The sequence below is a fragment of the Desmodus rotundus genome, chromosome 8, assembly GCF_022682495.2.
Source record: "Desmodus rotundus isolate HL8 chromosome 8, HLdesRot8A.1, whole genome shotgun sequence".
NCBI classification, from domain to species: domain Eukaryota; kingdom Metazoa; phylum Chordata; class Mammalia; order Chiroptera; family Phyllostomidae; genus Desmodus; species Desmodus rotundus.
Window position 1 is genome coordinate 96512034 of NC_071394.1, and position 288358 is coordinate 96800391.

General features: G+C 39.5%; 2 protein-coding genes and 1 pseudogene across 2 annotated transcripts; 1 reads left to right on the plus strand and 2 right to left on the minus strand.

Moving 5' to 3' along the window:
• Positions 1-16176: 16176 nt before the first annotated feature.
• Positions 16177-218850, plus strand: SYN2 (synapsin II). The gene is made up of 13 exons (XM_053929697.1): positions 16177-16728; positions 172526-172583; positions 173984-174075; positions 176363-176519; positions 181307-181396; positions 191551-191613; positions 192014-192156; positions 195665-195739; positions 196221-196323; positions 197656-197805; positions 210844-210904; positions 214900-215146; positions 217948-218850. Exons 1-13 carry the CDS (start codon positions 16325-16327, stop codon positions 218081-218083), a joined length of 1779 nt encoding a protein of 592 aa, XP_053785672.1. The 5' UTR covers positions 16177-16324; the 3' UTR covers positions 218084-218850.
• LOC112301062 (golgin subfamily A member 7 pseudogene) lies at positions 109033-109506 on the minus strand (annotated as a pseudogene).
• TIMP4 (TIMP metallopeptidase inhibitor 4) lies at positions 181390-189593 on the minus strand. The gene is made up of 5 exons (XM_024556671.3): positions 188958-189593; positions 187782-187879; positions 187234-187348; positions 184502-184626; positions 181390-183856 (listed from the first exon to the last, which is right to left on the minus strand). Exons 1-5 carry the CDS (start codon positions 189094-189096, stop codon positions 183659-183661), a joined length of 675 nt encoding a protein of 224 aa, XP_024412439.1. The 5' UTR covers positions 189097-189593; the 3' UTR covers positions 181390-183658.
• Positions 218851-288358: the final 69508 nt, after the last annotated feature.

Sequence of the window (288358 nt, forward strand, 5' to 3'; positions counted from 1 at the left end):
AAAGCTGTCCTGAAAGACAGTGTTTATTGAGCAAGATGCTAGACAGAAAAAGGGCCAAGTCCGGAAGCACGCAGTCTAAGCCACCAGCAGCAGGGCTGGATGGAGAAGACACACATGTCCTCTGTGCTGGGGCCGAGGGGGCTCTTATACACTGAGTTTGGAGAAGAAAGATGTAGATTGCTTTGAGAGAATTTATGTTAGCTTTAGGTAAAGTGGAGAAAGTTCTGGAATAGGTGAATAGTCTGTAAGGACTATTGTAAGTATTTGATGCTTCTGGATTAGTTGTGGGCAACTAGCTTAGTGACCTTAAGCAAGACCCTACACTTCTCCGAGCTTCAGAATCCTTATGCGCATGGAGGGCTTGTGCACAGGAGGACTGGGCAAGAGGATGCAAGAGAAGTGCTCAGCACGGAGCCTGGCATACAATAGTCTTTATTACTTGGGTTGAGAGTGCTTTTAAGATTGTTTCCTGTCATCTACCCACAATGTCATTCCTGATTTTGTGTTGGTCTCTCCTATCCAATGTTGTCATGTCATTCTGGCGATACCTCAGACTGCTACATACCAGAGAAGCAGGGAAAAGGGACATTGATGCATTGTAGTTTGAGGGCATCACACAAATATTAGATGGTTCCGGTGGCTCCCCATGGTCTCGGAATCAAGTTAATACTCTTCAGCAAAGGGGACAGTGTTGTGGTGAAGCACCCTGTCTCTGGGACTAGCCAAGCCTGGGTTTGAATCTCATCTCTGTCCCTCCTTCCTGTTTGACCTTGGTGAAGCCATTCCACTTTCTGAGTGCCAGTAGTTTCAGCTTGTAAAAAAAGGGATTATAAGAGTGCTTACTTTATAAGGTTGTTGAAAAGATTATATGTGTGTGAAGTTTTCAGCAAAGGCCCAACATGCATCAAGCACATAATTAATGTTTGGTATTGTTACTATAGTATGATTATGATTAATTTATTTATTTTTCTTATTATTTATTACCACCTGGTTCCAACTTGTTTGTCCAGGCTTATCATCCTCTACCCATCTTCACACAACACTATGCTTCTGCCACTTTGAAATTCTACCCAAAAATGCATTGTTCAGCATTGTGATTATAGTTAATAATACTGTATTATGTGCTTGAAAGTCACTAAGAGAGTAGATCTTAATGTTCTCACCACAAAAAAGAAACAGTAATTATGTGCCGTGGATGCAGGTGTTAGCTAACTATGGTACAATTATTTTGCAATATGTAAGTGTATCAGTCAACACATTGTACGTATTAAGCTTACTCAACATTGAATGTCAATTATATCTAACGCTGAAAAAAACCTAAAAAGAATAAAATGCATTGGGCACCTACTATATTCCAGGCTACTGCTAAGTGTGGATACCTACTCAAGAATAAGATGCTGGAGCTCTTGGTCTAGTTAAACTAAATTTTCTGTTTCTAAAGCTTCCTCATAGTTTTATGTCATCATATTTTTGTAGATGCTCTTCCTGTTGCCTGGACAGACTTTTCTTTCCTTCTCTTGTTGGTGTAGTCTCATTTACCCCTTAAAGTCCAGGTCAGTTGTGAAATATCTCTTGATCTCTTGTGACAGACTGAATGCTTCTTGCTCTGTGATGTCATAGCACATTGCATATCATTTATAGCACTTATTGTATTGTGGTTTTTATATGTCCGTTTCTGCTACTGGGCTGGGAGTTTATTGAAGGCAGGAACTGTCTCATGTATCCAACAACTATTTACTAAGCCTAATATGCTAGACATCACTACACATGCTGGAGATATCAAAGATATAATACATGGTTCCTGCTCTGAAAGAATTTATAATTTCATAGAGTAGCCATGTATCCACCAAATTTCATTCAAATTGACAATTTTTACAGGGAATACCCATATCAGTCTCATTTGTCTGTTCCTTCCTTGTACCTAGGCCCTGTGAGTTGGCTTGATTTGAATTCCCTGACCCAAAATATTCTTACTGCCAACCAGCTTTCTCTTGTACGGTGGGGTTCGAGGCTATGGAAATGCATCATTCAGATCTCCTTCAGGTAGCCAATGAGAATGCACCCGAGACACCTGCAGCTACAAAGATCTTCATTGACCAAAGGTCCCAGATACTGAAATTCATCACCTATGTTTGCCCTGAGGCTATGATTTTTATGCTGCTCCCAGGTAGGGGCTGAGTGTGTCAGGAAAAATGAGAGGCCTTTTTGGAAGAACAGAGTGCACGGATGACTGATTTTGGCTTGGGGATGCCCCAACAGCTTATCAAACCTTCCCTGGACTGCATGGTGGTCAGGATGCTACCTTCCTCTCTCTTTCACCTGGAGTCAAGCTTGCGTTGCAGGCTGATCATTCTCCCAGCCTTCCCTGGCTCCCTTCCCATTTCCTCTCACTGGTAATTTGCCTAATAAAATCCTTGCTCATTTAGTTCTGTTTTAGTGTCTGCTTTTCAGAGTACTGGACATACAGACTCCTTCAAGAAAGCCTTCTGTGGAGAGCGGTGTTGACTGACAGGCCTAGCTACACCCCTCGGGACCCACAATAGCATTTTGCTGAGGCTACACTTTCTCCAGACTGTTTCCAGACAACACTGAGCTGGTGGGGGAGAGTCTGATGTTGGTCCATTCCTCTAACAGGCATCTTTGGCTTGGCAACACCGCATAGGCCTGGCTCAAACTTTCTTAGAATTATGCTAAAGTCAGAGACTGTTCCTAATCAAGCCTCTTTCCTTTCACAGGTGTCAGATCTTCATTGCAGTTTGAGGCTCCTGTGTCCTATTCCTGCTCCCTCTTCATATCGTTCACAGGCATTTCCCTAAAAACTCCTTTCCATGCCTAATCCCACTTGGTTTGTCCTTTTCAGAAGACTTGAACAGGTGGTAAAAGGGCTTTGAATAAGTCTTGCATTTTGCCTTAGAGTTTCTACTACCAGAAATATTAGTTATTATTCTTTAATCTAGCTTTAAAATAAAAGAACTCCCACAGAAAGATTCTGATTGGCTTGGTCTGAGTCAAGACAGTGAGCCATGTGGAGGGAGTGTGGGAGAAAGTGTCCAAGAAAAGGTTGGGGAAGAGGTTGCTAGGCAGATAATACAATACAAATTTTCCACAGGGACTTGGAGGTGTTGCGGGTCTTCAGAACTCCTTAGAAAATTCACGGCAAAGGAGGCAAGGGCAATCATTCTTAAACCATTTCAGCTGATGCCTTGAGGGTACTGGTGACAGAGTTAACACAGAATAAAGCATTGTCGGTGGTGCCCAGGGGAGAAGAACAGTATCAAATCTGGGCCAGGGGCCCTGAGGTGGGAGTGGAAATGTAGTAGAGACAAACTGTTATGTTCTTCCCAGTTCTGCTGGGGGTCAGCCTAATCTGAGTTCCCTTTAATGGGGGACAAAGGTACAGTCCTTAACTACTATAATGGTTATGCAAGTCAAAAATTATTCAGGAGCCATGAGGTCAAAGGCCAGAGGAGAGACAAGATACAGAAATCTAGAAGAGACCAGAAGTAAGGATCAGGGTCTGGGAATGGAGCCAGGAGTTCAGACCTGGGAGACAGATTGGCTGGAGTGTGTCGGCATCAGATAGCAGTGGGGATCTGCTGGCCTTGTGGGATTGCCTCAGGTAGCAGCTATCAATTGTAGCTTGCTTTTAAGGTCTGGCAAGAATGTGATGAGTGGGTGGGATGTTCTTATTGAAAGGTCCTGGGGTGGAAGGGCCATGGCACTGTGCAAAATGGACATATTGAACTCTTACTGTGAGCTGAATTGAGCCACAATTATAGATTAGTGTATTTGGAGCCTTATTAGAATTTTTGCAGGAGAATTCAGGGCCAAAGAGCCCTGAACAAGTAAACCGATATCTGTAATTCTTGGGTATCAGAGGCTTTGGGAAATAAAGAGAGTAACTACAAAAGAGGATTTGGGTTATTTGTTTCTTGTGGATCTTCTAAGATTAGAGGGGATGACTTTATGACTGGCAGCAGGGAGTGTAATCCCAGTCTAATGGATGTCGTGCTGGGGAAGTCAGAGGTCTAGGACTCTGTACCTGTCCTGCACAGCCTCTAAGCTGTCACGTCCCCTCTCTTCTGAACACAGGCAAGATGTCCTTCATGCATTTACTATGTGTCAGACATTGTCCTAAGCATTTTTTGTGCATCAACTCTTTGAACCTCAAAAACGCCCTGAAGTAATGACAACTGTTCCCATTTCACAGATGAGGAAATTGAGGATCATAAAGTGACATCAATTGCAAAAGTCACACAGCTAGCACAGAATAATTCTAGAACTTGAACACCAAAGCTTGTGTGACGGATCACCCCACTATCCTTCCCCACACTGCTTTTAACTCTCTCAGTTACCAACTTTATGACTTGTTTTTCCATGTATGCCTTTGATGCCCACGGTTGTCCTTTCAGCTTGTACACACAGTCTTATTCATTATTATTAAAAATAATTTTTTGGTTCTATTTTGAGCTTGGGTTTTTTTTAAACCGGGCATTACAGGCAGATGTTATGAAATTCAGAGATACGAAGGAGCATATGAGCATTCTCCCATCACTCAGTTCCCTTAACAATGCATGAGGTTTAAAAGTCATTTGTATTTTTGTTCTTTCACGTCTATTCTCTGTTTTGCTGTAGAATTGTTGTTTTTTCCCTTATTGATATATATAGAAGCTTTTAATATATTAAGGGAATTAGTCCTATGCCTGTGGTATAAATTGCCAGCAATTTTCCCAGTTTGTCTCTTGTGTTTTGAATATGCGTTTTTTTTCCCCATGGAGAAACATTATGTCAATCAAATTTATCTATTTTAAATTTTATGGCTGAGATATGTCATTCTTAGACAGCTCTTTCTCACTCCAAGATTATTAAACAAAAATCCTTACATTTTCTTTTATTACTGTTTTGGTTTTGATTCATCTGAAATTTTTTTGCTATAATGTGAGAAATATGGATCCCATTTAAGTTTTTCCCATGATAACTATTCAGTTATTTCAACAATAACCGAATAATTTATTGAATAATCTTGTTCCTCACTGATTTGAAGTGCCATACTCATTCTATACTAGATTGCTGAGTATATTTAGGTTTATTTCTGAGCTTTCTGTTTGTTGATCTGTCGCTTGATGCACGAGTACCACATTGTTTACATTCCCGGAGATTAATACCATGTTTTAATATTTGGTAGGGCCACTCTCTCCACTTCTACTCTTTCTTTACAGAATTCTCCCCGCTATTCCTGATTTTTTTATTTTTCCATGTGAACTTCATAGTCAGTTCGTCTAGTCCCTCCCTCCCCCAATCTGTTGGTATTTTTTCCCACTAGAATTGCATTAAATTTACAGATTAATTTAGGGATAAATGACATCTTTATGATATTGCCTTCCTATCCAAAAAATGATATCTTTCTTTTTGTAAAGTATTATTTGGTATACCTTAATAATGTTAATTTTTTTCACATAGAATTTGGATACATCTTGTTAAGTTTACTAGTCAATATTCTATCTTTTTATCGCTATTGTAAAGGTTTTCTCTTTTCCCTCGCATTTTAAATCTCCACTCTGGCAGAATTGCCTCAGGCTACCTTAGGAAACATCACATCTGATTTGACTTGGGTCCTAGTTCCTGCCACCAGCTTGCAGGCAAGACCCAGAGCCCTTGAGACAGAGACGGTGTATGAGGGTTCTGGCAGAGAGAATGCCCTGTCCATACAACTAAGCTCCTCTAGGATGAGTGCCAGGAATACTAAGATAGGTTGATGATGTTATGTATGGCATAAACAACTACAGCTCTGTATGAATACAATGATTTTTCATCCACTGTGAGGTGTCTGTCCACACCAGGGCAGAGGATGGCAAAGTAGAGCTTATGAAGCTTCAATCTGAGATCTTTGCATAGGCTGATTTTTGGTGTCCTGACAATTGATGACCTTGAGGAAACGGAGGCAGCATTTAGTATTATACTTTCTAAAGCCATGACACTATTTTCTCCTCAAATCACAAAATGCAATAGGGCATCAAAGATATTCCCAGACAACTGGGGTCTAGGGCTGGTACTGGGATTCATCAATGTTCACTACTGTTACTAATATTTAATGAGCAATGGCTATTTATGTGCCATCTTGTGCCATGATTTCTGTCCTGGAGAAGCCCATGGTCCAGTAGAGAAGATAGGTAGGAAGTCACTATAATAAATAAGGATAAATATTTAATAGGGTTGTGTTCAACATGCCCTAAGAATGAAGAGGAGGGAGCTGTGAAATTTACTTGGGATTAGAGGTATTGGCTTTTGTGCGTGGCCTTGAAAGATGAGTAGTAGTTAAGTTGGTTTGGCAAGGGTAGCAGATGGTATTGCTACCCTGTAACTCTGCTTGGGAGCTAGCTCTGGTAGGGCGATAGGCCTGGCCCTTGCACAAGCTGCTGGGGGAGCTAACGCTTCCAGGATCTGTACTCAACCAATCTGGAATGAGAGTTGGTGAAAAAAAATGCCCTAGCTTTCTCAATCATTGAGTGGGACAGCTCCAAGATGTATTCTACTATACAGCTGAGTGTTGCTCAGTGGGGTTCGGCCCCAGCTGCCTGAAGTGGTAACCTGCTCACAAATGCACCTTTTCTTGGCTTCCTTGCCTCCTCAGTCTCATTTGTCTACATCCCCATTGGTGCTTCCTGGGATCATGTCTTAAGCAAACCATTTGTACTCTGCTTCTGGGCAACTGACCCCAAAACAGCAAATCATGGACAGAGTGCTTTCTTATAAGAGAAGACAGCATCAGCAAAGGCACAGAGGTATGACAGAGCATGTTTTGTTTGGAGACCAGAAAGAAGCTGAGTATGGCTGCAGAGCAGGTCAAGGAAGACTAGGAGAGGAGCTAGACAGAAGGTATGGAGAATCATGAATGCCTGGCTATCCTTTGTGGAGGAAGGGTAGTGGGTTTAGAATGGAATTTTTAAAAAGTCCTTCAGATGATTCAGTGGTGGGCAGGGGCACAGTCTGGGGAGCAGGGAGAAAGAAAACCCTCCTGTCATCCTCCCTGGTACTTTTGACTAAGGCTCAGGGCTCCAAGCTCCAGCTCTGTAGAGCTCTGGGGCTCAGGCTTCCTCTACCTGGGTGAGCCTGCTGCCTTCCTGCTGAGTTGGTAGCTGCCTTCCATCACCTGCCATGCCTGTTGCCTGGGCTGCAGCAGCAGTTGCTGGGGGTAGGCGGAGCTCGGTCAGCAGCCGGCACACTCTGTTAGCAGGCCTGGGACAGCTGTCTTTGCCCAGAGGCTGCATAGATGGAATTTTCCTTTCTGCAGCTGTGCCTTACCACTCACCACTTGCCTGTCTGCACTCTCAATGCGGGACTCATCTGAGGCTTCCTTTTCAGGAGTTCATTGATATTCTCATCCTGTTTGTTGTTGGCTTCTGTAAATGGAGGAATTAGTAGGCATTTGAGGAGGGGCTAGGGAAGGACCAGGTGCTTTTCCTGTCTGCCTGGATACACAGACATGTTATTTTTTGGAGCAGGTTTTCATAAGCAGTCCTGTGCCTTGTTTTCGTTTCCTTCTGTCTCTCCTTTTATTCTTTCTTTTTTCTTTCTTCTTTTCTTCTTTCCTCCTGCCAGGCCCTGGACTAGGTAATCAGGATTCAGAAATGACTCAATCACAATCTCTGTTCTCAGAAAGATCCCCATCTAATGAGGAAAACAGAATAAGACCTAGTAATTATAATATTGTGTGCTGAGTGCTATGATTGAGCTATTTATGTACTTTAAATACTTGTTGAATAAAGAAAGAACAAAAATGAATGACTGTTAGAGCATGAGGAGGGAGGCACAGTCAGGGAGATCGTCATGGAGGAAGTGGTACCTGAGCTGCATTTGAAAAACTGGTTATAATCACTAGCACCTGCTAGGCCCTTTTTAGCTCAAATCCTCATGACAATGCTATGAAGTAGATAGCCTACTTTACAGATGAAGAAAACCATAGGGAGATTTGATAAATTGTCTGAGATCATAAAGCTGCAAGTAGTACAGTCAGGATTCCAAAACACTTCTGTCTACCACAAAGACTGTGCTTGTTCCACCGCACCGTGCTGCAAAGCATGAGGAAGGGTATCTCAAGCAGAGGAAACAGTCCGAACAAATGCTTGGAGGCACAGGAGAGATGATGATGCAGGGGTTGATTTTCTGGAACCCTTGGGTGTCATGCTTTCTGAGCCTGGGCACTTTCTAAAGCATTTATTATGACCTGTAGAAAAGCAAGTGGCTAGTGAGTGTTCAACTCTTCATCCTAAAATTAGGAAGTATTGTTTGAATCTCAGCTCTTCTGTGACAGACTGTGTGACCTTGGGGAAGTCTCTTCCCCTCTGTGAGCCTCTGTTTCCTCATTTGTTTAAATGAGAGTGTGGTTCCTATCTTGTGAAGTTGTTGTAAAAATTCAAGGCAATGTGTTAAGCAATCATTACTATTGATCTGTTCAAGGTGACTTTAGGATACCCAGGACTGGCTCATGATGGAGTGGTTGGATGAATCATCAGGCAAGGGGACTTTTAGTTAATTGGATAGGGGATGCCTTCTGTCTTCCAAGAAATGATGGTGCTGGCAGAAAGCTTACTGCTAGCCTGCTTCAGATGAACCAGATGCTATTTTGGAGATGAGAAAAGACATTTTCTTGACACTGAAAGTGTAGGGAGGGAGAAGATAAAAACCAAGAAACAGGAATATTGACTCACTCCTGACCAGGAACAGGGGACAGGCATGCCAGCCAGGTGTCTTTAGCCCTCCAGAGGGTCTCCAGCCCTGGCAGAGTTCTGCAGATGTGCAGGATGAAGGGGAGGGTATGGAGAGAGAATGGGCTTTTTGGACTGAATCACACTCATTAAAATGACAGTCAAGTGTTTGACCTTGGACTATGACTCTGTTTTTCTCGCAACTCTGGACCTGGCTATTTTCAAGAAAAGAAATGGGGCCATCTGCTCAGAGCTGGCCCAGGCACTAAGGAACCTTTCCCTGGGGACATTTACGCAGGAACTTATACAATGTGGTATTGGGGTGGGGGTGGGGGAAAGGTATTTCTCAATGTACAGATATTTCCATTAAGGTGTAATGCCATTAATGCCTTATGCTATTTCACTAATAAAAAGGATGTCTTTTTCTTTTATTCTTAGCCCAAATTCCAAGATTCCCACCAGAGGTATTATAACTACATTGTCAAAATAAAATCTTCACATAGAATCTTATAGGTCCTGTACCTACAAATCTCATCCTGACCTCTTCATTTTACATATGAAAAAATGAGACTCAAAATAAAACTGACTCCAGAATATTACATAACTTTTAACCTATTGTGTGGCAAACCAGGAATTCAAATATTTGTCTCCAAATCAGAACATATGTTTAATTACATTTATTTCTTTAAAATAATCACTATCATGAATACGTACCTACTATGTGCTAGACACTGTGTTGGGCACTATTTATACATGAGCTCATTAGTTTTCTTCAATGACTCTGCAAAGAAAGATTAACCCCACTTTACAGATACGTAAAACTGAGTCTCATTAAAGAAATTGCGTAAGATTGTCTTGCTAATAAGTGGCTGAGGCAGAGTATTAACCTATATGGGTCTGATGCTAAAGATCTAATTGATCCACTATCTGGTAGTGGCTGAGAAGAACTGGAGAATCGGGGCTGCTCATGGTTTATGTAAACACAACAGCTCATTCACTGGTATCTTGTAAACATCTTTTCCTACTACCTGGAAGGCCCCTCCTTGAAGAGGAACTGTACCAGAGGTAGAGGGAGGAGGTTTCTGACTTGGTACAGAAAGCTCAGCTCTGTCCCTGGATTGGGTCAAATGCTAAATGGAAGGGGTGCTCTTTCATTTATCAGTAAAGCAGTGTGTGGATGCTGCTGGAAAACAATCTCTGATGAATCCTCTGAGTTTCCCAGGCAGGGGAAACCCACTCTGCTGTTCATGTGTGCATGATAGAAATGTTCCTCTATCACCATGGCAACACCAATACATGAGCATCCAGAAAAGACCAGAGCTGCTCTGTGGGAAGCTGTGGTCCAAGCTGGGTGGGAGTAGGAGTTGGGTGTACAAAGGGAGGGGTGTGTAATCAGCTATTTCCTTCTTGCTTGAGGCTAGCTTGTTCCAGGGACAGGACTGTTTACACAGGATGCTACGCCTCCTGTGTCTGCAGGATTTTGGTCAAAGGGAGATGCTGAGGAGAGTCCAGGAGTATGTATTATTTCTTGTGTGTTTTCTGATAAATGTGTTTATTAGGCAAGCTGCTAATGCAGGTGGCAAATACAATGCCCGTGGCCCGAATCTGGCCCTCCACCTTGTTTTATCTGGCCCGGCACCTCGTTTCTACCCGTTGGCAGCGCCGAGCTCCTGGCCTCTAGTTAAGGAGTATTTGCATTTATGCAGTCCTAATATCACATTCGGCCCTTTGAAGGCAACCACGAGGCTGATGTGGCCCCTGGTGAAAATGAGTTGGACATCCATTAGCGGCTAATGGATGGCACCTTTCTAAGGGGCCTGCCCGTATACTCTGATAGAGAATCTCATGGGCTTTGAAAGCAACCAGAGACTTCCAGCTTGGCAATTTTTTAGTTCTAAGATCTCATATTAGGTGGTATAACCTTTCTGAAGTCTAATTGCTTCATTGGTAAAAAAGAAGATATTTCATGCAGTTGTGGCATGTGGTCAGCATCTAACCAGTTGCAGTTATTACTGTGTCCCCAGTACTGTCAGAGAAATGGAGACTTGGCAAGGGGGCTATCTTGAACTCCCTTAAGTCAGAGGCAGACTCGAAATTAGAATTCATGCCAGCTGTGTTTCTTCTGAGTGCCCCTGCCTTCTTCTCTCTTCCTGAAACCATCTGTCAATGCTCAGTGTTTGCTCTCCAGACTCAGCCCCTATGTTTCCTGGCTCAGCCTGGTGACATCATGTGCATATTTCTCCTATGGGGCTCTGCTCAGAGAATCTTACAACATGAGACCTTGGGGATCACCCAGCTCAGCTCCCTCTCCTTCATTTCCCAGGCTAGGAAATGGAAGCCCGGAGAGAGAAGTTAAGTGCCTTTTCAAGGTCACCCAGCAAAGTAGAAGCCATTAGTTGCAATGTTTTGCATTTATTTTAACAGGTATGACTAAGCCTGGGAGTAGCTGCAGAGGGTTGACCTCAAACCTTCCATGAATTCTCCTGGGTGTGTATGTAACACTGGGGTAAGGATGTGTGGGGGAAGTCTTTTTTTGTATTTTAGTTGTGGTACTGGTGACTTCTGTGATTCCCCTGGCATTAGAAAAATTAATAGCTAACATTTGCACAGTGTTTTATAGGTTATAAAATATGATCATTTACTTGATCTTATTTAGTCCTCAAACTAGTCCTCAAGGTCATTATAATAATTATCACCATTCTTTTCCAGCTGAGGAAACTGAGGCTGAAAGTGTTTTGGTCAAAGTTACCATGAGGCAGATTTAGAAGTTGAACTTATATTCATGTGATTTCTAATTAGAGAAAACTGGCCCAGCTGAAGTGGCCACCTTTGGAGAATTCAAAGTTGAGGCTACAGCTGACCTCTATACAGAGGTGGAGGAGGAAAGCATCCACAGGGCCAATCGTCAAGAAGGCCCACCTGAATAGAGATGACAAACTTTCAATTAAATTGGGTTCTCTGAATGACAGGTAACAACATGTATTAAAGGAAGTAATGATAAAGCTTGATTGTCACTTTCAAAGTGTTCCCATATTATCTCATGAGAGGACCAAGGCAGACCTACCCCTCCCTGTTTACATTAGAGGCCCAGAGAACTCAGCAACTTGTTGAAAATTGCAAAGCTAATTAGTGATAGAGGCAGGACTAGAACCCACAGTTTCTGAATCCTAAACTCTTTCTACTTCTCTTTAGGGATGGTGGGCCTGAATGGCATCTCTGATCCTGAGAAGTGTGCAAGGGCCAAGGGTGGCATGTTCCAGCAAACTTCCTTGTTTGGGAGGACAACCAGTCAACAGTGTTTTGCCAGGTAGTTCAGTGTGCCAGGTTTTCCTTTACTCTCTGTATTTGAGCTCTGCCGGCAGAAGGCACTTTAATCGCTCCTCAGTCTTGTACCTTGTGGGCTTTCTGTACTGCATCGTTGCTCAAGGGAAGAGAGAAATGAGAGAGGTGATAAAGCTAAATTGGATCTTGATTTTAACAGGATTCTTTCATCTACAGTTGTCAGATGTTTACTTGTATTTACAATTCAGTGGGAAGATAAAGATTACACAAGGAAGGACCTCAAAAAGTCATGGTCTTCTAGAATTGGAAGAGAGCTCTGAGATTCTGACAGTTGGCTTAGTCGATCCCCAAATGATTAAAAAATGTGGGGGAGACTCCTCTACTGATTACTCTGGGAGAAATGCCTTCCACCTAGATATGGAGAATGGCTGGTTGGTCTCAGAGGGAAATAGGCAGAAAAGGTCCTAATTGCACTAGGATTTTACATTTTGGAGCATTTCCAAGTCCTGCCCCCCTCCCCTCAATTCCAGGAAAAAGGCAGGGCATCAAATAGACTAATAGTGCTGTATTCTCCCTGCATCTGGAACCTAGATCCACAGGTAAGGGAAAGACTTTCACTATAGCTCGTTAAAAACTCAAGCCCATTTATAATAAAGTGTCTTGAATGCTACAAGGACATTTCTTGGCAATGACTCAGTGCAACATGGAGGATATTGGTTTAAGCAGGTATGATTTACAGTTGGGCCAACTAATGAAATTTTTCTGATTATATACAGCTGATTAATGACCATCATGCCCAATTATAAGAAAACAGTCTGGCCCTGACTGGTGTAGCTCAGTGGGTTGGGCATTGGCCTGAAAACCAATAGGTCACAGGTTCGATCCCTGGTCAGGGCGATGTGTGGGTTGCAGGCCAGGTCCCCAGTGGCGGGGGTGTGATAGGCAACTGATCAATGTTTCTCTCTCACATCGATGTTTTTCTAAAATATAATAAAAACTGTTCTTCCATGAGTAATATTCTTATTATAACCTAACTTAATGAATTAATGGACTATATGATAAGTACTTTTTAGTGGTCTTGTGAGCTTCCATGGTATCAATAAAGGAACCTATAGCTAAACAGTTTCCTGGGAATGTTCTGATCTAGCATCCAAGATGGGGACACTTACTATATATCGGATGTTATATTAGGCTTTGTAGATCATTCCAAGAGAAGCAGAAGAGAGAATTCCTCACCTGAGGTGCTTGCCTGCTACAAAGAAAGCTGGACAGACACACACAAGTACAGCCTCTTAGAGCCTATCTTAAAAATATTTGGGTGATTACTACACTTACGTGCTATTCTAAGGCTCAAGGAATACAGGGATAATACAGGGAAGGTCTCTGCCATCAAGAATAGATCTGTACATTCTTCTAACTTATCCAGTCCATCTTCCTTGACTTTGATCTCGCCATCTCCTCTGTCTTGGTTGCCTTCTCCACCTTGTTCTAGTTCCCTGAAGTCCACCCATATTACAAGGCCTGGGTCCTCCCTCCCCTGTGAAATCTTTTCCTACCCCAAAGATCTCCTCCTCCCCTGGCTCCTTTAACACTCACTGCCTGCTCCACTTTCTGATGACTCAGAGACTGCTCTGCTATTGCTAGTTATGTGCTCACATGTTTATGAGTTGTCTTCTTCAGAAAAGAACTTGGGTTTTTTTCATCCTTTAATCTCCTTCACCCTCCAGTAGCTAGCATAATGCCTTGCACATATTAGGTACTCAAAACATGTTTGCTAATTGTTTGATTTTTAAATTTTACAAATACTACAAGCTTAATGTTTAAGGGGAATTACTTAGTGAAATTAAAAAAAAGATAACCCAATCATCCAAAATAAAATTGAAGTGATAGTGTCTGAAATCTCATCATTAGAGATTCATGCCTTTGGAAAAGATTCCTCTGATTCTCTAAAAAAAATACTTCTAGGAAGGCAATATAGTAAAATAAGTTTATTTCCTTAAGTTATTAGTGACTTATCAGTTTTCTTCTCCAACAGACACAAGAACTGAGTTGGGTAAGAGCACAGTTTGATTCTCAAACAGCTGAGACCATATTATGTGTCAGGTACTTTGCTTAATGTTGGGGTCCAAAGATTAATGACCCAATCTTATCTTTGAAAAGCTTACATTCTAGTCACCAAAATATTATATTATAATTTCTTCAGAGGCTATGAAAAAGCCAAGCACAGGTGATAAAACACTTAGCTCACCCTGTAAGATTGAGGGAAGGCTTCCTGGAAGAATCATCAACTAGCATTCCTCCAGGCTTTCTCTACCTGAGTGTTTTCCCTACTTATCTGCTAGTAAATTCTTGCAGCTGCCTCAAGACCTATCTCATACGTCACCTCCTCTGAAAAGCTATCCCTAAGCCTAAACAGAATGAATTCTTCACTCGTTGGTACTCCAAAATTACCTTACCCAACTGTATTATAGCATTTGTCACATCTTACTGTGGTTAATTTTTCTTGTGTCTGTCCTCCCCACTCTCTCCTTTAGCCCACATAGATTGCAAAATTCCCACAGACAGGGGCCACCTCCCATTCATATCTGTCTATTTAGCTCTCACCACTGCCTGGCATATGGTAGATGGGAAGACCAGTGTATTATTATAGTTGGTTGAAGAACTCTTGGACGTCACTGGGTCTCTGGCTCAGAGCTGGACTGTGCATCTCTAGGCTCCAAGCTGAGTGCCAGCTAGGATGTAGGAAGCAAGAACTGCCTGCCAATGTTAGTGGCAAGCTGCTCATTGATTCCATTCAGCCCAATAAATACTCACTAAGAACTTGCTCAAATAAGAATCCAGCCACCATCACTAGAATACTTTCTGTTTGCCAGGTGTTTTACATACATGATCTCATTTACTCTGTGTAACAACTTTGAAAAGTCATTTCCTTTTATCAGTTGAGGAAAAGAGACTCAGAGGGCTAATGTGCCCAAGGTTACCTGTATTCAGACAGTAAAGTGTAACTGCTGTGTCTTTTTCCACTACAACACAGGGATTAAGTATATCTCATTAGAGGTGAAAACAAACATCCAGGGGTCACACAAGATTCAGGGAGCACACGTGGGAAAGTGGTAATCAGAGAAGTCTTCATAGAGGTCCAGGGAGGTCAGGCCAATGAGTGAACTGGGGGGGAAAAAAAAGCAAATAGAAAGATCTTAAGATCTTGAAGATGACCTTTTTGGTACTACTACATCAGACGCACCAATGCCTGTTAGGAAGGTGAACAAAGAAGGGGTAGTGGAGCCTTAGATATACTATTTGAGAATGCTTTGTGTGTGTGTGCATGTGTGTGCATGTGTGTGTGCATGTGCCTAGTGTGTGAGTTGCCAGCTTTACACATGGTTCTCTCTCTGGTGGGTGAGGAGGGGGAGAGAAGTACATGCTCTTAGGTGAACCCTTCTCAAGTTCAGCTGTGAAAAAAATGCGATCAACATATCCTATTAAGTAGAGGTGGAGAGGATTTGTTCATCCTCTCCTTCCCAAAGTAGACATGATGACCCTTTGCTTCCCTACTAGGACTTGTCTTCATCACCTTGAGGTGGGGGTTTGGGGGAATGTCTTTCTCCCCTACTATTAAGAAAGGGGGGTAGAGTTATTTTCCATCTCACCATAGGGTGTGTGTGTGTGTTGTGTGTGTGTGTTAGTGGGGACAGAGATTATTTCTTCCTTCCTCCCTCATCCGGGGTTTGGGGAGATGACACCTTTTTCATAGGTTTGGAAAGAAAGTTGTTCTGTACAGTGCGCGCGGGGAATGGCTCCCTTTTCACCTCAGGTCAGGGAGCCTAACACCTCCTTTCCCTCCAAAGAGAGTGGGGACAGTTTTCTTCGCCTCCATCTCAAGTGGGACATGGTTCTCTTCTCCTTAACCAAAAGGTTACAGTAGGGGCTTTCGGTTCCCTTTTCCCTATTCTTGGAGAGCAGAATTGCCTCCCACACCCTGTCCAAAGAGCCACGCTCAGGCTGCAGGTGACCTAGCTCTCCTCAGCCTTCAAGTCCGCAGACACTGGAGGCCTGCTGCAAGGTGCCGGGTGCGCAGGCGGCGAGTCGGGGGCGGCGCTTGCTCTGCGGCGCGGGGCGGGGCGATCTGTGGCCCCGCCCCCGTTTGCTCCACAGCGCGGAGCTTCGCGCCGCCTCGCCCGCCCGGCCCAGTCTGCCGCGGCTGTCTGCTGGGCTCACGCGCCCGCCTCTGGGAGTCAGCCCCCTCGGCCCTCTGTGCCCCACAACCGCCACCTCAGTTTCGCCCTCCCGCGCCGGCCGGGCCCGCCGCCCCGCGCGCCCCCATCCCCTCAAGCCAGATGATGAACTTCCTGCGGCGCCGGCTGTCAGACAGCAGCTTCATCGCCAACCTGCCCAATGGCTACATGACGGACCTGCAGCGGCCGGAGCCCCAGCAGCCGCCACCGCCGCCCCCCGGCCCGGGCGTGGCTTCGGCGTCGTCGGCGCCCCCCGCCTCGTCGGCGCCCCCGGCCGCCTCGCCGGGCCCGGAACGAAGGCCGCCGTCGGCCCCCGCGCCCGCGCCGCAGCCTGCGCCGCAGGCGGCCTCGGCGCCGTCGGTGGGCAGCAGCTTCTTCAGCTCGCTGTCCCAAGCCGTGAAGCAGACGGCCGCCTCGGCCGGCCTGGTGGACTCGCCTGCACCGGCGCCCGCCGCTGCCAGGAAAGCCAAGGTGTTGCTGGTCGTCGACGAGCCGCACACCGACTGGTAGGTGCCCGGTCGCCGCCGCCGCTAGGAACTCCCGGGGCCTGTCCGGGCCGCCGGGGGCCGCCGAGGAGATGGCACCAGGGCGCCAGGGAGACAGTTTAGCCCAATAAAAACGAGGGTCTGAGTGGTCCCGCCGCGAGGAGACGGCGGGGGTGTGGGCTGAGCGGGGAAGAAGGGATGTTTGTGGGGTGGGAGTCGGTCCTGGTCTCCTGGAAAGATAAACCCTGAGGTAAGAGGTTTCCTCAGTTGTCTCAAATCCTCCAAAAGACGGAGCTACTTTATGCAACAGGGAAGAGTCTCAAGAAACAGTTTGTTTTTGAGGGGCGGACGGAGGGGGTCAGCTTAGGCACAGAAAAAATGAGGTATAAATGGTCCCAGATCAATGAAGGGACATTTAAAACCAATAAAAAAGGTTGTACTCTATGAAGCTCGAGTGAATTTGGAAAGCAAATGGGTATTTTGCGGGGAGAAGGTCAAAGGGGTATTTTTCAGCTGCCCGATGGGGGCTGATATCAATATTGACATCAAGGTTGATCAAGTCACGGATGTGGAAGCCCAGGTTTACGTGGGCTTGTTCCCGTGCAGCACGGCCGAAGTCCGTTTAAGAATAATGAAATTCTTGTATTTTGTGCAGCAGGGAGGGGATTTACGGAGTTTTTTTTTTTATTTTTTATTTTGGTATGTGTGTGGGGAGTGGAAATGACGGTGTTTTTTTTCCCGCTGGAAAGATGACGACCGACGTAAAATATTTTGGATCATTAAAGGGCCACAAATAAAAAGAGATCTGCCTTAATACAGTAGACAGGGAACTTCAAGAATTATTATTATTATTTGTATTATTCAGGGATATTCCAACTTAGAATCGGAAGGCTGGGAGAAAATGGTACCGCTAGTTAGTAAAGGCAGGAATGAGATCCACTTAAGACAAATCAATTAAAAGAAGTTCTATTTTATGTAGCAGGAAGTTGACTTAGGGGATGATGGTTGGAGTGGGTGGAATTGACTGGTGAAGGAAGGACTTGAAGAAATCAAGAGGCCAGAAATCTGGGTTGCTTTTTTTCTGGAATATAGGAAGGGTCGTTTTTGTTTGTTTGTTTTTCTCACATGAATTGAGGTAGGAGACTGGACCTGAGTGTTTCCTCCCAAGAGGGAGGCACAGAGGGACGACAGAGCTGTTTATCTCCATCTCCTCTTTTGGCTGCTTCACTGTTTTTCTCACTGACGGATCCAGAGGGAGGGAGCGCTGGGGTGGGTGTGATGGAAGTGAGATGTAGATGCAGAGATGCCCTCCTGCTGGCCCCTAATGTGACCATTCTGTAGCCTTTTGGGTGACTTGTGTAGTTGGCTTTTTCTCAAGACAGTGGAGTAGAAAATATGAAGGAACCTTTGTTAGGAAATGACAAAAGCACAAGCAAGAGGGTAATGGGGAAAGTATAAGAGTTGAAATGATGGTGCCATTGACAGCCCCCTACAGGAATTACTCCAACTCCCTTTAAATCAACAAGTGCTTATTAGTGGGAAGGGAAGGTAACTTAACTTTATTAAGTATATGTTATATACCAAACCCTGTACTAGGTGTTCTGATATAGTACATCTCATTAAATTCTCACCACCAACTGAGGGGTAGCAAAACTAGGTAATGTGTTTGTGGTCATATAGCTAGCAAATGATATATAGTACCAGGATTTGCATTTAGGTTCATTTTACACCACTGTTGCCACTGCACTGGCTTGCTATTGCCTCATTATTATTATGTTATTAGTAATATTAATACCAGGCTCCCTCTAGGGGCTAGGTAGTATAGGGACCTTATAGAGCAGTCATAGTTAAATTTGGGAGACAAAGTGGAAACATTTAACAAAAACAGTTAACCAAAAGTGATATAGAATTATTAGTTATTTATTCAATAAATGGAGTGATAAGTGAGGGCTGGAGTTATTAGAGAAAGCAAGCATCACAAGAGGTGAGTTTTGAATAAAGGCCAGCTAAAGAAGGGGAGAAATGGGAATGACATTGGTGCTTCATTTTTTTATGCAAGATCTGATCCTCCTTCACACTGTCTCGATTTATCCAGTTGAAGGCATTTGTTTGGGGTCTAATTACCAGTTAGGTAGTGGGAGGTAGGAAGGTACTCATTTGTATTTGTTTGATGAGGCTGCTGTAGATTTGCACTTAGTTCTCTTTTAGAAAATTTTCTTTCCTTCTTGCTCAATCCCTCCACTCCCTAACCTATCCCCTCCCACTAGCTGTCATCTGCTCTCCATCTATGAGTCTACCTCTGTTTTGTTTATTCATTAAATTCCACATGGTATTTGTCTTTCTTTGTCTGGCTTATTTCACTTAGCATAATGTTTTCCAGGTCCATCCATACTGCCGCAAAGGTAAAATTTTCTTCTTTTACAAGGCTGAGTAGTATTCCATTGTGTAAATGTCCCATAGTTATCCATTCATCTACTAATGACCAGTTTGGCTGCTTACATATCTTGCTATTGTAACTAACACTGCAATGAACATAGGGATGGTTATGTTCTTTTGAGTTACTATTTTGGGTTCTTTTGGATATATTCCCAGAAGTGGGATTGCTGGGTCAAAAGGAAGATACGTTTTTAATTTTTTGAGGTATGTCCATACAGCTTTCCTTGATGGCTGCATGAATCTGCATTCCCACCAACAGTGCAAAAAGGTTCCCCTTTCTCCAGATCCTTGCCAGTGCTGTTTGTTGTTTTATTGATGATAGCCATTCTGACAGGTGTGAGATGGTATCTCTTATTGTGGTTTTCATTTGCATTTCTCTGATGATTAGTGACATTGAACATCTTTTCATATGTCTATTGGCCATCGGTATGTCCTTTTTGGAGAAGTGTCTATTCAGGCCCTTTACTCATTTTTTAATTGGGTTGTTTGCTTTTTTGGTGTTGAGTTTTGTAAATTCTTTATAAAATTTTGGATATTAACCCCTTATCAGATGTACTGGCAAATATATTCTCCTATTCTGTGGGTTGTCTTTTTATTTTGTTGATGATTTCCTTTGCTGTGCAAAAACTGTTTAGTTTGATGTAGTCTCATTTGTTTATTTTTTCTTTTGTTTCCTTTGCCTGGGGAGATATATCTGATAAAAAAGTGCTACGAGTGCTGTCCATGATTTCACTGCCTGTGTTTTGTTTTAAGATTTTTATGGTTTCAGGTCTAACATTTAAATCTTTGATCCATTTTGAATTTAGTCTTGTGTGTAGTATAGGAAAGTGGTCTAGTTTCATGTTTCTGCATATATCTTTCCAATTTCTCCAACACCATTTATTGAATAAGCTATCTTTAGCTCATTGTATGTGCTTAATTCCTCTGTCAAATATTAATTTACTATAAAGGTGTGGGTTTATTTCTGGGCTCTCTGTTCTGTTCCATTGAGCTATGTGTCTGTTTTTATGTACCATGCTGTTTTGATTACTGTGGTCTTAAAGTATAGTTTGATATTAGGTAGCATGATTTCTCTAACTTTGTCCTTTTTGTCAGGATCGCTTTAGCTATGCGGGGACTTTTGTGGTTCCATATAAATCCTTGAAATATTTGTTCTATTCTGTGAGATATGTTGTTGGAGTCTTGATAGGAATTGGGTTGAATCTGTAGATTGCTTTGGGTAGTATGGACATTTTAATGATGTTAATTTTCCCTATCCATGAACACTGTATGTGCTTCCACTTATTTGTATCTTCTTCAGTTTTTTTTCTTTGGTGTCTCATAATTTTCTTTGTATAGGTCTTCTATATTCTTGGTTAGGTTTATTCCAGGTATTTCATTCTTTTTGAAGCAATTGTGAATGGGATTGTTTTCTTAATTTCACTTTCTGTTAGTTATTGGCATATAAAAATGTAACTGATTTCTGGATATTAATCTTGTATCCTACTTTGCTAAATTCATTTATCAGTCCTAGTAGTTTCTTGTTGGAATCTTGGGGTTCTCTATGTACAATGTCGTGCCATCTGCAAATAGTGACAGTTTTACTACTTCCTTTCCAATTTGGATGCCTTTTGTTTCTTCTTCTTGTCTGATTGCTGTGGCTAGGACTTCCAGCAGTATGTGTAATAAGAGAGGTGAAAGCAGACATCCCTGTCTTGTTCCTGATCTTAAGGGGCATACTTGTAGTTTTTGCCCATTGAGTATGATGCTGGCAGTGGGTTTGTCATATATGACCTTTATTATGTTTAGGTATGTTCCCTCTATTCCTACTTTGCTAAAAGTTTTTTTTTCATAAATGGATGCTGTTTTTTTTCAAATGCTTTTTTCTGCATCTATTGATGTGATCAAGTGGTTTTTATCCTTCGTTTTGTTTATGTGGTGAATCACATTTATTGATTTGTGAATGTTGTACCAACCATGCATTCCTGGAATAAATCCTACTTGATCATAGTGTGTGATCTTTTTGAAACATTGCTATATTTGGTTTGCTAATATCTTGTTGAAGATTTTAGCATCTATGTTCATCAGGGATATTGGCCTATAATTTTGTTTCTTTGCAGTGTCTTTATCTGGTTTTGGAATTAAGATAATGCTGTCCTTGTAAAATGAGTTTGGGAGCCTTCCCTCCTCTTGAAATTTATGAAATAATTTGAGAAGGAGAGGTGTTAGTTCTTCTTGGAATGTTTGGTAAAATTCCCCTGTGAAGCCATCTGGTCCAGTGCTTTTGTTGAGAATTTTTTGATTACTGCTTCAATTTCACTAGGTGTAATCTGCCTATTCAGATTCTCTGATTCTACCTGATTTAGGTTGGGAAGACCATGTTTCTAGGAATTTATCCTTTTTGTCCAGGCTGTCTAGTTTGTTGGCATGTAGTTGTTCATAATATTTTCTTATAATCCTTTGTATTTCTTTGGTGTCAGTTGTTATTTCTCCTCTTTCACTTATGATTTTATTTATTTGGGTCCTTTCTCATTTTTTCTTGATGAATCTGGTTAAAGGTTTGTCAATCTTGTTTATCTTTTCAAAGAACCAGCTCTTGCATTCATTGATCTTTTGTATCATTTTTTTAGACCATATTTCATTTATTTCTGTTCTGATCTTTATTATTTCCTTTCTTCTACTCACTTTGGGCTTTGTTTGTTGTTCTTTTTCAGGTTGCTTTAAGTGTAAACTTAGATTGTTTATTTGAGCTTTTTCTTGTTTTTCTTTTTGTTGTTGTTTTTTTGAGAAAGGCCTGTAATGCTATGAAGTTCCTTCTCAGGATTGCTTTCCCAGTGTCCCACAGATTTTAGATTGTTGTGTCCTCACTTTCATTTTTTTCAAGGTATCTTAGATTTATTCCTTGATCTCATTGTTGACCCATTCATTGTTTAGTAACATGTTTTCATGTTACTAAAAGCTTCCATGTCCATGTCTTTGCATGCTTTTCAGTGTTCTTCATGTGATTGATTTATAGTTTCATAGCATTGTGGTCAGAGAAGATTCTTCATATAATTTCAATCTTCTTAAATTTATTGAGACTTGTTTTGTGCCCTAATATGTGTTCTATCCTAGAAAATGTTCCATGTGCATTTGAAAAGTGTGTGTATTTTGCTTTGGGATGAAATGCTCTGAAGATATCTATTAAATCCATCTGCTGTGTTTGTCATTTAAGGCTTCTCTTTCCTTGTTGATCTTCTGTCTGGAAGATCTGTCCATTGGAGTCAATGAGGTGTTAAAATCCTTGACTATGACTAAATTTCTGTCGATCTCTCCGTGTATGTCCATCAAGATTTGCTTCACATATTTAGGTGCTCTATGTCAGGTGTGCAAATGTTTACTAGGGTCATACCCTCTTGTTGGATTGTTCTCTTTATCATTATGTAGTGTCCTTCTTCATCTCTTAACTATAGCCTTGTTTTTTTAAAGTCTATTTTGTCAGATATTAGTACTGCTATCCCAGCTTTTTTTTCTTTTCCATTTACATGAAATATCTTTTTCCATCCCTTTACTTTTAGTCTGGTGTATATTTTGATCTGAGATGGATCTCTTGGAGGCAGCATATATATGGGTCTTGTTTTCTTATCCATTCAGCTACCCTGTCTTTTGGTTAGAGCATTTAAGCCATTTACATTTAAGGAGATTATTGGTAGATATGTATGTAGTGCCATTTTATTGTTAGACATTTTTCTTTTTCTTTTTTTTCTTCTTCTTAAATCAAGCCCTTTAACATTTGCTACAGTAGTGGTTTGGCGCTAATAAACTCCTTTAGCTTTTTCTTGTTTGGGAAGCTCTTTATTTCTCCTTCAAATTTAAATGCTAGCCTTGCTGGGTAAAGCAGTCTTGGTTGTAAGCCCTTGCTTTTTAATCACCTTGAATATTTCATTCCATTCTCTTCTGGCCTGAAATATTTCTGTTGAGTAATCAGATGCTAGTCTAATTGGTGCTCCCTTGTAGGTAACTACCTGTTTTTCTCTTGTGGCTTTTAGGATTCTCTCCTTATCTTTAAGCCTTGTCATTTTAATTATGATATGTCTTGGTGTAGGCCTCTTGGGTCCAACTTGTTTGGGACTATCAGCTTCCTGGACTTGGGTATCTTTTTCCTTCACCAGATTAAGGAAGTTTTGTGTTATTATTTCTTCAAATAGGTTCTTGATCCCTTGCTTGCTCTCTTCTCTTTCTGGTAATCCCATGATGCAGATGTTGTTATGCTTCATGTTGTCCAAAATGTGTCTTAAGCACTCCTCATTTTTTTAAAATTCTTTTTTCTTTCGGCTGCCATGCTTGGGTGTTTTTTTCTACCTTGTCTTCCAAATCCCTGATTCGATCCTCTGTTTCACCTAACCTACTGTTTATTCTTCCAGTGTATTATTTATTTCAGATATTGCATTCTTTATTTCTGACTGGTCCTTTTTTATGGTTTCTGTCTTTTTTCATGCTGTTGGTTATCCTTATAATCATTACTCTAAACTCTGTATCTGATAAATTGTTTGCCTCCATTGCATATAGTTCTTCTTCTGGAGAATTCTCTTGTTCTTTCATTTGAGGTCTGTTTCTTTACCTTCCCATTTTGGCTGCTTTTTGTACTTTCCACCATAGTTGTTAAACTAATGAAGCTGTAATCAGCTTTAGCACAACACGGTAGGGCAGAGTAATTCCTCTGGGTGGGGCTATTGCTTCCCCTCAGGCTGATGCTACTTGGAGGGGATTGCTCTGCCTGACAGTGATGGGGAATGCAGTATGGGGAATGACTCAGCACAGGGATCCTGGCGGCCATTCCTTCAGTTCTCTCCCCAGAGCCACCAACCTCAATCTCTCCTCATGTATCTCTAGTCCACTCTACCCTCCCTCTGCTGGAGCTCGGGGTAAGTGGCTGCAAATGAAATTTTGTGCATTGGCCCTTTAAGAGGCTGTCTACATCTCTAGCTGGCTCTCCCTGGCAGACTGAAACCCTGCTGCTTTTCACAGGTGGATATTATCTGGGTTCCTTTCCGGCTCTGGTGCTATAGCGTGGGGAGCCCAGCTTGGGTTCTAGACCCTACACTTCTCAGGGGGAATCACACCAGCTGTTGAAATATTCCTCAAGAATTTAAGCTGTTGCTGTGGGATCCCAGCCAGCCCTCTTGTGCCTCCTCTGCATGCCCTATCAGTCTTGTTGTGGTGAAGTGGTTTCTTCCGTCTGTCCTAGGTAATAAGGCTTCTCTCCAGCTAGTGTTCAGTTGGTTATTCAGGATGCTTTCTCTACAATTTAGCTGTACTTCCTGATTGGTCCTGGGAAGAGGTTAGTGTAGCTTCCACTTACTCTTCCACCACCTTGGGTGTTTCTGATTTGTATTTAGTTCTAACAGCTTCAAGTGACTTGAGATTAGACACTTTCCTTGGATACTATTATTCTCTAGACTGCCTGGCATGAACCAGAGAATTACCTTGGCTTGAAGACTAGAATTCTAAGGGAAGTAATGGAAATCACTTTCCTATAAGCTGATTCCCAACTGTATTTTGATTTTCTCTGAAGTAGTAACATTGATTTATTAAAACTCATAATTCCAGTTTGAGTCTCTTGCTTGACTGTGGTTCTCTGCTTCTGCGTTTCTGTGCCTATAGCAATTCTCAGAATTGCAGTTTGTTTTCTAACATGTCTGAATCTGTTAAAAGACATTTTGGTTAAATATTGATGAATGGTTTTATTGAAAGGTCTCTGAGTTAAGGAGCAGGTGCCTGCTTATGACAAGCGGAGTGACTTAAAGGTGCTTTTTGCTCTAAAGGTTGATTTTAGTAAATTAGTCTCACGGTTTAAACTACCTACTTAGTATTCAGTGAGCAGGCGTCATTATATGCCCAATATTATTTTCTTGATGCTTTAATAGGAAGTCAGTGTAGCCTCTCAGTAGAATTTAAGAATATTGGTCCCATCTGAATTAAAGAATGCTAAAATAAAGGTTTTAACAAGCATTTAAATAACTGGAGATTCAAAAGAAGGGACTGAAATAGGCAGCCTCTCAGAGAAGCCTTAATTCACAAGGGAATTCTTTGAATTTTTATCAGTGTAATTGTGGGACTTGGAATTTGGGGACCTTACCACTGTCCAAGATAATGGGAAAATTGGAGGGTGTTTCTCTGTATTTTGTTTGAAATTGTGTTTTTATTGGTTGCCTGAGATCTTTAGATTAATTGCACACTAAAGAATCATTGGAAAAATGTATCAGTTTTACTAAACGGTGAAATCAAGCTCATTACATACCTTACTAGTAATTATTATTAGTGGTTGGTGTGTATATATGTATATATACACACACATACATATATATATATGGAGAGAGAGAGAGAGAGAGAGAGAGAGAGCGCTCTATCAGCCACTAATAATATGTGTGTATGCCTCTGTGTGTATATGCATTTTCAAGGTGCGTGTGTGTATACTATAGATATGAGGATATATGCATATATATCCTTTCAAGGCTCATACTTAAATTTGAAGTACAGTTAAGACTGCACTTTAATAAATGATCTCTGTGCTTAAACAAGGAACAAGCATCCATTGGTATATACTGGGTATTATATTCTCACTGGTGAAGAGGTAAGTTTTTTTCTCAGATTCTCCCCTGACTTTTTCCAGTGATTCCAATCCCAGTGCCCAAGTGAGTTCTTTCTTCCTGGCATGTCTCAGTGTGTGATTTGAAAATCAGTACAGTGTAGGTATTCTAAAGCTTATCTAGATGATCTGGAGACTGAAGATATGACAAATCCACAGATGTTTATTGAGCACCTTCTTGTATAGGGTGTATATGCTAAGAAAAATGAGACATTTTATCTGTTTCTAACATATTTCTGTCCAACTGGGTAAATAAGACAAATATATGTTTTAAAAGCTTACTAAAAACTACCCCTTGTGTTCATAGTTTGGTTCCTGGATCAACAGAATTGGCATCAACCAAGAGGTTTTTGAATTATAGATTATCAGGTCTCACCTGTGCCTACTGAGTAATAATTTGTAGTTGAATAAGGTCTCCAGGTGATTCACGTGCACATCAAAGAGGCATTGAACAAAAGGGTGTGTGATTTAAGTGCTAAAGGTGTGGCAACAATAATAACTGCTATCATTTATCAAACAACTATTATATTCCAGATGTTTTACTATCTTGCATATACTATAAATATCATTTAATCTCTGTCACAGCAATGTAGTGCTATAGAAACTTCAAAAAGTGAGAGATGGTTGTGGGCTAGAGTGGGAAGGGAATGCTTAATGAAAGCAGTGAGATTTGAACTGAGCCTAAAGAATTTGAATCAAAAGAGGTAGGTCTGGCTCAGTCCAGATGGTGGGTAGTGTAAGGAAAGTACAGTGGCAGAAATGAAAGAGATGATGAGACTGGATTGATCTATTTTCAAGGCAGCACCTATGTCTATTATTTTCTGGCATTTCTTTTGGCATTTTGTTAAGAATAGGGGAATTCAAACCGCAGGGGTCTGGACCAGGGCTTGTGAGTGGCTCTAGAAAAATATTTGAATTGGAACATGGGGGTAAAGCTCAAGTGCGGTTTGAGGCTTCTCTCTGCTAAATATTTTATTTATATGTTCTATGGACCAGTTTCATAGAATTTCATTGTTCACAGCAGCAGTAGCCTATAGCTTAGAATTCTAGGTTATTAGAGTTGGAATATTATCTGGGTTACTTTATAAATTGGGGAAATCTTGACCTAAAGAGGGAGAGTGACTTGTTCAAGGTTACACAACTAGTTGATGACAGAACCAGAACTAGAATATAAAACTTCAATTCCTATGCTAAGCTTTCTTCCCCTCTATACCATGTAACAGTACTCCTCTGTTTTACCATGGTTCTACCTTCTGAACTTTTATCTTTCTCCATCCCTGATTATCTCAAGGACTGACAGGGACTTTTGATCTTACAGCATTTGAACTCAAAGGAACCTGAATCATCATCTAGCCCAGAGAAATGGAATGATATTGCCCAAGGTCAAATAAGAAGTTAGTGAGGGAATGGAGACTAGAACTCACATCTTTTGACTCCAACTCAAGTTTTTTTCTACTTTTAAGTCACTCTGAGTAGATCCCCTAAATTTAACCCCTTTTCTCCTTAAAAATACTGTTTGTGTCTGCTTCTTTTAAAGATTCATTGTGAAGTTGTAAGTGCTTAAAAAGAACCACATGAGCATATCACACTGTATCTACACTAGCAATTTCACAATCTTACTTGTGTTACCGATGTTTCGGCAAAGGTTGTTGTAAAATGGTTGAAGTAGACTCTTAAAGAGCTAGTCATCAAAATCCAACAATATTCTAAAGTTAATGGGGTTGTTCTACAATAGTGACCTTCCTTTCAGGGACCCACTTTTACCTCAGTATCCCTGTCTACCTAAGATTGCTTATTGTCTTTTTGTATCCAAGTTCAGGTCTATAGTAACATTAGTCTTATCACTATCTTGCTAAGCAAAATGCAATGGAGGCCTAAATAAAAAGTTTTCTAGATGTATACCTTCCCCTCAAATTTACGAAACAGTTTTAACTGGGATATGATTCAGTGCAATTGAGCATCAAATACAAGCCAGGTGGTGCTGGGAATATAAGAATAAGTTGGGCATAGACCTTGTCTACTGGGATCAAGTCCACTAAGGGAGAGGACAGACATTTAAATAGGATTTTAATGTAGTGTGATAATTAGTATACATAGGGTGCTATGGGAACACAGAGGTGGGCTGTCCTGAGGAATGAAGATGTTGTGATTAGAAATGTTAGTACCCTTAATAATGTGCCACTGTGTATTCTTAGGTAAACCACTTTGCCTCTTTTGTTTTTGATTCTCTGATATCTGTCAAATGAGAAGCCTGAAACAGATTCTCTAACTTCCTTTACAGCACTACGTTATTTCCATGTTACAGTTTTTATACCATTTTCTTTAAAAAATTTTAGCTCTGTATTTTATTCTTTGTGGCAATGCTTGTAAGTCTTTGCAAAAACAGGCATAGGCCAATGAATGATTACACATGCCCTTGGATGAATAGCTCATCTTCTAGTACTCTCCATTCAGTACCTCCTTCTTAGGTTATTGCTGCCATGTGGTATCCTGAAAAAAAAGGTGGTCAATCCTGTAGTGCTTTCTGTGTGTATTCCCACCTCGTGATGGAAATTGGGGACTTGTGGTTGAATTCCTCTCTCCCTGGCAGATCTCTCTCTCTCTCTCTCTCTCTCTCTCTCTCTCTCTCTATATATATATATATATATATATATCATCATCTATCTATATCTGTCTATCTCTTCTGTATATACCAGGTCTGTCCAGAAAGTATCCAGCCATATACTATGAAAAATAGAGACATTTATTGAAGAAGATAAAAGATACAAGAAACATTGTACATAGGACAGTGGCACCTCAGTCCCCTTCAAAATAGGCACCTTGGGAATGCACACAGTTCTCCCAGTCACCATCAGCTGCCCTGTTGTATTTTCCTGAATCTCATTGACAGTCTAAAATAGTTTCTGTGGGGGAGTGTTCAAGCTTAATGCAAAATTTAATTCAGATTCATTGCTCTATGAGGGGTGTCAAACCTGTGGCCCACAGGCTGCATGCAGTTCAGGATAGCTGTGAATGTGGCCCAACACAAAATCGTAAATTTACTCAAAACATTATGAGATTTCTTTGTGATTATGGGTCACAATGTATTTAATGTATGGCCCAAAACAATTCTTCTTCCAGTGTGGCCCAGATATGCTAAAAGTTTGGACACCCCTGCTACTTGCTCAGTCATTTTGAATGGGATAGCTGCTACACAGGACACATGGTCACATCATTGTCATGCAAACTTTTCTTGTTATATTAACAATGGTTGGACTTTTTCCAGATAGACCTCATATATGATAGCTAGCAGCATTTATTTCTTGATCCCTGTCATGTGCACTGTGCTTTATAGTTTACACAGCATATTCATACCCATTGTTTCATTTTATCTTCACAATGATCCTGAGCTATAGATAGAATATCCATTTTATAGATGAATAAACAGACTCATAAAAGTAGTCACTTACCCAAGATTATATAGCTATTACACTAAAGTGTGAAGATATGAACCCAGAGTGATAGATTCATACAAAAAAAAGGATAATTTTGCCAGCAGAAAATTAGAGGGTGATTTTTTTCTTTTTAAAATTTTATTTATTTTTAATTTTTATTGACTTTATTGGGGTGACATTGGTTAATAAAACTATATAGATTTCAAGTGTACAGTTCTATAATACATCATCTGTATATTGTATTGTGTGTTCACCACCCAAAGTTAAGTCTCCTGTCATCGTTTATCACCCCTTGACCCTCTTCTACTTCCTCCCACCCCCCTTTTCCTCAGGTAATCACCATGCTGTTATCTGTCTGTGAGGTTTTTTTTTTTTCTTAATTCCTTCACCTTTTTCACTTACCCCCCAACCTTCCTCCCCTCTGACAGTTGTCAGACTGTTGTCTGTATGAGTGTGTTTCTATTTGGTTTGTTAGTTTATTTTGTTGATTAGACTCCACATATGAGTGAAATCATAATGGTATTTGTTTTTCTGTGACTGGCTTATTTCACTCAGCATAATACTCTCCAGGTCCCTCCATGCTGTTGCAAAAGATTTGTTTCTTTGTGTCTTTTTTTTAGAAGAGAGAAGCATTACCAATTTGACTCAGCTATATCTAACAATTAGAGACATAACCACATATATCTTTATGATATTTAATAAATAAATGAATTCTAAAATAGCTCTGCTTCAGTTTCTACTTGTAACTAATTAAGGAGGGATGGTTACAGAGGGAAATGAAAGGAGAGAAATATATAGAATGGCTTTAAAAAGTAGTTCCTGTGTTCTTTTCCCCTATCCAATCCATCTTTCACATTGTTTTCAGAGTATTCCTAAACAAAACAAAAGCATTCGTAGATCTTATAAATTTACTTTGTAATAGTCTTCTCTATCACATTGTTGTTCATTAGGCTCATTCACAATCTGGCTCCAGCTTATCTTTCAGACTTTTTCTATACTTTCAAACTTTTTCTATCCATTGGATTACCCTTCCCCTGAATACATACTTTACTTTCTGTATTCTGTGCTATTATTACACAGTTGCCTTTGGAGTGCTCTTCTTCTGCTTCTCTCTTTTAACTCAACACTCATTTTCTTTGTACTATATTCAGAGGGTGAGGGTACTCAATATTGTTTAAGAACCACCGCCTCCTGCCTTCTCCATGACTTTGCTCAAAATTTTGTCCCTTTTTTCTTCTGTTTATAATCTCATTTTCTACTGGTTGCTTCTACTAGTTGCTCCATCGTTGTAAAGAAAAAAACAAGCAAAACCTCCTCCTTCCCCTTCTTAATCACTCTTTCAGATGTGAAAATAAATCTTAGTTTCATCTCTACTTTCTTATCCGATATTTGCTCTCCTGAGCTGACATTGGGCTTCTGCCTTCCCTACAATACTGAAATTCTTCTTGCTATCTTACCTAATTGCTAAATCCAAAGGAAAGTGTCAGTTTATACCTTCACTGATGGGTTTGACACTGTTTATCTTCCATCTGGAAATCCCGTGGCTTCTGCATTCTTCGTTCGCTTTATACCTGTTCTTTTAAAGTTCCTTCTCATTTTTTCTTGTTCTTTTTCTTTGCCTGCCTCATTAAATGTAGGTATTCCTCAGAGTTCCATTTTCTACCCACTTCTTTTTCCACTCTATACACTCTCCCTAGTCCGTCCACTCTCAAAATGTCCATTGCCTCCTAAATCTAATTTGTTCCCAAATCAGAACTTAGCTCAGAACTTTGTCCTGATATGCAGACATGTTCATTGCCTGATGGACATCTCCATCTGGGTGACTAAAGGTAATTTCAAGGTCAATTTTTCCATATTAAATTCCTTATCTTTCCTTCCTATTTCAGTTCTCATATTCTTTATCTTGACTGGGGATAGCAGTGGTCATCTATTTCAATTTCTTATTAGCTTTCATCTAGAACTTCTGCAGGTCTCATCATGATTTCCACTTAATAGCTTGAATGAAATATTTAAAATGCAAATTTGACCTTTTCATTCCTTTGCTTAAAGCTTTTTAGGGTCTTTCCCTGTCCTATAGGTAAAGTTCATGGCTCTCCTGTGATCTGACCCCTGCTTACCTCTCCAACCTCCTTCTAACATTTTCATCCCAAAACTTTAATTTTTAGCATAACTGAACTATTTGCAGTTTTGTACACATATTATGGCATTCCTCCTTTTTGCCTTTGGTTATACGTCTACTGCAATTGCCTCATCTCTTCCTTTTCTTGACTAAACTCCTATTCATCTTTTGAAACTGAGTTTAATATTTTCTTTTCTAGAAATTCTTCTCTTATCCTCTAGATTATATTAGGCATCTATGCCTCCTTATGCCCTTTTTCAGTCCAGTAGATATCTTTATCACTGGACTCAACACAGTGATATCTGTTTATGTGACAGTGAGGCCTTTGAGGACAAGCTTAGTGTTTTCTTCATTTTTTTGTATCCTTAGTAGCATCCAGCAGAACGTCTCACACATAATTTGAGGTCAGTAAAACTTTGCCAAATTGAGTTGAGGAGAAGGAGTCAAAGAATGTGAAAAGGCATAGAAGGAAACAATGTACAGGAAGAAGTATTCTAGGATTAGAGGTGTATTTTATTATGTTGGAAGTCTTGCTTATTCACTACAAATATAATAAGCTTTAGAATACTTTTGCTCTTATACTCTATGAAATACAAATTAACTTAGTCACAAATTTTCAACCAGTCCACTTCATAAATCTTTTGACTTAGCTCTGAATGAGAGCCATAGCAGCTCATAATACTGGAAAGTATTATCTGGTCCAAGGCAGCTTTGAACAGAGCAAAGGAAATGGAATAAAACTGATGACCAAGTTTCTCTTCCCTAACCTATATTGATGCTTGGCTCTAAAGGAGCCCATTTTTTTCTGAAGTTAATCCTGCTTTCTGTCTTATCTAGAGAACTTTTCTTTTAGTGTGAAACTTCAATCTTGGGCCACCCAAGCTTCTTGTTCCTTTTTCTTTAGTGAAAAAAAATTTCTTTAGGTTATCCAAAGCATAGTTTTGGATAATTAAAACAGCATTGTGACTGAAAAATGTTGAAAGTAATCTCTTCATGATCTGTCTGTGCTTACTTCTTCAGTCTTACCTTTCTTTTATTCTTGACCCACTTTGACATAGCCATGATAAACTATAGATACTAAGATTTAACTGAATGTGCCATTGTCTCTACATCTTTATACTATTCCTGCTAACTGTGAAGGCATTTTTTTCTCCTGTGTGTCTTTGCCTGGACAATTCTGGATGACTTTTAGGACTCAATTCAGTCATTGTCCCTTCTAAAGTCAGAACTAGACTTAATCCTTCTTAAATTCTTTTAATTTGTGTTAGAAGCTAAACTTCCTTACCTCTCATAACAATGAACTCATTATATTATAGTCAGCTTTTATTTATGTCTTCTCATTTTTCCACCTTTAACTGATAAGATCTCCTCAAAGACAATGACTGTAACTTTAATTTCAGTATCCCAAGCATTTGGTATGACAAAGAATATTTTCAGTAATTACAATATTTGTTGGACCAATCAATGACTTATGAAAAAAATTATGAAAATGCAAATAATAATAATGAGCAAAGCAACTTTTAAACTCCCTGAAAATATAAACAAACAATAGCTATATTAACCAAAGTGATTAGTCAATAAGAACTGGTATATATATATTAAAATACTTTCTATAAACTGTAAAGTGCTATAAAAGTATTAATTATTGTTACTAGGTTAGGACGTTCCACATCCTCCCTTACATGAAGCTGAAGATGCACCTGCTCTGCCTCATTCACTTTTCTGATGTGCAAAAATACTCCTTGCTTCTCTTTCTGGAGAACAGCTATTGCCCTTTCATCCCTGCTTCCCACCCTCCAGCCCTGTTCTCTTAGAGTAGGCGGCATGCAAACGTTTAAAATGCACATATTTGCTCTGGTTGGGTGGCTCAGTTGGTTGGAGTGTCGTCCCCTACACCAAAAAGTTTGTGGGTTTGATCTGGTCAGCATACATACCTAGGTTGCAATTTTGATCCCCCGATCTGGCCACCTATGAGAGGCAACCAATCAATGTTTCTCTCTCACATTGATGTTTCTTTCTCTCTCCCGGTTTCCCTCTCTCCCTCTCTCATTCTCCTTCTCTCTCTCTCTCATCCTCCCTCCCTTTCTCTCTAATATCAATAAACATATCCTGGGGAGAGAATTAAAAAAAAAAAGGAAGAGAAAGCAAAAGCATAACAACAGCAATGAGTAAGACATATACAGGAAATTTAGGCTAGTTAGCATAAAGAATTCAGGGCAGGGAAAAGAAGATTGAGGAGTTCTGGCCAAGATGGAGGCATAGGTAGATATGTTTCGCCTCCTCGCACAACCAAAAGAAGGATAACAACCAATTTAAAAACAAAAGCCAAGGAGAACTGCCAGAAAATTGAACTGTATGGAAGTCTGACAGCCAAGGAGTTAAAGAAGAAACATCTAGACTGGTAGGAGGGATAAAGATGGGGAGCTGGGGTGGAGAGGACCCATGGCAAGGCAGCAGCTGTGGTGGCTGGTGGAATAGGGGGTCCCACATTCGCGTGCGGATAAACCTGGAGGAACAACTGGGGAGTAAGACAGACCGTGCAACCCAGGGTTCCACTGTGGGCAACATAAGGCCTCAGAACCTCTGGCTATAGAGACCTGTGGGGGTTGTGGTGGTGGGAGAAACTGCCAGTCTTTGGAAAGTGGAGTGAGAGCCGAGCAAGTGGCATTGTTCCCTCTCTGACCCCTCCCCCACATACAGTGCCACAACACAGCAAACTGGGTTGCCCTGCGCTGGCAAATACCTAAGGCTTTGCCTCTTACAGTGTAATAGGTGTGCTGAGACAAAGAAATATGGCACAAATGAAAGAACAGATCAAAACTCCAGCAAAACAACTAAGCAACAAGGAGATAGCCAATCTATCAGATGCACAGTTCAAAACACTGGTAATCAGGAGGCTTACAGAAATGATTGAGTACAGACTCACAATAAAGGAAGAAGTGAAGTCTATACAGAGTGAAATAAAGCAAAATATACACGGAACCAACAGGGAAGGGAAGGAAACTGGGACTCAAATCAATGATTTGGAACAAAAGGAAGAAATAAATATTCAACCAGAACAGAACAAAGAAACAAGAATTCAAAAAAATGCGGAGAGGCTGAGGAACCTCCAGGACAACTTTAAATGTTCCAACACCCGAATCATAGGGATGCCAGAAGGAGAAGAGGAAGAGCAAGAAATTGAAAACTTATTTGAAAAAATAATGAAGGAAAACTTCTCCAAACTGGCGAAGGAAATAGACATTCAAGTCCGGGAAGCTCAGAGAGTCCCAAACAAGTTGGACCTAAGGAGGAACACACCAAGACATATCATACTTACATTAGCCAAGATTAAAGATAAGGAGAGAATCTTAAAAGTAGCAAGGGAAAAGGAGACAGTTACCTACACAGGAGTTCTCATAAGACTATCAGCTGATTTCTCAAAAGAAACCTTACGGGAAAGAAGGGGCTGGAAAGAAGTATTTAAAGTCATGAAAGGCAGGGAGCTGCATCCAAGATTACTGTACCCAGCAAAGCTTTCATTTAGAATGGAAGAGCAGATAAAGTGCTTCCCAGATAAGGACAAGTTCAAAGAGTTCATCATCACCAAGCCCTTATTGTATGAAATGTTAAAGGGACTTATCTAAGAAAAAGAAGATCAAAACTGTGAACAGTAAAATGACAACAAACTCAGAAATATTCATAAGTGAACCTCTAAAACACACACAAAAGCCAAACTAAGCAAACAACTAGAACAGGAACTGAATCACAGAAATAGAGATCACATGAAGGGTTATCAGTGGGGAGGGGGGGAGGGGGGAGAATGGGGGAAGAGGTACAGGGAATTAGAAGCATAATTGGTAGGTATAAAATACACAAGGGTAGGTTAAGAATTGTATAGGAAATGGAGAAGCCAAAAAACTTACATGCATGTACAACCCATGAAATTGGGGGAGGGAATGCTGGCAGGAATGGGGGTGCCGGGCAGAGGGGGATACAGGGGAGAACAAAAAAGAATGGAGCTACTGTAATTGTATAATCTAAAATACACTTTTTAAAAAAAGAAGTATGAATAAGCAAGTGGGAGAAATGATGATAATACCCAATGTGATAGTCAGGCACTATTCTAAGTAGATGTATTAACCCATATACTAAGTTATAAAATAAATTACTCTCATTAACTTAATTTTACAAATGAGGAAACTGAAGCTCATAGTGAATCCAGGATTTGAACCCAGATAGTCCAGGCCCAACTCTGTGTCAACCACCATGGCTCTGTAATCACGGGATAACAATGTTCCCAATTTCTCCTTGCCACTGAACACCTCGGTGTTTCCTTTCCTCAGTGACACAGATGCGTGTTTGACCTTGGGCAATTTCTTGTTATCTCTTAACCCCAGTTTCTTTATAAAAAGGATATAAAATATCTCAAAGGGTTCTTATGAGAATCAATTGAAATAAACTCTGCAAATGTCTAACAGGGTGAATGGCACATGAAAAATGTTCAATAAATGTTCCACTCTGATGAGCAGATTTTCATAGCAGCTTTAAGACAACAGTTTACTATATGACTATTTATAGGAGCCTACAAGTCAAGTAAAATAATATGTAGATAGGTTTCCATGACACTAAAAATAGGACAAACCTAGAAGAATATTCCTTTATTTTGGGTGGAGTAGTTTCTTGTGCATAGTTTAGAAACACTGATTGCTAATGTTTTGAAACAGTCTTGGGGAAGATGATTTTGCAATGGTTTATTTGTATAAACTTTATACTGTGAGCATCTATTGTCTTGTTTAATCCTCCATACAGTAGTATTTGTGGGGCAGTAATTGATGCCATTCTTATTTTACATATGAAGGAATTAAGATCCAGGAAGGGTAAGATCTTTACTCAAGCTCATATAGCCAGAGAGTGGCAAGAGTCAGAACTAGAACTCAAGTCTTTGACTTTGTAGTTTGTACTTTTCTGTGGGCTTCCTAGATGGAGTTGCAAGTGCCATAGAGCTTGGTAGTTAGCTAATCTAGTTGGAAACTTAAGTATTAAGTGGTCAAGAATATTAGTTCTTTCAGCCACTTAACAAACTTTGTTTTCTAAGGTATTTGGCTTAATGATCCCTCTAGTATTACCTTGTGTCAAAAACCGCTGACACAAAAAGCCAGGGAACAGTGCTATAAAAGGTGGTTTTCAGGAAGGTTGGTTGGGACTGGTATTTATCTTCTCTGGAGAGGATGGAGCTAAATGACCTCAAGAAGCATCATGCTGTTCTGGAAAACATAGGAGTTTTGGAGTCAGATGATCTGGGTTTAATTCAGGCCATAGCACATTGCTATTCTTCTCTGAATCTTGATTTCCTCATCCCTAAAATTGGAGTAATAATACCTGCCCTACTTTCTTCATAGGATTGTTGTGAGGTCAGATAGCAAACCAAAACACACACAACAGATTTAAATATGTATGTACTGAAGAGAGGAGATATAAGGAAGAATTCCCCACTTAATTTCCTCTTAAGTATTGCCTTGGCAGTTTTTACGGTTTTTAGAAGTAAGAATTTTAGGGAGAAAATAGTATTCTAGGAATTCTAGGAATACTAGTATTCTAGGGAATACAGTAGTATTTGTATATTCTCTAGTATCTTCCCTAGTATTCTAGGAATGCTAGCTTTTCCCTAGTATCAGGGCTGCTAATTCTAGTCAGAGCTGTGGAGGTGGTGAATTTTGTATTTTTACTTTTCTGTGCCTTCTCTTGCCACTGATACTTCTCTTATTCTGTGTCTATGGACATATGTCCTATGACTTAAGACTCATTCCAGAGGTGACCATATTTCCTGAAACAAACTTGGGACATGAAGTCATATATTTTAGTGCAAGAAACAGTCTGGGAGATTTTTACATGCTGAAATGTGGACATTTGGGGGAAATTTTGGTGGTTGAAGACAATGAATAAAAACTTGAAATCAGGAGTTTCTTGAGAATTGTAGGCCAAATTGTTGTTGGCCTATTTCTTAGATTTTAGTTTTCAGCAGGTTGAGTTAATCTTAGCTCAACTATGAATTTTTAATGGTTATGGGTAGTCCCCTTTCAGGTTTTTCTGTCTTCATAGGAAGTAGAAAATAGAAAAACTTTTCTAACCCTAAGTAATGAATAGTGGAATTTCAGCACTGAGAATGGGGAAAAAGTAGAATTATTCTGTATTGCCACTTGCCTGTGTGAAAAGTCTACTTCTTGAATGCATTAACTGTCAGTTGATTTAGCAAAGTGGGATGCGGCTGATTTTCCTTCACCCTCCAGATGACTTTGCACTTAGATTTGGTTGAAAAATGCACTCAATTATGACCCTGGAAGGAAATTGTAGCATTTGTGGTTCTATTATGAGGTCATATATTTAAGTAAAACTTTATAATTTATTATGTACTTTGACTCATTTAATTGTCACCGTAACCTTGTCAGTGAAGTTGGTATAATTTTCTGTTTTGATTAGGAAACAAGAAACCAAGAAGCCAGGGCTCAGCAAGATTGTGATTTGCTTAAAGTTACAACACAAAATAGGTAGAACTGCATCCAAAACCTAGATTCTTCTCTCTTTACCCTTTTATCCTTACTCAGGGACCTTTTTCTCCATGTTAACTAAACTTGTTTCCAAGCTCTGCATTAGTCAGTTATGATGCTTTTGCCGAAAAGCACCAAAGATGGATAAAAAATTGCTTAAGCTGACAAGAGTCTGTATGGTCTGTGACAGGTGCTGCGTAGGTTGGTTGAAAAATAACTTAAAGGTTGACTCTTTTCTCTATGTGTTTTTGTTAATGCTTATCATACTTTCATGAGTTCAGAGTCCTTCCAGTGCTCTGGTATATTTCAGACTGATTTTAAGTTGTCAGGAGAGGAGATTTTTACTCCAGAGCTCAGTTCCTTTAAAAGCTTCTCATCTTCCCTTGTACCTAGACATTTATTTCTTAGCCAGAGCTCTGGGTGGTGTCAGACTTAAGTTCCTACTAAAGAGATGTTCCCTGATGAATTGTGTTTTTCTGCCCTCTTTTTTTCATATAGCCAGACTTTCTCCCTACACCCTACACTTTTCCCTTGGTTGCAGCTATAAGTTATGTGGAAGGTTCTGGGAGTCAAAGGGTAGTGAGTTTGGGGGTAAGAAAAGGATGTGAAGCTCCTGTCCTTTCTGACTCTATGTGTTCCCGTAAATCCTGCTATTCCTATTTCCCAGGATCCTGTGCTTTTCTCCAGATTGCTGAGGAGCTAAGATCTAGGCAGTGGCCTTCTGGGAAGAAAGACTTTCCAGAGATATTTTAATGGGTTGATTTGTTTTTTCCCACAGTTAGAACTTAGAAACAGGCACATGGAGGTCAGCCTTTTGTTTTTAATGGTTTACTTCCCCTCCCCTTCTTGGTGGTATTTATTTATTATGAGGTTTCCCATGTATTTCATTCATTCATGAATTATTCAACAGGAATTGGTGCTAGAATCCTGAGAACAAGAGACATTGCCCTGTCTTCACAAAGCTTATAGTTTAGTTGGAAAGACAGGCAATTAAATAAGCAATGTTATGAAGTGCGATTTATTGCTATATCAACATGATTAAAGGAAGTTTTAAATAGAACATGTTTCTCTCATAATTTTACCATAGCAATAAAGCAGCTGCTTTCACATTTTCTGTATTCTTTTCCAGTATTTGTCCATATGCAAACATTTTACATAATTGTGATTGTTTTCTAGTTACAATTTCTTGTTTTTCCACTTCTAGATAATTTTTACACATTGTTACAGTCTTAATACTTATATTTTTCATAGGTGTTGTACTATGATTTCTTCAGTTATTTCTGTTAGAGAACTGTGTTGACTTACAACTTTTGACCATTATTGCATAGTAAAACCAGAGGCATTCTCAATTTTCAGGAAAGGAACTGATTGATCAAAGATATGATGATATATGTAGCTTTTGATAGATATTGCTATACTGCTTCCTACAAAAGATTTTCCCAGTTTGACGTTTATCAACCATTTTTACCTTACTTTCCAGCACACATTATTAGTGTCTTTTTAAGTGTTAGTATAATAGGTATAAAAGCTATATTTGACTATTTTAATATATATTTCTATGAGTACAATGAGGTTGAATGTTTTCCCTAATGTTTGTTTATAAATATATGTGAAAAAATTGTCTTTTGGCAATTTACTTGTAGATTTGCTTACTTGGTGGTTTGATTTTGAATGAGACATTCATTGTCAGTGAACAAGAATAGATGACAGTGAATAGAATGTCTTGGGAATTTGCTCTAACTTGGCAGAAAACTTCTGTGACTGTGGAGAGAAGAATCGGAATCTTGGAGCCAGAGTTAGTACTATGTGTTGGACTGACAACCGTGGGGTCTGTACTAGGCTGTGAGTGCCTTTAGGGAAAGGGCCATGTTTTATTCTTTGTCTCAGCATTTAGCAGCTTGGCTTACCTTTTAGTAAGCTTCAAAAAATTGTTGAAGGAATAAGGACACTAAATAATCTCCTCCAACTATCATTCTTATGTCTTTTATATTGCCTAAAATTTCACCATTTAATATTCATTCTTTGAATCTTAAAAGACTTATTAGTTTTGGGAGTCTCTAGGAATTTATTAATACCTATAGGAGGATGAACATGGTAGTCTCAGGCAACATATTGGAGATTATAACTGCTGTATGAGAGTAATACTTTGTAGGGATGGAACATAGAATAGACACCTGGTGGTGGAGGAGTGGAGATGGGATGAGAGAAATGCTCAGAAGATTAGTAGGAATTTATCAGAAATAAATCTCATGTATTGCAAAGAATCCCAGGAATATGAGACCTGGAAACTAATCTTTGTGATTCTCTGAGCCTTGGTATCCTTGTATATAAATGTGGATGAGAATACTTACTTACCAGGGTTATTGTGAGACTTTATTGAAATCAATAGGTTACGAAAGTGCTTTGTAAACTCTAAAGTGCTGTGTGAATTAAAAAAAGTCATTGTTCTCATCACCATCATGTAGGAAACCAAGGAATAGAGGGACAAAATTACTTTTATTTTTTGCTAGTAGGTAGATTTATTCTTTATATTTTGCAGCCAATCTTTATCATTTGAAGATGAAATTGAAATTTTTTTTTTATCCTTACCTGAACACATGTTCACTGATTCTAGAGAGAGGAAATGGGAGGGAAAGAGAGAGGGGGAGAAACATCGATTTAAGAGAGAAATGTGGATCAGTCACCTCTCATAAGCATTTGGACCAGGGACCAAACCCACAACCTAGGCATGTGCCCTGACTGGGAGTTGAACCCGTGACCTTTCTGTGTATGGGATGACACTCCAACCAACCGAGCCACATTGGCCAGGAAGAAATGTCTTATTTTAGTATTATTTTCCCCACAAAGAAATAGTGAGGAAGGGTAGAGGGTGGGGGTGGATAGCTTTGGGGAGTGAATAGATTCTTTTGGTCCAAGTGTTTTCCTGGAGCAGAATGAAGCACAACAAAAAGAGGTAGATAAAACAGTACAAGCATGGCAAAGCATGGGTCATGTGTACAGGCTGTAATTGATGATTGAAACTGAGTTAAGATAGGAAGAATCATGATCTGATCTTGGAGCAGGAAATTGGGATCTGATAAGGGGAATTTTTCTTTATCCTGTAGTCAGAGGCGAGTAGTGAAGGTTTGGAGCAGGGGTGACTCAGTCAGTGCCTTACTTAGGAAGGTTTATCTGGAGACAGTGTAGAAAATAGGGAGGAGGAAGAACTTGTGCAGGCCTGGAGCCCAGTTTAGGAGCATGTTTTAACTGTGTATCTCATTCATCTTTGAGATGCTGAAGGCTTGTAATAAATAGGACCATGGCAGTGGAGAAGAAAGAATGGGTACAAGGATGTCAGAGAGTATAGTCCAAGGCTAAAGGGGCTCTGGGACCTTATGCCATTCAGTCTAATCTTTCTCCCAGAGGTTTGTTTTTCCTATAAACTTAAAAAAAATTGAAATATAAAAGTGAACAAATATACAACATAGCCAGCACCCTCTAAGCTTTTATGATACCCCTTCAGTCATCACTTCACATCCCTCAGTAGGTAACCACTATTTTTCCTTTTTTCACCACATACTAATTGCCTGGGTTTTGAGCTTTATTGCAATAGAGTCATGTAGTATAAAGTCTTTCGAGTCTAGCTTCTTTTGTTTGACATTATGTTTATGAGAGTCATCAGTTTTCTTGTATGAAGCATTAGTTCATTCCATTTTATTGCTCATTTGTATTCCATTGTATGAATATATCACAGTTTTTCTATTTTGCTATTAATAGATACTTAATTATTCCCATTTTGGAACTACTAAGAATAATGCTGCTATGCACAATTCTTGTATGTCTTTTAATGAATATTAACTCTTGTTTCCTATCCAGGAGTGGAATTTGCTGGGTTATGGCCAATGTATGTTGAGATTTAGTAATTACTACCAAACAGTTTTATAGAGTTTTACAGAGTTTATCAGTTTACACACTCTCACCAACAGTGTGTAAGAGTTCCTTAGCAATATTTATGTCTTAGTCAGCTCAGGCTGCTATAACAAATACCATAGGCTGGGTGGCTTAAACAACAGAAAGGTATTTCTCATAGTTCTGGAACCTGGAAGTCCAAGATCAGGGTGCATGATCAATTTCTGGTGAAAGTCTTCTTCCTGGCTTGAAGAGGCTGCTTTCTGGCTGTATCCTCATATAGTGGAGAGAGACAGCCCTGGTCTCTTCAGCCCCTTATAAGGGCACCAAACTCATCATGGGGGCTCCACCCTTGTGACCTCATCTAAACCTAATTACCTCTCAAAGGTCCAACCTCTAAATATCATCATATTGGGGATTAGGGCTTCAACATATGGATTTTTGGGGGGACACATTTGGTCCATAATGATTTATATAATTACTCAGTATTGCAGTATTTTAAATATCAAAGGCTTTTATGTTATAAGAAACTTGGACAGGGGAGAAAGGAACTACTGGTTATCAAATGCCTGCTACATACCAAGTACTAAATGCTTTTACTTATATTGTCTCATTTAATCAAGATAATACTCATATAAAGTGTGAGATCATTGTTAGTGCATTGATTTTATAGGCCAGAAAACAGACTCACAGGTTAGTCAGGCAGCTTATAATTGCCATCCAGAGTCTAACCTAGATCTGCTTGAATCCAAACCAGACACATCACATGGAAACTGCAGTTTGTCAGTGAGATGCCCCCCTCCCTCCCTCCTTTGATAGATGGGGGCTCTTCTTGATGACTCCAAAAGCCCATCATATAGATGGCCCCCTTCTCAGACCCAGTACTTTGCTGGCTTTGCAAAGAGCAGCCTCCCAACCACGCACCTCCCCCAATCTTGTGCCCTACCTTGTCTCCCCACTGAATCTCTTAGCAGCTGGTCATTCATTAATTTTTCACAATTCTGCCTCAAGGTAGGTATTATATTGGCACATCCTCTGCTCCAGCTGGCAGGCTGACAGAAGAAGTTCCCATAGAATTTTTAAGGCTAGCCAAGCCTCTTAATTCTCTTTCTCATCAGTTTTCTTACAGCTTCTCCTTCCCCCACCCAAAGTTGGAAGGCAGGAGACCTAGGTCCTGGCTGTAATACTAAGTTGTTGTATGCTTTTGAAAACCATATGTCTCTTCTCTTGACTTAGGTTTTCTAATTTATAAAAAGGAGGAGTTAGATTGGGAATAGTGGTTCCAATGTGCCATCCTCAGGGCCAATTGTGAGCAGATCCAAGTTGGAGATATTTTGGATTCTCTGTATATTATGACAACCAGAACAACTCTGATTTGTTGTATACCTATGGAGCTTCTTTCTGAGAGTTAGTTAAAGCAAAGGATTATATTGAAATCCACTAGAGTAGACAGTCTTTACTAATTGAAGGTATCACTTTGTGAAAACTGAAATATTATGAGTGGCAAACCTAAATGAGTGAAATTTTCATCCTTAACAAATTTTAAAAATCCATACAAGACCTTTATGCTGTTCTTTGGCCACCATGAGGGAACACAGAGGGTATAACTAATTTTGTCTAGGTTAGGGGTTGGAGAAGGATTAAACAAAGAGGAGGCATCTGAGCTGGACTTGAAGAGTAGAAGTTCACTAGGTGAATTAGGAGATTAGGAGGAATAAGGCATTTCGGGTAAAGGAATGAGACAGGAAGGCATGAAAGACATAGCTGTTTTGGAAAAAATGTATTCTTGGTGTACATATTTTGTATGATGAAGAGCGGAAAATGTTGGAATGCTAGGAGGTGAGGGTGGGAGGGTCAGTCACTGGACTACTTTGTAAAGGGACTCGAATGTTATGAAGGAGGACTAATGACGAATTGGAAATATCATTTGGATTAGTACTGCTTAATAAGTTTTGTGTTCCTCTAGACTCAGGGCCCCTCATCCACCAGCTACGGCAATTGTGGTCCTCACACACTCAGAAATGTTTTGATTAGGGAGAGCCTTGGTGACCTGGGTCTACATTAATTTCTTCTTATTTTTTTAATTAAAAAATTTGTTTATTAATTTTTAGAGAGAGGAGAAGGGAGGGAGAAAGAGTGGGAGAGAAATATCAATATGTGGTTGCTTCTACTGCATCCCCTCCTGGGGACCTGGCCCACAACCCAGGCATGTGCCCTGACTGGGAATCAAACCAGTGACCCTTTGATTCGCAGGCTAGCACTCAAGCCACTGAGCCATACCAGCTGGGGCTAATTTCTTCTTAATTGGCTCAGGGTTTTGGATATATGTGTAAATGCTTGTGTAAAACAAAAAGGAAGGGGATTGGGGGCTGCTTTGCTGATGGGCAGCAATTTTCCATACCCTAATAAACTTCAGTGGTGTCCTTGCCATTTAAACTCATCATCAGTGGTGGAAATGGCGAGATTGTAATTTTATCTCCTGTGTAAAAACTTGAGAGTCAGCCTTGTGGCTCAGGCTTCCCAGCTTTTCGCCATGAAAGATCTCTTCATTCTTTCCCTGGAAACATATGTTTATTTGTAATGCATTTCATTTGCAGTAATTGGAGCAGCGTGCCATTTCATTCTCCTGTCAGATACCTTTCTCCATGCCTAGAGAAGCTCAGAGCCTGGCATAATGAGCCTGTGAATTGCAGTAGGCTGGGAATCAGGTTCCCAATTAACATGGATGTCTCACCCATTTGTGCCCTTGAGGTGTCTCTAGCTCTCCCAAGTCCTATCCTGGTGGAGGACAGGTTTCAGATTGGGGCATAGTACCTGCCTAGTTGGGGACAATATCAACTTCATCCATTTTACAAAACAGTGAGAAGGAGTGAACTGCCAATGACAGAAAAGTTACTGTGACCAGGCACTTTACATACATTATCTCATTGAATTCTTACACTCCCTAAGAAATGTTATTGCCATTTTACATATGAGCTGGTGGTTAAGTAACTTCCCCAAAGTTACATGCAGCTAGAAAGTGAAAATGAGGATTTGAAATTTTTTCTCTCTGAATTCAAAATCCATGTTTTTTCCCTTTCTTGACTCTGAAAGCAGAATAATTGTGCTATTAGAGTCATAGCAATTTTGTTGCTCAATGGAAAAATGTTTAGGGAGAGGACTTTAGGCAGCAAGGTTAGGAAACAGGTTTTGAGAATCTACCCTTGATCAGAAGAATAACCTTCATGAAGTATACAGAGTAAAGAATTATAAGAGATTGTAGTACTTATTTCACTTTGGGAATGAAACATGCTGTGGCCAATGGTGATTTTAGATAATTTCCAGGAGTGAGTCAGAGTAGGGAATGAGATTGACATGAAATGTAGCTGGGGCTTTTGTAAAAAAAAAAAATGTAGATATAATTTCTATACCATAAAATGAACCTTTTTAAAGTGTGCATTTCATTGGTGTTTGTATATTCATAAGGTTGCATAAGCATCACCACTAGCTATTTAATTTCAGAACATCTTCATCACTCCAGAAAGAAACCTCATACCCATTAGCAGTCGTTCTCCATGCCCCCTTTCCCTAGCGTCAGGCAACCACTTATCTACTCTTTGTCTCTGTGGATTTGCCTATTCTAGACATTTCATGTAAATGGAATTATACAATATGCAGCCTTTTCTTCTTCTATGTTCAGCTTCTTTCACTTAGCATAAAGTTTTCAAGTTTTATCCACATTGTAGAATATACTAAAACTTAGTTCTTTTCTTACGGAATTTTATTTCTTTATTCCATTTTATACAATATTCCATGGTATGCATGTACCACCTTTTATTTATCCATTCATCAGTTGGTGGACATTTGACTTGGGTTGTTTCCATTTCGGTGCTGTTACGAATAATGCTGTTACGAACATTTGTGTATTGTTATGTAAACATAATGTTTTAAGTTCTCTTAGGTATATACCCAGGAGTGGAATTGCTGCGTTCTATCGTAATTCTATGTTTAACTTTTTGAGGAACTGCCAAACTGTTTTCCAATGTGGCTGCACCATTTTATTGATAAATAGCAGCGTTCATAAGTATAACAATTGTTATGTCCAGTAGATGGCATGCTACATAGTCAAGATAACAGAATTGTTTATAAAATTAGATTTTAAAGAGGCAGAATTTCTGATAATTACCAGTATCTCAAGGGCTAAAATGACTCATTGATTAATATTTTGCTTTGAGAAAGCCAGAAATGATTCTATTTTAAGCAATCAGCAATAATGTTAAAAGATGTAATTAACATACTGTATCTCTTTTAAGCCAAAGCACACTTTTCACCTCAGGACAATTCTAATTTTTACATTCTTAGTTTCCTTGGTCCGGAACAGGACCCCATTTTAATTTATTTGAATAGACTTCATAATCTAAAGGCTTTTTTTTCTTCACAGGATGTTTACATTTCAGGACATAAGCTGCAAAATGGCAAATGACCAAGTCAATTATAAAGAATTTGTAGCATAATAAATGCCAATTTATAGTAACTGTCAATAATTGTCAGACTTACATAGTGAAGCCTAAAAGTTGCTACAATAGAGGTCAGAACTAACATGATTCTTCCATATGCTCAGACTTTATATACTAAATTCTGTCATAAATACAGAAAAGACACCTTAGAGAGTCCTTCCAAAGCTGCAAAATTTTCCAAATAACTTTCCTCTCGTTGCAGAACCTGTTCTTAGCTTCAGTTCTTTTTTAGTTGTTCAGCGTTTGCAATATTTTATTGATGTTTTTATTTCTTCTTTTGCTCCTTTCCCCTGCCCTCAATCATCTTGGCCAACTTCCAGAACAGTACAGCATTTGCTAGAAACAATGGAGTAAGGGCCAAAATAACTGTTGTAGGGAAGCCATATGGGTCCTTTGCAGCCCATTCCACAACATACTCAGCCCAAGCCTTTATATCAAATGTCTTTGTAGTGGTCTTCGGAAAGGGGGGCTTATGCTTGATTTGTGATCTCTAACCTTGTCCTGAGATTAGTTGTGAGCCAATTACAGTTTCAGATGGATGACTTTGGTTGATTGTTTTCTTCTTTAGCTCTCTCATATGTTTCTGAGAGACAGTTTGGATTCTGTATATGCCAGGTTGGAGTCTGGTCTTCTCACTTTTGATTGTATTTTTAATTATTTATTTATTTTTATTGATAGTATTTTTTAAAGTACAAAGTTTTAAAATTTTGACGAAGTACAGTTATCTATTTTTCTTTTATTGCTTGTGCTTTGGTATATATTTAGGAAACCATTGCCTATTTTAAGGTCACAGAGTTTTACACCTATGTTTTCTTCTAAGAGTTTTATAGTTTTATTGCTTACACTTAGGTCTTTCATCCATTTTTCATTAAATTTTTACATTTTGTATAAGGTAGGAGTACAACTTCATTATTAAACATGTGAATATCTATTTTTCCCAGCACTGGTTTCCACTGAACTGTCTTGATATCCTTTTTGAAAATCAGTTCACCATAGAGTTATGGGTTCTTTTTTGGATTTTCAGTTTTATTCCTTTGATTCAATGGATTTTAATGATCCTTTGTCCATCTTATACCAGTAAGTACCAGACTATATTTATTATTGTGGATTTGTAGTAAGTTTTGAAATTGGAAAGTGTGAGTCCTCCGTTCTTTTCTAAGATTTTCAGCTACTCTGGGTCCCTTGACTTTCCTTAGGTATTTTAGGATCAGTTTGTCAGTTTCTGCAAAAATGACAGCTAGAATTTTCATAGGGATTGCATTGAATCTATAGACTGATTAGAAGGTTATTGGCATTTATTAAGTCTTCCAGTCCATGAACATAATTGTCTTTTCATTTATTTTGATCTTCTTTAATGTCTTTCAATGTCTTGTAGTTTTCCTTGTATATGTCTCATAATTCCTTTTAAAAATTTATTTTCTTTTTGATGTTATTGTAAATGAAATTGTTTTCTTAATTTTAAATGATCTGTTACCAATTTATGGAAATACAACTGATTTTTGTATGTTGATTGTGTATCCTGCAACCTTGCTGAGTTCACTTATTAGCTCTAGTAGTATATTTTGTATTCCTTAGAATTTTTTATATACTAGATTATGTCATCTCTAAATATAGTTTTACTTCTTTTCCAATCTGGATGCCTTTTAAAAAATTTTTCTTGCCTAATTGCATTGGTTATAAACTAATACCATCTTGAGTAAAAGTGGAGAGAGCAGACATCTTTGCCTTATTCCTGATCTTTGGGAAAAGGTTAGTCTTTCACTATTAGTGTAATATTAACTGTGTTTTTATTCATATATGCCTTTTATCAGGTGAGGAAGTTCCCTTTGATTCCCAGGTTGCTGAATATTCTTATGATAAAGGGTGTTGGATTTTGTCTAATGCTTTTTCTATATCTATTGAGATGATCGTGTAGTTTTTGTCCTTTATTCTATTAATATGGTATATTACATCGACTGATTTTCATTATCTTGAATCGACTTTCTCATTCTTGGTGTATAATACATTTTATATATTGCTAGATTTGGTTTGATAGCATTTGGTTTATAGCTGAGGCAAAGTATGTTTAACAAATCTGCTGAGATTATGGTGAGAGAATTGGAAGATGACTCATTTCAGTAACTACTCTGTACTACCACCATTCTAAAAGCTTTTACACACATTATCTTATTTAAACTTCTACCTTTGTGCTAGGTGGAGGTCATTTAATCTTTTAGTGTATACTAGGTAGTGGTGTCCCAATATTGCAGAAGAGAAGATGGAGAGGCAAAGCTTTTATTTTTTTTGGTTGTTCAGCTGCCAGCCATATAAAAGTATAGCACATGTAGTCACATACAGTGCATAATACTTAATAATGATAATAAAACTTTATGCAGATTCAGCTTCCTAGAGGTGATTGGAATTTGATGAGAGAAGAGCTGACAACTGTGTAGTTGCAGACAGAAAAGGCAGTGAAAGCTGACTTTGGAGTGTAAAAGTAGGTAGAAGGTCTTTGAATTAGGTAGTAGTAAATTAATCTAGTTCCGCTGAAAAGGAGAGAGGAATGGTAACAAAATTCTGCATCATAATTACAGTTATGTACCACTTAAAAGCAGGGATACATTCTGAGAAATGCATTGTTAAGTGGTTTTGGTGTTGTGTGAACATTATAGAGTGTACTTACATAGAACTAGATGGTATAGCCTATTGCTCCTAGGCTACGAGCCCGTATAGCATGGAGTACCAAACAACGTGAGATTAAATCAAGCACAAGCGAAAATGGTACAATTAAGAGATACGGGAAGCACGAGATGCATGAGGCTGCTGGAACTTTTTTTATAAGTAGAAAGAGTACACTCTAAATTAATGATAAAAAGCATAATATAGTGAATACATAAACCAGTACCATAGTCATTTATTATCATTATCAAGTATTATGTATTGTAGTTAATATTATGTGCTATATACTTTTATGCAACTGGCAGCACAGTAGGTTTGTTTACACTGTCATCATTGTAAACATGTGAGTAATGCATTGTGCTATGATATTGTGATAGCTACTAGGTGACAGGCATTTATTAGCTCCGTTATAATCTTATAGGGCCATCGTTGTAGATGTGGACCATCATTGACATTATGTAGTACATGATTACTTCTGATGGAAGCCAAGGTGAGTCAGGAGGGTGTGGTAGAGAGCTTTAATGGTAAGTTCTTACCAATACTAGTTCTACTACTTAAAGTGAGTGGTAGGTCCATGAATGTTTTTTTCTTTAGTAAGCTTTATAACTTCTGTATGTATCACATTTTAAATATATTCAATATTTCATTCAAAAAAGAAGGAAATAAATTAAAAAATGGAGGAATGAAGGAAGAGAATGAAGTACCAGCAAGGAACTAATGTGATAACAATGGAAAAGCCAGGCAGCTTTTGCTCATTGAATGTTGTATTTTAGTCATCTTGCCCATTTGGAGTTATCTGGGGAATATGTGCTTCTCTATTCTTTTCTATAACCTGTAATTGACAGGTAGTTTCTTAGAGCTGGGCTTTTGGAAGAGGAAAAAAGATGAAGCTTAGAAACAGATTTTGTTTCTGTTTCTCAGAGGAGAAAGTGGTGGGTGTGGGAGTGGAAGCTCATGTGTCCAGGCATCAAACTTGGCAGACAACTCCCTCAGAGCAGATGGAGTGAGGATTTCATTTGCCTGACAGACTGACTCAGACCTGCCTCCCTGCAGCCAGACACTACTGGGTATGACATGAATCTGTCAAAAGCTGCAGGATCATGTTATTCCTCTTTCCACTCTAGCAGTGGCAAACTCTAACCTTCCTATATGAAGAGCTTCCCAGGACTCCAGCCAACCAAGTATTCCTGCAAGGAGCTGATGTATTTGACTTTGGTTGTTTTCAGGGGTGGTGGCTTTGGTGAAATGGGCATTTCTTAGGCTGAAGTGTTTAAGGAGAAGTGTGACTTCCAGTGGATGACTCCCCCAATCCATATTGAGGATTTTTACATTGGATTGGATTGCCTATGTGTCCTCTGTACTTCTTTTCTGCCCTGAGATTATAACAAATGTGAAATAGAAGCTTCTTTATAGTCCAGTGATTGATTTAGTGAGGTAAGCACAGGAAAAAACCCTGGGAAAGATTCAGAATTATTGCCTAAGAAGTAAGTGGCTTTCCAGAAATTATAATTCTTGCTGCCAGTCACGATTTTAGCAACCAGTGGGGAAAAACATGTTCTGGATTAGGGCCACAGCCTTTTAGTTGGTGTCCTTGCCTTTAGTCTCTCTCCTGCCAATTTAGATTGTAAATGCTGCCAGGATTTTTTTCCCTAAAACCCTGCTTTCATCATGGCAATCTCCATTCAGGTACCTCCAGTAGCTGATGCTCTGCGTCAAGTCTAGGCGTATTATCTAGCTTTGAAATTTGTTATATCTGGTCTTAAGGTCTTATCTTTCTCCCCAGCATTCATTCCTTTCTTCTCCAGCTAAAACCTTCCTGTAAGACTTAACTCAATTTCTTCTTCCTTTAAGGTAGCATTGATCACTGTCGTCTTTGTTCTATGAAACATATATAGTAATTTCCAAATAATTAACTGGTAAATTGTTTTATAATCTTTATTTGTATGTTAGTGTTGGACTATGAGGCCTTTGAAGTTATGGACCATGTTTTTTTTTTTTTTTATCTTCCCCATGGTATTTAAGATGGCATCTGGCACATTATCAGTAGGTTTTGTTAAATAATTAAACATTGGAAATTTTGTAAATAATACCTAGAATTTGTATTTTATTTTAGAGTTCATGAAATTCTTTCACATTTATCATCTTACTTAATTCTCCCCCACATTTTGTAATATTCCCATTAAATGATAAAGAAATTGAATCTTAAGGACCTGATATAATTTGCCCAAGGTCTCACAGTTGCTCACTGGTAGACATAGAACTGGAGCCCAAGTTTTTGGGTTTGTGGAAAATGTCAACTTGCCTGAGGTTTTCTTAAAAATCCCAATTTTGCGTAAGGGATTTGTAGATGTTGTTACTTAACAACATGGAAATATTCTGGGAGTACAATGAAGAGGCAATGTTTTCTTGTAAACCAGACAGTGATAAAAGATGTTGTGAATGTTTCAGACTCAAATGCATTTGAAGAAGGGAGGTGACGTGGGTTGAATAGTGTTCTGCCCAAATTTGTGTCTACCTAGCACCTCAGAATGTGTCCTTTTTAAGAAATAGGGTCTTTGTAGGTGTGATTAATTAAGGATCTTAAAATGAAATGATCCTGTATTTAGGGTAGACTCTAAATCCAGTGACTAGTGTCTTTTTAAGAACAAGAGAGGGAGGACACAGAGAAACAGAGAAGACAAGGCGGTGAGAAGATGGAGGTAGAAATGGGAACTATGTAGCTACGAGCTGGGGAACAGCAAGGATTGCTCATAGCCACAAGAAGCTGGAAGAAGGAAGGAACTGATGGTGCACTACAGCCTTCGAGGGAATACCTTGATTTCAGACTTTAGCCTCCCAAGCTCTGAGAACATAAATTTTACAAGTTTTAAGACACTAAATTGTGGTAATTTGTTAGGGTAGTCTTAGGAAGCTAACACAGAAGGGAAGAAAAATGAATACTTACTAAAAGGTCTCTTACATACCAGGTTTGTTCTAAGTACATTAGGAGTTATTTATCCATATTTTACCAGTCAGAAAAAGAGGGCTTAGAAAGATAAAATAGAAAGCTCATGTTTTAAGAATATTCTGTCATTCTGTTTTTATCTGCGTAATTCTGTTGATTGCCTGAGGAATTTATTTTGTGGCCCCCCGAGTGACTGGGCCCTGAATTGTGATGGTTCATCCCGACTAGAATGGTTAAAGATGTGAAAGGTGGATTAATTAAAAGAGGGCCAGAGATTTCATACGACTTTTCTTCTGGGATGGACTTTCAGCATCTGACTCTACCAACATCTTTACCTGTTCCTCACTCCCTACATATTCACACCTCTTTTATGACACTTTCCTAAATTCCTCTTTACTTAATATTCTCTCTATATCTCATCTAAAACTCAATAGCAGTTTATCTGGTTCAGTTTTATTGCACTTATCACAGTCCATCTTTTATATGTTATTTCTGCCCGTTTCTTGTTTGCCAGGTGTATCGTAAGCTTCTTGAGGGTGAAGCTCTTATCTTGTTTATTTTTGTATCCTCCATGTTGCCTACTAGGAATCCTTAATTATAACATCTGCTAATTAATCACTAGTTGAATTTGTTTTCCTCTCTTGCCTCTTCCCTAGTTTTATGTTCCAAGGCCAACCTTTGGAAGGCAAAGTTCATCTTTGGTTTCTTCCTGTCTTCCTTCTCAGTGACATCGTTATCCCTTGTGGGTGTACCCGGTCCGTACTCTCTCTGGGCCTTGTTGTCCATGACTCTCAATTCTATTCTGAAGTGATTGCTGTGCTCTGTTCCAAATCATTTTATAAGAGATCTGTCATAGCTCTTTCACATATTTTATAATTATGTTACATGTTTGCCTCCCAAACTGTAAACTCATCGAAATGAAGGGTTTTTCTTTCTCATTCTAATACCCAAAATGCTGAGCTGTTTGCTTCACATTTATTAAATGTTGGTTGAGTAAGTTAAAGATGTTTTTCTTACTAGAATGTTTGTATTTTTCTAGGAAAACTGGTAGCCCAATAGGCCTTCCAAATTCAACTGAATTTGGTGGTGGACTTTTAAAAAATATTGACAAGTACTAAGGTGGAGGTCTACGCTGGGAACCTTTGATTCCCTTTAGTATTCAACCTTGTAGGTTACCCTCTATTTTATATAGCTGGTCCTGCCAGATACAGATGGGAAGCAGATCATAAGGCCAAGATCATCTTGAAAAGTGATGCTGAAACTCTCCACATGGTGCAGAATTATTTCCTGGAAGATTTGTGAATCTCTCTTTTCATGAAAATAGCTTTTAGGAAACAAAGCAAAATTTTAAGCTTCAGTTAATTCAAGGCTTAGAGTTGATTGAGATACTGTTTTATAGTTTCTTCCTCCAGGTAGAATAGTATAGTATGATAGCATAGTATAAGGGAAAGAACACCGAATTGAAAGTTACAATGCAAGTTCTGGTCGCAGGTATGACTCTTATTTGGATATATGATTATAGTGGATTTTTGTTGGTTTTGCCCCTCCCCCTCCAAAGTTCATTTCCCCTTCTTTTAGTACCGGTGCCCAGATACTCCTCTGAAGAGCCATCTTCTCCCCGGAACTCAGCCTTGTGCTATGGACAGAGCCCACTTCAACCCTGTCTTCAGGGATGGGCATGTGATTCATGCCTTGCTAATTAGAGTATTACATTCTTCTGATTATGGAGATTGAGTTAGGAGGGGGCACTAAATTCAATTTGGATGTATGACTCTTGCTTTTGACCAGTTTTTTAGAGAAGATATATATTCTTTTTATACTGGGCATGAACCTGGGAGGATGTAAGATTGGGGTTCTCAGGAGAAATTATGCCTGAGAGTGAAGCCAAAACAGAGATGACGAGCAGCTATGTTCTTTGAACTCAAAACCAGGACTTTTCAAATATCTGAATTAGTAAATTGTATTTTTGCCTAGTTTACACTTGCAAATATTCCTTACTGAAAAAGTGACTCTAAATAAGCTTTTCTGAGCCTTTATTTTAATATATTTAAAGTGAGTACACTAGGCTCATTAAGAAGTAGATTTACTTCTATCTTTTTTAAACAAATATTTTATTTATTTTTAGAGAGAAGGGAAGGGAGGGAGAAAGAGAGGGAGACAAACATCATTGTGTGATTGCCTCTTGTGCACCCCCTCCTGGGGACCTGGCCTGCAACCCAGGCATGTGCCCTGAGTGGGAATCCAACTGGCGACCTTTTGGTTTGTAGGCTAGAGCTCAATCCACTGAGCCACACCAGCCAGGGCTACTTCTATCTTTATACCTATTTGAAATTAGCAGGATTTTGAACACTCAGAATAATTTAGATTGGTGGCCTAGATCTTCTTGGTGCTAAATTGTCATTATGTTTTCCTGTAGTTAAACTGGGCCACTGATGTTTCAATAGATTTATGAAATCATAGCACTGCCGCTTACCAGCTCTGAAAATTTGGCCAAATCTTTAAGGAAATAGGTATGAGGTGTTTGGAATCTGATGAAGACATTTGGTTAAACATTAGAACCCATCAAAATAGGAGTTCTCTTTTATCTTGGGTCATCATTACCTAGTTTTATAGAAGTGTGTGGAGCCACTGACATTTCTAGATGAGCAACTGGCATCCCTTTTAACTATAATTCTACCTTATGAATTACAGAATATTCCTGCTATTGGGAAATATGAACAATACCTTTAATGCAGATTTTCTATATTTTATTGTGTTCTGTGGCATTGGATTTATAGAAATGATAAGACTTTAGAGATGAAAGAGGTAATATCAAGCTGACATTCCTAGAGGGGAAGGGGGGAGGACTGGGTGAAAAAGGTGAAGGGATTGAGAAGTACAGATTGGTAGTTATAAAATGATCATGGGATGCAAAGTATAGCATAGGAAATACAGTCAATACTACAGTAATAACTATGTATGGTGCCAGTTGGATTCTGGAAATACCAGTGGTAACACTTTGTAAAGTATATGATTGTACAGCCAATATGCTATACACCAGTGCAAATGGATGCAAAATAATATTGAATGTAAACTCTAACTGAATAAATGAATGAATTGAATGAATGAATGAATTGAATGAATGAATGGTCATGTTCCCTTTCAATTGGCGTCATTCCACTATACCACCACCAGGTGGCTGTACCTACAGTGTAACAAAATCTGCACTAAAAAATGAATTTTAGTGGTGTTTACTGCTTTTAGTATTTTAATGTTTTTTTATAACTTCAGTGATGACTTAATGACTGAGATGTGATTATAATAAATTTAAAATGTCACACTTTTAACATTTTTTCTGATGCATTAAGATCATATAAAAAGTAAAACACAAATAGAATTTTGTTTGTAAAATGTAAAGTGAGTTACAGCGAGATCGAAGAGTGAATGAGGAGAAATATAGTTTAGGGTTTTTTTTTTTGGGGGGGAGGGAGTTAAATAAATAAATGGCTGTACTGATTTTCTATTTGAATAGATACTGTTTTTTTTGTCCCTGAAGGATTCCATTGCTTAGAGACCAGCACAATACTGCCATCACTAATAATAATCATTTGAGTGATGTTTTACATTTTACAGAGTACTTACACTTAGCTTATTGCTCCAGTCAAAAATCTTTCCATCTTTTGTGTTCCCATAGTCCTCTCCACATAGCCCTGTACTGTATTGTAACTATTCATTTACTCTTCATAGTCGCTGCCCCCTCCCAGAACAGTGTTCACAGTGATCTGATTGTGGGCCCTGTGGAGCACTGCCATGCTGAGTGGTGGTGAGCTTAGTACTGCCTCTGAGAGGCATGGGAGAGAATTGTGCAGAATTTGAATCTGTTGGAGTTAAGTAGAAAACAGTTAAAATTAGTTATGCTTAGAAATAAAATTGAAGCTTAAATTTATAGCAGAGTGTAGTAGGGAAAAAAGCACTGTGGAGTCAGAAGACCTGGATTTGAAATCCTTCCTTCCCCCATTTACCAGACATACATTTGTTGTGAAAGTACTCTGTACTTCTCTTTAATAGTATTTATTACAACTGTAATTAATCATTTGTTTAATGATCATATTTTCCACTAGGACATAAGTTTAGTCAGGAAAGAGACTGTTGGTCTTGTTCACAATTACAGTCTCTGTGTATAGCGCAGCAACTGGTATAGTTTAGGTGCTCAATAAATATTTGTTGAATGAATAAATAAATGAATATCTGGTAAATTGTGTGTGTGGGGGGGGGAGGAGGAATTAAAATTGGCTTGACCAAACCTGAGGGGTTGGAAAAGGTTTCACAGAGGAAATTGCATTTAAATTGAGACCTGAAGGATGAATAGGAGTTGGCAAGGCAAATTAGGAGAACAGCGTTCCAGGAGAAAGAACATCTGTTTAGCTCCTGAAAAGGAAAGAGCATCCTTTGAAGAAATACTGCCCTGTGTGACTGGAATGTAGAGGGGGGAGTGATGTGAAAGGAAACTAAATAGAGGTTAGGTCATGCACAGGCTTCTAGGATTTGCTAAGGATTTTGTATTTTATTCTACTAGAAATTGGAAGTTATGGCAGTTTTGATAGAAGGGAGCCATGATTATATGTTTATTTTGAAATGACTGCTGTGGCTGCAATCTAGTGGAGACTGGATTGGAGGAGGAGAAACGTGTTTGCTGGGAAACCATTAAAGAAGGCCAGTAAATGAGTGGATCAAATACTATGCAATAGAAAGAAGGGACGCCTATCATTTGTGACAGCATGGATGGAACTGGAGAATATAATGCTAAGTGAAATAAGCCAGTTGGTGAAAGGCAAATACTATATGATCTCACCTATGAGACAAATCTAATGAACAAAATAAACTAATGAGCAAAATAGAACCAGAGGCATGGAAATATGGAACAGACTGACAGTGACTAGAGATGAGAGGGTAGGGGGATAATGGTAGAAATAAGGGGAAGGGACTAATCAAAGAATGTGTATGAATGACCCATGGACACGGACAATGGTGTGGGGATTGACTGTGAGAGGGGGAAGTGGGCTGGGCAGAGGAGGGCAAAGGGGGAAAATTGAGGACAACTGTAATATAATAACAATAAAATGTTTTTTAAAAGGCTATTGTATATCTGTGAGTCTGTTTCTATTTTGTTTATTAGAATCTACATATAAGTGAAATCATACAGTATTTGTCTTTCTCTGATTGACTTATTTCACTTAGGATAATACTCTCCATGGAGGGAAGCTGGGGGTGGGGCTGTGTGCAACAAGTGCAGGGATTAAGCAAAAAAACAAAACAAAACAAAACAAAAAACAAACCCTCAAACACAGGCAATAGTATGGTGATTACAGGAGGGAAATTTGACTTTAGATAGAGAATACAATACAATATACAGATGACGTATTATAGAATTGTACACTTGAAACTGATATAATTTTGTTAACCAATGTCACCCGAATAAACTCAATAAAATTTTGTAAATGTCTTTTTAAATATTTTATTTATTTATTTTTAGAGAGGGGAAGGGAGGGAGAAAATGAGGGAGAGAAACATCAGTGTGTGGTTGCCTCTCATATGCCCCGCACTGGGGACCTGGCCCACAACCCAGGCATGTGCCCTGACTGGGAATGGAACCAGTGACCCTTTGGTTCACAGGCCCGCACTCAAACCACTGAGCCACACCAGCCAGGGCCAATAAAATTTTTTTTAAAAAAAGCTATCTTGGAAACCCAGCTCAGATATGATGGTGACTTGGACAAAGATAGTGGCAGTGGAGATGGAGACAGGTAGAATAATAAAATAAATATTTAACAGGTAAGATTGTCAGGACTTGATGATTGATTAGATGGGAAGTGAAGGAGAATGAGAGGGAAAAGTATGCCAGTTAGGTTTCTGATTGGGACCCTGGGTAGATGGGGGTCTGTTTACTGAGATGAAGAACACTGGAAGATCCTGAAGGAATGGATCTTTAGGAGAAATTGAGAGTTATTTTAGACATGTTGTGGTTGAAGTGCTTGTGAGACATCTCAGTAGAGGATGGCTATAGGCAATTGGGTATATGGGCTTGAACTTCAGGAAAGCATGTTGTATAACTGTTCCATAAGAGGATAGAAAGACTTTGCTCTTTTTTTTTTTTCATGATGGCATGGTATTTTATTATATATACAACATACCAGTAATATTCTATAATTAAGGAAAAGGTAAATAATATGAAGAGAGAATAATTGATAATGTGAGTTTTCTTTAAGAGGAAGAGGAAATCAGGTCCAGCTCACAGGTCTTAGATAAGAGGAGGTCCACCTGATTTACCATTTTAACAGAAGGGATGGACGAGAATATGGACGAAGATATAGAAAGTTGTGTATATATATTAGATGGTGGGAAGTTGAGGATGTATCCATCTGGTGGATTCTATTTTCTTTGTTAAGTAGGAGGCAAGGTCATCTACTGAGAATGAGAAAGGAAGGAGAAAGAGTGCTATTTGAAGGGAAAGAACAAGATTTGAAATCACCATTGTCTTTTAACCAAACACTCGATTTATTGACCGCTGAAGGCCTTGTTGAGGTGCCAATCTCCCTGTTTCTCTTTCTTTCTTTTTTTAATGGCATTCCTCTGCATCTTGGGGACACATTTGGAGAAGATGGATACTTGAGCTTACCAAAGGTTTTATGAGGTGGAGAGAATGAAAGGGAAAGGAAATTTAGGTAATTGAAATACTAGGTTATAGAATCCAAGTCGAATAAAGAGAAAAGAGAAGATAGGATGAGAGTGATGGACAGGGGCAGTGCTTCTCAAACTTCAGTGTCCATCAGAACTCTGGCGGATTTGTTAAGACAGATTGCTTTTATTTGTAAAACAGGCAGGAAAGTTCTTTCTGATGCTTTTCTCTTTTGGTTGTTGTAGGTATTAAGGAGGCAGTATGTGAATGTTCTCTGTAATTTGAAGAGAGCTATTACCATGCTTTTTACTCTGACTGTTCAGATTTAAAGGTGGTTCAATAAATTAGCAAGTTACACTGGTGTGAGAGTATTTTAGTTTCCTTCATACTTCTTGTGAGATCTTCTATCTTGTACATACTTGGAGTATTCTGTCCTTTTGCTGTTGTCCTAAAGGCAAAATGCCCATTATTTGTCTCTTGTTGACTGAGCATTTTCTGCGACTCCCCTTCACCCCCTGGAAAAGCCACTGGAAATGTCTTGGGTAGATCCATGAGTTGGGTGGAACAGGTTTTCAGAGAATCACCAGGGTGGGGTGAACAGTGTTAGCCAGGCTAATGGAGACTCAGATATGGTACCTGCCTGCTGGCTCAGTGTGGAGAAGGCCTAGAAAAGGAACAGTGGTCTTTGCCAGCACTTGAGTGTGGGAGAAAGCTACCCCTCAAACCTTGCTCTTATGCTAGACCATTAAGTTCCTCCCTGTATGTCTCTGGTGCCTTTCAAGCTGCTGCCTTAGTGCTGTAGCTCAGAGTGAGTGGTTCTGAGAAGTCTGTGCATGTACACTTTAAGAGGAATGACTGGGACTCCAGAAGCCCTCTGTCTCACTCAGCCACATTCTTTGCTGGTTTTCACAGCCAGAAGTTATGGTGACTTCTCTTCCTGACACTGGAACCATGGACTGGGGTTCCTAGCTCCTCAGGGGGGACCTTTGTATCTGAGATATCCCTCCCATTGCATGTGGGTATGGGACCAGCCCATGGGAATTTCCACCCTTTCTACTAGGCTTGACGTGTTGTCGTCTTTATATCCTTAGTTGAGGACTTCTGTTCAGCTAGGCTTAAGGCAGTTATGAATGATGGCGTTCTGTCGTTCCGTTGTAATTTTCATGTGGGTGTGTGTGGGAGGATAGGAGTACTGCATTTACCTACTCTGCCATCTTGACTGGAAGCCCTCATTTTTTTAACTACAATATTATTTTAATTCTTTTGAGACCATTTTTCACATATAAAGCCTTTAGTTATAGAATCCAGTGATTTATTATAAAGATGATAACATGGAGCACTAATTATATGCCAGACATTGTGCCAATTACATAGTAAATAAGGCAATATAAGGGGTGCCTACTTAGTAAGTTGTTTTAATATAGTATTTTATGTAATCCTCCTATCAGTCTTATGAGGGTACGTACTATATTTCTTCCATTTTATAAATAAGTCAAATTTGGCTTAGGAAAGGCAAGTAATATGCCCAAGTCATGCAGTAAGTAAGTGATAGTTGGGGATCAAATCCAAGTTTGTCCAATTTTATACCCCTGTTTATAATCACTATATTGAAATTGTAGCAGTAAACACAGTAGTGTCTACTTTTATTTATCATATCAGATTGTTTATTAATTTTCCAGTCACATGCAGACCTAAGCCCTAGAAGCTTGTGTGTCAGTCTTTTGAGTTCTGACTGTATATGATAGGATTATTAGGGTCTTAGGAATTTGCAGAAGAGACATGGTGAAACTTGGAAGCATGTGAAGTTTAGAAATGCTTATGGTCTTCTCTTTATCATTCATTATCAAACATTTACTGAACACTTAGGGCATGCCAGGCCATTATGCTAGGTGTAATGTAAGTAAGATAGTCTGAATCCTTTCGGTTTAGTATAACTTTGGAAATTTTACATTGAGGCTCAAAAGTGAAGCAGAGAGGAATTATGGAAAGAACATTAGATTGAAGGTTGAGGGACCTAGGTTCTAGTCGGGTATCAGAGTGCTATAGATGGCTTGGGGGTGTATAGGGACTGGTATATGACTTCCTGTGAAGTGGCTAATTCATGTTGAATGAAAAGCCACGGTTTGGATCATTTTGTCATGCAGTCCTGTGATGTTTCCTTTACGACATTCTTCTCTTTTGTTCACTTGTATATCCATTGGGCAGTGCATGTTTGTGCCACACCTCTGTCTGGGTGGTTGATAGATTTGGAAACAGCTTACTTTCAGAGTAGAAACCAGGCAGAGATGGGATCAGTACCCTGGAGAATTCTAAGCAGGCACTAGACCTGCACAACGTAAACCAGTTTTAGCAGTTCTTAGGCTGTTAATGATTATAATTCTTTGCGAGAATATTTGATCAGCAGACCCTAAATTACTCCCTTCATTAAGTGTGGATTCCTTGACAGTGATGGCTTCAGTTTGGAATAGTTCCATAGATTTGTAGACCTTGTGATCATCTCATCTAACTTCTTCATTTTAAATATAGAGAAAACAGATTCAGAAGGAAGGAGAATTGTGAAAGGGTGAGTGCCTTGTGAAAAGGAGTATAGCAAGTCATAGAAAAGTCTGGACAAGGATTCTGCTTTTGATTGTTTAACTGTCTTCTCAATAAAAGCAGCTCAGATTCTGAGGATAAAAGAAGTAATAAAGCCTATATGATATTTTTAGCAGAAAAATTATAGCTTTCTGGATTAACAGGACTTTTAAGATGACCTCACAGGAGTGGCAAGGGAATCTATAGTGTCAGTTTCTTTAGGTTCTCTTGGTGTCTTTCAGTGAAGAATATTCTTTATTGTAGGAACACAGATAGAGGGTATTGTGCTGAGAGAGGAGTTGCTACATTGTTCTGCACCTCTTGCAAGGTTACAGGGACTGATAATTTCTTTTCTAGAGCTACTGTTGGTCTTCTAGCTTTCGGTGGTGGTGGTCTGTTCTTCAAACTGCTGCTGCCCCAGTAAGTTGTCTTAGTACAAATGAATTCCCAAATGTCAAAACTGAAAGGTCTGGAGATCCTATGGTCAACATCCTTTGTTTTATGAGCACTTTTAGTTCTGAGCCACTCTCCTGCTTTAAGTAGATCTTGAGGTTCTGCACCACCCACTTGGAAATGGCTTACCAAAGATCTCTGGACCAGAGGGAATATTCCTTAAATGGGTCATTTGCAAAGAATGTCCTTTGAAGCACATTATACAACAGAATCTGGTTTATGGCTTGTGTGTGCCTGAGGAATTAGGCTCTCATGTCTTCAGGCAAAAACTCAGGTTCCCCAAGAAGGAAGGTTTTCAGAGACCAGATATCCTATTAAATCCACCATATGTTTCCCATGTGGGGTACTGCTTCTGAGTTGGCTCCCTGGGAGTTTCCTCTTTCATTCTGTTTGTTTATGTTGTGCATTTTTTTTAAAAAAAAGATTTTATTTATTTATTTTTAGAGGAGAAGGGTAGGAGAGAGGGAGAGAGACATCAATGTGAGGTTGCCTCTCACACGCTCCCTGCTGGGGGCCTGGCCTGCAACCCAGACATGTGCCCTGACTGGGAATTGAACTGCGACCCTTCTGTTCGCAGGGCTGTGCTCAATCCACTGAGCTACACCAGCCAGGGCTATGTTGTGCTTTTTAATGATGATAATTTTTTTGCCTTTGACAATGGTTTGGTTTTAAAATATGTTAGCATATCCTTATTTATCATGAGATGGATATTGTCCTCATTTTAGTATTTAGATTCAGCAAACATTTTTGGATGCTAGCTACATGCTTGTCCTTATGCTAGACTCTCTCACATATGTGCTTCTAAAAGCCTCTCAGTATCTTTGTAAGGTATCACCCACATTTTATGGAAGAAAAACTAGAAGCTTAAAGAGGTTAAGTAAGTAACTTCTGTTCTTGTGCTTAGCACTTAGAAGTAAAAGAGATGTTTGCTGTTCTTCAGAATTCATGCAGTGTCTGGGAGTTCAGATTTGTAAAGATAAGATAGAATTTAATCAAATGTTAAAAATAACTGTTGGTTATACTTCAAAAAAAATTAAGTTGACTGTTGGAAAAGGGCAAGATAAATCAAAATCTGAATAGACCAGAGAAAGTAATACAAACTTATAGAGAGAACATAGGACCTAAATTAAGAGATCTGGAGCCATTATTTGCAGAAACTCTATGTCCCTGATTTGTGGATAACAAAATTAAGAGTTAGGTTAGGAAAATTAAGCTACATAGAGAGAGTAGTGGAGAGTATAATAGAGACAGAAAAACAAATTAGGAGCTAGGCCTATGGGTGGGTAATCTTTATTAAAACAAGATTTTAATCAAGGTGGTGTTGTCCTCCTTCCTAAGGAAAAGAGATACGTTCTTTTTTCTTTTTTCTTTTTTTTTATGCCAGAGGATTATAACATTCTTGAAATTCTTACCTTGGTCCCTGCAGTTTATAAAGTCTTCAAAGATTCAAAGAAGGAGCAGGTTAGAGGATTTGGACTCATATCTTGCTTCTCTTCTTTTGACCCCAAAATGCTGCTTTGAACTTACTAATTGTTCTAATGCCTCTTCTGAAAGATGACCTTTCTGTTTTTCCACATACTTCCACACACACTGTTTTATTTCGCATTTATAATAACTGCTGCAAAAGGCATGGCAGGTATTTTTCCCATTCGACAGATGAAGAGACTGAGACGAAGGTAAATTAGACAACCTGTACAAGATCAGACACTGAATAATTACTTTAGAACTGGGAATAGAGTTTTGATTGAGTGATCCTTTTTTCTCATTACCTCAGTAGAGGTAAGCTGAGTTCTCACATTCTTCCTTTACTGTCCATCCATCAAATTTAATTATTTCACAATTAGTGCTTTTATCAGTAATCAGTGTTTACATTATTATTATGATGTAAATATTGTTTTCTGCACAGTTAGATGATACATGATTACAACACTAACCTTACACAACTTTTTCCCCCTGGAGTTAATAACACTCTGATGTTTTTCCTTGAATGATTTTCACAAATCTAAATTGAAAAATTTTATAATGTTTCATCAGAATCTGTCATATACCTGTGACTTGGTCCATGCTCTTTAGATAACAGAGATTGAGCAGTCATTAAATGCCAATTCTTTTTTGGGAGGTGTAATCCCAGGACAGCAAGAATGAGGGTAGAGGGAAGTGAGGCAGGAAGAATGGGAAGCAAATGTAAGGTGATGCATTACTGCACTGGCCATTGTTTCACAAGCCTTGAAGAGATAAGAGCTGGTCATTTGGCCAGTTCACCTACTTACCCACTTGGAACATTTTCATACAGGCTGTACTGAAAATTGTTAGAATAGTCCTTCAGAAAGAGAGAAGGAGATTTTATCTGTTGACTTCCAGGGTTTTCCCGTAGTTAAAATTTGCCCCATGAAGAGTAACACCCCCCTCCTCACCCTTCCTGGTTGCATCATCAGATGTGTCGGGCAATTTGGGGGGAAACACTTCATCTAAATCTGGAAGTTGTGGAAGGAGCCAGAGGCTCAGGGTGTGTAGCAGGAGGTGGAACTATTTGAGCCCACACAGAATCACTATGGTGGTAGCTGAAGATAGAGTAAATAAAGCTGAGAGAATCTGACAAGGAGTAAGAGTTGTATCTAACAGTCAGTGACTAACAATATCTGAAAACCTACCAATTATTTCCTTTCCCTTCGCCTGTTTAGAGATCTCCCTCCCAGAAACCTCTTTTTTATTTCAATCTGTACTGTTTGCTATCTAGGCCTGTTGAATATTCAAAGGTTTTTTTTTTTGTTTTTTTTTTTTTAATTGCTGCCCTGGGGAGTAGCTGCTGTTTTATGGATTCCACTTTCTCCTTTTTTGCTTTACTTTACTCTCTCATTATCCAGAAGAACATCTTCCAGGAGTTTTTCAAGAAAGGGTGCCTCATAGATAAATCTGAGAAATTTCAGGTCCAAAAGTGTTGTTATTCTTTTCATACATTTGTATAGAATTCTAGGTTGAAAGTGGTTTTTCTCCAAAATTTAGAAAACTATTGCTTCTGTGTTCTAGCATCTTGTATTACTACAGAGAAGTTTAATATTGATACGTCAGGAAGGCAGAATTAAAAATTTAAAAACTTGATGCTTGACCTTTTGGATATAGAGATTTTTATATCTAACAATTTAATAGTACACATTTTTCTTAAGTATACATGGAACATTAATAAAAATAGATAAGAACAAGTCAGAGAGAACACATCAAAAAATTTCAAAAATCAATATTATAAAGAATGATCTTTGACTACAACACAATGAAATGAGAAGTTAATAGAAAAAGATACATTTTAAAAATTCCCTGTGTATTTTGAAAATTTAAAAAACACACTTCTAAATAATTAATGCAAATTTAAATACCTAGACCTGAATGATATAGGAAAACATTACATAGCCATATAAAGCCAAGGTAGAGTTTCACAGAAAATTTATATTTTAAATACATATGTTAAGAAAACTTTTTAAAAAAGATTTTATTTATTTTATTTTATTTATTGACTTTAAGAGAGAGGGGAAGGGAGGGAGAGAGGGAGAGAAACATCAATGTGTGAGCGATAGCCTCTCATATGCCCCCAACTGGGGACCCGGCCTGCAACCCAGGCACATGCCCTGACAGGGAGTCGAGCCGGCATCCCTTCAGTTTGCAGGCTGGCGCTCAATCTACTGGGTCACACCAGCCAGGGCTAGTTAAGAAACTTTAAAAAGAATTAGCCAAATGTCCATTTTATGAAGTTAGAAAATGAAGAGGATAAACTAAAAGGTAAAAAAATACATAAAAAAGAATGGATTTTCATGCACGTCATAAGGACATGCTGGGGTCTTGTGATTGTGTTCACTCTGTGACTCATCTTTGGGAGAAATGACATCTTTGCAATTATGAGTCTTCAAGTTCATGAACATGATGCATTCCACCATTTATTTGATGTTTCTGTAACTTTTCTCAATTTAATTTTGTGGTTTTTCAATGTGAATGTTTTTCATGTATTTTATTGTCTTTATCTCTGGGTGTTTGGTGGTTCTTTTGATGCTGTTATAAATGGTATTACTCTTTGAATTTTATTATCTTTTTACTGGTTGTTGGCACATAGAAATAATTGCATTTTTATGTAAAAATGACAAAATCAAAGTATTACCATTTTGTAACATCTTTAACTGTTGCTCTATTACAGTTGTCCCACTTTTCCTGCATTGCTCTCCCCTGCCCTGCCCACTCCCTGCTCCCACAGTCAGTCCCCACCATGTTGTCCATGTCCATGGGTTATTTATACCTGTTCCTTGACTAGGCGCTTTCACCTCTCTTCCCCTTTATCCCCTCCTCCCACCCCTCTGGTCACTGTCAGTCTGTTCCTTGTTTCCATGCCTCTAGTTCTAATGTGCTCCCTTGTTTGTTTTGTTCATTAGGTTCCTCTTATAGGTGAGATCCTATGGTATTTGTCTCTTGCTGCGTGGCTTATTTCAGTTAGCATAATACTCTCCAGATCCATCCATGCTGTCACGAAGGGTTGGAGTTCTTTCTTTCTACTGCATAGTAGTAGTATTGTATAAATGTACCACACTTTTTTCATCCACTCAGTTACTAATGGGCACTTAGGCTGTTTCTAGCACTTGGCTATTGTACATAATGCTGCTATGAACATAGGATTGCATAGGTTCTTTTGAATTGGTGTTTTGGGATTCTTAGGGTATAATCCCAGCAGTGGAATCATTGGACCAAAATGCAGTTCCATTTTTAGTTTTTTGAGGAAATTCCATACTGTTTTCCATAGTGACATCACCAGTCTGCATTCCCACCAACAGTTCACTAGGGTTCCCTTTTCTCCACATCCTTGAGAGCACTTGTTTGTTGATTTGTTAATAATGGACATTCTGATAGGTGTCAAGTGGTATGTGGTATTTTGTTGTGGTTTTATTATTTTTTTATTTAAATTTTTGAAAAGATTTTATTTATTTATTTTTAGAAAGAGGGAAAGGAAAGACAAAAAGAGGGAGAGAAACATCAATGTGTGGTGGCCTCTCATGCATCCCCTACTGGGGACCTGGCTCACAACCTAGGCATGTGCCCTGAGTGGGAATGGAACCGGTAACCTTCTGGTTTGCACTCAATCTAGCACTCAATCCAGTGAGCCACACCATCCAGGGTTCATTGTAGTTTTAATCTGTATTTCTCTGATGGCTAGTGATGTTGAGCATCCTTTCTTATGTGCATCAGCAATCAGTGTGTCCTTCTTGGATAAGTGCCCATTTTTTAATTGGACTATTTGACTTCCTGGTGTTAAGTTGCATAAGCTTTTAATATATTTTGGAGGTCACACCTTACTGAGGAATCATCAGCAAATATGTTTTCCCATGCGGTTGGTTCCCTTTCCATTTTAATGATGTTTAATTAAGCTATGCAGAAGCTTTTAATTTGATGTAGTTCCATTTGTTTATTCTTTCCTTTATTTCCCTTGCCCTAGAGGATATAATGGTGAAAATACTGCTGAGTGGGATATTTGAAATTTTACTGCCTATGTTTTCCTCTAGGACTTTTATGGTGTAAGGACATGCTGGGGTTTTGTGATTGAGTTCATTCTGTGACTCAACTTTGAGAGAAATGACATCTTTGCAATTATGAGTCTTTGAGTTCATAAATATGATGCATTCCACCATTTATTTGATGTTTCTGTAACTTTTCTGTCATGGCATATATTTAAGTCTTTTATCCATTTCAAGTTTATTCTGGTGTATGGTGTAAGTTGGTGGTGTAGTTTCTTTTCTTTTCTTTTTTTTTTTTTTTTGCATGTACCAGTCCAGTTTTCCAAACACCATTTATTGAAGAGGCTATTTTTACTCCATTGTATGCTCTTGCCCCCTTTGTCAAATATTAATTGACCATAGAGACATGGGTTTATTTCTGGGCTCTCTATTCTCTTCCATTGATCTATGTGCCTGTTCTTATGCCAGTACCAGACTGTTTTGATTACAGTGACCTTGTAGTGTAGTTTGATAACAGGTATTGTGATCCCTCCTACTTTGTCCTCCTTTCTCAAGATTGCTGAGGCTATTTGTGGTCATTTTTAGTTCCATATAAATTTTTGAAATATTTGTTCTAAATCTGTGAAATATGTCATTGGTATTTTAATAGGGATTATGCTGAATCTATAATTTCCTTTGGGTAGTATGGACATTTTAATGATGTAATTCTTCTAATCTATGAATATGGTATATGCTTCCATTTATTTGTATCTTCCTTAATTTCTTTATTCCATGTTTTGTAGTTTTCCAAGTACAGGTCTTTTACCTCCTTGGTTAAGTTTATTCCTAGGTACTTTATTTTTTTTTGTTGCTGCCGTAAGTGGGATTTTTTTCCTACTTTCTGTTTCTGATATTTCATTGTTGGTGTACAAAAATGCCTTCAATTTCTGAATATTGACTTTGTATCCCTCTGTTTTGTGAAATTCACTTATTAGGTTGAGTAGTTTTTGGTGGAGTCTATAGGGTTTTTTTATGTACACTATCATGTCATCTGCACACACATACAGCTTTACTTCCTCCTTTCCAATTTGAATTCATTTTATTTCTTTGTCTTGTCTGATTGCTGTGGCTGGAACTTCCAATACTATGTTGAATAAAAATGGTAAAAGCAGATACCATTGTCTTGTTCCTAATCTTAGGGGTGAAGTTTTTAGTTTTTGCCCATTGAGTATGATGTTGGCTGTGGGTTTCTCATATATGGCCTTTATTATGTTGAGGTATGTTCTATCCCCACTTTGCTGAGCACTTTTGTCATAAATGGATGCTGTTCTTTATCAAATATTTTTTCAGCGTCTATTGATCATGTGAATTTTGTCTTTTGTTTATGTGGTGTATTACATTTATTGATTAGTGAATTTTATACCATCCTTGCATCCCTAGTATGAATCCCACTGGATCACTGCGTAAGATCATTTTACTCTATTGCTGGATCCAGCTTGCCAAAATTTTGTTGAGTATTTTAGCCTCTGTGTTCATCAGTGATATTGATCTGTAATGTTCTTTCTTCATTGTGTCTTTCCCTGGTTTTGGAATTAGGATAATACTGGCCTCATAAAAAGAGTTTGGGCGTCTTTGCTGTTCTTGGATTTTTTGGAATAGTTTGAGGATAGGAGTTAGCGTTTCCCTAAATGTTTGGCTAAATTCTCCTGTGAAGCTGTCCAGTCTAGGGCTTTTGTGTGCCAGGAGTATTTTGATTACTGCTTCAACCTCACTAGTTGTTATCAGTCTATTCAATGCTTTCTGCTGCTTCGTGATTCAGTTTTGCAAGATTATATGTTTTTAGAAATGTGTCCATTTAGCCCAGGTTGTCAAATTTCTTGGCATATAGTTTTTCGTAGTAATTTCTTACAATTCTTTGTATTTCTGTGGTATCAATTGTAATTTATCCTCTTTCATTTCTGATTTTATTTATTTGGGTCTTCTCTTTTTTTGATGAGTCTGATTAAAGGCTTGTTGATTTTGTTTATCTTTTCAAAGAACCAGCTCCTGGATTTATTGATCCTTTGAATTGTTCTTTTAGTATCTATGTTATTTAATTCTGCTCTGATCTTGAATATTTTCTTCCTCCTACTCTCTCTGCGCCTTGTTTCCTCTTGTTCCTATAGTTCATGTAGATGTAAGGTTAGGTTATTTATTTGAGATTTTTCTATCATTTTTAGAAAGACCTGCATGGCCATGAACTTCTCTCTCAGGACTGCCTTTGCTGTGTCCCAGGTTTTGGGCTTTTGTGTGTTCATTTTCATTTGTTCCAGAAACTTTTTGATTTATTTATCTCATTGTTAATCCATTCATTATTTAATAGCGTGTTATTTAGTCTCCATGGATTTGACTGTTTTTGAGTTTTTTCGTTGAGGTTGGTTTCTAGTTTCAAGCCATTGTGATCTGAGAGGATACATGATGTGATTTCAGTTTTCTTGTATTTGTTGAGATTTGTTTTGTGTCCTGCCTTGTGGTCTATCTTTGAAAATGTTCCATGTACATTTGCAGATAATATATTTTTCTTCTTTGGGGTGAAAGGTTCTGTATAAATGAATTAAGTCCATTTGATCTTGAGTGTTGTTCAATGCCACAATATCCTAGTTGATTCTTTGCTTGGAAGATCTATCCATTGTTGACAGTGGGATATTAAAATCCCCTACTATGAGTGTGTTGCTGTCAATATCTTTTTTGAAGTCCTCCAAGATTTTCCTTATATATTTGGGTGCCTGCTGTATTGGGAGCATATATGTATACAAGGGTTATACTTCTTGATGGATTATTCCTTTAAGTATATGTAGTATCTATATGTAGTGTCCTCTGTTTCTTCTTATGGCCTTTGTTTTGAAATCTATTTTATTTGATATAAATATTACTACCCCAGCTTTTTTTTCCCATGTCTGTTTGCTTGGAATGTTTTTTTCCATCCCTTCACTTTCAGTGTATATCTTTTGTTCTGAGGTGGGTCTCTTGTAGACTGCATATATGTGGGTCCTATTTTCTTATCCATTCAGCTACCCTACATCTTTTGAATGCAGCATTTAATCCATTTACACTTAAAGTTATTATTGATAGGTACTTATTAATTGCCATTTTCCCTTTATACCTGTGTTCCTATCTCTCCCTCTCTTTTTCTTCATTTTCTTTTTTTTAATATATTTATTGATTATGCTATTACAGTTGTCCCATTTCCCGCCCCCCCCGCCTCACTCCACTCCATCCTGCCCACCCCCTCCCTCCCACATTCCCCCCCTTCTTCTTCATTTTCTTAAAGCAATCTCTTTAGCATGTCTTGCTGGTTTGGTGGAGATGTATTCTTTTAGCCGGTAATTTTTAAATCTCGGAAATTCCTTATTTTGCCTTCCATTTTAAATGAGAGGCTTGCTGGGTAGAGTAATCTTGGTTGTAGATCTTTGCTTTTCATTACTTGGAATATTTTTTTCCATTCTCTTCTGGTTTGTAGTGTTTCTGTTGAGTAATCAGCTGGTAGCCCTATTGGAGCTTACTTGTATGTTACTAGCTATTTTCTCTTGTTGTCTTTAAGATACCTTGTCTTTAAAATTGCCATTTTAATTATGATGTGTCTTACAGTGGGCGTCTTTGGGTTTATCTTCTTTGGGATGCTCTGTGATTCCTGGACTTGTGTGACTTTTTCCCTCATCATGTTAGGGATTTTTTGTCATTACTTTTTCAAACAGGTTTTCTATCCCTTGATCCTCCTCTTCTCCTTCTGGTATCCCTATGACATGGATATTATTACATTTCATGTTGTCTTACAGCTCCCTTAAACACTCTTCATTCTTTTTGAGTCTTTTTTCATTTTGTTGCTCCATTTGGGAATTTTTTCTACCAGATATTCCAGCTTGCTGACTCAATTCTCTGCTTCATCTAACCTGCTTTTAATTCCTTCTACTGTGTTCTTCATCTCAAATATTGTGTTCTCTATTTCCTTCTGACTCTTATTGATAGCTTCTATGGCCTTTTTCATGCTGGTATGATTTATAGTAAGTTCCTTGTAGCTTCCCTGAAGTTCTTTGTAGTTTTCACTGGGCTCATTGAGCATCCTTATAACCATCATTTTGAACTCAGTGTCTGATAGTTTTCTTGCCTCTATTTTATTTAGCATTCTTTCTGGGGTTTCTTCCTATACTTTTGATTGGGGGTTGCTTCTTTGTTATCCCATTTTAGGTCACTCTTCTTCTTTTTTTCTGCTTCTGAGTTTGATCTGCTTTGACTCCCTGTCTTCATGGTGTGACCTTCTGTGGTAGGAGAATTGTGGTATAAAGTGGTGCAGTCTCCTTGATCTCCTGAACTTGATGCTCTTGGAATGCGTTTTATGCCATTTATTAGTTCTCTGGTTATAATTGGGTTTCAGTTGTTGTTGGGTAGTTCATTGGTGGGTCCATTCCTCCAGCTGTCTGACTGAGAATCACTCTGCCCACCACATCTTGTATGCTGTTGTACAGGTGCTGCAAGAACAAAATGAAACAGCCCAGGAAACTAATCCACACCCACAATCACACTATTGACAGCTAATGAGCCAATATTAATCTCTTTACACAAATAACTGTGTAAAGAGATTTTCCTTCCTATTATAAAGAAGGAAAAATGAATATGAGATGACTAACTGAAAGAAAATGATTTTGAGAGGGCTGAAGGAGGAGCAATAATAAGAGAAGGGAAAGAGAGAAAGAAAAATTTACATCATAAATAAAAAAATGAGGGAATAAGGCATGATAGAGTAGGAGAAGGGAAGCATATAGTATTATATTTAAACAGATATTTAGAGTTCTGGCCAAGATGGGGGCATAGGTAGAAATGCTTTGCTTCCTTGCACAACCAAAAGAAGGATAACAAGCAATTTAAAAACAAAAAAACAACCAGAAGTGCCAGAAAATCAAACTGCATAGAAGTCTGAAAACCAGGGAGTTAAAGAAACATTTGTCCACACTGCTGGGAGGGGCGGAGAGATGGGCAGCTAGGGCCGGAGAGGATGTGTGGCAAGGCAGCAGACTGGGCTACACAGGGGCTGGCTGACAGGGTGGTCCCACTTTTGCATGTGGATAAGCCAGGTGGAACAACTGGGGAGTGAGATAGACCGTACAACCCAGGGTTCCAGTGTAAGAAACTAAAGACTTAAAACCTCTGAATGTAAGAACCTGTGGGGGTTGCAGTAGCAGGAGAAACTCCTAGTCTTTCAGGAGAGTCCATTGGAGAGGCCCATGAGGTCCTAGAATGTACACAAACCCACCCCCCTGGGAATCAGCACCTGAGAGGGCATAATACACTTATGGGAAGCAAGAGAAGTGATGGAAAATGGGGCAAGAGCCACACAAACAGCATTGTTCCCTCCCTGACTCCTCCCCCACATACAGTGCCAATACGCAGCAAAGTAGGTTGCCCTGCAATGGCAAATGCCTAAGGCTTTGCCTCTTACAATGTAACAGGTGTGCTGAGACAAATAAATATGGCACAAATGAAAGAACAGATCAAAACTCCAGCGAAAGAACTAAGCAATGAGGAGATAGGCAACCTATTACATACAGAGTTCAAAACACTGGTAATCAGGATACTCACAGAAATGATTGAGTTCAGTAACAAAATGAGGGAAGAAATGAAGACTGTCCAAAGTGAAATAAAGGAAAATACACAGGGAACCAACAGTGAAGGGAAGGTAACGAGACTCAAATCAACGATCTGGAACAAAATGAAGAAATAAAAATCCAGCTGGAACAAAAGGAAGAAACAAAAATTCAAAAAAATGAGGAGAGGCTGAGGAACCTCTGGGACGACTATAAACTAAACGCTCCAACATCTGAATCATAGGGGTGCCAGAAGGAGAAGAGGAAGAACAAGAAATTGAAAACATATTTGAAAAAGTAATGAAGGAAACTTCCCCAATCTGGCAAAGGAAGTAGACTTCTAGGAAGTCCAGGAAGATCATAGAGTCCCAAAGAAATTGGATCAAAGAAGAAACACACTAAGACACATCATAATTACATTACCCAAGATTAAAGATAAGGAGAGAAACTTAAAAGCAGCAAGAGGAAAGGAGAAGGGTACATACAAAGGAGTTTCCATAGGACTATCAGCTGATTTCTCAAAAGAAACCTTGCAGCCAAGAAGGGACTGGAAAGAAGTGTTCAAAGTCATGAAAGGCAAGGACCTACATCCAAGATCACTCTATCCAGCAAAACTATCATTTAGAATGAAAGGGCAGATAAAGTGCTTCCCAGGTAAGGTAAAGTTAAAGGAGTTAGTTCATCATTACCAAACCCTTATTATATGAAATGTTAAAGGGACTTATCTAAGAAATAGAAGATGATGAAAACTATGAACAGTAAAATGACAACAAACAACTATCAACAACTGAACCTAAAAAGCAAAAACTAAGCAAACAACTAGAATAGGAGCAGAATCACAGAAATAGAGATCACATGGAAGGTTATCAGTGAGGAGGGGGAGGGGGAGGAAAAGGTATAGGGAATAAGAAGGGTAATTGGTAGGCACAAAATAGACAAGGGGAAGTTAAGAATAGTATAGGAAATGGAGAAGCCAAAGAACTCTTATGTACAACCCATGGACATGAACTGAAGGGGGGTGGATGCTGGAGGGAGAGGATTGCAGGGCAGAGAGGGATAAAGAGGAGGAAAAAAAACTGGGACAACTGTAATAGCATAATCAAAAAATATACCTAAAAATAAAAATAAATAGAGATAAAAAAAAAGAAGCAAATTGGAGAAACAGACCCACCACAGCGCTATCAACAAGAAATGAATAAAGATTAACATAGGTTGGTTGGGAATAAGAGGGGAAAAAAGTAATAAAGAAAAGCTTAAGAGATGTCTAGAGGAAAAAGAGGTGATTTTTGAGAGAAAAGAGGGAGAAGGAATACTAAGTATGGGATGGTAATCCGGCTAGGACAGGGAAATATTAAAATTTGAAATGAAAAAAAAAAGAAGGCAGAGGAAGGCAAGATGGAGTACGAGAGGAGAACAGTAAAATTTGAGATTTGAAATACAAAAATATTGAAGATCTAGAAATAAAATTGAAGAAATGCAACATCCACCACCATATTTACAACCAATGGGCAAAGTTTGATAAAGGTGAAGAAAGAATAAGGGTATTGTAAGAATGGGAAAAAGAATGTGAGATGACTAATTACAAGAAATACGATTTTGAGAAGTTGGAGGGTGGAGAAATAGTAAGAGTGTGGAATGGAAACAACTTGTAGTAAGAGAGAAAATAAAATATAAAATGAAAATAAGAAGAGGGAAGAAGAATGTAAAATAGAGTAGGAGAAGAGAGGAGCAAAATATGAGATTTCAAATAAACTATAATATAAATATTAGTGACCTAATAGGCACAAACTTGAAGGTCAAGAAATGAATGTTAAAAAGCTATTTGGGAAAGAAAATAATGCAAATCATGAAGAAGACGATGATGGAATTCAACTCAGTAGAATCTGATGTTTACCACTGTCTTCTTTTTCTGTATCCTCCCTGGTGATGTCAGATGTTGTCCCAGTCTGGCCCTAGGCAGCCTGTTTGAGACTACCAATGATTCACAGTCTGTGGCTGTTTCTTTCAGGTTGTTAATCCAGTCAATCTGTAATCAGCAGTCAGGCTTTAAGCACCACAGGGTGGGGTAGAGTAATTCCTGTAGGTGGGGCTATTGCTTCCCCTTAGGCTGATGCCACTTGGAGGGGACTGGTTTACTTGAGCAAGATGGATCCAGCAGTATGGGAAATGACTCAGCATGGGGATCCTGGTAGCTGCTCCCTCAGTTCTTCCTCAAAGCTACCATCCCCAGACTCTCTTCAGGTGTCTCTAGTTCACTCTGTCCCCCTTCATTGCCAGAACCCAGGGTAAGTGGCTGCAAATGAAATTGTGTGTGCTGGCCCTTTAAGAGGCTCTCTGTGTCTCCGGCCCTTTCTCCCTGGCAGACAGAAACCCTGCCACTTTTCACAGCTGGGTATTATTTGGGTTCTTTTTCCACTCCTGTGCTATGGGCTAGGGATCCAGCTTTGGGTCTAGACCCCACACTTCTCTGGGGAAATACCCCAGCTGCTGAAATTTCCCTCCCGCACTTCAGCTGCTGCCTTTGGCAGCCCAACCAGCCCTCTTGCATCTCCTCTGCCTTCCATACCAATCTCGTGGTGAAGTGTTTTCTTCTGTCCTTGGTTATAAGGCCTCTCTCTAGCTATTGTTCAGTTGGTTATTCTGGATGATTTCTCTACAATTTAGTTGTAAATCCAGATTTGTCCAGGGAGTAGGTTAGTGTAGCTTGTATTTACTCCTCTGCCATCTTGGATCCACTGCAACTTCTACTGAATTAAAATATCTAGGCATTGGACATCAACAGCTGTTAACATCACAAAAAGACAAATAAGTAACCATTATGAGTTCCTGATAAAGAACATAAAGGGATCTAACATGAGTCTAATCAATCCTCTGAATCCAGCTGTCAATTTATAGGAGATGCAAAGGGCCGAGGAACACGCTGATCTTATGGAATTCTGCTTATGAGTCAAATCCTCTAGATTCTGTAACAGATCAATCATAAGGCCAAGAAACAGATAAAGGTGGAAACCTTTAATCCACCTTAAAGGTGGATTAAAAGGAATTTAGAAGACACATACAGTGTTATTGTTTTTTTAATGGGTAGTTCTAAATTATAGTGTCTAAAAATGTACACTTTGGTGTAAATATAAGGAAGTGGTTACTATGAATGTCAGGATGGAGGCTACTTTTGAAGGAAGAGAGGAAGTTACATTTGGGATAGGGTACTTGGTGAGCTGCTAGAGTGGAAGGCAAGATTCTTTTTCTTAACCTAGGTGGTGGATGCATAGCCTTACACCAACTCATTGAACTCATTAAGCATTATATATTTTTTTGGTGTGGCTTTCTGTATTTTTGTATCTTTAATTACAACATAAAGGTTAAAGAAAAGAATATCTTCCATTCCTGTATACCAACAATGAAACTGCAGAAACAGAAATCAGGAAAAAAATCCCATTTGATAATAGCAACAAGAAAAGTAAAGTACCTAGGAATAAACCTCACCAAGGAGGTAAAAGACCTGTACTCAGAAAACTACACAACATTGAAGAAAGAAATTAAGGAAGTCACAAACAAATGGAAGCATGTACCATGTTCATGGATTGGAATAATTAACATCATCAAAATGGCCATACTACCCAAAGCGATTTATAAATTCAATGCAATCCCTACTAAAGTACCCATGACATATTTCACAGATATAGAACAAACATTTCAGAAATTCATATGGAACCACAAACGGCCCCGAATAGCTGCAGCAATTTTGAGAAAGAAGAACAAAGCAGGAAGGATCACAATACCTGATATCAAACTGTATTACAAGGCCACGGTAATCAAAACAGCCTGGTACTGGCATAAAAACAGGCACATAGACCAATGGAAACACAGAACAAGGGAGCCCAGAAATAAACTGAAGTCTCTACAGTCAATTAATATTTGACAAAGGAGGCAGGAGCATAAAATGGAACAAAAACAGCCTCTTCAACAAATGGTGTTGGGAGATCTGGACAGCTACGTACAAAACAATGAAACTCGATCACCAAGTTAGTCCATACACAAAAATAAATTCAAGATGGATAAAAGACTTAAATATAAGTTGTAACACCATAAAAGTCCTAGAGGAAAACATTGGCAGGAAAATCTCAGACATTCCACACAGCAACATCCTCACAGACACGTCCCCTAAAGCAAGGGACATAAAGGAAAGAATAAACAAATGGGACCTCATCAAAATAAAAAGCTTCTGCATGACTAAAGAAAACAACACTAAAATGAAAAGAGAACCAACAGTATGGGAAAACATATTTGCTAATGATACCTCAGACAAGGGCCTGATCTCCAAAATATATAAAGAACTCACACAACTCCACTCCAGGAAGACAAACAACCCAATTAAAAAATGGGCAAAGGACTTGAACAGACACTTCTCCAAGGAAGACATACAGAGGGCCCAGAGACATATGAAAAGATGCTCAGCATCACTAGCCATCAGAGAGATGCAAATTAAAACCACAATGAGGTACCATCTCACACCAGTCAGAGTGGCCAACATAAACAAATCCACAAACAAATGTTGGGGAGGATGCGGAGAAAAGGGAACCCTAGTGCACTGTTGGTGGGAATGTAGACTGGTTCAGCCACTGTGGAAAACAGTATGGAATTTCCTCACAAAACTAAAAATGGAACCGCCCTTTGACCCAGCAATTCTGCTGCTGGGATTATACCCTAAGAACCCTGAAACACCAATCCAAAAGAACCTATGCACCCCAATGTTCATAGCAGCACAATTTACAATAGCCAAGTACTGGAAGCAACCTAAGTGCCCATCAGCAAACGAGTGGATCAAAAAACTATGGTATATTTACACAATGGAATTCTATGCAGCAGAGAGAAAGAAGGAGCTCCTACCCTTTGCAACAGCATGGATGGAACTGGAGAGCATTATGCTAAGTGAAATAAGCCAGGTGGTGAGGGACAAATACCATATGATCTCACCTTTAACTGGAACAATCAACAGAAGAAAAAAGCAAACAAAATATAACCAGAGACATTGAAGTTAAGAATAATCTAACAATAGCCAGGGGGGAGTGGGGAGGGGACAGTGGGGAAAGGACACATGGAGAAAATCAAGGGGGAGGGTGGAGGTGGGGGAGGGAAGGGGTTCAGCTGGGGTGGGGTGGAGGAATGGAGAGAAAAGATATACAACTGTAATTGAATAACAATAAAAAGTAAAAAAAATATATTTTGTGTCATCCAAACTAATGAACAAGAGGCTTAGTGGGCAGAGAGGAGAAAGAAAGGAGTTTTATATATTTTTAAAGGTTTTTTTTCTTTTAACTACTCTATGCCAGGCTCTGTTTGGGGCATTTCACAGATGTTATCTTAATATTCAAAATTACTATCCCTGTTTAACTGAGTCTCATAGAGGTTAAATAACTCACTCTTGGTAGTGTGTAGCAGAGTAGATACTCAGGCCCAAACTGGATCTGGTTCCAAAGTACAGACTCCTGCTTTCCTCATTGGCTGCTGTTGGCAAGTGGAAGTGTATAGGTTGTACACTAATTTCTTTCTAAATTCAATGTCTGTAATATTTATCCTTCAGTTAGTAACTCTTCTGAAAAGTTATATGCTTTGTGTATATTAAATATTATTTGGGAATGTGTATATTAAGTTCTCTTCATCTACTGATCTACTTTAAAAAGACCAACTATATTACTGATAGTTCTGAGAAGACAACATCAGATATGAAAATAAGGTAATATCTAAATCTGTTTTTAGGGGAATTATTTTTCTCGTGAAACATAGGTAAAGATATTTGAAATGAGTTTCAAATATAGTCTAGCAGATGAGCAGTACCAGAACAATCTTAAACATATAGAAATACAAGATACAAGGAGGTATTTTATTTTCAGTATTTTATGTGGTATTGACTTTAGCCATGAACAGTATATTAACTTGGATTAGACATGTCTGTAGGTTTCATTGGTTGTAGTTTTGTTTTATTTTTAAAATTTCATTGGCAACATTGGTGAATTATATCGTTTTCAGATATACAAGATTATAATTTGACATCTGTGTACTTCACTGAGTGCACACCACCTTAAGTCTAGTTCCCTATTGTTACCTGCAGTTTGATTTTAGAAGGTTGGTTTTATATTTAGTTTTTAAAATTATTTTTTCTTTATTTTTCTGTTGTTTACCTGTTACATTTGTCCCTACTATTTCCCACTTATCCCCCTCCACGCAGTCCCCACTCCTCTCCTCCCTCAGGCCATCACCACACTGTAGTCTGTGTCCATGGATCATTTATATATGTTCTTTGGCTAATACCTTTACTTTCCTTCCAGTCCCTTTTTCCCCACTCCCTTCTGACAGCTGTCATTCTGTCCCATGTATGTATGCCTCTGTTTCTAGTCTATTCATTAGTTTACTTTGTTCATTAGATTCTACATATATAAGTGAGATCATACAGTATGGAGATTCCTCAAAAAAGTAAAAATGGACCTGCCTTTGACCTAGCAATCCCACTTCTTAGAATATATCCCAAGAATCCCAAAACACCAATTCAGAAGATTATATGCACCTCTGTGTTCATAAATGTTATTTACAATAGCCAAGATCTGGAAACAGCCCAAGTGTCCATCGGTAGATGAGTGGATAGAAGTGCTGTGGTACATTTACAGAATGGAATACTAAATGGCAGTATAAAAGGAGGAGGAACTCTTACCTTTTGCTACAACATGGATGGACCTGGAGAGTATTATGCTAAGTGAAATAAGCCAGTCAGAGAAAGACAAATATCATATATTTATAGCTTTAGTTTTGATTAGATTTTAATAGTTTATAGTTTTTAATTTTGATTTATTTTTCTTAGCATTTTATCTGTTGATCATTTATTTGTTTATTTAAAAATTTTTGCTAAGAGTTTATTTGAGCCAAACTGAGGGAGCAATATCTCAAATGCCCTGGAGAATAAGTTTTGCAGGTCTTTTTTCTTGATCGACTTTTAAGTTAATTAATTTTTAAAGTCATTTTTCAATTACAGTTGACAAACATTACTGTTAGTTTCAGATATACGTTACCCAGTGATTAGACATTACATAACTTACTAAGTGATCATCCTGATAAATCTTGCACTCATCTGATCCCATAAGTATTTATTAGAATATTATTCACTATATTCCCTATGCTGCACTTTACATCCCCATAACTATTCTGTAACAACCAATTTGCACTTATTAATCCCTTCACCTTTTTCACCCACCTCATCAATGCCTTTCCCGTTTGGCAACCATCAAAATGTTTTCTATCTATGGGTCTATTTCGGTTTTTGTTATTTGTTTATTTTGTTTTTTAGGTTCAGTTGTTGACAGTATGTGTTTATTGTCACTTTATCATTAATATTTTTTATGTTTTTTCCCTCTTCTTCTTAAAGAAGACCCTTTAACATTTCATATCATACTGGTTTTGTGGTGATGAACTCCTTTAGTTTTTTCCTGTCTGAGAAGCTCTTTATCTGTCCTTCGATTCTAAAGATGATAGCTTTGCTTGGTAGAATAATCTTCCTTGCTTTGAATATTCATCACTTTGAATATTTCTTGCCAATCCCTTCTGTCCTGCAAAGTTTCTTTTTAGATATCAGCTGACAGTCTTAAGGGAACTCCCTTGTAGGTAACTAACTGCTTTTCTCTTGCTGCTTTTAAGATTCTCTCCTGTCTTTAATCTTTGGTGCTTTAATTATGATGTATCTCGGTGTGGGCCTCTTTGAGTTCATCTTGTTTGGGACTCTCTGTGCCTCATGGACTTGTATGTGTACTTCTCTCACCAAGTTAGGGAAGTTTTCTGTCATTTTTTCAAATAGGTTTTCAATTTCTTGTGCTCTCTCTTGTCCTTCTGGCACCACCATGATGTGAATGTTGTTATGCTTGAAATTGTCCCAAGGGTCTTTACACTATCCTGATTTTTTGGATTCTTTTTTTTTTTTGTGCTGTTCTGATGGGGTGTTCTTTACTTCCTTATATTCCAAATTGCTGATTTCATTCTTGGCTTCATCTACTCTACTATTGATTCCCTGTAAATTATTCTTCACTTCAGTTAGTGTATCCTTTATTTCTGACTGGTCCTTTTTATGCTGTTGAAGTTCTCACAAAGTTCATTGACCATCCTTGTAGCCAGTGTTTTGAAATCTGCACATAGTAGATTGCTTATCTCCATTTTATTTAGTTCTTTTTCTGGAGGGTTTTTGTTTCTCACTTGAGACATGTTTCATCATCTCCTCATTTTGTCATCCTTTTAACCTTTCTGTGTTTATTTCTATGTACTAGGTACAGCTGCTACCATCTTCTTAGCTTGGTAGAATGACCTAATATAGTAGGTGTTCTATAGAGTCCAATGGCATGGCCTCCCAATCACTTAAGCTGGGCCCTCAAGTTACACTCACTACATGGGCTGTGTACGTATACTTTCCTGTTGAAGTTTAGCCTTGATTGTTCTAGGCACATAAATGGGAGGGATTTACCCTCAGGCCAGTTTGCTGCATGGACTGGCTTTGACCACCAACAACCATAGAGGATCATCTGGCCTACCCCACAGAGCAGGACTGACTTCAGTGGGGTTCTGGTGACCACCAACTCCACCCCTTGAGTTTGTTGCTTGTGGAGGTAGTTGGGTGATGGTGCTTCAGTGTGGTCTAAAGCTGTCCATTGGGTGTGCTGGCTCTGGGGCTTCTCTGGCAGTGAGGTCATGGTCAGCCACCACCTGTGTTCTTCCAGGGTCACCTGGCATGAACCACAAAGTGGTCTGCAGATAGCTCCTTTTTGTGCTGGGCTTGGTGGTACCCAGCTAAGGCTAGAGTGTGAACCAAGGGTGTTTGCTGCTAGTGCTGGGCCTAGGACCACTTAGAGAGAGGTACAGGGCATGCTGAGGCCAGATGCTACGTCTTTGAGAGATTTTAGGAAAATCTGAAGCATGAGCTAAGACAGGCCATTCTGTGGGAAAGCCACTCACTGGAAATAGGCCCAAAGGTTGGGTAGATGGGGCAAACAGTGTAAGCCAGGTTGATGAAGTCTCAGATATGGTGCTTGCCTGCCAGCTCTGTAGGGGAGGGCTTGTCAAAGTGGCCTCTGCCAGCACTTCTGTCTGGGAGAAAGCTGTCCCCCAGCTCTCCCTGTGATGTTGGACAATTCAGTTCTTCTCTGTACATCCCTGGTGCCTTTCAAGCTTCTGACCCAGTGCTGGAACTCAGAGAGAGTAAGTCTTAGTTAGGTTTGTGCATGGGTCTTTTAAGAGGAACAGCCTGGGACTCCAGAAGCCCTCTGTATCCTTTAGCTTCAATCCCTACTGGTTTTAACAGCCAGAAGTTATGGGTACTTCTTTTCTTGGCACTGGAACCCTGGGCTGGGTGGCCTGGTATAGGTCTGGGACCCCTCCTCCTTGTGGGGGACCTCCATATCTGAGATAATCCCTCCTGATTTTTATCTGCCACATGTGGGTGTGGGACAAGCTCATTCCTTGTCTCTGCCCTTCCTACCAGTCTCCATATGCCTTCTTCTTTAATTCCCTAGTTGCAGGACTTCCATTTCAGGTAGTTGTGAATGATGGTTGTTCTGTAGTTTAGTTGTAATTTTGGAGTGGTTGTAGGAGGCAGCAAGTCCCACTTTTATTTATGCTGCCATCCTTGATAACTTTATTTGTACTTTTAATTTACAGGGTGCTGACCTTTTCTGTTCTCTCTGTGTTTGACTTTTCCACTCCTTTTTATTTTTACTGTGAGGCAATCAGGGAAGATTTCATGAAAAAATTGAATGAAAATACTTAAACTAAACATATAAATTGAGTTTGTTCTGTAATTTTATTTTTCAATTGCAGTTTACTTTCAATATTATTTTTGTATTGTTTTAAGGTTGGTTCTGTAATTTTAAAAGTGTTATAATTTAAAAATAATTACATAAATATACTTGAAACATATTCCTTATTTTGAGCATTTTAGAGAATGGCTTCTCAAATATGGTATTTTGACTTAACATTAAAATCACCTAGATGTTTACTTTTAAGCATACATCCTTGGCCAAGAGCATACTTCCTAAGTCCCACCCAACCTTTCTGAATCAGAATCTCTGCACTTTTTAAGTGCATCTACCTAGAATTTGATTCATATCCATTTTTCACTTTATTTCTTCACTTGTTTGTATTTTTTATCTATAGTGTCTATTACGGGTATATAGAGATCAGTTGGCCATTGGAGGTTTATTTGGTAGACCATTTGCATGTTTTTGAAACAGAATTTTGATGTAAGTTGGAGGTCTTGACAGCATAAATACATTTTTTTCTAGTGAATGATTTCTGAATGATTCTAGCTGTATTATCAAAGATATTAAGATATGCTGTTATGCTGTGTGTATCTAGTATAGGACCAAAAAAAGGAATAAAGACTCAGTGTTTTTCCAGAATGAGCATCAGTTATCCAGTCATTAACCTTTCTATATTTGTGTGGCATAAGATAACAGTAATTTCCATCTTTTCCTGACAAGTGATTGTTCCCTCTTCTGTTTAATATGCCAGCAGCAGGAAACTCTCTCCTGAAGCAGACTGTTCCTTACAATTATGCACAATTTGCCTCTATTATTTCCATTTATTCTAGTTCAGCCCTACTGATAACAATTAAGCTTTAACATATCAGTGTGGACCCAGTCACTAAGTCAAAATAAAAGCATTAGGGAAGGGAATACGAAGGCAGTGCTGAAACAGGGAGAGAGGGACAGGCAGAGAAAAACCCAGAAGGGAGCATGGGTGCTGGAGATTTATTTGATAATTTTGCTCTTCATGTCAAAATATTCTGTGGAGTGTCATGTCAGTGCTGATGGAGCACTCACTTTTGTCATCCCTATCATCCCACCCTGCACCATGTCCTGAGAGTCCCTTCTCATTCTATTTTCATGCTGATTCCAACTACTTTCTCATCTTGGAAAACCATCGTCTGCTCTTAGCCCTTGAGCCCCAGATTGTCACCAATTTTTATGAGGGATTCTCAGCATTAGACCAAAAACTGGATTCTACCGCTGAGGCATATCTAAATCTACCTTCCTGGTTACATGCATCCCAAGTAAAACATTGCCCAAGTGATTCCTCAAGAGAACAATTGATTGAAGTATAAGGATGAAAATGCAAGCAGCATGTATCAGCTCTGACATATAAAGAGTTTCGAAGTCTTCACTTCTACCTTACACAATAAATAGCTGATCAAAAGGAAAAACAGTAACTTTCTTGGAAAGCAAAAAATCAGTAGTAAGTTTTTTTTTTTAAATCAGAGAATTGAGATTGCTACCCCAAAATACGGAGAGACAGGCAAATCCAGAAAGCCAAAGCTGGAATCTGTTTACCTGGAGCAGATTCAAGATGGAATCTTTGTTGGTATTTCACTGTGAAGATCCTAGAAAAACCCCATCTTGATTCTGGCAGGAAGAAGAGAAGAGTAACCATTATGAAATATGCCTAGAGCCCATCTTAACATCTCAGTGAGGGCAGAGGTTTTTATATGGAGGGAGAGGGAAAGCAGAACAAAGAAATCAAAGATAGGGGCTGTGGAGTGCAAGCAGTATCCTTGCTGGTCCTGGTGTAAATTTCATAATCAGTGTCCTTGAGTTGGCCATTAGATTAAATTCCTGTGTCTGTGAGCCTTGATGTCAGGCTGCTCCTTACGTTCACACAGGAACTGAAATTGGTGATTCTAGTACATGATATGGGAAAAAAAAAAAACTTAACATGCAAGTTTTAGTTTTCAGAGATCAAGTTAGGGTAACAAGCTGGGTTTAACATTTGCTAAGATTAATATAGGTAGCTTTATGAAAGTATAGCATATTTATTCCCCATTGCACATATATACAAAGGAATATTACTCTGCCATAAAAAAGAATGAAATTTTACCTTTTGTGACAGCATGGATGGACCTAGAGAGTATGGTGCTAAGTGAAATATGTTTGAGAGAGCAAGACAAATATTGTATGATTTCATTTATGTGTGGAATCTAAAAAGCAAAATAAATGAATGAATAAAGCAGAAACAGATACACAAAACAGACTGACAATTGCCAGAGGGTAAGGGAGTTGGGGGGCTGGGTAACATAGGTGAAGGAATTAACTACAAATTGGTAGTAACAAAATAGTCTCAGGTATGTAAAGTACAGGATAGGAAATAAAGTCAATGATATTGTAATAACTGTGCATGGTGCCAGGTGGATATTTGAAATATTGGGGGTATTTGAGATATTTGAAATAAACTTTGTAAAGTTTATGATTGTCTAACCACTATGCTTTACACCTGAAACTAATACAAAATAATAGTGAATGTAAACTGTAATTGAAAATTAAAATTTAAAAAAGAATCTTTTAGAATATGTGTGTGTGTGTGTGTGTGTGTTATTTGGGATATCTATATGTCGTATGGGAGAATATATAGGAGAAATCCACTCTAGTTCTTATGAGGTGTAATTCAGCTACTCCTAACTAAATGGTTTATTTTCATGTAGTGAACCTACAAGTATGATTGCTTTTTTATTCTCATTGCTTTTTGTATAGAAACTGTACAATAATTTTGAGTGCCAAGTTTATTGTTTATCACTAACAACTGTATATAGGACCTTATGGCATATGACTGTACTGTTCTTCCTTTGGCTTCATTATTTTCTGCTGCTGCTATTTTTCTTGCCTTAACACCATCAGTAATTTATATTTTTATTTTTCTCTATTGTAGTATGTTGGTAAGCACTCTTAAATCCCTTGGGAGAGGATTTAAACATTAAACTTACTCATGGGTATGTGGTTATACCCAGTGTGTTAAGAACAGTAATTAGGAAGTCATCTGATTTGGGTTCTCATGTAGGCCAGGACAGTAACTCGCTATTTGTTTTTTAAGACTCGATTTTTCCACTTGCAAAATGAAAGAACTCTATAATTTGTAAGGTCATTGCTTGACATAAAGCAAGTATTTATGTCAGTCTTTTACCACTCTGTGGAAGCTCTCTGCCAGCAGAAATTGTCCTTAATCCCTTACATTTTGCAGAGCATTTTACACAGGGCTGAATACCTGTTAGAATCTTAATACATTTTTTTAATTGAACATTTTTCCAGGTGCTTGTTTTTGTATTTGGAGTCATTGCTGTTTATATTTTCAAATTTGGATCAGACTGTCATTTTTTTACTAAAAGACAGGAAGGTGCATTTATTTTACATAACACTGAGGAGTGTTGAAAAGTACATAGACTTGTCTATGCTGCAGGCATTGTGAGCTGTTTGCATATACCAATATCTTAAGACTTTCTGTAGGGCCTGGGCAAATAAGTGGCTACCCTTGTGCCAAAATCTGTAGTGTTTTATTGGGCTCACTTATCAACTGAGTTACTATAACTTCTGTAGTAAACACTGATACAGTAATATAAGATTTCAGGCATTCCGGGAGGAGATAGCAAATGTACAAATGTGTTACCAATGAAAGGCTAGAGTAGAAGCAAATGTAAGAGGATTGAACTTGGAGTTCTTTCTGGTTCTGGCTCTGTCTTTGATTTTTATTTTTGAAACAGTAAAATTGTTGTTTTTAAAGATCTGATTACAACATTTTACACAGAATTTTTGATCTTTTAACCTTAGAAAAATCACTATACCTGACGGGTTTTTAGATTCTTCATCTTCACACTGAGGAGTTTCCACAAGATGATTGCTGCAGTTCTTTCCAGAACTAGCATTTGAGAGCTTGTATGCCTTAACTACTAGGTTGAAGATGACCGGCTTTGCTTTCAGGGTATGAAGAATCACAATCACATTCATAGCTTGAGCCTAGATCACTGAGAGAATATTTTCTCCCAGATAGTACTTCTGCAAACATTGCCTCTTCCTCTAGCTCTTTAAGTACTGTCAGTAGTGCTACCTCCTAGATAGATTCACTTTAGAGTCTCTAGAGCTGTACATGGCAAGGTTTATATGTAGTCACAGAGGTCCATCCTAAGGATCTAATTGCATTGGGTTCTGATGGTATTCAGAAAAATGTCAAAGGAAAAAGGTTATCTACTTAGCACTTTTTGAAGCTTTATGCTGCTGTAAATGAAACCTCAGAGCTAATTGACAGGGCATTCCAAATAACATCAGGTTCTCCCTCTCTACTGAATCATTCCCACCAGCATATTATAAACTCTAGCCTCATTTTAAATTTAATACAAAAAACCTTCCTTGACTCTCATACTCCATATAGCTACCACCCAGTTTCCTTGTTCCTTTTCTAGAAAAACTTCTCAATATGTCTTCATGTTTTCACCTCTTAAGCATTCTTTAAAAATTTTAAGTTAAAATGTGAATTAGGCTCTGGCCAGTGTGGCTCGATTGGTTGGAGCGTCATCCCATTAACCAAATGGGATGTAGATTTGTCCCCTGTCAGAGCACATATGAGAGGCAGCTGATAGATGTGTCTCTCTCACGTTGATGTTTCTCACCCTGTCTTCCTTTCTTCCCCTCTTTCTAAAATCAACAAGCATGTCCACAGGTGAAGATTGAAAAAAAAATGAATTAAAAATTTTACTTGAGAGACTGCTAGTCAAGAAGGCAACATAGGCAGACATGGCTTGCCTCTTTACACAATCACGTCAAAATTACAACTAAAATATAGAACAGCCATCACTCAGAACCTTCAGAAATTGAGTTGAATGGAAGTCTGTAAACTACGGAATTAAAGAAAACCCATCCAGATTGGTAGGGGTGCAGATGCAGAGTGGGCTGGTCTCTCACCCATGTGTGGTAGATAAAAATTCAGGAGGGATGTCGTGGGAGCAAGGAGTCCCAGCATCAAACCAGGCCCTTACACCCAGGATTCTAGTCAGAAAGATAAGACCCACAACTTCTGGCTACAAAAATCAGTGGGGATTGAGTCAGTGGAAAAAACTTCTGGAGTCCCAAGCAGTTCCTCTTAAAGAACTCACACATGGATTCACCTACTCAGACTTAATCCCTTTGTGCTCAGCGTGGAGGTAGTAGCCTGAAAGTCAACAGTAGCATACTGGGAGGAACTGGGTTGTCTGGAATCATGATGAATGGAGGCCATTTGTCTCTTTTCTGGGCCCTTCCCCAACAGAGCCACAGAGCTGGCAAGCTGGTGCCATATTTGAGACTCTACCAACCTGGCCTTGGAGATCCCCACAGATTGAGCCCTACCCAACTTATGGACCCACCCAAGCTACTTTTCCATATGAATGGCTGGTCTTGGCTCATGCTTCACAACATCCTAAATCCTCTCAAATAAGCAAGAGCTGGCCTCATGAGCCCCAGGAATGGCAGTAGCAGCCACCTTAGATTCACAGCTTGGCTTCGCCTGGGAAAGGCAAGCCCAGCAGAAGTAGCAGCCATCTGAGATTGCTTTATAGCTCAGGAAGGGTGGCCCTGGGCAAAACACAGGTAGGGGCTGACCTTGACTGAACCTCCTGGGAAAACCCAGGGTTAGGGTACCTATTGGACAGCTACAGACTATGTCAGAACATCACCACTTGCTCCTGCACAGCTGATCCTCCATGGTAGGTGGAGGTTGGTGGTCAGTGGTGACAGACAAACCTGGCAGTTGACTGGCCTGGGTTAATCCCTCTCATTGATCTGCCAGTAGCAACCAAAGCTCAACTGCAAGAGGATGGTGTACTCAGCCCACTCAAAGGGCGCACCTCAAGTACTCAGCTTGTGTGATAGGGGAGGCTGTGCCACTGGGCACTACAGGACACCTACTACATTAGGCCATGTAGTCAAAGCAGCTCTACCTAATACATAGAAACAAACATAGGGAGGCTGCCAAAACAAGGAGACAAAGAAACAAGGCCCAAATGAAAGAACAGATCAAAACTCCAGAAAATAATTAAACAACATGGAGATAAGCTATCTGTCAGATACAAAGTTCAAAACAGTGGTAATAAGGATGCTCAAAGAACTTAGTGAGGACCTCAGCAGCATAAAAAAAGATCCAGTCAGAAATGAAGGAAGAAATAAATTAATTGAAATAAAGAACAATTAGAAATAAAGAACAATTTACAGGGAAATAACTGTAGAGTGGATGAAGCTGAGAATCAAATCAATGATATGGAACATAAGGAAGCAAAAAACAACCATTCAGAACAGCAAGAAGAAAAAAGAATCACTCCCGCCCCCCGCCAAAAAAATGAGGATAGCATAAGCAGCCTGTGGGAGGTCCAACTTCAAGAGGTCCAACATTCACATCATAGGAGTACCAGAAGGAGAGGAGATTGAGCAAGAAATTGGAAATCTATTTGAAAAAATAATGTAAGAACACTTCCCTAATTTGGTGAAGGAAATAGACATGCCAGTCCAGGATGCACAGAGAGTCCCAAACAAGATGGATGTGAAGAGGCCCACTCTAAGACACATCATAATTAAAATGCCAAAGGTTAAAGATAAAGAGAGAATCTTAAAAGCAGCAAGAGAAAAACACTTAGTTACCTACAGGGGAGTTCCCATACGACTGTCAGCTATTTCTCAAAAGGAACTTTGCAGGCTAGAAGAAATTGGCAAGAAATATTCAAAGTCATGAAGAGCTGGGACCTACAGCCAAGATGGCTCTACCCAACAAAGATGTCATTTAGAATGGAAGGGCAGATGAACAGCTTCCCTGACAAGAAAAAACTAAAGGATTTCATCATCGCCAAACTGTTTTTATATGAAATGTTAAAAGGACTTATTTAAGAAAAAGAAGATCAAAACTGTGAACAATAAAATGGTAAAAATAGCTACCTATAGGAGAGTTCTCAAAAGACTGCCACCTGATTTTTCAAAAGATACTTTGCAGGCTAGCAGGCAAGAAATATTCAAAGTCATGAAAATACAAATAGGTAGTTACAGAATAGCCAGGGGGATGTAAAGTACAGTATAGGAAATGGAGTAGTCAAAGAGCTTATACACATGACCCATGGACCTGAACAATGGTAGGAGGATTGCCTGAGGGAGTGGAGGGCGCTGGGTCAGAGGGGCAAAAGGGGAAAAATCAGGACCACTGTAATAGCAGAATCAATAAAACATAATTTAAAAAAAACTTTACTTGGTATGTAACTCTCTTTCTTAGTGGAAACATTTAAAGTTCCACCTTTCATGTCCAAAAATATTTTTAACACTTAATTGTTGGTTTGCTGGCTTTAGAATTTTAGTTTGGAAGTCATTTCTTCTTCTTTTTTTTGCTTTTATTTTTATTTTTTTAATATATTTTATTGATTATGCTATTACAGTTGTCCCATTTTCCCCCCTTTACTCTGCTCCTCCCTGCACACCCCCTCCCACTCACATTCCCCCGCTTTAGTTCATGCCCATGGGTCATACATGTAAGTTCTTTGGCTTCTACATTTCCTATATTATTCTCACCCTCCCCCTGTCTATTTTCTACCTACCATTTGTGCTAATTATTCTCTGTACCTTTCCCCACTCTCTCCCTCTCCCACTCCCCTGTTGATAACCCTCCGTGTGATCTCCATTTCTGTGGTTCTGTTCCTGTTCTAGTTGTTTGTTTAGTTTGCTTTTGTTTATGTTTTAGGTGTGGTTGTTATTAACTGTGAGTTTGCTGTCATTTTACTGTTCATATTTTTTATCTTCTTTTTCTTAGATAAATCCCTTTAACATTTCATATAATAATGGCTTGGTGATGATGAACTCCTTTAACTTGGCCTTATCTGAGAAATACTTTATCTGCCCTTCCATTCTAAGTGATAGCTTTGCTGGATAGAGCAATCTTGGTTGTAGGTCCTTGCCTTTCATGACTTGGGATACTTCTTTCCAGCCCCTTCTTGCCTGTAAGGTCTCTTTTGAGAAATCAGCTGACATTCTTATGGGAACTCCTTTGTAGGTAACTGTGTCCTTTTCTCTTGCTGCTTTTAAGATTCTCTCCTTATCTTTAATCTTGGGTAATGTAAATATGATGTGTCTTTGTGTGTGCTTCCTTGGGTCCAACTTCTTTGGGACTCTCTGAGCTTCCTGGACTTCCTGGAAGTCTTTTTCCTTTGCCAGATGAGGGAAGTTCTCCTTCATTATTTGTTCAAATAAGTTTTCAATTTTTTGTTCTTCCTCTTCTCCTTCTGGTACCCCTATAATTTGGATGTTGGAATGTTTAAAGATGTCCTGGAGGATCCTAGTCCTCTCCTCATTTTTTTTGAATTCTTGTTTCTTCATTCTTTTCTGGTTGGATGTTTCTTTCTTCCTTCTGGTCCACACTGTTGATTTGAGTCCTGGTTTCCTTCCCATCACTGTTGGTTCCCTGTATATTTTCCTTTATTTCACTTAGCATAGCCTTCATTTTTTCATCTAATTTGTGACCAAATTCAGCCAATTCTGTGAGTATCCTGATTACCATTGTTTTGAACGGTGCATCTGATAGGTTGGCTATTTCTTCGTTGCTTAGTTGTATTTTTTCTGGAGCTTTGATCTGTTCTTTCCTTTGGGCCATTTTTTTTTCCTTAGCGCACCTGTTACATAAAGGGGCGGAGCCTTTGGTGTTCACCAGGACGGGGCAAATCACAGCACCGCTCTCTGACGTTGTATGTGGGGAAGGGGTCCGAGAGGGAGCAATGGTGCTTGCTCTGTTCTCTGCTGGTTTTCAGTCACTTCCCCTGCTACCCGCAAGCAAAGTGGGCCCTTCTGGTGCTGATTCCCACATGGGTGGGTTTGTGTATGTCTGGGATTCTGTGGGTCTCTCCAATGAACTCTCCTGTGAGGCTGGGAGTTTCTTCTGCTGCTGCCTTAGCCCCCAAGGGGTTTTCAATCAGTGGTTTGAGGCTTTATTTCCTTGCACTGGAGCCCTGGGGTTGCTCAGTCTGTTTTGCTCCCCCTGTGTTCCTCCCGGTTTATCTGTACCTGGATGTGGGACCGCAGGATCCATCAGCCACTGCTTTACAAGGGCCCACCAGCCACTTTTGCCGCGAGTCCTCTCTGCCCAGCTGCGTGTCTCCACCCCTCCTACCAGTCTGGGCGAATGTGTCGTCTTTAACTCCTTGGTTGTCGGTCTTCCATACAGTTCCATATTTTTTTTCTTAGAATATTGGAGACATTGCTCAGTTATCTTCTGGATTCCAGTATTGTTCCTTGGAAGTTCAAAGCCACTTTAATTTGTGATCTTTTGTATGTGATCTGTTCTCAACCTCTTCCCTGAAAGCTTTTAGAATTTTTCTTTTTGGGTTGCTGTTCTGAAATTTATAATGATGAACCTTGGTGAGAATCTATTTTCATTTATTGTGCTGCACTCCCTAGAGCCCTGACAGTCTGGAAAGAAGTGTTTAATTCTGAAACATTTTCTTGAATTCTTTCATAGTTGATTTTGTTTTTTTTTAATTTAATCTTTATTGTATGTTTTCCATTACCATTTAGTCCCCTTATATCTTCCTACCCCCCAGTAATCACAATACTGTTGAATATGTTCATGAGTCCTTTTTCCTTTTTGCTCAATCCCTCCACCCCCAACCTTCCCCTACCACTAGCTGTCATCCTGCTCTCCATCTATGAATCTGTCCCCATTTTTCTTGTTAGTTAAGTTTGTTCATTAGATTCCACATATGAGTGAAATCATATGGTATTTGTCTTTCTCTGACTGGCTTATTTCACTTAGCATAATGTTGTCCAGGTCCATCCATACTGTCACAAAGGGTAAAATTTTCTTCTTTTTTACATCCCAGCAATATTCCATTGTGTAAATGTCCAATAGTTTTTTTATCCACTCATCTATTGATGGCGCTTGGACTGCTTCCATATCTTGGCGATTGTAAATAATGTCGCAGTGAATATAAGGGTGCTTATGTTCTTTTGAATTAGTGTTTTGGATTCCTTCAGATACAGTCCCAGAAGTGGGATCGCAGGGTCCAAAGGCAGATCCATTTGTAATTTTTTGAGTTATTGCCATACTGCTTTGCACTGTGGCTGCACCAGTCTGCATTCCCACCAACAGTACAAAAGGGTTCCTTTTTGTTCTCACTAGCACTTGTTGTTTTGTTATCATTGTTGATTTTCAACACATTTTTTCCCTCCCTCCTTCTCTTCCTTCCTTTCTTCCTTTCCTCTTTTCTTTTGTTAAAGATTTTCTTTATTTATTTTCAGAGAGCTCAGGAGAGAAGTAGAAAGAGAGGGAGAGAAACATCGATGTGTGAGAGAAACATTGACTGACTGCCTCTTGCAGACCCTAAACTGCAACCCAGGCATGTGCCTTGACTAGGAATCTAACCGGTGCCCTTTCAGTTTGTGGATGACGCCCAGCTCACTGAGCCACACCACTCAGGGCTCAACACATTTTTCTGGTTTCTCTGTCTGGAAGTACTGTTATTAGGATTTGAACCTTCTAATTGTCCTGAATTTCTTTTCTGGGTTTTTTTTTTTTGAGTTTTTAGAAGATTTGTATCACCTCAAATAAGAATTCTGTACTCATTAACAGTCACCCTGTCTCCTCTCACTTTCTCAGTCATAGGCATCCATTAATCTGCCATCTGTCTCTATAGATTTGCCTGTTCTGGATATTTCATATAAATAGAATCATATTATATGTGGTTTATGGTGACTGGCTTTTTTCACTAACATATTTTCAAGGTCCATCATGTTCTAGCATGTATCAGAACTTCATTCTGTTTTATTGCTGAATAACATTCTGTTGTATGCATATACCACATTTTGTTTATCCATTTATCAGTTGATGGGGACTGGGTTGTTTCTATTCTTGGCTATTATGAATAATGCTGGTATGGACATTCTATAGGTTGTGTGAACACATGTTTTAAATTCTCTTGGGTATATATATCTTAGAATGGGATTTCTGGCTCATACAGTAAATATATGTTTAAAATTTTGAGGAACTGCCAAATTATTTTCCAAAGTTGATAGCCTTTAATGATTCCCTGTATAGTCTCTTTCTCTGGGTTGTTTTTTTGATCTGTTCATAGGTTTGATCTGTTTCATTTTGTAGTGTGTACTAACATGTATATTATTCTCAACTCTGCTCAAATCTAAAGATATGTCACTAAAGGCTGATAAAGGGTTTGGGTCAAGCTTACACACTATGGGCCTCTCTGTAGGGTGACCCAACTAGACCTGATCAATATGTCAATATCTTAATTTTTGTTTTCTTTGAACATAGAAAGCTCTCTCTTCGTGGGAGAGTATTATCATGGCTTCCAGAATTCTGAAATTTTTGTGTGGCATGGGCTGAGGTTTTTCAATAGTTAGAAAGTTTCCCTTAATCCATTCTATTTTTAGTTCACTGTCCATCCCTTCAGACTTGCATAGTGGTCCTAGGCCAAAAAATACATATTTTTAACCTTTCCAGAGAACAAACTCTAATTTTCTGCCTGGATTAAGGACAGTCAGGGGAATTTGTTACTGAACTAAATGTAGTGGTAGAGGATATAGAGGCCTGATTGCTTCTTTTTTATTTTATTTTATTGATTTAAGAGAGAGAGAGGAAGGGAGAGCTTGAGAGAGAAACCAATTTGTTGTTCCATTTATTTATGCATTCATTTGTTGATTCTTTTATATGTCCTGACTGGGGATCAAACCCACAACCTTACGGTATAGGGACAATGCTCTAACCAACTGAACTACCCACCCAGGGCCTAATTGCTTCTTAACCCTCTGTTTATATGCTTGACTTTACCTGTAATGCCACTTCCAAGGACTTGGGCTTTTGGGGGCTTCTCTGGTATAAACTAGACCACTTCTCTGCTTTTTTGTCTGCCGGTTTAGGATTCAGTTTTCTTGAGTCCACTGTTGGTTATCACTCCTGTTTTCCAGTGTTCACACTTTGTGGCTGTTGTTTCTTCTGTTCTCTTTGTCCTTGTGTGTTTACACCTGAAAAAGAAAACCAAAAATAAGCAACCCTTTACATTTATTATAGTTGGATATCTGGAGGTAACGGTTAAATATTTATGTTCATGCTGTTGTCTTTAACTAAAAGACAGAATATTATAAAATATTTTTGTTAATGGATTTCTAACTTAGTACATTGGAGCCAGAGATTGAATCTTTGATGTTTGTTGAGGCTTTAAAGCCTCAGATAAATCTAAGCCATTTTTATAAATTGCTCCATGTGTGCTTAAGAAGAATATATATATTTTTAATTGTTAGTAATTGAACCATTTCTTGGATCAAGCTTGCTAATTATCATACAAATATTTTTGGAATTAAGAATTTTCTTCTTGATTTATCAATTACTTTTGTTAAGAAATCTACCACTTCAATTGTAGATTTGTCAGTTTCTCCTTGCAGTTCTGTCAACTTACCTTATATATGTGGAAGCTGTGAATTAGGGCCAAACATATTTCCAAGTAGTTATATATTTTTGCTAGCTTACTACTATTATATATAAAATGAGCCTGTTTATTTCTTCATCAGTGCTTTTTGCCTTTATTTCTTTTTTTCTTGGATGTATAGTTTTGTGTGATATTTAGTTTAATATATCTTTTGTATCTCTTTATATTCAGCCTTGGCATGTTTATATATTATAGGTATGTCTCTTTTAAACAGCCACATACATGGATTAAAAAATTAATCTGACAATTTTTGTCTTAACTTGAAATTTTACATTTATTGTAATTATTGATATGTTGGATTAATTTCTACTATTTGTATTCTGCTCATTATCCTACTTCTACTATTCATCATTTTATTTTTTGTTTTTCCTGCCTCCTACCAGATTGCAAGTTTTTTTTCTCACTGTTTTCCCCTAATCATTAGTTTGAAGTTATATGTTCTGTTTGCATTCATTTAGTGAATACTTTTTCTTTTTTAAAGAAAAAAGATGTTATGTATTACTTTCAGAGAGAGGGGAAGGGAGGGAGAAAGAGAGGGAGAGAAATATCGATGTGAGAGAGAAACATCCATCTGTTGCCTCTCATAGACACCCTGACTGGGGACCCAAGCCTTAACCCAGCATGTGCCCTGATCTGAAATCTAACCAGTAACCTTCCACTTTGTGGAATGATGCCCAGCCAACTTAATGATACTGGTCAGGGCATTAATACTCTTAAAATTATAAACTTGCAGTTGACATAAAGTCTGAATTCAATTAATTTATTTATCCTCCTCTAGAACAGTTCCACAGTTTTAATCTAAATACTATCTTCCATTTTATGTTATTGTTGTCTGGTTATTATACTTCTCTTGCTTTAATATTCAGATTAGTTGTTATTATTATTATATTATTATTATTATTATTATTATTATTACTCTGTACACTGGCTATACACAGGAGCCTCAGTTCCAAAGTCTGCCTATGCAGGCCTAGGGTTTTATTTCTGCCTCATTGGCATCAAGGTTCAAGTTCATATTGTTTGTAATACTGACAGAATGGGAAAAAACACAGATGTCCATTATTATGATACACCTACTCAGTGTTATAATATACAACCATAAAAAGGCATGAAGACTTAATTCCCAGATATAACTGGAAAAAAGCAAGGTACAATGTAGTATGTATAGTATGCTTTTGTTTAAGAAATGAGAAAAGTATGAATGTGCATTTATTTATATTTTCAAAAAGAAACACTGTAAGGATAAATGAAAATTAATAAAAATGATTAACTGTGGGGGGTTATGATTGTTGGAGAATAGGAGGGACAAGACAGGACTAGAATAAGACTTCTCTGAATATTCTTTCTTATTTAGGACCAGGCCATTATATTCAGGAGCTAGATCAGGGAAGGGAGGAGCAAAAGGGACCAGTTAGGTAGGAAGACAGGTACTGTCTTGACTTTCTCCTGACTTTGTTAAACCATCACCTGGTGCTGGCTTTTTCATCCTCTCCGTAAGTAGTCTTATACCATCTGTACTTGTACCATCTTGTACTTATACCATCTGTGCTGTACATCTGCAGCTATTTCCTTCATATTGCTTATTAGTATCAGTAACTATTTGTTTACTTGTTTATTCTTCCTCTACTAGAATGTAAACTTCATTAAGGGCTTACGTAGTGCTTAGAATAATGTTTGGGACATAGGTGTTGAATGAATAAGTAGAGGGAAGCAGCATGTGCAAAGGTGTTAGGGGCAGGAAAACACAGGACATACTTGGGGAACATAAATTGCTCAGCAGTGTGGAATTTAATTATGTATGTTGGAAGGAGGGCAGGTAGTTGGGTAAGACAAGTCTGGGATTTGCTTAATTCTCTGAGTTTTAACAGTTTCCTGTGGACCTGGAAGCAGATTCTGTCAAAAACCGTCAGTTCTCACCCTTGCCCCTCTCGGACAGTTCGAGCTGCATATCCTTCTCCAGTTCCAGAGGTTGCATCCTGGCTTGATTGCGGGGTTTTTGTGGAAACCTCTCTTGAGACCCTGCCCCAGCTTTCTGTTCCCCTTGTGGGACCTGCTGTTTTTCAGACCTCCCCTGCTTAGGATGTGTTAACATTCCTGTCGCCCTGCTGCAATTTAAAAACTTTGAGATCCCCAAGCAAGATGGCAGAGGTAAGTGGAAGCTACATTAACCTCCTCCCAGTACCAATCTGGAATAATAACTAAATTATAGAAAAATCATCCTGAATAACCAACTGAACACTAGCTGGAGAGAAGCCTTATAACCATGGACAGATGGAAGAAACCACATCACCACATGACTGGTAGGGAGTGTGAAGGAGGCGTGAGAGGGCTGGCTGGGATCCCACAGGCAGCAGCTGAAGTCCTGTAGGATATTTCAGTGGCTAGGAGGTTGTCCCTGAGAAGTGTGGGGTTAAAACCCCAAGCTGAGCTCCCCAGCCTACAGCACCAGAACCAGGAAAAGTACCCAAATAACATATGGTGGTGAAAAGCAGCCAGGTTTCTGTCTGCCAGAGACAGATTGCTGGAGACTCAGAGCTTCTTAAAGGGCCAATGCATATAATTCCATTTGTAGCCACTTACTCTAAGCTCTGGTAGAGGGAGGGAAGAGTGGATTAGAGACACTTGAGGAGAGTCCGGGGCTGGTGGCTCTGGGGAAAGATCTGAAAGAACAACTGCCAGGATCTCTGTGCTGAGTCATTTCCCAGACTACAGGAGCAATCTTTCTCAGCCAGAGCACTCCCCTCCAAGTAGCATCAGCCTGAGGGGAAGCAATAGCCCTGCCCACAGGAATTACTCTGCTTCACCTTGTGGTGCTTAAGCCCTGAGTAGTACAGTTGGAAGACCTCACTGATTAACCCTATGGAAAGCCTGCAGGCAGAGGAAGATTGCTGGGAGCTCTGAGGTTTCAGCTGATGTGTCCCCAGGCCTGGTGCTAGTAAAAGCTGGCCTTGGTGCACAATCTTGTTCTTTCTGCACACACCTAGACCCGGAAGAGGGAGCCACATGCTGTGAGTCACTGATAGCTCCAAACAGGTTGCCCATGTCCAGTCACAGGCAGGGTTTGACTTAGGTGTGCACCAGAGTCTTGCAGATCTACCAAATACATAGAAACAACTACAAAGAAGCAGACCCTAAATGAAAGAACAAGAGTATTCTCCAGAAGAAGAACTAGATGAAATGGAGGGAAGCAATTTATCAGATAGAGTTAATAATTATAAGGATAAGGACACATAAACTATAAAAAAGGACCTGTCAGAAATAAAGAATAAAATATCTGAAATAAGTAATATAGTGGAATAAACAGTAGGTTAGATGATGCAGAGGATCGAAGCAGTCATTTGGAAGACAAGGTAGGAAAAAACACCCAGGCAGAGCAGAAAAAAGAAAAAAGAATTTTAATAAAATGCGAGCTTAAGAAACATCTTGGACAACATGAAATGTAACATCTGCATCATGGGAATACTAGAAGGAGAAGAAAGCAAGCAGAGCATCAATATATTTGAAGAAATAATGTCTAAAAACTTCCCTAACCTGGTGAAGGAAAAAGACACACAAATCCAGGAAGCTCAGAGAGTCCCAAACAAGTTGGACCCAAAGAGGCCTACAGAGACATATCATAATTAAAATGACAAGGCTTAAAGACAAGGAGAAGTTCCTAAACTCTGCAAGAGAGAAGCAGGTAGTTACTTATAAGGCAGCACCAATTAGACTGTCACGGGATTTCTCCACAGAAATATTTCAGGCCAGAAGGGAGTGGAGTGAATTATTCAAGGTGATGAAAAGCAAGGACCTACAACCAAGACTACTTCACCCAGTCAGGCTATCGTTTAAAACTGAAGGAGAATAAGGAGCTTCCCAGACAAGAAAATGCTAAAGGAGTTTATTCACACCAAACCACCACTGCAACAAGTGTTAAAGCGCTTGCTTTAAAAAGAAGAAGAAAAAGAAAGAAAAAAATAACCCAAAGGAAAATACTCTAACAATAAAATGACTCTAAATACATAGCTATCAATAACCACCTTAAATGTAAATGGTTTAATTGCTGTGACCAAAGACAGAAGATAGTTGAACGGATAAGAAAACAAGACCTATAGATGTGCTCCCCTCCAAGAGACCTATCTCAGATCACACAGACCAAAAGTAAAGGGATGGAAAAAGCTTTTTCATGCAAATGGGGGGGAAAAGCTGGGGTTGCAGTACTAATTATCTGACAAACTAGACTTTAAAACCAAGGCTATATATAGAAGGAGACAAAGAAGGACACTACATAATGGTAAAGGGAACAATGCAACAAGAGGATATAACCCTAGTAAACATTCACACACCCAGTTAGGAGCATCTAAATATGTGCAGCATATCTTGATGGAAATAAAGTGAGAGATCCACAGAAATACAGTCATAGTCGGGGATTTTAACACCCCCTTGATTTCAATGGATAGATCTTCCAGACAGAAAATCAACAAGGAAAAGGCAGCCTTAAATGACAAACTAGAGCAGACGGATTTAATAGATATCTTCAGAGCATTTCACCCCAAAGCAGCAGGATACACATTTTTTTCAGGTGCACATGAAATATTTTCTAGGATAGACCACATGTTAGGACTCAGAAAAGCTTGATAAGATTGAAATCATATCAAGCATCTTTTCTGACCATAATGGACTAAAACTAAAAATCAATCACAAGAAAAAAACTGAAAAACACACAAAGATACAAAGGCTAAATAAGATTCTGCAAAACAATGAATGGGTTAACAATGAGATCAAGGAAGAAATCAAAACATACTTTCAAACAAATAAAAATGACAACACAACAACCCCCAAATCTGTGGGAAGCAGTGAAAGCAGTCATAAGAGGGAAATTCATAGCATTACAGGCATATCTCAAGAAAAAGGGAAAATCTCAAATAAACAATCTAACTTTACACTTAAAGGAATTTGGAAAAGAAAAACAAACAGCTTAAAGTGAGTAGAAGGAAGGAAATAATAAAGATCAGAGCAGAAATAAACAAAATAGAGTCTAAAAAAGCAATACAAAAGATCAATAAAATCAAGGTCTGGTTGTTTGTGAAAATAAACAAGATTGACAAACCATTAACCAGACTCATCCAGAAAAAAAGAGAGAGGACCCAAATAAAGAAAATTATAAATGAAAGAGGAGAAGTAACAACTGACTCCCCAGAAATATTAGGAATTGTAAGAAAATATTACAAAAAACTATATCTCAAGAAACTGAATAATCTTGATGAAATGGATAAATTCCTAGAAAAATCCAGACTTCTAAAACTGAATCAGGTAGAATCAGAGAATCTGAATAGACAGATTACAAGTAGTGAAATTGAAGCAGTAATCAAAAAATTCCCAATAAACAAACATCCTGGACTAGATGGCTTCACAGGTGAATTTTACCAAACATTCAAAGAAGAACTAATGCCTATTCTTCTCACACTATTCCAAAAAATTCAAGAGGAAGGAAGATTCCTAAACTTATTTTAGGAGACCAGCATTATTTCAATTCCAAATCAGGTTAACACATTATGAAGAAAGAATATTAATGGTCCATATCCACAATGAACATAGATGCCTAGATCCTCAACAAAATATTAGCAAACTGGGTCCAGCAATACATTAAAAATATTATCCACCAACTCTGGCTGGTGTGGTTCAGTGGATTGAGTGCTGGCCTACGAACCAAAGGGTTGCTGGTTCGATTCCTTGTCAGGGCACGTACCAGGTCCCCAGTAGGGGGCATGTGAGAGGCAACCACATATTGATGTTTATCTCCTTCTCTTCCTCCTTCCCTTCTCCTCTCTCTAGCAATAAATAAAATCTAGAAACAAATAAATAAATATTAAAAGTACCATGCACTACCATCAAGTGGGATTTATTCTGGGGATGCAAGATTGGTACAATATTCACAAATCAATATATGTAATATACCACAATATAGCAATGTATCAATAGATGCAGAGAAAACATTTGATAAAATCCAACACCCATTTATGATAAAATCTCTGAGCAAAGTGGGAATTAAGGGAACATACCTCAACACAATAAAGGTCATATATGACAAAACCACAGCTAGCATCATATTCAATGGTCAAAAACTACAAACATTTCCCTCCAGATCAGGTACAAAACAGGATTAGCCACATTCATCACTCTTATTAAAAATGGTACTGGAAGTCCTAGCCACAGCAATTAGACAACAAGAAGACATAAAAGACATCTGAATTGGTAAGGAAAAAGTAGAACTGTCATTATTTGCAGATGATGTGAGACTGTGTGTAGAGAACCCTAAGGATTCCACCAAAAAATTACTAGAACTGACAAATGAATTCAGTAAAGTAGCAGGATACAAAATAAATATTTATAAATCAGTTGCATTTTTATAAACCAATAATGAACTGTCAGAAAGGAAAATTAAGAAAACAATCTCATTTATAATTCAAAAAGCATAAAATACTCAGGAATAAGTTTAACCAAGGATGTATAAGATTGGTACTTGTAAAATATGATACTGAAGAAAAATAGAAGAAGATACAAGTAAGTGGAAGCATATTCTGAGTTCATAGAGAGGAAGAATTATCATCATTAAAATGTCCATACTACCCAAAGCAATCAATCGATTCAACACAATTTCTATCAAGACATCTATGGCATATTTCACATAACTAGAACAAATATTTCAAAAATTTATATGAAACCACAAAAGACCCTAGATAGCAACAACAATCTTGAGAAAGAAGAACAAACTTAGTGGAATCATACTACCTGATATCAAATTATACTATAAAGCCATATTGATCAAAACAGCATGGTACTGGCATAACAGACATACAGATCAATAGAACAAATACAGAGCTCAGAAATAAACACATGTTTTTATGGTCAATATTTGAGAAAGGAGGCAAAAACATACAGTGGGGTAAAAATAGTATATTAAATAAATGGTGTTGGGAAAATTGGACAGATATGTGCAAAAAAGTGAAACTAGATCACCTTCTTACACTGTACACAATAATAAACTCAAAGTTTGGTAATGACTTAAGTGTTAGACTTGAAACCATAGAAATCCTCAAAGAAAACATAGGCAGCAAAATATCAAACATTTCTTGTAGCAGTATTTTTTCTGATATATCTTTTCACTCAAGGAAAACAAAAGAAAAGATAGACAAATGGGACTTCATCAAATCAAAAAGGTTTTACACAGAAAAGGAAACCCTCAACATGATGAAACCCTGGCCGGGTAGCTCAGTTGATTAGAGCATTGTCCCAATATGCCAAGGTTGTGGGTTTGATTCGTGGTCAGGACACATACAAGAATCAACCAATGAATGCATAAATAAGTGGAACAACAAAATTGGTGTTTTTCCCCCTCTCTCTCTCAAATCAATAGCTACAAAAAAATTTTAAATGAAAACACAACCCACTGAATGTGTAAACATATTTGTCAATACATCTGATGGGGGTTAGTATCTAGAATTTATAAAGAACTCATACAATTCAGTACCTCCCCCAAAAGACCAATACAATTATAAAATGGACAAAGGACCTGAATAGATTCTTCTTTCAAGAGGACATATAGATGGCCAAGAGGCATATGAAAAGATACTCAATATTACCAGTTATCAGAGAAATGCAAACTAAAACCACAATGAGATACCACCTCACACCAGTCAGAATGGCTATCATCAATAAATCAACAAACAGCAAGTGTTGGCAATGATGTGGAGAAAAGGGAACCCTTGTGTACAGTTGGTAGGAATGCAGATTGGTATAACCAGTGTGGAAAGCAATATGAAGGTACCTAAAAAAAAATTTTAAATGGAACTGCCTTATGACCCATGATTCCACATCTGGGAGATAATCTGAAGGAACCCAAAACAAATTCAAAGGAACATATGCACTCCTATGTTCATTGCAGTATTATTTACAATAGCCAGGATTTGGAATCAGCAGCCCAAGTGTCCATCAGTAGATGAGTGGATAAAAAGCTGTGGTACATTTGCACAATGGAATACTACTCAGCTGTAAAAAAGGACATCTTACCCTTTACAACAGCATGAATGGACTTGGAGGTTATTTTTTTTTAAGATTTTATTTATTTTTTAGAGAGAGGGGAAGAGAGGAAGAGAAACACCACTGTGTGAGAGAAACATCAACCTGTTGCCTCTCACATGCCCCCAACTGGGGACCTGGCCCACAACCCAGACATGTACCCTGATTGGGAATCAAACTTTTCAGTTCATAGGCTGGCACTCAAGCCACTGAGCCCTACCAGCCAGATCTGGAGATTATTATGCTAAGTGAAATAAGCCAGAGAGAGACAAGCACCATTTGATTTCTCTTGTGTGGAATCTAATGAAAAAAATGAACTAACAATCAAAATAGAGACAGACTCATAGAAAGCAGGCTGACAGTTTTCTACTTTCTGATGGGAGGGGATTGAGCAAAAAAGGAAAAAAAAACTCATGGATGTGGACAATTGTGTGGTGATTGCTGGAGTTGGGAGAGATGGGAGGAGGGGTGAGAGGAGATGGAGGGTATGGAGGGATAAATGGTGATGGACAGAGACCTGACTTGGGTGTGGTGAACATACAATACAGTGTATATAGATGATATGTTGCAGAACTCCACACCTGAAACTTGTATAATTTTGTTAACCTCTGTCACCCCAATAAATTCTATAAAAAGGAAAAATACATACTTTATTGCTAAAAAAATGCTAACCCTTATTTGAGCCTTCATTGAGTTGTGATCTTTTTGCTGGTGGAAGGTCTTGCTTTGATGTTGATGGCTGATGACTGTTCAGGGTCATGGTTGCTGAAGGTTGGGATGGCTGTGGCAGTCTCTTAAAATAAGACAAGTTTGCTGCATCGATTGACTCTTTTCATGAATGATTTTTCTGTAGCATGCAATGCAGTTTGGTAGCATTTCACCCCCAGTAGAACTACTTTCAAAATTGGAGTCAGTCCTCTCACACAATGCTACTGCTTTATCACGAAGTTTATTAACACTCTCAATTTTTTGTTTTCATTTCAGCATTCTTCACATCATCTTCACCAGGAGTAGATTCCATCTGAAACCATTTTTTCTTGTTTATTCATAAGAAGTAATTTTTCAACTAATAATGTTTTATAATGAGATTGCAGCATTCAGTCACATCTTCAGGGTCCACTTCTAATTCTGATTCTCTGCTATATCCACCACAGTCACAGTTAATTCTTCTAATGAAATCTTGAATTGCTCAAATTCTTCATGAGGGTTTGAATCAACTTCTAAACTCCTGCTAATGTTGCTATTTTGACTCCTTTCCCATAATAACTAGTGTTCTTAATGACATCTAGAATGGTGAATCCTTTCCAGAAGGTTTATAATTTAAAAAAAAAATTGATTTTGTAGAGGGAGAGAGGAAGGAGGGAAAGAGAGAAACCAATTTGTTGTTTCATTTATTTATGGGTTGATTCTTGTATGTGCCCTGACTGGGGATCAAACCTGCAGCCTTGGCATATCAGGACAACGCTTCAGCCAGGTAAACTACCTGGCCAGGGCTCAGAAGGCTTTTAATTTAATTTTCTCAGATCCATCAGAAGAATTATATCTATGGTAGATATAGCCTTATGAAATTTATCTCTTAAATAATAAGACTTGAAAGTAGAAATTACTCCTGATCCATGGGCTGCATGTGAATGATGCATTTAACAGGCACGAAAATATTAATCTCTTTGTACATCTCCATCAGAGATCTTGGGTGACCAAGTACATTGTCAATGAGCAGAAATATTTTGCCAAGAATCTTTTTTTCTGAGTAGTAGGTCTCAACAGTGGGCTTAAAATATTTTGAAACTATGTTGTAAACAGTTGTGCTGCCATCCAGGCTTTGTTGTTTCATTAATGGAGAATAGTCAGAGTACATGGAGCATAATTAAGGGTGCCGGGATTTTTGGAGTGGTAAATAAGCATTGGCTTCAACTTAAAGTAACCAGCTGCATTAGCTCTTTGAAGCTTTGAAGCCAGACATTGACTTCTCCTGTACTGCTATGAAAGTCAAAGATGGCATCTTCCAATATAAGGCTATTTTGTCTACATTCAAAATCTGTTGTTTAGTGTAGTCAACTTCATTAATTATCTTAGCTAGATCTTCTGGATAACATTGCAGCTTCTGTGTCAGCAGTGGCTGCTTTACCTTGTACTTTTATGTTATGGAGATGGCTTCTTTAATTAAATCTCATGAACCAACCTCTGCTAGCTTCAAACTTTTCTTCTATAGCTTCCTCACTTGTCTCAGCCTTCATAGAATAGGTGGGAGTGAGGGCCTTTTTCTGGATGAGACTTTAGCTTAAGGGAATGTTGTGGCTGGTTTGATCTTCTATCCAGACCACTAAAACTTTCTGTATATCAGCAATAAAGCTATTTCACTTTTTTTTTTTTATCATTCATGTGTTCACTGGAATAGAACTTTTCATTTGCTTTTAGAAGTTGACAAACTGTCTGGCACAAGAGAACTAGCTTTTGGCCTATCTTTGCTTCCTCATTAAGGTTAATAATTTCTAGCTTTTTATTTTAAGTGAGAAACACGTGACTCTTTCACTTGAGCACTTAGAGGCCATTGTATGGCTTTTAATTGGCTTCATTTCAATATTGTTCTGTCTCAGGGAATAGGGAGGCTAAAGGAAAGGAAGACAGATGGAGGAATGGCTAATCTGTAGCAGTCAGCACATACAATATTTGTTAAGTTTGCTATCCTGAATGGGCATGGTTCATGGCACCCCAACATAATTACAATAGTGGCATCAAATATCATTCATCATAGATCACCACAACAAATATAATAGTATTTAAAAAGTTTGATATATTACCATTGATATGGTAAGTGATATAACCATTTGGTAAGTGATGCTGTATGTGGGGGAAGTGTCCGAGAGGGAACAATGCCGTTTGCTCCCCTCTCTGCCGGTTTTCAGTCACTTTACCCGATACCCACAATCAAATGGGGCCCTTCTGGTGCTGATTCCCAGGTGGGTGGACTTGTGTACGTTCTAGGACCTTGTTAGTCTCTCCAATGAACTCTCCTGTGAGGCTGGGAGTTTCTCCTGCTGCTGCCTCAATCCCCAGTTTTCAATCAGTGGTTTGAGGCTTTATTTCCCTGAGCTGGAACTCTGGGTTGCATGATCTGTCTCACTACCCAGTTGTTCCTCCCAGTTTATCTGCATAGGAATGCGAGACCACCCAGTCTGCAATCCGCAGCCTCACAGGTCCACCAGCCACCACCTTGCCACAAGTCCTCTCTGCCTGGTTGCCGGTCTCTGCCCCTCCTATTGGTCTGGATGAATGTTTCTTCTTTAACTCCTTGGTTGTCAGACTTCCATACAGTTCGATTTTCTGTCAGTTCTGGTTGTTTTTTGTTTTTAAATTTGCTGTTGTTCTTCTTTTGTTTGTGCAAGGATTGTGTTTTGAGTGTGTCTACCTTCGCCTTCATCTTGGCTGGAGGTCTGTTCTCTTAAAAATATCTTGACAGTTTATAATGAGTGATAGCTTTTAATGTTAATGTTTCCCAAAATGTTTGCTATGAACTGTGTAGCCAAATTTGATTATTTCAACTATGGAGGTAGGGAGAGGAGGTACGAGTATTAGTCTTTTTGAGAGGCAACATGATGCAGCAGGAAAAGGACTGGGCTTTGGAGTAGATATCCACCGCTATGAAAAAAGCAAAATAACTTGAGTTCTGTTGATGAGTTAGGAAGCCTTGGCAAGATATCTAATATCTCTGAACATTCATGGCTTTATCAGAAATGATCCCTATCCCATTTCAGGGTTGTGTGAAAATTAAATATATGAGGTCTATCTGGAAAAGTCCAGCCATTGTTAATATAATGAGAATGGTTTGTGTGACATCAATGTGACGTGGCAGCCAAGGAGAATGGACTGGAATGTGGATGTGTGAATAATGATGACTTCACTGTGCTAGTCAGTGGGGCAGGAGATGCCATTGAGTGAGCATGTGTATTATATATGGCCGTCACATTCAAAATGACTGTGTGAGTAGAGCAATGAATCTGCATCAAATTTTGCATTAAGCTTGAACATTCCTCCATGGAAACTATTTGGATGATTCAGAAGGCCACAGCTCTGGGCAACTGGTGAATGGCAGGTTAATCATGACAACACACTTGTTCATGCATCACGTCTCATGCAGGGTTTTTTTGTGAAACATTTAAGTCACCCAGGTGACTCAGACTCCCCTACAGCCCAGATTTGGTGTCCTGTGACTTCTGGGTTTTCCCTAAACTAAAATCACCTTTGAAAGGGAAGAGATTTCAGACCATCAGTGGGATTCAGGAAGACACAATGGGGCAGCTGATGGTGATTGGGAGAACTGTATAAGGTCCCAAGGTGCCTACTTTGAAGGGGACTGAGGCATCATTGTCCTATGTACAATATTTCTTGAATCTTGTATCTTCAGTAAATGTCTCTGTTTTTCATATTACATGGCTGGATACCTTCTGGACAGATGATTATATATATATACACACACACACATACACACATGTATATATGCATATGTGTGTGTATGCAGCATAGCATTTGGCACATAAATCCCTTTTTTTCAAAGATTTTACTTATTTTTAGAGAGGGGAAGGGAGGGAGAAAAAGAGGGAGAGAAACATCGATGGGTTGCCTCTTGCACATCCCCACCTGGGGACCTGGCCTGCAAACCCAGTCATGTGTCCTGACCGGCGACCTTTTGGTTCACAGGCTGGCACTCAATCCGCTGAGCCACACCAGCCAGGGCAATGAATTCTTAATAAATGTCTTTTCCTTGTTCCTGCTTTGTTGTGGAAGGACTTTATTTCTTTCAGAGAGTTTCATATTTAAGGTCTGTTTTGATACTCATAGCTCAAGTGATATTATCCTTATTTTAAAATAAGGAAAAGTGACTAGACAGGGAGGGAAGGTGACTTACTTGAGATCACTTCCAGTGCAAGCAGAAGAGCTGGTACTTGAAGCCAGGTCTTTTGATTTGTCATAGGGCTCTTACTTTGTACTTAATTTGGGGAAAATTACTTGTTTTTGTATTTACATTGGGTTATGGATATTATTTATGCTAGGCATTCACTTCTGTAAAAGTAAGAAAACCTTAAGACTTACTAGAACCTTAACAGTGGTCTAGCCTCTATATCTTGCCCCTTTCTCAATATCTCTGTCTGCTGTCTATTGGGATAAAGGTTTTGACTGTCAAATAAATGTAAGGCAGCAGCCTATACAAGTATTTACTTTAAAGTCTTAATTGGAGGTTGTGAGTCAGGTGTGGTATAGCAAAAGGAACATTGAGCCTTCTGATAAAAAAAACTTCTGGATTTGAGCTTCAGAACTCCTTCGGCTAAGTCACAAAATAATTACACACAATGAGTATTAACTATCAACAGAGGGAGATGTCACCTTAACAGGTAATTAAGACAAATTACTATAGATCAGCATTTTCTTTTTGCCACAGGAAATCCCCTTTTAAAGGTGGGTTTTTCCCTTCAAATAGACCATCTTTATATGTCTAATATCATGTCAGAGGCTTCTTGTAATTTGAACTTCTCGGGTCACCTATGAGGAAATAATGAAAAAAATGAACTTCCTCGTTATTAAATGGAGCTTTCCTCACTGTTTTGAAGTACAATTTCTAAATAAATTAGGGTCTAGATCCAAATATAGAAAAAACTGTGTGCTCTTTCTTTAAGAAGCATCTAAGACACAATCACTGCTTTCTAAGAGCTCATTTTAGTAGGAACTACAGATATGAGAGCAATTAATCATAAGTGAGGGGTTTGCAGAGAGAGGTGTGGGGAACACAGAGGAACAAGTAAATAATTCCATCTGGAGGAATCATCTCTGAATGGCTTTAAAGGTTGAGTAAAACTTCTCCAGATAAACAAGGGACTCTAGTAGGGGTGGATAGAAGATTGATTATTCCAGGAAGAGAGAATAGCATATGTAAAAATGCACATGAAAGTGCAAATTTTAAGTGGGAGATGTTATGGTAACAGACTTGCTGCATAGAGTAAATGGCACTGTAGCTCTGACAGCAGGTACAAAGGAATGATGCTCTGGAGAAGAGGCAGGGGACATTCTGTAGTTGGCCAGTGGGTAGATAGATCTGGAGCTGGAATCTAATTCCATGGTTTATCTTCCATTCTTCATGCCTCTGTCTTTATAAATGTTAATTTTAATAACTCAAGTCCTCTTTCAATAGGATCTGTCAGGAGAAGGCCTTGGGGCATAAGTCTTCTTATTTTCTCTTGAATGTGTTTGGAGACTTTTCTTCAGAGCCTTCCCATAATGAGTTTCCAAGCATAAGAAGATGGTGTATGCTGTTAAGCTAAACAACCTTCAAGACATGATTGACCCCACGCTTCTGCGCTTCTGCATAAAGGTTACTTAGAGTTTGAACTGTTTCTTCAAACTTCTGCCTTTCAAGCCGATTCTCCAGCTCCACAGGAACTTGGTCTGGAACTGTCAGCATGTGCCACTGCTGTGGTCTTCCTGAATGAGTATCTTCCTGAACACAGGCACCTGCTGTGGCCCAATGGCGAGGACAAGACTGGCTACTCCACCTCCTCTGACCCCCAGTTGCTGTTGCACTGCACCCTCATGCATTCTTTCTTATGTCCTCAGCCAGTCTGTAGGCTTTTTGGGGGGAAGGGACTGTATGTCATTTATTATTGTGTTCTACATCCTACGATGTTTCAAAATGTTTTACACAGTTGGTGAGCAATAAATGTTTATTGATTGACCACGTGGAACATATAGGATATGGGAGAAGGGAATGTTGGACCAAACTTTGAGGTGAATTTGGAATAATCTTTTAGGTTTCTTGATCAGTATCAAAAGAGCCATTAGAGCTCTGAGAGTAGCTCTATAATATTTTTTTTCTTTTCCCTCTCTTTTCATTACTATTCTCACCAGAGGCCTATGTGATTCTCCTCCAGGGTCCGTTGGTCATCCTCATATCTCTTCCTATCCTGCACAATCCCTTTGACCTTGAACTTATCAATTCCCTCTTTTCAACTTCTGTGTCCTCATTACTGAAATAGATTAAAATAATCCTTAAGTTTCTTTCCATGTCTAGTATTCTGTGATGCCACTGTCCAGAAGCTCTGCTGAAAGATGGTGCATGCTATGTATCACATTTCTTTGTCCTAGAAGCCAAATTGGTTTACTGAACAGGTCCTGGAGAATAAAAACCTCATTCAAGCCCCAAACTTAGTGAGCTTATTATTAGTATTGATGATCTCCATGGGTTTTTATCAAAGGAAATTTTGCACATAGAAATGGTGACATTTGTCAGTCTTAGCAGCTTCAACCAAGAAATGCAAGCTAGGAAAAGGTAATTGATGTCATTAGACCAACTTGACAGTGTGATAGTTATTCTCAAAGCACACCCCAGCATCCGAGTTACTTTTATTTCCTGTGGGTCAGAGTCTGGGGCTTGTTTCTCTTCTTTGGGAAGGCGGGTAGACATTTTAATGGACGGCTTTGCCTGCCAGGACATTTGGTCTTAATAATGGGCTCAAATTTTCCTTTGTTCTATTGGAAACTTAAACTGTAACAAGGAAGCTTTGTAGTAAAAATATTTCAATGTGGGGAAAAAATAAGTACCTTTTACTGAAGTCAGGTTGTTCTAATCACTGGCCTTGAGCATGTTGTCCTCCTTTCCACATCAGTATCTTTTTCTGAGTGTTCTGCCCCTCTTCGTAGATACCCTTATTAAATGTTTTCAAAATCCCACTCTCATCCCCATTCACCAACTGCCCTTTCTTTTTTCTCTGAAATTCTATTAAAGAAACATTTACTATATAATTTATTACTTAGTTCTCTGCCATCTTATTATATTATTGTTTTGTGTTCATTTTGTTTCCTCAAATTATTTGCTTCTTAAAGGCATGGAGCAATCTTTGTTCATCTCTGTGATCCTGCTATCACTGGGCTGGCCCCAGAAATAGTGTAGAGGGAGGAGTAAAAGAGTGTAAGGGACTTAACATTTATTGAATTCATACCTTGTACTAGGGATATATTTATACCTTGTACTAGGAATATGTACCTTATAGTTTATTTTCAAATTTTCACAACAGCCTAAATAGGAAATGTTAGGTCCATTTGATTGTACTTCTGAGGAGACTTGGCCTCAGAGAGGTTTGGTCAGAGTCATTGTGGAGGGAGGCATATTTAGTGTTAAATCCCTCCCTCTCTGCCATTTACTTTTTGTGTTGCTTACCCTCTCTAAGCTTCAGTTTCCAGATGGGGATGATATCTACCCTATTGGGTACTTTTGAACCTTAATGAGAAAGATAATGCAGATAAGGGGCCTTTGGATGCTTGGCCCATAGACAGTCTACAAATGAGACATATTTGTAAGCAGAATGGACGTCACTTGCTATTGGATTGGTTGTGGTACAGAACAGGAGAAAAAAAAGTGAAGCATGACTTCCAGATATCTATCTTGAACAACTGAGAAGATGACATAATTTATAGAGAATCTGGAACACTGGGAGGAAAACAGTTGTGGAAAGAGAATGTTAAGTTTAATGATGTTTGATATGTTGAATTGGCAATGGAATATACAAGTCTAGAGCTCAGAGGAGAAATCTCAGCAATAGATACAGCTACATGTGGTGACTAAAGTCCATATGTAAAAGAGAGAAAGCACAGTGTTAAATGACCTAATTTCTGAAGAATTTCAACATTTAAAGGTGAGTAGAGGATAACCCAACAAAGATGACTGGAAAAAAAGGATCCAGACAGATTGGAGGACCAGGAGAGTGTCAATGAAGGTAAGGGACAAAAACATTTCAAGAAATTTTCTACACATGATGTCTTTTCTTTCTTACCTTCCATTTTTTCTTCAATTCAGTACAGTCTGGCTTCTGCATTATCTCCTCAGCTACACTGAAATGGCTCTTTTCTACAAATTCAGCAGGCATTACTCTATCCTCATTGAACCTGCTCCATCAGCAGCATTCAGAACAGCTAACTATTCCTTCTTTCTTTCCCTACTTCAGTGGCTGCTCTTTTTTGTTTTCTTTTACTTTTCCTTAAGGAAGTATCTATTGTGTATTATTACTAGCCATATTTTACAGCAAAATTAAATTAAATGTATACACATTTTACAAACATAAACTGGAAAAAAAAAAGGCATCCATCAAATTTATATGCTTAACCAAAGTCCTGGTTTTCAGAATTCAGCAATCATGATTCTGGTCCAGGGCCACCAGTCCATGATTTCCTATAGTTGAGGATCTTGTCAGTAATTGGAGAAAAATTTATATGCAACAGTAGTTTCCACATAAAACCTTCTCAGGCGCTCAGTTATTTCATTCATTGAGACATCCTTTTGCTCTAATTTACCACAGGGCTCAGGGATTTTCTTTGTTGAGACATCCTTTGTTATATTTCATCACCTAATGGCTTGCTCTTTTTCTCATGGAAGAAAATTAAGGAGCCCAACTGTGTCTAGGTGCCCAGTGCGTGGTACCAACACATGTTCTGGTCCAGACTCATGGCACCACTGGAGGAATGTGGCTGCTCTATTTTTTTTGTGTGTGTGGCTACTCCTTTTTAGTACCCTTTTGTAGTTATTTTCCTTGCACCTAATACCTAAATGTTGGGGTTCTTCATGTTTTAGAACTGAGCCCTTACCTCTTCTCTCTGTAAATTCTTTTCTTAGGTGATTTCATACCATCTTGATCTTATAACTTACAATTTTTTTTTATTTCCAGTAAAACCTCTCTTATGAATTTCAATTATCTGCATGATATCTCTATTTACATGTTTTATATACAGGGTGGGGCAACAGTAGGTTTACAGTTGTGAATACATGAAACACAGTTTATTCTTATATTATTATTTATTTATTATATTTTCTTTAAAACATTTAAAAATATGCTTATTGATTTTAGAGAGAGAGAATAAGGGGGGGAGAGAGAGAGGGAAAAATAACCATTAACGTGAGAGAGAAATATGATGAGGTTGCCTTCCATAAGTACCCTGACCTGGGATTGAACCCACGACCTTTTGGTGTATGGGACAGCACTCCAACCAACTGAGCCAATGGCCAGGGCTTATTGTATTATTTTCCATACAAACAACTGTAAACCTACCTTTGCCCCACCTTCTATATATCCACAGCTGAACTCTTGAATTTTTTTCCCCTTCAAACCAGCCTCCTCCTCAACACTTTTTTTCCATTTTAATAAACAGTACCAACATCCAACCTATCAAGCTAGAACTTTGGGGTCACTTTTCACTGCCTTTTTCTCATTCTTTACATTTAGTCTAACATCAAATTAAATCTGTTCTACATCCAGAATTTCTCAGATTATCCTATTTCTTTCTGGTGTACATTACCATCAATTTTCACCTAGATTCTTGAAGCAGTTTCCTAACTAGTCTTATTGCTTTCAGCCTTACCTTCCTGTAATTATATCTCCATATAGCAAGGACAGAGATCTCTTAAAAATTTAAACTTAATAGGCCATATATCAGTTAAAGATGAAATTAATCACTTTCATATTAAAGGATAGATTCTAATTGGGTCCTTCAGAATACTATGGCAGGTCAGGGGGTGACTTGGAAGAGAATCCAGGTGTGTGGAGAACCAGTTCAGAGTTTCAGAAGGATAGTTTTACTAATATGATTCCAAATGACATTTTCTCAAAGTTAAATAAAAAGAAAGCACATGGTTTTCTATTTATTCTGTTAATTATTATAAAACCTTCTGCTATGAAAGTTGTATTACAAAATTCTATTGTGATTATCAGCTTCTGCTTATGTCTAGGGACTCAGTGGTTTCATGAGATTGGTTCTTACTACCAGTTGTGTGATAACTTCTTTACCAAAAATCAATTCAAAAAACATCTCCTCCATGCCTTTTCTGTATTAGATTTTAGGTATACAAAGGTAAATAGAGTACCCATCCTCAAAGATTCACAGTCTAATAAAAAAGACTGGGCACATTAAATATCAGCTATAATAGGTGTACGTAAAGAGAGTTATAAGAGAAGATGTGGGAGGGATTGATTTGGCTCACAGATAGATATACTGAAGATGACCTAACATAGGAGTTGATATTTGAACTAGAACATGAAAGATGATTTGGAGTTTGAGGATATTTGGAAGTGAATATGACTGGTGTAAAACTACATCAGAGAAAGATATAGAAATGTCTCATAAAAGTTCATAAATGGCAGTTGGTTAGCATTATGGCTGCCTTTTTTAAAGGAAAAATTGGGGAATGAGATGTCCATAGACAACATCAGAAAAATTTAGCATGTTTCAGGGAATCTAGAAGGCCAGGCACATGTGCAAGGCTATGTGCATGTGCAGAAAAGACCTGAGAAGACCATAATCTCTCACTTCTGACTGGTATGAGACTCAGTACAAGCAGGATGGGTAGGCTAGAGCAGAGCTGTAAACTGTCTGACTGAGTATTGAAATCCTGTCCCAACATACACAAATCCCTCAGCAAAGACTAGTAGATTTATTGGTTCCAGGCATTTAGGGAAACCTTCATCCAATCATTAGGAGCCCAGTAAGCTAACTGAGCAGAGACTTTGCTGGACCCATACGATAAAGAATACAGACTTTGTTCATGAAAGTCACTAAACAAACAAACAGCAGTAGTATAAACAACAAAAAAACCACAACAAAGCTTGGGGACATGAAAGATTATAATTTTTAGATTGCCACATTATATTATTTAAAATGTCTGCTTTTCAAATAAAAATTGCAAGACGTGCAAATAAAAAGTATGGCCCATACACAGTGGCAAAAAACCTCAGTAGAAACTGTCCCTGAAAAACCCTGGTTGTGGGACATTTAATAGACATACAATTTAGTTACCTATTTTAAACATGTTCAAATAACTAAGGGAAACCATGTGTAAAGAATTAAAGGAAAATATGAGGATGATATATCAACAAATAGAGAATCCCAACAAAATGATAGAAAACATGTACACACATGTGCTCTCACACACACAGTCATGCGCAAAGGTTAACAGCTTATTTTTATCAGAAATGGAGGCCAGAATGCAATGGGATTATACATTCAAAATGCTGAAAGAAAATGACTGTCAACCAAGAATTCTATATCCAGCAACATTGTCCTTTAGAAATGAAGGGAAAACTAAGACATTCCCAAATAAACAAAAAATGAGAGAATTCATTGCTAGCAATAGTTATACATCTTTGTTGATGGACACATAATATATAAAAAGATTATTTGGTAATAACACAAAGGAATGGGAGAGAGAATGGAGCTACATAGGAGCAGTTTCTACATATTATTGTAATTAAGTTGATATTAATATAAACAAGATTGTTACAAGTTAAAAGGTTAATTGTAACCTGCTGGGCAACCACTAACACACACACACACATACCCACAGTCTGTCCGGAAAAAGTCCAACTATTGTTAATATAACAAGTTTGCATGACATCAATGTAAACTGGCAGCAAAGGAGAGTGGACTGGAATGCACATGTGTGAACAATGACAATTTCACTGTACTAGTCAGTGGGGGCAGTAGATGCCATTGAGAGAGAGTGTGTACTGTGCGGCCATTACATTCAAAATGATTGAGCAAGTAGAGCAATAAATCTATCAAATTTTGTGTTAAGCTTGAACATTACTTCATGAAAACTTTGGGTGATTCAGAAGGCCACAACTATGGGCAACTGGTGATTGGCAGCTTCATCAGGACAATGCACCCAGTCATGCACCATGTCTCATGCAGAGTTTTTTTGCAAAACATCAAATCACCTAGGTGACTCAGCCACCCTACAGCCCAGATTGGCACCCTGTGACTTCTGGCTTTTCCATAAACTAAAATCACCTTTGAAAGGGAAGAGATTTCAGATCGTTGATCAGATTTAGCAAAATATGATAGAGCAGCTGATGGTGATTGGGAGAATTGTGTGAGGTTGCAGCATGCCTACTTTGAAGGGGACTGAGGCATCATTGTCCTATGTACAATGTTTCTTGTATCTTGTATCGTCTTCAATAAATATCTCTTTCATAGTACGTGGCTGGATACTTTCTGGACAGACCATTTAAAAAATGTATTTATAAAGTAAAAGAAATAACAAAGGTATTAAAATGGTACAGTAGGAAGTACATATTTAGCATAGACAAAGAAAGTAATGGAGTAATAAAGGGACAAAAATACATAAGATATGAAAAAAACAGGTAACAAAATGACAAGTATATATCCTATCTTAACATTAATTGAATTATGTGTTAATAGATTAACATCAGAGAAATGCAAATTAAAACCACAATGAGATATTACCCCACACCTGTCAGAATGGCTATTATCAGTAAATCAAATAATAAATGTTGGCAGTGATGTGGAGAAAAGGGAACCCTGGTGCACTGTTGGTGGGAGTGGAGATTGGTACAGCTGCTATGGAGGCTGTACATTGTGGAGGTTCCTCAAAAAATTAAAAATGGTACTGTCTGATGACTCAGTGATTCTGTTTTTGAGTGTATTCCCTAAGAAACCCAAAACACTAATTCAAAAGGACATATTTACCTTTGTGTTCATTGTAGCATTATTTACAGTAGCCAAGAAATGGAAGCAATCCAAGTGCGCATCAATAGAGAAGTGGATGGGAAAAGGCAGAAAACTGTACTTGAACAACAATAAAATTTAAAAAAAATAGAGAAGTGGATGAAAAAGCTGTAAGCAACGTAATATTACCTGGCCACAAGAAAGAATGAAATCTTACCATTTGTGACTGTATGAATAGACCTAGAGGGTATTATACTAAGTGAAATAAGTTAGTCAGAGAAAGACAAATACTGTATGATTTCATTTATATGTGGAACCTAAAGAATAATATAAATGAACAAACAAAACAGGAACAGACTCAGATACAGAGAACAGACTGTTGGTTGCTGGGGGTTAGGGTGAGGGAGTTGGGAGACTGGATGAAAAAGGTGAAGGGATTGAGAAGTACAATTTGGTAGTTACAAAATAGTCCCAGGTGGTAAAGTACAGCATAGGGAATATAGTCAATAATATTGTAATAACTATGTATGGGCCCAAGTAGATAGTTGAAATGTCAGGGGGAATACTTTGTAAAGTATGTAATTGTCTAACCACTATGCTATAAACCTGAAACTAATACAAAATAATACTGAATGTAAACTGATTGAAAAAAAATTATAAATGTATTAATGAATTAAATATCCAATCAGAAAGAAGACTGGCAAAATGGATTTTAAAAATATGATCCAGCCTTTGCCAGGTAATTCAGTTAACTGGAATGTCATCCCATACACTGAAAGGTTGCAGGTTCAATCCCTGGTCAGCGCACATATGTAGGTTTCAGGTTTGATCCCAGTAGGGCATGTATGGGAGGCAACTGATTGATGTCTCTCTCTCACATCAAAGTTCCTCTCTCTCTCTCTCTCCCCTCCCTCTCTAAAATTAATAAATATATCCTTGAGTGAGGATTGAAAAATAAAAATATGATCCAACTATTTGCTATCTACAAGAGATAGTGTTTAGATTTAAAATCACAAATAGGTTAAAAGTAAAAGCATGAAAAATATATACCACGCAAGTAGTAACCAGAAGAAGGCTAGAGAGTTGTCATACTAATATGAGACAAAATAGACTGTAGACAGAAATTCTTACTATAGATAGAGACTATTATATATCGATAAAATGTCAATCTTTCAATAAGATGTAACAATTTTAATTACATATGCACCTAATATACAGCCTTAAAATACAATGGAAAAACAACTGACAAAGTTGGAGAAATTGATAATTCAGTAATAGTTGGAGATTACTGTTCTTCACTTTAAATAATGAATATATAATCTAAATAGAAGATCAATAAGGAAATAAAGTACTTAAACAACATCAACTAGACTGAACAGATACCTCTAGAACCCTTCACCCAATAATAGTAGAATGTTTATTCTTCCCAAATGTATATGGTACATTCTTCAAGATAGACCAGTGATTTTCAACCATTGTGCTATACAGCACAGTGGTATGCCACAAGAATTTTTAAAACATGCAATACCTGACCATTTAGGGACACTGACCTCTTTTTCTTTACATGTTGTGTAAAAAAATGATAGCCAACACAACAACAGCCATCTGGTGTAAATGAATCAAAATTATACCTATTTTTTGTCAGAGCAGCAAAAACTATATTTTTTGGTTTGCTGCAGAACTTTAGTGATTAGTTTGTGTCCCATAAGGTGAAAAAGGTTGAAGATTTCTGAGATAGACTATATATTAGTCTATAAAGTAAGTCTCAGTAAATTTTACAGGATTTAAATCATATAAAGTATGTTCCCCGAATGCAGTGAGATGATATTAGAATTCTATAGTAGAAGAAAATTTAAGACATTCACAGATATGTGGAAGTTAAACAACACTGCCGCCCAAACATGAGTTTCTTAGCCTTTGAGGCACTGCAAGGAAGGAGTAACCAAACAGAGTCCATTACAGAGATTTAAAATGCAACATGCCTGGCAACTGGGAATGCTGTGTGTGAGTCCCTGGGATCAGGGGACACACCCTGGGGAGCAACCCTGCAGTCCAAGGTGATAGCAGCACAGGAGCACAGGACAGAAGAGAGGTGGACAGGGTTCTTGGTCAACTGATGCCAGAGCAGCCTCTGGCTCTTCCAACTATATCTCTAGAATAATATAACCCTTAACAACCAATGAATTACAGAAGACATCACAAGGAAAATTAGAAAACACTTTGAGATTAATTAAAACAAGAACACAGATTTCTGGTCAACACAGGAGTAAGTAAACACAGCTTGCCTCCTTGCACAACCACAGCAAAAATTACAACTAGACTAGAAAGCAAGTATCACCCAGGATCATCATAAAATCAGGTTGTATGGAAGTCCAACAATCATAGAATTAAAGAAGTCATATTCATACAGACAGGAGAGGCAGAGACATGGAATGGGCCACAGCCACATGTGGTGGATACAAATCTGGAGGGATACCTCAGGAGTGAGGGATCTCAGCCCCACAACAGACCACTCAGCCTAGAATTCCAGTGCCAGGAAGATAAGTCCTTATAACTTCTGACTATAAAAACCAGTGAGGGTTCGGGTAGCAGAAGAAACTGTGGGATTCTCAGGAGGCTCCCTAAAGGGCCCTCAGCAGACTTAGAACTTACACAGATTCACTCCCTCTGGGCTTTAACACTGGGGCAGCAGCTGGAAGGGCACCAGTGGCATATAGGGAGAAATTGAAGTGACTGGCAACAGAGCGAGTGCTGGGAGACAGCTTCCTCCTGGACACAACTCCAGAGACCAGGGTGACATTGTCCCCTTTCTGAGCCCTCCCCCCGACAGCCACAGAGTGGTGACACAATATTGGAGACTCCATCACCTAGTTCACACAGGTGGCTCCACCCCCTCCAACTTACTGGTGCTCTTCTCTACAATACACCATGCTGCTAAGACAGGGAGTCAAAGCAGTTCTACCTAATACATAGAAACAAACACAGGAGGGCTGCCAAAATGAGGAGACAAAGAAATATGGCCCAAATGAAAAAACAGAACAAAACTCCAGAAAAAGAACTAAACAAAATGGAAATAAGCAATCTATCAGATGCAGAGTTCAAAACACTGATTATTATTAGGATGCTCAAGGAACTCATTGGGTACTTCAACGTCATAAAAAAGACCGAGGCAGAAATGAAGGTTACACTAAGTGAAATAAAGGAAAATTTACAGGGAACCAACAGTGGAGTGGATGAAGCTGAGAATTAAATCAATGATTTGGAATATAAGGAATTAAAAAACATTCAGTCCGAACAGCAAGAAGAAAAAAGAAACCCCAAAAAACAAGGATAGGGTAAGGAGCCCTTTGGACAACTTCAAAGCTACCAACATTCAAATCATAGGTGTGCTGGAATAAGAGAATGAGCAAGAAATCAAAAACTTATTTGAAAAAATAATGAAAGAAAACTTCCCTAATTTGGTGAAGGAAATAGACATACAAGTCTAGGAAGCACATAGAATCCAAACAAGATAGATGCAAAGAGGACCACACCAAGATGCATCATAATTAAAACACCAAAGGTTAAAGATAAAGAGAGAATCTTAAAAGTAGCAAGAGAAAAGCAGATTGTTATCTACAATGGAGTTCCCATAAGACTATCAGCTGATTTCTCAAAAGAAACTTTGCAGGCCAGAAGGGACTGGCAAGAAGTATTCAAAATAATGAAAAGCAAGGACCTACAACCTAGATTACTCTATCCAGCAAAGCTGTCTTTTAGAATGGAAGGGCAGATAAAGTGCTTCCCAGACAAGGTAAAGCTAAAGGAGTTCATCATCACCAAGTCATTATTATATGAAATGTTAAAGGGAATTACAATATCAAAACTATGAATATTAAAATAGCATTCACAACTAGCAGTAATTGAATATAAAAAACAAACTAAGCAAACAAGCAGAACAGAAACAGAATTATAGGTATGGAGATCATTTGGAGGGTTATCAGCTAGGAGGGTGAAGGGGGAGAATGGGGCAAAAGGCGCAGGGATTAAGAAGTACATATTGGTAGGTACAAAGTAGATGGGGATGTGAAGAACAGTATAGTAAGTGGAGCAGCCAAAGAACTTATATGCATGACTCATGGACATGATCTAAGGGGAGGGATTCCTGGAGGGAATATGGGTACAGGGTGGAGGGGGATAAAGGGGGAAAATGGGGACAACTGTAATAGCATAATCAATAAAATACATTTAAGAAGAAAATGAAACAAAAGTAACAATAACAAAATAGATGTGGTTAAAGCAATGCTTAGAGGGAAATTTATAGCTGTAGATGCCTATACTTAAAAAAAAGTTATTTTAAAAATCAATAACTTAACCCCTGACTTTAAAAGAGTAGGAAAAAAGAACATACTATATCTAAAGTAAGCAGAAGGAAGAAAATAAAGATTAGAGTGGAAAGAAATGAAATAGGGAATACAAAACAGTAGAGAGAAATCAATAAAGCCAAAGTTGATTCTTCAAAAAGTTTAACAAAATTGACAAATCTCAGCTAGACTGACTGGGGAAAAAAATAAGACTCTAATTACTAAAATCAAGAAATAAAAAGGACTCTAGGGAGACACTATGAACTCTTGTATGCCAATAAATTAGATAACCTAGTTAAAATGGACACATTCTTAGAAAGAATATTGAAATAACTTAGAAGAAATGGAAGATCTATAGAGACTCATAAAATTAAAGAAATTGAATTAGTAATAATTTTTTAAAAATTCCTCTAACAAAGCTCAGTACCAGATGGTGGCTTTACTGCTGACTTGTAGCAGACATTTAAAAAATTAACATTGATTCTTCACAACTCTTTCAAAACAATGGAAGAAAATGAAACATTTTAAGTCTCATTCTATGAGGCGAGTATAAAGCTGATACCAAAACCAGATAACACATTACAAAAAACTCCTGCACACCAATATTCCTTATGAACACCCTCAACAAAATAATAGCAAATTCAATTCAGCAGTATATAAAAAGTATTATACAACATGAGCCAAATGGCATATATTCCAGGAGACTCCATCAACCTAGTTCACACAGAATATAAGGTTGGTTCTACATAAAAAAATCACAGAAAAAGCATTTGACACAGAACAAGAATTTGACAAAAGTCAACACTTTTTCATGATAAAAACTCTTGACAACCTAGGATTCAAATGGAACTTCCTCAACTTGACAGAGGGCATCTATAAAAAACCTATATAGTTAACGTCACAGTAATGGTGAAAGACTGAAAGTTTTCCCTCCAAGATCAGGAACATGACAAAGATCACCACTCTCACCACCAACTTTTTACTGGAGATTCTGGCCAGGGTAATTAGGCAAGAAAAAGAAATAAAGGTATCCATGTTGGAAAGGAAACATTTATTTGTATTTCTATACATAAGCAAAGGATAATCTGAAAATGATATTTAGAGAACAATTCTATATGTAATAGCATCAAAAGGAATAAAATACTTAGGAATAAATTTAATGAGAGTGCAAGACTTGTGCATTGATAACTACAAAACATTGTTCAAAGAAATTAAAGAAGATCTAAATAAATGGAAATACATTCCATATTCATGAATTAGAAGCTATTAAGATGACATTACTCTCCAAATCAGTGTACAGATTCAGGGCAGTCCAATATCCCAATTCTACTAGGTCTTTCCCCTGCTTTCCAGGAATTAAGTGATTTTAAAATCATATGGAAATTCAACGAACCCACAATAGCCAAACTCACTTTAAAAAGGACAGTTAGAAGACTCATATTTCCAGATTTCAACCGATAACTACAAAGCTTGATTACAAAGCTACTGTAATCAAAACAATGTGTTACCGACATAATATAGACATATAGATCAATGAAATAGAATTCATTGTCCAGAAATAAACCCATACATCTTTGGTCAGTTGATTTTCAACAAGGATGCCAAAATAATTGAAAGGGGAAAGAAGTCTTTTCAATAAATGGTGCCAGAGCAAAAGAATATCCATATGCAAATGAATTAGATTGTACCTCTACCTCACATTGTATCAAAAACTAACTCAAAGTGGATAATACACTTAAGTATAAGAGCTAAAACTGTAAGATGCTTAGAAGAAAATATAGGCATTAGTCTTTGTTACCTTGGATTATACAATAGTTTTTTAAAAATGATACCCAAACACAAGCAATAAAAGAAAAAAGTTGATAAATTAAATTTCATCAATATTAAAAATGCACTTCACAGGAACTATTAATAAAGTAAAAGGACAACCTACAGAATAGGAGAAAATATTTGCAAGTCATTATCTGATAAGGGTCTACTAAACAGATTACGATGGGTGACCCCCCCTAAAAATACAGAATTATCTTCTGGAAGGCAGGTCTCTTGTAGTACAGGCTTCCTCTGCTAGGTGAGTGTTCTAGGAACCCAGTTGTATCACTGTACCAACTGAGCCCTGCGTTCGGCTTCCATAAATTTTTAAAGACTCTTTCAACGTGTTTGCCCATATTTTGATGGGTAATTTATGAGCTCACCTGCCCAACCACGGTCAGTGTTCAGCAGTTTTTGACCAAAAACAGTGTGACCTCTGTGCCCCATACTCCCTATTCACTCTATCTCGCCCGAGTGACTTTTTTTTGTTTACCTGATGAAAAAAGTCCTCAAAGGGAAATGTTTTGCCAATGTGGAAGAGGTGAAACAAAAAACGGCAGAAGCACTAAAACGCATCAAAATTTAAAAGTTCAAAAACTGTTTTCAGCAGTGTGGAAAAAATTCTTGATAAGTGTATTGCATCAAATGTAGAGTACTTTGAAGGTAACTGAAGTTTAAACATGTAAGAATAAATACACAATTTTTTTATAAATAAATTCTGTTTTGGGGGTGCCCCCAGTGTATAAAGAAGACTTATAATTCAAAACTGAAGAGACAGACCATGAAAAAATGACCCAAGGATTTAAAGACATTTCCCTAAGGAACATATACTAATGTCCAACAAGCAGGTGAAAAGATGCTCAGCATCATTTACCAGGGAAATGGAAATCAAAACCACGGTGGGATATCAATACACCCTCTAGTATTGTTATAATAAAAAAAGATGGAAAATAAGTGTTGGTGAGGAAGTGGAAAAATGGTAAACCTCATATACTGCTGTTGGGAATGTAAAATCTTGGAGCCACTTCGGAAAAGTCTGTCAGTTCTTCAGCAGATTAAATGAAATTACAATATGACCCAGAAACTCCATTCTTCAGTATAAACGAAAGGGAACTGAAGATACACTACAATTTATATATTAAAAATGCTCATAGCAACATCATTCATATTAGCTCAAAAGTGGAACAAATCCAAATGTCTACCAACCAATTCTAAGACCTTACTTCTCAGTAGTATGGCATCACTTGGGAGCTTAGAAATACAGAATTTCAGTCTCATCCCACATTTACTGAATTAGAATCTACATGTTAACACACTTCCTGGGTAATTAATGTGCACACTAAAGATTGAGAAGCACTCTTCCAAGGTGCTTACATTGTTTGGGATGAGGATTTATGCTATCAATTAACTTCAAATGTAGTTAAAGTCAACAATATAATTTCAAGATAACCAGGGACTTCCAGCCAAGATGGAGGCATAGGTGGATATAGTTTGCTTCCTCACACAACCAAAAGAGGGACAACAGCAAATTTAAACACAAAAAATAACCAGAACTGCTAGAAAATCAAACTGTGTGAAAGTCCAACAACCAAGGAGTTAAAGAAGAAATATTCATCCAGACCTATAGGAGGGGTGGACACAGGCAGCCGGGGTGGAGAGGACTCTCGGCGAGGTGGCAACTGGTGGACCAGGTGAGGTGGTGGCTGGTGGAGTGGGCAGTCCCTTTGCATAAACCAGGAGGAACAACTGGGGAGCAATACAGACCATGCAACCCAGGGTTCCAACACGGGGAAGTAAAGCCACAAAACCTCTGACTGAAAAAATCTGTGGGGCGGCAGCAGAAACTCCCAGCCTCACAGGACAGTTCCATTGGAAAAACCCACAGGGTCCTAGAACATACACAAAACCACCCACCCAGGAATCAGCACCAGAAGGGCCCAATTTGCCAGTGGGTAGCAGAGGAAGTGACTGAAAGCCCTAAAGCCCTGCCGAGAACTGAGCGCAAGCGGCATTGTTCCCTCTCCGACCACTCCCCCACATAACAGTGCCAGGAGGCAAACAATGTGGTTTGCCCCACCCTGGCCAATACCTAAGGCTCCACCCCTTACTACATAACAGGCATGCCAAAACAGAAAATATGGCCCAAATGAAAAAGTAGATCAAAGCTCCAGAAAAAAAATACAACTAGTTGTTGAAGAGATACCCACCCTATCAGATGCAGAGTTCAAAACACTGGTAATGAGGATGCTCAGAGAAATGGTTGAGTATGGTCACAAAATAGAGGAAAAAGTGAAGGCGATGTAAAGTAAAGAAAAGAAAAATATACAGGGAACCAATAGTGAAGGGAAGGAAACTGGGACTCAAATCAATGGTGTGAACCAGAAGGAAGAAAGAAACATTCAGCCAGAACAGAATGAAGAAACGAGAATTCAAAAAAAAACGAGGAGAGGTTTAGGAACCTCCAGGACATCTTTAAACATTCCAACATCTGAATCATAGGGGTGCCAGAAGGAGAAGAGGAAGAGCAAGGAATTGAAAACTTATTTGAACAAATAATGAAGGAGAACCTCCCCAGTCTGGCAAAGGAAATAGACATGCAAGTCCAGGAAACTCAGAGAGTCCCAAACAAGTTGGATCCAAGGAGAAACACACCAAGGCACATCATAATTAAATTACCCAAGATGAAAGAAGGAGAGAATCTTAAAAGCAGCAAGAGAAAAGGAGACAGTTACCTACAAAGGAGTTCCCATAAGACTATCAGCTGATTTCTCTTGAAAAAAACCTTGCAGGCAAGAAGGGGTTGGAAAGAAGTATTCCAAGTCATGAAAGGCAAGGACCTACATACAACCTAGATTACTCTATCCAGCAAAGTGATAACTTAGAATGGAAGGGCAGATAAAGTGCTTCCCAGATAAGGTCAAGTTAAAGGAGTTCATCCTCACCCAGCCCTTATTATATGAAATGTTAAAGGGGCTTAATCTAAGAAAAGGATCAAAACTATGAACAGTAAAATGACAACAAACACAACTATCAACAACCGAACCTAAAAAAACAAAAACCAAAAATTAAGCAAACAACCAGAAAAGGAACAGATGCAAAGAAATGGAGATCACATGGAAGGTTATCAGCTGGGAGGGGGAGGGGGAAGAAAGGGAAAAAAGTTACAGGGAATATGAAGCATAAATGGTAGGTACAAAATAGGAGGAGGTTAAGAATAGTATGGGATATGTAAAAGCCTAAGAACTTATATGTAAGACCCATGGATGTGAACTAAGGTGGGGGAATGATGTTGGGGGGGGTTTTGCAGGTCAAAGAGGAATAAAGGGGGGGAAATGGGACAATTGTCATAGCATAATCAATAAAATATATTTAAAAATAAATTTAAACAAATAAACACAAGAATAACCACCAAAAAAAGAAATAGTATTATTATAACTTTTAAATTAGCACAGAACTGAGAAAATTAACAAATTAAAAAAGAAAGGGGAAGACTGTAATCAAAACAGCCTGGTACTCGCATAAAAACAGACACATAGACCAATGGAGCAGAACAGAGAGCCCAGAAATAAACCCAAGTCTCTATGGCCAATTAATTTTCGACAAAGGGGGCAGCAGCATAAAATGGAGTAAAAATAGCTTCTTTAACAAATGGTGTTGGGAGAGCTGGGCAGCTACATGTAAAAAATGAAACTCGAGCACCAACTTACACCATGCACAAAAATAAATTCAAGGTGGATAAAAGATTTAAATATAAGTCATGACACTATTAAAGTCCTAGAGGAGAAATATAGGCAGGAAAATTTCACATATCCTAATTGATGAAAATTTCAGCAATATTTTCACCAATATGTCCCGAGGGGCAAGGGATATAAAGGAAAAAATAAACAAATGGGACTACATCAAATTAAAAAGCTTCTGTATCGCTTAAAGAAAACGTCAGCAAAACAAAAAGGGAACCAACAGTATGAGAAGACATATTTGCCAATGATACCTCAAACAAGGGCCTGATCTCCAAAATATATAAAGAACTCACATGACTCCACTCTAAGAAGACAAGCGCCCCAATTAAAAAATGGGCAAAGGACTTGAATAGACACTTCTCCAAGGAGGACATACAGAGGACCCAGAGACATATGAAAGGATGCTCAGTATCGCTAGCTATCAGAGATGCAAATTAAAACCACAATGAGATACCACCTCACACTGGTCAGAATGGCCATCATAAACAAAGCAACAAACAAGTGTTGGAGAGGTTGTGGAGAAAATGGAACCCTAGTGCACTGTTGGTGGGAATGCCAACTGGTGCAACCACTATGGAAAACAGTATGGAATTTCCTCAGAAAACTAAAAATGGAACTGCCTTTTGACCTGGCAATTCCACTGCTGGGATTATATCCTAAGAACCCTGAAACACCAATCCAAAAGAACCTATGCACCCCAATGTTCATAGCAGCACAATTTACAATAGCCCAGTACTGGAAGCAACCTAAGTGCCCACCAGTAAATGAATGGATCAAAAAATTATGGTACATTAACATAATGGAATTTTATGCAGCAGAGAGAAAGAAGGAGCTCCTACCTTTTGTAACAGCATGGATGGAACTGGAAAAGCATTATGCTAAGTGAAATAAGCCAGGCAGTGAAAGAGAAATACTATATGATCCCACTTTTAACAGGAACCTAATCAACAAAACAAACAAGCAAAAAAGAACCAAAGACACTGAAATTGAGAACGGGCTGACAGTGACCAGAGGGGAGAGGGGAGGGAATTTTTTTTTAAATTGTGATTCAATTACAGTTGTCTGCATTTTCTCCCCATCCCTCCACCCTACCCCATCTGAACCTACCTCCCTCCCCCGCCTCCACCCTCCCTCTTGATTTTCTCCATGTGTCCTTTATAGTAGTTCCTGTAAACCCCTCTCCCCCCTGTCCCCTCCCCACTCCTCTCTGGCTATTGTTAGATCGTTCTTAACTTCAGTGTCTCTGGTTATATTTTGTTTGCTTTTTTCTTTTGTTGATTATGTTCCAGTTAAAGGTGAGATCATATGGTATTTGTCCCTCACTGCCTGGCTTATTTCACTTAGCATAATGCTCTCCAGTTCCATCCATGCTGTTGCAAAGGGTATAAGTTCCTAGGGGAAAAGGGTGAAGGGTTTGCAGGAACAATTATAAAGGACACATGGACAATAACGGTGGGGGGGTGGTGGAAACAGGGGAGGGAGGTGGGGAGGGCTGGGGTGGGGGGAAAAGGCAGAAAACTGTACTTGAACAACAATAAAAAAAATTAAAGGGTGCAGGAAAAGAGTAAAAAAAGATGTTCAGGGCACATAAAAAGCTCAGTAATCCCAATAAATGTGGATGGCCAAAATCTACCAGTTAAGAGAGATTGTTAAGCAGGATTTTAAAATAATTTAAGTATATACTTTTTACAAGAAACACACCCAAAGCATAAGATCATGAAAGTGAAAATACCAATAAAGTTATATCAGACAAACACTAAACATCAGAGTGCTGGAGTAGCAATAATACCTCAACAAAGCTGTTTAGAAAGAAAAAAGAATGCTAGGACAGCCATAATATCGGATAAAATATATTTTAAGACAAAAAGATCAAGTCACTTAGAATATTCAATAGTTCTAAAATAGCCTCAAAATATATAATCAAAATCAAAGAACCACAGGAAGAAATTTATAAATGCAATATATTCATTAGGAGATTTCAACACATCTTTCTTAATTATTTGAAGGTCAAGAATCAAAAACGCAGTAAATTTATAGAACATTTGAACAATACAATTAATCTACATGATCTAAGAGGCACATATATAGATCCTGCACCCAACAACTAGAGAATATACATCCTTCTTAAGCACATGTGAAGCATTTTCTAAAACCAAACAAAACCTAGAACAACTAAGAAGGAAGAGATGGTGGTGATACAGATAAGATGGGCTTTACAAGATTCTTGTTTTAAATCTTTTCTTGATTTTGAGCATTATTAACACGAAGTGAGCACAATACATGTAATCACTGTTTCTGAAGCCTTGATTATCCCTATGAAAAGTCATCCATTTGCAAAATTTGCGGATCCTTCCATGAATTGAGAGGGAATTGCTTGTGTCTTTGATAACATAATTGAATTGTATGAGCGGTCTGATTTCATCTTCATAAAGTTTAAATTAGAATGACAGCTCATGCAGCAGCTGCAGTATTAAATAAAAGCTTTGTGTCCAGTCACTGGAATTCTGGGGCAGAACCCTTTCTTCAGCACTCTTGACACCTAAGCTTAGACCTCTTTGCATATCCAAAAGCCTGGAAAAGAAAATTTTGGCCTTTCCAAATATACCCCACCCCACATAGCCAGAAGTACAAATTCCATCTCCTCTGAATCACAGCAGTCTTTTATCTATACACAATATTTAGCACAAAGTGGACATCTAACAAATATTTGAATGACAGAATAGAAGGGAAAGAGGGAAGAAGAGAAGATCCATGCCTTCTAGGGGTTTTTGTCCTGGATAGCACCCCAGGAAAGAAAACTTGACTTAATCAGAAAACAGCCTTGCTCTAGGGCAACTCTGGTGCTTCATGTATAAGGAAAGCATCAGGAGCTGTAGTGAAACAGTCCATAATATTCTCAAAGATCTTTCACTGCAGAATTCACATAGCCTCACGTGGAACTTTTTTCTCAGGATTTCTGGAAAACACATGAACTCTAGTATAATACAGGAAAAACTTTTCTAGCCTGCTTTCAAGTGGGGCTCTGTGTTATCCCAGACCCTCCTTGCCACCTTAATAGAACTATGAACTCATGCAATTCCTACGGACATGGCTTGTGGTATTATTTTTATTTTTTAATAAAGGAAATTTTATTTTATTTTTTTAAATTTATTTTTCAATTACAGATACATTCAATATTATTTTGTATTAGTTTCAGGTGTACAGCATAGTGGTTAGATAATCATATGTTTTACAAAGCGTTCCCACTGAAATTTCAAGTAATCACCTGGCACTATACATAGTTATTGCAATATTATTGACTATATTCCTTATGCTGTAGTTTTTACATCCTCATGACTACTTTGTGACTACCAGTTTGTAGCTTTTAATGCCTTCACCTTTTTGACCCAGCCCCCAAACTCCTCCCCTCTGGAAACCATCAGTCTGTTGTTCTTTGTATCTATGAGTCTGTTTCTATTTTGTTTGTCCATTTATTTTGTGCTTCAGAGTCCACACATAAGTGAAATTATATGGTATTTGACTTTGACTTATTTCACTCAGCATAATATGTGGTATTAGTTTTCTATTGCTGCATAACAACACTCATTTATTAGCTCACAGTTCTGTAGGTCATTAGTCTGACATAATGAGGCTGGGTTCTCTTAGAGTATCATAAGGTCAAAACCAGGGTGTTGGCTGGAGATTCAGGGACAAGACCTTTCAATTTTATTCTTGTTGTCAGAATTCAATCTTGTATGGTTATAGGACTGAGGTCCCTGTTTCCTTGCTAGCTGTCAGCCAGGAGCCACTCTCAACTTCTAGAGGCTTCCTGTGTTCCTTAACATGTGGCCTTCTCAGTCTTCAACTCAGCAATGGCAGGTTGAATCTTTCTTGTGCTTCAAATCTCTCACTTTCTCGTTGCCATCAGCTGGAGAAACCTCTTTACTTTTATACGGTTTGTGTGGTTAGATTAGGCCCACACAGACTATCTTATATTAAAATTAACTGTGTATGTATTATAATAACCCAACTGTGGGTATAAAATTCTTCATACTCAACAATCTTGGGGTTAGGATGGGAAATCTTAGAATTCTGCCTACCACATTTGTATTTACTAGATTCTAAGGTCTTGAGGACAGGTTAATGCCTGGCACATCATTAGTGACTAAAAATTAATGTTGGAAGTTATGTATGAGATTTAAAATCTTACTGCTAGCTAGAGGGCTCTGTGTGTGTATGTTTTAGGGGTAAGGACAAGTTGGATTAGTTAACCTTTTACATTCCAATGTTCAACTATTCAAACATACTATTTCACATAACCATGTGCCTTATTTTGATTCCAGATACCCAGCAAAAGTATTCCAACTAAAGGAAAACATACTTGAAGTTAGGCATAAAAGGAACTAATCATTTCCTCCTGGTATCTAAATAGAGGCGAACAATAGATTCTAACACAATTTATCTTTGGAATTGAAAGTCTATTACCCTGGGACTATCTAATGTTAATGTTTTCCTTCCTGCCTGAGTAGCTTTCAACCTGTACTTTTGAGTGATGGGTGTCCTTGCATTTTAATGACATTTGTTCAGCTATTATGGACTGTCTGCTCAAAAAATAGATTAGCAGATACTTATCTCATCAGAGAGCCTGTCTGTGTAATGACATCACTGTAATCACGCAGGGTAATGTAATTCTCTGCTTAGCTCAGTTACTAAGGGTCATCCAGAGAGATCATTCCCATCTGAGATGGTTCACGTGGAGACTTCTGGAATATGGTACTGTATTTAAGAGAATACCACGTAAGGAGGAGTAATATGACTTATTTATCATTTCTGACCTTTCCATGCAGTATGGGTTTTAACCCAGCATTTCCAAAAATCATTTAACTATAGAAGCCCTGCTGTAGAATACCCTATAAATCTCAGAACACAGTTTTGGGAAAGCTGATGCTTTTCTTATCTAGGCAACTAAGACCAACTTTTAGGAACATTATAGAATATTTTTATTAGAAGTAGTGTTAGACATCATCTGGTTGAATTACCATATTACTGTCAGAGAGTCTGAGTCTCTATGGGATTGAAGAAACTTGCTTAAGATAGTGAGTCAGTGAAAGATAGAGAAACTTGCTCAAGATGGAGAACTTGGATGAAAATACCAGATGTCTTATTTCTCACTTCTGTGCTTTCCTCACTACAGTACAGTTCTTAACAAACTGATAAAAATCACCTAGCTACTGCGAGCCATAAGCCTGTTTTTTTTTTCTGAAGATAGCCATAGCTTTAACATTGACCAGTCTTCAGTTTGAGAATAGGAGTGGGAAGAGGGCTTTGACTTAAAGCATATATACTGGGTTTTTGTTTAAAGAATGTCACAAGATAGCTTTTTCCAACTTCAGTTTCATTTTTCTTTGTATATATAGTCTGTCTTCTTAAGTAAAGGCAGTTCTTATCTCCCCTTTTCCCTTCAGGAGTAAAATCTGTTGTTAGGTCCTCAGACTCCAGTGTGGACTAATTGTCATCTTTCTGGCATCTGTACTATTGAAATATGTGTTCCAAGGTGGGGGACCTGCATCTGTCATAAATTATTTAGTGGTTGTTTTTTTTTAAAGTTTGTTTGATTGGTTTTTTAAGATATAATCAGTTTAGGAGCTATTTTTCCAAACCATCTACTAAAAAGACATTGAAAAAAACTCCTAGAATCTATCTAAGAGGAGGAACAATGTTTAATGCTGAAAAACATGAGAGTGGTGTAGCTTAAGGAGGGGCTTTCTAGAGGTGCTTAGAGTCTATATGAGGAGAGAGGTCCAGCATTCTTGGGATCTGAAAGCATAGTACCTGCATACTAGGACAGTAAAATACACCATGCCGCAGGCTGACTATCTGCCACCCCCTCCCCATTGTTCTACTTCTTGGATCAATTTTTTTGTCTTTGAGGCATCCCTGGCAACCTCACAGTCAGTTCATTTTAATTATTCATTGAGCATTTTTAACTGTCTATGTCAACTGAATTGTGACATGGGCTTTTTAAGTTTGGTTTAAATTTATTTCTCTACTTGGAGGCGCCTACCCTGTGCTCAGACACAACTTGCAGCTGTGGAGGACACAGACATACAGGTTGTGCTTTCAAATATTTTATGGTGAAGTTACAGGACTGTTAACTCATTAAAATATAAGTACTAAGAATGTCTCACATTTGTACAGTATTTGGCAGTTTGCAAAATGTAAAAAATTCTCTTTTAGTTATCACAGTAACCCCTATAGTCTTTGTTAATTACTACATAGATTTTTGTACATGAGGACTCTAAAGCTGGAAGAGATGTGTTTAGCCAGGGTAATAGCACACCACTAATGAATAGCAGCATAAAACATGAACACACTTCTTTTGCCTTCAAGTGACAGCTATTTCATTATGCCTTAGGTTCCTCCATGAATATTTTGCAATTTACTTTTATTTTATTTTATTTTATTTTTTTTAGAATGACTTTTCTGTAGATGTTTTATGAGATTGATAAAGGTCCCTTTGATTTCTAGTTTCCTGAGAGCTTTCATTAGGGATGGATGTTGAATTTTGTTAAATGTCTTTTTCTGCAATGTACCTTTAAAAAATATTCTAAGAGTTAAGTCATATCAAATTAGTATATGGTATATGCCTATGGTGCAAACAATAAGTTCTGTGGTGGTCCAGAGAGGAATGATCATCATGGGCTGTAATGAACAGGGAAGGCTTTGTGGAGTAGATAAGATTTCAGTTTGGCCTTAAATGAGTAGAACTATCTAAGGGTAATCAGTACCAGTTCTGAGTGACAGGACTTTCTTGTGCAAAGGGCTTTGTGCAAGTTCTAAGCTGTGTGGTGGTGATCTTAGTCTGTCATCCTAAATAAGCATTTCACCCTTCCCTCTTCCTATATTTGAGAATGATTGTGGCCCAGACTGGCATTCTAGTTCTCCATATTGATATCCTCATGCAGTAATTTTTCCCACTAAAGTATTCCTATAAGATAGTACATATGTAACTAACTGGCTGCTGGCCTTAACTTGAAATATTTCGAAGTCTTCTGTTTTGATTTCTAAATATATGTGAACTTTTCATCCTACAAACATAATATTTGTAATTGTTTAAGGTAAAAGTCTTTGAAAGATGAAGGAAAAAAAAAATCCTTTAAGTAAAAGTCATGCTTCAGAAAGACAGGACACATGCACCCCTCCTCTTTTAAAAGAAAAATTTAGTGTAGCCCTGGCTGGTGTGGCTCAGTGGATTGAGCACAGACCGGCAAACCAAAGGGTCACTGGTTCAATTCTTAGTTGGGGCACATGCCTGGGTTGGGGGCCAGGCCCTCAGTAGGGGGCATGCTAGAGGCAACCACACATTGATGTTTCTCTCCCTCTCTTTCTACTTCCCTTCTACCTCTATAAAAATAAATAAATATAATTTAAAAATTTAGGGTAAAATATACTTAATATAAAGTTCACCATTTTAATCATTCTAAAGTGGCATTTAGTACATTCACAATGTGTACAACCATCACCACTATGTAATTCTATAACATTTTTATTACCCCAAAAGGAAATCCTGTACCCACTAAGCATTTGCTCCCCATTTCCTCATACCCCGGCCCTGGCAACTACAAATCTGCTTTCTCTTTTATTGATTTGCTTATTGTGGATATTTAATATAAGTGAAATCATGAAATGTGGTCTTTTGTGTCTTTTTTCACTTAGCATGTTTATAAGGTTCATCCATGTTGTAGCATGTATCAATACTTCATTCCTTTTTATGGCTGAATAATATTTCATAGTATGGATATACTACATTTTGCATATTCTAAAGGAGTGGATATACGTTCCTTTAGGATATGGATATACATCCTAAAGGATATACAAAATGTAGTATATCCATACTACACATATAGGCAGATAAGGCTATAGGATTTAGGCAGATAAGATTTAGGCAGGTAAAGGGCACTTTTGCCCTTCCATTCTAAATGATAGCTTTGTTGGCTAGAGTACTCTAGGCTGTAGGTCCTTGCTTTTCATCACTTTGAATACTTCTTGACAGTCTCTTCTAGCCTGCAAAGTTTCTTTTGAGAAATCAGCTGATAGTCTTATGGGAACTGCTTTGTAGGTAACTCTCTTCTCTTGCTGCTTTCAAGATTCTGTTTATCTTTAACCTTTGGCATTTTAATTATGATGTGTCTTGGTGTTGCCCTCTTTGGGTCCAACTTGTTTGGGATTCTCTGTGCTTCCTGGAACTGTATGTCTATTTCCTTCACCAAATTAGGGAAGTTTTCTTTCATTATTTTTTCAAATGTTTTCAATTTCTTTCTTTCCCTCTCCTCCTTCTGGCGCCCCTATGATTGGGATGTTGGTGTGTTTGGAGATGTCCCAGCGGCTCATTATACTATCCTTATTTTTTCAAATTCTTGTTTTTTCATTCTGTACTGGTTGATTATTTCTTCCTTATGTTCCAAATTGTTGATTTGAACCCCATTTTCCTTCCCTTCCCTGTTGGTTCCCTGTGGATTTTTCTTTATTTCACTTAGTGTAGCCTTCATTTCTTCCCTTATGGGTTTGCTGTACTCAATGAGATCTCTAAGCATTCTTATCACCCATGTTTTGACCTCTGCGTCTGTTAGGTTGGTTATCTCCATGTCACTTAGTCTTTTTCTGGAGTTTTGATCTGTTCTTTCATTTGGGCCATATTTCTTTGTCTTCTCAATTTGGCAGCCTCCCTGTGTTTGCTTCTGTGTGTTAGATAGAGCTGCTTTGCCTTGTCTTGGCACACCTGTTATGTTGTAAGGCACGGAGCCTTAGGTATTCTATTCACCAGAGTGGTGCAACCTGCTTTGCTGCTTTGTGGTGCTGTAATGTGGCGAAGGAATTGGAGAGGGAACAATGTCACTTGTTGGGCTCTCACCACTGGAAATTTCCAGTCACTTCCCCCACTTCCTATATGTGACTGGTGCCCTGCTAGCAGCTGCCCTAGTGCTGAGTCCCAGAGTGGGTGCATTTGTGTGTATTCTAGGGCAATGTTGGTCCTTTAAATGGACTCTCCTGAGAGACTGGCAGTTTCTCCTGAAATCACAACCCCCACTGGCTTTTATAGTCAGAAGTTATGAAGCTTTATTATTCCCAATTCTGGAATCCTGGGCTTCATGGTCTGGCCTGGTGCTGGGATGGCTCACTCCCCAGGTGTCCCTTCTGGTTTTTATCTGCCACACATGAATCTGGGACTGCCCATTCTGCTGGCTTCCCCTGCCTCACTGCCACTGCCTCGCCCTGTGTTTTCTCTGCCCCAACCTCCATCTCTGCCCCTACTAACTGTATGAATGAATATTTCTTCTTGAAAGAAGGAGCTCCTACACTTCATGACAGCATAGATGGATCTGGAGAGCATTATGCTATGTAAAATAAACCAGGCGGTAAAAGACAAATATACCGTATTATCTCATCTATAAGTGGAACCTAATCAACAAAACAAACAAGCAAGCAAAATATAACCAGAGACATTGAAATAAAGAACAAACTGACAATAACCAGAGGGGAGGGGGAAGAGGGGTAATGGGGGAAAATAGAGGACAGGTTGTCAAGGAATATATATATATATATTATATATATATATATTTATATATATTATATATTTATATATATTATATATACATATAAATATATATATATATTTTATATATATAAAGGACACATGGACATAGCCAAAGAGGGTAGGATCGAGGGTGGGAGGTGGGGAGGGATGGGGCCAAGGTTAGTGCTGGGGGGAAAATGGAGACAACTGTACTTAAACAAAAATAATAAATAAAAATAAAATAAAATAAAATAAAATAAAAATAAATCTTTGGTTTTGGACTTCCATACAGTTTGATTTTCTGGTAGTTCTGGATGTATTTTGTTTTGAGGTTAGTTGTGATCTTTCTTATGGTTGTGCGAAGAGGCAAAGCATGTCTACCTATGCCTCCACCTTTGGTGGAGGTCTTGTAAGAGGTTTTTTTTTGATATATTCTGGATACTAGACCCTTATTAGATATATATAACAAATATTTTCTCCCATTCTGTTGGTGGTGTTTTTATTTATTTGATGCATGAAAGTTCTTAATGAAGTTTAATTTGTTTTTTTCTTTAGTTACTTGTCCTTTTGGTCTGTATTTAAAAAACCACTGCCTAATCCAAGGTCATGAAGATGTATCCCTATTTTTTTTAGCAGTTTCATAATTTTATATTTTACATTTAATGCTATGATCCATTTAAAGTTAATTTTTGTATATAGTATGAGGCAAGAGTACAGCTTCACTCTTTTGCATGTGGACGGATATCTGGTTGTCCTAGCACCATTTTTTGAAAAGACTATTATATCCTCCACTGAATTGTTTTGGCACCATTGTCTAAAATCAATTAACTATAGATGTATGGATTTATTTTTGGACTTTCCATTCTATTCCATGGATCTATATGTTTTTTTATGCCAGTACTACACTTGTCTTAATTACTATGGCTTTGTAGTAAGTGGGATTGTGAGCCCACCCACTTTGTTCTTCTTTTTCAATATTATTTTAGCTATTCACAGTCCCTCGAAATTCCATATAAATATTTGGATCAGCCTTTTCATTTCTGAAGAAAGACATTAGATTTTTGGTAGGGATTGCATTGAATCTATAAAATGCTTTGGGGAGTGTGGCCACCTAAACAATACTATGTTTTTCCATTTATTTTGTTTGTCTTTAATTTCTTTCAGCAAAATTTTTTATAGTTTTCAGTATACAAGTCTTGCACCTTTTCAGTTAAATTTATTCCTAAGTATTTTGATTTTTTGGTGCTATTATAAATGGAAATGCTTTCTTAATTTTCTTTTCAGATTGTTTACTATTAGTGTATAGAGATATAATTGATTTTGTAGGTTGATCTTACATCCTTCAACTTTGCTGAGTTTATTTATTAGCTCTAACTTTTTGTGTGTGGATTTTTTAGTTAGCTATATTTAAGATCATATCTTTTTATGAAATACTCCCCCCCCCATGTTTTTTAAAAAACTACTACTTATGCCCTGGCTGGTGTGGCTCAGTTGGCTGGAGCATCGCCCATAAACTGAAAGGTCACAGGTTCATTCCTGGTCAGGGCACATGCCTCAATTGTGGGTTCAGTGTCATTTGGGGTATGTGCTAGAGGTAACCGGTTGATGTTTCTCTCTCACATCAATGTTCCTCTCTTTCTCTCTCTCTTCCCCCCTTCTCCTCTCTCTAAAAATCAGTAAGTATGTCCTTGGGGTGAGGATAGAAAAAAATATTACTCATTGCCTCCTACTACTTCACCTAACTAGCAGTACACATTAACTCCAGTGTGAGAAAGATATTCTGACATATATCTTTTGTTTTCAACTTACAATTTGTAAAGTGCTTTTACAGCTAACTTTATTCTTTTATTACCAAGTTGCCAGAAATATTTTATTTTACAGAGAAGGACACTGAGGCTCTCAGAGAGTTTAATGACTTACTGAGGGTTCACACAATTTCAGTTAGAGCTAAGCTCTTCTCACTAGAGATTTAGCACTGTTTTGATTAAATTCTAATTCTTTAATGTTTTTCCTGTAGTTAATAAAACTCAGATCAAATAGTTTTCATATGAACTTGAGAAGCTTATTCTGTGGTTAGGGTCAGTCAGTACACAGTAAAATAAAAATGAAACCAACATACGTTTGCAAAAAAGACTCATACAAGAAGGTTGATGGCAACTTTATTCATAATAGCTCCGAACTGGAAACATCCTAGTTGCCCATCAGTGGAGACTACATAAACAAACTCTTGTATTCATTTACTGGAATACTATTCAGCAATAAAAAGGAACAAATTACTGATGCTTAGAGCATCATGAATAATCTTTAAAAGATTACACTGAGAGGAAAAAAAGCCTTACTGTATGATTTCATTTATATGACATTCTAGAAGAGGCAAAACTAATTTATTATGGAAAAAAATTATATCAACAATGGCCTCTGGAAATGGAGATTGATGGGAAAGGGGTATGAGGAAGTTTTCTTGGGTGATAGTAATGTTCTATATGCATATAGGGGTTTGGGTTAGATAGGAGCTCATGTCAGAACTCAGCAAATACACTTAATTTGGAACGTTATTTGCATGTAAATATTATATTAAAAGAGAAAAAAAACAAGACACAGAAAGAAAACAATATGAAGATATATAGATAAGATGGCTATTTATGAGCCAAGGAGACAGGGCTCAGAAATAACCTGCTAACATGTGATCATGGACTTCAAGTCTCTAGCATTACTAATCCAGTAACTTCATTACTGGATTAGGGTGGGCTCTAATCCAATGGCTCTGTCCTTACAAGAAGAGAAGAGAAAGCCACACAGAGGAAAGACTGCCATGTATAGAGTTTGGAGTGATGCATCAATAAGCCAAGGAATGCCAAGAACCACCAGAAGCTGGGAGGAGACAAGGATCTTTCCCTAGAGCATGTGAAGGGAGCACGACCCTGTGACCTCTTTGATTTTGGATGCCTAGCCTCCAGAAGTATGAGAGAATAAACTTCTGCTATTAAAAGCAAAAAAAAAAAAAAAGTGAAAAAAAGAATCAAATATTAAACTTACTTAATGATATGCATGCTAAACCATTTAGAGGGAAGTGTACTGATGTTTATAATTTATTTTGAAATTGATTTTTAAAAAATGGATTAAGTTGAATAGTTATGTCACAAAGCAAGTATAGTATAACGTTGATAGAATCTAGGTGGTGGGTTTTCTGTAAAATTCTTTCAACTCTCAGTTTTGCTGCATGTTTGAAATTCTTCATAATAAAATGTTAAGGGAGGGAAAGAAGCCAAATTGGGAAAACTAATTGTTCCTCTTAAATCATCTTCAACCCACCATCTCCTCAGCCTCATTAACTGAGCAGTGTGAGATAAAGGCAAATGCTGGAAAAGATCAATGTAGTAGGACTTCACTCATCAAGTTCCAAGGTGCCATGACAACTTTCTATTAACCCTAAACCCTGTGACAGCCTGTTACTCTATGTTGTCATCCAGAGTCTCTCTTCTATATATGCCTCCCAAAATTTGTATATCAGTCCCCAATTTTATCACTAATTAGTGAACCTATTCCTGTTGGACAAAAGTCTTAGTGCCTTGGAAAATTTTCACCTTATCATTACAAAGAATCACGTAATTTTGATCCGAACAAAGGCATTTTTGCAGAAAGGACAGTTGATTGGAAGGTAAGAGACTTGTATTCTAGAGTAGACTCAGTCAGGTAAGTGACTTGTGCAATGTCAAACAATCGATAAATGGTAGAGCAAGAATTGGGACCCAGGAGCGCCTGATCTTTAGGACCTAAAGAAATTAGTGGTTGAGTGTCAGAAGGCACGGACTTATTTCACCCCTTGACTCCTGCTGTATGGACAACTGCCTACTTTAGAACCTTGCCCTGGAAGTAAAAACATCTCTGAGGGAAAGAGAGCCCACAGCCAGTTCTCATTAGTGGCATAAGAACAGTTTCAACCTTTATACCTCTGATTATTTTTCTACTTTTCCTATAAAAAGGACTCCAAGAAAACTGGCTGTGAAAAATAAATTTTTGTGCCATATGTCAAGTGAAATTTTCCAGGGTTCAGGAATCCCCAGTGTTAAAGACCTCCTTAATCCATTATTCATCTGCATTTTTAGTAACCTAAAAATGTTCTAAGGTCCTTCTAAAACAAAAATGTCAATGTTCTAAAACAAAAAGTGACTGGGAAAAGGTATGCAAGGAACCTAGAGTTCCAATTTACATAAAAACTTAAATCCTGAGGGTTTCTGGCTGAGGTATTTGTTGTTTGTCTCCCTAATTTTTCATTTAGGGTGAGAAATTGTATTTTGGAGGTATATTATTTTGCTCCCCAAAATACCACTCTTTTTTTCCCTAGCAGTTATATACAGTGAATCATGCATAGTGGGCATTCTGAGAACTTTTGAAAAGTTGGGTAATTGTTGGCTTCCTCAGAGCAGGGTCTAGACTTGCTGATCTCAATATGCTTATCTCCTAGTATAGTACCTCCTTAGCATAAAATAGGTATTCAGTAATTTTTAAAGATTAAATTGAAATAGTTACTTCACTTTGAGGGGAGTGCCTGTCTTTTTAACCACACATTTCTCAGCCAAAAGTGTCAAGACTCCAAATAAGTTATTGAGTTGGGATCAGGGGTTAATGATAATCCAGAAAAAATGACTAAGTTTCTTAGCTGATTTGTGGGGCTACATCAGCTTTTTTTTTTTTTTTTTTTTTGAGAGGTGGCTAGATAAATCAAAGAGTAGCAATAATGAATCGATAGCCCCAGACAGCAAAAACTGTAGATCTTTCTGAATTCTTGGGCTTTTCCTTAATCATATTTCTGGGCTTAAAACTAGGGATGTTTGTGAGGATGCTGTATTTCCAGTCGCCAGCAGGGAAATGGGGAGCATGGTCAGAGAAGATTGGGAAAGAGGGGAAGAGAATGGGGACGCCGTTAAGAGAGGGAAAAGGGAAAATGTAGCTAGGAATGCAAAGGGAGAGAGAATTTAATTGAAAGAATAGTGGCTGTGGCCTCTCTTGGCAAATACATTTTTGCTGGAAAGCTCTTTCCTCAGAGGGGCTAGAATATCCACTGCATTAGGTTTGACTTTGGTAGTCACCATCCTCTAACACTTTTTTAGTCTTGTGAGACCTTGGGATCCAAAGTGAGCTCCATGTTTTGTGGAGAAAGAGTGGAGGAGGCATTAAATAACAGCTATCCTTCTTCACGATGAATATTCTCAGAATAGGTCCTGATATTTTAGAGTTCCCCCTTGCTGATAACAAATGTTGCTGTAAACTCAAGAATTGAGGGCATTCTTTTTTTCTCCCTCTCTTAGATTTTATTTATTTATTTATTTATTTATTTATTTATTTATTGTTGTTCCTATAGTTGTCCCAGTTTTTCCCCCATTGCTCTCCCTTGCCCCCACAGTCAATCCCCACCTGTTGTTCATGTCCATGGCTCCTTTATACATGTTCTTTGACTTGTCTGAAGTATCATTGGCAAATATGTTTTCTCATACTGTTGGTTCCCTTTTTGTTTTGCTGATGTTTTCTTTAAGCCATACAGAAGCTTTTTAATTTGATGTAGTCCCATTTGTTTATTTTTTCCTTTATATCCCTTGCCCCAGGGGACATATTGGTGAAAATATTGCTGAGTAGGATATGTGAAATTTTCCTGCCTATGTTCTCCTCTAGGACTTTTATGGTGTCACAGCTTATGTTTAAATCTTACCCATCTTGAGGTTTTTTTGGTGTATGGTGTAAGTTGGTAGTCTAGTTTCATATTTTTGCATGTCCAGATCTCCCATCACCATTTGTTGAAGAGGCTATTTTTACTCCATTTTATGCTGCTGCCCCCTTTGTCGAAAATTAATTGGCCATAGAGACTTGGGTTTATTTCTGGGCTCTCTGTTCTGTTCCATTGATCTATGTCTGTTCTTATGCCAGTAGTAGACTTTTGTGATGACAGTGGCTTTGTAATATAGTTTGATATCAGGTATTATGATCCCTCCTACTTTATTCTTCTTTCCCAAAATTGCTGCAGCTATTTGGGGTCATTTATGGTTCGATATAAATTTTTGAAATGTTTGTTCAATATCTGTGAAATATATCATTGGCATTTAATATGGATGGCATCGAATCTATAAATTATTTTGGGTAGTATGGACATTTTAATGATGTTAATTCTTCCTATGCATGAACACGGTCTATGTTTCCATTTATTTGTGTCGTCCTTAATTTCTTTATTCTGTGTTCTGTAGCTTTTCCAAGTTTAGGTCTTTTACCTCCTTGGTTAAGTTTATTCCTAGGTACTGTATTTTTCTTGTTGGTATATTAAATGTGTTTTTTCCCCTAATTTCTATTTCTGATACTTCATTGTTGGTATACAAAAATGCCTTTGATTTCTGAATATTGACTTTGTACCTGCTGTTTTGTGAAATTCACTTATAGTTCAAGTAGTTTTTGGTGGAGTCTATAGGTTTTTTATGTACACTATCATGTCATTGCAAACAATGACAGTTTTGCTTCCTCCTTTCCAATTTGTATGCCTTTTGTTTCTTTTTCTTGCCTGATCACTGTGGTTAGAACTTCTAATACTCTGTTGAATAGAAGTGGTGAAAAGGGACATCTGTGTCTTGATCTTAGCGGGAAAATTTTTAGTTTTTGCCAGTTGAGTATGATGTTGGCTGTAGATTTCTCATATATGGCCTTTATTATGTTGATGTATACTCCCTGTGCTCCCAATTTGCTGAGTGTTTTTATCATAAATGGGTGCTGTACTTTATCACATGCTTTTTCAGCATCTATTAATATGATCATGTGATTTTTGTCTTTCATTTGCTCATGTGATGTGTTACATTTATTGATTTGTGAGTATTGTACCATCCTTGCATCCCTGGGATGAATCCCCCGAATCCCAATTGATCATGGTATGTGATCTTTTTAATGTATTGCTGAATCTAGTTTGCCAATATTTTGTTGAGGATTTTAGCATCTATGTCCAGCAGTGATATAGTCCTATAATTTTCTTTCTTCATTGTGTCTTTACCTGGTTTTGGAATTAGGATGATACTGGCCTCATAAAAAGAGTTTGGGAGTCTTCCCTCTTCTTGGATTTTTTGGAATAGTTTGAGAAAAATAGATATTGGCTCTTCCCTAAATATTTGGTAAAATATTCCTGTGAAGCTGTCCAGCCCAGGGCTCTCGAGTACCAGGATTTGTTTGATTATTGCTTCAACTTCACTAGTTGTTATCAGTCTATTCAGGCCTTCTGCTTCGTGTTGATTCAGTTTTGGAAGATTATATGCTTCTAGAAATGTGTCTATTTAGCCCAGGTTGTCAAATTTCTTGGCATACAGTAATTTCTTACAATCCTTTGTATTTCTGTGGTATCTGGTGCAATTTCTTCTCTTTCATTTCTGATTTTATTTATTTGGGTTCTCTCTCTTTTTTTCTTGATGAATCTGGTTAAAGTCTTGTCAATTTTGTTTATCTTTCCAAAAATCCAGCTCCTGGATTTATTATCGATCCTTTGAATTGTTCTTTTAGGCTCTATGTTATTTAATTCTGCTCTGATCTTGATTATTTCCTTCCTTCTACTCACTTTTGGCTTTGTTTTTTGTTGTTCCTCCAGTTCTTGTAGATGTAGGGTTAGGTTGTTTATTTGAGATTTTTCTATTATTTTAGGTGGGCCTGTATTACTATGAACTTCCCTCTCAGGTCTGCCTTAGCTCTATCCCATAGGTTTTGGGCTTTTGTGTGTTCATTTCCATTTGTTCTCAGAAACTTTTTGATTTCTTTCTTGATCTTGTTGTTTGCCAGTTCATTGTCTAATAACATGTTATTCAGTTTCCATGAATTTGACTATTTTTGAGTTTTTTCCTTGAAGTTGGTTTCTAGTTTCAACCACTGTGATCTGAGAAAAATAATTGATATAATTTTGATTTTCCTTAATTTGTTGAAGCTTGTTTAGTGTCCTATCATGTGGTCTATCTTTGAAAATGTTCCATATGCATTTGAAAGCAATGTATATTTTGCTTCTTTGGGGTGAAAGTCTCTGTATATATCAGTTAAGTCCATTTGATCTAGAGTGTTGTTCAGTGCCACAATGTCCTTATAGATTCTTTGTTTGGAAGATCTCTCCATTGTTGACAATGGGATGTTAAAATCCCCTACTGTGAGTGTATTGCTGTCGATAGCTCTCTTGAAGTTCTCTAAGAGTTTCCTTACATATTTGGGTGCTCCTATGTTGGGTGCATATATGTTTACAAAGTTCATATCTTTTTGATGGATTATACATTTGAGTATTATGAAGTGTCCTTCTCTGTCTCTTTTTATGGCCTTTGTTTTGAAATCTATTTTGTCTGAAATGAGTATTGCTATCCCAGCTTTGTTTTCCTGTCCATGTGCTTGAAATATTTTTTCCCAGCCATCCCCTTTCAGTCTATGTAGGTCTTTTGTTCTGAAGTGGGTCTCTTGTAGGTAGCATATATGCAGGTCATATTTTCTTATCCATTCAACTACCCCATATCTTTTGATTGGAGCATTTAATTCATTTAACATTTAAGGCTGTTATTGATAGGTACTTAGTCATTGCCATTTTTTCTCTTTGTATCTGTGTTCCTGTCTCACTCTTCATCTTCTTCAAGCAGTCTCTCTAGCATGTCTTGCAATGCTGGTTTGGTGGAGGTGTATTCTTTTAGCCTTCTTTTGTCTGGGAAACTCCTTACTTCACCTTCCATTTTAAATGAGAGCCTTGCTGAGTAGAGTAATCTTGGTTGTAGGTTTTTGCTTTTCAATGCTTGGAATATTTTTTGCCATTCCCTTCTGGCTTGTAGTGTTTCTGTTGAGAAGTCAGCTGCTATCCTTATTGGAGCTCCCTTGTATGTTACTTCCTGTTTTTCTCTTGCTGCCTTTAAGATTCTCTCTTTGTCTTTGAATTTTGCCATTTTAGTGATGATGTCTTTTAGAGTGGGCCTCTTTGGGTTCAACTTGATTGGGACCCTCTGTGCTTCCTAGACTTGTGTGACTTTTTCTCATCAAGTTAGGGGAGTTTTCTGACATTACTTTTTCAAACAGGTTTTCTCTCCTTTGCTCCTCTTCTTCTCCCTCTGGTATCCCTATGGTATGGATCATTACGTTTCATGTTGTCCTGTGGCTCCCTTAACCCTTCTTCATTCTTTTTGAGTCTTTTTTTTGTTTTGTTTCTTTGCCTGAGAATTTTTTTTACATTGTCATCCAGCTGATTCAATCCTCTGCTTCATCTAACCTGCTTTTAATTCTTTCCACTGTGTTCTTCAATTCAGATATTGGATTTTTCATTTCCTCTTGGCTGTTTTTGATAGTTTCTATGCCCTTTTACTTTCTTTTAAGTACTTATTTAATTGTTGTTCTTTCATAATTTCTCAGTTTTTCCCTCTTGATCTCTCCTGCCCCACCAACCGCCCTGCTCCCACAGTCAATTCCCACCCTGTTGTTCATGTCCATGGCTCATTTATACTTATTCTTTAATGAGGCCCTTCCCACATCTTTCCTCCCTTATCCCCCTTCCCCCTCCCTTCAGTTTTCAGTAAGTTCCTTGAAGCTTCCTTGGCTTTGAAATTCTCACTGAGCTCCTTGAGCGTCCTTATAACCATTATTTTGAACTCGATGTCTGATAGTTTGGTTGCTTCAGTTTCATTTAGCAGGCTTTCTGGGAATCCTCCTTTCCTTTGATTGGGGGTTGTTTCTTTGTCTTCCCATTTTAGGTGACTCTTCTTGTTTGTTTCTGCATGTTAGATTGATCTGCTTTGATTTCCTGTCTTCGTGGTGTGGTCTTCTGTAGTAGGAGACCTGTGTTACTCAGTGGCGCAGTCTCCTTGATCACCTGAGCTTGATGCTCTTGCACTGCCCTTTATGCCTTTTATGTGGGCTCTCTGTTTGTCATTGGGTTTTGGTTGTTGTTGGGTCATTCTTTGGTGGGTTCTTTCCTCTGGCTGACTGAGAATCATTCCACCCTCCACATCTTGTGTACTGTTGCACAGGTGCTGCCAGAACAAAAACCTAACAGCCCAGGAAACAGACCCATACCCGCAAAAATATCCCCCCCCATACACCTATATCATTACCCTACCAACAACACTCAAGCGGGCATTACTTCTGCTGGACCCTGTATATATAAAATAATATGGACCTAATTGCAGAAGAAGCTCCACCACAGAAATATCATCAATTGATGAGCTAAGATTTTTATAAGTGGGATGGGAATAAGAAGGCAAAAGGAAAGACAGAAGAGCTTAAGAGATGTCTAGAGGAAAGACAAGTTATTTTGAGAGAATTAAGGGAGAAGAAATACTAAGAGTATGGCATGAAAACCTGGCTAAGACAGGGAAAAATTAAGGCTTAAAACCAAAAAGAAAAGGAAAGGGCAGGAGGAAGGCGAAGTGGAGTAGGAGAGGGGAACAGTGAAATTTGGGATTTGAAATACAAATTAGTCACTATCTAGAAATAAGATTGAAGAACTGTAACAACAACCACCTTATCCACAACCTACGAGCAAAGATTGATGAAGGTGAAGAGAGAATAAGGGTATTTTAAGAACAGGAGAAGGAATGTGAGATGACTAATGACAATTGCAAATGGTTTTGAGAGGCTGGAGAGGGTAGCAGTAGTAAGAGTGCAGAATAGAAACAAGTCATAGCAAGAGAGAAAATAGAATTGAAGACAAAAATATGAAGAGGGAGGAAGGAGGTAGTATGGAGTAAGAGAAGGGAAGAGCAATATATGAGATTTGAAATAAGCTATGTAATAAAACCTGGTGCCATATTATGCCCAAACTTGAAGGATATGAAATGAATGTTAAACAGCTTTGCAGGGGAGAAGATAGCACCTTCTTGCACCTGTCTCTATTTTCTCTTCTCTGCTGGGTTTAGTAAATCAGGGCCAGAGGAGCTGTGTAGCATGTAGTGTTTGGCAAGTAGTGTCTGGTGAAGGGCCCTATCAGCACTTTTTCTTCTATCCCCTGAAGAAACGTATGCAGCTTGAAACTCCTGAGCCTGGCCTCACCAGTCCACAGAGCCTGTAATCCTGCAGGTGGGGGCTGGGCCTGCCTGTCTGTGAAAGGCTCTGGCTGACTGCAGCAAATCTCAGGCATTCAGCTCCTGCCTTCCAGACCCAAGCCTGTCACTCTCTTGCAGGAAGTTTGTCCCGAATTCTCCACTCTAAGCTGCCTTCTACTTGTGTGTCATGCTGGGTCGGATTGTCCTGTTCTTTCCATTTATTCCCTGAGTTTTTGGTTAGCAGAGCCACTGTGCCCTGCCCACACACACAAGTGTGCACGTAGGGCATTCTTGATTAGAGTTTAATCCCAGAGAGAAGCAGAGGTCTTTGCAATTTCAATGTCATCCAAGAATTTTTTATAGATTAAATATATTGACTAGAAGTTATATAAAGTCAGTGCAGTTAGTTACAACCACATGGCCCCTTCCCTCACCTTCTTGGATATGTAAAAAGACTCACTCAGTGTGATTTCTCCTTGCTCACAAAAGCTTCCAAGTACAAGATCATTGGATCCAGTTTGTTCCTAGAGAAAACTACAAAGCAGTTTCTTCCAGTTAATGACTACTGAGTCATTCAGCATATATGAGGGTGGACCCCTTGTAGAATAGGCTTCCTCCACTAGGTGAGTGTTCTAGGAACCCATCTGTATCAGTGTACTGGCTGGCTTGTTGTGAGAGGCTGCTTTTGGCTTCAGTGAATATTTTTTGAAGACTCTTTCAATGCATTTGCCCATTTCATGATGGGTGATTTACTAGGGCACCTGCTCACACTGTGCTGAGTATTCAGCAGTTTCTAACCAAAAACAACATGACCCCCATACCCCACCTTCCCTATTCACCCTATCTTGCCCCTAGTGACATTTTTTTGTTTCCCCAGATGAAAGAAGTCCTCAAAGGGAAAAGTTTTACTGATATGGACAAGGTGAAACAAAAAATGGCAGAAGCACTAAAAGACATAAAAATCGTCAGGTTCAGAAACTCTTTTGAGCAGTGGAAAAGAAAGTCTCAACAGGTGTATTGCATCAAATGGAGAGTTATTTGAAGGTGAATGAAATTTAAACATGTAAAAATAAAAACACTTTTTTTATAAATAAATTCCATTTTGGGGGGGTCTCCCCTCATATATATTGAGTGACATCTTTGCTAGGTGCTTTGATTCAATGTTGAGATAAACTGATTTAGTTTCTAAATTGCACCTTACTAAGGTATAATCTTAAGGAAAAGGAATATTTTATTTTGTTTAAATCTGGTCTTAAAAACTACAAGAAAATGCTGGAAGGAACCAAGATGGCGTAGGTAGACACACTGCGCCTCCTCGCACAACCAGAACTGACAGAAAATCGAACGGCAAGGAAGTCCGACACCAAGTAGATAAAAAAGAAACATACATCCAGACCGGTAGGAGGGGCAGAGACTGGCACCGGGGCAGAGAGGTCTCCCGTGGCCGTTGCGGGACCAAGACTGGTGGAGTGTGGGACGAAAGGGGCAGGCAGTCTGACCACTAGCAGACCCTGCGGCCCCGCATTCGCGCACAGATAAACCCAGAGGGCTGGACTCAGAGTGGCGGAGAGCAGGGCAGGCAGAGCAGCAGGTAGCACCCCGTGGCCCCACATTCGCGCACAGATAAACCGGGAAGAATGGCGGGGATCGAAGCAGACCGCACAACCCAGGGCTCCAGCGCGGGGAAATAAAGCCTCAAACCTCTGATTGAAAACGCCTGTGGGTGTTGGGGCGGCAGCAGGAGAGACTCCCAGCCTCACAGGAGAGGTCGTTGGAGACACCCACAGGGGCCTAGAATGTGCACAAGCCCACCCACTCGGGAATCAGCACCAGAGGGGCCCAGTTTGATTGTGGGTAGCCGAGGGAGTGGCTGAAATCCGGTGGAGAGTGGAGCGGGCACCATTGCTCCCTCTTGGCCCCTCCCCCACATACAGCGACCACCGTTACCCCGCCCTGGTGAACACCTAAGGCTCCGCCCCTTTAAGTAACAGACGGGCCAAGACAAAAAAAAAAAAATGGCCCAAATGACAGGACACTTCAAAGCTCCAGAAAAAATGCAACTAAGTGAGGAAGAGATAGCCAACCTATCGGATGCACAGTTCAAAACACTGGTTATCAAGACTCTCACAGAATTGGTTGAATTTGTTCGAAAACTAGATGAAAAAATGAAGGCTATGCCAAGAGAAACAAAGGAAAATGTACAGGGAACCAATAGTGATGCGAAGGAAACTGGGACTCAAATCAATGGTGTGGACCAGAAGGAAGAAAGAAACATCCAACCAGCAAAGAATGAAGAAACAAGAATTCGGAAAAATGAGGGGAGGCTTAGGAACCTCCAGGACATCTTGAAACGTTCCAACATCCAAATTATAGGGGTACCAGAAGGAGAAGAGGAAGAACAAAAAATGGAAAACTTATTTGAACAAATAATGAAGGAGAACTTCCCCAGTCTGGCAAAGGAAATAGACTTCCAGGAAGTCCAGGAAGCTCAGAGAGTCCCAAAGAAGCTGGACCCAAGGAGGAACACACCAAGGCACATCATAATTACATTACCCAAGATTAAGCAGAAGGAGATAATCTTAGAAGCAGCAAGAGAAAAGAACACAGTTACCTACAAAGGAATTCCCATAAGACTGTCAGCTGATTTCTCCAAAGAGACCTTACAGGCAAGAAGGGACTGGCAAGAAGTATTACAAGTCATGAAAGGCAAGGGCCTACATTCAAGATTACTGTATCCAGCAAAGCTATCATTTAGAATGGAAGGGAAGATAAAGTGTTTCTCAGATAAGGTCAAGTTAAAGGAGTTCATCATCACCAAGCCATTATTATATGAAATGTTAAAGGGACTTATCTAAGAAAAAGAAGATAAAAAATATGAACAGTAAAAATGACAGCAAACTCACAGTTATTAACAACCACACCTAAAACCAAAACAAAAGAAAACTAAGCAAACAACTAGAACAGAAACAGAACCACAGAAATGGAGATCACATGGAGGGTTATCAATAGGGGATTGGGAGGGGGAGAGAGGGGGGAAAGGTACAGAGAATAAATAGCATAAATGATAGGTGGAAAATAGACAGGGGGAGGGTAAGAATAGTGTAGGAAATGTAGAAGCCAAAGAACTTATAAGTATGACCCATGGACATGAACTATAGGGGGGGAATGTGGGAGGGAGGGGGAGGGCAGGATGGAATTGAGTGAAGGGGCGGAAATGGGACAACTGTAATAGCATAATCAATAAATATATCAAAAAATAAAAAAAATGCTGGAAATTACTTTAGATATACTGCTCTGGATTTTGTACCACTCAGTGCCGACTCATATAAAATCTCATCACTCATTGTTTATAAAAGGCCTAAGAGACCAAAAACTAACTACAACCCAGCCCACCCTCCCAAATAAATCAGGGAACTGGAACCAACAGCAGTCTGGATGATATGAGTGGGTAGTGCCAGAATCTGTTATATAAACTGCAGAAGCCTTGGGGTTTCACTTAGAGTTGTCAAGTTTTAAATCCTGTCCCCTGTGTCTGTATATTTTCTGTACCTTTTGCCCTTCTGAAGTCAGCCTTCTGCAGTAAGCTGGAAAATGGGGATTCCTAGGTCTTTCTGTCTTGTCCATTAGTGTCACATTTTACTTAGTCTTAATTCTGAGCTTCTACTTCACGGAGAGTGTTAGATGATATGGTGGTTACAGAGATAAATATGACATAGATATTGCATTCAAGAACTTAGTTTGGTTAGGGAGAGGGATGGATATATATATGAAGAGCTAAATGAAAAGTAAGAACAGGAAGTGGTAGCATGGAGTAATGGAAAGAGTAATGACTTTACAGTGAAAAGATCCAGCTTCAAAGGCTCAGTTTTATGTTCATGCGCTAATGAAATTTTTTTTTTTGGTCTTAGTTTACTCTTGAAATGGGAATAATCATCTTCAATCTTCTTTGTAGTAAGGGTCAAGTGAGATATGAGAAACTTTGGAAAACAAATTAAAATACAACCACAGGTAGAAAGAAATCTTTCCATTTTATATATGAGGAAATAGGCATAGAGAGATGAAAAAACCTTTTTCAAAGTCTCATGTGTCTGTGATGAAACAGACTTTTGTAGCTTAGGCATAAAATTGAATAACTTTTTCCATTCTCCTCCGTCTGTCATAGCCCTCAACTGATGAAAGACTGTTAAGTAGCTAGTATGTTATTGGCCCTATATAAAGTATATTTTGGGCCCTGGATGGTGTGGCTCAGTGGATTGAGTGCTGGCTTATGAACCAAAGAGTTGCCAGTTTGATTCCCAGTCAGGGCACATGCCTGAGTTGTGAGTCAGGTCCCCACTTGGGGGCACATGAGAGGCAACCACACATTAATGCTTTCCTCTCTCACTTTCTTTCTCCTGTACCCTCTCTCTAAAAATAAATAAATAAAATATTTTTTAATTGTATTTTGGTAGAGTGTGGTGAAGTTTAAGGGTCCATATTTTATCCTAAGGATTTTAGTTATGGAGATATATTGTCATTTTATTTATTGGGCGTGGCAAAGGTTTAACCCAGCACTCTCTGATAAAAATGCAACACAAATTGCAAACATGAGCCTTAGGTGAAATTTTAAATTATCTAGTAGCCACAGTATTAAAAAAAGGTACAAGGAAACAGGTAAAACTAATGATATATTTCATTTAACACAATATGTCCAAAATACTCTTATCATAGTCAATATGAAATAAGTTATTAAAGAGAGCTTTATATTTTTTTGAGGTTTACATTCTTTCACACTAAATCTTTGAAACTGGATGTGTATGTTGCCTCACAGTACATGTGCATTTGCACTAGCCACATTTCCCGTGCCCAGTAGCCACATGTGGCTGATGCTACTCTATTGAACAACGCAGGGCCTCACAATCTCCATTTGTCCCGCCCTTCAGCTCTGGCTTTCTAACCTCCATTTCTGTCCTCACTATTTCCTTTTGGATCTCTTTATTTTCCCCTTCTTTTGTCCCTAGAGAAATAAGCTTCTTTTCTGTGTAACTATCAGGTATCCTTTGGTCAGGTAAAAAAAAAAATCGTCTTCTCTAGCTATTTTTTGAAATCATCTAGAGTACCTTGAACTGTATGTTTCCTTTTCTGTGAACATTCAGCTCTTTTGAACATGAGCTTCCCATCTCATTTTACTGATGAGTCTATCTTCTACTAAATTTTGTGCTCCTCGAGAACAAAGATAGCGTTTTATTCATTTCTATAATCCCAGCAACCTGGCAGTATCTGGTCCCTAGCAGAAATTTGATAAATTTATAATAACTGAACAAATAAATAAGCTTTTCCTGTATACCTTGCCAGCTCTTTTTTCCTCCAAAATAGTGATTTTTTTTCTCCAACAACAGTTTTTGTTATAGAGCTATGCTGTGGCACATACAAGCAACCCTTGTTATTTGTGGTTTTAATTATTTGCAGAAAAACAAACACAATTTTAGGCATATTTTCACAGTTCTTTCAGAAACCTTTTCTTCACTCACTATTCGAAAGGTTGTCTGATTTTACACATGTCAGGAAAGACTTTGGAGTCTCTTAATCTTGGCTCTTTAACTGCCGACTTTTTTGATACCTGATGTTTTTCCCAGGTTCATTTCCTCTCCCCACCTTTATACCTGCCTGTGCTCTCTCTGGACTTTCATTAAAATGGGGTTAGGGGTTCCAAGAGATAATGTGAGGACTCCACAGAACACGATTTGGGAACCACACTAGTCTAGTTCAACTTCCTCACGATAAAAATGGGTTAACGAAGACCTAGAGAAGTGAAACAAATTGCCTAATCTATATAACAAGCTAGTGACAGGATCTGGACTAGAACCTAGGTTTCCTTTCCAGGCCAGTGTTCTGTTAACCACAATTTACTGTTTAGAGCCTCATTTCGCAAGAGGAGAAAACAGTAACAATGAGTCTTTTATTTTATTCTCCTTGGTGAGATCTGACAGGGTCCACCTCTTCTTCCCCTCTAGTAAATCAGTTTGGCCCCCTCTTGTTATTGTTTTTCTCTAGAACCCAGGCTGGGGCTTGTTTTTAGCCTTTGTTCTGTTCCCAGTGTTGGTAGTGCCAAGATGGATAGCGAGAGAGCGGATTCAGGCAGGTCATGGTGGCACAGATGTTTCCTGTCCCTTGGCTAGTCTGGCTGTGTCTTTCAGAGGCAGCTGAATGCCATGGCCAGGTGTGTCTTTCAGGGCCTTCCAAGCCCTTGGAGGTGGTAGGTATTTATAACTGCAATTTCCTCATTATCTTCTGTTTTTCAAAGGCCTCTAGCTGCTACCTGAGGTAATACATCTTCGTCTCTACTCTGAGAGTCATCAATCATTCAAAGCTCTCTGTGGTCTGGTCATAGTCTATCTCTATTCTTTCTGCCCAGTGTCCCGTTTGTGTATTCTATGTTTTCTCTGAGAATACTGTCCTTTGTCTCCTTCCTCCTCATCTTCACCTATTAAAATATTACCCATCTTTCCAGGTCAAGCTTTTAAATGCTGCTTTTTCAAGAAGGCTTTCTCAGTTTTCAACCTTACACAATCTCCCTCTCTTGTAGAACTTGAAATAAGTGTTTAGCCTCATTTCCCATCATTCCCTGCCTATTTTATGTGCATGCCATGTTGTTTCTCACTTCCATGCCTTTACTTATGCTGTCCATTTGCCCAGAATTCCCTGTCCTAATTTTTACTTCACTTTTGCCTAGCTAGTTCCTATTTAAATTTAGGATGGGCTTAGACATCACTTCTATCAAAATGGCCCTGATCCATCCACACTGAGTCAGGCTACCCCCATAATATATCTATCTCTGTCTTTGCACTTACATCCTATAGTTCACCTATTTGTACCTGACTAGACAGTGTTCTATACCTTTTATTTATTTATTTTTTTAATTTTCTATTTCTAGCATCTCAGTAATAGTAGAGCTTAATAAATATTTGTGGGATAGATAAACACAACTTTTTATATTATTATAATGCCTTGAGTCTACATTTTTCTGTAACTATGTCTACCACTAAACTACACATTAATTCTGTGAGGACAAGAAAGGGGATTGAACCCTACTCATCTTTTTGTCCCTCATAGGTTCTCATTCATAGTGAGTATTATCAGTTAGGGTTCTCCAGAGAAACAGAACCAATAGGAGATATATTTAAAGGAATTGGCTTACATGATTGCAGAAGCTGGCAAGTCTGAAATCTGTAGGGCAGGCCAGCAGGTTGGAAATCTACTCAAACGAGATACCTGTTAGTCCTAAGGCATAATTCTATTTTCTTTGGGAAAGGTCAGTTTTAAGGCTTACACTGATTGTCAAGAGTAATCTCCTTTACTTAAAGTCACCTAACTAATTGTTGATATTAGTCACATCTACAAAATACCTTCACAGCAACATGTAGACTAAGTGTTTGACCAAAGACAGGGCACCGTAGACTAGCCAAGTTTACACATAAAATGTAATCATCACAGTAAGTAACCAACGAATGTTTGCTAAATAGGCTTTTGAGCTTCTTATCTGAAGCTCAGAAAAAGACAACAGTCTCACTTCTGTTTCCAGCAGTAATTTGAACTCTAACTTGAAAATCCTTCACCATCTAAACTCCCAGTGGCTCTGAGTTAAAAATAAAAACATTCTTTAAGATACATAACTGAGCTTGCAACAAAGTAAGGAACTCTTCAGAGGCTGAAAATGAAGACAGACTGAGTAGTAAGTCTATGAGATGATGTCGTATCAAGCCTCTTGGGGTATCTGTTTTGGTAACTTTGGTGCTTGAACTTTAATACCCACACAGGAAAAGGAGATGAAGACTTGAGTCTTCACAAGACAGGCATTAAAGCTAAGACCTGTACGTGAAACTGGGACGTTCAGTGAAATGATGGATAGAAAGAAAAATCTCATAATACATGGACACCAGAAAGTTGTGTATCTCAGGCTATCTTGTAGATGGGGGTCGTGGAGGTGGGGGGAGTCTTTTTTTGAGAATCCAAAACCATAGGTCTATCTTCAGTTGGGTTTGGAGTTTGGATGTGTACTACCTGTGATTAATTAACATAAAAAGTATGCCTGGGGTGCCTAGCCAAAGAAAACACAAATCCTCTTAAGATGATAAAAGATCTAATGATTAAGGACAAAGAAAATTAAAAATCAGAGGATAGAACCAGATATCATAAATAATATAAGGCAGAGATGACAAATAGAATTTCTAGAAATAAAAACACAGAGCATTGGAATTAAAACCATAATAGACTGTTTAACTGGGAGATTAGACACTGCTAAAGAGAAAATTGGTGAATGGAGGGTAAGGCAGAAATTACCCATGATGCTTCACAAAGAAAGGGAAAATATGAGAGCAAGGTTAATAGACATGAGGATAGAATGTGAAGATCCAATATATGCTTAATAATCATTCTAGAAGGAGAGAATAGAGAGAATGGGGATGAGGCAATATTCAGGGTAATGGTTGAAAATTTTCAAAAATTGATGAGAGACCTCAATTAAGAAGCATACGGAGTTCTAAAAGATACATTAACATAAAGCCACTTCTAAGCATATCATAGTGAAACTGAATAACAGCAAAGACAAAACGTAGTTCTTATGAGCATCCAGTAATAAAAGAGGTACTCTATAAGAAATCACAATTAAACTAAAAACAGTGACAAAATAAACAAAGGAATAATGTCCTTAAAAGCCAGGAGGGGGAAACAAATCCACTCGATCTACAATTTTTCACCTAGTTAAATCTTCATTCAAGAGTGAGGGTAAACAAAACACTAATTCAAAGAACATATACACCTCTATGTTCATTACGGCATTATTTAGACTACCCAAGATATGGAAACAACTCAAGTGCCCATCAATAGACGAGTGAATAAAAAAGTTGTGGTACATACATGCAATGGAATATTACCTGGCCATAAAATAGAATGGAATCTTACCATTTGTGACAGTATGGATGAGTCTAGAGGGTACTGTGCTAAGTGAAATAAATCAGAGAAAGATAAGCCATCTAATTTCATTTACATACGGAATCTAAAGAACAAAACAGAAACAGACTCATAGATACAGAGAACAGACTGATGGTTGCCAGGAGGGGTGGAGGATTGGGAAACTAGGGGGAAAAGGTGAAGGGATTGAGAAGTGCAGATTGGTAGATACAAAATAATTATGGGGATGTAAAGTACAGCATAGGAAATGGAGTCAATAAAATTCTAATAACTATGTATGGTGCCAGGTGGGTACTGGAAATATCAGGGGAACACTATGAAGTATATGATATGGTCTAACCAATATGCTGTACACCTGAAAGTAGTACAAAATAATATTGGGTATAAGCTGTAACTGAAAAAAAGTCAAAAAAACAAAACCCCAAACAGCAAACTTCAATACAGCAAATTTCAATACAGTTTAAAAATCAGCTGTCTGAGACTGGAAACACAAACACACACACACACACACACCCCTGAAAAACAGTAATTTTTCTGATGATGCCTTGTTATGAATATTGTAGAATAGATTCTTGCTTGCATTGGGTTGGGAGATGGGATTTGATGACATGATTTTAACTTTCCTACACATGGCCCTGGCTGGGTAGCTGGTTGGTTAGAGCCTCATCCTGATACACCAAGGTTGCAGGTTTGATCCCCTGGTCAGGGCACGTACAAGAAGCAGCCAATGAATACATACATAAATGGAACAACATATTGATGTTTCTCTCTCTCTCTCTAAAATCAATTTTTTAAGAAAGTTTTCTTCATATGAATGATAGACAAGACTACTAAGTCTTTGAGCCATTCAAGAAACATAGTCATGTATCAGAATTTTTGACAGAAAGGGAAAAGCTACTGTTGGCTTCAGGATTTTAGCTTTATGAAAGTCATTAAAGTACAGAATCTAGAACCTGAGAAAAAACAACATTTAAGTAGAAATCTCTTTTCAAGAGTACTGTCAAGATTTCTGTTTGATTATTCCCCAAATTCCAAATTACTGGCTACACAGGTCTTCAGAGGTCCTCTCCTGGTTACTAGCAAACCAGGAAGCAAGAACTAGCTCCATCATACCTTTTTAGCCTTGTCCCCACTGCCCTGTCTGCCATACCTCCTCTCTGCCATATGCATGTCCTATATTATACCATAACTGCACCACCACTTAGCGTGGCTTTGTAGATTACACTTTCTTGCTGCAGTACTTTTGTTTAAGTCACTCTCTACTTGAAATACCCTTTCCAGACCATATCCACATATTGAAATGTTACTGTTTATTTCGGATGCTGCCAGAGCCCGAAAATGCCTTCAGAAACCATGTGATCAAACCTTCTTATTTACATATGAGGAAAATATAATCCACATGAATTCCAAAGCTACTCAAAATTTCTCCCATTCACCCTATAATCAGAATTTATCATTCCTTTCTCTATACTATAGCACAAACAGAAAAATCATATATGTAGAATGTTTGAGACCTGATCTGTTCTAAATCAATATCTTTGAAGTTTTAAGTATCCTAACTCTAAAGGAATACAATGAAGTTTTTATTTTTAATTGTGGTAAAATACACATAACAAAAATTTAACCATTTTAACCATTTAACCATCTTAACCATTTTTAAGTGTACAATTTAGTAGTGCTAAGATAGTCACAGTACTTTGCAACCAGTCTCCAGAACTCGTTTAATCTTGCCAAACTGAATCTCTATATGCATCAAACAACAAATCCCCATTGAATTTTACCCCACAAGGAATTTTAAAGAGGTGTTTTATCCTATATGGTGTGATAAAAGAAATAAAGGAATTTAAAGTATATATGTCTTAACTAAAAATAAACTTAAAACTTTAATTTCAAGAGTTTGAGAGTTGTTTAGAAGCCTGGTGAAGAAAAGATTTTTCTATAAAAGCAGCTGTGAGAAATAAGGAGAGGATTAATATTTATAATGGCTAACTATTAAGTTACCAAATTGTATCTACAGGTGTTGGTTTTCTGTGCTGTTTTGTATAATTATCCATTTTTAAAACTATATTTTTATTTACAAAAGCTATGGATGAAAAAGGGCTTATGTATAAGTTTGGTGACCAAAAGAAACCTTATGGGGTGATCTGATCATAAATTCCTCAATGGGCAGGTCATGGCTAGTGGTCATGCCCCAGGCCTATAACTGCTTTAGTAAAGACATTTATTGAATATTTATTTATTTATGATCATCTTATTTTTAATTGTATTTTTTCCATTACCATTTATCCCCCAGTAAAAGCTTTTTAAGCAAGCCCTGTTTATTGTTTTTGTGCCCTAGGATAACATCCCTTTGAAATGCCAGAAATAATACTCTTTTTCAGACCTCTCAAGGGAGGTGCCCACCCTTAAGGGAGCACATAATCTTGTTAAGTATCCTGAACCTTGATTTCCTCCTAGTTTTACATAATAATCTACCTTATGCTCCTTCTTTCATTCCAAATGCATAAGTGAAACTGCAAAGCTGTCATTGTCTAGAGCACTTGAGATCTTGCTCCCAGGCAGCATTGTCAGTGTGGCTCAGATAAACGCTTATGAAAATTCTCTATGGGTTTGGATGTTTCTTACTTTGACAAAGTCATACTTCCTAGGAAGCCATTTTAAAATAGTAAGAGAAATTGTTACTCTCAATTGTTTTTTTTACAAAGTTTTATTTAATTAAAATAAAACATGCATAAAAATGAATATTTTAGAAATTATGAGTGCCTTGTGAGATTTAAAAAAGTGAATCATCTTTTAAAATTCTTTTTTTTTAATAATTCTATATTTTTGAAGTATTATGAAGTGGTTAATAAGATCTGTTATGGAGTCAGTTTGTATGGTCTTGAATCCTGAATTCACCACTCAGTACTATATGACCTTGAACAAGTGAATCTCTCTGCGTCTTTGCTGTAAGATTATTTTATCTATACTATCAATCTTATCTCTAAGGAGCTAGTGTTACCTCCCTTATTTGATTGATGTGAGGATTAAATGAGTAAGATATGTAACATCATCACAGCAACCATTGCTTACTAAGTTCTTAACAAATATTAGTTATTAATTTAACTGTAGTTAATATAATTCTGGTGTCTGGACTCTGGAATTAATAATCTACTATACTTCTGTTAACACTTTTATTTTTATTCTTTGTGCCAGAGCTAGAGCAAAGTCTATAGTCTTTACTTTCCTACCCCAACCCCACCAACCAGTGCTTTGCATACTGCTGGACAAAAGTAGGTACCTAACCTAAAGAATCTTTTTAAAAATATAAATGATGAGAATACTTTTAAATTTTTATACAATACATTTTATTATAACAACACTGAATGATAGACTCCTTTTCAAAGGAATATATCCAAACACTAAGGATAAAATGAACTGAGTTTTCAGGCCAATCAGTTTGGGTTGGTTTTTAAAACTACTCTTTTGGGCTTGTTGAATGTGAAGAGCATTTCAGTGGATCATTAGAGGTAACTGAAAGGATGGGCAAATTCATTGAACGAAAGAGAGTTAGAACAGCGCCATATATTGTAGTGCTTCTATGCTAAGGCATGACCTTCTGTCCAGATCCCTTCTGGACTAAACTTGGTGTAACAGAAAGAGCGCTGGATTGAGAAGAGATCAGCATTTCCCACAGGGTTCCCACGGCAAGACCTTGGATAACTTTTCCTCTTTAAGCCTCAGTTTCTTCACCTATAAAAATGAGAGGACAGTATCTAATGTCCATTTTTCCATTTAGAACATGTGTGGTTCCATGTTGCTAAACTTGGGTGTAACTAGGAGGCTGTGGAAAGTGCCAGTTCTTCCTTCTTCCAGCCTGCCAAAATTCAGTCCTTAGTGCCTATTCTGATGAATAACATCTCCCCCTGAATTAGTGCCAGTTGGAAAATTGTAGAATGGAATGTGCCACCTGGGTTTAGATTTGGAAATCTAAAGTGCTGTTGCCTTGAGGTACAAGGATGTTTCTGAAGAACCACGGTGGTGAGTAGGCTGATAATACCAGCTATGGCAGTTTGCACTTGGACCAGGAAAAAAGAGTCAAGTCTCGTTTGCTAATGGGAGCAAAATGAGGTAAGAACTCTTTTTTTATTATCTTCCCGCAGTTTGCTATGTGAACCATGCCCTGGTGATGCAGTATCACAGAGAGAATCAATGAATCAATAAGGTGACAAAAATAAATAAAACTTTCTTATGCTTCCATAATGCTTAGCTGTTTATACAGGGTGGGACAAAGGTAGGTTTATAGTTGTTCATGTGGAAAATAATACAATAATTAATAAATAATAAAAGAATAAATTCTGTTGTGTGTGTACTCACAACTATAAACCTACTTTTACCCCACCCTGTACTCTTTTTTAAAATTAATTTTCATTTATTGGTTTTGGAGAGAGAGGAACATCGATTTATTGTTCTACTTATCATGGTTTCATTGGTTGGTTCTTGTATGTGCCCTGAGTGGAGATAGAACCCACGACTTGCCTTATTGGGATGACGCTCTAACCAAATGAGCTACCTGGGCAGGGCTCCCACCCTGTATTCTTTATCATACTTGATCTCACAAGGATTCTGAATGGAAATCACATGCTTCGTTTCCATATCCTATAATGCCATTTAGGGATTTCTGGTGAATTCCAATATTCTTTCATTTTGGGGGAAGTTGTCTTTCATAGCATGGTAGAATGGAAAGGGAATGTGGTCTGCCTCTAGGAGTTTGACCTTGAAGCAGTTAAGTATTTCCTCTCTCTGGGCCTCTGTTTCCTCATAAATAGGAGGCCTGCAAGCAAAAATGTCCCTCTTAGGTGGCTAAGGGAATATTCATTAATATCTCATATGAGAGTAAAATCTATAAACACCTGAATAGCTAGTATGATGATTTGTACCTAAAATAAATCATTAAGATCGAGGATAGTCTCATGGCACATTGGAATAAATTACCATATTTCTGTCTAACTTATAAGTGCCTGATCAGCATTCAAGCAATGAATCCATTTTGTTGAAATGCGCTCCATTTCAAAGGGCTCACATAGGCACATTGTTTAACACAGTGATTTTTACATAAAAAGGAGGAAGAAAAGGACCTAAAATATGTGGATGGGTGCTGTGCTAGTTACTTTACATACTCATCTATTTGTTTAACAAATATTATTGGGCACTTAACATGTACCAGGCCTTATAATGGAATTGGGCATAGGATTGATACAACAGTTAACATGACAGCAAGGTCACTGCTGTCACAGAACTTACATTTTGCTTGGGGAGATGGATAATAAACAAATAGTCAAAGAAACTTTAAAATAAAGATAATATCTTTGAAGATAACAGAGCAAATGATTGGGAGGGGAGGGGACTACCTTAGCTCTGATAGTCAGGAAAAAAAATGTCATTGAAGTAATGTGTGAGCTGAGACTTGAATAGTGCAAAGATCTAGGGGGAGAGATGTATTGGTAGCATGTGCAAAAGCCCAAAAGAGATGATAATTTTAGCATGTTTGAAAAATACATTAAAGGCGTGGTCATTGAAATCTAACAAACTTTAGAAATAGGTATTATCATTACCTTACAGATGAAAATACAGAGAAGTAAAGAGCCCAAGTTCAAGTAGTAAATTCAGGTTAGGCTGGCTTTAAAATCCACACTCTTTCCACTATGCCATACCACTCAGCAATTGATTAAAATGCAGTTTCTGAGTTGGCTTGAATAACTTGTTTCTCTGTAACATGGTAAAGAAGGTACTCTTTCTTCCTTTTGATTCAGGGTGTGTAAGGTATAAATTACAGTTTGTTCTTTGCATTTAATGACCATACAGTATTGTGTATTCTTGTGTGATACTGCTTTATGTATTGTGGCTCCTTGTTGCCTCAAGTCTCAGGTGGGTAGGTGTTCTCTGTCAGGGATCTTGTTTTGTCTTTTACTTTTTAACAAGCAACAGGTTTCAGTTAAGGGTGTTTTTATAAACAGAATGTTTGTGTCTCCAGTCCCCCAGTTCATATGTTAAAGCTCTTAACTCCAAATGTGGTGGTATTTAGAGGTGGGGCCCTTTGGGAGGTAATTAGGTTTAGATGAGGTCATGAAGGTGGAGACTCCACGATGGAATTGGTGTCATAAGAAGAAGGAGAGAGACCAGAGCTCTTCTTTCTCTCCACCATGTGAGAACACCTGTGAGAACGTGATCCCGATAGATGCATAAAAAGCCCATGCGATTACCCTTGTGTGTGTGTGTGTGCGGAGAACTCTTGGCAAATTTCAAGTATACAATACAGTATTATTATCTGTTGTCACCATGCTGTACATTCGATCTCCAAAACTCATTCATCTTGCATAACTGAAACCTTGGATTTTTTAACCAACACTTGTCATTTATCCCTCCCTCAGTCCTAGGCAACTGCTGTTCCACTCTATTTTAGATTTACATATAAGTGAGATCTTGCAATATTTATCTTCCTCTGTCTGGCTTATTTCACTTAGCATAATGTGCTCCAGATTCATCCATGTTGTTGCAGATGGCGGGATTCCCTTCTTTTTTTTAAGGCTGAATATTTTATTGTATGTATACATCACATTTTCTTTATTTGTCCACCAGCAGACATTTAGATTGTTTCCATATCTTTTTAAAATTTTTATTTTTTATTTTTTTATTGTTGTTCAAGTACAGTTGCCTTCCTTCCCCCCCCCCCCCACTCTCCCCCAACCCCAGCCATCCCCACCTCCCACCCTCAATCCTACCCCACTTTGGCTTTGTCCATGTGTCCTTTATACATGTTCCTTGACAACCCTTCCCCCTTCCCTCCCATGATCCCCTCCCATCTCCCTTCTGGTTACTGTCAGCTTGTTCTTCATTTTAATGTCTCTGGTTATATTTTGGTTGCTTATTTGTTTTATTGATTAGGTTCCATTTATAGGTGAGATCACATGGTATTTGTCTTTCATTGCCTGGCTTATTTCACTCAGCCTAATGCTCTCCAGATCCATCCATGCTGTCTGCAAAGGGTAGGAGCGCCTTCTTTCTTTCTGCTGCATAGTATTTCATCGTGTACATTGTTTCCATATCTTGGCTGCTGTGAGAAAGGGGTGGTTTCTAAGAGGACCAATGGACAGAGGCATTAGTTTGACAAGAGGGAATTGGAAAAGAGTGTCTGACCAGGAGATTGATGTAATATTACCATTCAGTGTCTGAATGGTAGTAGGAAGGGGTTTCTACACATGCTTTTTCAGCTTGTTCACAGCACAAGGGCATGGACTAAGGAGACCAGTGGGAGATGAAACACAGCCCCACATTCTGCTTGCCAAGCCAATTGCGCTGGGCCAGGATTATGTCCACCTAGAGGAAGGGGTGCCTTTTTTTGATTCACATAAAGACTTTGCAGCAGGCTTGTCAGAGAAATAGTGGAATATCAGTTTAAAATAAATGGTGGGGCCAGATTATAGAGGACAGTTCTTTGTACTAGACTGCTGGATAGAAGTGTGCAGCTTTGAGCATAGTGGTGATTATGGCTATGATTTGTGACCCTACACTGGAGTTAAACTTGGATATTTTTCAATACAAGGAACCCTATTTATCTGGCATAAAATTAATCCATATCTTTTGAAAATTATATTTGCTTGATGTTTCTCCAAAGTAAACTTTATAACTAACCCACTTTGCTCCAATATCAAATCAGCCTGATTTAATTTTATAAGCCAGTCATGGAAAGAGAATCTGTTCCATGACTCCAAAGCATTTTGTTCTGTAGCTCCACTATAATTACAGACAAATGCATCCAATCTTCCCATCACGTGTTCTTCTGAGATACAGGATTCTGGTTTTTTTTTTTTTCTGTATTTGATAATCTTGTGATAGTACATCATTTAATTATTCCCCAAAATAGAGACCTTCAGAAAATCTGCTCAGAAAAAGTGACCTGCTGTTCCCAGCTGAAGTCACAGCTGGGGTGTTTACTCAGACATTAGTCATTCTCAGGGCTTGGAGATTGCCGTTTCTCTTAAGGGCTCTCATCTGCCACCCAAGGCTGTTGAAGACCTCCTGCGGAACGCTTGAGGGGCTTTTGTAAACTCCGGAGGACTAAGTGGGTATCACCAGAGATCTGTAAGCCCAGGACTCTATCAGATTGTGCATGGTTGCCCTGTCTAGCATTAAACTCCAAATGCCTAGCTTTTTTCAATTCAATAACCCCACAAACATTTCCTGAACATCTACTATGTGCCAAACAGTAGGACAGGTATTAGGAATACAAAAATGAATAGAACACAGTCCCATCTAAAGAAGTATAGACAGTCTCTAAACTTGATCATCAGAAGCACTGAATTTTAATTTTACTAGCCAGTTCTGCTACCTACTAACTGCTACCGTTAAACAAGTCACTTAATTTATCTGGGCCTTATTTTCCTGTAAAACTAGTAACACTGAGATGACATTCATGTACAGTATGAAATATAGTAAGATTAATTTGGTTATCTGGGGAGAACGAAGCATATGTAGTCACTCAGGTTCTCTTTCCCTCCTTCACTCCCTTTTGTCCCCTTTGGATCTTTACCTTTACAGCCTGAAAAAGACTCATTATTTCAGCCTTTCCTAAAATCAAAGCCTTTTTATTTTGTTCTGTTTCTTTTTCTTTGGGCCAGTTCTTCTTTTATCATGTCATTTGTGTGTAGGTAAGTGGACCTGATACTCTGTATCACAAATACAGTATGAAAGTACTAAGGCTTGTACTTGGTCAGAGTGTAAGAAACCTTTTATGTTGGGTTTCCAATAAACTTTCTGATGATAACCAACATTTTTTACCTCTCATTTTCTTGATCTTTTCATGTTTTGTGAGATATCCTGCAGGACTGATATCTTAAGAAAACAACTTTCTGCCATTTTAGGTTCCTTTACTGGATTGTAGGTGAACACTCGTTATCCTCTGATAAGATAATTTCCCCCGAATGTGTTTTCTTACACTTAGTCACATTAAAACTCCTCTGCCACTTTTCTGCCCACGTCCACATCATCTTTCAGTTTATCCCTAATCAGCTTGGCATTTTAATCCCTGGAAGAGCTGAATGCCATCTGCAAACTTGGCAATTTCCCCATGCATTCTCTTTCAGATCTTCATATGAATGTTAACTAAGACACCAAGCAGCCTGTTTTCTAAGAAGTGCCTTAGTTGCAGAGCATTTGATTTAATGACTTAATCACTGAGTTAATAAAATGAAGGACCAGGTACAGAATGTTGCCTTTATCCAGAAAAGTGTTCAGTTTCTATTTTCTTTCTTTCTTATTCCTAAACCAACTATCCATAACAGACATTTCTTCTCCATGTACTGAAAGAAAGTTTTATGGTTTATGAATTATATAACAAGTCCAAATTTAAGATAGTAACCCTTTTACCAATGTAAGGTCCTATTTTAGGTCTCATGTCACTGTTCCAAAACATCTAAAGTAAGAATCCTATACCACTTTCTATCACTTCATTAAATCCTATTTTTAAATAACACTGTCATTTCCCAACTAGATTCTAAATTCTAGGCCTTACTGATCAAATGATCAATCGAATTACTAGGTGAGTGCCGTCCAGGATCTATTGGTTTGCCGTTTAACTGTAAAACAGTAAGTCCTAAAGTCTAGTTTCTGCACCAGCTTCTAAATGATCTTGAACCGTAGTTCGCTTTACACCAGTTTCTTCCATATTACAGGCAAAATGGTCTCTCAGATCTTAGGCACATCTGACCATGCCACCTCTCTGCTTAAAAATCTTTGATAGTATTTTTGGAAACAGTTGGGAAAACGTGAATACAGGCATATCACAAAAATATTGTGGGTTTGGTTCCAGGCCACCACAATAAAATGAATATCACAATAAAGCAAGTGACACAAATTTTTAAGTTTTCCTATGCATATGAATGTTATGTTTACTCTATACTATTAAGTGTGCAATAGCAATATGTCTACAAAAGCAACATATATACTTTAATTTTAAGATACTTAATTGATAAATAATGCCAACCACCACCTGAGCCTTCATGTTGTTGGTGGAAGGTCTTTCCTTGATGTTGATAAAAATACAGTTATCTGCAAAGTGCAATAAAATGAGGAATTCCTGTATAGACTCAAAGATGTTAAAATTATTAATTATTAAACAATAACTAATTATTAAAAAGTCATTAACTTATGGTTGGCAAATTCATAGAAAGAGAGTAGATTGGAGGTTACTAGGGACTGAACGGAGAGAAGAATGGGCAATTATTACTTAATGGCTGGAGTTTCTGTTTGGGATGATGAAAAAGTTTTGGGAATAGTGATAATGGTTGCACAACATTATGAATGTACTTAATGCCACTGAATTATACGCTTAAAAATGGAAAATTTTGTTGTATATGTTTTGCCAAAGTAAAAAAATTTGTCATTATCAGTTAGAGATAATGCTTAAAATTTTATAGGAGAAATGACATGTTATTTGGGATTTGCCTTGAAACACTCAAACAATAGTCTCAGCAACAATAATTGAGGATGATAGGTGAAAAAGATTGGCAAGATGTTAATAGCTACCAAGGGTAGACTTTTCATAAGAAGATGTTCCTAAAAATAATTTGGAGGCTAACCATGAAGTCCCAGCTTCTCAGCCTGACATTTGAAGCTCTTTGCCAGTCTGTCTCTTCTGTTTCTCAGGCGACTTAGCTCTCACCGCATAGTTCTCTCCCCTGCAGTCAGCTGGTCTGCTGCCTCGCTCTGTGCTCTTAACTGCCTCTGTGCCTTTGCACACACATTTTAATTCTGCTTCCTCCTTATTTGGTATATTTCTACTCCTTCTTTAAAACTCAGCCTTCCCAGACTTCTCCAGGCAGTGAGAACTCCCTCCTTGGGTTTCTCAGAGTCTCTTATTCGTACCCCTGCTACAGCTTATATACTCTATATTAAGATCATTATTTATGCTTCTGCTATCCACTAACATGTGAACTTCTTGAAGGTAGAGGAAACTTACTTTTCACTGTATGTCTTTCTGAGCTATATGAAACTTTTATTGTTGTTTTAGTTGTGTTGTAAATATTTTTAAAGGAAAGGTGAGAATGTGCATACTACTTATAAATCCTAAGAGTTAAAATGGACCTTAGCAATTACCCACATGGATACTGGTCTCCATTTCTAGGCTGTGCTTTCTCTACTTGGCAACTGCTAATACATTTTTATATTTCTAGCACCTACCACTCGGTGCTCAGTAAATTGTTGCTGAATTTACTGACAAACTACAGCCCTTTTTCTACAGATTGCAGGTCAACTATCTAAGCTTGGGGTGTGTGGACACATACTTTTTAGAAGAAACCATTGATTTTCAGGCATGTTCTTTTAAAGCAGCAAATAAGCACCTAGAGGAATGACCCTGGGCCAAGGGAGTCTGGCTATTAAGCTGGGACTGCAGCCGTGTCTCCAGTACATCCACATCTTGCCAGTGGGTGGCAGCAGACGCTCACAAATTTGCTTCAAGACCAGCAGCCCAGATTTTACCCTTTGGTTATAGGATGGAAAATGGGTATCCTCTACTATTTCCTGACTTCTTGATACCTGAAGATGCTTGGCTAAAAGACTGAGGCCTGAGTTAAGACAGTGAGAGCCAGAGTCTAAGCACCTTGTTAAAGATAAATGTCCAGACCAGTGCTAAGTATTATATTTACTATGCTGTAGGTTCCATAGTCCTGAGAAAGTCTTCTCCTCTCTAAGTGCCTTCTGGAGCCTGCAAATGCATTGTTGGTACTTTCATCTTCTAGCTTGAGGTTTTGATCCTTGTGCAAACTTCAGTCACCTAGGGAGTGTTTACACTGTAGCTCTTTTTAGGTCCTTTAGTTCCAGTTGGATGGATGGAGATTAAGAACAAATGTTCGTGTATGAAAGGATAGAGAAGAAAGAGCATGATACCCGGGGATGTGGACATGCAAGAACAGAGGAGAAGATCGCTGGGCCTACAGAGATGGGCTCAGTCCACTGAGTCCTGACAGTGGCCTCTTCTGGTTTTCTACATTTGTCCAGCCCAAACCGTCACTCCTAACACCTCCAGTCAATAAGCAGGCACTGATTGTGAACTTACTAAGTACACAGCGTGGCGGAGGAGTTGGAAATTTACAGATACAATGATTATATTTGTACAGGCCTCAGCTCAGGGCATATAATATGACAATAGCACATAACCAATATTTAAAATCCAAACGTTTTGGAAAATCCAGGGCTTGCTTATGGGTGGTCTTTGCTCTGAAGCATTATGTGATCACAGTCTGGTGGTCTGAGGCTGATGATAGGAGAGGGGTGTCACAGATTATTAGACAACCGAGTTTAGAAGGTGGTATCACATAATGATGCTATGAGCCAAATATGAGCAGACAATAAATATGATGAAAGTTCAGAAGAGGAAAAAGATGTATTGGCTGTGGTAATAGTAAAACAGCAATAATACCTGGTACATAAGTGTTTGTTGCATTTTCCTAATAGTAATTAATATTTGCATAGCATTTCAGAGTTTCCAACACTTTAATGTCAGTTATTCTCATCTGGCCTCGTTAAATCTTCACTACAACTTGTGAGTCAAGTATTATAAATTGAGGGTAAAATACTTAGAATAGTGGTTAGTACATAGAGAATATTTGCTATTACTATTAGCTCTATTTTATGTATCAGGAAACTGAGGCTCAGAGAGGCAGTGACTTGCCCAGAATCACAGAGCTGAGAAGTGGTGGAACTAAGCCTGAACTCAGCACCCTGGCTCTTATTTGTAGACTTTTCTCCATCATCCCATGCATAAAAGAGGGGTATTTAAGCTGGGCTTGTCTAATTTAGGCTAAACTTGGAGGTGGCCTTAGTGGAGAAGTCTCTGAAATCATGTTCCTTAGCCTCACAAGCCCTATTTGACAGGAAGATGGGAAGTGATGAGGGTGTTGAGTGCCTTGAATAAGAAGAGTTAAATCTAGAAGCCTCTACTCATTTTAGCAATAAGGGGAGATGGTCCATCAAGGAAGCTCCAAGCCATTAAACTCACATACATCCTCAGCTGCTAGGCTTGTTAAGAGAATGTTACAATAGGGGGAAATTGACAACACAGGCACCCTTAGGTATTTTTAGTCTGTGCTTCAAGGATGTACAGCTTGGGTTCTGTTTAGGACTGAGCACAAGGGGTGAGTTTGAATTGGTTTGACAAGAATGCCAGTCAGAAAATCCTTAATGAGCACCTTTTTCTGTTCCCAGTTTATGCAAGGGACTATATGGGGGGGGGGCGCTAAGGGAGGTGAAATAACTTTTCTCAAACACCAGGGAGGGTGCTATATTCTTTTTCTTGAGGGGGGTGGCAGTATGAAAGTATCAGTAAAAACTATATAACTGTCTATTCCATGCACTAGAAAGTCTGCAGCGAATTATTTGTCCTTCTAATGTACAACATAGTGAGCGTAGTTAATAGTACTGTATGTATACTTGAAATTTGCTGAGTAGAACTTAAGCATTTCTACCACACACACACACAAATAGTTATGTGAGGTGATGGATATATTAATTAACCTGATTGTGGTAATCCCATTCACAAAGTATATGTATATCAAATCATCATGGGGTACACTTTAACTGTATACAACTTTATTTGTCAGTTATATTTCAGTAAAACTGGAAAAAATACATTATTTATTTCATGGATATATTCTTAAATGTAAGCCATTGTAACACTATTTGTAATAGCAACCCCCCCCCAAAAAAAACTAGAGATCTAAATGCTCACCCAAAAATATTGATTAAATTATTGTATGACCTTCAAATAGAATTTTATACAACTGTTAAGAAAGAGGTCCATCAGTATGTGCTGAAAGCATATCACTAAGATGTATTTTTAAATTCAATAAAAATCAAAGTCCAAACAAGGAGTTTATGTAGCATGATGCCATATGCATATTTGAAGCATATATGTATACGGATTATGCACACATTTTTCCACAATGGAAAGATATGATTGTACTGATAATGGGGAGTATATGTGATGAGAGAGAAAGGAAAATTTTATTTTTCATTTTGTCCTTTGATGTGCTTTTTGATTGGTTTAACTACATGACATACTCTTTTTTAAAAAATTTAAGCCTTTTGCCTAAGGTCGCACAGCCAGGAAAGGGCACAGCTAGGATTCCCACCAAACTAATTCCAGAACCCTTGTGGATCTAGCACACTGCCTCCTAACAGTGCTCTTAGTATCAGGCAGTACTTCTGTCACTTGCTTGTAAGCTACAAAATTTTTCATGAAAATACCTGGAACCGAAACAGCCAAAGGCCAGGAGCTGGGAGAATGGGCTTATTTCCAGAGAGGGCTCTGTGCCCCATCCGCCTGCCATCTTGGCTCCTTTTTTATAAGATTGTGGCTCAGCCAAGAGAGGTCGGTGACCTGGAGCCAGGAAATACAGACTGATTTCTAACAGGACAAATTACCTTAAGGAAAAGGCATTAAGATAATTGGAGAGGTGGGGGTGGGGAGAAGGCATGAAAACAGTATCATTAGCCAGCTTGGTAAATGGGCAGGTGCAGGAAGTGGCAGCTAAACCAAGCCAGAATCTATAAATATACTTCAATATTAGTGCTTAAAACCAACAAAATAAATGAGTGAATTTAAAAACTTGGCAGCACCTAGATATAAACTCTTACTTCTAAGCTTAACTCTCAGGAACTTTTCTGTGATTTGGGCATATTATTTAACTGCTCTTGGGTTTCAGTTTCCCCATCAGTTAAATGGATGACACTATCTGACCTGGCTACTGCAGAGTTGTAAAGAACAAATAAGGCAAGGAACTTACTTGGAAAATGCAAGGCATCGTACAGTGTGAGAAGTTACTGTTAATGTCTCTGAAACTTACTGGACAGAAGGAGAGCTATTTTGAGATGGAAAATGGGAGGAAGCATCCGAAAAGCATTGCTGGTAACAAGGTAGCACACCTAACCAGCACAAGAAAGGAACCCCATGAGTCATTTACTCTAGTTCCTCCTTTTTGTAATCATGTACAAAGACCTACAGAGTCCAAGATCTGCCGAGTAATGATAGTGCCCTGCATAGACTATTATTTAAACCCATAAATAAGATGGAACAGTAGCCAAAGGGACAGGATATGCGACAGGCCCCTTGCCACTAAGCTATCAGTGTTGAACAGGGTCCTAGAAGCAAACCAATGAAGCTTAGTAAGGAATTAGGGCAGAGGTGGAGGGATGGACTTCAGTGATTCAACCCCAGGATGGCTGAGTGCCTCTGAGGAACAATTTGAGGGTGGCCAGGGACTTGGATAGGACAAATGACAACTTCCTAGAACGGACTGTTCCAGAATCCAGGGATGAAAGGAAATAGCGTGGCGGCATTCTGGATAGTTCACAGGAACCAGGATAGGAAGGAGTATTTGTAGTAGAACTAGTGCTTACAACATCAAGTCCCTTTTGAGCGGAAGAAGGAAAATGGGGGGGGGGGGGCATGCAATACAGCACACATAACAAGTCAGCTTCTGTAATGGGGGGAGTAAAGATGGAGAGAATGAATCGACAGAGGGAGATAGTACCATGCAGTGCCAAGGGCATTGGACTCAGACTTGGGTGTGAATACTTGCTCTGTCACTAATTGACCTTATGACCTTGTATATGCCATTTTTCTCCTCTGAATCTTGGTTTCCGCATCTCAAAAATGAATACCTTTTCCCCTGCCTCTTAAGTTGTTAAGAGGATTAAATGAGATGTTCCTGAAAACAAGTAATACACAATTCCTAGAACATGATGCCCAATATATTAATTCATTCCTTTAATTTGGAGAGGGACCTTTAGCAAATCATCAGTGAAACATGCTAATTTGACGTTTCAAACATTGGGAAAGCAAGCTCACCCTAGCTAACAGCTACAGTGTGGAAAGGCCCTTTTTACAAATGGAGAACCAGCCTAAGTGGGCAGGTAATAAAATCTTCTGGCAAGGAGGGTAGGTTAAGGACAAAGTAGAAACGGATATAAATATAAGCATAACACAGTCTGCTTACGTGAGACTATAAAGCCATTAATGTGAAGTTCCTCCAGACCCACGACAAAAATGGGAAGGTAGTAAGTACTGTATAACAGCTTGACTCATTTTCTTGACTTCTCAGAAATATAGGATAACTTTTGTGTTCAATTATAGTAGCTTTCCTCATCCTCCTCCTCTTTTTTTTTTTTTTTTCTGGGAGCCTCCCATTCTTTTTGGAAGTATGGGTATGAAAAGGCAAAATGATAACAGTTTCTTTAAAAGTAAAATTCCAAAGGTGGAAACTAACTAGAAAATCAGAGTGAAATGGCAGATAGGGGAAGGTAAGGAAACTACAGAAGACTGACCTTGTCTTTACCAGGAATAATATTAGGGAAATTCCTACTTTTAGACTTCTTTGGTAGCCAAAGGACCAGAGATGTTATAAAATTACAAAACCTGAGAGTAGAATAGTGCTCTGGTGTATTTTGTAGGTGAGTAAGTTGAGCATAAAAGGGGAGGAAGTGGTTTGCTTGAGTTTCTGTCGTGGCTGTCCAACTGCAAAGTGAGGCTCTACCCCTAACACACATCTCTTGACTGTCATTCTGGGGTTCTGTCTGCTCTAGGCTCAACTTTATAATAGTGAATTTCTGACCTCAAACACTTATACAAAACTGATATGTGGGTTTTTTTTTTTCTTTTTCCAGGACCAAGTGCTTTCGGGGCAAAAAAGTCCTTGGAGATTATGATATCAAAGTGGAACAGGTAATCAGCCTGAAGCCCTGAGCTGCATTGGCGTTATCAGTCCTCATTGGCCCCTCTCGGCATTTCAGAGTGAACCATCTAGTTCTGCTGAGTGGAGTACAGTGTGTCTCACCAGGTTCCAGTCTATCTCCTCCACCCCACCCTTTCCCCAGGGATTTTCTCTCTATGAGACATAGTCCTGAAGGCCGTATCTTTCAATTTCCCTGACTTTCTATCATGGTTCTGGTGTCCATAGAGGGGTAAGTAGTGTGGCTCTTAGGGCCCTGATTCAGTGCAGGGTTCTCAGGCTGAGGAAAACCTTAAAGGAGCCATAGCTCCACGTTATTGGCGGCATGGTATTCCTGGGTAGGCACATGTTTGCTATTAGGAATGCGGCCTCAAGTGGTGACTACTCTGGGCCTGAGGCTACACTTCAGAGGGAACTTAGAAAAGAACACCTCCTTGTTTTAATGCAGTGAATTCCTGAAAGGCTTATTTTTTATCTTCCTCTGTTCTTTGCTTCATGATAAATAGAAATGAGATCCATTTGGGTAGAGGGAAATGTGTGGTTTAAACAGTGCATGTATTTTCTAGATGGTAACAGACGTTACCATTCCTTACACAATATGCTGTGATCTACAGAGTACTTTCCTAACCATTATTGCACTCAGTTCTTTTCTTAAAATTTTTAAAAATTGGTTTGAGAGAGTGAGAGAAATACCAATTTGTTGTTCCACTTATTTACACATTCACTGGTTGACTCTTGCATGTGCCCTGACCAGGGATCAAACTCGCAACCTTGGCATATTGGGGCGAGGCTCTAACTAACTGAGCTACCAGTCAGGGCTGCATTCGCTTCTTAAAATAAGTGGTTAGGTAGACAGGGTTGATACATTTTTTTCCCATTTTATACATGGGAGAACCATTCCCTCCAGAGAATATAAGTAACTTGCGTAATGTCTTGTGCAGCTAGTTGGGGGGAAAGCAGAACAAAAACCCACTTGCCTAATCTACAACCTAGTGCTTTTACTTTGAAACTGATAAAGGGCTCGTTGTTCTCAGAGAGGCAGCACAAAGGGTGATGGTGGGCTGGGAGTCTGAAGACCGAATTTTGCTTCTGTCACTGCCAACAATAAGTTTTTGTTTTGTTTGTCTAGAAAAGTAACTTAACTGCTCCTTATCTCTGCTTCTTCTGCCTCATAGAGGTGCTATGAGTTAGATGAGATCAATTTGTAAAAGTGCTTTGAAAATTGTAAATAAAAAGTTTGGTAGTGGGGATGTTGTTGCTGCTGCTGCTATGTGGAGGACTTGGCAAAGTCAGGACTGTTGACTTATTCCCTTAGTATTATTTTTATTTACTTTTTTACCATAGTAAAATTACATAACATGAAATTACCTTCCTAATCCTTACTATTTTCCAGGCAGAATTTTCAGAGCTCAACCTGGTGGCCCATGCAGATGGGACCTACGCTGTGGATATGCAAGTGCTCCGGAATGGCACAAAGGTTGTACGGTAAGGTCCTTTCTGTCCTCAGGGTTACTGTTACTGTCTCCAAGTTACCATCTCTGGCTTGCAGAGGCAGTTTCAAAATCAAGTGTTGAAGTGGTATAATAGCGCTATGTATAGTGTGCAGAACTTAATGATGTGTATAAGAAGGCAGAGAAAACCAGCTACTCCCTCAGGGAGCCCTTGTTCCAATGGTAGAGAAAGCTTCATGGACTGAGAGCTTACTTAGAGGTAAGTGAATTTCTATCAGAGGGGTTCTGGAATTTTAGCCCCAGTTTAACCAGTGCAGCTCTGTGCTTTTATCTCTGCATATATTTTCCTGGAAATCAGGATTTCATTGCTTTAAAAAATGTTTGGACTGGGCTTGTGTGGCTCAGTGGGTTGGGTGTCATCCTGCAGACAGAGGGGTTGCCGGTTTGGTTTGTTCAGGGTACATGCCTGGGTTGCAGGCTGGGTCCCCAGTTGGAGGCATGTGAAGGGGAGCCAGTCAATGTTTCTCACCTCTTTTTCTTCCTCTCTTCCATTCTCCCTAAAAACAAATAAATAAAATCTTATTTAAAAAATAAAAGCAGTTGTACGACCTTTAAAAAAAAGTTTGAAAACCTCTTATCTAATTCAACCTCCTATTTTACATTGATTTGCTTAAATTCACAGAGTGAGTTGGTAGCAGAACCCTGTGTTCTATGTGAATTCTTTTAACTCCTCGTCCTTTGTTCCACCCTGGGAACTCATAACTCTGACAGGAAAACCTCGAGTCAAAAGTGACAACATGGGTAGAAGAAAATTTTCAATTACAGAGCACTTACATGCTAGGTAGTGTGCTGGGCACGTATATACATGATCAAACGTAATACAACAGTTCTGTGAGGGAGGTGATGAGAATTCTAGATTGGAGGAAATGATTTCCACAGTATTATTCTTACCAGGGGCTTGGTGTGACTTCAGGTTTTCAGATATCAGAGTCTTGCTCCAGGAAGAGTCTTCATTTTATTCGCTTCCCTATCTCAATCTGCAGTACCCTGACACAGAGGCCTCCAGTATCTTATAGGAACTGGGACAGTGACAGGAAAGGCAAAACTTAGGTATCTGGAACCTAACAACAGAAAATGTGAGCTTGTCTACCCTGTGTTCGTCTATCCTGGAGACTAAGGAGGAGGGCAGAAAAAGAGATGCTCATCCTGCGAGACAGACAGTGGGTTTCTCTCGCTGCAGGTAGAGTGAGTCATGGGGATGCATGCACAAACCAGGCAGTGACAGGGTGCTGGGAGGGATCTGGCAAGAATAAGGTAGGCCGTTCCAGGTACCAGGAACTCAAGAGCTGTCCACAAGTCTAGAGCTCAATTCCTATAACTGGGATATGAGGTTTGATCTTAGGCATACAGCTGGAGCCAGTTTCCCAGAATTGGGGCACTTGAAAGTCAGAGCATCTCCAGCACTTGATGCTAAGTCTCCCGGGAGACTGAGGAGGGCTCCTTCCAATCTCACTTTAAAAGTCTGATTTCTGAGCCTGGGTGGGGCTGGAGCTGGGGGGGCGGGGGGGCGGCTGTTGGACGGATGCCTGAACAGACAACCAGGTAGGTCATTGCATATAGTGTAAAACTGCTGAATCCTAGAGCCTTGAGGATGGATGCTGCCACAGAATTGAATCTCTAGGAAGATAAGTTTCCTTAGGAGTAAGGGCATGAAGACAGGGCCCCTGGTACTGTGGATCAGCTGTGGCTAAGAGTTTTGCTGGCTAGAGGTGAAATGCAGGGAGCCTTCCCATGCATGGGAACATTCTGTACTCTTAGTACTTCCTGTAGCTGTTGCTCAACCTCAGTCCTGCAAAAAATATTTGTACCTCTCCCTAGTGTCCGCTTTGGAAGAACAACATTGGGAAGTCTGGCATCTGGTCTCAGCCTGAACCCTTGCTCTCCTGGGGGCATGATGAGGGCATTGCCTATTTTAAGGAGCAGATTTAAGGAGCTTCAGCTTTCACACTGACCCATAGTGACAGGGAAAATCTTGTTCGCTTAAGGTGTGAGGATCTGTTTCTTCCTTCCTGAAGATATTTGCATCTTAGAAAAAGGCCATGTTTAACCCAGAGGAATAGGAATTTCAGAAATATGTTTCTCAAATCTCCTTTGAGATGTGCCATAATACCTCCATAAAGAAGAGGAATAATAAAATAAGCGGCTTGGATCAGGTATCCCTTAAGACCTCTTCTCTGTTTTGGGCTTTGGAAATGGGAGATAAGGTGACATATGACTTGAGGTGCTGTTTAATGGCAAACTTGCCTCTATGTTCTTACCAGGTCCTTCCGGCCAGACTTTGTGCTCATCCGGCAGCATGCCTTTGGCATGGCAGAGAACGAGGACTTCCGCCACCTGATCATTGGCATGCAGTATGCAGGCCTCCCCAGCATCAACTCACTTGAATCCATTTACAACTTCTGTGACAAGCCGTGGGTGGTAAGTGAGGTCTCCTTCCTCCCATGTGAAAGGGGAGGATCCAGGTTCTATATCTCCCAGTCCACCAGGAGGGACCACTGGTAAACGAGATGCAGTAGGCACTAGCTGAGAGGTTGTGGGAGGAGCATCGGCTGGGACACGGGAAGGGCACGCTCTCACAAGAAAAGGTGCTCTCACTGGAGCACCTTTGCTGCATAGTAGGCCTTTGGCTTCACAGCAAAGTCACACCAAAATTCTGTGTAGAAGCCCTTACAAGTCTGTAGGCTCTGCCCTTAGCCATAGGATGCAATGATAAAAATACCTGTTTCTTACCTTTGAATGGTCTATCTATTGGAAAGCGCTGAGGCCAGTGGGGACCAAGGAGATGGTCCATCTCAGAGGGGTGTTAGTGACAGTCTTACCAAGTGTTTTAACAACCTCAAACTCAGATTTATCCACAAAAGTATGAATCAGACACTTATATGAACTGGCAGTGCCCTTAGAGATCAAATCTCCACCCTTCATGGTAGATACATGAAAATTTAAAAGGAAAGTAAGGAGTATAAAACCATTTACTATATCACACCAACATCTGAGATTTTCCTATTTTAACTTTATTTAATCTTCACAGTAACCGTACCAGGATGATATTATTATCATTATTACCACTTTTTACAGAGACATGAGACCCAGAAAAGGTTAATTTACCAAAGTTACGCAGCCAGGATTTCTCTAGATTGCACTGTCACTCACATACATTAACTTACCATGTGAGGAAGAAGCTGGTGTTCTGTTCCTTGGCTTGTCTGGAAATCTAGGAGGCAGTGGAAACTTCTGAGCAGAGAAAAAGAGTGGGGCTAAGAGGGAGAGTGACCTTTGATGGCTACTGGGGTGCTCTGGCCTCCCCTCTGACAGCTGAAGCAACCCGGGTCCAATAGCTCTGCCGCTCCAGCCTGGCCCTCTCAGAAGGAAACACCTGCCGCTGATCACATCCTCCTCCTCTTGTTTTCCAAAACTCAAACATCAGCTGTCACACACTGGCTTGCCAAGAGTCATGGCACCAGTGGCTGATTTTGAAGTTTCTGGACCTCAAGCTTCTCCACCTCTCAGGGAGCTGAAGGTGGCGGGGTTTTTTTTTTTGTTTTTTTGTTTGTTTCAGTTTTTTAATAGAATAGACCCGTTGCCTCTGCTCTTGATCTTTTTTTCACACCTGAACTCAAAGTTTACCCATTTCCTTGAAAGCCAGGAATAATCAACAGTACGAGAGAAAGAGTCAAAAGACCTGGGAATTGCTGTGGTTGAGAAGGTTGGGTTCCCCTTGTTCAGCCTTTCCCTCTGTGTGGCCTAAGGCATCTGGAATCATAGTTTTACAGAAACAAGCTAAAAGGGTTGTGATTTGAGTGTGTTGTTACTGGCAGAAGAGCACTATGAGGCCTTCATCAAGCCTTGTTCTAGGGACCTCCCCTTTCTCCTTAGTCACTGGCCATCCCTACTACACATAATGCCCTTGTCCTTCCCCCAGTCCCTCCAATACCTGTTAGAATTGGGCTCCCTCATAGCCACACAGGGCAGTTCTGCTATTGTCAGCTTTTTCTGGGTGATTTCACTTATCAATCTTATGACTAAACAAACACCTCTCTGCCGTGGTTTCTTAGTCTGTAAACTAGGAATACCTCCACCAGTTTGCCATTCTGGTTGTTAGAGTCCCATAGAATTTGGGACCCTTATAGAAACTGGTCCCCTGCTTTATGTTTTAAAAAAACTGTGCCAGAGGCAGGGAGGAGAGGATCAGAGAGCCTGTGCCTAGGACTTTGCCCCTCCTGGGATCTGGGATCTGGTGAGGGTTCACGTTCTCACCTATTCACAATCCCAGCATGTTGCGTTTGGCATTGCATCAGAACAGCAGGGCTCCCTGGCTACACACCAAGTTCTCCCTTCCTTTTTACTAAGCAGCTGCCAAAATAATGGCATTTTATATACTTGTATTGCTCTCTGCCTGTTAATGGGAGTGGACAAATTTGGTGACTGTGAGGGGATGGGTCCCTCTGAGATGATGACTTTGCTTCTTATTTTCTAAATTTCTTAGCTTGGTGTGAGGAAGGGCCTCAGTTGATTGGAAAATGCTCTACCTTATGTCACTGTGTCTCTGAGCACATCTGCATCTCATAAGTTAGTCAGAGCGCACACTAGGATGTTGGAAGGAGACGTGGACCTATCAATGAAAGGAGCATTCCAGAGAAAGCAAGAACATCTCCACGCTATACCGCTGCAAATGTATCTGAAATCCCTGTCACTCTTTCTAGGTTTTTTTAGAGACAGATGCACTAGGGTTGCATTAAATGTTTTATTTCCAGGAGGGATAAGGATGAATTATTAAATTCAGGCTGATCTTGAAATCCCATTTCTTCCAAGAATTCTTTCCTGATTCATTGGATAAGTGGTTATAAGAAACACTATCTTGCTATTTGTTGCCAATACCACCACCCCCCAGCTCCCAAATCCATTCTTTTGTCTATACATAGAGGAAATAACCCTTATCAGATATTACATTTGTTTAATTGGTGACTGAGTGCTTGTGATTTAATCCAAGTTTCCAAGGAGGCAGGAGTTAGATGCCAAGCCCAGTACCTTGAACAGACAGGGACTGTTGGAGATAAGGTTGAGGAGGATAGGGTGAGCTCCCAGGGACCCAACTGGTGCTTGGGAACTGGCTACCGTTTTAGTCTTGGCTGTTCCAGGACTCTGGGAGTTTGCCGTGGGCTGTCCTGGCATTAGTGTGGTGCCTGTGTAAGTCTCCCACATGTTGGGAAGATAGAGACTCACATGCCTTGATGCCATGCCAGGGCGTGGGCTACAGCAGGACAGAGGTTGTTAAGCAGAGCTGGCTAGGGATGCTGAAGAGCCTTGGAAACTCAGGCAGAGCAGGAGTCCAGCCAGGCTGAGGTGAGCAGGTAGGACTTAAAGATCAAATGAGGTGGTAGAGAGAATCGGAGGAGGCAGGAAAGGTATGAGGGGTTGGTCTTGATAATGAAAACAAGTTGAAGAACCAAGAATGGTGAGGACAACAGGGTACAACAAAGAATGCACCAGGCAAGAAGAGACGTGGCAGCCTCAATTCCAGGCATGGTCTGGGAGCCTAGGCTTCCCTTCACTTCTCTAGCCTCAGTCTCCGCATTTGTAGAATGAGATGTGTGGTCCAGAGCTCTCTAAAGTCTCTTTCAATAATAAAACCTTAGGGGTTTGAGAGTCCACGAATCACACTTTCAGAGATCTAGAGTCACCAACTCTGTTACTCAGGGAAGTGATCCAGAAATTTCAGCGTTTTCCAATGTTTCGAAAACAGTAAAAAAAATTATCTTTGCTCATCTTTGGACCACAGCAGATGATCATTTAAACTACAGTTTGATGATGGAGTTCAGGAGGAAATATAATAAAAGATGTTGTTTGTGGTAAAAAGTTTGAGGAATTGGTCAATTCTCTCATTTTATATATGAAGAAAATGAGGCCTGGAGAGGAGAAATCATTTGCCAAAGTATACCTACCAAGTTAGAGGCAGAACAAGAATCAGAAGACTTCAGTTTTCTAATAACCCAGTTCTGAGCTTTTACTACCGCAGCCCCCTCTTCCCCACTGGCTCATGTGCCAACATCCTTTATAAAGAATAGGATCTGAGCTTTTGAAAATGTTTTATTTTTTTTAGCTCTCCTTTCTCTGAAAAATAGAAGGCAGCTTTTCCTTCTAGCAGTTCCAAAAATCTGTTGCTTAGACTGTGAAGTAACCCAGAAGCACTAGAGGAAGGACGGTGGTTTACCCCTGCTGCCAATGCACTAGGGATGGGTGTGTATGTGGGGGGTGTGAATGAATTGAGTAGGAAAGTACTGTGTGTTTCCTGTGGCAAGAGCATGGTTTTTGCAGAGCCTGAAAGGCAGCTACTTGAAGGAATAAAAAGAATTATGAATTGGGAATAAAGGGGTCTGGCCCTGAATCTGGCTCAACTACTGTGTGACCTTGGGTAAGTGACTTGTCTGGGCCTCAGTTGCTTTGCTTATTAAGTAGGGGGTTGGGCAGAGGGTGCTAGATGTCTGCCAAAGGCGTTTCAATCCTGACACTGTAAGTATGTGTACTTCACCTATTCCTCATGGAACTGTTCTGGTTTCTCATAGGTAAAGGATCCAGCTGAGTTCAGTTCTTAGATAAGTAGTAAGTCCCAGAAATACTGGGTCTGTTTGTCCTGTGTACAGGACTGTCAAAATCTTCCTAAAGAACAGCTTCATGCATGACACCTCCTGCTCAAACTCTGATGACCTCATACTGCCTGTAGGGAAAAGCTACCGTTTCTTTGCCTGGCATTTGAATTTCCAAGATTTGGCCCATGTTATCTATCCAGCTTCAATTCATCACTTGCCATTTCTAGAGATGCAGGTGTTTGGAATTAAAGACCCTAGTTTTAATCTCAGCTTCACAGCTTTGCAGCTCTCTGACTTTAGGCAACTTTTGTATCCTCTTTGAGTCTCACATGTAAAACAAAGATGATAAAGCATGTAGTTTCTCAATTTAATATGAGGATTCAATGAAATATCATTAAAATAGAGTAGGCACTGAATGAATGTTAGCTCACTCTCTCCTTTCCCTAATTAAAGAATACATTCCTTGAGAATAGGAATTGTACACCTCTTTTATATACTCAGAGCACTTTGCACAAAACCCTCAACAGAGCAAATGTTCAATAAATATTTTTTGATAGACTGTTGTTTTGTTTGTTCTGTAAGTTGTCTAGATAAGCTGAAACGTTTGCTTCTCTTTTACAGTTTGCCCAGCTGGTGGCCATCTATAAGACACTGGGAGGAGAAAAGTTTCCACTCATTGAGCAGACATACTACCCCAACCACAAAGAAATGGTAGGTGATCGAGTGGGGACTTCAGTCCCTTTACTATTTCCACTCTGAGCTTAATCACATGGTAATGGTGGGGCTCCGAAGAAGGCCTCAGTATCTCCACCCCAGAGAGACTCTGTGGGGGTTGAACTGCAGACCTGCTATGTGTGGCCAGAGTGGCTGGATTTTAGCTGATAGCCCCTTGTTTCCAAAATCTGGAGATAGGATAGGGAAGAGCAGAAACAAGGCATTTTATCAGACTGAAAAAGTAGCAAACCTATGGAGCAGTAATCAAAAGATCCTACTGCTTTGGGTTCTAGCCCTGACTCGCTAGACTAGTCATTGGACTAATTACATTTACTCACTTTGTCACTTTCCCAACCAGAAAGTTAAATGGGCATAATTATTTCTAACCAGGTTGTCTAACTTGATACATAATTTAAGTGACATTTTTAAAAAAGTAATAGCCTTTTGGAAGAGTGTGAAGCACCCCTCAGGTGTCAGGTGCTATTCCTGTTATTACCAGGGCCTTCCATTCCCTTGGCTTTTGTCAAGATTGTGAGAAGATTGTGGGTTAACATTATGCCTTCTCTGAGGCCATCCAAGGATATCAGAAGGAGCAGAGAGTTGGCATGGTTGGTTGGTACGGAGGCTATTGCTATGGGTTTTCCTCCATGGAGACCTTGACCTCACCCGCCTTTCTTCCTTTCTGTCCCCACATCCTCTGCCCCAGGGCTACCTGGTGAGTTGGTGATGGTGCTTAAGTCACCAATACAGACTCTGCCATAGCATTCCAAGTGTACTCTGGGACAGCGATTATGTTTGTTCCCCTCTCACTCCCTTCTCCAAAAAGGATCTCCATTTGCACCATCTCTGTGAATCAAGAGCCTTCTTCTGGCATATTGTGCATGGCCCTGCTTATCAGCAGACAATACATAGAAGATTAATAACAACAACCTTGGGCCTTGAAAAGAACTACCTCCTCCATCTTTTCAGAGCTTCCCCAGTGAGAGGCTCTGGAACCTTAGCCCTTGTCCTTAATAAATCCTTGAGATCAACATCAGGGCTTTTCCTTTTAGGACAAGCCAGGAAGCCTTGCATAGGCTAAGAAACCCTAAAGGGTCTGTGCTTGGAGTTCTCAGGGAATCCAAGACACAGTGGTAAGGGGACTGAGTGAAAGGGAGGATGGGGAGTGAAGCTAGATTTTTCCTGCTGTAATATCTAGCAAGGCTGACCACTAAAAAAAATAAAGAAAAGAAAAAAATTGCAAAAGTATGTTCTCCATCTACCATTGTTTTCCCTCAAGGTCTCTTGTGTTATTCCTGTCCTATCCTCTATCCTGAAATTTGCTCTCAAAAAAAAGACCTCTTAAGATCTCTCTGAGGTGTGAAAAACTAAAGGGGAATTTTAACTCTACAAGAGAAAAGATTTTTTTTTTTTGGCTTAAAAAGAAAGTTTTCAAATAGGAATTAAGACATCAGTAATCTGGCAGAGAAGGACTTTCTAAAACAAACAGAAAAGAAGCCTTATGGATATCAGTTGAAGGCATTAAGGATAGTTAACCTGCAGAGACAAAACCCAAGTCTGTTCTTATCCGAAGAGATGTGCTGACTGGGCCAGATCCTCTGCCAGGAACGGTGTAGAGGAGGGAGGTTAGGCCACTGTAGGTCACATGTCGAGTGACTCTCTGCCCCTGCAAGTCACTTCCCTAAACAGATAGAAATGTATGAGAGGATCAGGATGAGTTGAGGTTGGAGTAGAGGATATACAGCCATAGTATATTGTTCTTTTCCTTCTTCTAAAGCAGCCTGTTTATGATACTGTTGACCTGTCTTCTGGTATTGTACATCAGAAGGCTACACCATCTCATATACATAACATTCACCATTTCTTCCCCATCAGATCAATTAAGGTAAGAGAAAACACATTTTCCTAGAGAGAAAAGGGAATGGTTGTGGCCCAAACTATTTTGCTTCTAAGCCAGAATTAAAACTTTCAGTAATAGGTTCTGGCTAGACTAAAAGGGTTTGGGAGGCAGGGGAGAAGGGCTGAGGGTAGGATAGAAAAATCATGCTACTTTCCCTAGCCTTTGACAGGTTCTGGGCTGGGGTCCAGACGTAAGCTGAACATGCCTCAGCCCTATTCTAATACTAGCCAGACTGTCCACTTGGTACTTCCCATTGGCTGGCAGCAGTGAGGCAGATGGTGATAGCCAGAGCTCTGCAGGGAAGAAGAACTGGCTTGGTCTTCAGGACTCCTGAAGGATTATGGTGGTCACTGTTCCTGCTAGGGCTGGATGATGTCAATAAACTCCTTCCTGAGGGGCAGGCGCCCCTCGTACCAGCTGCAGGTGCCATCAACATGCTTCATGCAGACATAATGCTGGGCTTGGTACCCATAGAGTTTTCTTTCCAACAGCCAGTCTGTCCAGAGGCACTCGTTGGGGGCCGCAATGGTGCAGGGTACTGTGTAGCAGGTGGTGATCTAGAGTCATAGCCATACAACATCAAAGTGAGTAGGGTGTCATTTTTCTAATTTCCTTTCAGACTTCTACATATCCTTACAGCCTAGCCAAATGACCCTGCCTTATGAAGTTTTTCCTAGTTTCCAAAACTCTCCAAGTTCTCCTTCCCCTGTGCTCCCCATATGCAGTATTGCCTCTCTAATGGCATCTCTGGGGTCAGACCAACCTGAAGGTCCTTACTCTACTGCTGACCTTGAGCAAGTTACTTTACTTCATAGAGCACTAATTTCTTCACCTTAAAATAGGGATCTTAATTCTTCATACATTTGTTATAAAGACTACATTAAAATATCTTAAATAAATTGACCATTAGAGGGGCTGACAAAGAGTAGACTCTGTTTAAAAGGTAGCTATACAATTTCAGTTTGCCTTAGATGATGGCCACCTTCCCCACCAAAATGTAAGTGGTTTGAGATCAGGGACTGTGGACCATATTGCTTCTCTATCTCCAACTTCATGTAGTGCCTGATCCATGGCAGATCTCAAGTATACTACAGGAAGTGAATAAATGCATGCATGAAGGAAGGAGTACATCAAGGGTGAGGCTGCAAGTCCCAAGACCCATTCCCACCCCCAAAAGACCTTGGAAATGGACATTTTCTTACTTGGCAGCCACAATTCAGATGATAGTGATGGTTCAGACTTTCTCTTTGCAAAAAGGACAGGTTCTCCCAGGGCTCAATGTAGTTGCAAAGATGGATGAAGACTTTTCCATCATGGAGGACCTGACCTTCAAGGGGAGATGGAGGAGAACCTAGCATGAGGAATCTGTGAGGCTCCAGAAGCCTGGGTCCTTCAAAAGCCCAGAATTGCAGCCTCTTTTATGTGGTCTTTTCTTTCTTTCTCTTTTTCTTTTTCTTTCTTTCTTTCTATCTTTCTTTCTTTATGGCAGTGGTGACATGGGGCTTAATGAAGGGGCCAGAAAAACCTCTATAGTCTGTATATCAAAGATTATGTTTGTACAAAGGGGAGTTGTGGGATAAGGACTTTTCTTTAAGCATGGTGCAAGAGAGAACATGGGCTTTAAAGTGAGACTCTTGGTAGAACCCTCTTCTTTTCTATCATTTACCTGTTGTGTGACCTTAAGAAAGTCATGTAATTTCTCAACTGAAAGATGAGAATAATAAGGTTATTGTCAGGATTAAATGAGAGAATATTTGTAAAACTCTCAGCACAGTAGTGAGCCCATAGGAGATGCTCAATAAATAATAGGTCCCTTCCCCTTTCCAACTCTTCCCAATATCTACAAAGGCCAGTCTTTTTCCCCATTGATACCTATCTTGGTCTTTCCTCTTCTCCATACAAATGTTCCCCTTCCTTACTTTTCAAACTCCTATCTTCCAAAGACCCTTTTCAATACCACCTCATCCTCAAAGTCATCCCTGACCATGCTAGCCCACATCTCTTAGAACTTTAGTCACTCAATCATTTACTTACTGAGCAACTACTAGACCTGCTACCAGGAATACAGAAGTAAATGTGACAGGATCTTTGTCCTCAAGGAGCTTAAAAACAAGTAGGTCGGACAGAAAAGTAGGCAAAAATTACACTGTTGTGTGATTATATACAAGATGCAGTATAAGAACAAAGGGAAGCACAATTATCTCTGTCTGTGGAAGGGGTGTGGGCTAGGAAGGTGTCTAAGAGGAGATGATGCTCCTGTTGGGCCTTGAAAGGATGGGCAGGAGTTTACCTGTCAGACAAGTTGGGGGAAAGACTTCTGGACATTGGGACTATTCTGTGTAAAGGCGGAAGTGCACAGCCCAGCCAAATACCTTCTATAACCACCAAGTAGTTTAGTTCAGCTCTGGGGAAAATGGGGGGTTGAAACTGTCAGTGACAAATGGTAGGAGACAAAGCTGGAGAGGTAGCTTCATCTGCTGGCCCAGGGATGTTGAGGGTCCAATGGCATGCTTTGCCTCTGCCTCTCCCATACAGAGGCTCCTAGATCAGCAATTTGACATTCTTAGAGCTGGGAGTCCCTACCAGTGTATCCTCCAATACCTATGAGTTCTCAAGAGCCAACTCTAGACTGTGAGCTCTTTGAGGACTATGACTTGTTATTGAGTCACCATTCTCCTATCCAAGGCCTAGCAGCTATGTGGTTATTCATTCCTGAGTGGATGGACAGATAGTGGAACTCCTCCTTCTGTTCTCCTTATTTGCTTTCTCTTTTCCTTACCTTTCTAAGTATTTTTCATCCTTTAGGTTTAATTTAGATCCCACTTTTACAATGAAGCTTCCCTAACTGTTTACAGCCATACAGATACCTTCTTCCTGAATTACAAAATAACATACTATTAAAATTCTTCACTTATAGAGTCATAGTCTTATGTGGTTCTTTGTTATATCTCAACCTGCTCAGCATGGAGGAGACTTACCAAGTTCATGGAGAGAGACCATGTTAGACTCAAAGCTCCTAACAGGCTTTGTTTTGCTATACCCCCAGGATAGGGCCTGGGGTGTGAGTTAGCCTTACAGGCTCACTATGAGTCAAGAATGGCTGTCTAAAGCTAATGCCATCATAGGCTACAGTAATATAATGTGTGTGTTGGGAGAGACAGTTTTGCACACACACAATTCTCCTTTATCCTGTGAAACTAAGACCTCTCCTGTAGTGTTGTGTCCAGTTTATTGTCCTGTGCTAGGGAAGGGACACAGACAGGCTATATGTCATTGGAGAAGGTGACCAGGATAGGAGGGGCTGAGAACCATGGCCTGCAGACCTGGAGCTAGAGTGCTCACATCTGTCATCCTCAGGCCTCTGAGGGATCATTATAGAGCAGAGGGCAGAGCTGAATCCACAAGGGGCAGTTTTAGAGGGCCAGATTTGGGCTTAAAATACCAGAATCCTCATACCAACTATAACTGTTTGAACCCTGGTGTGGCTCAGTGGATTGAGTGCCAGCCTGCAAGCTTAAAAGTCACCGGTCAGGGCACATGCCTGTATTGCAGGCCAGATCCTAGTTGGGGGTGTACGAGAGGCAACCGATCAATGTATCTCTTGCACGTTGATGTTTCTCTCCCTTTCTCCCTCCCTTCCCCTCTCTCTAAAAGTAAATAAAATCTTAATGGAACCAGCTGCCCTAGGCTGGGAGAGCAACCCATCCTTAAAATAGTGAAGCAGTGGCCAAGATCACTGTAATAAGAACTCTTACATTGAAAGGGAAGTTACCAAGCCCCTCCCAACTCAGAGGTTGCCTCTTAGTGACACAGCTCTGTTTTATGCCTAGAATATGTCACCTGCTCAGAATGAGTCAAGGACAGCCCTGGCTCTTCCTTGGCTGCTGTCCCTAGGACAGAGACTATTGGGGCCACTTGCTGCTCTTTAACTTACCAGTTAAGATATACTGCTTCTGGCTGTTTGCTTCTAGTTTCACACCACAGAGGGAGGAATCAAAAGGTGTATAGATATACTGAACATCCTTGACTTTCTCAAACCCTTTAAACATCTGAAAAGCAATTACAAAATAGCAGTATTGGGTCAGTGAGTCAACTTTGTATCTTCCCAGGAAAAACTTCTCATTCTTCAATCTAAAAAATATTAAGCAAACATCTAGTTTAGGATTTGATGCACACAGATGGCTCAACTGGATCATTTCTCTCTTTAAAAAACAAATCTGAACCTTGGTTTATTCCAGTGAGAGGGGAAGTACCTCCAGCAGCCCCATGCACAGGACTGAAGGGACTTTGAGGGCCTTTCCTGCACTGTCACTCAAATTCTGTGGGCCCTGCTCACAACATGTCACCCACTTCCACTTCAGCATCTATACCCAGGATCATTGAGCCAGGTTGCCTGACCTCCCACCCTCACCCTTCCAAGAACACAGACCCCACTCCTCCCAAAAGCCCAGGGGATAAAAGCCCTGTCCTGTCCCCATGTACCTTTATCTGTTTGATTTCATACCGGATCATTTTTTTAGTGTCAGCAGGGTCTGCACTGGCAGGAACTACCTTCTCACTGGAGATTTTAGCCCGGATCACTGCACAGGAAGTGAAAAGAGGGGACCTTCAGCAACTTGTGGGAGCAGTCCATCTGGGATCTGGATGACCTGGGGCTCCTGGAGAAGTTTGTAGGGGAATTCGGGGTTGTGAGGAAGATGATGTACAAAGTGGGGACCTGAAAACTCCTCCTGTGCAGTGAGGCCTGTTAGGTCCTACAGTCTCTGCACTTTATGTGCTAGTTTTGAGAGTCTAGTTTTCCACAGGCACTCAGTATTCTGAGTGCCAGGGGGTGGAGGTGGGCATCAGGATAGAGGAGGGAGGAGGAGCTCTTTGAGGGCAGTCAGTGGGGTCATCTACTGATGTAGCCAAGGTCTAAAACAGAGCCTGCCTAGCGTTGATATTAGTAAATGTTTGTTGAATTAATAAATGATCTGACCCTGCACAGAGGTTGTTCATCTCTTGCCATTTGGGCATTAATCAAAAACTGTTTATGAAGCTTTTCCTCTGTGCCTGGCCTAACACTAGGTACTAGGTCCATAAACATGGTGAAGACAGGGTCCCCAATCCTGCAGAACTCGGTCTAACAGCACAGCACAACAGGAGCACAAAAGATGTAAGAGATGCTGTGTGGTAGCACCAAGGAGTCAGGAAGCCTTCAGAGAAAAGGAGATACCTGACTTTGAAGAATAAGTAGGAGTTTGCCAGGAATTTAAGGATGGGGGAAAGGACATTCCAGGCAGAGGGAAGAGAAGGGGCAAAAGATGGGACGTTTATAATGAAAACCGAACCTTCTGGCCCCTGGCTTCCCCCTCCCCCATCCAGGAGTTTAGATTAATCACAGGATAGTTCCAGTGACGTGTTCAACGACACTTGATAATTGCAATAGGCGGGTTGGGGGAGGGGGCAGATGAGGGGGTCGCTATGGACGCTACTTACTGAGCTTGCAAGGTTGCTATGGCGCTGGTCTTGCCCGACCCATTAGCCCCAACTGGAGGCAACTGGGGCGGATTTTGAGCTCCTCCCTTTCCCTGCAGACCACTGGTATACACAGCTCGGCCCCATACCAATCACACACAACCACCCCCTGCTGTGGACCTCCGGGGCCTTCTGACTCACCAAGCGCCGAGTGGCAGACGTGCTGCTGGGGGTGCGCAGGGGCGCAGCTGCACGCCTCGCCCAGTCCCGGCGGCCGTAGCAATGCCAGCAGCCGCAGCAACAGCGCCCAGCTCGGCACGGTCTGGGGGCTCCGGGGCATGACACTGCAGAGCCCCGACTAAGCCTTTGGGGTTTGCTGGACCAAACAGCCCCTCCAGGGCTCCTTCAGAACGCCTAGCGCCCCTCGCCCTAAGCTTTATGAGGTGGACCTAGGACCAATCCCGCCCCATGGGCTCCGCCCTTCTTTGGCTGTAGGCCACTTGAGGCTGCGGGACCGGCGGCCCTTCTGACTGGCAGCCTCAGTAAGATAAAGAGGGAAGCCAGGAGAGTCCCTTAGCTTCTGTTTCCCTGCCTGAGCAATTATAAGCCTTCCAGAAGTGGAGGGAAGGCACAGGGAGAGGGAATGGTGTCATGTCAAAAAGCGCAACAAAGACAAATGCAAGAGGCAGAAAGACCAAGGGACTGTGATTCAGGCAGAAGGAACAAGAGTGAGGAGAGGCACAAATAGAAAGAGTGTGAGACAGGCAGTCATAGAGAGGCAGACAGAATTACAAGAGACAGTGACAGTGACAGAGAAGGACGAACCCCTTGCTGAGCTGCACACTGGGAATAAGACAAGCTACTCAGGGCTTCTTTCAGCTGCAGGAAGTGTTTTTCAATGCCCTATTTAGGAGGCTCCAAAGCAACAGTAAACAGTAATGGAAAAAGAGAAAGTTGGGGTATGTGTGTGTTTGTGTGTGTCTTGGCTCTGTTGGCTGGAGGGTAGGGGGGAGTAGGGAGAGATGTCAGAAAGCAGCTTTGGAAACCCTTTCGCATACCCAGAGCCTCAGACTGCAGATGGCTGAGGACAGGACTTAGGGTGCAGACTCAAAGCACAGAGTATCCCATTACGTAGCACAAACCTGGGACCTCAAGGCCCTCTTCAGATCCTAGGCTATACTGACTCATGTTGCTACTCACTTGAGAGATTATGTCTTATACAGAATGGGGCAAAAATGGGTTTACAATTGTGAGTACACGAAGCACAATTTACTCTTGTATTATTTTCCATGTGAACAACTATAAACCTAGTTTTGCCCCACCCTGTGTATAACAAGGTAGGGCAACTTAGAAAACAAAGAAGCAAGGCTCTTGGAGCGGTGAGACTGGAGCCTTGTCCACTCTGCCAGAACATAGTGCTCCAGGGCTCCAAAAACAGAGGTACCCATGGGATGATTGTAGTAGGATGGTGTCACATACTGCTAGACTGGAAAGTAGGAGTCTGGGTTCTGATTCTACCACAAGGCAGCTTTGCGACCTTTACCTGTCTCACCTTTTTCTTCATAAAATAGGGTTGAACTACATGGTTTCCAAGGCCCCTTGAGCTCTTTGAGCCAGCCTCAGCTGGCCTCAGCCAGGAACTGAAATCTTCAGGTCAGATTCTCCCAGTCTACATAATTTCCATGGGAATCTGACTTTTCTTCAGTCAACATTATTTCCTTCAAAAGACATCTTTTCATTTTAATGTGGCAGTGATGTTGGAAAAGAAGGACAGATGTTTGAAAGAGAGCTGAGCCTCACTGAGGAAGATGAGATTTGGTGTCCAAATTGGTTCTTCATACAACACCCAGACTAGTATAGAGTCTAATGTGTTATTGGATGGGATCTCGAAAAGCATCCGATCCAGTTTCTTCATTCGGCAAATGGACTGAGGCTCAGTGAGGTAAAGTGACTTGTAGAAAGTCAGTGGCAGAAAGGACTATAGAATGCAGGTCTCCTGACACCTAGCCTCGTGTTCCTTCCACTGTACCAAATTACTTCTTTCACTGCTATTTTGTAACAGCCTACATTCCTGGTTTTGGAGGGTAATTCCTTTAAGTTTTTAATTATTCATCTATTAAAATACAGCTACCTTGAGGCAGAATTTACTCTTTTAAGGATTTCTATCCAATGATAAACATGTTGAGTTTTTATGTCAGCTCTCTTCCAAACCCCAAGCTGGACAGAAATAGGCCTTAGCATACTAAGCTGTTTGTTGGTTGAGCTTGAGGTATCGGTGAGCAATGAAGAGACTCACGGGGGAGAGAAGAGACAGGTTCAATTTATGAAAGCTGGATGTTTGAGAGAGAGAAGGGAGGATACTAAGAGGTTTGTGACAAAAAGGACATTGTGATTCCAAAGATATATTCCTTTTGTAAATATGGTTTACTAGGGTATAATTTACACACAGTAAAATTCATGCTTTCAAAGATGCATTTTTTCAAATTCTCTTTGGCTAAGGTCCAGTCCTGCCTAGGATTTGTCTAATGCAAAGAAGGTTGAAACAATGAGTTTTAAAGATGTAGAGAGTACCAAGTAGGAGCATGGAGTTCTCTTACAGATCTGCTGCTAACATGCTGTGACCTTAGGCAAGTCACTGTCACTCTATACGCCTCAGAGTTTTAATTTATAAAGCACATAGATTGGACTAGTTCTTTACAGGGCCCTTCTGAGGGCGTTCCCAAGAAAAATATTTGTAACATTCCACAGAGAGACAGGCACACTCTGACCAATTCTTTTGTTTCCCTGCTTTCAGCTGACCCTGCCCACGTTCCCTGTGGTGGTGAAGATCGGCCATGCTCACTCAGGCATGGGCAAGGTAAGGCTGGGGCCTGATGTGCTTTGGGATGGAGGCCAAGAAGGGCAATTTTCAGAGAGTCTGCTTATGGACTATTCTTCCCCCTCTGTTACTGAGGAATTCTTTCCAAGGAGAAGGGTATTTGGCCTCTCTGAAGTCATGAGTGTTATACAAACGGGCCTTTTTCAACAAGCAGAGTGCAGGCCACCTGCTTGGTTCTTTGGGCCTTTTGCAATAAGTGTGGCTCCGGAGCCGAGGAAGGGAAGCTAGAGAGAAGGAGTTTCCTAGGGAGATGTGGCACCTGGGCTTGCATCTGGATGGGAAACATCTTGATGAGTTTGGAGTCCCCGGGTTTTTGTGACTCTCAGTGTGTGTATATGTATGTCTCCTTTTCTCCCTGTCTGCCTTACTCCAACATTAGGTCAAAGTGGAAAACCACTACGATTTCCAGGACATTGCTAGCGTGGTGGCCCTCACCCAGACCTATGCCACAGCAGAGCCTTTCATTGACGCCAAGTATGACATCCGGGTCCAGAAGATAGGCAACAACTACAAGGCTTACATGTGAGTGGGGGTGGGTTCCCAGCAGATACTCTTCACTTTGTCCCCAGCCCAGTGGAGAATCCTTGAGCCCCCAGGTAGCAACCAGCTCTCAGTTTACTCTCATCTGGCCCACAGGTAGAGAACAGAAAGAGGGTGCCATTAGAATCAGGGAGTCTTAGCCTGTGATCCTTTCAAGTCAGAGTAGGGGTCCATGAACTAACATGAGAAATAAAATTAATATTTATTTTTATTAGCCTTTAAGTGAAATATGGCATTCTCCTCAGTTCTGACCAAAGGCAACAGATGGTAGTAGTAGCAGCAGCATGAGTGACTTTGTCACCAAAGATAATCACAGAAATTTGTATATTTTTATACAGTTGTGACAGATACCTCTGAATACCAAGTACTGTTATCACTACTAAAGGATCATGGTAATTATTAGACCTGCTACTACATTTACCCCTGTGAACACCTTTGTTATTTATAAAGAAACATTTTTTATTAATCATACATTTGTTTAATATTTTGTTAACTTTATTTGATAATTATTTTAAATAATTGAGTTCCTTGTTATCCTGTGTTCTTTACTGTATACATTTACACATCTTATCTATTTTATACATTGAAAGGAAAGGAACCCATATGCTTCACCAGACTGCCAGAGCACAGAAAAAGTTAAAACACTCCTGATGAAGATATATAGCTTTAAAAACACTACAGAGCATTAAACACCTAGTGGTTATAAGAATAGATGACTTCTCCACATAACTGTGTCCATTTGCCAGAATGGAAAGTTAAAAGTTTCCTCTGTTAGAATGTAGATAAAAATGTTAAAAATAAAAATAAAAAAACAAAGATTTAAGAAAAAGAAAAGATTTCAAGACTTCCTAATCTTCTGTGATATACATAAGAATGCAATGGTTATAATTTCAGTTTTGGAAATACTAACCTCCCACTTTTAGAAAAAATTTGTGTGTGTTAACAAAGACAGAACATTATATATATGAATTTGATCTTTGCCACTCAGGACTTTAGCAGACTTCAAGGTTGAGCAGCTTTCCTTTTCCTTACCCATCCTTTCCATTTTTCTTCCTTCCTTTTTAGTCTTTCTACTCCCCACCCCTGGAGTTAGTAAGGAGCCCTTTTCCTGTACTCCCTTCTCATACCTATAGTTTAGCCCTTTTCACACCTATGATTTGTTTCCCTCTCCTCTGAGGCGAGATGATAGCATCATCTCTGCAGGCCCCCTGCCTTGTGCAGCAAGAGGCATGTAGTAAGCACCCAGGAAGTATTCAGGGAACAGTTCTTACAGAGAATTGAGACATAGAATTTTTTTTACCTTCGTTGTTAGATTCCTACTTTTTAAAAGTTTATAGTTTTTTATTTATAGCCTTTCTGCTTCAGAAAGGAATTTAGGATTGCTTTAAAATTATGCACAATGTAAGACAAGATAATTTAAAAGACCATTAAAAAAACTATATAAAATAAGCAGGAAAAAAAAGAAATATGTTCAGGTACCTAGGAAAGCAGATTTCCTATCCCTGAATATTAAAATACCCTAAATAAACACAAGATTTATGACAATGAAGCAAGAGTGTCTTGATCCTTAAAAAGGGGACATGCCACATTTTTAAGGGTTAGGGTTTCCAAAAGTGATCAAAATAAAGCATAAGAGAATCCCCAACTGTAAAGTGAGGGCAAGAATACCAGCCTACTCACAAAAGGGGGGTAGCAATGAGGCTCTGGTGAGGGGCTTGGGAAGAAAGAACCTTGGAAAGAAGTCAGTAATGTACGAGTGTGAACTGTTATTACCACATCAGTCCACTCACTGTGCCTCGGGGCTCTGAAAAACTAGCTGTACCAGGTTTCTCAGTGTCTGAAATCAGATATCTAGGGAGGGTGCTCCTGGAAACTGCTGAGAGGAGACTAGCACATCAATTTCCAGTCAGTAGTGAGTGATAAGGACAGCGCATGACGGACTCTGTCACTGGTGTGAGCAGGGCTTTTCTGTCCCCTAGGACATCTCCATCTTCTTGGCTGTGTCTGAGTGAAGATTAATAATTAAAAAGACATACTCTTGGTATTTTACAGTTTATTGAAAATCCTAAGCAACCTGTGTTTACAAAGGGATAAGGGAAGCTCATTCAGGTGAAGGTCACTCAAGGTCACCCAGCAAATACAAAACCAGAAACCAGGTTACCTGCCTCCTATTTAGCCCAAGACTAGTTGACTCTAACACATGTTCATGGATGGAGGGTGCAGCGGTTATAGCAGAGAACAGGTTGGTGACTCGATTCCATCAGCTCCATTTGATGGATGAAGCAACTTAAACCTGAAGAGGTTAATTGTCTTGTCTAGGGTCACATTGCTAATACTGTAGGCCCTCAGAAACCAATTTTCGAATAAATGAATAAGTGAGCTAGAATAGAAGCCATTAGGATATAGTCCCAAGAACTCTGAGGGTGTTCCCAGGATCAATAGAATTCACTTGGTATATACAGTAGTTCCCCCTTATCTGTGGATGCCTGAAACCTTGAGTAGTATCAACCCCTATATATACTATGTTTTTTTCTATACCTACATATTTATAGTAAAGTTTAATTTATAAATTAGGCACAGTAAAAGATTAACAATAAATAAAACAGCAATTATAATAATATACTCTAATAAAAATTATGTGAATATGATGTCTCTCTCTTAAAATATTGTTGTCCCCACCCCTCTTATGATGATGTAACATGATAAAATGCCTGTGTGATAAGATGAAGTGAGGTGATTGAGACATTAGTAAGTAGAATAAGGGTTCCTTGAACAAAAGCACAGATACCACAACAGTGGATCTGATAACCAAGCTATTAAGTGAATAATGGGTAGGGGAGCATATGCAGTCTGGATACTTGGACGAAGAGGTGATTTACATCCTGAGTGGGACAGAGCACTAGATGTTATCATGCTACCCAGAACAGTGCACAATTTAAAACTTAAGAGTTATTTATTTCTGGAATTTTCCATTCAATATTTTCAGACTTCAGTTGACCACTGGTAACTGAAACCATGGAAAATGAAAACCATAGATCATGGGGGAGTATAGTACAAAGTCAGTCCAGGAACTAAGTGGATAGGCTGCTGGGAATACAAGATAATACATACCCTCAAGTGGTTTACAGGCTGTGGACAGAAGACAAATTAAATAACTAAAGTAAAAAATAGATGTAGGGTTATAAATGAGGTACAGGCAAAGTCCTAAAGGGGTTCTTAGGAGAGTAAGTGCTTACCTGGTTGAAAGATCAGGACAGCTCCATGGAGCCAGAGCAGTGGGCTGGACTCTCATAGAGAAGAGGAGAGCATTTCAGGCCAAGGTTTGGCAGAGGCAGCCAGGCTCAAGGCTCAGCAGACAGGCCCCCTGGGCTCTTTGTGGGAGAAGCAGATGAGCAAAGCAAATTGTGAGCTAAAATTCTAGAAAGTTTCATGCCTTCCTCTTGCTGGTGTGGCTTACCACCTTTCCTGTCCTTGTGGGACCTTGTTGTAGGAGGACGTCCATCTCAGGGAACTGGAAGACAAACACTGGTTCTGCAATGCTGGAGCAGATCGCCATGTCAGACAGGTGAGTGAAAAAGGAGTCCAGTTCCTAGGCCAGCAAGAGTGAGCCTTCCATAGATACAGATGTGTAAGAATTGAGTCCTGCCTAAAGGGAGCCTCTAATCAGACAGGACAGATACAACACAAAGGCCCAAGCAGGCAGTTAGCAAGATCAGGTAGGACTGGGTTATGTGCTAAATTATGGAGCTAAAGACTGAACATACCACAGAAGTTCAAAGAAAGGAGTAGTTACTGTGGGCTGCAGTAGCTGAGGAAAGGCTGCCTAGAGTTGGTAAGACCTGCTCTGTGCCTAGAAAGACAGGTAGGATCTGGAGAGCAAACCTGGAGGGTACTAAAGATAAGGCAGTGTGCTTGATGGGGGTAGGAGGAGGGCAGACAGGGGAGGGGTGATGGTAGGGGCCAAGGCAACAAGGAGAGTGTGACCAGGAAGCAGACTGGATGTGAGCTAATGCCCCATCCTCAGGACACCTTCCCATCTCCTCCAGGTACAAGCTGTGGGTGGATACCTGCGCTGAGATGTTTGGTGGCCTGGACATCTGTGCAGTCAAAGCTGTACATGGCAAAGACGGAAAAGACTACATTTTTGAGGTAAGTCAGGCCCAAGGAGTTTTTCAGTAAGAGACAACTCTTACGGCTGGAGGCCGAGCTCTTTGCTTGATAACTATGTGAGCTGTCCAGACTACATCTAGGTTAGACTCTCCTGGGTTATGGGAAGGTTCCCAGCACGTGACCAGTGGGTGTACATAGCAAAACACCTCCACCAGTGGGGAGCTGTTGTTTCCAACCAGCTAGGCTAACCCACACTACAGGTAAGAGTTACCAGATCTGGGTTCCTGGGGTCCTAGCCAAATGCCATTCCTCTGGGAAGATTAGTGTTTTTACCGTTCTTGGTCTCAAAAAGAATCATTTAATCTGATATACTCACTTTGCAGGTGAGAAAACTGAGGTCTAATGCCATGATCTTGAGCCCAAGGCCACAGAGTGAATTATTGTCCCAACCTAGGCTAGTACTCAGGTCTCCTGGATACAGATTTCTAGAACCTCAATGAGCCTTGGAGAAAACTTTACTCAGTCTGGTCCTCAAACACAACTTTGCTGACTTCCTTTTTTTGTATTAAAAGGAAAGTCAGTGGCAGTATGAATCCTTCACACACATTTCTGCCCAGTCTTCCTGTGAGCAGGAAAGGCCGCTTGCCAGGAGTTGGTGGTATTTCAGAGGATTAGTGTCAGGAGTCCAAAGTGGGCATCAGAATCTATTCTGTGGTCTGCTTGACATGTAGTGTTCTGATCAGACCTCCCCTCTCTGCGTGGGCCTCAGTTTTGTCATCCATAAATGAGAGAGCGGGAATACAGAGTCTAAGATCCTGGGCAGGCAGGTACTTCCTAAAGTGGAAAAACATTGATCTGGATCTTGAGGTATAGGAAGAATCAGAATTGGGGCAAAAAAGGAAGTCACCCCAGGTCATGAGCAAAGGCAGGGATCTAGTTATTTAATGGTTAGAGTATGTGTGGAGATACAGATTGCGTGGGTAAAAAGTCAGATGAAAACTGCCTGCTCCTAGCCAGTTAAGGGAATGGCCTTCAGGTGTTTCTGGTTCTTCTCCCTGCAAACTTCTGCGCCTTGGGTCTATACTCTATGCTGCTCTCCACCTGTCTCCACTCACTACCTTCAGTAATCAGTCTTTCAGTCTCACTGGGTACTGGCCTAGGTGAAGGTTGGGGGAAAGCCAACAGCAAAGGTTTGAAGAAGGAGAAGACAAAGGTCCTCCTTCTGCAAAGGAACATGGCTTCAGCTGAAGAGAAGAACACCAGCTTCATCTCCAACCTCTCTGCTGGCTTAAATCCTTCTTATTCTGAACAACTATACCAGGCCTTTAATGTCTCCAGACCCTTTCCTAACTGGGCCATGTCTTCCACCAGGTCATGGACTGCAGTATGCCGCTGATTGGGGAACACCAGGTGGAAGACAAACAACTCATCACCGAACTAGTCATCAGCAAGATGAACCAGCTCCTGTCCAGGACCCCTGTCCTGTCTCCTCAGAGACCCTTAACCACCCAGCAGCCACAGGTAAGCAGCTAGAAAGAGACACAGGAGAACCAAGAACCATTCCCAAGCCCACTGATCTAAACTGTGGTGGCTCTAGGATGGAACAGATGTCAGATACCTAAGGCCTGAAAGGGATGTATGGAATCTTTTCCCTCTTCCTTTCTTTCCCTTCCCTCCTTTCTGCAGGTCTAGTGGGAAATCTACCTTGAAGTTTTTACGGAACCTAAGTCCCTGTGGCTCTAGAATGAATCAAAGAAAGGCAAGGACCTGGGCCCGAGGGTCTTTAGTCTCATCTAGGAGCTATGTCACTTTTCAAAAACATCCCCGAAGTCTTCTCTCCACTGAACTTTTGTATAACGAAGTGGCAAGAACTCTCAATCCAAGAACTGAGGCCTAGTGTAGCTCTTCCCCTAGTAACTTTGAGGGGAAGTTACTACCCTTTCTAGGTAGGGTTCAAGTTTTATCATTTGTAAATGAAATCTCTCAGAAATCTTTCAGAATTTTATGTCAAATGATTAGGGAGGTTAAATAGAATAGTGACTTAGAGTATGGACTTTGAAGCAGGAACTACCCAACTTTGAATCCTGGACGCTCCATATATTGCCTTTGTGACCTTGGACATTTTAATGTTACTCAGGAGAGATCTGAGCAGTGACACCTCTCTGCTGGGGTTGTTATGAGAATCAATTGAAGTAGAAAAACTAAAATATGTCATAGTACATCAAAGCACTCAGTAAAGGCTACCTGTCATTACCCGAGTTTAGCCTTGTCCTCGCCTCTGAATTATGAGTTGAGCTGGCTGAGATTGCTTCCTATTTCTGTGCCTTAGCATCTTTGCTTGCCATGATCTCTTTTGGCAATAAAATTTAAATTTTATGGAAATGATCTCCGAAGCATAAAAGTTAAGTAACAGAGATAATTCACAAAAAATTGTTTCCACCTCACAGAAAGCATTAGCTCTTCTTTGGTATAAGCCCCTTACTTTGTAAACATTAATATTCCAGCTTAAATATTTTAAGGAGAAATCTATCAGAATCACGGCAGAAAACATAGTAAGGAATGAGCTTCCCTAAATGTAGGGGCTCCTGCAAAAATCCTTTGTAGCAAAGTCAGTCTGGCTCAAGGATAAGCTTTTCTTTGCTTTGCCTCATATTTGAAGCTACAGCAGAATATTGTGGAAAGAAACACACCAGTGCGGGAATCAGGACACTCAGGGGCTAGTCCCACCTGACATAACATTATATGACCTCGGCTAAGTCATTTCCTGTCTTCAGATCTCTCTCTCTTCTCACCTATGGAATGGAGCTGAATTACATAATCTCTAGATTCCTTGAATTCTAAGGTCACATGAAATGTGGCATTACCCCAACTGCAAAGTCTAAAGACACAGTCCTCCACAAGGCTGCCCTCCCTCTGACACCAATGGAAAGTTCAGAGTGTTCCCAAAACTACCTTCAGGTTTGATAATTCTTTGGAAGGACTCACAGAATTTATTGAAAGCTATTATACTCATAGGTTTATTATGGGAAAGGATACAAGTCAAAAATAAGCCAAAGGGAAATACATAGGGTAGAGTCTGGGAGGGTGTCAAACATAAAACTTCTGTTGTCTTTTGGATGCGTTACCCTCCATATGTGACAATACACAGGACAAATTGCCAGCCAGGGAAGCTCACCTGAGCTTTGGTATTCAGGGTTTTTATTGGAGTTTCATTTCATAGGCATTGACTGAACAATCGCCTGGTTGAACTCAGTCACTAACTGCCCCCTTCCTGGAGGTCAGGCTAATACCTGTGGCCTGAGAAGCCCACCATGAGTCATCTCATTATCATAGATGATCAGGTGTTGTCTGAGGGGCCCCCACTATGAATAACAAAGACACTCCCATCACTCAAGAAATTCTAAGAGTTTATAGGTTACCTCTCAGGAGTAGGGGGCAAAGTCCAAATCTCTCCTTGGGCAAGGCCAAATTCTTTATTACATACATAATTAAATTAATTCAGCAAATGTTTCTCAAATGCTTTCCGGCCCTTGTGGGCTAAGGCCATGCCTCATTCATCTGTGTTTCTACTGACCAGCCCAGGCCCTGCCTAAAGTTTATGCTTAAAATTAGTTAATAGACCTAGGGTGATAGTGATGAGTAAGATACATTTTCTATCCAAGTTGTTTATATTCTAAATTGAAATCATGGTGAATTCACAGAGGTTGTCACCATTTCTTGGATGGTGTCTTCTTTTATCCTCAGTTAGCTTCTTCCTGAACCTCGTGCCTTGAACTCCAGGCCACCCAAAAGTCAGAATACACCCAATAATGTGCCACACTTGACAAAACACTGAAACTTGAGCTTGAAGTCATGACTGTACTGATCATATTTCCACCTCCCATTTCTCCCTCATAGTAGTGTTACAGAACAGACCTGAGGGGGGCGGTGAATGATATACTATTACTGAAAGGACCCCCCCTTTTTCTCTGGGGGTCCCCCCAACCTACTAGGTTCACCTTGCCTGCCACCAGGGAGAGACATCTCCCTGCCAGAGATTGGTGAAAAGGAAAGGAATTATTTACTTAAAAGCTATTCAGATTTAGAGTAATGAATTAATGTTTTCTTTTAAATACTAAAGTCCTTTAGAATATCCACAGACGCACACAGTCCTTCCTTCTCCCTCTGCCCTAGTCTGGGGTTCCATATCTCAGGAAAATAAGTAGAAGTCCGTGATTCAGGCTCCCAGCACCATCAGCTGTGTCGCCGCCACAATCTCCAGTTAATCCAAAGCCATGGGGCACCTTCTCATGGCCCACCAGCAAGAGTCCTTTCACCCCTTTTCTTCCTGGCATAGTCTCTCCAATAATGAAACTAAGTCAGTCTGCTTTAAGCCATTTAGCAAAAAGGAGCAACCCAAAGCCACGTAGTCCCCGCTTTGGCATGGCTGCCATGCCTGGGTTTAAATCCCAGGGCCAGTCTTCCTCTGCAGCCCCATTTCCAGCCCCTCCCACAATCTGTTACACCTGCCAACATTCCCGTATTCTTCCCACTTTACTGGGCTGATAGTAAGTCCTGGCAGGTGTGGCCCCATGGCATAGAGCCAATCATCTCCAAGCTCTCATGTGCTGGCGCTGTAACCAGGGGGAGTTGCCTCCCAGTTACATCTTGGGTGGAAGTCAATTCCACCCCCCAGCTCAAAGCATGGCCACAGCTATTTCACATATCCATGAAACCAGTTAAAGGTTATAGATGTGTTAAGTGATTGTGCCAGGGGTTAGCTGCACAGCTGTTGCTGTACAAAACAGCTCTGAATGGCCCTGCTCCATGTGTCCCATCCCCCAGCTCAGACTTATGGGGGTGAGGACATCCTATATGTATATATATATATATTGCTAATATTTCCTGGACACTTTGAGTTCTGGACTCCATTATAAATCCCTATTTGCCACGCCTATCCCCCTCCCCCCCCCCCCCCCCCCCCCCCCGCCCCGGCGGCACCCTGTTACAGTAGCACCTTTCCATTGCTCACATTTCAGTCATCATGGCTCCAGGCCATGGAGCTGTCAGACTACATTGCCTTCCTATTCCCGCTATCACATCTACGGACTTACCTGCATCTTTACCCGCGTGATTTCCCCCAAGCAATTCACATAGGCCCCTACCTGCCTCTTTGCCTTCATACCATCCCAGCCCTTGCTCATTGTGCCCTTTCCATACTGGTAAGGGCCTGTCTTAGCTGTATCTTCTCTCTGAAATGCTCTTCCCCTTATTTTTGCATGGCTGGGTTCTTCATGACAGAAATTGAAATTTCTTTAAACATCTAATTCAAAGTTGCCACCTAGTCAGTGACTACCATCTTCCCTTCTTTAATGTTCTGCATAGCACTTGCTATCAGCTAGGATCATTCTCATCTGTTTCTTTGTCTCTCTCACTGGAATGTAAGCTCCTGAAGAGCAGGGACCTGTTTACTGCTATATCTCTAGGGCCTAGCAGAGTAGGTAGCACTAGTAGCCACTGAAGACATCATGGATATACTAAGGTGAAAGGGAGGGTAGACGTGGTCAGCCCAGGTGCAGCCAATGGTTTGTGGTAAAGTTAAACAATAACGAAACTAAGTCAGTCTGCTTTTTATTATCACCATGTGATAGTAATCCTGTACAAATGACTGTGATGAAAACCTCTCCTACCCACTCTCATCTCCCCCTTCCCTCGATATGACATTGCAATGCATAATATTTATTGAATGAGTTCCCAGCTGGAATAAATGTGTTTAACAGCCCTAGCAGCATATTGGAGTTGGTGTTAGGGTTCTAAGAATGATTTGGGTAGTATGCAAATGAAAGCGATGTAAACAAAAGGCCATTACCTGAGCCCCAGCAGGGACTTTGCATGACAAACGGAGCCCTTAGGTGGTCACAAAGTCCTGTGCCATCCCAGGCAGTCAAGCCCCCTTGCTGGCCTCTTTCTTCTGTGGCTCTGGCAGCTCAGGCTGGAAAAGCATCTGGCCTGAGTCACAAGCCCTAAGAGCTGCTTCTTGCTCAGTATTCTAGATCAAGACAGGACAGAAATAACTAGCCATTTGTCTACCTTTCTCTCTTTCTCTATCCTTGCCTACAGTTCCTGAGCTTTTATTTCTTTGATTCTAGAAAAGTACCTAAAGGAGGCTGGGGGGGGGCGGGTGGGGAGGGAGAGGTGAGCAGAGGGCACATCTTACCTTGTTGTCAGCCAGCCCCATGGCCTAGGATGGATTAATCATAGAAAACAAAGTCATAGGAGTGGGCCCAGCTAGCTGCTGTGCCCAGTTTGAAGGAATAGGGGCAGGAGTATAAGAGGCACTGGCTATGTCTCTGAAAGCAGGGAGGTGAGTGGCAAAGCCTTATCTGGCTGGTGACAGCTTAGCCTCAGCCTGGCTCGACTGCTACGGTGTTAGGGAGACAGTTCTCAAGGTGGTAGTGACACCTGGTGGCCAGTGATGGCCAAAGCTTACAGGCTACATACCTACAGAACCTCCTCCCTGTAGGCCCTGCTCTCCCATCTACTCTCACATTCACTGACGCTTGGGGCCTGTCGTCAGGGTCTGAGCTAGGCCTTACGTCCTGGGGCCCTGGAGAGGTATGGGATGCTCCCGAGACTCCGGGAACCAGAGAGAGAACTTCAGGTGGCCACGGTTTTCAGGTCATGCCCATAGAGGTGGCATCCTAGTACTCTCCTTCATGTAGCTCATCTTTTTCCATTTCCCATTACACTGCTCCCACTCTTTTTATTCTCCTGTAAAATTTCTAGGGCCAAGGGACTGAATAGCTAATGCAGGGACTTTAGACACCAATAGGCTTTCTATTTGGCTTGTGGGTTAAACCCATGAAGAGTGATTTGAAGACCCAGCCTTTGGAAGCATTAATACATGTATGGTGTCCAGGAGGAAGACCAGCCTCTTCCCCTACCCTGAGCTGATCGGACCACACCCGCAATGTTGTTTTCACTCTGAGAGTCATCGTATACCAAGGACCAACTCTAACTCTAACTGGAATGTACTCAAAGGAGAGAAAACCAGGAGGTTGAGGCATTTGGCAGATGTCTTTTGTAAGAGTTGAAAGAGCTGCAGTTGACTAGCAATAGTCTCAAGGAGTCCATGATTTAATATCTTTAGCTCTTTGATAGCTGTCTTAGGATAGAACTGGTGCCAAAAGGCAAACCTGCCTACCGGAAGGCAGGAGTAAACTCTGTAGCGCTGCGAGAGGAAATTGCTGCTCTGGGAAGCAGTGCACGACTGCCACATCCTTGGTGATGTTCAAGCAGGGGCAGGATGAGCCACCGTCAGGGACATTGTAAAAGGGTGGGCTAGGGGCTAGGGCTGTTGGAGCAGGTAACTTTTAAAATCTCCTTCCAGATCTGAGATGCTGCGATGCAAGCTATGTACTAGCCACAGACTTCAGAATGGCAGGGGTGAGAGTTCAGAATTGAAGGACAGAGGCCTAATAACCTCTGGTCTCTGGTGGTCCATTTGACCAGTCCTTGTCACTAGCTCACTGGTCTAAAGTGATACTAAAAACATTTTCAGCCGCATCTTTCCAGCCACAAAGGCTTGAAAAGATGAGGTTTCTTGAGTGCAAGGAGACCAAGACTGAGAAGGTGGTTTCGTTGCAGTCTAAAGGGCCATGCAGTTAGGGAGGAGACACAATTCAGATCCCAAACATGGGACTAAGAGAGCTTCACTTAGCTTAGAAGAAGTAAATTGAGGACAAATGAAGGGCCTTCCTGCTTCCCACAGCAGGACTGGTTTTAGAGAATTTGTTCCCCAGTGAGTATAAACTGAAAATGTGAGCAGATTTGAGGCAGGTTCAGATAAAGTCACTAGTGACTAGATCCCTTAACAGACTATTAAGAGAAACCAACTATTTTGGAGCTGTTGTAACATTTTAAGGACATATTTAATCACTTGAAGTTGACATTCTGACCTTGGGTGACTTGGCTTTCAGTGCTCCCATAGGTCTCGTGGACTGCCCACTTGGGACATTTCTTGTGTCTATAGGAAATCACTGGTTATGAGAGAGCCCAGACCAGGAGATGAGCTCTGCCCTCAGAACAGCCATTTCCCTCACAAAAGAAAGAGGGGGAGCTCAACCATCCTTTCAGAGGAAGAAAGATGGGCATTGGTGGCTGCAGAGGTGATCTCAGAACGATCTTAAGGTGCCTGAAAACATGCTGTTCCCCTTGCTCTGACTGAACCTACAACCTCTTGACCACATTCCTTCCTGCTGCCTCATTCCCCCTAGGGTCCGAGACCAGGGGAACAGGGCCTGGGGGAGTTGATCAGAATAGTTCTGTGGTGTGTCCAGCAAGGAGTTTGGCCTGGCCTCTTTCCTGGGGCCAGACCCTGAGACCCTTTCCTAATTTCCTGTCTCAGATATGCTGAGCAAGGCCTTCCTCCTTGGTGGGGGCAGCTGGACTCAGGCCAACAGCTCTCAAGAGTTGAATCACTTAATGTCTTTCCTTCCTCAGCTTTCCATCCTGCTGGGACCTCAGATAGGAGCTCACATCTCCCAGCTTGTCTGCTGAATGCCACAGGATGACAAATTAAAGGTGTCTTTGACAAAAACCTACAAATCTGCATCATGGGTTTCTCTATCAGACCAGTGATTTCGTTTTCAGTCTCTTCTGAGACTAATATTTACTGTTTCTGAAATGACTTTTCTGTATCTTCAGAGACCTTGCTGGGAGCAATCGGTGATACATACTGAACTGCTATGTACCAGGTGACAGGAAGCCACCTAACAATATCCTCTCCACTGATTCATGAAATCCTTCCACTAGAGATTCATTCCTTTGGATTGATATTATTATTTAAATAATAGTGATATTGCTCGCTTATATAATTGCTTTGCCTAGTACTTTACAGTTTACAAAGCACAGCCATTATTTTGAGCCACTCACCCTAGGTGAGATGGTTTGGGCTGGTATTTCTATCTCTGTTTTACTGGTCAGCAAAGATAATGCAAATGACTTATCCAAGGTCATACAGCTTATTAGCAGGAAAGCTGGATCTTCTGGTTCCCAGCTCTTCTGGTGCCCTTTTGATGCTTCTACCAGAGTACAGGGGATGGTAAGAATGGATAGAGCTGGGCCTTTTGACCCTATGTAAGGAAAACCCTTTCTCTCCTCCTCCTGACAACAGAGTGCTAAACCTGCCAACCTGGAGGAGTCTCTGAGTTTCACCAGCTCTCCCATGTCTCCTCCCTGGCTTCTCTCATCACTAAAGCCCGGTAGATTCAGCGTAACAGGAGACCAGCTCAGTCACCTTTTGATGGAGTGCAGCAGCACATTCTCCTCGCCAAGCCCCTCAAAGCCTGTGCCTGCTCAGCCCCAGCAGACCTGGGATCTTTCTGGGCCCAAGACTCTGCAGCTGTTAAGGGCCTGTCTCATTTCTCAGACACCTAAAGAACTGAAAAATTCATGAAAGGGTTAATGGAAGCCCAGAGCCAAAAGAGCCTGTAGAAGTCATCTGCCTGCAATTACATAGCATCTCTGACCAGAGATTGTCCTGGCCCTGCTTAAATACCTCTTAATACCAGAAGGCTCTCTACTACCCAAGCCAACCTTTGCCCTTATTTAGACCTTGTACATCTGTCTAAGTCAGTCCTAAATGCTTTCATAGTTACCTCATTTAATCTTTCCAATCAGCCTGTTTGGGAAACTGAGACTCAGAGATTAAGTAACACCAAAGTCGTATCAGGACAGATGTCATTTCCGCATTTCTCACCATCTTATCTGCTCCATGTATCCATTTTATTCCACTCAAATCCCCCTTAAAAGAGGTGCCCATAACTGGTTGCAGTGCTCTTTTTTGAGTCTTATCAGCCAAAAGAGCCATGGTCCTGTGATCTCCCCTTTTTGAGACACTGATGCACCTCCAGTTGCATCAGATCTATGGCAGCAGCGTTACAAACTGATACCCTGTGAGCCCAGGGTTACTGGGGTTTTTTCTTTATGCTACTATAAGGCCATTTGTTCCCCCTTCTTTTTTGTGTGCAGCTGGGCACAAGTGTTGGGCTTCACATTCTCACCTGTTTAAGTCAACCCAACTTCCTAAGGGAAACTGCAGCTCAGTCTGGCCGTGAGTTTCTGCTATGGGCTGGCTATAGGCCAGACTTTGGCAGTGACGCCAGAGTGGCCAGACTTCTGTGGAATTTGGCATCCCACACAGCTCTTGGTGACCGGACATAGATCTCGTGGTAGCCAAATCCCACAGGGAATTAGGCCCTCAGTCCCAGCAGATGGATGGCTTGTGGGCGGAACCTCTAGTGTCTCAGCCTGGCAAGGGACAGTCCTAGGGGACTCTCCTTTCACCTCCTGTTGCCCCTGGGAAGTCTTCAGTCTATGACTTCAGTGGACCCGAGGACAGGAGAAGCTCCCTAGGCGCCCAGACAAGGGTAGCCAAGGCATATTCCCAGGCTCCAGCCCAAAGGACTACCTCTGGGAGCTTCCCTTGAAGCTTTTGGAAGGAACTTAAAGGCTCAGTTCATCCTTGAGTATCATATTTGTATAATTCTGTGGCTGAGGAGAGCTGAGGCCAGGCTTCACAGTATTCCTACCATGGTCAGTTCACCTTGTGAGTGTCTGCAGTTCTCCCATTAGAGCTTTACATAAGGGATTGTAAAGGGTTTCCTGGAATCATAGATTCTCATGGTTGGAAGGAACTGTGGTATTCCTCTACTCTATCTCATAATGAAAAAATATTCTCTGCAATATCTTTGTCAGGTAATTCTCTAGCTTCTACACGAACACACCCATTTCCCAAGACAGCCTCTTGCACTATTTTTACTATAGAAAGTTCTTCCGATAAGTGAAAGTCTACCCTTCTGGAACTACTATCCATTGGCCCTGGTTCTGCCCTCATACTCTATGATATTCCATAACTGTCTCTGAAAATAACAACTCTCTGGGAGAACATCTTAAAATGTTTTCGACCAATGTACAAGGTGATTCATTGGCAGCCGTCAGTGGCACAGGGTGAAGCCCTGGGGAAGCGGACTGGCAAGAGCCAGTCTAGTGGTTCCACAAAGTATGTGAATTTTGCTGTCCTTCATCTGAATATCCCTCTCAGGCAATGAGGCCATGGCACTGAGGGCTTGTCAAGTTACCTAGAGGGGTCTATAACATCATTACAACAGAGTAAAGTTCTTTGACGCCCAGGAATGGGAGCACGTTTTAGGGGATATTCCATCACGGGAGTGAGACCTAGGAAACAATGGAGCTTCCGAGGAAAAGGCCTCATCAATATTACCATCCCAGCAGCTGTTGTAAATATTTTATTTAGCAACTGCTGGGACCAGGGAGTTATAGATATCTAGGTAGACATACAGAGAATCAATCTCACTTTATATCTCAAAAACCTTTTGAAGAAAGGCAGGTGCAGAGGAGCAAAATAACTTGCCCAAGGTCACAAAGCTAGTAAGTGACAAGTTTAGATTTCACCCAAGGTCTGCCTAATCTGAAAACCTAATTCCTCAGTCAATCTACTACCCAGTCTTAAAGTAGACCTCGACTGCTTTGTGTGTGTATGTATGTTGGGGGTGGGGTTAATATCCAGCCTTATCAAAGCATGTTAGGAACCCAGGTAAAAAAGGGAACCTGGTTTCCTGTGCTCTCATTCTTAAACACTCTATCCTGGCCCCTGACTCCTGATCCAGTTGGCAGCCAGGTTAAAATAAAGATCACAATGGGAAAGAACTGCTGGGCCGGACATGTCCCAGATTTGGCTGGGTCAGACAGTCCCGATGGAAGCAGTAACTGCCAAGATCTTTGAGGGTTGTTTGGACTTTACCTGCTGTGCCTGGTATATGGGTACCTGCAGCAGGACTCAAGTTTAATTTCTTAACCTGACCATTCTCAGAGCTGCTCCCTAGAGTTGATACCAAATAAAACGTGGTTTAACAGATAGGATTTAACAACATTTTTCTCTTAAAAGACTTACATTCTGCTCCATTTGGGATTTTCCTTGCAGTCGTTGTTGCATGCTCATGTATTTAACGAGCATTTACTGAGGACCTCTTACATGCTCAGCTCTGTGCCTGAGTGTTGGTAAAATGATGATAGTCTGGAATATTCCAAAATATCCCCAATTCTATTTTAACATTTTAATAAATAACTCCCATATCCCAGGCCAAATATCCCAATTTTTCTTTGGAAAAGAATAGGCACTGGATTTGATAGGAATTCATGAGAAGATGCAGACACGTAGTCCATGCCCTCAAAGATCTGACGTTCTTCTTGGTAGCACCATCCCAGTCTTTAGGACAACAAGGCAGCACTGCGAATGCCCTCCTCAGTAGTATGAGTCTCCCAAGTGCTGTTACCAGATTCCAGAGAGAAGATGACAGTCAAAAGGGGCAGTCAGAAGGGGAAATTTCATGCATGGGGTAGAACTTGACTTAGACCTAAGGGTGTGTAGGATTGGACTGGTAGAAAAGGAAAAAATGTATTTGTGGAGGGTACTCACCGTAAACTATGGAGTGGCCTAGACTAGACAATAAACAGGTAGGGATCAGGCCTGGTAGGAGCAGGTGTATTTAGGACATGAGGGAGAGAGAAGACCAGAAGGGTCAGTTCTAACCATGCTGAAGAAAGTTCCTGGTGTCAGCCTGAACAATGCGGATGCTATTCTGTAAGCAATGAGAAGAACAGGTGAGCATCAGACTGTCAGGGCTCACTTCCTGGTTACATTTAGCCACCACTGTATGACCCTGGACAAATTACCTGACTTAAATATGCCTCAGTTTCCTTATCTAGAATTAAGAATGTTGATAATAGTATCCACCTGATAGGGCTGTTGTGAAGTTTAAGATAAATACGGCATAGGGGTGTCCATCAGTTACCAAGCATATATAGTGTTAGCTACAAATTATGTAGAGTGCTAAGTTGACAATTTTAGGAAAGGAGTTTAGAAAGATAATAAGTAGCTATCAAGAGGATATATTGGAGAGAGAAGACACTAAAGAATGAGAAGACTATTCTAGTATTCTAAGCTCAAGGAATGATATCGACCTGATCAGGGTTGGTCAAGAAAAGATGGTGAACTTTAGATGCCAGGAGGGAAACAGTGATGGGTCTTGATGGCTGACTGGATGGAGTGGCTCTCTAGCTGGCCTGTTCGGCGTGGGTATGTATTTCAGTGCCAGGACTCAGACCAAGCCTTGTGGATCCCATGAAAGTGCTCAGAAGAAAGAGAAAGAAGTATTGGTGTTCTCGCTGTGATGTGTGAGAGACTGGGGATATAGATAAAATGCGTGCCCTCTGATGTGGCATTAAGGACATTTCAAAGGTTCCCTGACTCCTTCTATAGGAAATCCTCTTCGTAGAACAGTTTTAGGCAACACTGTTATTAAAAGACCGTGGTACTAGAAAGGGCAACACTTAATGCTCTCTTGATAGTAGAGCTGAAAATGGGCCTTACTAAGCAGGACAGATGAATGGCCAGAATGAGAAGCTTCATGGGAAATGGGGAACAGGAGGAGAAACAGTTTTACTGTGGGAGTAGGGCTGGGGGCGGGGCATGTCACAAGGGGTGAGCAGCACTAAAAGAGGAAGAGGGAAAGTGCTGAAAACATACTCTCAGCCCATTTCACAGCCTTGCCTCAAAAGCTCCCTCTTTGACATCACCATCGGCACACTTGGCAGCCCTTAGGCTTTATAGAGCATTTCCCCTTTGCTGAATTCATGCTCCAAATGCTCACTGCCTTTAATACAAGTGTTAGACAATCTGAAGTCACATGCATCTTTGATCCTGTCAGGGCGTAATCAGAATCACAGCTGGGAGGAGAGGAAGCATGGGAGTGGAGCCATGTTGTTGGGTAAAATGTGATGATGCTGTTTGAGAGGGAAAACAGCTTGGCCTTGAGCACTTTTACAAACATTAACATCATATTCCTTCCCTCTGGGTAAGAAGAGTTCTGGGAAACAAACAACTGTCCCCTCCTTCAAGTCCCTCCCTGTGGGAGTTCTAGCCAGCCCAAAGAGTGGCTCTGATCCCTGAGTCAGCTCTAGAGCTGATCCCACCCAGCAGTTAACTCTGCAGGAGGAATGAGCCAAGTCTAGGCTAGTCACCTGATGCAGGGCCCTTCCCACCCCCCATCCAACCTCCCCCACCACTCTAGTCCCTGGAGTCACTAAAAGCCCAGGCTGCTCCTTAGAGTTTGGTGTTGATCCTTCCCTTTTCTTCAGGAAACCGGGCCAGTGAATATGAGGGGGAGCTGGACGTCAGGCAGCTCACATAGAAGAAACCAGATGCTGATGGAAGACCCAAAGCTTCTTATAAGTCTAAAAGGGAGTGAAGTGAAAAAGGGGGTTGAGGAGGTCTCAGACACTGTGTATTAGATTGGTTCTAAGACCCAGGTCACCTACACCTGTGTCCCAGCAACAGCCCAGAGGCTGAAAAAATTTCTGAGGCATTTCTGGAACAGCAGCAACCTCTGGGCCAGATCCCACTGGATCCCATTGCAGCCATACTACAGAGCCACAGGGCTTCTCTTGGGAATCTGCTTGGAGTTTTGTTTTTATCTCTTTTGCATTTTTGTCTTGCAGAGTGGAACACTTAAGGATCCGGACTCGAGCAAGACCCCACCTCAGCGGCCAGCCCCCCAAGGTTGTTTACAGTATATTCTCGACTGTAATGGCATTGCAGTAGGGCCAAAGCAAGTCCAAGCTTCTTAAAGTGATTGGTAGTTAATTTTTCAAAGCAGAAATTTTAAGCCAAAAACAAATAAGCAAGGAAAGTGGGGAGGGGAGCAACAGACCCTCCCCTTGGTGCCGTTTCTGCGTTCTTTCAATGCTGATTGGACTGTGTTTTTCCTATGCAGTGTCAGCTCCTCTGTCTGGTTGTTTACCTGTTCCTGTTTGTGCTTGTAATGCTCACTTATGTTTCTCTGTAAAACTTGTGATTCCAGGGCTGTTTGTCAACAGTGTACAAAAGAATTGTGCCTCTCCCAAGTCCAGTGTGACTCTATCTTCTGGGTGGTTTGATAGTATTTTTTAAAGTATTACATAAAATGTGGGGTGAAATAGGACCAGGGGGTGGACAGGGGAGAAACAAAGATTACAAAAATAAAACCCAACTTCTCTCCTTATGCCCCCACCCCCACACAGGCTTAGAGTAAACCACCCCCGAACCTCTGCTTAATCTCCATGAATGTGCTTGGGATCTTCAATGAACTGTGCTTTTTGCTTTCTTTCTGCATGACTAGAATAACTAGATAGAAGTTTAAGAGATTTTCAAGGTCTAATTTTCATAGCTTCATCCGTTGAATCTGAAGCCATCCACCTTTTTCTCCATTTGCTAAAATTTGGTGCAGTTTCAATACCTGTGAATAGGCTGGCTGTGCCTGTAGAGCTCTTGTGTTTTTAGTGATGACATGAAATGTAAAGAACAAGCTATTTCCAAGAATGTGTTTTGTATTTTACATCCCAGTGTACCCTTTGTTTTTATTATTAACTAATTAGCTATGAGATTAGACAAAAAAAAAATGGGGCCGCTGATGTGCAATATCAAAGTGAACTTGTATTTTCTGTGTTGATCTCAGTCGCCTAAGTTGTTTCTTCTTTGTTGCTGTTTCTGAATCGGCCATGTGTGTGCTTCTGAGGCTGCTTTGTATTCCCCAAAGCTTGACCTGTGTACAGAGATGATTCTTTAGCAACTTTGGACGTAGACTGCAGGGAGCTACGGAAAGTCTGGGAAGGATTCGGCCATTCTACTTTTGGCCTCTCCCGAGGCATCATAACATGAGACCAAATTTTAACTGTCCCATTTCACCTGAGTCAGACACTGCCTATAGAACTCTGAGGTGGACTCCTGCTTTAATTTTCAGCTGTTATGAGCTCCCTCCGGAGTCCAGAGAATAAAGAGCTTTATCTTTCCTGGGAAGAACTGTGTCAGATACTACCGTGTGTGTGTGTGTTTGGGGCAAAGGCTGCACAGCTGTGGCTCTTGAAGAACCCTCACCAGTTTGTTCTCTTTCCTCCAACACACAGTTCCTCGGCAGTGATGAGGCAGTTAATTAAACCAGGCCTCGGGTCCAGTGCCTCATCTTGCCATCTCCTGGCCAGGCTGGGAATGGGCACCAAGTGGCCTCCTCTAGCACCACGGTTTGTGGAAGTTCATGCCAGCAGTTTGCTTTTAGAAGGAATGCTTCTGGCTCTACTTTTACATTCCCTCTCACTTCTACACTGACACGCCACCATTCCGGATTACTAGGTCTGAGGAATAACTAGTGTTGACAGTATGTAACATGGTTTATGTCTCAAGGAGCACTGCCCTTGTTTCTCCTTTGGTTGCTGGTAAATTCTGAGGCTACAGGGAAATGCACTGAGTGTGAATGTTCTTGTCTGTGATCCCTTCGTTAGATGATAATGGTCGTCGATCTGCTGTAAATAGATACATATATGCATCTACACGCTTCCAGGTGGGTTGCATAAGAATCAGGTCCTTAAATACCTCCCAGTCTGATCAAATGATAGAAAAGAATAAAGCAACATTTCTCAGAATGGAGGAATACATTTATTTATACTTTTGTCCAAGTGGTGAGCCGATGGTGGTGTTGCTTCTCTGCATGTTCTCAGTGTGAACATCCAGGTGCTTTTCATGTGACATTTATGAACCACAAATACAAAGTCGCCATTTGAATTCAGTCAGGCTCTAGGGTGGTATCAATCCTGTCTCTCAGTAGGGGGAGAAACTGCCAAACAGAAGCAGACAGCTTAACCTGACTGTCACGTGCCCTCAGGCAGCATGCTAAGGGACAACTCTGGCCTGGGGAACATCTACATCACAGTATAGGATTGCCACTGAGGTGTTTTGTACCCATTTCTTTTCTGATGTTGTCTCCTTTTTTTGTACTGATCCAGCTGGGAGAACCTCAGCCAATGCTGGAAGTGTGATTGAAGTACCTCTCTTTTGTGACTCTCTTGTACAGCTTAATGTGCAATAAAGGAAAAGTTATATCTGTCTTCAGTGTTAAGTTGTAAAGTTTCTGGCTGTTCAAGCATCTCTGTACAGGTGGGAAAGCTCTCAGACTTCTGGTGCAAGATGCTAAGCTATCAATGTGCAGTACTTTCCAAGAAAATGCTAATACAAATGATACCAAACTTTGGAAGAGGCAAAAACTGGTTACTATGAAATAATCTGCTAGTCTGTCATCTTTGCTAGTTATCTAATTTGAACCTGGAACTTCTTAGACATGCAAAATTCCATTTATTTTTTCATTTATGTGTAATCAATCCTTGTATTAATCGATCATTGAGGATAAAGTGGAGCTCGTGCCATGCTGTAGGGACACCGGCTGACAGTCATGAGTACACAGTGTGGAGACACAGAGTTCTGACTCTCTGGAGGGTATGGTGTTCTGGTCTTTCTAGAAAACAGTTACAACACAACTTGTAGCTTCTGTTAAATTTCTGTAAGCCCTCTCCTTCCAGTAGGCCCATGGATGTGGATTCTGAGATTCAGACTGAGAAATTTCCTTCCAGGGAAATTATGCATCATTTCCACTAGTCCATCTGTGCTGATGGGGGCATCTTTTGACTTCTGAGTGTAGTAATCCACTTCAGCAAAATCAGAGCTGTTGGTACCACACTTACTGCCTATCAATCCCCAGAGAAAGGGTGGCCTTTTTTCTTTCCAGGCCACCAGATGGTTTTCTGTCTCATGCTGGGAGAATGGTATCCTGGTCCTCTTAGGGGACAGAGGGGAGTCTTCTTTGTCAGGTGGTACCCACAACATCTCCAGGGAAAAGTGGGGGTTGGATTTCTGGAGAATTTTATCATATTCACCTGAAAGGTACAGGAGCCCCTAAGGATGATAGTAAGAGGCAAAGGAGTGCCTGGGAACAAAAGGTTTACCATAGTCACGGGCATGAGCTAATGCTAAAATGAAGCCCTGGTAGGGTGAGGTGTGGAAATCAGATACATGGAGGCTCAGAGCAGGACGAAGGCGTTTCATAAAAACAGTGTAAGTCAGTGATCGTCGATGATCGTAAAGCACAGAATGTTTTGGAGAACTTTCTCATCTAGTATCATCTTTGAAATACTACCATCCTGAAAGAAAACCAAAAGTAGGCGGCCTTTAACAGTATTATGATTGGAAACACAGAGGCCCAGAGAAGTTTGCTGATTTGCTAAAGGAGTCACTGATAGACTATGTCTTGGGTTTTCTAATTCCCAGACCAGTGCTCTTTCCACTGCCCTGTACTGTGTCTGCTGTGTGGAACTTGAGACCTCCTAGTCTAGTATGGGGCAGGTTGGCATGTACCTGAGGAACCTCTGGGGAAGAGGGGTGAGGTCCCTCTGGTCTGGGTGGTCTTCTGTGGGGAGTTCACCTCTGATTGAAGCCACTCATCTCATGGTTTCTTCTCTGTCCTCCCGACTTCTGCTGTGACTGAGGTTCTGTGTCTCTGAGGAGAAGCAAGTAATGGCAATGTAGAGGGTAGCCAGGGACTAGCTCTGGAACCCTTTAGAGCCTCTGGTGGCTTCTTGTCATAGAGCTAATCCTTTCAGTAATTAACTAACCACACCCTTTGAGACCTAGATTCTAACAAGGAAACCCTTTGATATGGTTAAATTATGAAGTTTTTCTTGTACTGAACCTAGGGGGCCCTGGGCAACCCCAAGGAAAGCAACCCCCAGCCAAGGTGCTGCCTCCACGTCGGCTCCCCCAAGGACCATCAGTGCCACCTTCCTCCTCTTCCTCCTCCTCTTCTTCCTCCTTCTCGGCTCCTCAGCTGCTGGGCGGCCCCACCACCCACGGAGATGCACCCTCCAGCAGCAGCTCCCTGGCAGAGGCCCAGCCACCCCTGGCTGCTCCACCACAGAAGCCCCAGCCTCACCCACAGCTCAAGTAAGAGACAACTCAGCAGCTCCTTGCCCTCCCCTCTTCCTGCCCTTCCTTGCAGGCTTGGGGCTCCAGGGGTGCGAGAAAGCACCTTCAATCTGGCCTCTTCCTCCTCCTCCACAGATATTTTTGTGGGGTTTTTTTGGGTTTTGGTTTTGGGGTTTTTTGGGGGGGTGCTTGGGTGCCTGTTTAGAGTTGATTGGGGAGGATAGGAAAAAGGGAAGTGAAAGTCTAAGGTCTAGCTAGAAGCTCAAACCCTCCCTTTTCTTCCTGGGGAGTGGCAATAAGGCAGTTACCACCCATTTTCCTACTCTTGTATTAGCTTAGGGTGTTTTTCTTTAAATCCCATCTCCTACCCTTTTTTTCCATTCACTTTCTTTCTTTCTCTGTGTGTGTGTCTCTCTCTCTAAAAAAAAAAAAAAAAATTAAATCCTGTTTGCTGCCTCTGACTCATAGTTTAGGGTGTGCAATCAGCAGGGTTGCCCAGAAGGAAAAGGGGAAGTAGTTAAATCCATTTCAACTTTTTACCTTCAGCTTTGTCTGAAGGAGGTCAGTTTCTGGTGCAGTCATCAGAAAAGGGCCCAGATAGAGACCCTGAGGAACTCTATTCCTCATTCCCAGGAGTAACTCCAGAAACCCCCATTACATTGTCCTGCTTCAGAGGAAGAACTGAGGACCCCTAGGAAACAGTACCGCTGTGCTTGGGAGGAACTGCACCTGGATGTGGATGGTGGTCGGTCCCACCCTCTCCCCCAGAACTAGAGATGGCTCTCTTCAATTTCCCCACACAGTCTGCACAGACAGCCTTAGCCTTGGGGGAGTAGTAGAGATCCATCAGTGCTTCTCAGAGTAAAGTGATGGGACTCTTTAGAGAGGGAGAAAAGGGAGCTTAGAATTTTGGAGTTTAAATCAGCCACTTAGAGATTGTCTAGCAGTTGCATAGATGGGAAAACATGGCTCAGAGAGATTCAATTAATTTTCTTTTGCAAAAACCCCTTTGCTAATTAGTGGCATAGCCAGGATTAGGACTCAGGTGGTCCAGATGACCACTTTCTCTGGGTCTTCCAGTCCTAGATGCCAGGAGAGTATCACCAACTCCCCAGCTCTGGCCAGTGGCACATTTCATATCTCACATACCCTATAACCTCTCCTCAACCCAATTTTTTTCTGTATGCTGACTTTTTAATCTCTCCTACCTTCTCCTTAGCCAACTTTGGCCCCAGTTTGAGGGCAGATCTTGGGGTTGTCACTGCCACTGGGCTGAAGTTGTTGAAAACAGCCAGACTTTGATGAAGGAGGCTTATACCCAGTGCCCTCAGCCTGTGCGAGCAAAGGAGTCCACGCCTCCCAGAGACCAGCTTGTTGGGGCTCATCCCCAGCCCTGATGAAAGGCAGGGCATCTGTTCACAGTCACTGCAGGAAGAGAAAAACTGCTCACACTCCTGTGGAATGAAGTTTCTGGGGTTTCACCCTGAATGTAGGGTAAGAGTGGGAGTTTTAACACACTGGGAGAAGAGTTCTGGAACCAGAAACCAGCAGGAAAGAGACACAGCAGAGTGAGAAAAGACAGGCCAGTGGAGACACCAGACCCGTGTCCCCTTCTATATATAGTGCTGGGCTGAGCCTCCCCTCGACCTCCTTGCCTTCACAGTTTTTCCCTTTGAATCACTTATTTCTCTAGGGATAAATCGGTTCCTAACATGTGTATGATATGGTTTTTTGTTTTGTTTTGTTTTTTCATTAGAACACTACCTGAGTTGTCCCTCACTATCCATGGAGGGGATTGGCTTCAGGACCCCCTACAGATACTCAAATCCCAAGATATTCAAGTTGTTTATATAAAATGGCGTGGTGTTTGCATATAATCTATATTTGCATATAGGCCACAGTAGGGCATGCTGACATATTTTCATTCACATGGCTTCAGCATAGTGCTCGGCTTATGGCAAATTCAAGTTTGGTTTTTAGAACTTTTTAGGATTGTTTTTCAAATAAGTTTGATCCACGGTTGGTTGAATCCGTGGATGCGGAGGGCCGTCTGTGTCCTTGCCCCAGGACACCCGGAGCCGCCCAGACCTCAGTAGGGCTTCTCTGAGGAAGGCTGCACAGGGTGATTTCGTCCATTTTAAGAACAGGTAAATTGAGCATTAGAGTCCGTGCCAAGCCAAAAGGTTCTTTTAGAATCAAAGAAAAAAGTAGAATATAAAAAGCTCTATATAATTTTACTAAACCTCTATATAATGCAAGTAAGAAACCAAATACCAGAGAAGCACATGGCTTGCCTAAGGTCAAGAGTAAGTGACTGGCAGAATCAAGACTTTGACCCAGATCTTCTGATGCTGTCTCCACTACTTGACAGTTCATGGAAAAGAGAATGCAAGAACCCATGGGCCCCTAGTGGCTACACTTCATAAGAGGGGAAGGGTGTGAGTCCTAGACTAGTACTTACCAAGTTGGGGCCTCTGAAACAGCCTGCTGGCCCTTTAGCATTAAATGAAAGAAACATCCTTTGAGTAACCCCTTCTTCCTCTTTCCCTTTTCTTCTCTCTCTTTTTTCCCTTCTTCCTTTTTCTCCTTCCTCTCTCCCTCACTGCCCCCATCCTTTTCTGTTTTAGCAGCAATGAAGGTGAAGAAAATAGCACAGGAGCTTCTTAGGGTCCTGGTAGCACAGCCACTGCTGGCTTTCTGTCAGTGTGGTCTCCCTTGGGTGGGAGTGGGGTTCCGGTTGTGTATCCTCATGTCATCGTCCTTTCTTACCTTGCTGGGAACACCACCCTCTCACATTCTCTCTGGTTTTTATCTTCAAGCAAGTCGCAGTCCCTGACAAATGCCTTCAGCTTCTCTGAGTCCTCCTTCTTCCGGTCTTCAGCCAATGAGGATGAAGCCAAAGCAGAGACCATCAGGAGCTTGAGGAAGTCCTTTGCCAGCCTCTTTTCAGATTAGCTCTCCAGACACACGTGGGCACCCGGCCCAACCGGGAGAGGCATCTGAGACATTTGCCAACAACAGTCAGCCACGTTTGGTGGTGATGTCCCATGACCTTGACTTGTGTGGCCCCTTCCTCTGCTCTGTTGTGCTGAGTGATGTGCAGCTCAGAAAGGACCATGTGAAGGTCTCAGGGCAAGAGCCTAACCGGCGAGGAGCTCCTGAAATAAGAGAGGAGAGAGCTGCTTTCCTGTAGTTAGTTATGAGAGTTTCCTCTGAGGTCATCGTTTGCTCTGAGTTTAGTGGCCTTATTGTAACAGCGCCATCATGTCTTATTCTTCCTTGTGAAACCCGGATTTTCCTCATTGAGGACTCCTGGTAGCTTACCCTAGCTCAAATGCAGTGCTAAGCATGCCCCTGCTTTAGTCAGTGCTGCCTATTTGAGGAGTATATACCTGCCCCCAAATACTCTTGGTAGTAGGAACTTATCCACACCTGGATCCCTTGTCAGTCACACCTGTTCAGCTGTTGAAAACACACCTTGCCCAGCACATGAGATTCCTCGACTGCTGTCATGGTGAAGTACCTTTAGTCTACTGATACTGAAGAGAACAAGGATCTGCAGTTTTCCCCTTTTCCCTCCTCTGGAGTGTGGTTCTTATGTGCGTGCTGCAGTGATCTTGAGCTCTGAAGCTGCACTGTAGAGAATGCATGAAACTGTAACAGCAGTATACCAAGTTCTGTGTTCATCTCAAAATAAATGTTCAGACCTTTGTGCAATAAAAGCAACAGCATTAACCAGCATTTGATTCAGCCACGAGGTCTCCCCTAAGCTCCCACTTTGACTGAGAGAATGTACGCTAGCCACGTGTGTGTTTGTGAGTGCAGGGAAGGGAAAGTCTAGGAGGGTGAAGCTGTTTGTCATTATGTGTGTGAATGTGTGAGTGTGTGAGTGTGAGTGTGAGTGTACAGGTATTTCCCAATGGATGAAAGTGTGGCTGTCCTTTAGATGCCACTTATGCTGGACTTCCTGATACTTCCCCAGTGAATCGGTTTCCTCCAGGACAGCTGTACTTCCTCCAATAACTCAGCATTTCTGCCAATTTTACTGAATATGGCAACTTTCTAATAAGCATAGCACCCTTGCTCCCATAGCAGCCAAGTTAGACCTACTTGTCTGGGACATCAAGCTCCTTAGCTGAAGCCCACATGGTGGTGCCAATGAGGCTGGACTGACCTGCCCTGGTGAACGGAATCCCGCGAGCCCCAGGTATCCTGAAGAGGCCTGTGATGGACGGTGGGCTCTGGGGAGCATTCACTCTGGCTTCTTCATGTCTCTGGCACTCAAAGAGTATGTTCTCCCAAACCACAAATGCTGTGCGGGTAAATATCACATCTGCACTGATAAAAAGAAATCAGTATATTACCATCTTATGTAAATAATTTCCTACACAATACCCATTCTACCAACTCAACAAAACACTCATCCAAATGCCACTATCTTGCTAGATGTCCTTACAATGCCACTATCTTGCTAACCTCTCCTCATAGTAGATGCTAAGAGGTCAAAGAATGAATTTCTCTAGTGCCAGGGTCTCCTTTCTAACAGCCCGTGCGTTCAGGGTTCAAGGATCTAGATCTTTCTTCTTACACTTAAAAAGCAGGAAGCAGAACCTCCCATTAAGTGACACCTCCGGGAATGGCAGCTTACCTCCAACCATATCACACATAACTAGGGAACAAACTACTCATAAACCAAACAAGAGGGTGGGGGGTAAGGGATACCGATGCTCAAGGGGAAAAGGAATTGATCTTTATGGTTCCTTCTATTTCCAACCAAGAGTCTACCAATTGTAGTCACTTCTAGCCCCCTGATTCTAAATAGGCTTTAATAGAATACATTCATTTCATTAAAAAGTATTTATTGAGATTTAATGTAAGTATAAACACTGTGATGAATTCAAGGAAATATTAACATTTCCATAGTACCTAAAGTTTCAGGCAGAATTCTAAGCACTTAACATATACCAAATCATTTATTCCTTAAAACAAACCGGTATTATAGGTACTGGTATTATTTTACAAATGAAGAAAATGGAGGCACACGATTCAATGACTTGCTCAAGGTCACCCAAGTGGTTTGCCGTGGAGTTGGAATTTGAACCCAAGAAGTGTAGCAGCAGAACCCATGGCTTTGACTACTTTGCTGTATTACTTTTATTTAATCTAGCAGAGGAAACAAGGTGTAATTTTATTAAATTGTGTATCATGTGGTAACAAAATAAGAGATACACACAAAACTTTCTTATACCTATACCCATTTCCTTTACCTCCTATCTACCTCTTGACTCCAGGGAAAGAAGGGGTGGGAGAAGATCAGAATACTTGTTACCAGTGTTGACCCCTTATCCTAGGGCCATGAGTAACATGCACCGTGTATCTTACTGTGATCACATATAGTTCTGATTCTTAAAAAATTACTCATTCTTCCACACTTGATGACAGGCTAAAAACCACAAGTCACTTATTTAGAAAATGAGTCAGCCTGGAACTGCTGGGGTGACAAAAAGGGGAGGAATTTACCATAGATCGTGCAGCATCCTATTTCAAGAACATGGATTCTATCCAACCCTTAGGAAGGGGGTGGGGCCAGAAGTGGGGGAGTTCCATTCAGAAACAGCCCTCTTGATATACAATAAAGATGGCCCCAGAGACTGGGAAATTTGCCACTCACAACAATCATTAAATATTTGATGAATACCATGATAAAAAATTGATCCTAAGCTGAGATCACTAAAGGTTGGTTCCTTTCCATCACAGATCTTGAAGCCTGTGGTCTACAGGCCAGTCGTGACCACTGCAACCGTGTCTGCAGCTGGTGGGGATTCCTTACCCACATCTTACCCCAGATTAATAGAGACACAGCACCTCATCCCTGCCCTCATGGACTACCCATCTCCTTGGATCAAGATGAATTAATTCTCACTTATTCACAACTCTTCATTGTGTGTACTGACTAAGCTCAATAAATTTTGTGAGAACATAAAAATGGGTTAAGCAAGGATTCTGCCCTCACAAAGTTTTACAGCCCAGTTGGGAGGTGGCATATAAACAAATTAAGAAGGAAGTGGTAAGCACTGTAAGACAAACGCAGTCAAAATGTAGTTTGGGAAAAAAATCAAGCTTGATAAGTACTAGGGAGGATATGGGAAATGGAACTCTTACACATTGCAAGTGGGAACATATGTTGGTACCACCACTTCAGGAAACAATTTGGCAATATCTGATGCATAAACCCTGTGACTCAGCAATTCCATTTCTAGACATTCGCTCTAGAGAATCTCTTGCACGTGTACTCAAAGAGGCAAGTAAAAGAATATTAGTCTCAGCACCATTTTGAGAAATGGAAACAACCAATTGTCTCTTGTGGAGGAATTAAAACATAAGTTGGTTGATTCATAAATTGGAATGCTGTATAGAAGTTAAATAAACAAAAGTATTTGAGGAATTCAGATAAGATATAGAAGGAGAATGAAAAAGATGAGCCAAATAAGTGTAAAATGGACGACGAACAGTACGAGTTTTTGGTGTCAAGCTGGGGTGGTGAGAGAAGAAGGTACCCTAGAGGTGAGCTCTGAGCAACTCACAGGATAGGGAGACATGCCATCTGAGGGGAGTGGGGTGAAAGTTTCATCTACTTTTATCCTCTCATTTTACAGATGAGAAAACCAAGGCCCAAGCAACTTAAGGAGCTTGTCACATCATGAAGAAAGTTAGTAATAGAAGCAAATGAGTCTCAGTCCTAGGTGTCTGATGGGCCATTCGGGGGACACTGTCCTTTGTGAGGTAGAGTGGGTTTCATCTCTAGGAGTCCTCCATGGAGAGAGAGGCTTATGGAGACATATCACAGAGGCCCGGGAAGAAATGGGAAGAGACAGCGTTGGGCAGTAGAAAGAGCCTGGGCTCTGAAATCAAATCAGTTTAAATCCTGGCTTTGCTAATTATTACTTAAAGATTTTGATTATAAGTCATTTAGCTTTTCTGGGCCTCAATTTTGTCATCTATAAAATGAGAACACTACATTTCTGAGGAGGTTTTTTTAAAAAGATTTAAATGAGTTAATTCATCTCTAGTCTGTTGCTAAGATTGGTTGGCATGTGAGAGGGTCATAAGAAATCCTCTCGGTCTCGTAAAAAGCACACCAGAGTGAGCCCCAAAGCCCACTTGGCTGGGACTCTTCCAGGAGCAGCTGAAGGACTGCCAAGCGTGCCTTTCTTCATCTGTAAGCAGGTGGGCCTCCAGGGCAATTCAGTCCACCTGATTGATGCCGTTTCCTGGGGCTATGACTCTTTTAGGTTGAGTTGAGGGGAGATACCTGAGGAAATAAATACTGCTGCCCAAGCATCACACACACACACACACACACACACACACACACACACACACACACCACTGCAGCTTTAGAAATGACAACACAAACCCCATATAACTCTAATGGACTAATTTTTAAACACTCATACCATATGATCATTCCTACAGTGGTGTGGTTTCCTTCAAACAATTCCTTTGGGAGGCTAAATATTTACTCCAACAAGCCCGCTGCTTATGCTCAGAAGGAACTGCCTCCACATCTGTAGCCCTCAAATTTAATTCTGTAATTTTTGGAAGATCGAGAGTTCTTTACCTGGGAATTGAGAGATTCCCATGTAAACTGTTCTGTATACTGTGCGTTTTTGCAGGTCCTTAACACACACACAAAACGATTAAGAGTCATTGCTTTAGGGAGTGAACTTTGATTTAAAATAAAAACACTTAAAATTCTTTTGGAGTTAACTCTAATGATTAAGCTAAATAATATGTAAGGTTCAAAACACAATGTGACTATAAATTAATGAGATAATTTTGTGGGGCTTGTAAACTGGTTCTAAAGGAAATTAGTCCCAGAAAAGGAGTCTCATATGTTTTGAATAGTTTCGCTTTGAAATAAATGTCAAATCCCATCAAGATCATTGATTTTGAAAGAGAGAAGATGCATTTCAGCAGGCAAATTCTGTTGTTTGCTAAAAGTAACCTTATTACTGTCTAATTCTCAAGTCACAGACTATATTCAGAATAATGTTTTCATCCTCAAGTAATTATAATCATTAACCCTTACATTTGTATAGTATTGGGTTGGCCAAAAAGTCTGTTAAGTTTTTTCTGTGCGATGGCTCTAGTAGTGCTTAGTTGTCTTTACCTTCATTGGAAACAACTTGGTTAGATTGCATTGTGACAGCTGTCATGTTAGTGTACATTTTTAAAAAATCATCAAAATTGGTGAATTTTTGTGCAGCCATTTTAATATTGAAGATGGAAGAAGATACACAACATTTTCAGCATATTATGCTTTATTATTTCAAGAGAGGTAAAAACACAATTGAAATGCAAAAAAAGAGTTGTGCAGTGTATGGAGAAGGTACTGTGACTGATCAAATGTGTCAAAAGTGGTTCGTGATGTTTCTTGGTACTATTGACATTTTGGCCAAATAATTCTTTGCTGTGGGGCTGTCTTATGCATTAGGAGATGTTTAGCAGCGCCCCTGGCCTCTACCCACTAGAAGACAATAGCAGGAGATAGCCAACATACTTAAAATATCCAAATCAATAAAATGATTGGTGAAAATGGAAAATGTGTCTTTTATTTTACAGGAAAAACATTACGGACTTTTTGGCCAACTCAATATTTCAGTTTTGCACCTGGCAATTTAAAAGCTCTATGTAGTTTATAAAGCCCTGATTCATCTATCATTTTGTCAGGATCTCACAATAACCCCATGAGGCTATCCCTCATTGTTGGTGACCTCCAAGTGTCTGAGCTTTGGGATCACACTTGAATGGTATTCTTCCTCCTACAAATCTCCTTACACTTCAAACCCTCTTGATTGCAAACGTGGGGAAAACAATGCAATTGTTTGTTCCCTCCTCTTATCCAACACCCTATCACTCTGAGAACTTGCTGTCTCTCTCACTTGGTTATTGATATAGTCACACACACACACACACACACACACACGTGCCTGTCCACTGGTCTATATATTCAGGAGTTTTCTTCTGTTTCATGGTCCTTACTTCCCCAGCCTGTCACCTTCAGGGAACTAACCTGAGAGAATGGGGAGAAGGGAACACCAGAGAGCTGTTTCAGGAACCCTACACCCCATGTAAACAAATATTCCCCAGGAAACACTATCCCTTTGGTAATTTTCATCTGCCTCCGCATTCACATAGGAGTATACCTCTTTTGATAAGAATTTCTACCTTTCAGCTAACTCCTCCAGGCAGTTCACAGCAGAAAGCCACAGACACCCCAGTGGATCCAGTTAAGTTCAGTGACCACCTAACAAACCCTGGTTGTTCTAGATCCAGTTCTTGGGGGGAGGGAGATTAGTTCTGTCAGATTACTGATGGGATTACACAAATTTGGATTTATTGGATCCACTCTGGAGTTCATGGATAATCGTTACTTTTGGTGGAAAATTGCCAAGAATAGGCCCAAAGGATGCCTGTAGATGGTTCACCCACTCAACACTCTGAAGACCCTCAAACTAGCCTTGAGACCTGAGTGACTTGGCGAGTGGACTGGAATGACAGTTGGGCTGCTCATTTGCCTTTGGAGTTACACTGAGCTAACAATGTAACTTGTGGGATCTAAAGACACTTTTGATTTGAATATTTAACACCTAAACAGTAAATTTCTCAACATACTTCAGTATAATGTTATTAACAAGAGGTTATTTCAAGTACATTATTTCTATTCCTTTATTTTGTCCCCATAGCAATTATTCTGGACTAGGGCCTTTATTCATGCCTCTTACTGTGACAGCCTCCTAACTGGACTTCCTGGCTTCAATCTCTTGCCCATCTCTTTTAAAACCTCTGATGATGAGAATCTTTCAGTGGATCTCCAAGCGTGGAGAGTGAGGCCCAAACTCCTTATCTTGGAATTTAAGGCTCCCTAGAGTCTAGCCTCAATTTATCAGGAAGGAAATATGTCTATTGGTTAGGTATTTGCGCTTTGGGTTCAGGCAAACCTGGTTTCAGTACTGGTTCTACCACTTGTTAGCTGTGTGACCTTGGGCAAATGACTAAACTTTTCAAAACCTCCGTTTCCTGACTAGTGACAGCTGAAATAGTAATACCTTATATGGTCGTCGTTAGGATTAAGTGAGGTAATGCATGGAAAGTACTGTGTGCAGGTACCTCACACATATAAGGAAGATCCTAATATTTTATTTATCATCATCATTTTTCAACTTTATCTCCCCCCTGTTTAGTTGCAGCTAAGCTGATGTAAATTCACTATCTTTGCTTTTGCATTCTTGTTCCACGCATGGACTCACTTTATCATTTTCAGCTCTCTGCAGCCCCTTAAAAATTCCTTTTGTTATCCTCGTTACCCATCCAGATCATGCATAGCATTCAAAATATCACCACCTACCCAATGAAGCACATTCTGCCTACCTTAGTAGTCCCCATGATTGTTTTCTGTCCTCTAAACTCCTACAATACACTTATATCTCTACAACTTACAAAGAATTTTTGCAAGCTCACATGACTTCATTAAACTGTATGTCCTTCTTTTGTCTCTTTGCTGTGTTCATAATCTTGCACTCTTGTTAATGATCTTTATGTTGAATTATTTTCTTTAGCTTTTTTTCTACCAAAGTCCATGTTTGAGGTTATTCTGAACCCCACATTTTCCCCAACATTTTATTATGAACATTTTTAAATGCACAGAAATTTGAAGTAACTATACAGTGAACATTTTTATACTCACTACCTCTATTCTACAAATAACATTGCAGTATTCTTGCTTTATCCCATATCTGTCCATCCCTTTATGCATTCAACAATCCATCTAGTTTTTAATGCATTTCATAGTAATTACAGACATCAGTATACTTCACAAAAAACGATACAAATTAGTGCCATCTGGTAAGGACTTCAAAGATGATATAGTTTATTCCCTGATTTTATAGATAAAAAATTAAAGTCTTCAGATATTAAGCAGTTAGTTTAACATCACTCAATCAATCAACAAATATGTTCTGATCGCCTACTGTGTGTCTGGTATTCTGCTAGGTCCTGGGAACATAGTAATGAACAAAACAGATAAAGGCTCTGCCGTTATGAAGCTTACAGCTTAATGGGGAAGATAGATATTAAACAGGTCGTTACAAATAGTTAAAATAGCAAAGTACATGTGGATCCAATTAAGTGGTAGATTAGTAAAAGGATTCTGAGAGGAGTCGTTACTCTTCTGATCTCCAGACCTTACTGCTGCTGGCCTCCAAAGGCTTTCATATAATAAATACTACTCTCTTTTTTCTACATGAATAAGTGACTATATAATAAAATTATTATTGTTGTAAAAATAAGAGATTTCTCCAGAAGAGACCAAATTCTGTGAGACAGAGTTAGAGGTGAAGCCTTTGTGGAAGAAAAGATTCTCAGGAACATGGAGATGTTAGCCTGAGCCCTGGAGTTAAAGCTTGGAAATAGAAACATTGGCCTTTGGAGAGCTAGGGCAGAGATGCTCAGGTCGGACTACAAGAAACATACCAACTAAGGCAAAAAGAACCCTAGACTCCCAGGGAAGCTCAGTGTAGGGCGGGATCAAAGAATTACAGATACAAAGACTTCATTAAGAGTGGCCTCCTGAGCTGGACTCTGTCCCTATTTTTAGAGTTGTAACTTCCAAGTAGGCTGAGTATGTGTGAATGAAACATGATTTGTCCTGAGGAAATGTCTAGTAAGTTTCTCTCCTATTGAATGATTTAAAGATTTCAGTTTCTTCTCCAAGTTTGTTCTGTTGGGGTCTGTTCTCAGGTAAAGAAATAGGCTCATGGCTGGCCTCAAGACAAAGGAGTAGGTCAGAGATTTATCAAGGCTTCATGTCTGATTTAGACATCTGATGCCAGGATTTTGCCACTGGGCTAAGTTCATGGATTGGGACTGAGCACATTCCCAACAGGATCCTTTTCCCTAAGATTGCCATTTCAAGGAGGGGTTTTCTTTTTTGTCTCTTTCTTCCTTGTGTGTGTGGTTTTTTAAAAATTTATTTTACATTTGGTAAATAGACCATTTCTAGGTAAACCTAAAATTTTGCTGAATGAATGTTATCAACAGGGAGGATTGTGAATACTTTGTCCTCCCAATTATTCACTTTCCTCCTTTCTTCCCGTGGATGATACATTCCCACGCACTGCCAAGTGATTTGCCCACCTGTCCCACTGGCTTGGTTATGGGACTTTCTTTGGCCAATGGTATGAAAACGAACAGAATTTACTCCATGAAGCCAACTCATTTGATTCTCCCACTGCCATAAAAATGATCAGACCAGGTCTCAGAGTGGAAAGACAAGTGGAACAGACCACAGCTGGTTTGCAGGTGCCAGCATCTAATTTCAATAATAAATGCATGGTCATGTTATAAGCAGTTGGTGCTTTGGGGTTGTTTGTTTCTACAGCAAACCTAACTGATACATACTGAAAAAATTGTATTAAGAATAGGTCTTCTGTGGACTTTTGCCTAGAGTGGGCGAGAGTCCTAAGAAAGCTAATTTTGAACTAGCTATTATAATATTACAAGAAGATGATTTGGAAATTAAAAGAGACTAATTCAAGTGAATACGTGTAGTATGGAAAGAGGTATGAAGTCTGTACTGGGAAGAGGAAATGTTGTTTCCTTGACTTGAAAATCTTTACATTAGTTTTTTACATTCTTCTTGGGTTCCTTGACTACCCTTTTTAAATGCTAGAGTTTAGTTTCTCTCAGAAAAACCATGGCCTATGAAATGACTGACAGTATTATTTTTTAAAAATGAGATTGCTTTCAATATTGGATAAAATTCTTTCAAGCATCCTACTTAAAATAAACCTATATTTCAAGCATCTGTCTAGTGACATAGAAATGGGCAGATATTCTTGATTTTTGTCTGAAAATATGACCAAGATCCTCTTCCAATAAAACTTTACAAAGGGCAACCATTAAAGGACTTCTCCCTATGAAGCAGTAGTAGAACCCAGCAATGCCTCTTATAAGATCTACTGAACTTTGCAGGTACCGAAATGTAACAAGAATGAAAACGGCAGCATTCTTAAACGTCCTGGATTTCTGACTTATTAACTGGGTCTCCACTTTGGACCTTTTGATGCTATTTTTAAAAGTAAATACTGCCTTTGTCCAAGTCCCCTAAATTTGTATCTTTGTAATGTTCTGGCTGCTTCCAGCCAGACAGACTTTTCCCATTCATTCTGAAGACAGGCCAGATAAAGCCCAAAGTGTCACTTGCACTAAAGCACACCCCCAACTGACACAGCCAGAGTAGTTCCCCACTGCCTAGAGCATAAAGGCCATACGATAACTGATTATCAAAACTCTCTGCAAACAAAACCTAGTATATAGTCTTAGCTTCCTGCTATACAAATCCTATACCCCAAACTAATGATCTACTTGCTCTTCCCCAAATATAACTTGTTCTTTCCTGCCTGTTCACCTCTGCTCATGAAGTTAAAGATGTGCTCTCTTTTTCTCTTCTGCTTATGCAAATACTCCTCACCCTTCAAGTCCTCATTCATGTCATCTCTGACAACACAAATACAAGGAATTCATATCCTATTAGTTATATGGATGACATGGCCTTTTTGGAACCCAATATCGCCTGACTTAATGAAGTCAAAGGACAATAATTTATTATTGTAACTTCTTAGGGGCTAAATAGCTTAAGCAGAAGGCAAAAAGACAAATACCATATTGAGCCTAATCTACTGAACCAGATTCTGCTGTTGGCAATTTAGTTAGAATTTATGAACAAACATAAAAATCACCGTTTTAAAGTAATAGCTACTGCTGAAGCATTCCCTTAAGAACCTGGAGACCCATTAAAGATCGTGATTCTTAGCAGCACAATTTGCAATAGCTAAGTGTTGGAAGCAACCTAAGTGCCCATCAGTAAATGAGTAGATCAAAAACTGTGGTACATTTACACAATGAAATACTACGCAGCAGAAAGAAAGGAGGAGCTCCTACCCTTTGTGAGAGCATGGACGGATCTGGAGAGCATTATGCTAAGTGAAATAAGCCAGGCGGTGAGGGACAAATACCATATGATCTCACTTGTAAGTGGAACCTAAACAACAAAACAAACAAGCAAGCAAAATATAACCAAAAACATTGATATAAAGAACAAACTGACAGTAACCAGAGCTAGGTGGATAATGGGGAGGGTGGGGGGGGAAGGGTCATCAAGGAACATGTATAAAGGACATACAGACAAAGCCAAAAGGGGTTAGGATCGAGGGTGGGAGGTGGGGATGGCTGTGGTGGGGCGGAGTGGGACGTGAAAATGGAGACAACTGTACTTGAACAACAATAAAAAAGAGAGAGAGAAACAGATTGTGAGTTCTTAGAATACATAAAGAATAAATCTTTTTTTTGTTTTGTTTTTTATTGTTGCTCTATTAAGTTGTCCCAATTTCCCCCCGTTGCTCTCCCCTGCCCCGTGCTACCCCTACTCCCACAGTTAATCCCCCACCCTGTTGTCCATGTCCGTGGGTCATTTATGCTTGTTCTTTAATTAGGCCCTTCCCCTTCTTTCCTCCCTTACCCCCCTTCCCACTCCCTGCTGGTCCCTCTGAGGCTGTTGCTTGTTTCCATGCCTCTGGTTCTATTTTGCCCACTTGTTTATTTTGTTCATTAGGTTCCACTTGTAGGTGAGATCACATGGTATTTATCTTTTCACTGTCTGATTTATTTCACTTAGCAGAATACTCTCCATTTCCATCCATGCTGTCGCAAAGGGTAGGAGTTCCTTCTCTCATGAGGAGTAAATCTTAAAAGGCAAGGAGATCTGTGTATTCTCTAGAAAGTCTGTAAGTCGTAAATATTATTTTCTTCCCAGTAGTTTTCAAACTTTAGTTTTTGTAATAGAACATACTTTTTTCAAAAATATTTTACATGAAAACTTAATGTATAAAAAAGTTTAAAGTAAATTTTTTATAAGATTTTATTTATTTATTTATTTACTTATTTATTTGAGAGAAGGGAAGGGAAGGAGAAAGAGAGGGAGAGAAACATCAATGTGTGGTTGCCTCTCACATGGTCCCTCCTGGGGACCTGGCCCGCAACCCAGGCATGTGCCCTGACTGGGAATCGAACCTTCGACCCTTTGGCAGTGCTCAATCCACTGAGCCACACCAGCAAGGGCTAAAGTAAATTTTTTCTGATTAAGGGAGAACAGCAGGCCAGGCACACTACTGTGTTGGTCTCTCTATTTTTCCCTTACCCCATGGTGATCTCTGTCTCTTCCTTGAAATGCTGAGTCTAAAAAACTACCTATTGCTGGTCTAGGATAACTCTGCTATCCAGTCTACAACACCTCTGATGATTGTTCACCCAACTTGTCTTTAAATATAAGGTTTTAAACTTACTGCTTCGCTGAATCTGAGCTAAAGTTATATTATAACCATTACCAAAATGAAGAAGTTGAAGCTCCTTAAATCAAAATCCACTTGGGATGCACAGGTCAGGAAGCTTCAACAGATAGTAACGCGTGCCATGCATGCTAAAGTACTCAGAGAATGACGAGGGGAGCGGCTCAGTGTCAGCCTCTGGATCAGAGCCTACTGCCTCCAGCCCAGTGAGGATAGGCAGGAGGAGTTCTACAGAGCCGACCTTGAAAAATGGGATTGGGCTCTTCAGGAATATCTTTATTCCTTACAATTGTTTCAGGCCTCAGGGATGCTAGCTCCTTGAAATATCATTTTAATTAAAACATTTACTCTAAGGGACAGGATCAATCTAATGAAAGGTTACAAAGATTTAAGTAAAGGTAGAGAATATTAAAAATGTGTTTTATAGTCCCATTTTGTCAGTAACATGCCTCCCAGTTCTCTCTTCTATAAGGAAATCCAACTTCAATAGATGGGATCTTCCAGGATCACAAAATGCATTTTTTTTTTTTGCATGGAAAATGAAGCATCTTAAAAACAAACAAGCATTTAGATGGCATTGTGGAAGAAGGGATTCTTTATGCCATGTTCCACATTCAAGTGAACTGACGAAAGTGCTATATGACAGATCATCATGGATAAACAGGAGTGGGAAGCTTAACTTCCCCCTGGTGGTTGTCCAGAGCTTGTTGGTGTAACCACAGGCAGGGTTAAGCCAGAGTTCCCACTCCCACCCCTGAGTTAGGTGTTACTGCCTTCCAACAAACCCACAAAGGGCCCAGGGTTGTGAGAGAGAAGAGAGAGAGGAAAGCAGAGACACAACTCTATATGAAAGGAAGCGATTCATTTAAAAACATGCTATATTTAATACATTATTCAAGTGAGTATAGGAGTCTACACTCTACTGTGAGTAAGGGTGTGGCTGCTGGAAACCAACTTGTAAGAAAAGCAAACCAAAGTTGGATTTGGGCAGATGTGTACCAGCCCATAGGTAAGAAGCCAACAACGTACCAGCTTGGAGCATGCAAGTCAGAGAGCATAAAAGAGGACTGTTTCTGAGAAAACACCTGGCAAACTCTCCAAAGTTGGGATTCAGGCAATCAAACAGAACCATGAAACGAATATATCAACCCAAAAGTTACCACTCCACCACTTTGCTTCTTCTGAAGTATCCTGACAGCGGTTGCATTCTTCCAGACACAAAGGGTCTGTTATTTAATGAGTAGTAATGAGGTGCTAGGTGGTTTCGAGTTGCCAGTGTATGACTAGGAGTCATTTGGACTCATTGCTGCATAATTCCCCGTGCTGGGATAAACAATGTGTGTGATTTCTGACCCCAGCAGAACACAATGCGAAGTGCCTTTAGTGGGAAGCAGTGACACTGGGTGTTGGTCCTGAAAGCAGGAGGCTCTGGTTGGCAATGGCCAGGACTGTATTCAATTTCTTCCACTTTATTCTAAACACACGTCCTTTAAGAAGTTTTCTGTTTGGCTGCAGTCAGTCTAGGTGTGAGATCAAAAGGAGGACATTTGTTTTCCCTTTGAAAACTGCGAAATCTTTCTGAGGAGAGAAACATCCATGTAAAATAAGAACTTTTTAAAAATCTAATGTACAAAAAAATGAAATTACATATACGTTTAGAATAATTGAATCTTAGAATTTCAAGCAAAGGAATTTCAGAGGACATCTAGGCCAAACCCACCTGTCACACACCTGGCATGGAGCTGTGCCTGGGGCTTGCAAAGTACAAACAGGTAAACAGTAAAACTTCATGTTTTCAAATTCCATTATTGCAAATTTTATCATATTTCATAAAGGGCATAGAGGGTACAAAGAAAAAGGCCCATATTATTTATGATATTTAAAATACATAATCAAGGATGAAAAGAGAAATGTCAAATGATATGGCAGAATTTCTAGAAAATTCTTACTGAAAACAAGCACATCAGAATCTCAGGGATATAGGTAAGTGAAACTCAAAGAATATTAATAGAATTAAATATTATGTTGATAAATATTAAAATACATTAAATATAAAAATAACATGTAAGAAAATAACAAATGGAAAAAAGCAGAAGAAAGATATCGATAAGAATAAAAATAGAAATTAATGAGATTGAAAAACCTACACTAGGGTGGGGTGGGGGAACGTGGTGGTGGGAAAATGGAGACAACTGTATTCGAACAACAATAAAAAAAATGATTAAAAAGACCTCTACACTAACATATCAAAAGATGGCTTATTGAAAAAGTTAACAAAAATAATCCAACAGCCAATCTAATTTTTTAAATGGGAGAGTAAGTACAAAAACAAAATAAGAAATGGCAAGGGGTATGGGGTCCAGGAACCACATGAAGTACGTCAAGGAAAACTGTCAAATTCAAATGAGAGGTGACCATTGATGGGATTTAACAGTGTGGAGGTAATTACATTGCTACCCTCTTTGCATTTAAATAAATGTAGCTTTACATCACCAAAAAAAGAAAGAGAAAGAAAGAAATGGCAGGGGGAAAGTGACAGTCCAAACACAGGTAATTTTAAAAGCCACAGTTCTATGCAAACACATTTTAAAACCTACATGAAATAGATAACTTGGTAGCATAACAATTCTCAAACTTTTGGGGCTCCTAAAAACTACTAAAGAACCAAAAGAACTTTCATGTATGCATGTTATATCTATTAATATTTATCATCAATATTAAATTTGAGAATTTAAAAATTATGTGTTGATTTTTAAATAATAAACCCATTACATGTTAATATAAAGAATGCTTTTATGAAAAATAATTATATTTTCCTTTTTAAAATTTGCTAGGAAGAGTGGCCTGTTTACGTTTTGCAGGTCTCTCCAATATTTGGCATCACAGAGACAGTTGGATTCTCTCTGGCTTCTGCACCCAGTCTGTTGTCACACGCCCTGCAGCCTCTGGAACTCCGTTGTGTATTTGTGAGAGAATGAGCATGAAAGAGGTTGAGACTTGATGTTCTAGGAAGATACAATTTACAAAAAAAAAGTGTAATTTACCATTAAGAAAACTGCAGACCAATCTCATTTATGAATATTGATGTAAAAATCTTAACTAGAATATTTGGAAGTAGAACTCAACAGCATAGTAAATGAACATCGTGATTGAGGCCCATTCCAGAACGCAAGAATGCTTCAATATTAGGAATTATAAGTCATCATAAGTAAGTCAAATAAGGAAGTTATTTTTTTAGTCTTATTTTTTTATTTTATTGTTGACACAATTACAGATGTCCCTCATTCGCCCCCTTTGCCTGCTTCGACCCATCATCCCCCATGAACCCTTCCTTCTGGCCATCTCCACACTGTCTGTATCTGTGAGTTATTTTATTAATAGAGCTAAGCATTTCACAAAATTAAAAACCCATTCCTGATAGAGGTGGGAGAAAGTCTCTTCCTTTCCATCTGGCTGCAGCCCTCAGGTAAGCCAAGATGGGCACTTACCAGTACATCCAGCAGCTATGGAGGAAGAAGCAGTCCGATGTGATGTGCTTGCTTCTCAGGGTGCTCTGCTGGCAGTACTGCCAGCTCTCTGCACTCCATAGGCCCCCCTTACTCCCACCCCGGCCAAAGCACACAGGCTGGGATACATTTGATGTCAGATATCAAATTCCGTGCCCAGTGGTGGCCACAAATGCCCTGCCCTGTCCCTAAGGGTGCGACCTTCTCTGTTGCCAAGAAGTAAGCTGGACACCACTGTGGGGCTCTGAGGGTTCTGAATTCTTACTGAGTTGGAGAAGATTCCATGTTCAAATTCTTGGAGGTTATCCTCATTTGATCCACTCCATTAGGCTATCAGAAGGAATTCTGACACCCAAAGGATCACCAAACCAGTCCACAAACACAGGGAGATGTGAGGGCTGAAACTCCAGATAGCAAGAGCCTAGACTTGCAAAGAGTTACAGTCCCACCACACTATCGGTAGTTCTCTCCCTGAAGTTTGGAGAAAGAGCAATATACTCCAGCTCCACTGTTACCATTAATGCAAGCAATGTTTGTAAACTTTTCACCCAGTAAATAATATAGAACAGTCAATAAGTAAATAAATACCCATTTCTGATAAAAATAATAAAGCAGGAAACAATGGATATGTTCTTAAAATGATAAAATACAGAAATTGTCATAACCTGTACATACATTATGTACATAAATTTTAAAATATATTTTATTGATTATGCTATTACAGTTGTCCCATTTTCCCCCTTCATTCCCCTCCACCCTGCACACCCCCTCTCACCCACATTCCCCCTCTTATTTCATGTCCATGGGTCGTACAGAAAAGCTCTTTGGCTTCTCCATTTCCTATACTGTTCTTAACCTCCCCCTGTCTATTTTATACCTACCATTTATGCTACTTACTCCCTGTACCTTTTTCCCCATTCCCCCCCTCCTCTTCCCTGCTGAAACCCTCCACGTGATCTCCATTTCTATGATTCTGTTCCTCTTCTAGTTATTTGCTTAGTTCATTTTTGTTTTTTTTAGGTTTAGTTGATAGTTTTAAGTTTGTTGTCATTTTACTGTTCATAGTTTTGATCTTCTATTTCTTAGATAAGTCCCTTTAACATTTCATATAATAAGGGTTTGGTGATGATGATCTCCTTTAACTTGACCTTATCTGGGAAACACTTTATCTTCCCTTCCAGTCTAATTGGGTAGCTTTGCTGGATAGTAATCTTGGATATAGGTTCTTGCTTTTCACAATTTTGAATACTTCTTTCCAGTCCTTTCTTGCCTGCAAGGTTTCTTTTGAGAAATCAGCTGATAGTCTTATGGGAACTCCTTTGTAGGTAACTGTCTCCTTTTCTCTTGCTGCTTTTAAGATTCTCTCCTTATCTTTAATCTTGGGTAATGGAATTATGTTGTGTCTTGTCCTGTGCTTCCTTGGGTTTAATTTCTTTGGGACTCTCTGAGCTTCCTGGACTTCCTGGAAGTCTATTTCCTTTGACAGATTGGGGAAATTCTTCTTCATTATGTTTTCAAATAAGTTTTCAATTTCTTGCTCTTCCTCTTCTCCTTCTGGCACCCCTATGATTCAGGTGTTGGAACATCAAGGTTGTCCCAGAGGTTCCTAAGCCTCTCCTCATTTTTTGGAATTCTTGTTTCTTCATTCTGTTCTGGTTGAATGTTTATTTCTTCCTTCTGCTCCAAACCGCTGATCTGAATACCAGTTTCCTTCCCTTCACTGTTGGTTCCCTGCACATTTTCCTTTATTTAACTTTTCATAGCCTTCACTTTTTCCTATGTTTTCTGACCATACTCAACCATTTCTGTGAGCATCCTGATTACCAGTGTTTTGAACTGTGCATCTGATAAGTTGGCTATCTCTTCGTCACTTAGTTTTATTTTTTCTGGAGCTTTGATCTGTTCTTTCATTTGGGGTAATTTTTTTTTTGTCTCTGAGTGCCTGTTACATAGTAAGGGGTGAAGCCTTAGCTATTTGCCAGAGTGGGGCAACCCACTTCACTGGGTTTGTGATGCTCTATGTGAGGGAGGGGTCCGAGAGGGAATACTTCTGCTTGCTTGGCTCTCACCCCACTTTCAGTCACTTCCCTCACTTCCCACAAGCTTATTGTGCCCTTTCAAGTGCTGATTCCTGGGTGGGTGGGCTTGTATACATTCTAGGGTCCTGTGGGCCCCTCCAGTGGACTCTCCTGTGAGACTGGGAGTTTCTCCCACCACTGCAACCCCCACAGGATTTTACCGCCAGAGGTATTGAGGCTTTAGTTTCCTGTGCTGGAACCCTGAGTTGTGTTGTCTGTCTTGCTCTCCAGTTCCTCCTGGCTTATCCACACATGAATGTGGGATATCCCAGTCCACCAGCAGCTGCCTTGTCGTGAGTCTTGCCACACTGGCTTCTCATCTCCACCCCTCCTACCAATCTAGATGAATGTTTCTTTAACTCCTTGGTCGTTGGACTTCCATACAGTTTGATTTTTCTGGCAGTTCTGATTGTTTTTTGTTTTTAAATTGGTTGTTATCCTTCTTTTTGGTTGTGCAAGGAAGAGAAGTGTATCTACCTACACCTCCATCTTGACTGGAAGCCTCTCATTTAATTTTTACATTAGCTCTCCATAAATTGTTCTTGCCCTACAGACAATAAATTGAGGCTCAAAGACCTTGTTACTTGCCAAACGACTTGTAGGTAATAAGTACCAAATTGGAGTTTGAGACAGTAAAAAGTAAAGTGGTTGGTAGTTTGGGCTCCAGGATCAAAGGACTTGAGTTCAATTTCTGGCTTTGTCAATTACAAAATGTGTATAGTTGGGCAAAGTTACTTAATCTTTCTAATCTCAGTTTCCTCATTTGCAAATGGGTAATAATAATAATAGTTCCTACTGCACAAATTAATTTATTGTGAAGATTCAGTAAGCACACAGTCAGGCACCAGGTAAACCCTCCTAAAGTTTAGCTATTATTGTTGCTATTAGGTTTGACTCCAAAGTCCACTTATTCTATCGTGACAATATCTCCATACAAGAAAGTGATAAAGGAAAAAGTAGTATAAAATATTCAGTGGTTCTTCATTATTTATTAGCAATAGCTCTAAATTCCTAAACTATAAATTTTTTTATTTAACAAGAATTTCATAATCGTACTTTGTATATTGTTACAAATTTACAATGAGTAATATCGGAGCTAACATTTTAATGCTTTGTTGGACGTGGTTGTATGTAGGTTTTATGGTGAATGTCTGCACCCATTCCTTTTGTTCCAAATCATTGCTTTGGGTACTGGTTTCCTTCCTGTCACTGTTGGTTCCCTCAATATTTTGCTTTGGCACCCTTCATTTGTTCTTTCATTTTTCAACCCAGCTCAATCAGATCTGTGAGCATTTTGATTACCAGGGCCTTAAATTCTCTATCAGATAGATTGGCAATCTCCTCATCGCTTAGTTCTTAGGTTATGCTCTGTTCTGTCATTTAGGCCATAAATCTTTGTCTTGGTACACCTGTTAAGTTGTAAGGGGGCGGGGCCTTAGGTATTCACCTGGGCAGGGCAACCCTCTTTGCTCTGCTGGGAAGCTGCTTGTGGGGGAGGGGCCAGAGAGGGAACAGTGTGGCTGGCCTGCTTGTCTCTAGTGCACTTTTCAACTCTTGTGTGAGGCTGGGAATATCTTCCACCACGGCAACCCCAGCTGTAGCCCATAGTCAGCTCTGAGTCTCAGTTTTCCCCTTAAGTCAGCCGGGCCCTCAAAGCCTGCGCAGCTTGGCAGCCAGCCTTACCCGCACGGTCTGCGGAGTTGCAGCCGTTTTTCTGAGTTGGCCCTCAGTCCCGCCTTACTGGTCTGGTTGTTCTGGTTGATTTTTTTCTTTAATTTCTTTGTTGTTGGAGTTCTATGCAGTTTGATTTTCTGGCGCTTTTGGTTGTTTATTGATTTTAGATGGGTTGTTATCCTCCTTTTGGTTGTTTGATGAAGCGATGGGTTTCTACCTACACCTCCATCGTGGCCAGAACTCTATGATACATTTTGAGCTAGCTTTGTGAGGTGAAGGCTGAGGCTCATTTTTTTTGTTTCGTATAGATATCCAGTTATTCTAGCACCATTTGTTGAAAAGACTATCCCCATTGAATTACCCTGAACTTTTTGTTGAAAATCAGTCCCCCCGAAAGTCTTTTGTTTCGTTGACATGTAGGTCAATCCATATGCTAATAACACACTGTCTTGATTCGTATAATTTTATACTAAGTCTCAAAGTCAGGTAATATAATTTCAAATTTGTTTTGGCCAATCCAGGTATTTTACGTTTCCATATAATTTTTAGATTCAGCTTATCAATTTATTTTCTCTAGAAAGCCTGTTGAGACTTTGATTTGGGTTATGTTGAATCTATAGTTGAGAAGAATCGAGTCTTTTAATTCATGTACATGGTTTCTCTTTTCATTTATCTTAGCCATGTTTGTAGTTTCCAGTGTATAGGTCTTTCACATTTTTTCTCAAATTTTTCCCTAAGTAATTTATGTTTGGTGATGTCATCAATGTACTTTAAAATTTTCTTTCCAATTGTTCTCCAATATGTAGAAATACAAATGATTTTTTTTCAGCATTCAAAATCTTTTGAATAACAAGGTAGGATCTGGAGTTAGTTTTTGCAGCCTGAACTGGCTTCTCAGCCTCTCACCTGCCCGGACTTCTGGCCCTTGGAGCATAGATAGGGTTGAGTGTAGCTGTGAGGGGTTCCTGGGGCCTTGCCTAAATGCCTGTATACCTCTGCTCCCTTGTGAGGACCAGAAAGTGGGACAGTGCCACAGCCCTCACCAGAATCCAGGGCCAGGTTGTCCAAGGTGAGGATCTTGCCCCCAGCCTGAGGATGTGGCTCTAGGCACAGCTGCTCACACAAAGTGCACACATCTTCAGTTTTGGCACCTCCTGGATATACACATCATCATTATGATCCACAGTGGTTTTGCCATCCCAGCCAGGAGCTTCATCTTCTGGATCAAGCTGTACAGGGTTCTGGCCAGACAAACCTGTTCCACCTTCAACCAAGTGGTACTGAAGCGATTGTTCATGATTCGCACCAACTGGCTCCACTCCTGGTGCTGCGTTGAAGGTTCAATATAAGCAAAACTCTTGTAGAACTGGGGTAGATTTAGTTAGAGGTTGCCAGCGTATATAGAGTAATGTGTTATGCTTTACACACTGCGGAAACAAGTTACGTGTATGTCAGAAATGCCATCTAATCCAGGAAACTTGACTGAGGTCAAAGAATGAGGAGGGAAGGAGAGAGACAGAAAATGAATATGATTTTCATGCATTTAAGGTTAGAAGATTTCCAGGATCTCAAAGAGATATTACCACTTCTGTGTTCATTTTAGCACTCTTCACAGTAGCCAAAATATGGAAACAAATTAAATGTCCTTTGACAGATGAGTGAATAAAGAAAATGTGGCATACAAGGTCTGTTCAGAAGGTATCCAGCCATGTAATATGAAAAATAAGGATATTTATTGGGGAAGATACAAGGTACAAGGAACATTGTTCATAGAACAATGACACCTTAGTCCCCTTCAAAGTAGGCACCTTGGTACCTCACACAGTTCTCCCAATCGCCATCAGCTGCCTTGCCATATTTTCCTGAATCTCATCAATGGTCTGAAATCTCTTCCCTTTTTTTGTAAGTTATTTTATTTTTTTAAGACTTTATTTACTTTTAGAGAGAGAGGAAGGAGGGAGAGAGAGAGGAAAAGGAACATCAATGTGCGGGAGATACATCGATCGTTTGCCTCTCACACACCCTTGACTGGGGACCTGGCCTGCAACCCAGACATGTGCCCTCACTGGGAATCAAACCAGCAACCTCTCAGTTTGCAGGCCAGTGCTCAATCCACTGAGCCACACCAAGCAGGGCTGAAATCTCTTCCCTTTCAAAGGTGATTTTAGTCTTGGGAAAAGTCAGAATCACAGGGTGCTCAATCTGGGTTCAGGGGGTCTGAGTCACCTGGGTGATTTGATGTTTCACCAAAAAACTGTGCAGCAGATACGATATATGAGCAGGTGTGTTGTTGTAATAAAGCTGCCAATCACCTGTTCCCCATAGCTGCAGCCTTCTGAATCATCTGAATAGTTTTGCTGAGGAATGTTCAAACTTAATGCAAAATTTGATATAAATTTGTTGCTCTACTTAGCCATTTTGAAAGTGATGGCCACACAGTACACATGCTCACTCAACGGCATCTACCACCCCCACTGACTAATACAGTGAAGTTGTCATTGTTCACTCATGTGCATTCTAGTCCACTCTCCTTGGCTGCCAGGTTACACCGATGTGGTGCAAACTCTCCTTGTTATATTAACAATGGCTGGACTTTTTCTGGACAGACCTTGTGTGCATACAATGGAATATTGTTTAGCCTTAAAAATGAAGGGAGTTCTGCCCTGACTGGGTAGCTCAGTTGCTTGGGGCATCATCCTGTACACCAAAAGGTTGTGGGTTCGATCCCTGGTTCAGGGTGCATATGGGAGGCAACTGATCCATGTTTCTCTCTCTCTCTCTTTCTCTCTCTCTCTATCCCCCCCATTCTCCCCTTCTCTCTCCCTCCCTACCTCCATCTCTAAAAACAATAAACATATCCTCAGGTGAGGAATTTTTTTTAAATGAAGGAAATTCTGCAGTATGTGCCAACATAAATGAACCTTAAGGGCGTTATGCTAAGTGAACTAAGCCAGTCACAGAAAGGCAAATGCTGCATGATTCCACTTATGCGAAGTATCTAAAATAGTCTAATTCCCCTGACCCAGTGGCTCAATTGGTTGGAGCATTATCCATGCACCAAAAGTTTGTGGGTTTGATCCCTGGTCAGGGCATGTACAGGAGGCAACCAATTTATGTTTCTCACATTGGTGCTTCTCTCTGTCTCTAAAATCAATAAACATATTCTTGGGTGAGGATTAAAATAGTCTAATCCACAGAACCAAAGTGTAATGGTGGTTGCCAGGGGCTGGGGGTAGGGGACAGTGGGGAGTTACTAATTAATGGTCATAAAGTTTCAGTTAAACAAAATGAATAAGTTCTAGAGATCTGCTTGCTATACAACATTGGACCCATAGTCAACAATACTGTACTGTACACTTTGAAATTTGCCAAGCTGGTAATCTCACGTTAAGTGTTCTTACTACAATAAAAAAAAAAAGATTAGAGGATTCCTAATTGTTTTCATGGTATAAAGTCCTTAAAGGAATGTTAAAAAGACTTCAAGGTAAAAAAAAAATTGAAGTCCAGTTCTTTAATGACTTTCAGGTTTTTAGCACATGCCTAGTTCTTTCACTTTATGAATGGAAAAGGTGGCATGTATCCAGTGGCTTAATCTAAGGTGTCAACAATCTCTGAAGCTATTGAAATAAGAGGAGTGCCCACAATTATTAAAGATCTTCCGGTGATAAAAGAGAAATTGCATAAATGTCTGGCTACATGCATCAGAATGATTCAGCGTTTCACACACAAAAAAGTTATTTCTATTGACTTTCCAGTTAGGTAAATTTTCAGGAATACTTTCTCCTCACACTTAGACGAGTCAGTTGAAAGGCAACAACTGCCCACTCCCGTGGTCATCATAGCTTCTGAAAGCCGGCCAGAGATCTGCTTTTACTGTGTCTTCTTTATACCTGCTTTTCTCTCAGTAGCAAAGAGATCGAATAGATGATTTAGCCAGGGCAGAATTCTACCTGCTTGTAGAGAGTTTTCCTAAGCTAGGACAGCAAGGGCAAGATGACTAGTGAGGCAAGGAGCATGCTCCAAACTCCTTGCAAGTGAATTGTTTAGTTCACCTGAAAGAATCTGTACCTAAGCTTCTTACTTATCAAGTGTACTCCCTAGGGGACCTGATTAAGGAAGGAAAGAAATAGGATATAGAGCCACTGCCACACATCTGTGGTATGGCATGAATATCCACCTACTAAAGCCTTGGTTGAAGCCATGCCTATTAACCTTTAATTTCCATGTCCATGCATAGAATACAAACTGGGCTATACAGACCCTTCAGAGAATGCGGTAGAATCTGGACAGCTATGCTTAAGCACTCAAGCTGGTCAACAATGAACTATTCTGAGTGGAAATCATTCTGAAACCTATTTTTCCATTATAACCTGAATGTATAGAGTATCATTTTCTTGAAGGCTTAATCATAAATATCAATCACAGTGATAGGCTATAATTCGATGATGCCCTGAAGCATAGTGAGACGTCAGGACACATTTTCTCTATGGCACTAAATGTTTCCAGACTCCTGTACCCTTTAAGATTTTTTTCTCCCTTGTGTCATTTTCTTTGATTCCTCTCTCACAGATACATTGTTAGTGGGCACAGCTTTCTGTACAGAGAGATTTTTGATGTCCATTGACTATGAACATAGACAATATATTGCCAGGTTTCTTGTGCAGAGACTCTCCTGTGAATCAAGTTCATTAGCTTTAGTGCATAGACTTGGTGATACCTATTGTGTATGCTCAAAGGCATTGTTTACTCACTTTCGTCCATGGAAGATATTTCTAAATAGGTGAGTTTGCTTGGGAGCTGAGCTCTTATTTATTGAAGTTCTGTTATTAGTTTACATAGTTTTTTTACACAGTGAAGAGTTAGTTTCCATACTATCAAGCAGAGTAGTGGGTGCAGTGGTCAGGACCCCTTGGCAGGACTGATGGACCCTTTCCCCCAGCAGCTGACTGTATTGGCTGCTTAAAACCACAGCTGACTTTCTCTCTGGGCATTGCCCTCAGCCGAAGAGAGCTGCTTTGCCCAAGGTTATCCTCCCCGGGTGCAGCTCACATCCACTGACCAGTTTACGTCAATGTACAAAGGCCCAGGCTTCTTGTCTTGACTTGAGACAACTTTGAAGGGCCAGCTCTAGAGCTTCCTGTGGGATTGTCTGAAGCCTTTGTTGTAACTTCATCATAGCTCAGCTTCTCCTTCTGCCCAGTCCTGCTTCCCTCACTCCTTCCAGGTGTTGCTCCTGAGAGAATTCTCTTTGAACCTCCTACAGGCAAATCTCCATCTCAGAGTCCATTTCCCAGGGAAACCATCCTAAGAGAGGCAGTAATGAGTTCCTCCACCAACTACAGCCTGGCTAGATTGTCCTTCACAGTTCCATGATGTGAATGTGAGTTAGAATAATACCTCTCTCTTGCGCCTCTTCTGCTCTAGTTCCTTGATTTCCATATTAAAGATAGATTACTAATTAAAGTCATAAGAATTAGGTTTCTAAAGATAGATGATAGGCTAAAATTTTTCAGATAAACACCTTTATGTCTTTGCTTATAGCCTGTGAAGTATCAAGGACTTTTTGTTATATTTTATTTCTTCAGTGTTAGAAATGTTCATTTTGATTGTCCTCTATGTTTTATTGATTCTTTTAAACTGTGGCTTATGGTCCAAAAGAAAAGAATATTTATGAAAACATATTTTCATACTGGGGCCTTCTTCAAATTCCCTAGTTCTCATATTCTCGATGCTAAAACTTACATAAGTATTATACACTTCATCCTTTCTTTGATTTAGGGTCTTCATCCTACTATTTTGCTAGATTTCTCTGATAATCTCCCTACCTCATTAATTTTTTTTTCTTATATGAAGTATAGTTGACAATCCTACCCATTAATTCTAACTGGAAGTTTCTAGTCTTAAACTATTTAAATAGCTTGTTTAACCAAGTTGAATGCAGATGATTAGAAAAACCATTGAAAAAACCTCAAGCATGCTAATATAGTACAAATTTTAACTTAATTAAGTCATGTATAAACAAAAAAAAGCACTAATCAAAAGCAGGATACCTTAATGTCACCTATTTCACAGATTAGTAGACCTGGAAGAAACTTTAGAGATTATCTAGTCTAAGCAACTCATTCTACAGATGAAGCCCAGGGAGAAGAAAATTCCTCAGAATGTGGCAGCAAAATCTGAAGCTAGATCTCTTGACTCTTCGTCAGAAATCTTACTACCCTACCACAAAACCACCAAATTCCTTTTACTTTCCTTCCAAATCACTCTATGAACCCAGAGCATTTTCTTGCCTCAATATTTTTGAGACCACAGTTATTTTAACTTCATTGCTCTTTTAACCTCAAGTAGGTTTCTGGTATTCCTGCTTCTTAATTTGGTTATGCAATCTATCAGCATGATTTAACCAACACAAGTTACGTTGGGTGAGAAAATATTTAAGCCCTTTCATTGATATCAGTTTTTTTTTAAAGAATAACCTGATAAAACCTTTTTATAAGCTCCACTTTAACCCAATGTACTAAAATAATTATCAGATAATGTGCATGTTCCCTTTCTAAAGTATCTCACATAATATGCTTCTTTGTGTGAATTTTAGCCTCATGTGGGGTAAGATGAAACTCTTATTCTGATCAAAAAGTACATGCAAATTGGTTCACTTCCGTACACTTAGGATTCATCTAAAATAAATTTGTTAGCTAAATGAATAACAAATGAATATTCAATTATACAAATACTGTATAGTGGAAAGGCATCAAGATGAGCTTGCAGTTTGAATAAGAGTCTTAGAATGACTCTAGAAAGATAAGAGTGGTGCCACGTGGAGGGGGCAGGGACTCTGATTCTGCTTCACAAATATTTTCCTTTCATATCTCTGGTCTTTGTCAATCTTTTTAGAGTCTCTAAGACAGGCAATCGGCAGTTTCTTGCAGTAAATAATTTTGCTTAGAAATCCTGTATAGCAGGTATTGCCTGACTTAGCTGGAAATGATAAACTAGCAATGTAGTTATTCAAGTTAAAAGGACCTGAAGGAGCATAAAGCTACCTGCTATGTTGTCATGGTATCTCCTTAAGAAAGTGATAAAGAACTTCACTTGGGGTGGAGGTTAGTGCAAAGTTTCCTTTGACCTTCAGTATGACACACAAAGAAACTAGAATTCTCCAAAGCTTTCCATTTGGGTTTCATTACCCAGAGAATAAACCAAACCCTTACCTATAACTCCATTCTCTAGCAATGTCTCCAAAGATACCACAGATCTACAAAGTTCTCAGTTATAAAAATGTTTCCCAGTTCTCTAATTTCTCACGAAGTTTTCTCACGTGTGTGGTGTGAGTGAATCTTACCTTGCTGCTTATATTTGCCCAAAGTGAATGGACCACACTAGACTGAACCACATCCCTACTATGGGTTGGTAGGTACTGACACCTATGGCACTGTGAGTATTTCAGCATCATGCTGCTTCCCGAGAGTCGTTTAGATATTCTTGACCCTCCTTCTGTACCATCAGCACCTCGAACAACAACATCCTCCTGGCATTCTTTATTGGGGCACTGAGATTCAGGCTGAGACCTGCTTCCTTACAAAGGACTTGATTCCTTCCTATCTGGCATATCCCAGGTAGAAATCACGTTTCACAATGTTTTTCTCCTTTTGTTCTCAGATGTTCTAAGTTGGCTCCCTGTGATGCATGTCAACATTAGAACACCTGGGGCAGAACTGGCTCCCAGATTAACGAGCTTGCCAACAAGCTTGCTTAGGATTTCTCTGCAGTGGAAATTTTGGGAATGCGGCCTGTTTGGAAATACCAGAGATAACTTGGGAGGAAAAGAAGTGTCAACATTTCCTATTAGAACAAGATAGAAAAGCACATGGATCATTTTAGAGAAGCCAACCTTTTGACTGGATGTGAGAGAAAATCGGTTAGAAAAGGTCACAGGTCATTGCCCCCTTTTTGATCAGTATACGCTGGCTTTGTTTTCTCGGTCATGACTGTAAAAGGCTCTGTGGCTAACCTTCTGTCAAGATGCTCACTGTGTAACCTGGGATCCATTGTTAACTCTTGAGAAAAGTAAAAAGTCTACCGAATGTACGTAAAAGAAGAAGTGCTTCCCTCACCCTATCTTTTCAATCACAAAGTATGTTGATTCATCAAAGTCCAAACTTTTGCTGGCACCATCTTGGCCTCTCATGCCCTACCTTGACCTCTCACGGTCATTTCCATAAAAGCTACGGGTGAGTCAGCTGAGATGGGAGAGTAAAGAGGTGTGTTACTGGCTCCTCCACTGAAGATTCTGAGCAACGAATAATTGCAAACAAAGTCTTTCAACCTGAAACTCTCAAGGGCAGGGTGTGGGAAGGTGTGTGGCATGGTGCGTGTTCGGCAGGTTGGACATGTGTACTTTCCTTCCATTTAATAATTAGAAAGGAATTAACTCTCCCCACTGAACTGTGGTGCAGCTTCTGATGCCCTTCATGGAAAATGCCACGGAGACAACACCAATCTCCAAAACCTTGGTGTTTTCTAGCCAGGGATAAAGAGTTTGTTCTTTCCCTGCAGTGATATTTTTTTTTCCTAGTTGCTCATATCCTAGACTGTTTATTAATTAAACTTGGCTTTTCTAGTTGCTATTATAGAAAGATTTTTTTTCACACATTGAAGTCAAGCATCTGCACGTGTTAGGTGCCGGCTCATGGACAACCAAGGACACAGACAGAAAAGCCCTTTGCCCCCTCGCTGTGTAGCCTGACCTCAGAGCCCTACCTTTAGAGCAATTCTTTAAGTTCTGCATAACTAAAGAAATTATCTGCAGGCTACCAGAGAAGACGCTATCACTCCTCTCATACCTCTGTGGAATGTTGCCAGGTAAGAAATAAAAATTGTTCATTTAAAGCCTCGGGAGTCCAGTAGTCTCCTGGATTGTTTACCTTAATGTGAGGCTTAAACATTTAGAAAAATATTATGAAAAGTGATTTCAATCTATCTGGCAGTGAGGGATGGTGTGGCTATATTAGATTAAAATACATACACACGCACACTTCACTTCTGTAGAGACAGGGTTTAGCCTGAATCTTCGAACCCCTGGTTAAATCCCAGGAGACAAATGAAAAGAGACCGTGTCGAGTGGGGTTTCGGCACATGGACTTGAGTCAGACTGCTCACATGCAGATCCTAGTTCCGTTACTTTGCAAGTATGAGACTTTGGACAAGTTACTTAATCTCTTTGTGCTTCGGTTACTTCATCTGTAAAATAGGAACAATGGTAGTCCTTACCTCACAAGGTTATTATGAGAATTAATATTTGTAAAGTGCTTAGAAGAGTTCCTTGTATATAGTGAGCTCTATGTAAGTGTTTGTTAAATAAATAAAGGTATGTATTAAAACTGTATTAGTGAGCTCAGGCTGCCATAACAAAATATACCACAGACTGGGTGGCTTAAACCACAGAAATTTATTGTCTCAGTTGTGAAGGCTGAAAGTCTTAGATTAAAGTAACCTCAGGGTTGGTTTCTTATGAGGGTTGTGAGGGAAGGGTCTGTTCCAGGCCTCTCTCCTTAGCTTGTAAATGGTCATCTTCTCCCTGTATCTTCACACCATCTTCCTATGTACATGTCTGTGTCCAAATTTTCCCTTTTTATAAGGACACGAGTAATAGTGAATGAGGACCCATCCTAATGACCTCGTTTTAACTTAATCACCTCTGTAAAGATGCTGTCATCAAATAAGTTCACATTCTGACGTACTGGGGGTAAGGACTTCAAGATAGGAATTCAGGGACACACAATTCAGCCCATAACAATTTTAACAGGAGTTTCTCTATCTCCAGAGGGACTGCAGGTGTTGAAGTAGCCACATGTAATAAATAGCAGCTTCCAAACCACATGGGAGGGGCTTTTTTATCTGCATGTTTCTCTGCTAAGCCTGTTATATTCATCTCTCAAACTCTCATTTAAAACTCTACTTATGGCCTCAGCCTCTCCTCGGGACTTAATGAGTTCACCAGGTCCTTACTATTTCTTTAGAGAAGCATATATCTTAAGTGTCAGGTTTGGCTTATTTAGTTGCTCCAGAGTCTATTTCAAGAGCTCCCTAGTTTGTGTTCTTTCATTAAAATCTATCAATATTTATTAGACTTTGATGGAGTTCTCGTAGTCCTTAGCTTTCCAGGAGTTTTCGTTCTTTATGACTGCTTACAAACACTCAACATATTTACTGATGACTTAAAAAAAACTGTTCCTAATTTTTCTTCATGTTTTGCCTTCACGAGTGAAATACAGAACTCTCTGTATCACGTCCTATGCAAGGGCTTTAGCTTGTAAGTGATTAGACATGTGTTAGTGTCCACTGGACCAGAAACTATCTACTGTTCTGAATGGGGAAGAAAGAGCGGAGACATCACACGCTGTTTTACCGGCGAGGGATTTCTGTTCAGTCCATTTGAAGCACCTTTGACTGGGGCCTCCGATGAACACCATCCACCTTTAAAGTGGCAAGCATTACCCCCTTTTAGGCACTGACAGAGAGCGCCCTTCATCCCCCAAAGCAACTACTGTGTAGGTTATCTTTTTTTCATTTTTAGGTCATTTCACTGAAAATTGGCAATAGCAACAGGGAATAGATGAAGGGCTTTGTGTTTACAAAGTCCTCTGCGTTGCAGTGAACCGTGGTATTACAAAATTGGAAAAGATTTCATCCACTAAGGTGACACACATGCATCAAAATATTAGTATTCTGAAGAAAACTTTTTTCACAGAAATTCTTTAATTTGTTGATTATATTCACATAAAACCTGCATTCACTGACAAACAGCTCTAATGCCATATGTATGAAAAACCGTACACTGGATGGATGACCTAGTCAATTATTTAAGCATAAAATAAAGTGTGTTAAACTATTCAAAAAAAGAAAAGAAAGAAGAGCTCTGGCTGGTGTGGCTCAGCTGGTTAGAGCACTGTCCTGTAGCCAGAAAGGCTGAGCATTTCATCCCCCGGTCGGGGCACTTACCTAGCTTGTGGGTTGGATCCTGGGTTGGGGCATATACAAGAGGCAACCAACTGGTGTTTCTTGATTTCTCATCCTCTCTAAAAACAATGAAAAAATGTCCTCGGGTGAGGATAAAAAAAAAAAGACTAGACACATGTCATGGGATTAATCAATTATGGAAATAGTAATGAAATCCAAGTGTAACTTAGGATAAATTGAAAGAAAATTTGCAAAATCAATAATCCCCCCAAACCTGTGACAAAGTTGATTAGGTTTTGAGCTTCTTAGAAGGACAAATTGTCTTCTATTGCTCTTTCTAAAACATGATTCTGGGCATGCGTAAGTGATCAACGAGTACATATTTGTGCATTAAAACATTTTATTTAGACTTAGTTTTAAAAGAGACAATCTTAGAGTTTATCTATGGGAAATTTACGAAATTCATTACATGGCAATAAAACTCATTGAAAATCTGAACAGACTCATAAAAGGAATTCAAAAGTCGAGGGCTTTTCTCTTTTAAGCATCACTTGCTCAAAGGAAAAAAAATTCAAATTGTTCTCATACAAGTGAGGAATAATTTACTTGATTTGCAATAATAGTTTAACCCTCCTACTTTAAATATAGGAAGAGAAAACAAGACATCAGACACCTTAGAAGGATATTCATCTGGGCTAAGGCCCTCCCTTTGCAGTTGTACAGAGTCTCCGCAATAATAACTAACTTGCCCAAGGCCATGTAGCTAACTGGATACCAAGCCGTTAAAGCGATTTCCATATGCTATGCTTTCTCCTTTTCTCCTGATGTTTTAATTATTAATTAAGTAATTTAAAATATACTTCAGTTTGCTGATGTGTACAATTAATGAAAATAGGAAGGAACCAGTAGAAATGGAAAGCATGTACAATAGCCAAGAGGGAGAAGCACCCCAAGCGCCCATAGGTAGATAAATGGATAGACCAAGTCTGGCCTATAGATGCAATGGAACATTGTTCAGCCTGAAAGAGGAAAGAGACACCACACATGCTACAACATGGGCATTAAGTAAAATGAGCCAATCAGAAAAGGACAGGTACAGTAAGAATCCCCTTACACAAGGTCCCTGTAGCAGTCAGATTCATACAGACAGAAAGTAGAGTGGTGGCTGCCGACAGCTGAGAAGAAGGGGAAATGAGGGTTTGTTATTTAACGGGTGCAGTTTCAGTTTTGCCAGATGGAACATTCTGGGGCTTGGTTGCACATCAATGTGGATATACTTAACACTACTGAACTGTACACTTAGAAAGAGTTAGGAATGTACATTTTATGTAATGTGGTTTTTTTAAAGTACAATTAAACAAGTAAAAAGAAGAGACAGACAAAATGACAAGAGGAAAAGACAAAGAGGACACTCTGCCAAAAAGAGCAAGAGGAAAGGGCAAAGGTGAGTAGAGTTTCTCCCAGCTGCAGCACTCCTAATAACCGTGCACTCCACCGCCAAATTCAGTCTTCGTTCTGATTCTTAGTTGCACGTACTCTACTTATCCATCTGTTTACCCAAATCATTCTGCTGTTTATACCAGGAGTCCCTGCTCTGCTATCAAATTCCTGATCTCAATTCACACACACACACACACACACACACACACACACACACCCCATGGTAGGTCAAAACCCTCTGGGAGTTCTACAATCCTCTCCTTCCCAGGGCTGGCCTGTAACCAAAGCTAAAATCCTTGTCAGCCCTTCCCCTCTCTAGGTGGCCAAGGGCCAGAACTAAACCAAATCATGAAAATAAAATTTATTTAGGAGTCTCTTACCTCTCCCTCTTCCCCTTACTTTGGCTGCCCAATGCCCTCGTGTAGCTCTTGGGCAGACAAAAGGCACTTGCTGCTCAACCCAGAGATTCCTGGGTCAGTGCCCTTGTTTTAAACAACTTTCTCTCCATGGTTCACGCACCATCTCCTTCCAGCTTCCCATTAGCACCACCGTCACTCCTACACACTCATCATCCAGATTTGCTCTCAGGCAACTGTCATGCTAAAAATAGAATCAGGATGCAGAAATCATACTGTAGCAGTATGGAAAGATAAGTTTGTTAATATGTGTTAATCTCCCAGGGAATATTTGCATTGTAGTAGGTGACAATTCAATGGCCATCTCTTAAATGGTGGAATTTTAGCCATCAGAGACAGGCCTTCGGGTACATGATTCAAAGGTGCAAGGCCTTTGAGGTACACGTGTCAAGGACAATGAGCTCTGCCCCTTCTTCCTCCTTTCCTGCTTTCTCACTCTGGACACAGCTGCCCACTCTCCTTGATAGTGTCACCTTCGAGGGAAACACTTGCAATGTTTTGGTGCTTAGCTCCATAGTTAAAATGACAAAGTCCCCACTTTTGAGTAGTTTATACGTGATCCATACTTACTGACATGCCTGGCTCACAATTACTATTTGTTCAGGAGGTCAATTCTGAAAAATTCTCATTAGGAGACTTCAAAAGAATGGCCAGATGAAACATAATCTTAAATTCCTGATAAAGATTCAGCTTCTTCTTCAAGGAACATTTTCCAAAACGTACTGCTTTTGCATAGGGTGCAATTTTTTGTTTGAGCTCCATTGTTAAAGTTTCCTCTCTGTTTTGTTGAAGTTAGTGAGCAGTGATATGTGGTCAAAAACTGCTCGTGAGGGTGAAAAGGAATGAAGAGTATTTGGGAATAAGGAATGATCAGCTCCTCATTTTCCTCCTGGGTGGGAACTGGGCTGATATGATTTGTTAAAACTACTTGTTTCTAATAGGACAGCATACACATGGATTATAAAGGTGAATTCCCTAAAAATATATTCTTCAGTGAAAAGCATTTCAAAGCACATATATCTTTCTAAATTACTGAAAGAAGTTTAAGCACTCCAGTCAAGCGTAGCTGGCCTTACTGATAAGGAGATTGGCTAGTCATTCTAAATGTAATAATATAAAGATGTGTGGCTCCCCTTATGTTTTTTTAAAAACTGATTTGGGGGCGGGGGAGGAGAAAGTGAGGAGGGGAGAGAGAGAGAGAGAGAGAGAGAGAGAGAGAGAGAGATCAATTTGTTTCCACTTATGTTTTCTTTGGTTGATTCTTCTATGTGCCCTGACGGGAGATTGAATCTACAACCAAGACATATCAGGATGACACTACAACAAACTGAGCTACCTGGCCAGGGCTCCTTTTGCCTTTTTGCCTCACCCGAGGATATATTTATTGATTTTGGAGAGAGAATGAAGAGGGAGAGGAACACCAATCAGTTGCCTCCTGTATGAGCCCCAACCAGGGATTGAATCCACAACCCAGATATGTGCCCTGACCAGGAACTGAACACAACCTTTCGGTGTGTAGGACCATGCTCCAACCATCTGAGCCGCCCGGCAAGGGCCCTGTATGCCTTTTTAATGACAGCTTATCTTTCATTCTCTAGGACGGTACCCAAATATCTGAGTGTCAGTCTTTGTCCTAATGAATAGACTTTCTGTTCTCACTTACCTTGAGTTGTGAGAATAAAAGATCAGATAATGTTTACTGTTTTTAATTGCACTTGGCTTAAGAGATTCCTCCTTTCATTTTTCCTTTTATTGCTCTCTCCTTAAGTGCCATGCCAAATAAAGCAAGAATCTCTCCTATAGCCTATTTAAAGCCACCCCCGTGTTCCTAGCATCAACACAAAGCAACAGAAAGTTCAAAATGAGCATTTGTTTTCTAACAGTACAAATAAATCATCTTTCTAACACAGACTGCAATCAAATAAGCAAAAAAGATGTAATCACCAACAAACCAGTGAAGCTACACAGCCAGCTAGCTTTTATGGTACTTGAAACTAGGAAGTCTTCAAAAGGCAAATCCAATTCTATAAGGAGAGGAGTTAAGCTAACATGTAATTCAATAAAGCTCCCAGTAATTCTGCTTTTTTCCCTGCTCTCAGTCATTTTATTTTTGTCCTTGGCTTATCACTTGGAATGATGACTCATGTTTGCTGTGGGCAGTTACCTTTGGCTATTCAACTTTCATTTTAGACTCAAGGCGCCCTTTCCAAGAGTATGGAATTCCTTTTCTAGGAAACATGTTAAGGCAAATCCTAGAGACCATAAACATAAGTAAGTCTTACCTGTGAACAAGTTACCTCCTTTCATTTCCTAAAAATATTTTTAAAATATACTTTAGCAACAAAGGAATGCCACAGTCTTTATTTAACTTCTATTTCAACTATTTTTTTTATCTACTTGAATTCTAATATTTTTTTAATGGATTAAGTAAAGCCAGGCTGTTAGGGGCCAGGAATGAAAGATGCCTGTTCTAGGATTCCTCTAAACTTAATTAACTTGCCCAAAGTTATAGAAAATTAAAGATATACTCAAGATTACAACCTAGGTATCCTAAATTCAAATTTGCTATTCTTTTCATTGTACTATTTTGCCACCACCTTTGGCTAGGGATGGATCCTGAAGTGATTTAATTAATTTTCTTCTGCCCAAACCAATGTTTTGTTCTTGGTCTCTGAAAGGGAGAGTAAAACAGAAATAACAGAGGTTTCTATAAAGATTTTTAAATGTCAGGCATTAGAATGTCTTTGTTTGCACCATATTTTATAATTGTTGTGATCATCACATTGAAAAATACTTATTAAGCCATTGACTCTGTATGGTGCTGTGGTAAGCAGTGAATAAAGAGAACTACATGGAGATAATTCCCATTTCACTGGGTGGAAAAGGGAAGCTAACACAGAGACAGAACATGAAGAATATAGATTTGTTGCAGTGGGTGAAGAGTTTCGTTTAAAAGCAAAATAATCATACAACTGTAAGAGTGGAAGAAACCTTAAGAATCATCCAGACCAACATTTCTATACTGTAGGTCAGAAAACTGCACACAAGAGAGGCAAAGCGACTTGCCCAAAGTTACAGAAACTTAAAGACATACTCAGGATTACAATATAGGTATCCTGAACCAAAATTTAATATTTTTTCATTGCACTATTTTGCCATATCATTTTCAAAGTTATTATAGATGCTATCTCAGCAAAGATTAAAAACCTTAAGGTTAGAAGTTACAGGATAATTTAAGAGAAGAACAAGGGAAAGATTAGAGGCAAGATAAAAACATTTCTGGGAGAATGCAAAGTTTAAGAGGCAAGTGGAAATAAGGGGGCAACTAAAGTATCACGTAGCCCCTCTCACAGATGAGTAGCGGGATGCATGGAGTATAGCAGAGAACAACAGCACAGAGTGACGAGATGCCTGGGCTCTGCCCCTCCTTAGCTCCAGGACCATGGATCAATTACTTACAGTCTCTGTGTCTTCCTTCCTTCATGGGTAAAACAAAAGGATCGAACTGAATTCCCTTGGAGTGTCCTTTCCTGCTCTTACGTGTTGCAATTCTATTACTTGATGGGCACCAAAACAGGCAGTTCTGGAAAGATAATCCTATATTGTCACGTATCACATCTAAAAAGGCAGTAGTCCTGAGCCAAGAATGCTTTCTTTTACTAAAACTTCAGAAACTCAACTAAGATGAAAACAAACAAAAATACTTCCTGATTTTCTGAGTTTCTTTATCATATAGGAGAATTTGGTTTTGGTCTTTAATCACTTTATGTGAGACCCATGGGAGCCCAGTTTTTTGGTTTTTGGCTATAGGTCCATATCTATGTATGTAAAATATATCAATAACTTTGAGAGTTATTTGTAAGGAAAGCATTTCTTTTTTTAATCATTTGGTTAAACTCTCCCCCATCTCCTAAGCTCCAAATCTGGGGTACAGTATTAGGTGAAGTTAGGGTGACATGCCTCTGATGGAGTCGGCGTTCCTCACTCTTGACTTTTTCTAGGGGAATGGTGTAATTAGAGAGTACATTCATTCTTTTTTTAAAAAATTGGAGTGACATTGGTTAATAAAATTATATAGGTTTTAGGTGTACAATTCTACAACACATCACCTGTATATTGTATTGTGTGTTCACCACCCGAAGTCAAGTCTCCTTCTGTCAGCATTTATCCCCCTTTACCCTCTTCTACCTCCCCCACCCCCTCTCCCTCTGCTAATCCTTATGCTGTTGTCTGTGTCTGAGTTTGTTTAGGGTTTTTTGCTTAATTCCGTCACCTTTTTCACCCAGTCCCTAACCCCTCTTCTCCTCTGACAGCTGTCTGTTCTCTGTATGAATCTATTTCTATTTTGTTGTCAGTTTATTTTGTTCAGTAGATTCCACATACAGGTGAATCATATGGCATTTGTCTTTCTCTGACTGGCTTATTTCACTTAGTATAATACTTTCCAGGTTTATCCGTGCTGTCACAAAAGGTAAGATTTCCTTCTTTTCTTATGGCTGAGTAGAGTCCCACTGTGTAAATATACCATGGCATATTTATCCACTCATCCACTGATGGGCACCTGGGCAATTCATTCTTACACTGTTCTCAGAAGAAAAAAGACAACAAGGTCACACTTGGCTGCTTTCTGCCGTGTTTTAAAATACAGCTACCAGGTAGTTCACTTGAGACCAAGGTGACCCCTAAAATAAATTTATCTAACTCCTGTCCCAGGTTGGGAACAGGGTGCAATTTTTTTCCTTGATGTGCTAAACCACCGAAGTGCCAAACGTGTACATATGAGTCTTCAAGTATAGAGTTGCCATCATAACTCGTTTCAGTAAAAAAGTCAGTTTTGCTTAAGGCAGATTTAAACAAAGGCAAGGACTTTGCACAGCCCACTTCCTGAGACCTGAGAAAAGAGCAAAGGACCCCACCAGCCCATATATTTGGACACAACCTGCAAAGTTCTGTGAAATGTCTTTGTGTTTGGGGTTATGTCATTTGTATGTTTTGTCTACATGGCACTGAACATCTAGATGTTTGGGGACATCCAGATAACGGACTTAAATTTTTTTTATTTAGATGGATTAATCTGCACTGTTACCAAGAAGCTTTTCTAATCAATAGCATTGATACCATCGGCCTTTGAACAAGCATGTGCTTCATTTTATTTTAGATTGACATGAGAGTGAAAAACGTCATAACCATAACATTTTAACTCAGTTGTGCATATTGACTTCCATTTGCAAGAATTGTAGTTTGACGTACCACAAACTATAAGGCAAAGAAAATGCCTCCAAAGTTTTTAGAATCTTGTCACTCATTGTCTGCTGGTGTATCTTCTTTTCTTACATTAAAAATTTGATCTTTGCCTTATTGGAACTATGAAGAAATCAAAAACTGAATAGAGCTTTTTATAATACACAGTCATTGTCTGTACTTGCAAAATTGGATTAAGAAATCACTGGTATTCTTACACATTTTTTTGCCAAAGAAAATTCAGCATATTTCTGCTTAGCCTTGAAATCTCCACCAACCAGACTGAGTGATTGTGTACCACCCACACTCTTCTTGGCGTACCCAGTTCCCCAGGGAAATCTTAGTTTGAAACCCAAGCAACATGTATGAAGTCCTCTTAGGCCTTGCACTGTTACACCTGTTCTGCAGGTGAAATCACTCCCTAGCTCTATCACTTAAATTAGTAAAAATCAAATAGTAAATATCTTTTCTGTTTTCCCCTTTCCATCCTGTTCCGTACCCAAAATTATAGACAACAGCCTCCTATTGGATGAGCACACCTTTCTTCGTGCTTCCTTTTCTTATTTTTAGGCATCAAATTCCACTTGGGTTATAATTACTTTCTGAGCATGAGCATATTATAAAGCAGCTAATGAATACAGACCCCGCCTTTAGTTTTGCAAATACCTGAATTATTCACAACCCTCTCTTCCTTTTCCTCTCCCTTTATTCACACACACACCATTTGCAGCTTTAAAATATTAACATAAAAACCTAATTTTATAATTAATATAATGATCAAAGCATTCTAACTAGCAGCTCCCTTTGCTTTACCTAGATCCTAGTACTATCAAAAAAGGAAATACAAAATGAACACATTGCTAATCATTATAGTAAGCAGGAGTTTATAGTCTTAAAATGTCTTTTATGCAATTCATATATGCACATGAGTCAAGTAGTACTATAAAGCTTATTACAAACAAACAAACCCTCCCCAAACTACAATTCACTTCCCCATCATCTCTGAGTTCTGCTTCTCAGTCACTTCTCAATCTCAACTCTTTCTTCTACTATTTATCTGGGGATTTTTTTCCCCTGATATTTCCCTCCATAGTTCTAATTGATTTGCTTATGTGGCTTTTCCTTTATTAGTCAACTTGAGCATTATTTAACTTGCAGCTCAGGAAGCTGTGAACTTAGCACTTTTATCTCACCCCCACCCGATTTCATTTCTTCCCTTCCCTACTTTCTTTCATTCTCTCAATATAGTTTTATCACAATTTTTGGACAAATGAATATTCTGTGTTTATATTATTGTTACCATATAAATATTATTCATGAGTGAGCCAAGTAGTATATTATATTACATTCCCTTTCTAGTACAAGTTTATTTTTCCTAGAATTAGTAATTGCTTTTTTTTTTACTACCACTGATTCTTCCCAAACTCTCCAAAAGAACTGTAAAACTCCCTTCAATACAGTCAGACACATCACGTCATCTATTATCATTCTGGGGTGTTGGGGAGACATCTTTCTGGAATTCCTCCATCCTCCCTCTCCGGGTAGGATTACTTGTTTTTTTTTTGGCTCCCTGCATAGTCGCCAACCTTGTCTTTACCATATCCTGAGAACTGCCTTCCCTTTCTCCAGTGTTATTGTCTTCTTTGTAACTGGTTCGCTCCACCCTTTTGTTAGAGTACACTGTCTAGTAGCTTCCTAAGAAAAGGTGAGGCATTTTTTAACAACTTTTTATTTGTAAATAACCTAAAGATTATATGAGTGTAATCATATAATTTTCCTCATTCTCCTATTAACATTTTGCTCCATTTGCATGTGCATACACACATGAGTATATATATTATGTACACTAAAATTTCTTTCTGAACTATTTTGAACTTAATTCAATATATAATGGAGCTTTACCCTGAATACTTCAAAAGATACTTCATAAGAATAAAGATCTTATTTTATATATTTATAGTTCCATTATCAAGTTTAATAAATTTAACATTGATATAATACTTTAGTCTACCATCCATATTCCAATGGAGCAATGTTTTCAGCTGATCCAAAATGTTTTTTATATTATTTTTTCCCCTCCAGTACAGGATCCAGTCTAGGATCAGGAATTGCATTTAGTTGTCATGTCTCTTTAGTCTCCTTTAATCTAAAACATTTTCACAGCCTTTGTCTTTTATGATCCTTTAGAAAAGGAATAAAGCCCTACTTCCTTTTATTTTAAATAAAATGCTCATTTTGGTTTCCTGATGTTGCTGTATGGTTAGATTCAAGTTATGTGTTCCTGGTCAGAGTACAACATAAATGATATGTGCTATTAGGGTGTTACGTCTGGAGATACACAGTTCATCTCACTTTCATCGGTGATGTTAAATTTGGTCACCCAGTCCAGCTGCTATTCAATGTTTTCTCCATTAGATAGTTTTTTATTTTCAATAAGCAATCTGTGGGAAGATACTTTAAGACCATGCTAATATCCTCTTCCTCACTGAAAATTCCCCCTAGATTTTGCATTCATTGATGATTCTTACCTGGACCAACCTTTATTTTGAAGGTTGCAAATGATATAACTCCTGTACTCTTTTTACTTTTACCAGTAAGCACTTCTCTTTTTATCCATCCATCCATCCATCCATCCATCCATCTAATATCTATCTGTCTATCTACTCTACCTACCTATCATCTCTCGGTCCTTGGTATGTACTACACATGGATTTTTTCCCCAGTGGTTTATAATTAATTACTGTCCCAACTCTCTCTTTCTAGAATTCCTATTTTTAAAGTTTTCACATGACCTTCTAATTTCATCTTTTCTCTCCTGTTTTGCACCTCTTGGTTTTTTAATTATACTTTTTGGAACAGTTTCTTAACTTTGTCTCCTAATTCTTATATTAGCTATTACTAATTTTAGTTATAATATTTTTAATTTTCAAGAGCTCTTTCTTATTTCTGATTGTGGTATATACACTTGTCTCTCAGAATATTACTGAATCTGTTTTCTACTCCCTACATTAACTTCTTTTTATTTTCTCTGAATTCTTTTTCCCCAGATTATTGTTTGTCTGTTTTTATTAGTATTATTTGTGTGTTTTTCATGTTGCAAGTTCTCCTCAAATGTTTAGTGATCTCAGATTATATTTAAGAGTGAAGAAGAGGCAGGATTTATTGACTGGTGGGCTTCACTGTGGTGTGATTTGGTCGGGCCTATTTGTTTCATGAGATGCCCTTAAATTTCAGTGTCTGTAGATTTTTTTTTTCTCTTAAGGTAGTTTCTTCAGAGGAGAATCATCCAATTGTCTGCTTGGTAAAATAATTTTGGGGAGGTGAAGGGGGAAGAGAGAGTTGGAGGGCTGATTTGGGGAAAGAGGAAGATTTAAGTTTGGATGTCAGGAAGCAAAGGAGGTGATTTCATATAGTGCTCTCTCACACCCTCCATTATGCCTACGGTCACTGTGCCTAGTGTCCCTCTCTCTCTTCCAGTTTCCTCGAAGAATAAATCTTCATTCTTGTATATGATGAGAGGAGTAGTCACTTAGCTGGGTGAAGTAGTGGAGTAGATGTGGGGAACTAAATGTTCTTGATAAAGACTTTCAATCAGGTTTCAATCCTCCCCATCCCAAGGTTTACCTGATGCCTCCAATTCCTGAACTTTCTAGGGTTCTATAGAATGAGTTTCTTTTTATTGCCTTCTGTCATATGTACACTTCAGTTTAAGCTTTCTCCACTGTACTAAGTCAGTGACCACTGGTTCTTTTACTTTTCAGTTTTTGAAATTTGTGGAATCTTCCAACCATTGTTATATGCTCTCCCATTCTCTTTGTACTAGTGAGTTCATGCCATTTTAAATTCCTATTCTGTCATTTTGATGATGTTTCAAAGGAAACAGAGGAAACAATATGAATTTAATCCACCTTTGTTAACTAAAATGTAAACAAAAATTTAAATCAGAATGAAAGAAGCAAAATGCAAGATTAGAACTAACATTCTGGCCATCTGCACTTAATCCTTTCCAATTCGAGTGGAAATGGCTTCTGGGTGTGAGTTTGTGCACATAAGTGTTTTGTGATCAGAAGGAAGGAGGGACTTCTGGTCATGATGGTAGCATAGGTAAGCAGGGCTTGTGTCCTTGCCAACCACCTCAAAATTACAACTAAACTATAAAACAACCATTATTCAGAACCATGAGAAACTGAGCTGAATGGAAGTCCTACAACTACAAAATTAAAGAAGAAACCACATCGAAGCTGGTAGGTGAGATGGAGAAGTAGAATGGGCTGGTCCCACACCAATATATGGTGGGTAAAAATTAGGAGGGATATCTCAGGAGTGAGGGATCTCAGCTCCACACCAGGGCCCCCAGCCCAGGATCCAGTGCCAGGAAGAGAAGTCCCCATAACTTCTGGCTGTAAAAACCAGGGGGGATTGAGACTGTGGAAGACAAACTTGTAGAGTCCCAGGCAATTCCTCTCAAAGGGCCCACTCACAGACTTACTCAGACATACTCTCTCTGAGTTCTAGCACTGGGGCAGCAGATTGAAAGGCATCAGAGACATATGAGGAGGAACTGAATTTCCTGGCATCAGGGAGAGAGTTCTGGGGCAGCTTTCTTCTAGACAGAAGTGCTGGCAGAGACCATTGTTCCTTTTCTGAGCCCCACCCCACCCCCACAGAGCTGGCAGGTGGTCACAGTAACTGAGACTCCATCAGCCTAGCTCATACTGTTTGCCACACCCTAGTGATTCCCTGAGGCCCTGCCCCACCTAACTTTCAGGTCTACTCAAGCTATTTCCAGTGGCTTTTCCATGTAAAAAGCTTGTCTTGGCCCATACTTCAGATTGCCCTGTGTTCTAACAAACTAGCAGCACCTGGCTTCAATGAGTCCCATACCTGTCACTAAGTTGCCCCAGGCTAAGGCACTAGCAGCAGCCAGCCTTGGTACACAGCTTGGGCTCTCCTAGGTACCTCCATGCCAAGCACAAGTAGCAGCCATCTGCAGATTGCTTCGTGTGACCCCTGACAGAGTATAGGTGGTAGCCACCTTGGACATGCCAACAGCAACCAAGGCTCAATGATAAGAGGAGGGTATACTCAGCCCACATGAAGGGCACACCATGAGTACCCAGCTTGGATAATAAGGGAGACTGTGCCACTGGACCCTACTGGACACCTACTACATTAGGCCACTCTATCAAGTCTTGGAGACATAACAGCCCTACCTAAAACATAGAAACAAACACAGGGAGGCTGCCAAAATGAGGAGACAAAGAAACATGGTCCAAATGAAAGAACAGAACAAAACTCCAGAAAAATAACTTGAAAAAATGGAAACAGTCTACGAGATGCAGAGTTTGAAACACTGATTGTAAGTATGCGGAAGGAACTTAGTGAGGACCTCAACAGCATAAAAAAGATCCAATCAGAAACAAAGGATATACTAATTGAAATAAAAAAACAATTTACAGAGAATCAACAATAGAGTAGATGAAGCTGAGAATCAAATCATCAATTTGGAACATAAGGAAGGAAAAAACAACCAATCAGAACAGCAAGAAGAGACACTAAGATGGCAGTGAGATAGGTGGGAGCAGAGTCCACTTCTCCCTGCCCACGGGTGGAACACCTAGCCCGTCTTCTGAGGAACAGAGTGAACAGCCAATGGTATCCCAGCATATATGATTGGAGGCCAAAACTGTAGAGGACGTTGAAAAATAAGACAGTAAGGAGAGTGCTTCGGGACAATAAGGTCCCTGGGACCAGCACAGGGGCCAGGGCAACTGCAGCCCCAGGCCCAGCGCCCACCCTGTCTGCCACAGGATTCTTGGGAGAGAGCCAGGTCAAGGACTCTCTCCCCTGCCAAACAAGGTTTGAGCAGCACCAGGATGGACCTGGATGCTTGAAGTCGCAGATGGGGAATAAGGACAAGTGGCATTTGCATACACAGGGGCAGTATGTACCCGCAGAGACTGTGGACGTTGGCTGGGAAGAATTGGGCTGTGTTGGGCCCTGACCTGGATAGACCCTGGTCTGGTTGGAGAGGTGCGTTGTGTGAGAGGTCAGGCACTTGTTTGGAGCAGCAGGCTTGAATAAGAGGAATTTTTCAAAACGAAAGAAAAAAAAAGAGGCATTCAGCAGCTGTTTAGGAAATTCTCCTGCAGCAGCCATCCCCACCTCCCTCTTCTGGGCCTGTGCAGCCTCCACAGCCTCAGCCATGGGCCCACCTCTACTGCCAGGACCGGGACTACGCCCCTACCCCCAGCCCCAACGGTGGAGGGCGCCTAACCAGGCCCACGACCCCAGTGGTGCACCACCAACCCAGCTGCCCCCAACCCCGCCCCTGCTGCCGCTGCAGCAGGGGAGGCCTGCATGCACCCAATACCACCAACCCGCAACTGTGCTCCTGCTGTAGCAGTGGAGGCTGAGTGCTCATGCCCCAAGGTGGAAAGCACCTGACCCCGCCGCCCTGGCTGCTGCAGCAGCAGCAGCAGCACTAACAGCAGCAGCAGAGGCCGTGCACTCACACCCGAAGCACTGGGGTCGGAGGGCACTCGAACCTGTGGCCCAGTGGCTGCCAATCCCACCCCACCAGTGGAGGCCAAGCGCACACTTCCACAGTCCCAGGACAGTGCACACCTGACCCCCGCCTAGAGGCACCTGGCGCCCAACCCCACCGCCCCAGGCCCAGCAGCAGAGGAAACTCTCACCCATCCCCCCTGCAGCCACAGCAGTGGCCCTGCCCTACAGGGCCGACTGGCTCTCTAAGAGGAAGGTGGAGACACCCCAGTCAGAGGAAAGCAGCAGGCTCAGGGAGTCTGCAATCCCCAGGAAGACTTAACTCAGTGAGGGGGCTGAACTATCCTGAAGAGACTCTGAGAATCCCTAGCATCTAGGACAGCAAAGAGCAAGAAGGTAGTGTGTGAGTTGTCCCTAATTGGTGCACCTCAAGGACAGCACAACTGGTGGACCGAAGGTGGAGGCTGGGTGCAGAAGGGCACTGGGGGCCCAGCGGTGAACTGAGGATCTGGGCTGGAGGCTAGGCAACTGCCAGAGAGAGTGCAGCTCGGGAAGGGAGAAAAGCGAAATCAATTCCCCCTCAGCCTGCTGCAGCCACAGCAGAACTGGCTTAGCTTGTTTAAAGCCAGCAGGAGGCTTCTTCTTTTTTTTTTAATTCCTTCTTCTTTTCTTTCCTTCTCTCTTTTTTTTATTCCTTCTTCTTCCTTCCTTCCTTTTTTTATTTTAAATTCCCACAAGTGAGACAATAAAACCTGGAGCTCTGAAAGGACCAGAGTTAGACCCAAGGAGGGGGCATCCCAACAACTGAGACAGTGAGACAAATTTCACTTTGCTACTCCAGAGAACTTGCAAGTTATTGTATATTTGCATTATTACTATTTTTCCATCTTTTGTTTTATTAGTATTGTTTTTATTTCTCTTCTTTCTGTTTAGTCTTTGCTTGGTTTGTTGAATCGCATTGTTTGACTGGTTTCCCTTGTTCTCTTTCATTGAGTAGTTTTAATTTTCCATCTTTCACTTCACTTGTGTTCCAATAACACACTATTCTAGGTACTGTCCCTCCTATTTTTGTTATTCAGATTACATACATTCTGTCATATGATTGTTGCTCCATTACCATTGTAAATAATTGCTGTTTCATACAATTGTAAATAATACACAGCACCCCTCCCAGATCTTAGCTCACTTCACTGTTTCTGGAATTTTATTACTGTTGTGGTTAATTCTATTCTCTCACACACTACACCTATTTTCTATGCTTTACTCTCACTTTACCTCATAATCTGACCTCCCACAAGCTCACTGCTTTCTGGATCCAACTCACAATCCTTCCCCCACCCCAACAAGAGTCTTATCTTTTTTCCACCCTTTCTAAAAAGTGGCTAGTTGGGTGAAATACCACAGTTAACACTATACATATCCAAAGGATCTCCTGTCTCTTCTCTACAGGTTGGTCCTTTAAATATTATAGAATATATTCCCACTGTCTTAAACCATTTTGCCTTCCCCTCCAATTGATCACAAAAAAGAGTAGGTGGGAGCTGTGAACACCAGTATACCTGCTGGAAGAGGAAACCCACCAACAGATAACAACGGAGCCACCAGCAGATAACAACGGAAGAAGGTGAAAGAGGGAGTGGAAGCCACGCTAACCTCCACCCAGGACCAATCTGGAAATACAACTAAATGGTGGAGAAATTACCCACAACAAACAACTGAACAAGAGTGAGAGAGAATCCTCAAAACCTTGTACACACAGAAGAATCAGCTTCAACACAATCTGTCCACACCTGCACAACAGAATACAAGACATGGTGGATGGAGTGACCCTCAGTTAACCAGCTGGAGGGATGGACCCACCAAAGAAAGACCCAACAACAATCAAAACCCAAAGATATATAGAGAGCCAACATAAATGATAGCCCAAGACCAGCGAGCTCAGGAGATCAAGGACAATGCACCACTGAATCTCACAGGTCTTCTACCATAGAAGTTCATACCATAAACCCAGGGAGTCAGAACAGATCAATTTAAGAAGCAGAGGCTAACAAGAAGAGTCTCACAAACAATGGGAAGACAGAAAAACAATCCCCAAATGAAAGGAAAGGAGGAAGTCTCAGAAAGAATGCTAACTGAAAAAGAGGCAAGTCAACTATCAGTTCAAAGCAATGGTTGTCAAGAAGCTCAATGAGCTCACAGAGAATTACCAGAAACTACAAGGAAACTACAATGAACTCACTGCAAACTATATCAACATGAAAAAGGAAATAGAAACTATCAACAAGGGCCAAGAGGAAATGAAGAATACAATTTCTGAATTGAAGAACACAGTAGAAGGAATCAAAAGCAGGCTTGATGAAACAGAGGATTGGATCAGCGAGCTGGAAGACAAGGTAGAAAAAAATGCCCAGAGAGAGCAAGAAAAGGAAAAGAGACTCAGAAAGAATGAAGAGGGGTTAAGGGAAATGTGGGACAACATGAAACATAATAATATCCATATAATAGGGATACCAGAAGGAGAAGAAGAACAGGGATAGAAAACATGTTTGAAAAAGTAATGATGGAAAAGTGCCCTAATATGGTGAAAGAAGAAGTCACACAAATCAGGGAACAGAGAGAGTCCCACTGAAGAGGAACCCAAAGAGGCCCACTTCAAGACTAATAATAATTAAAATAGCAAAATTCCAAGATAAAGAGAGAATCTTAAAGGCAGCAAGGGGAAAACAGGAAGTAACATACAAGGGAGCCCTGATAAGACTAGCAGCTGACTTCTCAATGGAAACACTCCAAACCAGAACAGAATGGCAAGAAATATTACAGGTAATGAAAACCAAGGACCTGTGACCGAGACTACCCTATCCAGCAAGGCTGTCAATTAAAATGGAAGGCCAAATAAGGAGCTTCCTGGACAAAAGAAGCCTCAAAGAATATACCTCCTCCAAACCAGCTCTGCAAGAGATGCTAAAGGGTCTGCTTCAAGAACAGGAAGAAAAACAGAGAGAAAGGAACATAAGTATGAAAAAATGGCAATGAATAAGTACCTATCAATAATAACCTTAAATGTAAATGATTTAAATGCCCCAATCAAAAGACATAAGACAGCTGAATGGATAATAAATCATGATCCACACATATGCCACCTACAAGAGACCCATCTTGGAACAAAAGACCTACACAGACTGAAAGTGAAGGGCTGGAAACAAATTTTCCAAGCAAATAGACAGGAAAAAAAAAAAGCCGGGGTAGCAATACTCATATCAGATGAAATAGACTTCAAAAAAAGAGCCAGAAAAAGAGACTCTGAAGGTCACTTCACAATACTCAAGGGAAGAATCCATCAAGAAGACATAAACATTGTAAATATATGTGCATCCAACATAGGAGCACCCAAATACATAAAGAAAATCTCAGAGGTCTTCAAGAAAGGTATTGACAGCAACACAATTATAGTAGGGGATTTTAACACCCCACTGTCAAAAATAGATAGATCTTCCAAACATAATATCAACAAAGATATTGTGTCACTTAACAATACCCTAGAGGAAATGGACTTAACTGATATATATAGAGCTTTTCATCCCAAAGAAGCAAAATACACATTCTTTTCAAATGCACATGGAACATTTACAAAGATAGATCACATGACAGGACACCAAACAAGCCTTAACAAATTCAAGAAAACTGAAATCACATCAAGCATTTTTTCTGACCATAAGGGACTGAAACTAGAAACCAACCTCAAGGTAAAAACCTCAAAACACTCAAACTCATAGAGATTGAATACCATGCTTTTAAACAATGAATGGGTCAAGAATGAGATTAAGGAAGGAATCAAAAAGTTTCTGGAAACAAATTAAACTGAACACATAACAGCCCAAAACCTATGGGACACAGCAAAGGCAGTCCTGAGAGGGAAGTTCATAGCAATACAGGCCTACCTAAAAAAGATAGAAACATTTCAAACAAGCAGCCTAACTCTACGCCTACAAGAACTCCAGGACCAACAACAAAGACAACCCAGAGCAAGTAGAAGGGAGGAAATAGCCAAGATCAGAGCAGAATTAAATGTATAGAGACTAAAAACATAATTGTAAGGATCAGTGAATACAGGAGCTGGTTCTTTGAAAAGATAAATAAAATCGACAAGCCCTTAAGCAGGCTCATCAAGAAAAAAAGAGAGAGGACCCAAATAAACACAATCAGAAATGAAAGAGGAGAGACTACAACTGATACCACAGAAATACAAAGGATTGTAAGAAATTACTATGAAGAACTATATGCCAAGAAATGTGAAAACCTAGATGAAATGGACAAATTTCTAGAAAAATATAACCTTCCAAAACTCAATGAAGAAGAAGCAGAAAGCCTGAATAGATCAATAACACCTGATGAAATTGGAACAGTAATCAAAAAGCTTCCAACACACAAAAGCCCTGGACAGGAAAGTTTCACAGGAGAATTTTACAAAGCATTTAAGGAAGAGCTAACCCCTAACCTTCCCAGATTATTCCAAAAAATTAAAGAAGATGGAAGACTCCCAAACTCTTCTTATGAAGCCAGCATCATCCTAATTCCAAAACCAGATAAAGACATAACAAAGAGAAAATTTCAGACCTGTATTGCTGATTAACATAGATGCTAAAACTCTTAACAAAATATTGGGAGACTGCATCCAGCAATACGTTAAAAAGATCATACACCAGGATCAAGTGGGATTCATCCCAGGGATGCAAGGATGGTACAATATTCACAAATAATAAATGTAATGCATCACATAAACAAAATGAAAGACAAAAATCACATGATCATATCGATAGATGCAGAAAAGGCATTTGATAAGGTACAACACCCATATATGAAAAAAACACTTAGCAAAGTGGGTATAGAGGGAGCATTCCTCAACATACTAAAGGCCGTATATGAGAGACCTACAGACAATATCATACTCAATGGACAAAAACTTAGAGCTTTCCCACTAAGATCAGGAACAAGACAAAGATGCCTGCTTTCACCACTCCTATTCAACATAGTATTGGAAGTCCTAGCCACAGCAATCAGACAAGAAAAAGAAATAAAAGGCATTCAAATTGGAAAGGAGAAAGTAAAACTGTCATTGTTTGCAGGTGACATGATAGTGTATGTAGAAAATCCTATAGACTCCACCAAAAAACTACTCGACCTAATAAGTGAATTTGGCAAAACAGCTGGATACAAAGTCAATATTCAGAAATCGAAGGCATTTTTGTACACCAACAATGAAACATCAGAAACAGAAATCAGGAGAAAAAATCCCATCTGATATAACAACAAGAAAAATAAAGTACCTAGGAATAAACCTAACCAAGGAGGTAAAAGACCTATACTCAGAAAACTACACAACACTGAAGAAAGAAATTAAGGAAGACACAAACAAAAGGAAGCATATACCATGCTCATGGATTGGAAGAATTAACATCATCAAATGTCCATACTACCCAAAGTGATTTATAGATTCAATGCGATCGCTATTAAAGTACCAATGATATATTTCACAGATATAGAACATTTCAGAAATTTATATGGAACCATAAATGACCCCAAATAGCTGCATGAGAAAGAAGAACAAAGCAGGAGGGATCACAATACCTGATATCAAACTGTATTACAAGGCCACTGTAATCAAAACAGCCTGGTAATGGCATAAGAACAGACATATAGACCAATGGAACAGAACAGAGGGCCCAGAAATAAACCCAAGTTTCTATGGTCAATTAATATTCAACAAAGGGGGCAGAAACATAAAATGGAGCAAAAATAGCCTCTTCAACAAATGGTGTTAGGAGATCTGGACAGCTACATGCAAAAAAATGAAACTCGATCACCAACTTATACCATACACAAAAATAAATTCAAGGTGAATAAAACACTTAAATATAAGCCATGACACCATAAAAGTCCTAGAGGAAAACATTGTCAGGAAAATCTCAGACATTCCATGCAGCAACATCTTCACTGATATGTCTGCTAAAGCAAGGAACATAAAGGAAAGAATAAACAAATGGGACCTCATCAAAATAAAAAGCTTCTGCATGGCTAAAGAAAACAGCATCAAAATGAAAAGAAAACCATATGGGAACTATATGGGAAAGCATATTTGCCAATGATACCTCGGACAGGGGTTTGATCTCCAAAATATATAAAGACCTCACACAATGCCACTCCAGGAAGACAAACAACCTATTTAAAAAATGGGATACCACTTCACACTGGTCAGACTGGCCACCATAAACAAATCAACAAACATGGGTTGGAGAGGATGTGGAGAAAAGGGAACCCTAGTGCACTGTTGGTGGGATTGCAGACTGGTGTAACCATTGTGGAAAACACTATGGAATTTCCTCAGAAAACTAAAAATGGTACTGCCTTTTGACTCAGCATTTCTATTGCTGGGATTATATCCTAAGAATCCTGAAACACTAATCCAAAAGAATGTATGCACCCCAATGTTCATAGCAGCACAATTTACAATAGCCAAGTACTAGAAGCAACCTACATGCCCATCAGAAAATGAGTGGATCAAAAAACGATGGTACATTTACACAATGGAATACTACCCAGCAGAGAAAAAGAAGGAGCTCCTCCCTTTGCAACAGCATGGATGGAACTGGAGAGCACTATGCTAAGTGAAATAAGCCAGGTGGTGAAGGACAAATACCATATGATCTCACCTTTAACTGGAACATAATCAACAAAAGAAAAAAGCAAGCAAAATATAACCAGAGACATTGAAATTAAGAACAATCTGACAGTAACCAGAGGGGAGGCAGGAGGGGATAATAGGGGGAAGGGTTTTCAGGAACTACTATAAAGGACACGTGGACAAAACCAAGGGAGAGGGTGGAAGCAAGGGATGGAGGTGGGTTTGGCTGAGGTTGGGGTAGAGGTAGGGGAAAATGCAGACAACAATTATTTATTGAACAACAATAAAATAATTTTTAAACACAGCAAGAAGAAAAAGGAATTAAAAAAAAGAGGATAGTGTAAGGAGACTCTGGGACAATATAAAGCATACCAATATTCATATCATGGAGTTGCCAGAAGGAGAAGAGAAAGAGCAAGAAATGGGAAACCTATTTTAAAAAACAGTGATAGAAAATTTCTGTAACTTAGTGAAGGAAATAGACATACAAGTCTAGAAAGCACAGAGAGTCCCAAAAAGATGAACCCAAGGAGACCCATATCAAGACACATCATAATTAAAATGCCAAATGTTAAATACAAAGAGAGAATCTTAAAAGCAGCAAGAGAAAAGCAGTTAGTTACTTATAAGGGGGCTCCCATAAGAATTTCAGCTGATTTCTCAAAAGAAACTTTGTAGGCTGGAAAGGATTGTCAAGAAATATTCAAAATGTTGAAAAGAGAGTACCTACAACCAAGATTACTCTACCCAGCAAAGCTATTATTTAGAATTGAAGGGCAGATAAAGAGCTTCCCAGACAAGAAAAAGCTAAAGGAGTTCATCACCACCAAATTAGTATTATATGAAATGTTAAAAGGTCTTCTTTAACAAGAAGAACAATAATATGAATAAAATGGCAATAAGTACATATCTATCAACAATTGAATCTAAAAAACAAAATAAGCAAACAAGAAGAACAGAAGCAGAATCATAGATAATGTTTTGATGGTTGCCAGAAGGGTTGAAAAAGGTGAAGGGATTAAGAAGTACAAATTGGTAGTTACAGAATAGTCACAGGGATGTAAAGTACAGCATAGGGAATAGAGTAGCCAAAGAACACATATGCATGACCCATGGACAGGGACAATGGTGTGGGGATTGCCTGAGTGAGTTGGGGGCTGGAGAGAGGGGGATAAAGGGGAGAAAATTGGGACAACTGTAATAACATAAATAATAAAATATAATTTTTTTTTAAATGGGAAAAGAGGATCCTAAAGTATTACTGTGGGGGGGGGGGGTGATGTAGCTGCTCAAGGAAGGGCATCATGACAAGCTACTTACATCATGTTTTTTGTGTATTATGTAAATTTGTATCTCATCTGCACTGACCCACATACCTTTGCAAGATGGATCTAGAAAACTGGAACAACATTAAGAAGACCCAGTAATAAAGATCATCATATGAATATGATACAAATGACCTACATGTCACCATTTAAAATGACAATTCAAATACAGCATAGAATATGGGGATGGATTTAATAGGAAATTCAAACAGGAAAAAGAACTTAATTTTCACATATTCAACAACTAATATTCAACACCTAATATATGCCAGGTATCATACTGGGTGCTTATTTCCAAGACTTTCTTTCTAAGTTATCATTAACAGCCTCAGCAGGAGAAAATGTGTTTTTGATAGATGCATACAAACCCAAGTTACAATGATGAAATAGGGAAACTGTGGTTGACTTTATGCAGTAATAAAACTGGAGAGTGCCCATAAAATATAGTCTGCCTAGTGTGCAGTTTGATTTATCTCGAAGGAATTTACCTAATAAAATAATATTTACGTATCAAAAGCCAATATTTTATGATTCCATAACCAACTAAAAATTAAACAATTTGGCTGAATTAATAATTAATTTGGCTGGTTTTTTAAAATAAATATTCACTCTTTGTGTGTATTCCCTTTTTCAGGCAAAGTTTATTTTCTCAAACAGTGACATAGTGTAGGAAAAGAAAGATCTATTGAATGGCCACTAAATAACTAAATAAAGGGGAAGAAAACCATTTTCAGGATTTTCAACTTGACACTTCATTAAAACTTGAGTTTTAGTTAAGTTATGTGATAAAGGAAGACAATAATATTTTTCTTTTTATATACACAATTCCTTCACAGATTTTGTTGTTGGTAAGGGGTAGAGGGAAAGAGGATTGTGGAACCTTCTATAGTATATTGTTGAATGAAAAAAGAGTTCAAGATATGTAGTGTAACATCCACTCTATTTAAAATGAACTTTTGTTCATATGTCTATAAAGAGGGTCTAGAAGTACTTACACAAATTGTTAAAAGAGGTTATATCAAATTTTCAGGTTATTTTTAGACCAATTAATGACCACCTTTGATTCCCACATATCAAATATGGGCACTGATGTGGAACAAAATAAATCCTAATATATTGCTAATGGGAATGAAAGTTGGCACAACCACTTTGGAGAGCAATCTGGAGTGTCACATCAGAAAAATGCAAAATAAAACAGTAATCATATCATTTTTGCACATCAGATCAGAAATGATTTTATTTTATTTTTTAATTATATTTTATTGATTATGCTATTACAGTTTTCCTAACTTGCCCCCCTTAATCCCCCCTCCACCCTGCACCCCCAACCCTCCAACACCCCCACCCTTAGTTCATGTCCATGGGTTCTACATATAAGTTCTTAGAGTTCTCTGTCTCCTATACCATTTTTTACCTTTCCCTGTCTATTTAATGCCTACCAATTATGCTTCTTCTTCCCGGTACCTTTTCCCCCCTATTATTCCCCTCTCCCCACCACTGACTCTCCATGTGATGCCTATTTCTCTGATTCTGTTCCTGTTCTAATTGTTTGCTTAGTTTTTGTTTTCATTGTTTTTCTTTTTTTTATTTTTTATGTTCATTTGTTGATAGTTGTGAGTTTGTTGTCATTTTACTGTTCATATTTTTGATCTTCCTTTTCTTAGATAAGTCCCTTTAACATTTCATATAATAAGGGCTTGGTGATGATGGACTCCTTTAACTTGATCTTATCTGGGAAGCACTTTATCTGCTCTCCCATTCTAAATGATAGCTTTGCTGGGTAGAGTATTGTTGAATGTAGGTCCTTGCCTTTCATGATTTCAAATAATTCTTACCAGCCCCCTCTTGCCTGTAAAGTTTCTTTTGAGATATTAGCTGATAGCCTTATGGACACTCCTTTGTAGGTAACTCTTTCCTTTCCTCTTGCTGCTTTTAAGATTCTCTCTTTGTCTTTAATCTTGGGTAACTTAATGATGATGTGCCTTGGTGTGTTCCTCTTTGGGTCCAATTCTTTGGGACTCTCTGGGCTTCCTGGACTTCCTGGAAGTCTATTTCCTTCAACAGATTGGGGAAGTTTCCTTCATTATTTGTTCAAATAAGTTTTCAATTTCTTGCTGTTGTTCTTCTTTTTCTGGCACCCCTATAATTTGGATATTGGAATGTTTCAGGTTGTCCCAGAGATTCCTCAGCCTCTCCTCATTTTTTAAAATTCTTGTTTCTTCATTCTGTTCCAGTTGGATGTTTATTTCTTCCTTTTGTTCCAAATAATTGCTTTGAGTCCTGGTTTCCTTCCTGTCACTGTTGGTTCCCTGAATATTTTGCTTTGTTTCATTTTGGGTATCTTTCATTTGTTCTTTCATTTTTTGACTAAGCTCAATCAGTTCTGTGAGCATTTTGATTACCAGGGCTTTAAATTCTCCATCGGATAGGTTAGCTATATCCTCATCACATAGCTCTCTTACTGAGGTTTTGCTCTGTTCTTTCATTTTGGCCCTATTTCTTTTTTGGGGGGGGGGCCCTGTTAAGTTGTAAGGGGGCAGGGCCTTAGGTATTCACCAGGGCAGGGCAAACCTCCTTGCTGCGCAGGGGAGGGGCCTGTGGGGGAGGGGCCAGAGAGGGAACAGTGCAGCTGGCCTGCATTGTCTCTAGAGCACTTTTCAATGAACTCTCTTGTGAGACTTGGAGTTTCTCCCACTGTGGGCAACCACTGTAGTCTACAGCCACTTCTGAGTCTCAGTTTCCCCTTAAGTCAGCCCCTCCTGCAAAGCCTGCTGCCTGGAGGCAGCCAGCCCCGCCCCCACAGTGCCCCACCTCACCACAGTTTCTCTCTGTCCACCACCTTATCAGTCTGATTGTTCTGTTTCACTGTTTCTTTAAGTCTGTGGTTCTCGGAGTCCCATGCAGTTTGATTTTCTGGCACTTCTGGTTGTTTATTGATTTTAAATTGGTTGTTTTCCTCCTTTTGGTTGTGTGAGGAAGTGAAGGGTTTCTACCTATGCCTCAAATTTGGCCAGAACTCCCCCATTCCAGATCAGAAACAATTTTAAGATCTTACAATACTGAGTACTGGCAAACAGGTGGAAAAGTATACACTGTGTATACTTGATACAGTGTAATTTCAGCGGACCACTCTGAAGAACACTTTGAAACTCTAGTAAAGTTGAAAATAGGCATACTCTGGGACTCAGACATAGCATGTTTTCTTTTTATTTCAACTCTTGGTGAATTGAATTTTATCATTAAGTAAACTTTTTAGAAATGGTTTTATATCTAGAATCCATGCCTTTCTGAGATTATTTATTGCCTGTACGTTGCCTGCACAAATCTGTTGCTGGATGACAGTGTATAGAATTTTTCAGCCAAGTTCCTTATCACTCAAAACATTTAGATATTGCTTCACTGATTTCAGATAGGTTTCCTGCAAATAAGTCTGAAGCCAGCCTAATTTCTTTTCCTTGTGTAGGTGGCTTGACTACTTTTCCAGGAAGCCTGTAGGAATTTTTCTTTATCTTCAGCAGCTTCACCAGTATTATTCTTGGTGTTAATTATTTTCTATTATTTTCCCTCAAATCTTTTGATATGCAAATTAAACTAATCATTTCAGAGACATTTGTCTTTGTCTTTGACTTGGTTTTCCATATATGTTCATTCTGTGCCTTTTCATTTCTAACACTTTTCTTTGTTCTGGGACTGTATTATTTTTTCCTCAGTACCTTTCCTTGGTGTTTCCAGCTCCTTTTAACCATCTTTTGTTACTTTGTTATTTCTTAATATCTTACTCTCCTTAATTTCCCTAAGAATATAGTACCTAAACATTTCTTCTCTTTTCAGGGTAAGTTATCTTCTGGTTTGGATTCTTCACTGCATTTATTTGGGGGGAGGGGCTTTGAAAAGGAGACCAACAAATTTTTGCACAGGTCTTGTTTCATGTTGTTTTGCCTACTCATCTTTGGCGCAGCAATCCTATCCTCGTCTCTTTTTTCCTAAAACAGGCAAATTCTCTTTGACTGCAACCTTGTTTATCTGGGTAATATTTGAAGCCTCCACTCAGAACATGAGTTTAAAAGCTCACGTTAATGGGTAGTGGTTTTGTTCTATCCTTTACCTGCTTGTGAGAGCAGGAAGGGGCCTGAGAGGGTTGGGACTTGGAGTGTTGAGGTCATGGAGCTTTATGGCCACTTTCTCTAAGGAGCCCTGCTTAAAGAGGTCATTTTGTTGAGTTGCTGGGAGAATGTCTGTCTTAACAGACAAATGCAGCAGACCCTTGAACAACACAGGTTTGAATTGTATGGGTCCACTTGTATGTGGATTTTTTTCAATGAATATATTGGAAAAATTTTGGAGATTTGTGACAATTTGAAAACTGGCAGGAGAACCATGTAACCTAGAAATATTGAAAAATTAAGAAAAAGGTATGTCATGAACACATAAAATATATTTTTTCCTTATGATTTTCTTTTCTCTAGCTTACTTTATTGTGAGAACACACAATATGTATTATATACATATAGCATATAAAACATGTTAATTGACTGTTTATGTTATCAGTAAGTCTGGTCAACAGCAATCTGTTAAAAGTTAAGTTTTTGGGGAATCAAGGTTGTTTAGGAATTTTTGAATGTGCAAAGTATTAGTTCAAAGGTCAACTGTAGTTGGGGCAATGAAGTTCTCTTGAGTTTCAATGTTTCCATCTTTCAGGTCATCAAGGTGGTGTAATTAGTGTGGAAGCATTAAATGTTTCAGCTTTTAGTTTGTTGGGTCCTAAATTCCTCCCTCCCACCCACCATCCAGAGACTTTATTTGCTGCTTAAAAACAAAACAAAATCTGCTTTCACTCTTCACCTGACTAAAGTGAAAAAGAGGCAAATTCTGTGAATTTTTCTAAATTAGGTTCATAAATTATTTATCTGAGGCTGGAGATAGGGATTTCAAGTTAGAAATTCTCTACCTTTTGTCCCAGTCTTCATACCACCAAACCTCCATGAGGTTTTCCAGAATCTTTTTCTGTCTACTAACAGCCCGCACTACGTTTCTCTCTTGAGAAAGTCAAGAGTCTATTCCCTAATTCGATAAAATTGGTGTTATATTTGATGATATTTCTTGACATTTGTGGAAAGGGATAGAGAATCTGGCATGGTTTCAGCATCAGTTGTATATTATTTGCTCTTTTAAATTTATGCATTTGACTTAATTTGCAAAATGAAATTATTTTGTGGTCTTACATTTTCACTGCCAGCTAGAGGACTTTCGAAGTCCATATTGTATGTATTCTCTCTGTTGTGAACATGGTGGGGTTAGTACAGAAGATTATTTATACTGAAGTTTCCTATGACAAATTGTGCCCTCAAATTCTTATTTGAATATTTTCACCTGGTCTTCTTTAAAAAATTTCTTGTGGTCATCATTACTATTTCTATATAGTTATTCTTGCAAGCAGTCTATAGCCCAGGAGAAGAAAGATAAGATTTTTTAAACAAAATACATTTGATTGTTTTTAACTCTTGAAGGAAGGAGTAACTATAATAACAACATATTAGAGTAGACAATTCTATTTAGTTTAGTGAGTAGCATTATCTTAAAGGTTATCTGTTCACTTCTAGTTTACCTTTAACATCATAGGTGTGAAGAAAAAAGAAGAAATTTAATAACTTCGAAGATATCTTAAACTAGATTTTTATAGAGTGATTTTTGTCTGTTTTTTTAACAACTATAATATAGTCTACTTATATATGCCTAACGTCTGCCCATACATAAAAAGGTCACTTGGGCATTTATATTAATAGTCTCACACTTAAATTTCAATAGGAAAATAAAAAATGGCATTAACAAGTCATTTGGGGAAAAAAAACAAATGGCCATTAAAAACAATGTTCACCTCATTAGTTATCAAACACATTTAAATTAAAAGATACCATTATTTGCTTATCAAATTCACAAAGATGAAAAGTAATTTTATTGTAAGCATTGACCAGAGTGTAATGAGATACTTTGACATATTTTTAAAAACTTGAGTACAGTAACAACCTTGATGGGATGTAATTTGAAAAAAAAAGTTGAGGTTTCTGCCCTTTGACCTAGATGTTCTACTCACAAGAAACCATCCCAACGAAATAATCAGAGAAGAAAATAAGAATTTATGTGTAAGAACATAAATTCTGTGACTAGTAAAAAGAAAAAACAAAAATGACCTAATGAAAGTACTAGGAGAATGCCTAAGTTGTAACACTTATGATGACATATTATAATATTTAATTATTAAAGTTGTGTTTTGGAAAAATTTTAGCAGCATGGGAAAAGTACAAGATGTAATATTAAGTGAAAGAAGCAAACCCTTCAACTTATGTTAAATAATGATATATTACACATTAAATCTCGAGAGAAATACATCAAAATATCATCAGTGATACTATCTGGGTAATGGGATGATAGGTGATAGCTATCTTTTTCTTTAAGTTTTCTAAATGTGTGTTAATGAGCATGTATTATGTTATTAAAAAGTCAATTTAAAAATTTACTTATGCCATACATAATATGAACAAGTTCACAACAAGTCCCCAGAAGGTTAGGGACACATATGTACATCCCAACATTAGCACGACATATCAGGTCTTTCATGATATGCCTTATCATTATCATATTTTTGGTCATTCTTCTCAAGTATTTCCACTTCATTTTAGTCATGCTGAACTACTCGCAATCTTCCTGAACATGCCTGTTTATCTACAGGTGTAATTTTTTTCCTTCCTGGAATTTCCTGGGCTTGATTTCAGGAGCAGAGACTTTTGCTCCTTTGGAGGAAAGACTTGGAAGAACAAGAAGACAAGGCCTAAGTTCTATGGCATCTGGGGTCTCAGACAAAACCCCAAGGCAGGAATTCAGGCAGAGGGGAATTGGGTGGAACACCGTTTATCAGAATCAAGATACCAAGAAACACATTAAATTAGTAACTAGAGCTACTTGAGGCTGAGTCCTCTAATGCGGAGTTACAACACTTCAGTTCCAATTCCCTAATTAGAGATGGCCTTTTCATCTAAAATATCAAATTCTAAAGCTAGATGAAAAATGTCTTGGAATTATTGTATCATCCTTTATCTTCATGAGAAGGAATGATGGAGAATTTATTGTATCATTAATTCTTACTGAAGAATCATCTATGTCAACCTCTGGCAAACTTCATCTAAGCAAGAGCTTCTCAACCTTTTTCATATCGTGGAGTACATAGAAAATGGCATTTATGTAGCACCCAGGGGTAAATCCAACAGGACACACACCCAAAGATGATCAGTCTGAGTCTCTGTGGACCCTAAGCCCTGCCCTGCTTCCCCGAGGGCTAAAATGATCAGTATCTCTGCACACCTGAGAGACACATTCCGCTCACACCAGCTCTGATCTGCATCATTCCAGTACATCTGGTCTGTTTAGAAATGTCCTCAGGAAAAGGGGTTCTGCCCCTCTTCCTGAGTTAAATTTTTCCTCTGGCTATTTCTCAGATTTTGCCACTTGAATAGCAGCCAGAGGTCCCTTATTTCAAACTCTGTGCTAGTCCACACCACCGCTAACACTCTTAATGACTTGACTTCATGTGTACAGCCATGATTTCATTCTTTAAAGAAGCAATCTTCTGTCACACGCTGTTGTGTTTAACACCCTTATCCTAATGCATACCTCACATAGTGAGCAGACTATGCCTTGCATTTTCACAGATTGCCTAATAAGAATCTTTTCTATCAGAAGTCAGCAAAATACTACAAGTAGATACAGAAGTAAATAAGTTAAAATCAGCCAACAGTTATTTTACTTCAGTTTGTCTGTGACTCTGTATTAGATCATTAGGGAGGGAACAAGGAACAAAAGGAAGAGAAGAAAGAGTTTGTGTGGACCACTATCTTCTGGTGTTTTACTATTCATTGAAAACAGAGACTTACTTCCATCTTTCTTATTCTCTGCTAAAGGATTAGGGCTACAAGTGTCCAGCTTAATTTTGGTGACTATATTTCAAAGAAATGATGCGTATGGTCAGGTATTTATATAGAAGCACTGATAGAATACTTATCTTTATGGGAAAAACTTAAATGATACCTATTAGAAAATACATACTTGGGTTTAACTTCCACCAATAATAGAAAAATGATGAAATATCTTTTGATTTTTTAAAACTTGCTGATTACCTCAACTAGTTCCTACCATGAATGGTTGATGGGAAGGAGTAGGAGTCTAGACTTTAGATTCATTGTTTTTTTGTCCCTCCCCCTTCCGCCTTTCTCCAGGGTAGAAGTGTCTGCCTAAAGCTGTGTAATCATGTGTTTTTTTTCTTCTACCAAATGCTTCCTTAAAATGATACGTACATCCTTTGTACTAGAAAGTAGTAGCTACTGCTCCCTTCTTAGTTCCTGTTTTCCTGATAAATAATTCTTAGTCTTAGTAGTGATACTGACAGCCTTCGATTGTTTCAGAAAGAAGATTTAGAGTAAGGCACACAACTTATACTCTATGCACCATGAGAAACCTCCAGACCTAGGATAGGAAGAGCTTTTTCATAATAACTTTTTAACAGAAGCTAGTGATATATGGGATCTGTATTTTTTCCAACTGCATATAATCCACGTTATTTGCTATAGGTTTATAGAGTGGGATGTGTAGACAGCCTTTTTTATGAAGCTGTTTTCTTTCATCTTAGTCAACATGCTTGCAGTCTGGGTAGCAGCCAGCAGATCTGAGGTGGGGCCTTGAGTAATGGCTTTACAGGGCAATCAGCTGGTTTTCCTAACCCGTGTGGATAACTGAAAGCAGGGACAGCCCGCAGCCTAGTCAGCTATGTATTTCTTATTTTAAAAAGAACTCATTTAGTCCTGGCCAGTGTGGCACAGTTGGTTGAGAGTGATCCTGTAAAGTGAAGGGTTGCTGGTTTGATCCCCTGTCAGGGCAGGTGCCTAGTTTGCAGGTTCGTTCCCCTGTTGGGGTGCCTATGAGAGGCAACCAATCGATGTTTGTCTCTTATATTAATATTTCTCTCCCTCTCTTTCTTCCTCCTTTCTCCTCCCTCTAAAGTGAAAAAAAAAAAGCTTATTTATATCTAGCAACTTTACTCTTAGGTTTTTAGCAAGGAGAAATGAAAACATATGTCCACACAAAAACTTGTGTCATGAGAACATTCTTCATAGTAACCAAAAAAGGAAAGCAATTCAAACGTCCACCACCTGATGGATGGGTAAACAAAATGTGGTGTATCCATATGTCAGTAATAGAATGTTATTCAGCAATAAAGGGCAGTGAAATACTGGTACGTACTACAACGTGGATGTGCCTCAAAAACATTGTGGCTGAGTGAAAGAAGTCAGAAAACACCATGGCTCCATCCATATGGTATGTTCAGATAGGCAGATCTGTGGAGACGGAAAGTAAATTAGGTTGCCATGACCGGGGGAAGGGGAGATGAGGGGGAACCGAGAAAAACTGCTTAATGGGTATGGGATTTCTTTTTAAGGAGATAAAAATATTTTAAAATTGATTGTGGTGATGTTTGCACTACTCTGTGAATATACTGAGAACAATTCCAGTGTACACTTTAAATAGATGAACTATACAGTATATAAATTATATCTCAATAAAGCTGTTAATAAAATAATAGCTCAATTATAACTCTCCACTCCATAAGTGTGGGCTGGGAAGAGTACATTTCTCAAAGTACAGTGTAGAAAGAGGTGGGTGGCGGGGGGAAGTCGTTCCACAGTGGAGAGACCCGAGAACTCCTGCCTCAGACTGGTGATCAGAGCCGACGCGGTACGACGAGAATGGCACCTTACTTCTATGGTCTTCCTTTCCAAAACCCGTAACCCTAGTCTAAATATGATAAAGATATAAGACAGGTACCAATTGAGGGAAACTCTAAAAATACTTGGCTAGTACTCCTCAAAACTGTCAAGGTCATCAAAAACAAAGAAACTTTAAGAAACTTACAACCAAGAGGAGCCTAGAGAGACACGACAACTAAATGTAATGTGGTGTCCTGGATGGGCTCCTGGGACAGAAAAAGGACATTAGTAGAAACTAAGGAAATATGAAGTATGTACTTTAATAATATATATATCAGTATTGGTCCATTAATTGCGACAAAGCTACATTAATGTAAACTGTTAATAACAGAAGAAACTGGGTATTACCTAACTTCCCTTTACATTGGTTTCCTCCTCTCTAAAGTGGGAATAAATAGTATCTACCTCGTTGGTTTGTGGGATTTAAATGACTTAAGCTATTTTATGTAAAATGTTTGAACAGTACCTGACAAATGGTAAGTGCTCAATAAATGTTACCCATTATTACTACTGTAGTTACATTTTCTTTCAGATATTTTATTTTAAAATGAGAGAGATTAAGAAAAAATCTACCCAGTGCAACTGTAAGGCAGACTGTTTAATAGGGAGTTCCAAAATGCTGCCTTTTACAATATTTATCAAGTAAGTGCCTGTTTCATAGGGAGGTGATAGGGAATTGAATATTTAGGTACACTTCCCTCCATAACCATCTATGTTTTCAATGGAAGGGGAAGGAAGTGAAATGATATATACATAACTAAGGGGGAAAACATAATGCTAATAGACTAGTTTAAATTGAGAATTAGTAGGGGACAAATAAATGAGAAATTTGCTCCCCCCCCAAAGAACCTCATGCCAGAACAAGTAAATAGCAAAATTAACTAATTTTAATTATAGTTTTTCTATTGTCACTCACCCTCATCTGACAGCCATCTTCAGGAACAGTAAAATCTCAGTGGGAAACTGCACGGGGAACTCTAAATACAGAAGCAGCAAGAAATACAATTAGTCTCCAAATTAAAAACACCCAGCTTATGAATATTATATACATATAAAAGGTCAATCATACTTTTGCCCAAGATACTGAATGCCCAGTCACATTTGAATTTCAGATAAACCACAAATATATATTTTAGTGTACATATGTCTTGAAATACTTATACTAAATAATTATTCATTGTTTATCTAAAATTTAATTGGGTATCCTGTATTTTTATTTGCTAATCTGGCAACTGTATGGTAGCCATGTATACAATGCTTTTCAATGTTTCCGATATTTTCTTTCTAAGATTATCAGAAGAAAATTAAAAAATTAACAGGAGCCGTTTGGACTTTCAGACATCTTGTAAGCAGCAATTCTGTAAGCCATAATGAGAATGCTTTCTTCCTATCAAATGTCGCTGACTCACAGCAAAGCAACAACAACAACAAAAACTAGTATCAAAGCACCAGCTTTTTCACCTAAATTCAAGAAAAGATTTTAAATAATAATTTAGAGGTTTTTACTAGAGAAAAAAAGGAGAAAACGTGAATAAATGAAAGAGAAAAAGAGGGAGAACAGCAGACAGAGACAGAGGGAGGTATGCAGACAGACATAGAAAGGAAAAAAGACAAATTTGAAAGACAGAGGAGGGACTAAAAGAGAGAGGGAGAAGGGAATGTAGGAACTCAGCATCATAGGGTCTGAGGTGTGTATCAGAGATGGCAGAGGACTCTACAGAGGCCCCATCTTCCTGTGATAGCCGGGCAACACAGCCAGGCTTTGGGATGTCACCATGGTCAGAACAGCCCAATCAGCGTCTCCCTAAGGACCAGATGCAATTAAACTGAGGATTGGATGTGATGGTATTCTGCCTACCCAGCTGCAAAAGAATCCTTTGCTTTTGGCTTAGGATGAGACTATTAGAAATGAAGAAAGGAATGAAGCAAAGACATGAGAGAGAGAGAGAAGGAGGGCGGAAGAAAGGGGAGAAGGAAGAAGTCTTCTTGGGAGGTATGAAAGGAGGGAGGGAGGGAGGAACAAAGGTTCCCAGCTTTATTTTTAGTTTTACATAATTTTTTTATCTACCCCAACAAAATAGAGACTTTCTTTTTCAAAAAATGGACAGTCTCAAGCTTGGCTTGGGAATTAAATCAATCTCTCTCTCTCTCTCTCTCTCTCACACACACACACACACACGCACACCAGGAAGCATTGGTTGTACATTAAATTGTTACCAGGCCTAACATTTCATATTTTGAGAAAAGATTTTGAGGTGCTCTATTTTGGATCATTTAAAAAATTGAAAAATGATATAATAGCACTTTACTACTGAAGATGGGGAAATTAATTTCTATTGCATATATCTTTTTTAAAGTACATGGATTTGGAAATTTTAGAGAAAAATATCCTTATGTATCGTTGAAATAAAATATAAATGGGATCCTGGTTACAATGTGTACATATCAAAACTGTACTACATGCGCCCCGATTATCTGGAGAGAAAAATGCCTAATGTCAAGAAGCAAGGATGGTGAGAGTAGTGTTTGGGGTTGTTTAATTTAGAATGAAGGCTGGATAATAGCCAATAATTTCTTGGCTTTAAATAAGACCCTGGTGACATGTTTCATTTTGATTTCTGAGATTAATTAATTATGGGAAAAATCTTAGAATTTATTTAAAGGGTCACATGGGAAAAGTCATACACCAGTAGAGGGGTTTAGTCTAAAAGTGAGGAGTTCCAAGAGAGGATGACTGGCATGTGGAAAATTACTAAGAAACAAATAATAGCTAATGTTTTTGTTTTCCAAATTAGAAAGCAGAAATTCTTTTTGATACCACTGCAGAGTTCATTAGAACGTTTACAAACTTTTTTGGGAAAGAATTTGGTATACAGTGAGTCAGAAACTTTTCTGAATTGTTTGGTGTTGTATTTCTAGAACCTAGCATAAAATAATAGATTGTATTACCAAACTTTTAAATGGAAGACAGCAAATTCAAGAACAGCTTCAAACTGTGATCAATGGAGAAACTGGAAGATTAATAAAAAGGGCTCATAAAGAAAGAAATACAAATCATTTTACTAGCCTGGTTTTAGCAATTCAGGTTCCTTAAGAATTTGTTAAGATTACTGCAAAAAGGAATTGGAAACCCTTTCCCCTTTCTCCACATAAAAAAAAAAAAATGTGGAAGAAAAAGAAAGGAATGGAAAACGAAAAGGAATGCAGCCGAAGCATCAGACTTTAAAGAAACCTACAGCACTTCTGTTGAAATTTAAAATACAAAGGTGAAGATTTATTTTTGGTCTCTCTTTTATCTATGCCTGAGAATAGTTTCACATACTTTAATTGCTTTACAATTTTTGTTGTAAACAACAGAATATTTGAGAGATTTTCTACCATGAAATACACCCCTAAAAATGAATACAGGTTTTTTTCTTTAAAAAGGAATAAGATATGAGCAAAAATATCTAATCTAGAGAGCTAAATTTTAGCTTGTCTTTTCCTCAATCCTCTCTCCTCTTTAGTCTGAGGTTTTTTGCAAAAATAATAAAAATAATGGCAAAGTCACATGTCTGGTCACACACTCATTCTTCTTTCTCAACTTCCCTCTTTATTTCATGCCTCTCCTCTGTTGGAATTCTTTTACAACTTCTGATTATTTTGAAGTCATACTAATAATTGCTTCCAAAAAGTCATGCTAATATAATTTATTCCATATATTAATTACTACTTTTGCCAGAAAAATCTATAGTCATGATTTAATTCTTTTTTGATACCAAACATCCCTTGCCCCATCTGCTTATAACTCCAGCTTTTGCAGGTTTCCACATACATTGCTTCACATTTTCCTATTGAAAAGATCACTTTTATTAAGAATTACCATCATGTAAATGGTAGTCTTCTCACAGAATATGCCACTAAAGTTAAATTCATCCTACAAAGTGCATCAGTTTAGGTAAACAAATTCTCGAGTACACAGTGTTCTTTGTTTGGTATGAGTAATAGTTTTTAGGAATATATCAAGTAATTCTCAAAACTTGCAAAGTAAATTGCTATAGTTTAATTCAAAATCATCAAGTTTTCAGTCAAAGCACTAAGTTATATTCTCCAATATCTACTCTTTCAGTTAAATCTGATTAGTGTAATAAAACTCTGAAAAATACCATTATTACCCCATGAATTCTATCACATTTGTGCCAAGAGTAAAACTTTCACTTTTGTGTGTAGTAGTAAATGGAAAAGTGGACTTTAGTTCTTTTTCCTAATTTAGGAAGACTATCAGTAACTCTATTTTTTTGGCGCTCCATCGGGATACAGGTGCAGTTCCTTCCTAGATTTCACGTTGTCTGGAATGTTCCATTATTTTGATCCAAAATATACTTTATGTTCCACAAATGAGAAAAAGAACTAGGAGGCCTGGCTTATTTTACAAAAGTAATTTTTAAAATTCTTTGAAAAATTTCAGTGTTTTATGTATTTTACTCACATTTTCATGATCAATGAGATGCCTTTCCCCATGTTTTAGTACTTTGCTAATTATAAAAGTAATACATGAATTTCTGAAAAACTCAGAAAACATCAAGAAAAGAAATATCACCAACACTGCACGCGCCAGAGGTGAGACCTTTTTACAGCTTGGAGCAATTTTTAATTCTGTGAAAGTTCTGAATCTGCTTTTTAAATAATATATTGCAAGTTCTCTATTTTCAACTTCCTGAGATGGGAAAATAATTTTGCTACTCTTTCTCCTCAAAAATAGTCCCGGATTCGATTATGTACAATTGTGGGTGTGGGTGGGATTCAAAAATAAAAATATCTGTTGTGACAACAGAGAGAAGCGCATCGAAGAGAGTCAGCTTAAAGGCAGTTTGTGCGTACTGACGATGCCCCAACACATCGCACAGCGCTAAAATCGCTTAAAACTGTTGCCTATTTTGGAGTTTCTTAAGTTTCACCCTAATAGTCCTCTAAATTCTTTCCAGTATTTTTTAAAAACTTAGTCTTTCTTTCTTTCTTTCTTTCTTTCTTTCTTTCTTTCTTTCTTTCTTTCTAGAAAGAGGGGAAGGGAGTGAGAGAAATATCAATAAGCAAGAGAAACTTCAATGGGTTACACGTTTCTGTTCACAGGCAGGTGCTCAATCCACTGAGCCACACCAGTCAGGGGTCCAGTCTTTTTTTTTTTTTTTTTTTTTAATGTCTGCAAGGTTATTTGTGGGCTTTCAAGTGTTCGAAAAAAGTATTTGAGTACGAGAAATGTTCAATTGTTTCAGTATTCTGGGTTTAAAAAATGGTAATAATTTTTTACAAATTTTTCAGTACCTTTTTGGTTTGTATAAAATCATGGCAAATAAATTCTTTCCCTCAGAATAGAATCACAAGTAATAGTAATCAAGGGCTGATATATTATTAAAGTATTACCTTTTTATCATATGATGTATTTAGGGTCCTTACACTGCTATATTTTAATACTTAATCATTTCTAAAGACAAACATTTACTTCCTTTCAAAATTAAACAAACAAACATGAAGTCTTATTTAAGATTTAAATTGGGTGACGTGTTACAGGATCTCAGCTTTGTTATTTCTTTCTAAGACAGTATTCATTTTGGATGGGCGCTGAACAAACATGTTTACGACTTTCACTGGCATGCAAAGTAGTGTGTTTTCCTTGTTTGATTTTGTGTTTGACAATCAATTCCCTGAGCTGATGGGCTGGGTGACTTAAACCTAGAAATTTTTGTTATGATTTTCAATTAAATTTACCAAAATGACAGCACATGTTAGTCTTTTCTCCTTTTGCCCACGAAACATTAGCTAACACTTTAAACTTGGAATTTTTTTTTTGCAAGGATCTAGAAAAAGAAAGAACGGGGTATCTGTTGCCAAATATAATGGAATAAATTATAATTATATTTTTATAAATAATTTGTGGATATGTAGTGCAATTTCCTAATAAATATTACTTGATTTCTCAGGCAATTTGCTTCAGACATTACATTCTCTCCCACAATACAAAAAAGTAATGTCACAAAGGTGAATTCTAAGATACATATTGACAATAAAGGGCCGTAAGCACACAGTGGGCAAAAGTCCTAGCAAACTTGAAAAATATTTAACTGAACAATAATGGAGCAATGCCAAATGCTAAAAGTCACCAAAGATAATTTTAATTGTTGTAGATATAATGGTGTTCAATGACAGCTGTTTTGGAACAAAAAGGTTATTTCCTGCAAATTTAAGTAAGTTTTCTCCTAAAATAAACTCTCATTGATTGTTAAAATTACCAATTGTCCTTAATGGCAAATGGACACCAAAGTTGGCTAATTACTTTGAATACGGAGTCACTCCTACATGTTGATTTGTAAACACTATCTGGAGGAAAAATTAAAAGACATAATGCAGCCCAGTGTTATTTCTCCCTATGGAGATATTACAGGGCTCTTATGTAAGAGAAGTAGTTGAAAAAAATATCTAAAGCAAAAAGTACTTACGAACTGAATGTTGCAACTTTCCCAGTAAGCACAGCTTCCTCTCTCTTTTCCCCTCTCTTTTTTTGGAAATGACAAGAATAAGCTTTTTTAAAAAACTAAATTTTACTACATTATAAATAAAGGATATAATTATTTAACAAAAGAGATTTAACTTGTTAGTCAACAAAAATTTATTTTGTGTTCTGGCCTAATACTACTAGAATTAGCTACTTTGGATTTTGTGTTTATTTATACATTACAAGTCTATTTTTAAGTTTATTTGACCCAAGGTTATCATTTTATGCATTACGGTAATGATCCAATGCTACTTTTTGTTTTAAAAAGTTTTAAAAATGTGTATTAACTGCTACTTGAGTAAAAGTAATGTGGGGAAATACAGAGATAAACAGGGTACAGTTCTTATTCTTAAATGTAGAGACACAGTCATTCGCTATATTTTTTAAGTATCTTATTGCTTCATTTTTTTAACTAAGAAAACTAATATGTATGCATTATTCTTAAAACTGGAGAGTTCACAAAAAGATAAAGAATAAGAATAACCTTAAATATGTCCAGCCATCCAGAGATAACCACTGTTAAAGCATAAACTTATTTTTTTGTACCGCTGCATTTACAAATATATTTAAACAAAATGTAGTCTTTTGTGTTTTTAAAAATTTTTAGTTATCAGTTCAACAATGATGAGAGAACTGAAATTTTTAAAAAGAACTCTCCTTAAGAATTCCCATTATCTTTAGATGTTTAAGATTTTTTTTTAATTTAGTTCTATTTCTTCTTTGTGGGATCCCAGCATAAATTATATATGCTTCTTAGGTGGTATCCCAGTATTTTCTGCTTAAGTACTTCTTTTAAGAACACTTGATTTTAAGCAAGTGACATTTATTAATGTCAGAGATCAAAAATACATAAAATCTATGTTTTAAAAAGATTAAAAGGTAAGGGAAAATATATATGAGGCTTAGTCTTTGCCAACAAGTAATTAAGCATGTAAGTAATGTAATACAATCATTAGTATTTTGCCAAACAAAAGTTTTAGAACCTAGTCATTTTGTTCCACTCTCTTTTGTAAAATATATTTAAATTTTTATTCTATAGTAATAGTGTACTGACTTTAAAAAGGATAAATCTATGTGTTCTGACACAAAAAGAACTTAAGTGAAAATTTCATAGAACCATGTATTTCGAATAATTTATGCTAAACAACTATAAAAGTTGGTATGCTAAAGTACATATGTATTTCTATATTATGAAAATACACAGAAAAGAGACTAACAATTAATGCCTCAATCTGGGGAGGAAAGTAGAAGTGGAAGTGGGAGGACAGTAAGGGGGAACTTTTACAATTTACTCTAGATGTTTCTGCATTCCTTACAACAAAAGTAAATTCATACATTACTGGTGTGATTATTTTTCAGTGGAAGAAATTAAAATGACCTAACATCCTATCCTCATTTATATTGGCTTTTTATTACTCTGAATTCTAGTCATTTCTGTAACTACCTAATCTTTTCTAAAAAAAAAAAAAAATTGGAAGTTCCTAAAGAACACATGTACATTGTACTTAGCATTTTCCCCACAGCCCTGGCATTGGTGCCTTGGTACATTAGGCCCTAAATATGACTGTGTTGAATGTGTGAAATCATGATGGAGATACACTGTCATTTAGAATCCACTATTCTACCAGAGCCACAAAACTATTATCTTATGGAGAGA

What these genes read in the sequence shown, in the direction of transcription:
- SYN2 (XM_053929697.1), top strand. Translation starts at nt 16,325, where the DNA reads ATGATGAACTTCCTGCGGCGCCGGCTGTCAGACAGCAGCTTCATCGCC. An exon ending in GACGAGCCGCACACCGACTG is followed by an intron (nt 16,729 to 172,525) that starts GTAGGTGCCCGG and finishes TTCTTTTTCCAG; the next exon opens with GACCAAGTGCTTTCGGGGCA. An exon ending in TAACCACCCAGCAGCCACAG is followed by an intron (nt 197,806 to 210,843) that starts GTAAGCAGCTAG and finishes TTTGTCTTGCAG; the next exon opens with AGTGGAACACTTAAGGATCC.
- TIMP4 (XM_024556671.3), bottom strand. Translation starts at nt 189,096, where the DNA reads ATGCCCCGGAGCCCCCAGACCGTGCCGAGCTGGGCGCTGTTGCTGCGG. An exon ending in CGTCTGCCACTCGGCGCTTG is followed by an intron (nt 187,880 to 188,957) that starts GTGAGTCAGAAG and finishes CTTCCTGTGCAG; the next exon opens with TGATCCGGGCTAAAATCTCC. An exon ending in GAAGCAGTATATCTTAACTG is followed by an intron (nt 184,627 to 187,233) that starts GTAAGTTAAAGA and finishes CTCCCCTTGAAG; the next exon opens with GTCAGGTCCTCCATGATGGA.